The sequence below is a fragment of the Bufo bufo genome, chromosome 3, assembly GCF_905171765.1.
Source record: "Bufo bufo chromosome 3, aBufBuf1.1, whole genome shotgun sequence".
Classification (NCBI taxonomy): Eukaryota; Metazoa; Chordata; class Amphibia; order Anura; family Bufonidae; genus Bufo; species Bufo bufo.
This window is the reverse complement of record NC_053391.1, coordinates 311,343,998-311,632,355: the sequence shown is the minus strand read 5'-3', so window position 1 is coordinate 311,632,355 and position 288,358 is coordinate 311,343,998. Positions and strand designations below refer to the sequence as shown.

The following is a 288,358-nucleotide window of genomic DNA, read 5'->3' as shown; positions in this document are numbered from 1 at the left end:
GATGTGCCATCCTGGATAAGCTGCACTACCTGAGCCACTTGTGTGGGTTGTAGACTCCGTCTCATGCTACCACGAGAGTGAAAGCACCGCCAGCATTCAAAAGTGACCAAAACATCAGCCAGGAAGCATAGGAACTGAGAAGTGGTCTGTAGTCACCACCTGCAGAACCACTCCTTTATTGGGGGTGTCTTGCTAATTGCCTATAATTTCCACCTGTTGTCTATCCCATTTGCACAACAGCATGTGAAATTGATTGTCACTCAGTGTTGCTTCTTAAGTGGACAGTTTGATTTCACAGAAGTGTGATTGACTTGGAGTTACATTGTGTTGTTTAAGTGTTCCCTTTATTTTTTTGAGCAGTGTATTATTTTCCCTTATAACATGGTTATAAGGGAAAATAATAGCATGGAGGGGTTAAATTTTTTTTTAACTCACCTTAGTCCACTTGTTCGCGGCCCGGCATCTCTTCCTGGCTTAATCTGATCTTTGTGCAGCAACAGGACCTGTGGTGACGTCATCCCGGTCATCACATGGTACGTCACATGATCTTTTACCATGGTGATTCACCATGGTAAAAGATCATGTGACGTACCATGTGATGACCGGAGTGACATCATCAAAGGTCCTTGACCTATAATTAATGCTCACCACAGGTCCTAATCAGTAAAGGGGACAGAAGGAGATGCCGGCTACGCGATCAAGTGGATTAAGGTGAGTTAAATGATATATTATTATTTTTTAACCCCTCCTGCGCTGTTTTACTATGCATTCTGTATTCAGAATGCTATTATTTTTCCTTATAACCATGTTATAAGGGAAAATAATAATGATCGGGTCTCCATCCCGATCGTCTCCTAGCAACCATGCGTGAAAATCGCACGGCATCTGCACTTGCTTGCGGATGCTTGCGATTTTCACGCAACCCCATTCATTTCTAAGGGGCTTGCGTTACGTGAAAAACGCACAAAGAGGAGCATGCTGCGATTTTCACGCAACGCACAAGTGATGCGTGAAAATCACCACTCATGTGAACAGCCCCATAGAAATGAATGGGTCAGGATTCCGTGCGAATGCAATGCGTTCACCTCCCGCTACGCATCCGCGCAGAAAACTCGCTCGTGTGAAAGGGGCCTAAGCCTTGTAACGTCCCCAAAAAATAAAATGGCATTCCCAAAATGATCTAAACATGAAGTAGACATATGGGGAATGCAAAGTAATAACTATTTTTGGAGGTATTACTATGTATTATAGAAGTAGAGAAATTGAAAATTGGAAATTTGAAAATTGTAAAAAAAAAATGGTAAATTTGGTATTTTTTTTATAAATAAAAATGAATTTTTTTGACTCCATTTTACCAGTGTCATGAAGTACAATATATGACGAAAAAACAATCTCAGAATGGCCTAGATAAGTAAAAGCGTTTTAAAGTTATTGACACATAAAGTGACACTGGTCAGATTTGCAAAAAATGCCCTGGTCCTTAAAGGGAACCTGTCACCAGGATTTTGTGTATAGAGCTGAGGACATGGGTTGCTAGATGGCCGCTAGCACATCCGCAATACCCAGTCCCCATAGCTCTGTGTGCTTTTATTGTGTAAAAAAACCGATTTGATACATATGCAAATTAACATAAAAGAGTCATATCTTACTTGTGTGACCAGAGAAGAGTCATATTTTCAAGCTCTGACTCATCTCAGGTTAATTTGCATATGTATCAAATCTGTTTTTTATACACAATAAAAGCACACAGAGTTATGGGGACTGGGTATTGCGGATGTGCTAGCGGCCATCTAGCAACCCATGTCCTCAGCTCTATACACAAAATCCCAGTGACAGGTTCCCTTTAAGGTGAAAATGAGCCCGGTCCATAAGGGATTAATTTTCCAAAGGAGTTGACAAAAATGAAAGGTGGAAGCTGATTGGTTGCTGTGGGCCAGTTTGATAAATGACCCCCTAAATGTATTATTAAAAAAAACAACTAGATTGCTCCTTACTAAACTATCTGTATGAGTTTTACCTTTATATTAGGCCTCAACCTTATTATTTGGCGCAATTTGGACCTTAAAGTATCTATAATCAGATGATTTATATGCTAATATTTAACCCGATTAATTAGAAAACAACAGTCACAGAAAACACATAGATTTGCGTTCACTATTTAGTGATCCTAGGTGATGGGAAGTGCCCTATATAACAAAGGATAAACTGAGACTAAACGGGTATAGTAGAAAAAATATACATATACTTTATTAAACAATACATTAAAAATCATTATTTAATTGGGTGATACATCACATCAGATAAAAAGGTGGACTACACCTGAGGGGACATAACATGATTACATACAAAGAAGGGGGCAAGGAGGTCAACACTCAGCTATACCTCAGCTAAGATTCACAAATAGCTAGAGAAAGTGCAAGTGCATATCTCAAAGCTTGTAACATATATATACATATATAGGACCTGTTTCACATACAGAAAAGTTCTCCACATATATCACAATTATTCACAATTTATGCTGATATATACACATGTATCTCCAGTGCAGTGGAGATACATGTGTATATATCAGCATAAATTGTGGCCACAACTTCGCAGACGGGGAAGGGTAAGGAGGGGGGCTCCCTACCTCTGTGACCCCATCCTGTCTTGGGGCTGCAAAGGCACAGCAGCCCCCCGATGGGAGAGGAAGGGAGCCCCCTTACCCTGACAGTTAACCTTTTCCATACAGCGGTCCGCACGGACCGCGGTATGGAAAGGATTAAACGGCTGACATCTGCACAGATGTCAGCTGTTTATACCAGAGTGTCAGCAATGTGCTGACACTCTGGTATAACCACTGGCCACCAATGATTATTCAAGAGGAGGCGGGGCATTTTAAAGTTTCTGATCCCCGCGGTCAGGGACTGCGGGGATCAGAAACTGCAGAAAGCGCAGCAAACCGCAGGTCGGAATTGACCTGCGGTTTGCGGCAATCGCCGATACGGGGGGTCACATGACCCCCCCTGGCGTTGTGACAGGATGCCGCCTGAATGATTTCAGCCGGCATCTTGTTCGGATTAACCCCCGCAGCTCCGCAATCTCGATTTAAACTTAGGACGTACCGGTACGCCCTGAGTCCTTAAGGATTCGGGAAATAGGGCGTACCGGTACGCCCTAAGTCCTTAAGGGGTATTGAAGTGCAAAAAAAATATATCCCAGGGGCTGCACATGCTGTGACAAAACATAAAAAAAAAGCTAATACTCACCTCATTTATCCCCAGCTACTGCAGTTCTTAAAGGGCTTCTGTCAGCCCACTAAACCTTTTTTTTTTTTTTTGCTTACTTATAATCCCCACACTGCGATTTATGCCTACATAATCAAATTAATCATTTTGGTCCTGTAGATTTTGTTTAAAACATGCTTTTAAAATATGCAAATTACCTTGCTACCAGCAAGTAGGGCGGCTACTTGCTGATAGCAGCCGCATCCTCCGATCCTAAAGACGCCCCCTCCGCATTGTGATTGACAGGGCCAGGGAACGTAATCGTTCTCTGCTTGCCCTGCCTGTTAGCATTCAAAATCTGGCGCCTGCGCCGCGGCAGTACCTGACTTCAATCGGCGCAGGCGCACTGAGAGGCGGCCGCTCCATCCTCAATGCGCCTGCGCCGGGTGTAGATGTGACGTCATCGGCGCAGGCGCATTGAGGATGGAGCGGCCGAGCGAACGGCCGCCTCTCAGTGCGCCTGCGCCGATTGAAGACAGGTACGACCGCGGCGCAGGTGCCAGATTTTGAATGCTAACAGGCAGGGCCAGCAGAGAACGATTACGTTCCCTGGCCCTGTCAATCACAATGCGGAGGGGGCGTCTTTAGGATCGGAGGATGCGGCTGCTACCAGCAAGTAGCCGCCCTACTTGCTGGTAGCAAGGTAATTTGCATATTTTAAAAGCATGTTTTAAACAAAATCTACAGGACCAAAATGATTAATTTGATTATGTAGGCATAAATCGCAGTGTGGGGATTATAAGTAAGCAAAAAAAAAAAAAAGGTTTAGTGGGGTGACAGAAGCCCTTTAAGGCGTCAGGTCCTCGATGAAATGGCTGTGAATGCTGCTTAGCCAGTCACTGGCTGCAGCAATTACCCATTCAGCTAGTGAATGGAACTTTCATAAAATGAGCTGTAAGTGTCCCTCTTCGACCATCCAAAAACGTGGGTGATATGCAGGGAGAGGACAAACCTGCCCCCTGCACGCCTTTACTGCTAAGTGCTGGGAGCTAAAGAAAAGAACTACACGTATCTGCCTAAACTGCTTTGTACCAGAAGTTTCACTGTTCTAGACCACTAGATAGCTGCCCCTTAACCTCTTCCCTGCCCAAGTGCACGAAACTAACAAGGCTCTGCCTTCTCTGCCTTAGATAATCTGAGATTTAACTATTATCCTGTCCACTAGCCTAGTCCCCCTAGATCTACCCATAATCCTTCACACACACCGACTAGAACATCACTTCCCGTGAGCACCAGAGAGCTGCCCATTAACCACTTCCTTGTCCTAGACCACCAAAGATGTGCCCCATTAACTCCCCTCTTCCACAACTTTTACAGACCTGCCTTTAAAAACTTATTTATTAACTATTTCCTTGCGGGGTGTGATTATCGACCCCTTAACCAACAAAAAACACAGATCTGTGCCCATTAACCATTTCAATAGACTAGTGTTTCTCAGTTAATATGCCTACAGTAAGAGAAACGTGTTTATTTCCAATCCAAGGTAGTATTTTTCCGTTACCTCGAACCAGGATGTTAATCCTATCTCCGCATGTATACAGCGGGTCAAGGTTGCCCCGCTGATCTGACACACTGCATAATTGGACCACAGGCTGCCACCCGCACCCTTACCTTCGTCCTGGGTTTGCCACTCTTAACCCTCCACTCTGTCTTCATGTGTAGAGCATTTTGCAATGACAATAGGGAGTTGACAGGAAGTGAAGAAAATGGCACCATGGTCAACATAAGGGCCCGTAGACTGATGGCGTAGAGGAGTTCTGACTGTGTCTATATGTGTGAATTAGGGATAAGCAAAATGATTTGTCTCATCAACAAGAGTTCTTCACCTGCGATGTGATTGACAGGGCCAGACATCTCAGTCGCTGCTTCGGAAGCAGAGTCTCTGTGCTTGTGTCACTATTTGAAAGGTCTAGTCCTGTTAATTTAGCGGCAGGGGGAGATTATTCTGCAACGGGGAGAGCACCTCACAGGTGAAGAACGCTTGTTGTTGAGATGAATCAGTTTGCTCATCCCTAGTGTGTATGTATTTATATGACACACACTCTTTGTCCTGTGAAGCTATGTGAGGGCTTGTTCTTTGGTTGGATACATAAAACCCTCTGTCCATTTTTTTAAATTCCATTTTTAGTCCTCATTTTATACCTCTACACTGAAGTGTATTCTTTTACAGTTATCCTTTTACATCCTGCCTGTGTGAGAGTGTAAAAGGAGTACAAAGATCGCAGGCCTGTGCTGATATCATCCAATGCAGATAGTTTTCAACTGTACAACACTGTCTGCGCCTGCTGATTATGGAGAGGCACAGGTGGACATTTATCATCTCCCTGCACCACTTTGAGTGGTGTAAAAAAAAGTTGCAAACTCAGTTTTTGCGGCTTTTTAAACTCCACCTGCAACAAATTTTATCGCAAATGGGATTTCTACACCACCCTTGCCACTTACTGGTGCTGCAGCAAGGACGGGACCAGTGGCCCGACACATTTATCTTTATTTGTGCCTGTTTCATGCATCATATATTTCATTACTGACTTAAAAGTGGTTGTCCCATCTCGCTGTTTCCATGACTGCATCAGACTAAGCACAGGCTCTAGGTGGCTTATGGAACGTCACTCCACTGTTTTTGTAACTCCCATTGTAGTCAATGGGAGCTATGCAAACACCATAGCAGAACAATTGGGAGATGCAGCATGGCTTGTTCTGCTACTCTGTTTGCATTGCTCCCATAGACGCTACTTCTGCTACTTGTGATATTTTTAGAGATGTGGTCAGTTTTGCTTAAGTCTGTGTTGTGGTACTTTATGCCACATTTATCACTTTTGTCTAGAAAAGCTAATCCAGTTTTTACTACTCAACCCTCCAGGGTCAGTAGAAAAGGTGGTGGCGTGTGCTTGTATGTGAGGAGTGATCTGAAGACAAGTGAGAAAGAGGCAATTGTGGGTGAGGATGGTGAGAATGTGGAAACCTCATGGGTGGAAGTTCAAAGGGATATACCATTTTTTTCGCCCCATAAGATGCACATGCTCATAAGACACACCTAGGTTTTAGAGGGGGACAATAAGAAAAAAATATTTTTTATGACACCTCAGGTCAATCCACGAATCAGACCCCCAATGTTAATAAGACCCCAATAAGACTTCAGATCAGACCCCCAATCAGACCTCAGCTCAGACCCCAATGTAAATGACCCCTAATCAGACCTCAGATAAGAGCCCCATGCCTCATATCAGCCCCAGTAGCCTCTCTTCAGCCCCCAGTAGCCTCATATATGCCCCCAGTAGCCTCATACATGCCCCAAGTAGCCTCATATACAGTTGCAAGAAAAAGTATGTGAACCCTTTGGAATGATATGGATTTCAGCACAAATTGGTCATAAAATGTGATCTGATCTTCATCTAGGTCACAACAATAGACAATCACAGTCTGCTTAAACTAATAACACACAAATAATTAAATGTAATGTATTTAGATACTGTGATACTGCGCTTTGGGACAAAATGCAATTAATATTAATGTACAGGTATCGCGGGTAGTTCTATCTGGCACATGGAGGTATATCAGTGTACAAGTATTTAGCTGGCTTAACCAGTGTACCTGCAATGAAGACTCCTGTTCGTGCGCTGATACTTCTGCGCGTGCTCCCGTATTTGCTGTAAAGGTGTTGCTTTTTCTGCAGTTGATTCTTCTTGATGCTGAAATTCAGGATCAGTCCAGGTGTGGATTAATTTAGCATGCTGCTTCGCGCCCCGGCAGGTGGCGCGCTGCTGCCGCAGGTGAAGGTGTGTACAACGGAGTGATTAGCGCTCTCTCGGAGCTGTGAGTGACGTCACTTGCAGCGGTCATCAATGACCACCAGTACCAGGTATCTCTTCTCCAACGCGTTTCGAACAGACGCTGTTCTTCTCCCTGAGGTGCTCTTGTGCAAACTGTAAACGTGCAGCAATGTTTTTTTGTGGAATCCTCCCATGAAATCTATTCTTGTATTCTTTACGTATCGTAGATTCGCTAACAGGGATGTTAGCATATTCCAGAGACTTTTGTAAGTCTTTAGCTGACACTCTAGGATTCTTCTTCACCTCATTGAGCAATCTGCGCTGTGCTCTTGCAGTCATATTTACAGGACGGGCACTCCTAGGGAGAGTAGCAGCAGTGCTGAACTTTCTCCATTTATAGATAATTTGTCTTACCATGGACTGATGAACAGCAAGGCTTTTGGAGATACTTTTATAACCCTTTCCAACTTTATGCAAGTCAACAGTTCTTAATCGTAGGTCTTCTGAGAGCTATTTTGTGCGAGGCATCATTCACATCAGGCAATGCTTCTTGTGAAAAGCAAACCCAGAACTGGTGTGTGTTTTTTTATAGGGCAGGGCAGCTGTAACCAACACCTCCAATCTCATCTCATTGATTGGACTCCAGTTGGCTAACACCTTACTCCAATTTTCTCTTGGAGATGTCATTAGTCTAGGGGTTCACATACTTTTTCCACCTGCGCTGTGAATGTTTACATGGTGTGTTCAATAAAAACATGGTAACATTTAATTCTTTGTGTGTTATTAGTTTAAGCAGACTGTGATTGTCTATTGTTGTGACTTAGATGAAGATCAGATCACATTTTATGACCAATTTGTGCAGAAATCCATATCATTCTAAAGGGTTCACATAGTTTTTCTTGCAACTATTCCCCAGTAGTCTATCTTCAGCCCCCAGTAGCCACATACACTCACCTAAAGAATTATTAGGAACACCATACTAATACGGTGTTGGACCCCCTTTTGCCTTCAGAACTACCTTAATTCTACGTGGCATTGATTCAACAAGGTGCTGATAGCATTCTTTAGAAATGTTGGCCCATATTCATAGGATAGCATCTTGCAGTTGATGGAGATTTGAGGGATGCACATCCAGGGCACGAAGCTCCCGTTCCACCACATCCCAAAGATGCTCTATTAGGTTGAGATCTGGTGACTGTGGGGGCCATTTTAGTACAGTGAACTCATTGTCATGTTCAAGAAACCAATTTGAAATTATTCAAGCTTTGTGACATGGTGCATTATCCTGCTGGAAGTAGCCATCAGAGGATGGATACATGTTCTCATTCTGTTTACGCCAAATTCGGACTCTACCATTTGAATGTCTCAACAGAAATCGAGACTCATCAGACCAGGCAACATTTTTCCAGTCTTCAACAGTCCAATTTTGGTGAGCTCGTGCAAATTGTAGCCTCTTTTTCCTATTTGTAGTGGAGATGAGTGGTACCCGCTGGGGTCTTCTGCTGTTGTAGCCCATCTGCCTCAAGGTTGTGCGTGTTGTGGCTTCACAAATGCTTTGCTGCATACCTCGGTTGTAACGAGTGGTTATTTCAGTCAACGTTGCTCTTCTATCAGCTTGAATCAGTCAGCCCATTCTCCTCTGACCTCTAGCATCCACAAGGCATTTTCGCCCACAGGACTGCAGCATACTGGATGTTTTTCCCTTTTCACACCATTCTTTGTAAACCCTAGAAATGGTTGTGTGTGAAAATCCCAGTAACTGAGCAGATTTTGAAATACTCAGACCGGCCTGTCTGGCACCAACAACCATGCCACGCTCAAAATTGCTTAAATCACCTTTCTTTCCCATTCTGACATTCAGTTTGGAGTTCAGGAGATTGTCTTGACCAGGACCACACCCCTAAATGCATTGAAGCAACTGCCATGTGATTGGTTGACTAGATAATTGCATTAACCACCTCAGCTCCCCTAGCTTAAACCCCCTTAATGACCAGACCACTTTTTACAATTCTGCACTACACTACTTTCACGGTTTATTGCTCGGTCATAAAACTTGCCACCCAAATGGATTTTACCTCCTTTTCTTCTCACTAATAGAGCTTTCATTTGGTGGTATTTCATTGCTGCTGACATTTTTACTTTTTTTGTTATTAATCGAAATTGACCAAAATGTTTGCAAAAAAATGACATTTTTCACTTTCAAATTTTTCAAATAAAACTACATTTCTATATAAATTTTTCTCTAAATTTATTGTTCTACATGTCTTTGATAAAAAAAATGCAATAAGTGTATATTTATTGGTTTGCGCAAAAGTTATAGCGTTTACAAACTATGGTACAAAAATGTGAATTTCCGCATTTTGAAGCAGCTCTGACTTTCTGTGCACCTGTCATGTTTCCTGAGGTTCTACAATGCCCAGACAGTAGAAACACCCCACAAATGACCCCATTTCGGAAAGTAGACACCCTAAGGTATTCGCTGATGGACATAGTGAGTTCATAGAAGTTTTTATTTTTTTGTCACAAGTTAGCTGAAAATGATGATTTTTTAATTTAATTTTTTTCTTACAAAGTCTCATATTCCACTAACTTGTGGCAAAAAATAAAAACTTCCATGAACTCACTATGCCCATCACGAAATACCTTGGGGTGTCTTCTTTCCAAAATGGGGTCACTTGTGGGGTATTTATACTGCCCTGGCATTTTAGGGGACCTAAAGCGTGAGAAGTAGTTTGGAATCCAAATGCGTAAAAAATGACCTGTGAAATCGTAAAGATACTCTTTGGAATTTGGGCCCCTTTGCGCACCTAGGCTGCAAAAAAGTGTCACACATGTGGTATCGCTGTACTCAGGAGAAGTAGGGCAATGTGTTTTGGGGTGTATTTTTACATATACCCATGCTGGGTGAGAGAAATATCTCTGTAAATTGACAACTTTGTATAAAAAAATTAAAAAAGTTGTCATTTACAGAGATATTTCTCACACATATGGGTATATGTAAAAATACACCCCTAATTTCCCTGGGTTGAGGGCAGCATTTCAGTGCTTAGCCTGGAAGCAGCTATTATCACATAATAATACTTAGGAGAGCTGTAAATCCACATTGAGTAATTACACAAAAAAATGTATTCCTTTAGATAACAAGTATAAATGGCAAAAAAAAACATGGCTTACAGCTACTGTAAAAAGGGCAATACAAGACAAAAAAAAGGGCATTTAAAAAAATGCAAATCTGAGGGGTCAGCTGTAACATTTGAAGATTACAAAGGTCTTAATAAAATCTGTAAAAAGGAGATAAAATTAGAAAAAATACAAAACAACAGCAGGTGGCAAAAGAGAGCAAAACAAATGCCAAAAAAAATCTTTAAATATACACTCACCTAAAGAATTATTGGGAACACCTGTTCTATTTCTCATTAATGCAATTATCTAGTCAACCAATCACATGACAGTTGCTTCAATGCATTTAGGGGTGTGGTCCTGGTCAAGACAATCTCCTGAACTCCAAACTGAATGTCAGAATGGGAAAGAAAGGTGATTTAAGCAATTTTGAGCGTGGCATGGTTGTTGGTGCCAGACGGGCCGGTCTGAGTATTTCAAAATCTGCTCAGTTACTGGGATTTTCACACACAACCATTTCTAGGGTTTACAAAGAATGGTGTGAAAAGGGAAAAACATCCAGTATGCGGCAGTCCTGTGGGCGAAAATGCCTTGTGGATGCTAGAGGTCAGAGGAGAATGGGCTGACTGATTCAAGCTGATAGAAGAGCAACGTTGACTGAAATAACCCCTCATTACAACCGAGGTATGCAGTAAAGCATTTGTGAAGCCACAAAACGCACAACCTTGAGGCGGATGGGCTACAACAGCAGAAGACCCCACCGGGTACCACCCATCTCCACTACAAATAGGAAAAAGAGGCTACAATTTGCACGAGCTCACCAAAATTGGACTGTTGAAGACTGGAAAAATGTTGCCTGGTCTGATGAGTCTCGATTTTTGTTGAGACATTCAAATGGTAGAGTCAGAATTTGGCGTAAACAGAATGAGAACATGTATCCCTCCTCTGATGGCTACTTCCAGCAGGATAATGCACCATGTCACAAAGCTCGAATCATTTCAAATTGGTTTCTTGAACATGACAATGAGTTCACTGTACTAAAATGGCCCCCACAGTCACCAGATCTCAACCCAATAGAGCATCTTTGGGATGTGGTGGAACGGGAGCTTCGTGCCCTGGATGTGCATCCCTCAAATCTCCATCAACTGCAAGATGCTATCCTATCAATATGGGTCAACATTTCTAAAGAATGCTATCAGCACCTTGTTGAATCAATTCCACGTAGAATTAAGGCAGTTCTGAAGGCAAAAGGGGGTCCAACACCCTATTAGTATGGTGTTCCTAATAATTCTTTAGGTGAGTGTATAAATGCTAAAAAACCAAGGTCTGAGCAGGTAGATACCTAAATAATGGTAAAGGAGGGGGGGTAGTCACTGAAGATAAGGAAAATGCAGAGTTACTACATGGCTTTTTAGCTCTGTATATACAAAAGAAGAGAGAGGAGCTGATATCTATGGTGCTGGGGTTGTTAGTACATCCAGTAATATAGTAATATACTCAATTGGCTAACTGTAGATATGGTCCAAGATAAGGTAAATAAGGTAAATGTGAACAAGGCTCTGGGTCCAGATGGATTACACCCAAGAGTGCTTAAAGAGCTCAGTTCTGTCATTGCTGTGCCCCTGTTTATAATTTTTAAAGATTCTCTAGATACTGGTACAGTGCCAAGTGATTGGCGCAAGGCAAATGTGGTGCCCATATTCAAAAAAGGATCTAGGTCCTTTACAGGTAATTATAGACTAGTTAGTTTAACTTCTGTTGTGGGAAAAATGTTTGAAGGACTCTTAAAGGACTATATACAGGAGTATGTGACTGTAAATAATATTATAAGTGATAACCAGCATGGGTTTACCAAGGACAGAAGTTGTCAGACTATACTTATACCACTGTGAAAGAAACCGTTCTGGTTTCGAAACGCCTCTGGTGAATCAAAGAGACTACAGCGATACCTGTGAAGCAAAGGAAAACAACTAAAACAGAATTCCAAACTTGCAGAGCGAGAAGCAATCACGAATATATCCCGTAACATCGGAAGCGACTTTGTATCCCTACTCCGCATGCGCTAACAAGCTAGTTGCCGGCACTAGCACAGAGCAAGTTTACAAGTGCGGACAGCTTGGAAAACTCACAGACACAGACAAGAAGGTTACGTATGTATTAACCACCAATAACCAACTAAGATATCATCTGGTGGATAAACAACAAAAGTACGGGACATATCTGTGTGGTGTGTATAATATTTACAAGATGAGCTGAATTGAAATATTAAGGGATAACATAGTGATTGCATGATCTCCATCGGACTAAGCAGAAGATTCTATTTTCGTCATATTGGAGTATTTTTTCCAATACAAAAGTCCTTTGGAGTTTAAAGGGTCACTGACAGGCCGTTAGAACATATAAAGTGACATATATTCTTCTATTGGTCTTAATATGCTTAATTAAACTATACCATTATCACCCCTTGCTGCCTTTCCTTTACTTATAAAAAGTGTTTTTATCAATATGCAAATTACCCTACTTTGTGCCCAAGGCGCTGTCCCTCATTCAGTTGTGTGCCCAGCCGCGCCCCAACTGCCGTCTCCTAGTGCCACCCAGCTCATTAGTATTCACTGCACTGGTCGGCTTTTTTTTCTCGCGACGTGGTGAAATCCCGCGCATGCCCAGTACTATCTTCCTGGCATCAGCCTCATCTTGTCGCTCCGTGCCTGCGCCGGATAAGGTCCCCAGCACCCTCCAGCTCCAGTAGAAGATAGTACTGGGCATGCGCGGGATTTCACTGCATCGGGAGAAAAAAAAGCTGCCCAGTGCAGTGAATACTAATGAGCTGGGCGGCACTAGGAGACGGCAGTTGGGGCGCGACTGGGCACACAACTGAATGAGGGACAGCCCCTTGGGCACAAAGTAAGGCAATTTGCATATTGATAAAAACACTTTTTATAAGTAAAGGAAAGGCAGCGAGGGGTGATAATGGTATAGTTTAATTAAGCATATTAAGACCAATAGAAGAATTTATGTCACTTTATATGCTCTAACAGCCTGTCAGTGTCCCTTTAATGCACAGACTGCACACAGGCAATCACCTTAGTATTAATAGTGCCATTATACAGTGCGTGAGCTCCACACTAGGCACAATAGGAGGGACTGTGACTATATGAGTACATGTCTTTTTTACAGAAGTGATTATATGCATGATATGTTATAACTAAGTATATGTATATGTGATTTTTCCCAATTAGAATTGGTACTTTGTATTCAACTAGTTATTGATTATTGTGGTATGAAATTTTAGGTGGATTTATATTAAAGGACGCTAAAACAAAATAACAAAAGCTTTATTATAATGTTTAGATAAAATATAGGGGTGTCTACCCACACTGCAATAAGCAGCTGAATGAAACGTCACTAATTTGTGGGACCAACCATCCTCATAACCACACTGGTAAAGGTGGAAATGTACCTGAGCAGAATGATCGGTGTGTCCCACAAACTAAAACCCACCAACACTGGGGGGCATATCACCACAAGGTCCTGGGTGTAAACCTGGGTGAAGTACTGTACAAATGGATACCTGGTACCATGTGTAGCACCAGATATCACCTTAATTAACAGTGGATGTCAGCGCGCATAACATCCACTGCACTGAAACAATACAGGTGCAGGACTGAGACAGAAAGAAAGCCGCTGAATTTGACTGGTGTGTCAAAAGCACCGATTCATCTGACACAGTCCTATGTGGTCTATGCTCAACGCTTTTGCATGCACAAAAGTGCACTTCATCAGGAGCAACATGCACCGTGACTAGAGCCCACAGCCTCTGATGTAGATGTTCACTTGAGGCTGCAACAAGAGGGGAGAGGTAGGGTGACCTTCCTATGACCGAATTCCTCTATTGTGAGACACGGCGTAATCACTGGAACCTACAGCCCTGCCTAAGCCGTCCACCTCTAGGTTGAGGGGCAGCGTGCTGGTGTGCAACAAATCGGCGCTGTAATGGCCGCGAAGCGGCTCGCAAAACGCCGAAATTAAAAGGGTGAAACTCCGCCCCGCCGGACACACCCCTCGCGAGACAGCCAATCAACATGTCTCGTAAATTGTTGCTACGCCGATAGGTGATGGATGGTCTGGTTGGGATCATATTACCAACGTCTGGATCAGATTTAGGTATATCCCAATGATCAAGGAGGACTTGACGTACAGCCTCATGGGCACTGTCGTAGGTGCCAATAATTCTGACAGTGTTGTCACCGACCTCTCTGTTTTTAGGGGACAGCAGAAGATCCCTATTCACGCTGAGTGAATGTTGATACGCCTGTCTCAGGCATCGCTGTGGATAGCCACGACGCCGAAATCTCTGTTGAAGATCTTTCGCAGCCACCTTAAAGTCACCTAGTTGAGAACAATTCCTCCTCACCCTTAAATATTGTCCCTTCGGGATCCCCCTCTGGAACAGATAGGGCTGGTCCTGTGAGGGGGGGGGGGGGGGGTGATAGTGTATTGTTCCAGGAGTTTGTTGCAGCCCTGAATATCAATCAATTAGGGCTATTCTTCACGTCCGAGATCAATGGACTGGATGCATCTGGTCATATCATTACCAATGTGTTCAGGAAACCCACGGCCACCAACAACTTGCTAAAATGGGAGAGTGGGCACCCTTTGGCCCTGAAAAGAGGGATCCCGAAGGGACAATATTTAAGGGTGAGGAGGAATTGTTCTCAACTAGGTGACTTTAAGGTGGCTGCGAAAGATCTCCAACAGAGATTCCGGCGTCGTGGCTATCCACAGTGATGCCTGAGACAGGCGTATCAACATTCACTCAGCGCGAATAGGGATCTTCTGCTGTCCCCTAAAAACAGGTTGGTGCCACAAATTAGTGACGTTTCATTCAGCTGCTTATTGCAGTGTGGGTAGAGACCCCTATATTTTATCTAAACATTATAATAAAGCTTTTGTTATTTTGTTTTAGCGTCCTTTCCTTACATATATTTATTTAAAAGTGTTCATAAGGACGCATACCCATAACACTATATTCATTTTGTTAGTTTGGATTTATATTAAAGTGAAGTTTTTATAAAAAGCTGGCTATTGGTTTAACAAGTTATCAGACTAACCTGATTTGTTTTTATGAGGAGGTGAATAGTAGCCTGGACAGAGGGGCGGCTGTGGATGTAGTGTTTCTGGATTTTGCAAAGGCTTTTCATACTGTCCCTCATAGATGTTTAATAGGTAAAGTAAGGTCTATAGGCTTGGAAAGTATAGTTTGTAATTGGATTGAAAACTGGCTGAAGGACCGTGTCCAGAGAGTGTCACGATCATGTTGTTGTTTGACCGTCACGCGGTTGCCGTGCAGACTGGTTGCTGGTGGCAACGTGTTGTTGTTGGTTTGCACATGCATTTCCCTTTTAAGGTGTGTCTCCCTGCGGTTTGGTGAGCTAGGGGTTAATCATCTAGCTAGTGGGGATTTAGGTGTGTCCTGGGTGTGGCCACTAGCTTGACTTTATCTGTGGCTTCCTGTCTGGGGGCAGTTGTACTCCAGCCTTGTTTAGTGATGGAGCTCTGCTCCTTTCCTGGGTGATACTACCTAGTCCTTGAGGGCCACCTTGTTGGACATAAATTGCCTTCCTTTTGTATGCTCCTTATACCCTACCTCACTTGTTGTATGTTAGGTGTGGGTTTATGTTCAGGGTGTGTCTGGGCTGTTGTTGGTGTTTGTCCCTGCATGTATGTAAGATGTTTTCCCTGTGTGTTGTGTCCTCCGGAAGGGGGTTGGTTTCCCGGAGGTGTGAACCACTAGCCTGTATGCAGCGCTGCCTGGGGCTGCCATGCACCTTGCGGCATGGGGGTCCTGGCGGAGTCTGGTGTGCTGGATACCTGTGTGAGTTTCTGGTACGGCGTCCTGTTTGGTGTTAGGGCTCCTGTATGTGTGCACGGGTTCCAGTCGTGGAGACTTCGGCAGGTTAGTGTGTTGTCTTGTGTTCTTACCTGGCGATCCTCTTGCTGTGTATGGTATCTCCTTTTCCCTGCTATTGGGTCTTTAGAGACTCTTGTTATTCCGTGTCTCGAATGAAAAGGACGTCTCCCCCTGCTCCTATCTGAGGGATTTTCAGGGCGACTCAGGGTCCCAGGTTTCCAGGGTATGAGCCGTCCTACCATCGGGGTCCGCTCATACGGTGAGGAGTTAAGGAGAGGATTAGGGACGCTATAGGAGGTGACCTGCTATCTTTTCCTGGCTTCTTGGCCTAGCTGCTATCTTTTATCCTTTTACATTGTACGGTGGGGGGTTTCCCCCACTCTCCACCGTGACAGAGAGTTGTGGTCAATGATTCCTATTCAGAATGGTCCCAGGTTATAAGTGGTGTACCCCAAGGTTCAGTGCTGGGTCCTCTATTATTTAATTTATTTATTAATGATATCGAGGACGTGATTAATAGAATCATTCCTATTTTTGCAGATGACACTAAGCTATGTAGTACTGTACAGTCTATAGAAGATGTACATAAACTACAAGCTGACTTGAACACTCTGAGTGATTGGGCATCAACTTGGCAAATGAGGTTCAATGTGGATAAATGTAAAGTTATGCATTTTGGTAGTAATAATCTCTGTGCTTCATATGTCCTAAGTGATGTAACACTGGGAAAGTCACTTATAGAGAAGAATTTGGGTGTCCTTGTAGATGGAAGATTAAATAACCGCATACAATGTCAATCAGCTGCTTCTAAGGCCACCAGGATATTGTCATGCATTAAACAAGACATGGACTCGCGGGGCAGGGAAGTAATATTACCACTTTACCAAGCGTTGGTGCAGCCTCATCTGGAATATGCAGTTCAGTTCTGGGCACCAGTCCATAGAAAGGACGCTCTGCAGCTGGAAAAAGTACAGAGGAGAGCGACTAAACTGATAAAGGGCATGAAGGGCCCTTTATTTAGTCTTGAAAAGAGACGTCTAAGGGGGGACATGATTAACCTATACAAATATATAAATGAGCCATGCAAAAAATAAGGTAAAAAACGCCCTCAAAAGACAGGGGGGCACAGCCTCCGAGGTAGGGTAAAAAAGAGTTTCCTAATATACTTTATTAAAAAAATCCGAATGGTAATGTTTTTATAATGAGCCCCTCCCCTTCAGCCCCGCTTGTCCATTGCTTTATTCTAACTGCACATGCGCTGCTTTTCTTAATAAGATCCGTTTGGCTCAGTTTCGTCAGACGGACACCAAAACGCTGCAAGCAGTGTTTTGGTGTCCACCTCCAAAGCGGAATGGAGGAGAAACTGAGCCAAACTGATGCATTGTGGTATTAAAATCATTGGTGGGCAGTGCGCCCTCCCCCCGCCCTTCCCAGTATTAAAATCATTGAGGGGCAGTGCGCCCCCCCAGTATTAAAATCATTGGTGGGCAGTGCGCCCTCCCCCCCATCATTGGTGGCAGAACTAACTGACCATGACAGGCAGGACTTCAGTAGCGTCCTGGCTGCCATGGTAACCGATCAGAGCCCCAGCATTACACTGCTGGGACTCCGATCGGAACTGCCGCTGCCACCAATGATGGGGGGAGGGGGAGGGCGCACTGCCCACCAATGATTTTAATACTGGAGAGAGGGGGGGCGCACTGCCCACCAATGATTTTAATACTGGGGAGGGGGAGGGCGAACTGCCTACCAATGATTTTAATAGCGGGGGAGGGGGGTGCAGTACCCACCAATGATTTTAATACCGGGGAGGGGGGAAGGGTGCACTGCCCACCAATGATTTTAATACCGGGGAGGGGGGGAGGGCGCACTGCCCACCAAGGATTTTAATACCGGGGAGGGCGCACTGGGGGCTGATGGAGAGGGTACTGGGGGCTGATGGAGATGCACTGACTGGGGGCTGATGGAGAGGCACTGACTAGGGGGCCTGGGGGCTGATGGAGAGGCACTGGGGGGCCGCTGGTGAGAGGCACTGGGAGCTGATGGAGAGGCACTGGGGGCTGGTGAGAGGCACTGGGGGCTGGTGAGAGGCACTGGAAGCCGGTGAGAGGCACTGGGGGCTGGTGAGAGGCACTGGGGGCTGGTGAGAGGCACTGGAAGCCGGTGAAAGGCACTGAGGGCTGATGGAGAGGCACTGGGGGCTGGTAAGAGGCACTGGGGGCTGATATATGGCTACTGGGGGCTGCTATAAGGCTACTGTGGGTTGCTATGAGGCATGGGGCTCTTATCTGAGGTCTGATTGGGGGTCATTCATATTGAGGTCTGAGCTAAGGTGTGTTTTGAGGTCTTATTGGGGTCTTATTAACATTGGGGATCTTATTGGGGCTTTTAGCTGAGGTCTGATTAACATTGGGGGTCTGATTGGTGGTCCGGAGCAGCTTGGAGAAAAAAGGCCTCACAGTCTCCCACACTCCTTCTGCCCGGCCAAGCCTGCCAGCACCCCTGAGGCTAAGCCTGCCAGCACCCCTGAGGCTAAGCCTGCCAGCACCCTTGAGGCCAAGCCAGCCAGCACCCCTGAGGCCAAGCCAGCCAGCACCCCTGAGGCCAAGCCTGCCAGCACCCCTGAGTCCTCAGAACTGTAAGTAAATTATATACAAGGGGAGCTTATAATATGAAAGAGACGAAATATGTCTGAACAGACATATAGCGCTATATATATATATATATATATATATATATATATATGTACTGCTCAAAAAAATAAAGGGAACACAAAAATAACACATCCTAGATCTGAATTAATTAAATATTCTTCTGAAATACTTTGTTCTTTACATAGTTGAATGTGCTGACAACAAAATCACACAAAAATAAAAAAATGGAAATCAAATTTTTTAACCCATGGAGGTCTGGATTTGGAGTCACACAAAATTAAAGTGGAAAAACACACTACAGGCTGATCCAACTTTGATGTAATGTCCTTAAAACAAGTCAAAATGAGGCTCAGTAGTGTGTGTGGCCTCCACGTGCCTGTATGACCTCCCTACAACGCCTGTGCATGCTCCTGATGAGGTGGCGGACGGTCTCCTGAGGGATCTCCTCCCAGACCTGAACTAAAGCATCTGCCAACTCCTGGACAGTCTGTGGTGCAACGTGACGTTGGTGGATAGAGCGAGACATGATGTCCCAGATGTGCTCAATTGGATTCAGGTCTGGGGAACGGGCGGGCCAGTCCATAGCATCAATGCCTTCGTCTTGCAGGAACTGCTGACACACTCCAGCCACATGAGGTCTAGCATTGTCTTGCATTAGGAGGAACCCAGGGCCAACCGCACCAGCATATGGTCTCACAAGGGGTCTGAGGATCTCATCTCGGTACCTAATGGCAGTCAGGCTACCTCTGGCGAGCACATGGAGGGCTGTGCGGCCCTCCAAAGAAATGCCACCCCACACCATTACTGACCCAATGCCAAACCGGTCATGCTGGAGGATGTTGCAGGCAGCAGAACGTTCTCCATGGCGTCTCCAGACTCTGTCACGTCTGTCACATGTGCTCAGTGTTAACCTGCTTTCATCTGTGAAGAGCACAGGGCGCCAGTGGCGAATTTGCCAATCATGGTGTTCTCTGGCAAATGTCAAACGTCCTGCACGGTGTTGGGCTGTAAGCACAACCCCCACCTGTGGACGTCGGGCCCTCATATCACCCTCATGGAGTCTGTTTCTGACAGTTTGAGCAGACACATGCACATTTGTGGCCTGCTGGAGGTCATTTTGCAGGGCTCTGTCAGTGCTCCTCCTGTTCCTCCTTGCACAAAGGCGAAGGTAGCGGTCCTGCTGCTGGGTTGTTGCCCTCCTACGGCCTCCTCCATGTCTCCTGATGTACTGGCCTGTCTCCTGGTAGCGCCTCCATGCTCTGGACACTACGCTGACAGACACAGCAAACCTTCTTGCCACAGCACGCATTGATGTGCCATCCTGGATAAGCTGCACTACCTGAGCCACTTGTGTGGGTTGTAGACTCCGTCTCATGCTACCACGAGAGTGAAAGCACCGCCAGCATTCAAAAGTGACCAAAACATCAGCCAGGAAGCATAGGAACTGAGAAGTGGTCTGTAGTCACCACCTGCAGAACCACTCCTTTATTGGGGGTGTCTTGCTAATTGCCTATAATTTCCACCTGTTGTCTATCCCATTTGCACAACAGCATGTGAAATTGATTGTCACTCAGTGTTGCTTCTTAAGTGGACAGTTTGATTTCACAGAAGTGTGATTGACTTGGAGTTACATTGTGTTGTTTAAGTGTTCCCTTTATTTTTTTGAGCAGTGTATTATTTTCCCTTATAACATGGTTATAAGGGAAAATAATAGCATGGAGGGGTTAAAATTTTTTTTAACTCACCTTAGTCCACTTGTTCGCGGCCCGGCATCTCTTCCTGGCTTAATCTGATCTTTGTGCAGCAACAGGACCTGTGGTGACGTCATCCCGGTCATCACATGGTACGTCACATGATCTTTTACCATGGTGATTCACCATGGTAAAAGATCATGTGACGTACCATGTGATGACCGGAGTGACATCATCAAAGGTCCTTGACCTATAATTAATGCTCACCACAGGTCCTAATCAGTAAAGGGGACAGAAGGAGATGCCGGCTACGCGATCAAGTGGATTAAGGTGAGTTAAATGATATATTATTATTTTTTAACCCCTCCTGCGCTGTTTTACTATGCATTCTGTATTCAGAATGCTATTATTTTTCCTTATAACCATGTTATAAGGGAAAATAATAATGATCGGGTCTCCATCCCGATCGTCTCCTAGCAACCATGCGTGAAAATCGCACGGCATCTGCACTTGCTTGCGGATGCTTGCGATTTTCACGCAACCCCATTCATTTCTAAGGGGCTTGCGTTACGTGAAAAACGCACAAAGAGGAGCATGCTGCGATTTTCACGCAACGCACAAGTGATGCGTGAAAATCACCACTCATGTGAACAGCCCCATAGAAATGAATGGGTCAGGATTCCGTGCGAATGCAATGCGTTCACCTCCCGCTACGCATCCGCGCAGAAAACTCGCTCGTGTGAAAGGGGCCTAAGCCTTGTAACGTCCCCAAAAAATAAAATGGCATTCCCAAAATGATCTAAACATGAAGTAGACATATGGGGAATGCAAAGTAATAACTATTTTTGGAGGTATTACTATGTATTATAGAAGTAGAGAAATTGAAAATTGGAAATTTGAAAATTGTAAAAAAAAAATGGTAAATTTGGTATTTTTTTTATAAATAAAAATGAATTTTTTTGACTCCATTTTACCAGTGTCATGAAGTACAATATATGACGAAAAAACAATCTCAGAATGGCCTAGATAAGTAAAAGCGTTTTAAAGTTATTGACACATAAAGTGACACTGGTCAGATTTGCAAAAAATGCCCTGGTCCTTAAAGGGAACCTGTCACCAGGATTTTGTGTATAGAGCTGAGGACATGGGTTGCTAGATGGCCGCTAGCACATCCGCAATACCCAGTCCCCATAGCTCTGTGTGCTTTTATTGTGTAAAAAAACCGATTTGATACATATGCAAATTAACATAAAAGAGTCATATCTTACTTGTGTGACCAGAGAAGAGTCATATTTTCAAGCTCTGACTCATCTCAGGTTAATTTGCATATGTATCAAATCTGTTTTTTATACACAATAAAAGCACACAGAGTTATGGGGACTGGGTATTGCGGATGTGCTAGCGGCCATCTAGCAACCCATGTCCTCAGCTCTATACACAAAATCCCAGTGACAGGTTCCCTTTAAGGTGAAAATGAGCCCGGTCCATAAGGGATTAATTTTCCAAAGGAGTTGACAAAAATGAAAGGTGGAAGCTGATTGGTTGCTGTGGGCCAGTTTGATAAATGACCCCCTAAATGTATTATTAAAAAAAACAACTAGATTGCTCCTTACTAAACTATCTGTATGAGTTTTACCTTTATATTAGGCCTCAACCTTATTATTTGGCGCAATTTGGACCTTAAAGTATCTATAATCAGATGATGTATATGCTAATATTTAACCCGATTAATTAGAAAACAACAGTCACAGAAAACACATAGATTTGCGTTCACTATTTAGTGATCCTAGGTGATGGGAAGTGCCCTATATAACAAAGGATAAACTGAGACTAAACGGGTATAGTAGAAAAAATATACATATACTTTATTAAACAATACATAAAAAATCATTATTTAATTGGGTGATACATCACATCAGATAAAAAGGTGGACTACACCTGAGGGGACATAACATGATTACATACAAAGAAGGGGGCAAGGAGGTCAACACTCAGCTATACCTCAGCTAAGATTCACAAATAGCTAGAGAAAGTGCAAGTGCATATCTCAAAGCTTGTAACATATATATACATATATAGGACCTGTTTCACATACAGAAAAGTTCTCCACATATATCACAATTATTCACAATTTATGCTGATATATACACATGTATCTCCAGTGCAGTGGAGATACATGTGTATATATCAGCATAAATTGTGGCCACAACTTCGCAGACGGGGAAGGGTAAGGAGGGGGGCTCCCTACCTCTGTGACCCCATCCTGTCTTGGGGCTGCAAAGGCACAGCAGCCCCCCGATGGGAGAGGAAGGGAGCCCCCTTACCCTGACAGTTAACCTTTTCCATACAGCGGTCCGCACGGACCGCGGTATGGAAAGGATTAAACGGCTGACATCTGCACAGATGTCAGCTGTTTATACCAGAGTGTCAGCAATGTGCTGACACTCTGGTATAACCACTGGCCACCAATGATTATTCAAGAGGAGGCGGGGCATTTTAAAGTTTCTGATCCCCGCGGTCAGGGACTGCGGGGATCAGAAACTGCAGAAAGCGCAGCAAACCGCAGGTCGGAATTGACCTGCGGTTTGCGGCAATCGCCGATACGGGGGTCACATGACCCCCCCTGGCGTTGTGACAGGATGCCGCCTGAATGATTTCAGCCGGCATCTTGTTCGGATTAACCCCCGCAGCTCCGCAATCTCGATTTAAACTTAGGACGTACCGGTACGCCCTGAGTCCTTAAGGATTCGGGAAATAGGGCGTACCGGTACGCCCTAAGTCCTTAAGGGGTATTGAAGTGCAAAAAAAATATATCCCAGGGGCTGCACATGCTGTGACAAAACATAAAAAAAAAGCTAATACTCACCTCATTTATCCCCAGCTACTGCAGTTCTTAACCACCTCCGGACCGCCTAACGCAGATTCGCGTTCCGGAGGTGGCAGCGCTGCGCACAGTCACGCATATACGCGTCATCTCGCGAGACGCGAGATTTCGCTCCAAGCCGGCCCGCGCATGCGCATCGCGGGTCGGCAAAAGTTAAAGAACAAGTTCGTCACCAGCCTGCCAGCAACGATCATTGGCTGGCAGGCTGGCGATTTTTAAAAAATCCAATCACAAGCCATATAACAGATCATATTAGTAAATATGATCTGTTATATGGCTTCTATGCTCCTGTGCTGGTCCTTTTCGTCGGTTGGATCCAGCACAGGAGCAGACTGAACTGTGAGTAGCACCAACACTACACCTTAGCCCCAGATCACCCCCCTGCACCCCAATTAACCCTTTGATCACCCCTTTGATCGCCCCTGTCAATCACCAGTGAAAGGAAAAAAAGTGATCAGTGTAAACTGTCACTTTTTTTTTTTCACTAGTATTGGCTGTTAGGTTTTAGGGATAGTTTAGGCCCCTTGGTTAGGTAGTTAGCGTCAGTTAGCGCCCACCCCACCGCACCGCAGTCACTTTTATTCGCTGTTTAGCGTATCGCTAATCAGCATTTGTACTTTTATAGTATCTGTAAGTGATCAAAACTGATCACGGTCAGATCTATAATAGTATTAGTGTCACTTTAGTTCGCCCTCCACCCAAAACGCAGTGTTTGCCCGATCAGGCCTGATCGGTCGCCCACACGTGCGTTCACCCACGCCCGCCCCACCGCAGTGACAAAAAATATATATTTTTTGATCACTGCACATTCATTTTACACGCACTGCGGCGATAAAAAAATCAGTTTTGATATTTTTTATCAACCGCAGCGGCCTCCGGTACTTCGCTAGCCTCCCCTTTGTAAGACAGGTTTGCTTTTTTTCTTGGGTAGTCTCAGGGAATACCCCTAAATTTAGTAGTCCAAAATGTCAAACAGGGGGTATTCTTCTGAAGAGGCCTACAGGATTCTGACCCAGTCGGATGAGGAGTGGGAACCCTCATCTGATGAATCTAGCGGGTCAGAATATGAACCTGTGGAAAGCAGTGGCTCTCTGACCCAAAGTTCGGACGAGGAGGTGGAGGTCCCTGGCAGCACCAGGCGTACCCGGCCCCATGTCGCTAGACCACAGGTTATGCAGGATCCGCTTCAAGAGCAGCAGAGTGGGGCTGTCGCTGCCGGATCACGTGGTGAGGCATACACCAGCAGCGCAGCCCTCCCTGGACCTAGTACCAGCACTGCCGTACAACATGGTGACGTGGCGAGCACCAGAAGGGCAGTTGAAGCTGGTACGGTGGCACGTGCACTAGTTACCCCGTCGCAGCCACCGCAAAGACAGGCCCGTAGAGCCCCTAGAATCCCTGAGGTGCTGGCAAACCCTGATTGGCAGTCACCAACTTCAGCCGCACCTGTAGTTCCCCCTTTCACCGCCCAGTCTGGAGTTCGGGTTGAGACGGCTCAAATCGGTTCGGCCCTGGGATTTTTTGAGCTGTTCTTGACTGCGGAGCTCTTGGACTTAGTCGTGGCAGAGACCAACCAGTATGCCACACAATTTATATCCGCCAACCCGGGAAGCTTTTATGCCCAGCCTTTCCGGTGGAAACCAGTCCAAGTTTCCGAAATTAAAATTTTTTTGGGCCTTCTCCTCAACATGGGCCTGACAAAAAAGCATGAATTGCGGTCATATTGGTCAACGCACCCGATTCATCACATGCCCATGTTCTCTGCTGCTATGTCCAGGGCACGATTTGAGGCCATCCTCCGTTTCCTGCATTTTAGCGACAACACCACCTCCCGTCCCAGAGGCCACCCAGCTTTTGACCGGCTCCACAAAATTCGGCCCCTCATAGACCATTTCAACCAGAAATTTGCAGATTTGTATACCCCCGAGCAAAACATCTGCGTAGACGAGTCCCTAATACATTTTACCGGGCGCCTTGGCTTCAAACAGTACATCCCAAGCAAGCGTGCCCGGTATGGGGTCAAATTGTATAAGCTCTGTGAAAGGGCCACAGGCTATACCCACAAATTTCGTGTCTATGAGGGAAAAGATCAGACCCTGGAGCCGGTCGGTTGCCCTGACTACCTGGGGAGCAGTGGGAAGACAGTCTGGGACTTGGTGTCACCCTTATTCGGCAAGGGGTACCATCTTTATGTGGACAATTTTTACACAAGTGTGGCCCTCTTTAGGCATTTGTTTCTAGAACGGATTTGCGCCTGTGGCACCGCGCGAACTAGTCGCGTGGGCTTCCCCCAACGGCTTGTAACCACCCGTCTTGCAAGGGGGGAGAGGGCTGCCTTGTGTAACGAAGAACTGCTCGCGGTGAAATGGAGAGACAAGCGTGACGTTTACATGCTCTCCTCCATTCACGCAGACACGACAATCCAAATTGAGCGAGCAACCCGTGTCATTGAAAAGCCCCTCTGTGTCCACGACTATAATGCGCTCATGGGAGGGGTGGACTTCAATGACCAGATGTTGTCTCCGTATTTAGTTTCCCGCAGAACCAGACGCTGGTATAAGAAGGTGTCTGTATATTTAATTCAATTGGCGCTGTACAATAGTTTTGTTCTCTACAGTAAGGCTGGGAGAACACGATCTTTCCTCAAATTCCAGGAAGAGATCATCGAGAACCTCCTTTACCCAGGAGGTTCCGTGGCCCCATCCCCCAGTGTAGTTAGCCGTCTACACGAGCGACATTTCCCCAGTGTCGTTCCTGGTACCTCAACCCAACCGTCACCCCGAAAAAGATGTCGTGTCTGTAGCAGGAGTGGAATAAGGCGTGACACCCGCTATTTCTGTCCTGACTGTGCTGACCACCCTGCCCTATGCTATGGAGAGTGTTTCCGGAAGTACCACACACAGGTACACCTAGCATAGGGATTGCATCTCACAGGACAGGCACACAGGGCTATTAGGGCCCTTTTACTCTCAGCTGCTGCAAACCTCTCCTTTCACCTGGGATAAAGTGCATAACGTACTTCGCCACATCTTTGGGCGATTTGCGCTTTGCACATTGTCCCATGGGGAAGGAGAGGTTTGTTCTATAAAGGTAAAAAAAACTAAACAAAAAAAAAATTACCGGTAAGTAAAAAAGTTTAAAAAGTTTAAAAAAGTTAATATGTTCTGTTCTAAAGTTAATAAAGTTATTGCTTTGCGGCCTGGTTTTTTCTTTTTTGTTTTGTTTTTTTTACCTTCCAGGTGGACCAACCGATCGACTAGCTGCAGCACTGATGTGCATTCTGACAGAAGCATTGTGCTGCTGTCAGATTACACGCAAGTCGGTGTATGCGGCGCTGCAAGACGAGATTTCTCCTCTGCAGTAAAAGATATGTTTGCCGAGGCATATGAGCTGAGGAGGTGGCGGTGTTCATATACTTTGGCAAACACTTTGTATATATAAAAAAAAAAATCCCGGCAATGATTTATTCATCCACATCGATTGATGTGAATGGAGAAATCTGGTTTGCCAGGGCATACGAGCTGAAGTGGGTATGGATGTTGGGCGGAGCTCCTATGTCCTGGCAGACGCCTTTCCCCTCCTTTTTCTTTTTTTGGCAGAGATTTTTTCATCCACATTGATCGATGCGAATGAAGAAATCTGTGCCGTTCATTTTTTTCTTTCAGCCCAGAGGCTGAACGGAAAAAAAAAATCTCATTACCCGTATGCTCAATATAAGGAGAATAGCAGAAACTCCTAATGCTGGGCATACATGTAATGATTGCGGAGACCCTCAAATGCCAGGGCAGTACAAACACCCCACAAATAACACCATTTTGGAAAGAAGACACCCCAAGGTATTCGCTGAGGGGCATATTGAGTCCATGAAAGATTGAAATTTTTGTCCCAAGTTAGCGGAAAGGGAGACTTTGTGAGAACAAAATCCAAAAAATCAATTTCCGCTAACTTGTGCCAAAATTTTTTTTTTTCAATGAACTCGCCATGCCCCTCATTGAATACCTTGGGGTGTCTTCTTTCCAAAATGGGGTCACATGTGGGGTATTTATACTGCCCTGGCATTTTAGGGGCCCCAAAGCGTGAGAAGAAGTCTGGTATCCAAATGTCTAAAAATGCCCTCCTAAAAGGAATTTGGGCCCCTTTGCCCACCTAGGCTGCAAAAAAGTGTCACACATGTGGTATCTCCGTATTCAGCAGAAGTTGGGGAATATGTTTTGGGGTGTCATTTTACATATACCCATGCTGGGTGAGATAAATATCTTGGTCAAATGCCAACTTTGTATAAAAAAAATGGGAAAAGTTGTCTTTTGCCAAGATATTTCTCTCACCCAGCATGGGTATATGTAAAATGACACCCCAAAACACATTCCTTACCTTCTCCTGAGTACGGAGATACCAGATGTGTGACACTTTTTTGCAGCCTAGCTGGGCAAAGGGGCCCACATTCCAAAGAGCACCTTTCAGATTTCACAGGTCATTTACCTACTTACCAGACATTAGGGCCCCTGGAAAATGCCAGGGCAGTATAACTGCCCCACAAGTGACCCCATTTTGGAAAGAAGACACCCCAAGGTATTCCGTGAGGGGCATGGCAAGTTCCTAGAATTTTTTATTTTTTGTCACAAGTTAGTGGAAAATGATGATTTTTTTTTTTTTTTTTTTTTCATACAAAGTCTCCTATTCCACTAACTTGTGACAAAAAAAAAAAATTTCCATGAACTCACTATGCCCATCAGCGAATACCTTGGGGTCTCTTCTTTCCAAAATGGGGTCACTTGTGGGGTAGTTATACTGCCCTGGCATTCTAGGGGCCCAAATGTGTGGTAAGGAGTTTGAAATCAAATTCAGTAAAAAATGACCTGTGAAATCCGAAAGGTGCTCTTTGGAATATGGGCCCCTTTGCCCACCTAGGCTGCAAAAAAGTGTCACACATCTGGTATCTCCGTACTCAGGAGAAGGTGGGGAATGTGTTTTGGGGTGTCATTTTATATATACCCATGCTGGGTGAGAGAAATATCTTGGCAAAAGACAACTTTTCCCATTTTTTTATATAAAGTTGTCATTTGACCAAGATATTTATCTCACCCAGCATGGGTATATGTAAAAAGACACCCCAAAACACATTCCTCAACTTCTCCTGAGTACAGCAATACCACATGTGTGACACTTTTTTGCAGCCTAGGTGGGCAAAGGGGCCCATATTCCAAAGAGCACCTTTCGGATTTCACTCGTCATTTTTTACAGAATTTGATTTCAAACTCCTTACCACACATTTGGGCCCCTAGAATGCCAGGGCAGTATAACTACCCCACAAGTGACCCCATTTTGGAAAGAAGAGACCCCAAGGTATTCGCTGATGGGCATAGTGAGTTCATGGAAGTTTTTATTTTTTGTCACAAGTTAGTGGAATATGAGACTTTGTATGAAAAAAAAAAAAAATCATCATTTTCCACTAACTTGTGACAAAAAATAAAAAATTCTAGGAACTCGCCATGCCCCTCACGGAATAGCTTGGGGTGTCTTCTTTCCAAAATGGGGTCACTTGTGGGGTAGTTATACTGCCCTGGCATTCTAGGGGCCCAAATGTGTGGTAAGGAGTTTGAAATCAAATTCTGTAAAAAATGACGAGTGAAATCCGAAAGGTGCTCTTTGGAATATGGGCCCCTTTGCCCACCTAGGCTGCAAAAAAGTGTCACACATCTGGTATCTCCGTACTCAGGAGAAGGTGGGGAATGTGTTTTGGGGTGTCATTTTACATATACCCATGCTGGGTGAGAGAAATATCTTGGCAAAAGACAACTTTTCCCATTTTTTTATACAAAGTTGTCATTTGACCAAGATATTTATCTCACCCAGCATGGGTATATGTAAAAAGACACCCCAAAACACATTCCTCAACTTCTCCTGAGTACGGGGATACCAGATGTGTGACACTTTTTTGCAGCCTAGGTGGGCAAAGGGGCCCACATTCCAAAGAGCACCTTTTGGATTTCATAGGTCATTTTTTACTGAATTTGATTTCAAACTCCTTACCACACATTTGGGCCCCTAGAATGCCAGGGCAGTATAACTACCCCACAAGTGACCCCATTTTGGAAAGAAGAGACCCCAAGGTATTCGCTGATGGGCATAGTGAGTTCATGGAAGTTTTTATTTTTTGTCACAAGTTAATGGAATATGAGACTTTGTATGAAAAAAAAAAAAAAAAAAAAAAATCATCATTTTCCACTAACTTGTGACAAAAAATAAAAAATTCTAGGAACTCGCCATGCCCCTCACGGAATAGCTTGGGGTGTCTTCTTTCCAAAATGGGGTCACTTGTGGGGTAGTTATACTGCCCTGGCATTCTAGGGGCCCAAATGTGTGGTAAGGAGTTTGAAATCAAATTCTGTAAAAAATGATGAGTGAAATCCGAAAGATGCTCTTTGGAATATGGGCCCCTTTGCCCACCTAGGCTGCAAAAAAGTGTCACACATCTGGTATCTCCGTACTCAGGAGAAGGTAAGGAATGTGTTTTGGGGTGTCATTTTATATATACCCATGCTGGGTGAGAGAAATATCTTGGCAAAAGACAACTTTTCCCATTTTTTTTATACAAAGTTGTCATTTGACCAAGATATTTATCTCACCCAGCATGGGTATATGTAAAAAGACACCCCAAAACACATTCCTCAACTTCTCCTGAGTACGGGGATACCAGATGTGTGACACTTTTTTGCAGCCTAGGTGGGCAAAGGGGCCCATATTCCAAAGAGCACCTTTCGGATTTCACAGGTCATTTTTTACTGAATTTGATTTCAAACTCTTTACCACACATTTGGGCCCCTAGAATGCCAGGGCAGTATAACTACCCCACAAGTGACCCCATTTTGGAAAGAAGAGACCCCAAGGTATTCGCTGATGGGCATAGTGAGTTCATAGAACTTTTTATTTTTTGTCACAAGTTAGTGGAATATGAGACTTTGTAAGAAAAAAAAAAAAAAAAAATCATCATTTTCCGCTAACTTGTGACAAAAAATAAAAAGTTCTATGAACTCACTATGCCCATCAGCGAATACCTTAGGGTGTGTACTTTCAGAAATGGGGTCATTTGTGGGGTGTTTGTACTGTCTGGGCATTGTAGAACCTCAGGAAACATGACAGGTGCTCAGAAAGTCAGAGCTGCTTCAAAAAGCGGAAATTCACATTTTTGTACCATAGTTTGTAAACGCTATAACTTTTACCCAAACCATTTTTTTTTTACCCAAACATTTTTTTTTTATCAAAGACATGTAGAACTATAAATTTAGAGCAAAATTTCTATATGGATGTCGTTTTTTTTGCAAAATTTTACAACTGAAAGTGAAAAATGTCATTTTTTTGCAAAAAAATCGTTAAATTTCGATTAATAACAAAAAAAGTAAAAATGTCAGCAGCAATGAAATACCACCAAATGAAAGCTCTATTAGTGAGAAGAAAAGGAGGTAAAATTCATTTGGGTGGTAAGTTGCATGACCGAGCAATAAACGGTGAAAGTAGTGTAGGTCAGAAGTGTAAAAAGTAGCCTGGTCTTTCAGGGTGTTTAAGCACTGGGGGCTGAGGTGGTTAAAGGGCTTCTGTCAGCCCACTAAACCTTTTTTTTTTTTTTGCTTACTTATAATCCCCACACTGCGATTTATGCCTACATAATCAAATTAATCATTTTGGTCCTGTAGATTTTGTTTAAAACATGCTTTTAAAATATGCAAATTACCTTGCTACCAGCAAGTAGGGCGGCTACTTGCTGATAGCAGCCGCATCCTCCGATCCTAAAGACGCCCCCTCCGCATTGTGATTGACAGGGCCAGGGAACGTAATCGTTCTCTGCTTGCCCTGCCTGTTAGCATTCAAAATCTGGCGCCTGCGCCGCGGCAGTACCTGACTTCAATCGGCGCAGGCGCACTGAGAGGCGGCCGCTCCATCCTCAATGCGCCTGCGCCGGGTGTAGATGTGACGTCATCGGCGCAGGCGCATTGAGGATGGAGCGGCCGAGCGAACGGCCGCCTCTCAGTGCGCCTGCGCCGATTGAAGACAGGTACGACCGCGGCGCAGGCGCCAGATTTTGAATGCTAACAGGCAGGGCCAGCAGAGAACGATTACGTTCCCTGGCCCTGTCAATCACAATGCGGAGGGGGCGTCTTTAGGATCGGAGGATGCGGCTGCTACCAGCAAGTAGCCGCCCTACTTGCTGGTAGCAAGGTAATTTGCATATTTTAAAAGCATGTTTTAAACAAAATCTACAGGACCAAAATGATTAATTTGATTATGTAGGCATAAATCGCAGTGTGGGGATTATAAGTAAGCAAAAAAAAAAAAAAGGTTTAGTGGGGTGACAGAAGCCCTTTAAGGCGTCAGGTCCTCGATGAAATGGCTGTGAATGCTGCTTAGCCAGTCACTGGCTGCAGCAATTACCCATTCAGCTAGTGAATGGAACTTTCATAAAATGAGCTGTAAGTGTCCCTCTTCGACCATCCAAAAACGTGGGTGATATGCAGGGAGAGGACAAACCTGCCCCCTGCACGCCTTTACTGCTAAGTGCTGGGAGCTAAAGAAAAGAACTACACGTATCTGCCTAAACTGCTTTGTACCAGAAGTTTCACTGTTCTAGACCACTAGATAGCTGCCCCTTAACCTCTTCCCTGCCCAAGTGCACGAAACTAACAAGGCTCTGCCTTCTCTGCCTTAGATAATCTGAGATTTAACTATTATCCTGTCCACTAGCCTAGTCCCCCTAGATCTACCCATAATCCTTCACACACACCGACTAGAACATCACTTCCCGTGAGCACCAGAGAGCTGCCCATTAACCACTTCCTTGTCCTAGACCACCAAAGATGTGCCCCATTAACTCCCCTCTTCCACAACTTTTACAGACCTGCCTTTAAAAAATTATTTATTAACTATTTCCTTGCGGGGTGTGATTATCGACCCCTTAACCAACAAAAAACACAGATCTGTGCCCATTAACCATTTCAATAGACTAGTGTTTCTCAGTTAATATGCCTACAGTAAGAGAAACGTGTTTATTTCCAATCCAAGGTAGTATTTTTCCGTTACCTCGAACCAGGATGTTAATCCTATCTCCGCATGTATACAGCGGGTCAAGGTTGCCCCGCTGATCTGACACACTGCATAATTGGACCACAGGCTGCCACCCGCACCCTTACCTTCGTCCTGGGTTTGCCACTCTTAACCCTCCACTCTGTCTTCATGTGTAGAGCATTTTGCAATGACAATAGGGAGTTGACAGGAAGTGAAGAAAATGGCACCATGGTCAACATAAGGGCCCGTAGACTGATGGCGTAGAGGAGTTCTGACTGTGTCTATATGTGTGAATTAGGGATAAGCAAAATGATTTGTCTCATCAACAAGAGTTCTTCACCTGCGATGTGATTGACAGGGCCAGACATCTCAGTCGCTGCTTCGGAAGCAGAGTCTCTGTGCTTGTGTCACTATTTGAAAGGTCTAGTCCTGTTAATTTAGCGGCAGGGGGAGATTATTCTGCAACGGGGAGAGCACCTCACAGGTGAAGAACGCTTGTTGTTGAGATGAATCAGTTTGCTCATCCCTAGTGTGTATGTATTTATATGACACACACTCTTTGTCCTGTGAAGCTATGTGAGGGCTTGTTCTTTGGTTGGATACATAAAACCCTCTGTCCATTTTTTTAAATTCCATTTTTAGTCCTCATTTTATACCTCTACACTGAAGTGTATTCTTTTACAGTTATCCTTTTACATCCTGCCTATTCTGAATCGGCTGCAAAGGCTATGAATGTGGTTTTCAGTAACACATGGAGCTCATTGCCCTGAAGAGATTATTCATCCCAAATCACCTTTCCAGATAGCTTACTCAGTCACAACTCACATGAAAGAAGATCTGGCGATGTTTATTCGTCGTATGATCCGTAGAATGCAAGTTACAACAGGTAAAAGAACGATTCTTCCATGCAGGTATAGAGAATAGACACAGGTCAGATGAATTACAGCAATAAAATGGCTGATACAGCAAAGAGGGGGAGGAGACTGAGCAGCATGCAAACTAAGGAATGCCACAAGAGACAAACTAGATAGGCATTAAAGAGACAGTACATAATAAAAATAATATCATGTAACATGACACTCCCCGCCTGAAATCTTTAGATTTCAAAGTCTATCACATATATAAAGATAAGTCCAACTTGAACCTGTAGGGGAAGAAACGTTAAAGGTAAAACTGGTATATAAACCATAGATACGAGATACCCGCAAACACAAGAAGGTATGCAGTAAATGAACAATGAAACATGACGTCCAAAAAACAGATGGCTTGAGTCCTGCGGTCTATCGTTTGTAATCGTGGGACTTCAACAGTAGCACAGTCAATAATGATAGTGATATTCTCCCCGCCATAACAGGTATAGCCGGTACTCCTGCCTAAGTCACTCACTTGGGAGAAGAAGCACCAATTCCGTGATTGGTCGTGAGAAAGTCCGAGCAGAACCTCCTTTAAAAACAATGGGCAATGTGTATCAAATAAGCAACGGTCCTAACAGCTGATGACCAGGTTGAGAAATGTTCAAAACGATGCGACTTTAGTTTTTGTTCTGAACTCGCAGAGGTACACAGTGTGGTGTACATAGACCTGATTTCTTTATCATCGTCAGGATGTACCAGTTCATAGGTAGTGTCCGTGGGAATTGAGTAGGAGTTTTCAGAAAGAAATCTTGGAGGCGACAGCCACAAGCAGTCGAGGAGAGCTACTGGAGATATAGCTCTTGTCCCACAATCGGCAGGATTAAGGTCAGTGGGAATATGGTGCCATTGCTTTGGCAAGGAGAACCTTCTGATACGTTCTACTCTATTGCTGACGTACACGTAAAACTGTTTAGTTTGGTTGTAAATGTAACCAAGCACTATCTTGCTGTCTGTGTAAAATGTGAAGGAATCAATGTTAATGTCCATCTCACTCTTTATGACTTCAGCTATTTCCACTGCTAGCACAGCTGCACAAAGTTCAAGTCTGGGTATGGTATGTGCGGGTTTTGGTGTTAGCTTTGTCTTGCCTAGAACAAAGTTGCAGTGTATGACTCCATTAACTCCTGCGGTCTTCAAATAGGCCACTGCAGCTATAGCTTCAACTGATGCAGAGAAAATATGGATTTCCCTCTGGACAGCGGCTGAGATGGAGACTGGGGCATAGCAACGTGGAATTTGAAGCTGTTCTAATGTCTTCAGAGAACCTCTCCATTTCTCCCATCTTTGTTGTTTCTCAATAGGTAACGGAGTGTCCCAATCTATGTTATCAGTAGTAAGCTGTCTTAATAACATCTTACCTTGGATGGTGACTGGGGCTATAAATCCCAGTGGGTCGTAGATGCTGTTCACTACGGACAAGACTCCTCTCTTGGTGAAGGGTTTGTCACAGGTTGACACCTGGAAGGTGAATGTGTCTATTTTGATGTTCCACAGCAGACCTAGACTTCTCTGCATAGGGGGTGTGTCTGACCCAAGGTCAAGGTCTTTCACACTGGCAGCATAGTCCTCAGGGTGAAATGCATTCATTAGCTCTTGGCTGTTAGATATAATTTTGTGAAGTCTCAAGTTTGCTACAGCTAGCATCTCTTTTGTTCTGGTAAGAAGATTAATTGCTTCTTTAGCAGTAGGAAAGGATTTGAGCCCGTCATCTACGTAAAAGTTCCTTTCAACAAATTGACGAGCATCGGATCCATACTCAGCTTCTCCAAGCTGAGCTGTCTTTTTTAGTCCATAGATTGCTACAGCTGGGGAAGGGCTGTTCCCAAAGACATGTACCCTCATTCGGTAATCAATTACCTCTTTGTTGATGTCGTTGTCCTTGTGCCATAGAAACCTGAGGTAATTCCTGTTATCTTCCTTGACGATGAAGCAGTGGAACATTTGTTGAATGTCAGCCATCACCGCTACAGGTTCTTGACGAAAGCGAATTAGGACTCCAATGAGGTTGTTGTTCAAGTTGGGCCCTGTGAGGAGCATGTCGTTAAGTGAGAAGCCTTCATGTTGGGCACTGGAGTCAAAGACAACTCTGATTTGGTCTGGCTTTCGTGGGTGATACACACCGAAGGAAGGGAGGTACCAGCATTCTTCTCCTTCTTTCAATGGGGGTGCGGGTTCGGCATGACCTCTGTCAAAGATATTCTGTATGAAGTCCACAAAATGTCTTTCCATCTCTGGCTTCCTGCTTAAGGTACGCTTTAAGGAGGAGAATCTTTTGACTGCTTGATGTAGATTGTTTGGTAGCTTCTCTCTCGGGAGGCGAAAGGGTAGGGGTGCTACCCAGCTATTGGAATCTTCCTGAAAGAACTCATTGTCCATTACTTTAAGGAATTCTTTGTCTTCTGCCGAAGGAGCCAACTTGTCGTCTTCACTGCTTACATTGAAAACTGTAGAACCAAAGCTGTCATCGTAGGTGCGGGAAAGGTTTGTGTTGCGATGTTGCAACTTGCAGCTAGTTACCTTCTCCTTCACCCAGTAGTGATGTGGGCATGGCTCAAAGTGAGTATTACGACCATTTGGCAATACATTTGTCTTGAATGAAGAAATGTTAGTAGGCCTTTTCATTTTGCCTATACAGACGTTGCCTATGATGACCCAGCCTAAGTCCAGGTACTGGGCGAATGGGGCCTCTGGAGGTCCGCTGACCTGCCTGTGTACCTTGTGGATCCTTAGAATATCTCTTCCCAGCAGAAGAAGGATTTTAGCATCTTTGTCAAGTGGTGGGATTTCACTGGCTATTGACCTTAGATGAGGGTGGTAGAAGGCAACTTCTGGTGTAGGTATTTCTTCTTTGTTGGCTGGTATCTGGTTACACTCTACAAGTGTAGGTAAGGGTAATTGTAGGTTATTTTCTAGGGAGGACACAATAAATCCATGAGCCCTTCTTCCAAAAACCTCTGTAGTTCCACTACAAGTGCCTAAGGTGTAAGGGTGAACCTCTCCTTTTGTGCAAAATAGATCGAACAGTTCGGATCGTGCAAGCGATCGATTGCTTTGATCGTCTAAGATAGCATACACCCTTAAAGTCTTTTCTGGCTGATCCTTGTGATGAATATTCACTAGGCATATTTTAGCGCAAGATTTGTCACAGTGGTCTTCCCCACAGACTTCAGTGCACGAAGAAAATACCATGGTGGAATTAGGTACGTGATCTGTACTCTTCCCGCTGTGGTTCTGCCCAGGAGGAAGGTCTGCATGTTGTGAAGGATTGGACTCAAGGGGATGGAGTGCTTGCACATGGTCCTCGGAACCGCACTCTATGCACTTGATAGGAGTTTTACATTCCTTGGCAAAGTGATCGGTGGAAGCACAGCATCTATAACATACCCCAAAAGTCTTTAGGAGTTCCTTTCGTTCTTGTAGGGGCTTCTTTCTGAAACCGATACATTTTTTGAGGGGATGAGGCTTCTTGTGGATGGGACATAATCGGTTTGGGTTTTCGATCTTGCCGCTCTTGTTTGGGGCGGGAGTGGGAATAATGTCTGTCTTCCTAACGGACACGGGACCTCTGCGGTTCCTGTAGCTAGTATGTAGGTTGTCACCTTTAGGTGAGGGAGTATTGAACTCGCTTAATGCAAAACTAGGATCGTTCTTGGTGTCAGCAATGTTCCTGACGAAATTGCAGAAGTAGGAGAACGGGGGAAAGGAAACCTTGTTTTCCCGTTTGTATGATGACCCAACTTGGATCCACTTTTCTTGTAGGCCATGCGGAAGCTTGCAAACGATAGGGTTAACTCCTCGAGCAGTGTCCAGGTAACTGAGGCCAGGTAGCTTAGGGTCAGTTTTGGCAAGCTGGACTTCGAGAAGAAGGTCGCTGAGTCTCTGGAACTCTATATTGTCCTTACCAGATATCCTTGGGAAATTTTCCAATCGTTTGAGCAATGCATTCTCTATGGCTTCAGGACTACCGTAAGTCTGTTCTAGACGCTCCCATGCTGCGGTGAGACCTGCAGTTGGATTGTCGATGTAAACTGACCTGAGGCTCTTGACACGTTCTGTTGACTGTGGGCCAAGCAACCCGATCAGCAGATCCAGCTCACGATCGGCAGTAAAACCGATACCGCCTAATGTAGTTTTGAAAGCGGCTTTCCAGCTTCTATAATTTTCAGGATGGTCGTCGAAGTTTACTAGGCCTGACTTGGCGAGCTCATGTCGAAGTAAGTACTTTACTACCTCTGTTGTATCGGTTGCCTCTGACTTTACATAGGAGGTTGCTGGTTGATTGTTGTGGATTGCATTGTTTATGGTATCGTTGCAAAGAGACGTGGGAAGATATGGTGCAGCAAGGGCATTCAGCTGAATTGTTGGGTGAAGGTCTGGAACAGTACTGTTAGCAGGAGGCTGGCGACTTGCTTGCGGATTAGTGTGCCGTTTTGTGACATATGCGGGATCAGCATGACAGTCGGGAGCTGCACTGGGGTGGGTTTGCATGTAGGAAGTGGCTGGAACGGCTCTTACCTGATGATGTGGTGAAGTCCTTGCGTTGCCGTGAAACGTGGAGGTAATTGAGTGTTCACTGCTGTGGTTTAGAACATAGTTCTTAGTGCATTCAAAAGGATCTTCTACATCTGCCTTGACGCTGACCCTTTCGCTAGCATTTTCATCTGCACCGATAGCTTGTTCCAAAACCTTTAGTTTTGCTGCAGCTGCCTCGTAGTTGCTCTGTTCCTTTAAAGCTTCAATTGCTGCCCTTTGACGTGCCGTTTGAGCTTCTATTGCTGCCTTTTGATGCGCTGCCTCGGCTTCCATTACTGCCTTTCGATGCGCTGCCTCGGCTTCCATTACTGCAACCTCGGCCTCCATGTCTGCTCTCTTTTTTGCATATGCGGCCCGTATCTTGATAGCCTCTGCTTCGGCGCGGGCATTCATTAGCTGTTCACTAAGCGTTGAGTGCCTTGAACTTCGGGATCTAGAGGAACCTTTAGAACGTCTGGTGGATACAGATTTGTGGGATACAGTGTCCCGTGGCAGCATTAATTTTGCTTCTGCCTTTGCTTTAGTTCGCTGGATAAAGCTTTCTCTTTCCTCATTAAGAAGCTGGGCATTGTTAAGTTGCTCTAAGGACTCCTCAGTGTTGATGCTTTGCAGAATAGTTTTATATTTGTTGCTTGTAGTCTGGTACAGTTCGTATGAAGCAGAGAGATGCTTTATGGCGCCCTCTAGTTGCAGTACCTCATGGCTGGGACATGAAATCACATCAATGTGGGTGAGGATTTTATCCCAAATCTGCTTCAAACTGGTTGCTAGTTCAGTTCTCATGGATTCATAGTTCTCTTTAACCTTCCAAGTGGGTTTCACAGAGCGTTTGGTCAATGCAGTGAACTCTGGGTCCTCATCCTGACTTTCTCTGTGTGAAGCATGCTGTGGTGTTTCATCACACACTGAGCCCTTTCCACTCATGATGGCCTGCAGTACACAGGCTTGACTGTAGCAGTGAAGAGTGTCTGTGTACTGTGAGGAGCTGTAACAAGCTGAGCTGGGGTTGTATGCAGAATTCTCATGCAATACACACAGTTACACTTCACTATGATCTGTCCTGTGACGCAGTTATCTCTGTGCAGGCTGCTGGATACGTTCTTTTACTATTCTGAATCGGCTGCAAAGGCTATGAATGTGGTTTTCAGTAACACATGGAGCTCATTGCCCTGAAGAGATTATTCATCCCAAATCACCTTTCCAGATAGCTTACTCAGTCACAACTCACATGAAAGAAGATCTGGCGATGTTTATTCGTCGTATGATCCGTAGAATGCAAGTTACAACAGGTAAAAGAACGATTCTTCCATGCAGGTATAGAGAATAGACACAGGTCAGATGAATTACAGCAATAAAATGGCTGATACAGCAAAGAGGGGGAGGAGACTGAGCAGCATGCAAACTAAGGAATGCCACAAGAGACAAACTAGATAGGCATTAAAGAGACAGTACATAATAAAAATAATATCATGTAACATGACACTGCCTGTGTGAGAGTGTAAAAGGAGTACAAAGATCGCAGGCCTGTGCTGATATCATCCAATGCAGATAGTTTTCAACTGTACAACACTGTCTGCGCCTGCTGATTATGGAGAGGCACAGGTGGACATTTATCATCTCCCTGCACCACTTTGAGTGGTGTAAAAAAAAGTTGCAAACTCAGTTTTTGCGGCTTTTTAAACTCCACCTGCAACAAATTTTATCGCAAATGGGATTTCTACACCACCCTTGCCACTTACTGGTGCTGCAGCAAGGACGGGACCAGTGGCCCGACACATTTATCTTTATTTGTGCCTGTTTCATGCATCATATATTTCATTACTGACTTAAAAGTGGTTGTCCCATCTCGCTGTTTCCATGACTGCATCAGACTAAGCACAGGCTCTAGGTGGCTTATGGAACGTCACTCCACTGTTTTTGTAACTCCCATTGTAGTCAATGGGAGCTATGCAAACACCATAGCAGAACAATTGGGAGATGCAGCATGGCTTGTTCTGCTACTCTGTTTGCATTGCTCCCATAGACGCTACTTCTGCTACTTGTGATATTTTTAGAGATGTGGTCAGTTTTGCTTAAGTCTGTGTTGTGGTACTTTATGCCACATTTATCACTTTTGTCTAGAAAAGCTAATCCAGTTTTTACTACTCAACCCTCCAGGGTCAGTAGAAAAGGTGGTGGCGTGTGCTTGTATGTGAGGAGTGATCTGAAGACAAGTGAGAAAGAGGCAATTGTGGGTGAGGATGGTGAGAATGTGGAAACCTCATGGGTGGAAGTTCAAAGGGATATACCATTTTTTTCGCCCCATAAGATGCACATGCTCATAAGACACACCTAGGTTTTAGAGGGGGACAATAAGAAAAAAATATTTTTTATGACACCTCAGGTCAATCCACGAATCAGACCCCCAATGTTAATAAGACCCCAATAAGACTTCAGATCAGACCCCCAATCAGACCTCAGCTCAGACCCCAATGTAAATGACCCCTAATCAGACCTCAGATAAGAGCCCCATGCCTCATATCAGCCCCAGTAGCCTCTCTTCAGCCCCCAGTAGCCTCATATATGCCCCCAGTAGCCTCATACATGCCCCAAGTAGCCTCATATACAGTTGCAAGAAAAAGTATGTGAACCCTTTGGAATGATATGGATTTCAGCACAAATTGGTCATAAAATGTGATCTGATCTTCATCTAGGTCACAACAATAGACAATCACAGTCTGCTTAAACTAATAACACACAAATAATTAAATGTAATGTATTTAGATACTGTGATACTGCGCTTTGGGACAAAATGCAATTAATATTAATGTACAGGTATCGCGGGTAGTTCTATCTGGCACATGGAGGTATATCAGTGTACAAGTATTTAGCTGGCTTAACCAGTGTACCTGCAATGAAGACTCCTGTTCGTGCGCTGATACTTCTGCGCGTGCTCCCGTATTTGCTGTAAAGGTGTTGCTTTTTCTGCAGTTGATTCTTCTTGATGCTGAAATTCAGGATCAGTCCAGGTGTGGATTAATTTAGCATGCTGCTTCGCGCCCCGGCAGGTGGCGCGCTGCTGCCGCAGGTGAAGGTGTGTACAACGGAGTGATTAGCGCTCTCTCGGAGCTGTGAGTGACGTCACTTGCAGCGGTCATCAATGACCACCAGTACCAGGTATCTCTTCTCCAACGCGTTTCGAACAGACGCTGTTCTTCTCCCTGAGGTGCTCTTGTGCAAACTGTAAACGTGCAGCAATGTTTTTTTGTGGAATCCTCCCATGAAATCTATTCTCGTATTCTTTACGTATCGTAGATTCGCTAACAGGGATGTTAGCATATTCCAGAGACTTTTGTAAGTCTTTAGCTGACACTCTAGGATTCTTCACCTCATTGAGCAATCTGCGCTGTGCTCTTGCAGTCATATTTACAGGACGGGCACTCCTAGGAAGAGTAGCAGCAGTGCTGAACTTTCTCCATTTATAGATAATTTGTCTTACCATGGACTGATGAACAGCAAGGCTTTTGGAGATACTTTTATAACCCTTTCCAACTTTATGCAAGTCAACAGTTCTTAATCGTAGGTCTTCTGAGAGCTATTTTGTGCGAGGCATCATTCACATCAGGCAATGCTTCTTGTGAAAAGCAAACCCAGAACTGGTGTGTGTTTTTTTATAGGGCAGGGCAGCTGTAACCAACACCTCCAATCTCATCTCATTGATTGGACTCCAGTTGGCTAACACCTTACTCCAATTTTCTCTTGGAGATGTCATTAGTCTAGGGGTTCACATACTTTTTCCACCTGCGCTGTGAATGTTTACATGGTGTGTTCAATAAAAACATGGTAACATTTAATTCTTTGTGTGTTATTAGTTTAAGCAGACTGTGATTGTCTATTGTTGTGACTTAGATGAAGATCAGATCACATTTTATGACCAATTTGTGCAGAAATCCATATCATTCTAAAGGGTTCACATAGTTTTTCTTGCAACTATTCCCCAGTAGTCTATCTTCAGCCCCCAGTAGCCACATACACTCACCTAAAGAATTATTAGGAACACCATACTAATACGGTGTTGGACCCCCTTTTGCCTTCAGAACTACCTTAATTCTACGTGGCATTGATTCAACAAGGTGCTGATAGCATTCTTTAGAAATGTTGGCCCATATTCATAGGATAGCATCTTGCAGTTGATGGAGATTTGAGGGATGCACATCCAGGGCACGAAGCTCCCGTTCCACCACATCCCAAAGATGCTCTATTAGGTTGAGATCTAGTGACTGTGGGGGCCATTTTAGTACAGTGAACTCATTGTCATGTTCAAGAAACCAATTTGAAATTATTCAAGCTTTGTGACATGGTGCATTATCCTGCTGGAAGTAGCCATCAGAGGATGGATACATGTTCTCATTCTGTTTACGCCAAATTCGGACTCTACCATTTGAATGTCTCAACAGAAATCGAGACTCATCAGACCAGGCAACATTTTTCCAGTCTTCAACAGTCCAATTTTGGTGAGCTCGTGCAAATTGTAGCCTCTTTTTCCTATTTGTAGTGGAGATGAGTGGTACCCGCTGGGGTCTTCTGCTGTTGTAGCCCATCTGCCTCAAGGTTGTGCGTGTTGTGGCTTCACAAATGCTTGCCTGTGTTGTGCGACCAACATATTGTAGGCCACATTTGCACTCGATCAAGTATATTACGTAGCAGGTTTGGCATGTCATATGATGCTTAATCTCGAAGTTGGACCCATTTTTGCATGAGATAAAATTCGTATGATTATGTGTAATGACTTTACAGCACAGACAGCGTCTGGTTCCACATCTGAAACTCCCAATAGGTTTGTGTGTATTTTTCTTCTGGGCCCTAGTGTGTTGTTTTGGCTTGCTGGGGGCTAAGATGTTCCTAATCGTTGAGGCCCTTCTGTAGATTATCCTGGGTCGTGATGGTAGATATTTTTCCAGGTGGGGGTCTTGTTGTAAAATTTACAACTGCCCCCAGACAGGAAGTGTTTTTTGCACTTTCCAAGCAGTTTTTCAGTCAACGTTGCTCTTCTATCAGCTTGAATCAGTCAGCCCATTCTCCTCTGACCTCTAGCATCCACAAGGCATTTTCGCCCACAGGACTGCCGCATACTGGATGTTTTTCCCTTTTCACACCATTCTTTGTAAACCCTAGAAATGGTTGTGTGTGAAAATCCCAGTAACTGAGCAGATTTTGAAATACTCAGACCGGCCCGTCTGGCACCAACAACCATGCCACGCTCAAAATTGCTTAAATCACCTTTCTTTCCCATTCTGACATTCAGTTTGGAGTTCAGGAGATTGTCTTTACCAGGACCACACCCCTAAATGCATTGAAGCAACTGCCATGTGATTGGTTGACTAGATAATTGCATTAACCACCTCAGCTCCCCTAGCTTAAACCCCCTTAATGACCAGACCACTTTTTACAATTCTGCACTACACTACTTTCACGGTTTATTGCTCGGTCATAAAACTTGCCACCCAAATGGATTTTACCTCCTTTTCTTCTCACTAATAGAGCTTTCATTTGGTGGTATTTCATTGCTGCTGACATTTTTACTTTTTTTGTTATTAATCGAAATTGACCAAAATGTTTGCAAAAAAATGACATTTTTCACTTTCAAATTTTTCAAATAAAACTACATTTCTATATAAATTTTTCTCTAAATTTATTGTTCTACATGTCTTTGATAAAAAAAATGCAATAAGTGTATATTTATTGGTTTGCGCAAAAGTTATAGCGTTTACAAACTATGGTACAAAAATGTGAATTTCCGCATTTTGAAGCAGCTCTGACTTTCTGTGCACCTGTCATGTTTCCTGAGGTTCTACAATGCCCAGACAGTAGAAACACCCCACAAATGACCCCATTTCGGAAAGTAGACACCCTAAGGTATTCGCTGATGGGCATAGTGAGTTCATAGAAGTTTTTATTTTTTGTCACAAGTTAGCTGAAAATGATGATTTTTTTATTTAATTTTTTTCTTACAAAGTCTCATATTCCACTAACTTGTGGCAAAAAATAAAAACTTCCATGAACTCACTATGCCCATCACGAAATACCTTGGGGTGTCTTCTTTCCAAAATGGGGTCACTTGTGGGGTATTTATACTGCCCTGGCATTTTAGGGGACCTAAAGCGTGAGAAGTAGTTTGGAATCCAAATGCGTAAAAAATGACCTGTGAAATCGTAAAGATACTCTTTGGAATTTGGGCCCCTTTGCGCACCTAGGCTGCAAAAAAGTGTCACACATGTGGTATCGCTGTACTCAGGAGAAGTAGGGCAATGTGTTTTGGGGTGTATTTTTACATATACCCATGCTGGGTGAGAGAAATATCTCTGTAAATTGACAACTTTGTATAAAAAAATTAAAAAAGTTGTCATTTACAGAGATATTTCTCACACATATGGGTATATGTAAAAATACACCCCCAATTTCCCTGGGTTGAGGGCAGCATTTCAGTGCTTAGCCTGGAAGCAGCTATTATCACATAATAATACTTAGGAGAGCTGTAAATCCACATTGAGTAATTACACAAAAAAATGTATTCCTTTAGATAACAAGTATAAATGGCAAAAAAAAAACATGGCTTACAGCTACTGTAAAAAGGGCAATACAAGACAAAAAAAAGGGCATTTAAAAAAATGCAAATCTGAGGGGTCAGCTGTAACATTTGAAGATTACAAAGGTCTTAATAAAATCTGTAAAAAGGAGATAAAATTAGAAAAAATACAAAACAACAGCAGGTGGCAAAAGAGAGCAAAACAAATGCCAAAAAAAATCTTTAAATATACACTCACCTAAAGAATTATTGGGAACACCTGTTCTATTTCTCATTAATGCAATTATCTAGTCAACCAATCACATGACAGTTGCTTCAATGCATTTAGGGGTGTGGTCCTGGTCAAGACAATCTCCTGAACTCCAAACTGAATGTCAGAATGGGAAAGAAAGGTGATTTAAGCAATTTTGAGCGTGGCATGGTTGTTGGTGCCAGACGGGCCGGTCTGAGTATTTCAAAATCTGCTCAGTTACTGGGATTTTCACACACAACCATTTCTAGGGTTTACAAAGAATGGTGTGAAAAGGGAAAAACATCCAGTATGCGGCAGTCCTGTGGGCGAAAATGCCTTGTGGATGCTAGAGGTCAGAGGAGAATGGGCTGACTGATTCAAGCTGATAGAAGAGCAACGTTGACTGAAATAACCACTCATTACAACCGAGGTATGCAGCAAAGCATTTGTGAAGCCACAAAACGCACAACCTTGAGGCGGATGGGCTACAACAGCAGAAGACACCACCGGGTACCACCCATCTCCACTACAAATAGGAAAAAGAGGCTACAATTTGCACGAGCTCACCAAAATTGGACTGTTGAAGACTGGAAAAATGTTGCCTGGTCTGATGAGTCTCGATTTTTGTTGAGACATTCAAATGGTAGAGTCAGAATTTGGCGTAAACAGAATGAGAACATGTATCCATCCTCTGATGGCTACTTCCAGCAGGATAATGCACCATGTCACAAAGCTCGAATCATTTCAAATTGGTTTCTTGAACATGACAATGAGTTCACTGTTGAGGCCCTTCTGTAGATTATCCTGGGTCGTGATGGTAGATATTTTTCCAGGTGGGGGTCTTGTTGTAAAATAGGCCAATGTTTGGCTAATATTGCGCGGATGGCTTTGTTGGATGTGTTTATATTGGGTGATGAGATTTAGGCACATTTCTGCTTGTGACCCTTTGTTTTTTGCACTTTCCAAGCAGTTTTTTTGTGTGCTCAAGGTGCTAACATAGGCGTTTATTATGAGTCCCTTGGGGTATCCCTTATCTATGATCCTTTTTTGTATAATTTTTGCCTGTTGTCGAAAATCCTCATTGTATGTACAATTTCGCTTAATACGCTTGTACTGACTGTAGGGGATGTTCTGCAGCCATTTTTTATGGTGAAAGCTTGGGTAGTGTATATAGCTTGTGTCAACTGATTTATAGTATGCTTTTGTTATAAGGTGGTTGTCCTTGTTAGTGATAGAGATATCCAATAATTCTATCTCAATTTTATTATAGTTTGGGGTAAAAGAAATTCCCCAGTCCGTGTTATTTAGTTCATTACAGAATTCTAGCGCTCATTGTTTGTCTCTGATAGTGAAGATATCATCTATATATCTTTTGTAATAGATGATCTGTTCTTTTGGGGTCTGTGTGATGATAATGTGTTTATTTTAAAATTCCCCCATAAACAGAGAGGTGCCACTTTCATCCCCATCGTGGTCCCCCTGCATTGGTGATAGATGGTGTTTTTGTATATAAAGAAATTATTCTCGAGGATGAAGCGTAGGCTTTCCAGGAGAAATTTCACCTGTGCTGGTTTTAATCTAATGTCATTCCTCAGTGTAGTACCTACGCATTCTATCCCTAGATCATGTTGTATGTTCGAGTATAAAGCTGTTACATCCATGGTGAGTAGGGCATATTTCTCCTTCCATTTGATGACATTTAGATCACAAATTAATTGGCTTGAGTCATGGAGGTAACTTGGTAAATCGCAGACATATGGTTGTAGGAAAAGATCTTAGTGTGACAGGTTGCTCGTTGCGGATTTTGTGTTTGATACAATAGGCCTCCCTGGTGGATTTGGGAGATGATATAAATAGGGGGTACAGGAAGATTTTGGTAGCAAGAAGCTTTTCTCTTTTTTTGTTAAACAGTTTTTCGTATGCACTTTTTATGAGGTTGGTAAGTCTTTTATTTATATCAGGAAACGGGTTTTCGGAAATATTTTGGTAGTACATTGTGTCATTTAGAATGTTGTGGGCCTCTTATTCATAGTACTCATAATTATGTAAGACTACTCCACCACCTTTATCTGCTGGACGGATTATGAGATCTTTATTGTTTTTGAGGTTTTTTTAGGGCATTGCTTTCGTTCTTAGTTACATTCTTTCTCTGGCCAGAGGTTCTTGGTTTGGATTTCGATGTGATCTTTTTATATCTGTAGATACTCTTCTCTTTTTTCTCTTAGAAATTTCATATGGCTATTTGTTCTGTGGGTGACCTATAGTGATTTTTTTGTGGGTGCAATACACCATCTTTGTACCCCTGACACAAAAATATAATAGATAATCTGTCTGTTAGTTCGGTGGCTGACATATACCCATTTTTGGTGTGAGATACACATGCACTTTATATGTGACAGGGAAATTAATATAGTTAATCTGTTAGTTCAGTGGGTGACATATACCCATTTTTTGTGTGAGGTACACCTGCACTGCATCTGTGACAGGGAAATTAACCCTTTTCACCTTTGGCTTAATTTTGCAAATCTGACATGTGTCACTTTATGTGCTAATAACTTTGGAATGCTTTTATTTATCCAAGCCATTTTGTTTTCTCGTGACATCTCGTACTTGATGTTAGGGGTAAATTTGGGATGATAACATTGACCTTTATATTATAAAAAATCCCAAATTTACAGAAAATTTGAAAAAAATGCAATTTTCTAAATTTGAATTTCTACGCATTAAAGGTAGATAGTGATACCTCATTAGAGAGTTTTTACTTACATTTTCCCTATATGTTTACTTTATGTTGGTATCATTTTAAAAATTACATTTTATTTTTTTCAGAATGTTAGAAGGCTTAGAATTTAAGAAGACATTTTTCAAATTTTCTATAAAATTTTCAAAACCGACTTTTTCAAGAACCGGTTCAATTCTGAAGTCACTTTGAGGTCCTTACATAATAGAAACCACACATAAACGACCCCAGTTTAGAAACTGCACCCCTCAAATTACACAAAACTGGTTTCACTCACTATGTTAACCCTTTAGGTGTTCCACAAGAATTAGAGGAAAATGGAGGTAAAATTTTCAATTTTCAGTTTTTGTGCAGATTTTTTATTTTAATCCAATTTTTCCTATAACACAGCAAGAGATAACAGCAAAACAAACCTCAATATTTATTAACCTGAGTCTGCAGTTTACAAAAACTGTTTACAAAAGCACCCCATTTATGTTCGTAAACAGCTATATGGGCACACGGCAGGGTTTAGAAGGAAAGGTGCAACATATGGTTTTTGGAGGGCAGATTTTGCTTTTGGGTGTCGTGTCATATTTAAAGGCACACTATGGCACCCCCACAGAAGAACCCCCCCCCCCAAAAGTGACTTAATTTTGATAACTACACCCCTTTAAAGAATTTATTGAGGGGTTAACTGACCACTTTTACCTCAGATGTGTTTCATAAAGCTTGGCTGTGAAAATGAAAAATTATATTTTTTACAAGAAAAAGTGGCTTAAGCTTAACAAGGGATAACTAGAGAAAAAGCACCCCATAATTTGTTATCCATTTTCTCCTGAATACGGCAACACCCCATAGGTGGTTGTAAACTGCTGTATGAGCAGACGGCAGAATTCAAAAGGAAAGGCGTGTCATCTGCATTTTCTATCATGGAATTTGATGAAATAGATTTTAAGGGCCATAGTTTTTTTTTGTTTTTTTGTTGATTGAGCTGTGTGGGGGCTCATTTTTTATTTCTTTTCTATTTTATGTTATTTTAAGTCATTTCCCTATCCACATTTGTTTGCAGGGCAATTGTCCTGCTCTTACCCCCATTTTGCTTCATTTTACAGCCCTCTAGCCCTTACTATGACTATTTTACAGTAATTTTAGTGCACCAAAGTTCGGGTCCCGAAACCGAACTTTGACTCAAAGTTCGGCCGAACCCGGCGAACCCAAACATCCACGGGTCTGCTCATCCCTACTAGATATGCATTTAAGCGACTTGATCGCCTGTGAAAATCTCCATATCCCAAGGTGGATATCGTGGATGAGTACTATAAGTGCAGCAACCTGTTCAAAAAAGGTGCAGAAGGGTTTTGTCTGCCATTGTGAGTACCCTCTGGTTGCATTGTGTTGTCTGAATTATATCCCATGTATGCATACTTATGTCAAAGTCAGTTAGCTGCAAAACCTGCAACATCTGTAAAAGTGCATTCTGTGTATTAACTGCTCTTCCATGGCAAGATAAGTACTGTCCTGATCTCTTTCATCTGAATTCTTCAGTAAAAGAACTGTTCTGCTACACTACCTTGTCTCAACATTGCTTCCTGCACTACTATTTCACGTGCTGGTTTCACGACAACTAGGATCCTGCCTTGCACCTCAAAACCTTCACCATCGAGGACATCTCAACCGTCATCAGGCAGTAGGACTCCAGAACCAGAGTGTGCCCTGAAAAGAAGAACAGTAGCACCCTTCCCATTACTGCATGCCGACTCAGGCTGCTTCAGAACCGTGACTTCCACGACTATTACTACACCAATCCAGCCAGCCACAGTCACGCATACCCCTGCGGCCTGGTCACTGCACTTGGTGTTATAAGTGTTGTATAAGTGCAAGGCATGACGTGTAGGTGCAGTGGCCAACAAATGGTGCTGCAGTCAAGTAAACAGGCCAATTGTAGGAAGTAAACAAGTCTCTCTTTATACAAGCCCAGAATGGTAGCTGCAATACATCCAACAATATCAAGGTATAGTTCCAGGCAAGTCACAGTGCAATCTGTTCCCAATAGCTGTATAAAGGCAAAAGTCAATAATGATGATAATAGGAGTAGTAATCCCTGCATTCCTCGTAAACACTTGGAAATCTTTCCACGAAAAAAAAATGTGGTAAGTATTCTAGACTACAAACCATCCGCACACATAGCAAGAAGGTTTGGTAGGCACCAGAAACTACAAGCCATACACATGCAAAAAGTCTCACCATCAGCTCTGTTATTACCGGATTGAGGAATGGCCAGGCAAACCGTTATATAAGTGTAAAAGGTGCCTTTAACTGTTAATGCTTCCACAAGCAGCTAAGTTTCCATATCAGCCACCAACAGAGAATGCATTTGTAACACACATGGCCTTGTGCCTTTAACTGTTAATGCTTCCACAAGCAGCTAAGTTTCCATATCAGCCACCAACAGAGAATGCATTTGTAACACACATGGCCTTGTGACCCTAGGCAGTCTTTGGATATCTGTTCCTCCTTCCCTTAGACATTGTTCTCTCAACAGGAATGATGTTTCTCCTGGAGCTGAAGTGGCAGAGCTAAAACTGACGTGGTTGATGCAACTAGAAAGCTCATCCTTCAGAAGGGAAAACTAGTTCCCTCTGCTGAGTCAGGGCATAATTAAGTAAACAGTGCCACCTACAGACAGCTTTTGGGAATACATACAAAGCAAAATACAAAGTATTAACCATTTTAGTAATTTACCAAATTAACACTTTGCAGGACCCAGTTCTGGGTCCTGCACATCATGCACACATTTCCTGCTGGATGTCTCCCCTCCAACTCCAAATGGGCAATGTGGTCAGCGACAATGGCAGGAATATTATGTTGCACTGCAATTGAGAGATATAACACGTGCTTCCTGCATGTGATTAATTTGGTGGAGCAGCATTTTTTTAAATGTATTGTGGCTTGCAGAAGGTGCTGGCCATGTCCAGGTGAGTTTCTGCGCATTTCAGCCATTCTTATGAGACTGAGAACACCCTCCTGAACTTGCAGCAACTGAACAGTCTGCCTTTGCACCCATTAATCTGAGCCGTCCCAACTCGCTGGAATTCCATCTTGCATATGCTGGGCCATCTGTACAAACAGCGTAAAGTGGTCAATGATAACTTCATGCCCCAGACCACAGCAGAACGGAGCATACATAATTTTGAGATCAGACTATGGCAGCTGATCATGGACACTTATCATGTACTCAAGCCCTGTGAACAGGCCTCCAAATTTGTCAGTAGGGGTAACAGTATCATCAACGATGTCATCCCGTGATATTTATACTGGAGAAACACTCACACTGATGCAACAAGGGATGGTAGAACAAGAAAAATGTCCACATCTTGCTCACCAACCTGACATGGAGGATTAGTATGAGGTTCTATAACTGGAGAAGGAGGAAGAGTTGGTGGTGTAGGGGAGATGGAGTTTTCCTATGCACAGCTAGAGATCAAATCTGACACTGGTTATGGCAGACATGCTGCTTATGCTGCCAGTGATGTCGACAATGACACTGGTCATGACCAACCATTATAATGCGGGACGGACCCTTAATGAACTGGTTCCTTGGGCACACTGGCAGGCATGGCAATGTTTGGCTACTTACGTGTTGATAAACATATTGTTAGCATCAAGCAAAGTGATGACTACTGGATAGCGATGCTTTTAGACCCTCTCTATCAAATCAAAAGTAGGGGAATGTTTTCCTGATACTGAAAGGGGGGCAAAATTGTCTGACCAGGAAGCCCCTCTATGCATTCTGCTGAGTCACCAACCTCTAGCTGTCTCTGCCAGGGCTACAACAACAAGCAGCAGAAGCTGCAGCAGCAGCCAATACAGTTTGCTCAATATGATGAAACAGTTTTTTCAAATGCTGTGCCAACCTGACCTACATCAGCAGACAGATACACACCACATAAACAACCTGGTTTACTCGTACCTGGACTGTGCCTTTACTACTGGGAGGCAGATTGGAATAGTGGCCAGACCTGGCCCAGTTAGCTACCGGTGTGCTGTGTTGTCCAACCACCAGTGTATTGTCAGAGAGGGTTTTCAGCATTGCAGGTGGCATCGTCATACCGAAGTGGCCAAATTTGTCCTTAGCAGATGTAGAAAACATTACATTAACATTAATCAGCATAGATCAGTGAAGATTTTTACCCACCTCCGGCCTATGCCAATGCTGCCATGGCTACTACTGCCATTACTAGTACCCCTACACAGCCACATATCTCCTGCCTTGTCCTTCAGGTTCCATACTGTGCTACTACTGCTGCTACTGCCAATACTGCTATACCCTACACAGCTGCATGTCTCATGTCCATCATGTTCCAAACTGTACTCCTGCTTTCACGGCTAGTACTGTACTACCCCTACACAACTGCATATCTGCAGCCTTGTCTGACAGGTTCCATACTGTACGGCTGATGTGCCTAAAAAAAGCATAATTTTTCAGATCGCTAGTTCAAAATAGGCTTTTTCAGACACTACCATGTGTGTATAAACATCAGTAGGCATCTGCCCCCAATAAGTAATATTTTTTGGAACGTTTTTAAGTTTAAAAAACCATAACAAATCTGACAGTGCAGTGTTTTGTTAAACAGGCATTATCTCCGGCCACCATGCTTTTACCCATAGCCATATATGTCTCTGTCACTTTTAAAATTTTAAATGCTGTCTTGGCGTTAAAACGTTTGAAAGTAGTTGCTTAAATTCCTAGGAAACCCCAGAGTGCCATACACAAGTTTTCAGGGCAATCTAAGCACCTTTGACTTCAGTCAAATTTATTCATAACGGATTCAAATCTTCCAACTAGATTTATTAGAATTGAACCCAAAACAAATTTTAAAAAATCTGCTGATCTCTAATTATATTTTTTAATGGATTCTACTATAAAATTGCCATAACTACGCTGATTAATGTCCCCCGGTGAACTCCATATCTCATAGTAAACGATAAAGCTCTGACTGCTCAGTTCAAATCCCATTGTAAATGATGATTTCTAGATTAGTCTGTGGTTAGCAGCTAATAGCTAGTCCCAAAAAATCTCAAAGGAAATGTATTTCACCATTAGTGCATCAAATTAGTTTAGAATTAAATATCAAGACCAATCTAGGTGAAAGGGCCATTAGCCACATGGCTGTACTTTGTAGCTTGCAGCAATAAATATATTTCTGTAACTTTTCTTTATAAAAATGTTCTGTCTACATAGCTCATTAAAGGTACTGCTACAACAACCACGATGATACATGCAGCTAACGATGTAAGAGCATTTTATTTCATTACAGAGCAAAGTCACTAATTTATGAGGAGGGGTAGGCACCAACTATATATAATATGAAAATGTTAGTTGCCCACTGGATGCTCACCTGTGCCTGCTCCAGCAGTCTATGCCCACCTGCATCATTTCCTGGTGGGCATAGCCTCTAGAGTACTGATTTAGTTCACTGACTTCTGCCGGTATCACTGTGTAATCATGTCCTAGATCTCGGCCTGTTTAGCATTCTCACCCGATTTTTGGACTGTTAACTGCCTGCCCTGACCTTGGCTTGTCCACTAACCCTAATTCCTCCTGTCCTCTTGGTGACATGCACTGATGTCTCTTGACCCAATTGAAAAAAGGTAGCAGCCTGGTGGTTCCCCTGCTGCGACGTCCAGATCTCTGTATAGACATTATAGGCTGAAGACCAGGGGGACACTTAGATAATAAACAAAAAATCATAGAAAAAACTAAGATAAAAACATCCTGCACTGTATGATAAATAAATATGTGAATGTCCCTGACAACATTCACGAAAAAAAATCACAGAAAAAATAATAATAATGCACTAACAAAATAGATGCAAGCATTATATATGGACCAAGCCCTCACTGTGATTTAATACAATCTGAGACTCTTAGCCAATATATTTTGATCAAAACACATCAGTGCCCACCTACCCAGCACTAAGGTGGTCTCAGGTCAGGCGGGTCCTACGCTAAACCTACCTAAGCCGTCTTCTGGTCACCACTATGTGCATTAAGCAACCAATGAGAGGAGGAGTAAGCACACCTCTATGTACACTTAATACCCTTAAAAGTAGCCCTAAGCTGGAATAATTCACTGACACAGCAGGTTTATAGGCACGTCTATCTCCGGCAGCTCCATGGAGAATGAATGAAACAACATCCTGCATGCATGATCTTCTGTTTTATCAGGTGTGACATAGCAAGGGGTTTTGTTTGGGAAGGCAGGTATTTTCCTCCCAACATGGGCGGCTGGGCTAATTTCCAGCCAGGTGAGATCAAATACCGGACCGGAGTTTAAGTGCCGCTCCGGGTTTTGGCAGCACCTGGCTGTCCTTTAAATAGGCAACTGGGCTCAAAATCAAGGTATCTGTTTTGGGATCTGAGGCATGGTGCCATGCTAGAGGGCTGAGAGCCGCATGCGGGGAAACAGGTAAAGCCTGTTGTGGACCGCTGAAAAAACCTGCTAACAAGGTGACTGTTTTGTGCTTTGGACTTTCCTTTGTGTGAACGAACACTAAGACTGAAAAATGTTGCTTTGCTTTTTCCTCCTGTGTGAATAAACACTGAAGTTTTGTTTTACAAACTGTTTCTTTTGCCTCTGTTCTGCGTCCGCTTACCCTGCCTACCAGAGCGAATCCCCACACAGGGCAAGAGAATGGGACATCCATTCTCAGGATCGGTGGGGGTTCCAGCAGCCAGGCCACCACTAGAGATGTCGCGAACATAAAATTTTCCGTTCGTGAACGGCGAACGCGAATTTCCGCAAATGTTCGCGAACGGGCGAACCGGGTGAACCACTATAGACTTCAATAGGCAGGCAAATTTTAAAACCCACAGGGACTCTTTCTGGCCACAATAGTGATGGAAAAGTTGTTTCAAGGGGACTAACACCTGGACTGTGGCATGCCGGAGGGGGATCCATGGCAAAACTCCCATGGAAAATTACGTAGTTGACGCAGAGTCGGGTTTTGATCCATAAAGGGCATAAATCACCTAACATTCCTAAATTGTTTGGAATAACATGCTTTAAAACATCCAGTGTGTGTATATGATCAGGTATGATGTTGTATCGATCAGGTAGTGTAAGGGTTACGCCCGCTTCACAGTGACAGACCAAACTCTGACAGACTAAACTCCCCGTTTAACGCACCGCAAACAGTCCATTTGCACAACTGCAAACTCCCCATTTGCACAAGGTTGGATACCAAGCTAGCCATGTCCCGTTCCTTGTCCTCACTTATGTCATTGAAGATCTCTTCCTCCACCCAGCCACGTACAACACCAAGGGTCCCCGAAAGGTGACAACAAGCCCCCTGGGACGCCTGCTGTGGTTGGTCTTCCTCCTCCTCAAAGCCACATTCCTCCTCTGACTCCTCTTCCTCAGACTCCTCTTTCAGCGTTGCAGCAGGTCCAGCAAGCGATGCTGATAAGGCTGTTTCTGGTGGTGATGGTGACCACAACTCTTCCTCTTCACGCTCATCTACGGCCTGATCCAGCACTCTTCGCAGGGCACACTCCAGGAAAAAAACAAATGGGATGATGTCGCTGATGGTGCCTTCGGTGCGACTGACTAGGTGTGTCACCTCCTCAAAAGGAATCATGAGCCTACAGGCATTGCGCATGAGCGTCCAGTAACGTGGCAAAAAAATACCCAGCTCCGCAGAGGCTGTCCTAGCACCCCGGTCATACAAATACTAGTTGGCGGCTTTTTCTTGTTGGAGCAGGCGGTCGAACATTAGGAGTGTTGAATTCCAACGTGTCGGGCTGTCGCAAATCAAGCGCCTCACTGGCATGTTGTTTCGCCGCTGAATATCGGAAAAGTGCGCCATGGCCGTGTAGGAACGCCTGAAATGGCCACACACCTTCCTGGCCTGCTTGAGGACGTCCTGTAAGCCTGGGTACTTGTGCACAAAGCGTTGTGCGATCAGATTCAACACATGTGCCATGCACGGCACATGTGTCAACTTGCCCAAATTCAATGCCGCCAACAAATTGCTTCCGTTGTCACACACCACTTTGCCGATCTCCAGTTGGTGCGGAGTCAGCCACTGATCCACCTGTGCGTTCAGGGCGGACAGGAGTGCTGGTCCGGTGTGACTCTCTGCTTTCAGGCAAGTCAACCCCAAGACGGCGTGACACTGTCGTATCCGGGATGTGGAATAGCCCCTGGGGAGGTGCAGTTGATGTGGAGCAAGACGCAGCAGCAGAAGAGGAATCAGCCGAGGAGGTTAGCGAAGAGGATGGAGTAGGAGGAGTAGAGGAGGTGGCAGCAGGCCTGCCTGCAAGTCGTGGCGGTGTCACCAACTCCTCTGCAGAGCCACGCATTCCATGCTTGGCAGCCGTCAGCAGGTTTACCCAATGCGCAGTGTACGTGATATACCTGCCCTGACCGTGCTTTGCAGACCAGGTATCAGTGGTCAGATGGACCCTTGCCCCAACACTGTGTGCCAGACATGCCATGACTTTCTTTTCCACAATAGAGTACAGGTTGGGGATTGCCTTTTGTGAAAAAAAAATTTGGCCGGGTACCTTCCACTGCGGTGTTCCAATAGCTACACATTTTTTGAAGGCCTCAGACTCCACCAGCTTGTATGGTAAATACTGGCGGACTAAGAGCTCCGACAAGCCAGCTGTCAGACGCCGGGCAAGGGGGTGACTCTGTGACATTGGCTTCTTACGCTCAAACATTTCCTTGACAGACACCTGACTGTGGGCAGATGAGCAGGAACTGCTGAAGGTGAAAGGGGGCAAGGAGGACAGCAGTGGTTGATGTGGCTGAAGATGCTGGACCAGGAGGAGGATGGTGGCTTTGAGTTTGTGTGCTGCTTGTACTCATCATGTGTTGATCCCATAGGCGTTTGTGATGTGAGATCATGTGCCTTCGCAAAGCAGTTGTACCTAGGTGGGTGTTGGACTTCCCACGACTCAGTTTCTTTTGGCACAGGTTGCAAATGGCATCACTGTTATCAGAGGCAGACACACAAAAAAAATGCCACACTGCTGAGCTTTGCAATGACGGCATTCTGGTGGTGGCAACAGCATACGTTGATTGGCGTGCTGTCTGGCTGACCCCGGGTGCCGATACATGCTATCTGACTGTGCCACTAGCTCCTTGCGACGACCTCCCCCTGCTTCCAACTCGTCTCCTCCTCCTCTCTGTCTCCCCATCTGAACCATCCCCCTGTTCTTCTTCTCTTCGAGCGGGCACCCACGTGACATCCACGGACACATCGTCATCATCAACCGCTTTACTTGTATCTGACAACTCAGCAAAGGAAGCAGCAGCAGGTACAACATCATCATCATCACACCGTACGTCCATGTGTGTAATGCTGCCTGTGTCACGGATGGTGTTGCAGAAAGCTGGAACTTATAAATAAACATCCACTGGCTTGATCCCAAACTAAGGAGCATATGAGTGAGCCCTATAAAACCCCTAGAGCTCTCCCTGACTGCTATGCCCATGCAAAGATCTTTATGGTAGATGATTGCATGCCCTTGTACCTTATACAATGTGACACCTGAAAACCCTATAATAGTGAGGGGACACGACCACCAGCTCTCTGCACTTAATACGGACGGAGTCAGGGTCACCTACAATCAAGCCAGCAAGAAACACAAATAAAGGAAACAGACTTATCTGAGGAATCAGGAGAAGCAGCCTCCAGCAGTGAACACAATCCAGGAAGAAGTATAAACCGCAAAGTGAGGCAGTATGGGAGGGAATATAAAGGGAGTCAATCAGTGCAAATAGGTGACAGCTGAGGAGAAGGAAAGGAGATGAGAAAGTGAAACCAAAACAAAGAACATCATACAACAGGTAGAGAAGAACGTCTGCCAGATCTTCTCACAGAGCTGGCTGTGACAGCCTGACTGAGACATATCCCTGTTATCTACATCCTCTGGCAATAATGGTTGCGCATCACTCATTTCTTCAAACTGATGTGTAAATAACACCTCTGACAGATCAAGTGAAGCAGCTGTGGTGCTAGTGTTGGTGGTGGCGGCAGGCGGGCGAGTGGTAACTTGAGAGGTGCCCGAAGCTGAGCTAGAGGAGGATGGTGTGTCAAGGTTCTGAGCGGAAGCTGTAGAAGATTGGGTGTCCTGTGTTAGCCAGTCAACTATGTCCTCAGAACTTTTCGAGTTCAGGGTACGTGGCCTCTGAACACTGGGCATTATTCTAGGGCCAAAGGAAATCACAGCACCACGACCATGACAGCCCCTGCAGGGTGGCCTGCCTCTGCCTGTCATTTTTTTTTCGATTAGTGGTACTATGCGTGCAAGCTACTGTGACACCAGATATGAGTGGTGGGCACTGGCAGTAGTGGGCACAGTATACGCTGTGGGCCTGAAACACACACTGGCAGGCAACTGCAATTATATTACAGTGAAAAAATTGTTTTATTGTTTTAAATGCAAGCTACTGTGACACCAGATATGAGTGGTGGCACTGGGCACTGGCAGTAGTGGGCACAGTACATGCTGTGGGCTTGAAACACACGCTTGCAGGCAACTGCAATTATATTACAGTGAAAAAATTGTTTTATTGTTTTAAATGCAAGCTACTGTGACACCAGATATGAGTGGTGGCACTGGGCACTGGCAGTAGTGGGCACAGTACACGATGTGGGCCTGAAACACACGCTTGCAGGCAACTGCAATTATATTACAGTGAAAAAATAGTTTTACTGTTTTAAATGCAAGCTACTGTGACACCAGATATGAGTGGTGGCACTGGGCACTGGCAGTAGTGGGCACAGTACACGATGTGGGCCTGAAACACACGCTTGCAGGCAACTGCAATTCTATTACAGTGAAAAAATTGTTTTACTGTTTTAAATGCAAGCTACTGTGACACCAGATATAAGTAGTGGGCACAGTACACGCTGTGGGCCTGACACACGCTGGCAGGCAACTGCAATTATATTACAGGGAATTTTTTTTTTACTGTTTTAAATGCAAGCTACTGTGATACCAGATATGAGTGGTGGCACTGGGCACTGGCAGTAGTGGGCACAGTACACGCTGTGGGCCTGACACACACGCTGGCAGGCAACTGCAATTATATTACAGAGAAAAAAAAAAAAGCAGACTGATGTACTAGCCCTAAAAAGGGCTTTTTGGGGTGCTGTCAGGATGCTGTCCTTACAGCAGATGAGTCTTTGAGGACTGGAGTGGACACAGAACACTGGCCTAGATAACGATTTCCCTATTAAATCAGCAGCAGCAGCACTCTCCCTGCTCTCACTAACACTGCCGCTTCCGAATGAATCTAAGATGGATGCTGTCCTTGCTTTTTGATAGGAGGTGGGAGGGTCTGGGAGGGAGGGTATGCTGCTGATTGGCTGGAATGTGTCTGCTGACTGTGAGGTACAGGGTCAAAGTTTGCTCAATGATGACGTATAGGGGGGCGGACCGAGCATCGCATATGTTCGCCCGCCGCGGCGAACGCGAACAAGCGATGTTCGCCGGCGAATAGTTCGGGACATCTCTAGCCACCACCAATCAGTTTATCTCCAATCCTGTGAATAGTTATAGCTTTAAAGCCCCTTTAAAGCACTGACATGGAGAAACCTATCACAAAAAGCAGGCATGTGAGACAGGTATAAACTGTACGATAAATAAAATATATGATACAGGGTTGTGGAAATAAAATAAAAAAACTACTTGTCGAAGGACTAAAGCGGGGGCTCGATCTACTTGTCCCTCATGACGATCTACTTGTCCTGATACAAAAAATAATTTTAAATCAAAACCATATTTCAATGCACCACCACACTTCCTTATGCAGGGAGGTGGCTGGCTTGCGTTCCAGTCTTTGTGGTGTGAAATGACTCTAAGTTTAGTCCTCGTTCACACCAGATGATTCTGTCCAGAATTCACATTGCGGCCGGCTCACTATGTTGTGGGGCAGGAGGGGGCGTGGCGATCCATTGAAGTGAATGGCACTGCAGCCACAGCCGCAGGCGATCGGATGCACGAGATCGCAAGGCACAATTATGCCTGAGGTCCGGTCAAAATGCTCTTTGGTTCAATTGCTGAGTCGGCTGACAAGCAAGTGAACCGAAGCTCAGGTGGTGCTCAATGCGCATGCACAGTTGATCGAATCTTCGATTCACTTGCTGAGTCGGCTTTCGAATAACTCGGGCTGACAAGCAAGTGAACCGAAGCTCAGAAGCCGGATAGGTAATATGTGTTACATCAGTGGTGACCTGACTGACAACTAGAACAGGAAGGGGGAGCTGGGGGCACTGATTTGGGCATTTTACCGAGTAGGGGGCACTTCTGGAGGCGTTCTATTATATGGAGGGGTGCTTAGGGGCATTATACTGAGTGGAGGGCACTTCTGGAGGCGTTCTATTGTATGGAGGGCACTTAAAGGGCTTTATACTCCTGCAGCCTGGTCATTAGACTCAGTGTATTGTTCTAGTGACACACGATTCTTTTAACTCAAAGAATCTAATGAGTCTATAACTAAGTAGGATCATTCGATTCTTAGACTCAGTGTACAACTCCCTGTACTGTGTGTGACTCAGTGCTTGTGCCTCAGCTCTGATTGGTTGCAGGGCAGGGAGGGGCGGGGCAGAAGCCTGCTTCCACTTTAGTATCAGATTACACTCCTCCCTGCTGCCAGCGTCTCTCTGCTCTGCGGCTTCACACGGATCAGCTCAGTCAGATGAATCGACTCCTCCGGTTCAGTGAAAGGAATCGATTCAAAAGAACGATTTGTTCATGAACCGGACATCACTACTTGCCCGCAGCAGGGCTAAGCTACTGAACAAACTACCTGCCAGGCGCCCGGAACTGCATGTCCCGGGCGTCGGGTGATACGATTTCCACACTCCTGTGATACACTGAGACTCTGCAATGAATTAGGAGACAGAAATTCTATGTCACTGGTCTATAAATTGCTGCCCTAAGGGTACTTTCACACTTGCGGCAGAGGATTCCGGCAGGCAGTTCCGTCGCCGGAACTGCCTGCCGAATCCGGCAATCCGGACGCAAACTGATAGCATTTGTCAGACGGATCCGGATCCGTCTGACAAATGCATTGCAATGCTGGATCCGTCTCGAAAAGTCAAACAAAACATAAGCGGGACTGAACTGATGCATCCTGATACATCCTAAACAGAATGCTCTCCATTCAGAATGCATTAGGATAAAATTGACGGAACTCAATACCGGAAAACAAAAACGCTAGTGTGAAAGTACCCTTAGATGGGAATATTAGCAGAGCAAGTGCCGCATGAGAAGATTCCAACACCTCTGTCAAAATAAGAAATGTAGGTAGTATTAAGACAATCATATCTGATAGAAAGAATGAATCAAGGTGGTAGACAACCCATAAATGGCACATCAACCGAAATATGTACACACCACTCATACACAGGATCCCTATATTATCTTTAATAAAAAAAATAGCCTGTTATTGCACCGTCCTGACACAGTGATTTAAAAATTTATTTTTTCCATTCACAAATTGTCCTTTCTAATGGTGCAATTGAATATTGCATAGAAAGTAGTGCAAAGCTGGAAAACATCAAATGGGGTGAAATTGGAAAAAAAATATACGCAATTCTGCATTTCCTATGCAGTAAAACTGACATGTTAACGTCATTCTGTGGGTCACTATGGTTACAGCAATGCCACATTTATACAGTTTCTCTTGTGTTTTTATATTTACCCAATAACTGTTTTATATTTACATCTACGGAGCTGTCTGGAAGCTCATTTTAGTGGGGCAATGGTATTGACTGTAGTTAGAGACAGACAAGGACAGTGAGTCCTAAGGCTAGAACCCAGCCCGAATTCCCTACCTACTTGCAGTACAATCCCTAGAAAGCTAGACCGCAACTGGTTGACGGTCTCTACATTATTTAAGTGCAGAGACGGACAGAACCAGACAGGCTACACAGTACCAAACGAGAGACAGAGAGTGGTCAGAATACAAGCCGAGCAATCCAATAAAGCACAGGAACAAGAACTAGAAACACAGCTAGTGAGTCCAAGACTATCAATTGCAATGGTGGTTGGCCAGGAAGAGATTTAAAGGGAACCTGTCACCTGGATTTTGGGTATAGAGCTGAGGACATGGGCTGCTAGATGGCCACTAGCACATCCGCAATACCCAGTCCCCATAGCTCTGTGTGCTTTTATTGTGTAAAAAAACCGATTTGATACATATGCAAATTAACCTGAGATGAGTCAGAGCTTGAAAATATGACTCTTCTCTGGTCGCACAAGTAAGATATGACTCTTTTATGTTAATTTGCATAAAAGGCAGAAAGTACAAAAATGCACAATACTTGATAATTGAATTCGTCTGCAAATGAAATTTAAAGTGTAATTTATATGTTTAAGGTAACACAATGAACATTTAGAAACGCTCAGTGAGGGTAGCATAGTAGAGGTGACAGGTTCCCTTTAAATAGAGCACAGAGTCCCAGGATCAGAAATTATTAAGCCAATGACTTGTGCTCCATTAGTGTGAAACACTACTACAGAGTAATCGAGAAGCTGAGCTAATATGCGCCCTACTAATCTACCCCAGCACACGCTCACTGCAGGGAGCATTACATCCTGTTACTAAGGATGCAGTCACATCACCAGGGGGCGTGGCTCAGCAGAGCAGCACATCTCTCCTGGGGTGGCCCGTCTCTCCTGGGGTGGCCGCGCCAATTTTGTTGTGTGTATGACTTTTTGATTAGTTTTTATTCCTTTTTTTTTTCTCTGTGGCAAAGAAAGCTGAAGGGCATCATGATTTTACTTGGATACAGGAACAGGAAGTGCTGCATACAGGATGTAAACACAGGATGTTCACATGGTAAGAATGGGTCACGGGAGTCCAAGTTCCCCAAAAAAAAGTATAGGGAAGATGTATTTGAGGTAAGCAACTACATGAGGATATCTGGTAAAAGCCATAGTAATCATGGAAAACCCCTTTAAATGTATATGCAGTGAGCTTCTCCTAGTGGTGCCAGACAGAAGGTTTGAATTCACTAGTTTTCCCTTGATCAGAGAGAGGGTGGAGTCAGGGTACTAGGAAAGTCCCTCAGAGTTGGGCCTCTGGAATATAAACATTCAGTTTTCTGTGGAGGGATTTGGGGATAAGAACCCATTAACCAATTCATTAAAAATTAAATAAATAAAATTTTGATATAAAATATACAGGTCCACGTTGATTTTATGCAGTATAAGTAAATACAATAATGATTACTATGTGATTATTACCACACAGGTAGGGAGCGCTTACTAGGGTGTGTGTGATCAGAACAAGGCTGGTAGTATTACTACAACGGTTGACTACATTATCTTTTTTCTTTTTGCTTGGCATTGTGTGGTCATGTGAATTCCTTAACATAGACTTATCAATAATTGTTACTGAGCAACAACAAGAGATTACATTCTTGTTTAATTTGGATTGTGGGTGTTACTGGAAGTACAAGTATTCAATCATTATAGTAAGTCTCCAGGACATTCCCTATCACACGCCCTTTTGGTATGAGTCATATTTATCTACCTGGCACCACGTCTTATTATGAGTTCACTATGAGAGCAAAGAAGCTATTGCAATCTGATGTACACAATTGCTACGTTTGATATTAATGTTTTCAAACTAGCTATGTTCTACAATCTGAGTTGTCATAAATTGATTTTAACAGACAGCTTATACTAAATGTTTTGGGGGAAAATTCACAATTGATTTTGCATCAAAGAATAAGGGCCACTTGTAAATCAACCTTTATCTATCATAAATGAGCTATTTTTAGGGAAAGACTGACTCAAACCCTGAAACAAGGCCTGAAGATGTGGTATGTAGGTGGAAAGAGTTGTTCCGTTCAAACTCCATTTTTAGTCTTATTTAAAGCTGCAATCACTTATGTATTTCTGCAAAGCATAGTTTTCCAGCAGCAAATGAGTAATATTTAGATTTAAGGGAGGAAGGTTCACACGTTCAAAGAAGGCTGTAAGTGGTCCCATTAGGCAAACATAGTCAGATACTATGCACAGTACAGCCATTTCCAACTGCTCAAAAGCCACAGAGATTACATGTCACTTAAGGCCCTATTACACGGAGCGAATATCGTACAGATTCTCTTGCATGCGAGCGAAAATGGACGAGAATCGTGTTATGTAATAAGTATGAACAATTGAAAGATGAGCGATAAATCACTTGTTTTTCGTCCATTGTTATCTTTCCGCACGCTAAAAAATTATCATCCCTTGTTAATAGATCTTTACCTATAATAAGAAGTCGTCTAGTCACTAACCATCTAATACATTGCTTTGAAAGTGGCAATAGGTGTGTCTTTGAAATGTACATGCTCTTTTCCATTGTAACACCTACCATTCCACCTGAAGACCAAGCATCTGTCCATCTGGCTGGAGTAACGCCAAATGTCTGAATGATTATCGATGCATATAATAAAGAAACCTTTTTGTCGCTAACGAGTTGCTACATCTTCGATCATTTATCGTGATTAATATGACATCTGCTAGTGTAATAGTACCTTTATAGTGGAAGCCTTGCATGTCACTTAAACATTGGAGGCTGAAAACAAACACTGTAACCAAACATGATAAATTCTCTTATACATGGGTGGAGTGGCTGGAAAAAAAGCTGGCCTTACTGGGTATATTTAGATTGTAATGTGACCTTTTGGGCCAGATACTCTTAGATGGCTATAGGAATTAATTGAGAAGAAATAGTTTGCAAATTTCCCCTTATTAATAATAGGGAAATTTAATGCATTGATGGATGTAAAAAAAAGATAAATTTAACCCAGCAGGGGAAAGAAATGGAAAAGCTGGAGTCACCAATTTGTGTAAATAATGTCAGGTAGTTGGTTGGATAGATGTTTGAGGACTAAAACACCAAGAAAAAAGAAGGATTATCATGCCACTCTAAATGTTATGGAATGGATCCATTTTTAGGGTACATTTAGCATTGGGGAACCATGCAATGATGTCCTTTGTTGTGAATTCCCACTATGGATCAAGGGGTCTACTGTATAAGATCATGTCCCATTAATGATAGAGTTGGATGGGGACAGAGAATAGGAATTAATAGATAGAATATCAACTCATATTGGGTTAAAGAAATCGGAAAGCAATGAAAGTTGGGTACGGGATGCATTTAAAGCGTTCCCTAGAGGACAACAGATTAAGGATATCTCTATGAAAGCAAAATTTCAAATGGATAAAAAATCGGTAATGGAGGAAATTGCGAAATGGAAAAGAGTATGTTAAGAACCCCACAGAGGAAAAAATGTAATGAGTTGAAGCTCAGGAGGACTTTGAGAAGCATTGTTTTAAGAAAATTTAAAGTGCATCAGCAGTATGTAAGAGTAAGTTTATGGAATAATCTGGAAGACTACTATCTCAAGTACTAAATGGCTGAAAAGAGAGAAAAAAATTCTAGAATACTACAGGAGATTTTTGAGAAGATTTATATATCTAAATTTACGGGAGTAAGAGAAGATGTAGAAGAATAAAATAGTCATAAGCAGATTAGGAAAAAAAAAAGCTCTGGTACCAGGCGGCATATCTGCTGAAATGTTTCAAGAATATCAAGAAATACTTGCACAGGAAATGTTAGATATTATTGTAAGAGCATTGTGAAAAAAGGTTCCTTGCCAGAATTGATGTATAGTGAAAACATTATTAAATGTAGATGTGAACATTTTAGCAAAAGTTCTAGCAAGAGTGATTAATGAATATTGTGAGTGTGAATCCACTGTGACAACTAACCAGTTTGACATCGGGCTAACACTAATGACGTATATATCCCCTGGTATTCACACTTTAACCCTGTACAGGGATCTGGCCTTCGGTGTATGGACCACTAACTCCTGGGTTAGTCCCAATGTAGTTGGCAGCTAACCCATGGGGATCTGCGAACTCAGAAAATAAACTAAAACTGCAGGTAAAACACAGAAGCAGTCTAAACAGTCACTAAGGCTTAGATGCAGGTTACTAGATCCGAACTACACATTGGTACATGAATGAAAACACAGTACAAACCGGCAGGCTGAATGGTAATGAAGACACAGGCAGACTGGGAACTTGACAGGAACATGAACAAGGCAGACAGGCAGGGTTAACCTCAACATGAACAGAACTGAAACTGGAAGTGCAGGATCACACAGGCAGAGCAGGTACAGGGCTGGAGCACAGACAGAAACAAATACAGGATAAATGCAAGCAAAATGCAATAGACTTTAAAACACACTGGTCACAGGAACATTAAAGCTCAGGCAATCTCTGCGTGGAGAGGGAAACTTAAATACCCAGGGACCCATAGCCATTGGCTAGTGAAGAATTTGTAAGCACACCCACTGGCGCTTTAAGAGACTGAAGGTGAAGGTGTGCATGCCCTAAGGGGACAGAGACTGGAGTATTAGGGAGAAGAATGAAGGCTACAGCATGGTTAGTAGTATGGCATCTGTGCCCCAAGGGGAGGGCAGCTATCCTAACGGTACCCTCCTTATGTAGAGAAGCCTCATTGTTCTCCACGGGTTCACAAGACCCTTCTTTATTCATATCAACAATGTTCTTGACTTTGTAGGTATTCTTAGAACTGACGGACGCCCACAGTCCGCACTTTGGCAGGATCAATAATATGTTGTGGTTTCTTTTCTTAGGCCAGGGTCGGTAACCTTTTTCAGACGAAGTGGCAATAAAAAAAAAATCAAAAATCAAAGCTGAAGTGCTCAGCATGTTGGGAAATACAGAAAAGTATTTCTTTGCACAGACGATCAAGCTGTAGTTCATACGTGGAAACTTTTAGGTCCATCTGGCAGTCACATGCAGGCTCACTATCCTCCAACACGCCCCCAAAGTTGTCAGAAGCTTGCTCCCCATCCCCCCAGCAATCACAAGCAGTCTCACTATTTTCCAACATCTCACAGTTGTCAGAAGCTTGCCCCACATTGTCTCCCCATTTTCCTCAGCAGATATGTGCAGGCTCACCATTCTACCATTCCCCAAAGTTGTCAGAGGATTGTCGCCTCATTTTCCTCAGCTGTTACATGCAGGATCACCATTCTCCCACCCCCCAAAGTTGTCAGAAGCTTGCACCACATTGACCCCTCTTTATCCCCAGCAGTCACATACAGGCTCAACATCTTGCACACACCCTAAATACAGACAGTGCCTTGAAAAGGTATTCATACCCCTTGAATTTTTCCACATTTTTTTGCTGGTACGTTCTTACTGTTAGCTTAGCATTGCAGGATGTACACTGTTATTCATGCTCATGTTGCACTGTAATGTGTTATTGAATATGTCACATGCTTATTCACTGTAGTAAATACATCTACTTTCTGTCACTCAGTTTCACCCTACCCTTGCAATAAAGATTCAAGATGAATTTACTCCTGTGTGAATGAATTGCTAGTAAGGAGTTTAGCTGCCAGTCAGCTTAAGCCTCATTCACATACTATATAAGGAGGATAGAACAAGGGTGAAAACTTATACCTTGAGCCTAGTATTTTTGTGGAAAGTCAGACCTCATCTCAAGGGGTAAATTGAGGTGCGATAAGAGGATTTCTTCATGTGAGCAGAGGCCTGAAGCAGAGAGGTTTTTGGTTTCTTGCCACATCTTGCTATAGTTATTAATAGTGGACTCAGCTAATGGAACTGCTGAGAAAATAATCACAGTAAGAGGAACCTTTAATTGATTGTCATATACTATAAAGAAAGGGCTCTTTCCAGACATTTCACTAGAATGGTTGTAAGAAAGTATGAAGTGAGCAGAAGTGAGCCATCTTTGAAAAATTATGGGCCACCACCCTAATAAACTGCATAGAGGAAGAAGGTCAGTGATAAAATTCACGATGATGTTTCCAACAGGACATCAGGCACTGGTACCAGGTGTATTGAATAACAGTGGCCATTGAGCTTGGTGAGAATTGAGATGTTGGGCTGTCAGTAGGTAAGTAAAATTCTGGTGGTCAGTATAAAATAATGACAGGATGACAAGCCCCCTTTAACGGATGACACCACACGTCAAGGGCTAACTTTATTGCAATTAACTTCCTTTCTCTAATGAAATAATTATGTTCTGCTTTGGAAAAGGTCTTTGAGAAGAAGTCACAGGAGTACATTTTGCCAGAGGTACTCTCCTGGGTAAGAACAGCTTCAGCTGCCACAAAGGATGCATCCACTTCCAGAAAGATCTGCTTGTATACATCCTGACAACTAAGGATTTACACAGGGGAGAAGGCTTTGTTGAAGGAATGAATAGCTGATTCGTCCTCATGAGACCACACCTTGGCTTTCACTCCCTTCCAGGTAAGGGCAGAAAAAGGAGCTGACACCGTGGAGAAGTGAGGAATAAATTGTCTAGAGGAATCTCTGTTTAGCACGCAGACCAGTAGGGTGAGACCAATCCAGCACAGCGGACAATTTCTACATGTCCATTCATATACTACGATCAGAGATAATGTAGCCCAGTAAGGAAGGGAAGTCTTTTCAAACATTAATTTTTAAAACTTAGAATAAAGCTTGTTTCTCCCAAGCATTTAACAACCATGTGAACATGTCTGCGATAAGCAGAATGGTCGAGAAAGTAGGTCAGGATGTCATCCAGACACCACATAGGAATAGATGAGATCGGGAAATATATCAATAAATTGTTAAAAGACTGCTGGATTGTTACTGAGGCCAATGGGCATGTCGAGATATTCATAGTGACCGTCATAGATATTAAAGGTGGTCTTTCACTCGTCACTCGAAGGTCCAACTTCATGATAATTTTGGCTTCACAGAGCCTATCAAGGAGCTCAAGAATTAACCGTAGAGGATATGTGTTTTTCACTGTAATTTTATTTAAATCTGCAGTAATCAAGACATGAAGGATCTGTATGTTTTCTTGAAGAAGAAACCGGCAACTGCTGATGAAGAAGACTATCGAATGAAGCCCCTATCAAGTTTTTCTTTAATAAAACCAAATATAGACACAAATTAACAGAAAGACAACAAAAATCTTACACCCATACAGGATGCTCCCAGACCTTTACCTGGAAGAATCAGAGTAAGCTAAAGGAGCTAGATATATACTAATAAAGTGCATACTATTCAAACAAATTGTAGAACGGCACAAGGGACAATCATAGATGGAAAATATGTGTCACCGAGGTTCCTGGCCTCGGTGAAGTAGGAGCCAGTAGTGCATATGTCCGCAGCAGTTGATAATGGACACTTTGGTAGTTAACATAGCTGTGAAAAGCTAATCCGGGACGGCTCTTACTGGGAGTAGCCATAGTGTGGGGCGAGTGACTACTCCCCGCGGTCCAGGCCCGGTTTTGACTGTCTTACAAAAGTCAGCAGCAGGGTCAGGTGGTGTGTGTGATTTCCTGGCTGATGGTGCAGCTCAGGATAGCTGGCTGTTTTTTTTTTTAGCTGAGTGAAAGCCTCTGCTGAGAGACGGAGGAAAAAGCAAGATCCCCCTCCACTCCGTGGGGATTACGGTACTGTATTGTCTTTTCTTTAAGTGTCGGCTGGAGTAAGCCGATCACTGCCGCCTGTTGACTTGTTGTGTGCCAACAATAAAAGACATTTATTATTTTCATTTTCCAAATTAACCCAAAAAGTCTGCTGTGTATTTACTGTATCTGAAGGCTACCATTTGGGAAATCCCTACAATTGGTGGAGGTAGCGGGCACACCCAGGATTGGTTGAAGCTGCAACAAGTTAAAATGTCAAAAGCAGTTTTTTTTTTTACTCTGGTTGGACTCTTAAAGGGCCAGTAGCCTAAATTACTGAATGGACTTTTTTTGTTGAAAGGAAATTTTCCAATTCATGTCCTGGGTTAAAGCAGCAGCGGAGCTTTAACAAGAGTCGGTGAAAATTGAGAATCTTATCAAGCAGAGGGTGCAGAGCAATCTGCAGCAGCAACAGGCATTGGAGCAGCAGCAAAGGGCTCATGCAGAGGCTTTGCAGGTTCAACGGCGGGGTAATGCCCATCAACAGGAGACGAACCATCTACTGTCGGAGCAAATTGCAACCCTAAGAGAGGGGGTGGCAGCACAACCAGTGGCGTATGTGGCTGAACAGAATTTGGTCAGAAGAAAAAACGTGCAATTTGCCTTACAAAAAATGACCGCAGAGGATGACGTAGAAGCCTTCCTCACCGTCTTTGAGCGGGTCGCTGAGCGTGAGAGACTACCTGCTCAGGCGAACCCCAGAAGGCGTATTATGAATTATCGTTGTAGGATGCATGGGAATACTCCCAACTAAAGGCAGAAATATTGGCACATCTGGGGTAACCATCACCGTCCGTGCTCAGAGTGTGCACCAGTGAGGGTTTCAGAGAGGCAAGCCTCCCAGGTCCGAAATTTTTGATCTACTGCACCTCGTCCAAAAATGGCTACAGCCGGATGTCTGTTCCCCAGCTAAAATGGTGGAGAGGGTCGTAATGGACCAATTCATGCATGCTCTCTCTAAGCCGGTACAGTGCTGGGTTGCACAAGGAGATCCGCAGACTGCAGATGACTTAATAGGCTTGGTACAGAGGTACTACGCCGTAGAGCTGACCCTAGCGGCCTCAGGATCCTTGAACTCCCCCTACCGGAAGGCGCGGGTTGACTCTAAAGTTCAGAGAAAGGGACTAAAAACCCCTCCTGGGGTGGATGTTGTGAGGCCAAGAGTATCAGAACCAACGCCATGACTGTCCCTAAGAGAGGTCATCTGCTGGAGGTGCCATGGCCTAGGACATATGGCAGCCCAATGTCCCATCAGCCCAGAACAAATGGACTGTTCCGTGGGGAGACGAACCTCAATGTTTGCGTGTAGTGCGATTCCTAATGTTGAGGAAGGACTTCCTTTTTGTGCAATTAATGTGAATGGCAACCCCACAATGGGACTTCTGGACTGGGGGAGCCTAGTCACGCTCCTAACGGCCTGTATTCCTGTCACGACTGTGACTGATCCAGACAGGTCTGGGAGGAGAAGGTCGCAGCGACTTGCTACTCGCGATAGCTTGTGAGTTTGCTCCGTGGTTCAGGGTATGTCATCTGGGTTTTGCCTTGTGAACCTTTTTGTCCTGACTGGGAATTTGTAGGCATCCTTCTCGGGTGAGTCCTGTCTGCCACTCCCAGCTACTATATTAGTTTCACTTTCACTTGCAGTCATTGCCAGATATAGTCCTTACTTCCAGTTCTATTCTGACCTTTGAAGGAGATCGTTTGATGGTGTTGCTGTGGAGCTCTTGTCCGGCGTGGACTGTCGTGATTGGGATCGCCTTCTCTGCTCGTGACTGGATAAGTCTATCTCTGATATAGTTTGTTTGTTGCTGTCTTCCCCTGCTGTTCTCCTAGACATGAGTGATGGTGACTAGTGCTCCCATCGGCCTTTCCCCACTCTAGGCTTGTTAGGGTGTCTGAGGGTTTAGGCATCCAGCTCGCCGCGCGGGTTCACACCCCGTCTAGGGTATCAGGGCAGACAGGTGCCAGCTTAGGGTTAGTCAGGGGTGGCCATACTATTCCCATCCGTAGATAAGGGTCCCCCTTCCCCTCCGTCTGGTGTGACACGACTGCTGCTGGGGTAGCGGTCGTGACAGTATATCTGGCCATTTAAAAATTAAAAAATAAAAAAGTGACATATTTTATTTTTCTTTTCTTTTGCTTGCTGTTTTGCTTTGTATTTTTCTGTTCCACTATGGATCCGGTTACGGTTTTGGCGAAACAATTACAGGGATTATCCCTTGAAGTGGCAGGATTAAAAGCAACAGTGCTGCAGCAGCCATCCTTGGGTTCCACCGTTGCTACAGGAAACCAAGGTACTCCTGAGCCTAAAGTGGCTTTACCTGATAGGTTCTCAGGAGGGAGAGACCAATTTGTAACCTTCAGAGAAGCTTGCAAATTGTTCTTCAGGTTACGCCCTAGATCCTCCGGCGGTGAGGAACAACGGGTGGGTATTGTAATTTCTCTCCTGCAAGGAGATCCGCAGGCTTGGGCTTTCTCCCTACCATCAGACTCTCTGGCCTTACGATCAGTGGAGGAGTTTTTTGAAGCCCTGGGTCTCGTATATGATGACCCGGACAGGGTCTCACTGGCTGAGTCTAAGCTACGTAGACTTCGGCAAGAGAACCGGTCTGCTGAACTATATTGTTCCGAATTCCGTAGGTGGGCTACTGATACGATATGGAACGACACGGCCCTTAGGAGTCAGTTCTGCCAGGGGTTGTCTGAAAAATTAAAAGACGCGCTGGCGGTATACGAGGTCCCTGGGTCTCTGGAGGCTGCTATGTCTCTGTCCATAAGAATCGACAGACGACTCAGGGAGAGACTATTACATTTTACAGAGGCCTCTATAGGGCAGGGATCGGTTTGTTATGATCCAGTCGAACCAATGCAAATAGGGGGCACCACTAGACGGGTGAATCCTCCTAAGTTCCGCTGTAGGTCAGAGGTTTGTTTTCGTTGTGGGGGGAGGGGTCATTTTGTAAAGGTTTGTCCCTCAGAACCCAAGAGACCACAAACGAAGGAGCCGCCGGAAAACTAGAGTCCCCAGATTGTGCGGAGGATAACAGTCTGGGCGTATTCATTTCCTCCATACGCATGTCTCAGTTTTTGTTGTCCGCTACCGTTGAGGCGGGCAATAAGACTGAGATCTGTTCCGTCTTTTTGGACAGTGGGGCGGGGGTCAACTTGGTGGATTCACGGTTTGCTCAGGCTCTGGGTTTTACTCCATAACCGATACACAGAACTATTCCTGTTTTTGCCATCGACTCCTCCCCTCTTACTCAGAAAGAGTTAACTCAGATCATTCATAATATCCATCTGCAGGTAGGGGACCTCCATAAAGAGCATATCTCGTGTTATGTCCTGGACGGTCTTCCGGCTCCTATGGTATTGGGGTTTCCCTGGCTGGTGACTCACAATCCAGTGGTGGATTGGCAGGCCGGGGAGATTGTGGAGTGGAGTGAACATTGTAAGGACAACTGCTTGAGTAGTAGGTGCTCTACACTCTCTGTAACATCTTTACCTGCCTTTCTGTCAGATTTTATGGATGTGTTCTCTGAGAAGGGTTGTCAGGGGTTACCACCTCATCGTCCATATGATTGCCCGATTAATCTACTGCCTGGGGCCAAACTACCTAAAACCCGGTTATACAATCTTTCCGGCCCGGAGAGGAAGGCTATGAAAGATTATATTTCGGAGAGTTTGGCTAAGGGACACATCAGACCCTCTTCTTCACCTGTGGCTGCAGGGTTCTTTTTCGTTAAAAAGAAAGATGGGGGCCTACGTCCTTGCCTGGATTTCCGGGAATTAAACCGGATAACTATCCGAGATCCCTATCCTCTTCCTCTCATTCCCTAACTCTTTAATCAGGTTGCTGGTGCTAAATGGTTCTCCAAAATGGATCTCAGAGGAGCCTATAACCTGGTTCGCATCAAAGAGGGGGATGAGTGGAAGACGGCTTTTAATACTCCGGAAGGGCATTATGAAAATCTGGTCATGCCATTTGGTCTTACTAATGCGCCTGCGGTATTCCAACATTTTGTCAATGATATTTTTAGTCACCTTATCGGGAGATTTGTTGTGATATATCTTGATGACATCCTGGTCTATTCCCCGGATCTGGATACACATAAGATCCATGTGAGACAAGTGCTGCAGATATTAAGGGCCAACAAATTGTTTGCTAAGTTAGAAAAATGTGTGTTCGCCGTAAAAGAACTGCCATTTCTGGGGTATGTGTTGTCAGATTCAGGTTTCCGCATGGATCCAGAGAAAGTCCGGGCGATTATAGACTGGGATCTGCCTGAGCACCTGAAGGCATAGCAACGCTTCCTGGGGTTTGCCAATTTTTATAGAAAGTTTATAAAAAACTATTCCTTGGTGGTCAAACCACTGACGGACATGACCCGAAAGGGATCCGATTTTTCCAAATGGTCACATGCAGCCAAAACTGCCTTTGCATCTCTGAAGGAGAGATTCACCTCGGCCCCTATTCTCGTACAGCCAGATGTCTCGCTTCCTTTTATTGTAGAGGTTGACGCATCAGAGGTGGGGGTGGGAGCGGTACTATCTCAGGGCCCGTCCCCTGGTGAATGGCGTCCGTGTGCTTTCTTTTCGAAGAAATTGTCTACTGCAGAAAGGAACTATGATATTGGCAACAGGGAACTTTTGGCTATTAAGTTGGCTTTTGAGGAGTGGCGTCATTTTTTGGAGGGGGCGGTTTATCCCGTCACGGTGATTACTGATCACAAAAACTTATTATATCTGGAGTCTGCTAAACGTCTCACCCCTAGACAGGCTCGGTGGTCGTTATTTTTTACTAGGTTTAATTTTGTAATAACCTATCGCCCGGGGGCAAAAAATACTAAGGCGGATGCATTGTCTCGAAGTTTTCCTGGAGGGGGTGATGTTGAGGTACCAGAGCCCATTTTGCAAAAGGGGGTGGTGGTCTCTGCATTACACTCAGGTTGGGAGGGGAGGGTGTTGGAAGCTCAGGGGGACGCCCCGGCCTCCTGCCCCTCGGGTAAACTGTTTGTGCCAGAAGATTTACGACTGGAGATACTAAAAGAACACCATAACTCCACACTGGCAGGACACCCAGGTAGTAGGGCAACCTCTGAGTTAGTGTCTCGTCGGTTCTGGTGGCCTAAATGGCGCCAGGAGGTGTTGAATTTTTTCTCTGCATGTGCTACCTGTGCTCGTTCTAAGGTAGATCATACTCGTCCGGCAGGGCGTCTTTTACCTCTGGCCATCCCCAACAGGCCTTGGACGCACCTGTCAATGGATTTCTTTACGGATCTACCAGTATCAGTGGGGAAGACTGTTATTCTTGTAGTTGTTGACAGATTCAGTAAAATGGTGCACTTTATTGCTCTTGCCGCATTGCCTAATGCTAACACACTGGCTCAGGTTTTTATTGACCACATCGTGAAGCTTCACGGGGTCCCTTCCGATAATGTTTCGGATCGTGGTACCCAATTCGTTTCTAAATTTTGGAAAGCTTTTTGTTCTCGTTTAGGGGTTCATCTGTCGTTTTCTTCATCTTTCCATCCACAGTCCAACGGTCAAACTGAACGTACCAATCAAAACCTAGAGACATATTTGAGATGCTTTGTTTCCGAAAATCAGGAGGAATGGTCATCTTATTTACCGTTAGCCGAGTTTGCCATTAATAATCGTCGTCAAGAATCCACCGATAAGTCACCATTTTTTGGTGCGTATGGTTTCCATCCTCAGTTTTGTACGTTTAGTGAGGGGGGGCCGTCTGGGATTCCCGAGGAGGAACGATTTGCGTCTTCACTTTCTTCAGTGTGGCAGAGTGTGCAAGAAAGTTTGAAGAGAATTGATGGTAGATACAAACGTGCGGCTGATAGGAAGCGCTCTGAAGGTCCGGACCTTGGGGTGAATGACTTGGTGTGGTTGTCTACCAGAAATATCAAGTTGAAGGTTCCCTCGTGGAAATTAGGTCCGAGATTTATTGGTCCTTATAGGGTAATTAAGATCATTAACCCGGTGGCTTTTCGTCTGGAGCTACCTCAGACTCTAAGGATCCATAATGTCTTCCACAGATCTCTGCTTAAGAGATATGTAGAACCTCCTGAACCATTGCCACTACCGCCTCCACCGGTGGTTGTTGATGGCAGTCTTGAGTTTCAGGTAGAAAAGATTGTTGATTCACGATATGTTCGCCGCTCTCTTCAGTACCTGGTGCACTGGAAAGGTTATGGTTCCGAAGAGAGAATGTGGGTTCCAGCATCAGAGATAAAAGCGGACAGACTCATTCGGGCTTTTCATAGCTCCCATCCGGAGAGGCCTGGTCTTGAGGGTCCAGGGGCCCCTCTTAGAAAGGGGGGTACTGTCACGACTGTGACTGATCTAGACAGGTCTGGGAGGAGAAGGTCGCAGCGACTTGCTACTCGCGATAGCTTGTGAGTTTGCTCCGTGGTTCAGGGTATGTCATCTGGGTTTTGCCTTGTGAACCTTTTTGTCCTGACTGGGAATTTGTAGGCATCCTTCTCAGGTGAGTCCTGTCTGCCACTCCCAGCTACTATATTAGTTTCACTTTCACTTGCAGTCATTGCCAGATATAGTCCTTACTTCCAGTTCTATTCTGACCTTTGAAGGAGATCGTTTGATGGTGTTGCTGTGGAGCTCTTGTCCGGCGTGGACTGTCGTGATTGGGATCGCCTTCTCTGCTCGTGACTGGATAAGTCTATCTCTGATATAGTTTGTTTGTTGCTGTCTTCCCCTGCTGTTCTCCTAGACATGAGTGATGGTGACTAGTGCTCCCATCGGCCTTTCCCCACTCTAGGCTTGTTAGGGTGTCTGAGGGTTTAGGCATCCAGCTCGCCGCACGGGTTCACACCCCGTCTAGGGTATCAGGGCAGACAGGTGCCAGCTTAGGGTTAGTCAGGGGTGGCCATACTATTCCCATCCGTAGATAAGGGTCCCCCTTCCCCTCCGTCTGGTGCGACACGACTGCTGCTGGGGTAGCGGTCGTGACAATTCCTCATAAGTTGGTTCCTGAGAAGACCTTGGGAGTCACCTGCATTCATGGTGATACCAAGGTCTACCCAATAGCCCAGGTCACCTTAAAAACAGAAGAGGGTATGGTGTACCACCAGGCAGGGGTTGTGCAGGGGTTGATGCAAGAGATGATTATTGGCCGATACTGTCCTGTGTTCTGGGACCTGTGGGCCAAGGCAGTACCGTAACAACACCTTGGGGCCGCAGACAACCCTGTGCTCCTTGACCTGAGATGGTCCCTGACTTTCCGTTCTCGGCCATGGTAGGCGAGAATGAGGAGGAATGTGCCCTTGAGGAGACGGCCCCTGACTTAGAGGTGTCTCAGGGAAACTTTGGGACTGCTCAGTTCCAAGATGAGACATTAAAAGGGGCCTTAAACAATGTGGGGGTAGTCAATGGGGTACCTCAAGAGCCAGTGGCAGACGAAAGGTACCCTCACTTTGCAATGAATTAAAACTTGTTGTACCGGGTGACTAAAATCCGGGAAGAATAAGTGGAACAGCTTGTGGTTCCTAAACTATACCGACGCATGGTAATTGACCTGGCACATAGCCATGTATTAGGGGGACACTTAGGGGCTAATAAAACTCTTGAAAGGGTTTTGCAGACGTTTTATTGTTACAGAGAAATTAAGGATTACTGCCAATCCTGCCCTACGTGCCAAGTAACATCTCCATTAGCAAACTTCCGCAGCCCTCTAATACCATTACCAATTATCGAGATACCATTCGAGAAAATTGCAATGGATTTAGTCGGGCCTTTGGTAAAGTCCACTGGGGGCACCAATATATATTAGTGGTAATGGATTATGCTACCCGATACCCTGAGGCGGTGCCCTTGAGGAAAGCTACCTCTAAAATTATAGCCAGAGAACTGTTCCAGATTTTTTTCCAGAACAGGGCTGCCCAAGGAGATCCTAACTGACCATGGAACCCCGTTCATGTCCAGGGTCATGCAGGATCTCTGTAAGGTATTACAAATTACCCAGTTGCGTACCTCAGTGTACCACCCACAGACAGATGGTCCGGTGGAACGCTTCAATAAAACTTTGAAGGCCATGTTGAAAAAAGTGGTCGAGAAAGATGGCTGAGATTGGGATTACCTGTTTTCTTATCTACTGTTCTCAATCAGAGAGGTACCCCAAGTGTCAACAGGTTTCTCGCCTTTTGAATCGTTGTATGGAAGGCATCCATGAGGCCTGTTAGATATCGCTAAGGAGACCTGGGAGAGTGAGGTCGCGCCTTACAAAAGTGTCATTGAACATGTCACTACATTGCAGGAGCGAATAGCTCCAATAACACCTATTGTGAAAGAGCATATGCTCCAGGCACAGGAGGCGCAAGCAAACATATACAACAGAATGGCCCGTCTTAGACAGTTCAGTCCAGGGGACCGGGTTCTAGTCTTAGTCCCCACAGTAGAGAGCAAGTTCCTGGCCAAGTGGCAAGGGCACTATGAGATAACTGAGAGGGTGGGCGAAGTTAACAACCGGGTACATCAGCCAGGTAGGAGAAAGCCCTATCACATCTACCACATCAACTTGCTAAAACCATGGAAGGATAGGGACCCTCCTGAGAGCCCATGTCTGTTGACCCAACCAGACGCCACCATCAACAATGTAAAAATTGACGAAACCCTGTCCCCTTCCCAAAAATATGAATGCCAGCTCCTGTTACAGCAGAATAGGGACTTGTTTACAGAAACCCCTGGGTTAATCAAGGTTGTGGAACATGAGATTCTAACGGAGCCTCAGGCGCGAGTAAATTTAAAAGCGTACAGGATACCCGAGGCCCGAAGGGAGATAGTTTCCAAAGAGGTCCAGAGAATGTTTAAACTGGGGGTAATTGAGGGATCGAAAAGTGGGTGGTCTAGTCCCATAGTGCTTGTCCCAAAGCCCAATGGAGAATGGCATTTTTGTAATGACTACCGCAAATTAAACAAGGTGTCCAAAGTAGATGCTTATCCTATGCCCCGGGTGGATGAGATCATTGAGCGACTAGGGCCAGCTCGCTACATAACGACCCTGGATCTTACAAAGGGATACTGGCAAATTCTGTTGTCGAGAGAAGCTAGGGAAAAAACTGTGTTTTCTACACCGGAAGGGTCCTTCCAGTACGTTAGGATGCCGTTTGGGTTGCAAGGGGACCCAGCCACCTTCCAGAGAGCTATGGACCAAATCTTACGCCCACACCGGGAATATACGGCCACTTACTTGGATGATATAGTGATCTTCAGTCAAGATTGGGAGAGTCACTTCAGTAAAGTTCAAAGCATCCTAGATGCGCTACAAAAGGCCAAATTCACTATAAATCCAAGTAAGTGTGCCATGGGGTTGGAAGAGGCTAGATACTTGGGATATATCGTAGGAAGAGGAATAATAAAACCCCAAGTAACTAAAGTGGAAGCTATCCAAGAATGGCCCCGCCCACTTACCAAGTAACAGGTCAAAGCCTTTCTCGGTATTGTGGGATACTACAGGAGATTTGTTCCTAAGTTTGCAGAAATGGCAGTACCCCTGACCGACCTTACAAAAGGGGGGAAGTCTGCTGTGATCAAGTGGTCCCAGGAGGCGGAAGAAGCCTTCCAAAAACTTAAGTCTGCCCTCTGTAGACAGCCCATCTTGGTAGCCCCTGACTTTTCCCGGGAATTTAATGTTCAGACAGATGCATCAGAAGTAGGCCATGGGGCAGTAATGTCTCAAGTCATAAATGAGGAAGAACATCCCGTGTGTTACCTCAGCAGAAAACTGTCCCCGGCAGAGCGGAATTACTCTATAATTGAAAGGGAATGCTTGGCCATTAAGTGGGCCCTTGATCATCTCTGATACTACCTCCTGGGATGGAGATTTACACTGGTCTCGGATCATGCTCCTCTGCAATGGTTAAGAGAGAAAAAGGGTAAGAATGCCCGTGTCACCCGTTGGTTTCTAGGTTTTAAGTTTTCGGTAGACCATAGGCCTGGCAGGCTACAAGGAAATGCGGATGCCCTGTCTAGAGTATACTGCCTGTTTGCTGGAGTTGCACAGACCCCCGGCTTTGGGCAGAGGGCAGAGAAGGGGGGTTATGTAGAAAGGCACAAGGGACAATTATAGATGGAAAATATGTGTCACCGAGGTTCCTGGCCTCGGTGAAGTAGGAGCCAGTAGTGCATATGTCCGCAGCAGTTGATGATGGACACTTTGGTAGTTAGCATAGCTGTGAAAAGCTAATCCGGGACGGCTCTTACTGGGAGTAGCCATAGTGCTGGGCAAGTGACTACTCCCCACGGTCCAGGCCCGGTTTTGACTGGCTTACAAAAGTCAGCCAGCAGGGTCAGGTGGTGTGTGTGATTACCTGGCTGATGGTGGAGCTCTGTATAGCTGGCTGTTTTTCTTTAGCTGACTGAAAGCCGGAGGGTCTCTGCCGAGAGACGGACGACAAAGCAAGATCCCCCTCTACTGAATTATTTTTTCTTTACCCGTATTCTTCGCCCTATAAGACGCACCGGCCCATAAGACACACCTAGGTTTTTGAGGAGGAAAATAAGAAAAAAAATATTTTTAACCAAAAGGTGTGCTTTTGGTGGGTTTGAACTAATGGCGGTCTGTGCATGACACTATTATGGGGATCTGTGGATGATGCACTGTTATGGGGTGGGGGATCTGTAGATGGCACTGTTATGGGGGGAGCTGTGGATGGCATTATGATGCGAAAAAAAACGGAACAAAACGGCCGCGGATGCACACAACGGTCGTGTGCATGAGGCCTAATTTGCATATGTATCAAATCATTTTTTTGACACAATAAAAGCACACAGAGCTATGGGGACTGGATATTGCGGATGTACTAGCGGCGATCTAGCAACCCATGTCCTCAGCTCTATACACAAAATCCCGGTGACAGGTTCCTTTTAGGCTACTTTCACACTAGCGTTCTGCTGTCCGCTCGTGAGCTCCGTTTGAAGGGGCTCACGAGCGGAGCAGAACGCTTCCGTCCAGCCCTGATGCAGTCTGAATGGATGCGGATCCGCTCAGACTGCATCAGTCTGGCGGCGTTCAGCCTCCGCTCCGCTCGCCTCCGCACGGCCAGGCGGACAGCTGAACGCTGCTTGCACCGTTCGGGTGTCCGCCTGGCCGTGCGGAGGCGTGCGGATCCGTCCAGACTTACAATGTAAGTCAATGGGAACGGATCCGCTTGAAGATGACACCATATGGCTCAATCTTCAAGCGGATCCGTCCCCCATTGACTTTACATTGAAAGTCTGAACGGATCCGCTCAGGCTACTTTCGCACTTAGAAATTTTTCTAAGTTATTAATGCAGACGGATCCGTACTGAACGGAGCCTCCGTCTGCATTAATATGATCGGATCCGTTCAGAACGGATCCGATCAAGCGCAAGTGTGAAAGTAGCCTTAAGTGGAAAAATCCTCTATGCATTTTGCTACAAATTCTCAGCAAATTCCACAACAAATCCATGACAAAACAACACGAGTAAAGCTACTTTCACACCTGCGTTAGGTGCGGATCCGTCTGGTATCTGCACAGACGGATCCGCACCTATAATGCAAACGCTTGTATTCGTTCAGAACGGATCCGTTTGCATTATTCTTTTTTTTTTAAGTCTAAGTCAAAACGGATCCGTCCTGACTTACATTGAAAGTCAATGGGGGACGGATCCGTTTTCAATTGCACCATATTGTGTCAGTGAAAACCGATCCGTCCCCATTGACTTACATTGTAAGTCAGGACGGATCCGTTTGGCTCCGCATCGCCAGGCGGACACCAAAATGCTGCAAGCAGCGTTTTGGTGTCCGCATCCAGAGCGGAATGGAGGCGGAACGGAGCCAAACTGATGCATTCTGAACGGATCCTTATCCATTCAGAATGCATTGCGGCTGAACTGATCCATTTTGAACCGTTTGTGAGATCCCTGAAACGGATCTCACAAACGGAATTCAAAACGCCAGTGTGAAAGTAGCCTTACATTCAGCTTTGTCACGCATTATGCTGCAGATTTGATTTTACACTATGTATTCCAAAGGATGAAATCCAATGCTAAAATCCACAACACAAATGAATATGTTGGGCATGTCAGGCCACAGGTCAATTTCCGTACAGATTTGTTGGTAAAATCTTAGTGAGGAGAGAGAGCGAGATATGCATGCGCTTCTTTCTCCTCATTCTAGCAGTCACTAGTTACATAAATTTCATGTACACTTTTCTTTTTCATTCTATTTAGAGACTGGCCTGCCATATGGATTTTGAAATCTGCAGCATGTCAATTGTAGTGTACGGGGACTGTAATACCCGTCACTACCAAAGTGTCACTTGGTGTGCTGTCGTCCCTCCTTAGTTATGGAGAAGTTGGTATATGTCAGTTTTATAAAATGTCATGTAATGTAATGTTATGTATTTCCCTGTTACTGTGAAACTTGCATGTACAGGCCTGCAGGGGTGTCATTCCAGCTTCTAGTCGCTAGAGGGAGCTAGAGAGCCCTAGTTTATATAAGGCCCAGACGGGGAAGTAAAAGTCAGTCTAGAGCACAGCTCAGAAGTTTCTAGAGCCTGAGAAAGCTGAGAGGGACAGAGGCAAAGATCAGAAAAGCAAGAGGTACTAAGAATAACAGAGGAGGTACTTTTATAGAGCTATAGCCAAGGATATAAAGCCAGAACTAGGTTATTGGGCCTTGGTGAAGAATTGCTATATTCCAGGAACAGACAGAAATAGAGTGCAAGCTCCTGTACTGCAAGTCCTGTGTTCAACACTCTGTAATCACCTTGCTAAAACTGTAATTGCCTGCATCAACCGTATTGCAAGATCGACTGTATGCAAAGGAACTGTGATTCCATTAATGTCCCTGTATTGATGATGACTACTAAAGTTGGAGTTTGGTTTTAATACCCCGTGTTCCTCAATTTATTCCTGCTATCCGCAAACGGCGTGCCACCGTTTACTTGGCACTGGCGTCACGAACTATTTCTACCTATACCTGCCCTTGCAGAGAGTCAGCCGTACCAGGTTAGTGTCTATTGCACTACATCACCCAGAAACACCTATTGCACACAACTTGAGTACGCTGCACCTCTCTTTTGGCGTCACGAACAGGATACGCACGCTTTCCAGTGCAAGAAGCGTGAACTTTGTGCCTTATACAGTTGCCCTGTGACCAAAGTGACAAATTGTCTGTTTATTGAAAGTGGACTTTGTGGACTGAAAATCGTACCCAAAGTGTACCCAAAACTTCTAAAAAGCGCTGTGCAGTGTTGCGCTACCAAGAGGAAGAAAATCGCCACATTGGAGTGTGGTTTTGTAGACTTTTTACAATCCTGCTTGCTGTCAGTGAATAGACAGCGTTTCTTGCTAAAGATGGCCGCTGGGCTTGCTGAATTTACTGCTGCGTCACCTTCATCCCGAAAAGGCGGGAAAAATTGGCGCCTTTCTGAGGAAAAAGCGGGAAGAAGGTCAAGGTCAGGCGCCACGGCTTATCTGGATATTTGCATGTCTGCCAGCATGGACACCGCCTTCCATATACTGGAATACCTGGGGGGCGGCCTCCCAGTGCAGTGGGAGGAGCTGGCTACTCTAATTGACGCAACCCTGTCGCTCTCCTCAGAAGGATCGAGCATGTTGGATAGTGAGCAGAGTGTTACTGCAGCGTCCGCACCTGAAATTGCAAAGATGACTGATATCGGTGTAGAGCCAGAAGAGGCTCCACCGGCCTACTCTCCGGGACCGGAGCAACCCGCCTGCCGCCCAAGGGAGAAAGAACCCGAGCCCTACTATGGCTCGTGGAGGGACTTTTTCCAACCATCTTTCAAATGGTCCTCCCTGATGGCGGAGATCCGAGAGGCCGCTATAAAGCGGAATACAAAGACCAAAATCATCTATGAGGAACTAACTAAGACAATACATGAGAAGCATACGCACACCCAACCCCGCCTGGAAAGGAGAAAGGGAGTGGTGCTGTCATTTGACAAATCCCGTGGCTACGGGTTTATCCAGGACTATCTAACTGGCAGAGACCTCTATGTGAATCGAAGGTCTGTCAAAAGAGACTACCTCCCTTCGTACCAGCACAGCCTCCGCGAGGGAGAGGAAGTGGAGTACACCCCTGCCGAGAGCCTGCGAGGCCCTTATGCGACTGCTGTGACCCGTCCCAGGCGAGCACCTGAGGACTGGGAGGCAGAAGAAAGAGAAGACTACTCTGGCTGCGAGCGGGAACCTGAACGCTCTCCAGAGCCGGCCCATCACGCCTTCCAGGAGCGGAGCTCCTTCATTGGGCCTAATGTCTTCTGGCAGCCAACCGTGTTGGAGAAATGGGTGAGCCCCTATCCTTCCCCCGAGCTGCCTCGTCGGGAGAGGACCATATCAGAGCTGGAACAGTTAAAAGGACTTAGTGCTACCTTTAAGAACATCCGGATGGGTCGGAGACCAGACGCATCGCCTGAACCTGCAGAGGCCGAGTCCGCGCCATCGGTGACTGTACCTGCGCCGGCGGCGCCAGCAGAGGACAGCGACTCCGACACAGAGAGCATCGGTGAGCAGATCGTCCGGCTGGAGGAGAAGTTGCGGGAGTTACGCAAGATACACACCGCCAGGATCCGGACGCCGCCAGGGAAGGATGAGGTAAGGGTGCCTGTCACCACCCGTAGACCACCTTCTGTTGCCACCGCTCCGTCAGTGCCCCAGACCGGACCCGCGATTGCCGTAAACTGCTGCACCCAGAGCACCGGACCGCTTGCTGCGGCGGTGCCAAGCATGTTACACCCTGCAGTGATCATGTCAGGACCGGCAAGGTCCACCAGAGGGTTCACCCCTAGGCCTATGGGGCCAATACCTATTAGGGGCCCCTTTACTCTACAGCTGCCCCCTGACACTGTTATGTGGGCACACCCTCCTGTAGAAGAATACTACAGACGATACCTGCCAGCGGAGCCAAGTGGTTATGATATGCCCCTGTAATCAGCCTGCTAGGCCTTTGATTTATTTCACTGCAGAAGTTTGATGTTAACCCTTCCAGGACAGGAGTCCTACGTTTCTGGTCCTTTGTTGCGGCTGCCAGTTTGTCCACGGCTCAGTGGTAGGTGTTGACCACTGAAATCACAAAGTCAGCAAGGCCACGTTTGTTTCCAGGACCTCCTGCCTGCTTTTGCTACCCCACGCCAAGTTGTGCCTGTTCCTTTAGTTGCACCTTTTACCCTTCACCCCCTTTTCAGGTTGATCAGGGGTATTACAGCACTTGTCTTTGCTGTCCTTTTATTGTGCAACTTCATACTAAGGAACCGTGCCCGGAGACAGACTCAAAAGTACCTGAGCCTCTGAGATTCTTACTCTTTTAAAAGTATTGTGCCCAGGGATGGACTCCACTGCATGAGAGCCTCTGTGATTTAATAAGAAATAACCTGGGTACGGACTCATGTTTGTTCTTTGAGCCTCCAAGAACTTTTATACTGTTTTATCTATTTTGCTGTTCTATTTTGGACTTATTCATTGTCATGGACTATCCTGGTTATAATGTTACGCTGTGCCAGGTCAGCGCCCCCGTTCCATTCATTATCCTGAGAGAAGAGAACGACGCCCCTTGTCACTACCCTGCACCTTTGCCAATTGGACCTGATGTAAATGTAAATGTAGATGAACTACATGTATGTATGCCTGCATGTCTCTTTTTCTATTTCAGGTAGAGATTCCAGTTGGGCGACCCATGATGGAGTACGAGGTCGTACTCAGCTTAAAGCAGTGGGGTATGTAGTGTGCGGGGACTGTAATACCCGTCACTACCAAAGTGTCACTTGGTGTGCTGTCGTCCCTCCTTAGTTATGGAGAAGTTGGTATATGTCAGTTTTATAAAATGTCATGTAATGTAATGTTATGTATTTCCCTGTTACTGTGAAACTTGCATGTACAGGCCTGCAGGGGTGTCATTCCAGCTTCTAGTCGCTAGAGGGAGCTAGAGAGCCCTAGTTTATATAAGGCCCAGACAGGGAAGTAAAAGTCAGTCTAGAGCACAGCTCAGAAGTTTCTAGAGCCTGAGAAAGCTGAGAGGGACAGAGGCAAAGATCAGAAAAGCAAGAGGTACTAAGAATAACAGAGGAGGTACTTTTATAGAGCTATAGCCAAGGATATAAAGCCAGAACTAGGTTATTGGGCCTTGGTGAAGAATTGCTATATTCCAGGAACAGACAGAAATAGAGTGCAAGCTCCTGTACTGCAAGTCCTGTGTTCAACACTCTGTAATCACCTTGCTAAAACTGTAATTGCCTGCATCAACCGTATTGCAAGATCGACTGTATGCAAAGGAACTGTGATTCCATTAATGTCCCTGTATTGATGATGACTACTAAAGTTGGAGTTTGGTTTTAATACCCCGTGTTCCTCAATTTATTCCTGCTATCCGCAAACGGCGTGCCACCGTTTACTTGGCACTGGCGTCACGAACTATTTCTACCTATACCTGCCCTTGCAGAGAGTCAGCCGTACCAGGTTAGTGTCTATTGCACTACATCACCCAGAAACACCTATTGCACACAACTTGAGTACGCTGCACAATTCTTTGTGTGGTTCTTTTGTGCGGATTTCAATGTGTAAGGCCGCATGCACACGGCAACATCCGTGCAGCGGGCCAGACCCATTCAACTTGAATGGGTCAGTGGTCTGTCTGCACTGCCAAAAATATGACATGTTATATTTATTTGCAGTGCAAAACAACGGAAATAAACACCACAGAAGCACTCCGTAGTGCTTCCGGTGTTCGGTTCCATGACTCCGTTCCGCATCTCCGGAATTGCGGACCCATTCAAGTGAATGGGTCCGCATCAGTGATGCGTGGTGCACACGGCCGGCGACGTGAATTGTTGATCCGCCGTTTGCGGGCCGCAATACGGCCACGGCCACCCAACGGCTGTGTGCATGAGGCCTAAGGGTGAGATCTGCAGCAAAACTGTATCAAATCAACACCAAAAACTGCAAGTAACACATGTGGTTTTTGGCGTGGATTTGTTGTAGAAACGCACAGAAATCCAAATGGAAACGGCGGATGGCGGAGTCAGTAACCAAGCTAGTTAGTGTAAATAAATAACTCTCTCTTTACTAAAGTTTAGAATAGGAGTAGTATTACATCCAACAGTAACAAGGCACAGTTCCAAGTAGATCACAGTGTAATACCTCTCAAAATCAAGGAATGGACAACAGCAATGACAGGGGTTATAGTACCCCTTCTCTCTGTCTTCCTAAAGTCTCTTAACAAAACCATAGGTTGGTAATGAGGTTCTTGGTAAACATTTCTGCAAATGCCTGGACTGAGGTGAGCAGATTTTATACACGAATAGCCAAACCAGCACAAAATGTGCAAGGGTGCTCTGGCAATATTCCCTTTCACAGCAGTAAGGTGTCTCTCTGCCATAAATGTGCACAATGCCTTACTGATTGACTCCCATGCACGGCCTTGTAGATGCTAGGCTTTCTAAAACATATTTTACTCTGGAACTCTTTGGTGGTAAAGCTAATTCCTTGGCTGTGTCTCTACGAGATTAAAGTTCTCTGAGCTCGCACCTAGCTCTGAGGAGCTCGTACATGTAGGTCCTACTGTAGCACAGCTAAGAACAGACTCTTCTCTGACTAACCAGAGGACAGACCCTTGTCCATCTACTGGCAACCTAAGGGGATGAGCCAAAGTTGTTAACTGTAAACTGTCCATACACTGGTATTAGGCATACAAATACACAAAATCAGAACTTTTTACTTAAGAAATACAACATTATGTCAGGTAATCCTGTTCTGGGGTACTGCACATGTAGTGTAAAGGAAGGTACATTTCAATAGACTTTTACACCAGTCATACAGTCGTGGCCAAAAGTTTTGAGAATTACATAAATATTGGAAATTGGAAAAAAGTTACTGCTTAAGTTTTTATAATAGCAATTTGCATATACTCCAGAATGTTATGAAGAGTGATCAGATGAATTGCATAGTCCTTCTTTGCCATGAAAATTAACTTTATCCCCAAAAAAACTTTCCACTGCATTTCATTGCTGTCATTAAAGAACCTGCTGAGATCATTTCAGTAATCGTCTTGTTAACTCAGGTGAGAATGTTGACGAGCACAAGGCTGGAGATCATTATGTCAGGCTGATTGGGCAGACTTGACATGTTAAAAGGAGGGTGATGCTTGAAATCATTGTTCTTCCATTGTTAACCATGGTGACCTGCAAAGAAACGCGTGCAGCCATCATTGCATTGCATAAAAATGGCTTCACAGGCAAGGATATTGTGGCTACTAAGATTGTACCTCAATCAACAATTCATAGGATCATCAAGAACTTCAAGGAAAGAGGTTCAATTCTTGTTAAGAAGGCTTCAGGGCGTCCAAGAAAGTCCAGCAAGCGCCAGGATCGTCTCCTAAAGAGGATTCAGCTGCGGGATCAGAGTACCACCAGTGCAGAGCTTGCTCAGGAATGGCAGCAGGCAGGTGTGAGCGCATCTGCACGCACAGTGAGGCGAAGACTTTTGGAAGAGGGCCTGGTGTCAAGAAGGGCAGCAAAGAAGCCACTTCTCTCCAAAAAAACCCATCAGGGACAGATTGATCTTCTGCAGAAAGTATGGTGAATGGACTGCTGAGGACTGGGGCAAAGTCATATTTTCCTATGAAGCCTCTTTCCGATTCTTTGGGGCATCTGGAAAAAGGCTTGTCCGAAGAAGAAAAGGTGAGCGCTACCATCAGTCCTGTGTCATGCCAACAGTAAAGCATCCTGAGACCATTCATGTGTGGGGTTGCTTCTCATCCAAGGGAGTGGGCTCACTCACAATTTTGCCCAAAAACACAGCCATGAATAAAGAATGGTACCAAAACACCCTCCAACAGCAACTTCTTCCAACAATCCAACAACAGTTTGGTGAAGAACAATGCATTGTCCAGCACGATGGAGCACCGTGCCATAAGGCAAAAGTGCTAACTAAGTGGCTCGGGGACCAAAACGTTGACATTTTGGGTCCATGGCCTGGAAACTCCCCAGATCTTAATCCCATTGAGAACTTGTGGTCAATCCTCAAGAGGCGGGTGGACAAACAAAAACCCACTACTTCTGACAAACTCCAAGAAGTGATTATGAAATAATAGGTTGCTATCAGTCAGGAATTGGCCCAGAAGTTGATTGAGAGCATGCCCAGTCGAATTGCAGAGGTCCTGAAAAAGAAGGGCCAACACTGCAAATACTGACTCTTTGCATAAATGTCATGTAATTGTCGATAAAAGCAGTTTAGCAGCAAACTTTGTGAAAACTAATATTTTTGTAATTCTCAAAACTTTTGGCCACGACTGTACTTGTATTGCTAAGCATGCTGCCAGCATTATATTATAGTGCAGAATCTGTTGAGCAGATTGATATATAGTAATGTTGGAATAGATTCAGTATAACTTTTATTTTATTCATTTACTTTCCTTGTCATCATTTAGTCAGAGGGTGGTCCTACTTAGTGACTGACATCTCTGTATATACGCTTATATATGGAAGGCTGTCAATGGGACAGATCCATTTAGCAGCCCATAGACTTCTATTATGACAGAATGAATAATGAAATGCCTCTAAAGGCATTCCATTATGCATTCCATCATAGAATTGCGTTATGGTCCGTGGTAACGGAATCATTTGCTCATCTCTAATCCCAAGTCATGCAGAGGATTTCTGAACCTGTGCACAATCCATTTTGAACTTTTACCAATTTCTTTCTGAATGTGCTAAAGTGGCATTTCTTATTTTCCATCTGGAAGGAGATGCCTTGGCATGGGCAAATACTATCTGGGAGATAGACGGTCCAATCATTAACAATATTGCTCTTTTTCTTGACCCTTTTTGCAAAGTGTTTGAAGAACCCAGTCGTGTCATCTGCTTCCTCAGCTCTACTACGCATCTGTCAAGGTGCATGCTCTGTTGGACAATATGCCATTGAATTCCGTACCTTATCCTCTGTCCTGGAATGAAGATGCTCTAATTGCTACCTTCTGGGAAGGCCTTACTGGCAAAATCAAGGATGAGCTTGCAGGAACAGAGATTCCATCTGCCTTGGATGTCTTAGTAACTCTGGCTACTAGAATTGACATCTGTCAGTCTGAAAGATGCCATGAATCCCTCAGAGAGAAGTCTTCTGCTAGAGCACCCAAGTCCTGGGTGGCTCCACCTCCTGTGTCTGCTGATTCTGTACCCATGCAGGTGAACTATCTCAGGCTGTAGGTTGAGGAAAGATGGCACCGTCTCTCTGCTAGTCTTTGTCTATTCGGCGGAGGTTCCAGTCATTGTGTCCACAACTGTCCTAGGAAGTCGGCAAACTCCAGTGCCTAGGGTCATTAGGAGAGGTGATGCTAAGCGAAGATAATTCCTCTCTGAAAACCTCTGTTCTACTGTTATTTGGTGATGCTAGGTCAGTGATGGCTAACCTCCGGCACTCCAGCTGTGGTAAAACTATGACTCCTATGCTCCATTCTTTTCTGTGGAGTTCTGAGAACAGCCAAGCAAGTGTGTATCTTGGGAGAAGTAGTTTTACCACATCTGGAGTGCTGGAGGTTAGCCATCACGGTGCTAGGTTCTCTGTTACGGCCTCCATTGACTCTGGTTCAGTAGGAAACTTCCTGCATCAGGCCGTGGTGGATCGTTATTGTATTCCAGTTTCGACTACTCAAGAATCCCCTGGCAGTGACGTCGGTCAACGTCAAAGCCCTATCTGAATTTGTGTTATATGTCACAGAGCCTCTGGATCTTTAAGTTGGAGTTCTACATTCTGAGAAAATTTCCCTGTATGTTCTTCCGGAACTGACTCACCCTGTACTGTTGGGGCTGCCCTGGCACCGAGTCCATGAACCCGTTCTGGATTGGAAATCAGGAGAGATAATCCGCTAGGGGGATTAGATTTTTCTGCAGCCTATCATCCTCAATCTAATGAACAAGTGGAGTGAGTCAATCAAATCCTCACTGGATTCTTGCGGCACTTCAGTGATGCTCATCAAGATGACTGGGTCGACCTTCTGCCCTGGGCTGAATTTTCACACAATAATCATGTCTGTGATGCTACGGGTAAATATCCATCCTAATATTCCCCTTCCAGTGTCCGCTTCCTCTAGGGGTACCAGCCACAAATGGCTCAATTGAAGAATTATGCTGTTGGTTAGATGAAGAGAAACACAGATAAGAGAGGCAGGATCCCTCCTCAATTCTCACCTGGAGACAAGATATGGCTCTCCTCTAAGAATATTCGTCTCAGACTTCCATCTCATAAGTTGTCTCCTCGCTTCCTGGGTCCTTTTCCTGTCATTGACAAGATTAACCGTGTGTGCTACAAACTCAAACTGCCAGCATCTCTTCTCATTCCTAACTCTTTCCATGTTTCATTACTAAAGCCTGCTGTATTTAACAGATTATTTAAAGGTGCCTCTGAGAAACCTCCTCCAGTCACCGCGGATAATGGATATGAGATCAAGGAAATTGTGGACAAAATAATTGTCAGAGGTAAAACATTGTATTTAGTTGACTGGAAAGGTTACGGTCCTGAAGAGAGATCCTGAGAACCTGAAGACAACATTGATGCTCCTCTTCTTTTCAAAAAAACTTGCCCTCAGGTCCAATGAGAGGAGGGGGAGGCATAAGGGAGGAGGTACTGTTAGGCCTGGGCCTTCTGCCATACCTACCGCTGTCTCTCTTGCATCTCGTGCCTCGCTGCTATCTCCACCAGATGTGGCAGGCGCGTGCCTGCTAGACACATCCTCTGGCCGCGCTGCCTCCGTGCTCCACCCCATGCTGGTGTCCCATTGGGACACCAGCTTCCTACCTCCCAGCATGGCCCCTGGGTGGGGTTACAAGGTTAAATAGAAGTTTCCAGGAAGTTGCCTTCATGTTTAGTTACTAAAGCAAAGGTGTTCTGATCTGATCTTCTGTGTTTGATCCAGCCTGTTTGACCATTCTGTTTGCCAGCCGCCTGCATTGACTTCTGGAACTGTCTGACCCTGAGCCTGTCTGATTCTCTGTACCACAGCTATTATCTGATACCGGCTTCTGACCTCTGGCTTGTCTCTGACCACACTTTAGCTTCTGACAATCAATCATCTTCATCAGCTGCTACCTTTACTCCAGTCTTCTCTGCAATACCACTTCTCAACACTTACTGCAAATTGAGCTATTGTAGCGTTACCTGTTGTATGACTCAGTGAGTCAGCTGTAAATCATATTAGCTAATTCTGTAGGTAGTGGTTCACATACCTCCCAACTTTGTAAACGAATAAACAGGGACACATTGCCACGGCAAATTGTTTCCACACTAGGCCACGCCTCTAACACCACCCAAAACATAACTATACACCTAATCCCACCCAGTCCCCTTAATGCTCCCACATAGTAAATATTACCCCTTCATGCCACCGCACAGTATTTATGCCCATATTGTGTCTTCACAGAATTATCTCCAGCTGTGCCCCCAGTAATATACCCACATTGTGCCCCCAGTAATATGCCCACATTGTGCCCCCAGTAATATGCCCAGCTGTGCCCCCCAGTAATATGCCCAGCTGTGCCACCCAGAAATATGCCCTGCTGTGCACCCAGTAATATGCCCACATTGTGCCCCCCAGTAATATGCCCACATTGTGCCCCCCAGTAATATGCCCACATTGTGCCCCCCAGTAATATACCCACATTGTGCCCCCCAGTAATATGCCCACATTGTGCCCCTCGCAGAAAGTAAAAAAAATAAACACCACATATTTACCTTCTTCCAAGCAGCAGCAGGACATCGGCTGCTCTAGTCTGTGAAAAAGGCAGAGCCAAGGCTGACTATCGGTCGGCCCCGCCCCCACACAGACTAGAGAAGAAGTGGAGAGTCGGCAGCGAGGAGGGATGATGAAGTAGGAAGCCGATGCCGGCTCTTTCCTTCATCATAATATAGGCTACCGGGACAGCCACTGCAATCCGGGACTGTCCCGCTGGATCCGGGAACGTTGGGAGGTATGGGTTCAGTTTCTCTCTTGCTGCGTTCTGTCCTGTCTCCTGTGAGAGTGTTGAATAACATCCTAGGGGGTAGTGGCTGCCTTCTTTTAGTTGACACACAGAAGCCACACTCTTTGGTTTGACTGGTGGGCCCTACCCACTGCTCTTAACAACAATGCTGTGGCAAACATTACAATATTATATACCCCCCCAGCAATCACAACACAAAACCCCCTTCCCCCTCTGGTTCTGGAGTACTATATAACCTTTACACAAATAGACAAATGTAGAGACAAACTTCAAATTGTCCCCTGTAAATAAATCAGGGCCTTTGTCACGTTCTTAACTCAAGTCTTTGTGGAGCTTCGGATAAGTGCGTCCAGATCAACCTTTCTTCTTTTGTTTGAATAATGGGCTTGTCTGTAAAGATTGTATAACAAACATTTTAATGAAATTGCACAAAGGTAAAATAGTGACTGCTAACAGTTTATTTACATGCTGCAATTTGATTGCACCGCTGATTACAAAGTTCAGTCATTATTTGCCACTAGGGCAGGGATCAGCAACCTCTGGCACTCCAGCTGTGGTAAAAGTACGACACGCAGCATGCACAATTGCTTGCTTGTTCTCAGATCTCCCACAGAAGTGAATGGAGCATGCTGGAAGTTGTAGTTTCACAACAGCTGGAGTGCCGGAGGTTGCTGATCCCTGCACTAGGCTCTACTTATGGGATGAACATGGTTGACCTTATCAATCTAAATTTTAGGCTTCATGTATATGATAGCGCACTGACCCATTAATTTCTATGGGGCCATGCACACATCCATGTTTTTTGTGGAGGATCTGTGTGACTGTTCTGAAAATTATAAACCATGTCCTATTCCTGTCTGTATTACAAACAAGAATAGTCCTTTCTATTGATGAGGTTGAGGAAAATGCAGAGCGCACACGGAGGGTATCTGTATTCTGCAAATCCACTACATGGCCATGTGCATGAGTGTTTAATACTGCAGCACACTGGGGCTGCAGGGGGAGGTGTGGAGGCTGCTGGAGCTGAAGAGGAGAATAGGAATAGTGGTGGTGGTAGTCCTCACAGTGGCTAATCCCTCTTCCCAGCAGTCCCAGGCGCTCTGTGTCCGCAGTGGGTGGAGGGGCGCAATCCTTCTTACGCTTGGGGCACACCCTAGCATTTGGGGGCTCCTCCATGGTAGTGGCTGGGGTGCCCTTCATGTTAGGTGGATGGATAGCCAGGTGCAAGGCAGGAGAAGAAGAGAAGGGGCTGGCAGGTGTTGGAGGCAAATGACCAGGCCCGTTTGGTTACAATAAAGAACGTCTCTCTTTACCGCATAGATGATGGTTGTTGTAGCAAAAATAAAACTGGCAGTGACAGTTTTGAGGTATATCACAGATCAGGCTTTTCCCAAAGTAGGTATATAGAAGGTGGCAAACATGGTAGTAGTCCTCCCTGAGTCTATATGCAGTCTTCCCATATAACCACAGGCATGCAAATGATCAATATACTTTCTGCAGTCTCCAATTACAAGATGCAGTCCTAGACTGGATAGCTAGACAGGATACAAGATACCACAGAAAACCACAAACAAGTGTCTAGGCCAGAAGCTGGGGATAAAAGGTCACCTCCTTACAAATCCCTACCAGCTCTCCCTAGACTACTGTGCCCACGTTCAGACCCTGAAGGTGGGAATAAACGTGCCCCCGTGCCTAAGACTGAAGATACCCTAAAATCCCTAAGATGGTGACAGGGGAAAAGAGACAGCCTGCTTCCTCAGGACCTGGAGGAGGCAGGCGTCTCCCTAACAGCCTAGAAAGAACATCCAAGAGAAAACCAAAATCAACTTATCTTGTCACAGAGCAGAAATGGCAAATCCTTCCATCCTTCCTTCTTTCCACAGAGCAAGACTGAAGCTATAACCCGCACGGAACACTGGGAAGAGGCGCGATTTAAACTCCTACAAACGACCCCACCCAGAGCACCTGAAGGGAGGTGGATACAGCTCAACTCCAAAACAAAAACAAAAAACTACACATGTGCTGCTAACCTGGCAGACCTCCGCACATAATCTGAGCAGGGCATGACAGTCCTTCTCAGAAGCGTGGCAGATACCAGAAGCAAAATGAAAAGATACAGCGGCTCACCCCTTCACCGTATGGATAAGGTGCTCACCCTCCGGTCCTACCCTCAGGACCTACAAAGGAAATTGGGGTGTAAGCAGATATGAGGGGGCACACAATGGTGGATAATAATGTAATACTTTAATACTTTAAAAACACACCCCTAAAAATGATATAAAACATACATACAAGCGCACATCAATCGTATAAATAACGTTGTGTGCACAATCCTGCACAATAAGCATAGAGTGGACACGTGCTAGATAGCTTGCATGGTCTCTGAGACTATGAATCAATATGGCGGCAATGTCCCAATCTAATATATCGTGGGAAATATATATTGGATTGGATATATCCCACGATATATTGGATTGGGACATTGCCGCCATATTGATTCATAGTCTCAGAGACCTTGCAAGCTATCTAGCACGTGTCCACTCTATGCTTATTGTGCAGGATTGTACACACAACGTTATTTATACGATTGATGTGCGCTTGTATGTATGTTTTATATCATTTTTAGGGGTGTGTTTTTAAAGTATTAAAGTATTACATTATTATCCACCATTGTGTTTCCCTTCTGAGTGTGCCCCCTCATATCTGCTTACACCCCAGACACCAGAAGCAATTAACCCTTTCCACATGCAGTAAAGTCTATTGCCATAAATGTGCATTTATCTTACTGTCTCAGTCAAGCATGGCCTTTAACCCTATCCAGACTTCTGCCATACATATATGGTCTTTAAAAATATTTCAAACAACAGACACCCGGGGCTAATGTCTGAGATTGGGAATAATGCTGATCGCAAACATTTAACCCCTCAGATGCTGTGGTCAATTTCCCCGCACTCAAATCAGGGAAGCTGTTTGTTAGCGGTGATAGATTCAAGACTAATATATTCCTATCAAGGACTGCAGGTATCAATGCTCCAAAGGAATATGCAGAATCTCCCATTGGCTGCATTCTTAAGTAAATGCAGCCTACAGGAGTAGCGATCTAATGATTGCATGTTAAAATCCTGTAGAGGAACTTAAAATAAGTTTAAAAAAATGGGAAAAAGGTTTTAAAAAATATAAAAAATATAACAATTCAAGTTACCCCCTTTCTCTACATTAAAAATAAAAGCAAACACACAAAAAAATGATCGTTTGTACCGCGGCGTCCCAAAAAAGCCCTAACTATTAAAACATAAATGTATTTATCCTGTACAGTAAACGCTGTAATGGAAAAAAAATATTTGAAATGTCCGATTTGCTGTTTTTTTTTCAACTCTTCACCTCCCAAATAAATGTAATAATAAGTCACCAGAAAGTCATACACACTATAATGGTATACTGTATTTGTCACCCTATAAGACGCACCGACCCATAAGACACCTAGGTTTTAGAGGAGGACAATAAGAAAAAGAAAATTTTCATTAGACCTCAGGTCAGACCACCAATCAGACCTCCAATGTTAACCGCCTCCGGACCGCCTAACGCAGGATCGCGTTCCGGAGGCGGCAGCCCTGCGCACAGTCACGCATATATGCGTCATCTCGCGAGACGCGAGATTTCCTGTGAACGCGCGCACACAGGCGCGCGCGTTCACAGGATCGGAAGGTAAGCGAGTGGATCTCCAGCCTGCCAGCGGCGATCGTTCGCTGGCAGGCTGGAGATGCGATTTTTTTAACCCCTAACAGGTATATTAGACGCTGTTTTAATAACAGCGTCTAATATACCTGCTACCTGGTCCTCTGGTGGTCCCTTTTGTTTGGATCGACCACCAGAGGACACAGGTAGCTCAGTAATAAGTAGCACCAAGCACCACACTACACTACACCCCCCCTGTCACTTATTAACCCCTTATTAACCCCTGATCACCCCATATAGACTCCCTGATCACCCCCCTGTCATTGATCACCCCCCTGTAAGGCTCCATTCAGACGTCCGTATGATTTTTACGGATCCACTGATATATGGATCGAATCCGCAAAACACATACAGGCATCTGAATGGAGACTTACAGGGGGGTGATCAATGACGGGGGTGATCACCCCATATAGACTCCCTGATCACCCCCTGTCATTGATCACCCCCCTGTCATTGATCACCCCCCTGTAAGGCTGCATTCAGATGTCCGTATGTTTTTTATGGATCCACGGATACATGGATCGGATCCGCAAAACACATACAGGCGTCTGAATGGAGCCTTACAGGGGGGTGATCACCCCATATAGACTCCCTGATCACCCCCCTGTCATTGATCACCCCCTTGTAAGGCTCCATTCAGACGTCCGTATGATTTTTACGGATCCACTGATACATGGATCGGATCCGCAAAACACATACGGACGTCTGAATGGAGCCTTACAGGGGGGTGATCAATGACGGGGGTGATCACCCCATATAGACTCCCTGATCACCCCCCTGTCATTGATCACCCCCCTGTCATTGATCACCCCCCTGTAAGGCTGCATTCAGATGTCCGTATGTTTTTTACGGATCCACGGATACATGGATCGGATCCGCAAAACACATACAGGCGTCTGAATGGAGCCTTACAGGGGGGTGATCACCCCATATAGACTCCCTGATCACCCCCCTGTCATTGATCACCCCCTTGTAAGGCTCCATTCAGACGTCCGTATGATTTTTACGGATCCACTGATACATGGATCGGATCCGCAAAACACATACGGACGTCTGAATGGAGCCTTACAGGGGGGTGATCAATGACGGGGGTGATCACCTCATATAGACTCCCTGATCACCCCCCTGTCATTGATCACCCCCCTGTAAGGCTGCATTCAGATGTCCGTATGATTTTTACGGATCCACTGATACATGGATCGGATCTGCAAAACACATACGGACATCTGAATGGAGCCTTATAGGGGGTGATCAATGACAGGGGGGTGATCACCCCATATAGACTCCCTGATCACCCCTTGTCATTGATCACCCCCCTGTCATTGATCACCCCCCTGTAAGGCTGCATTCAGATGTCCGTATGATTTTTACGGATCCACTGATGCATGGATCGGATCTGCAAAACACATACAGACATCTGAATGGAGCCTTATAGGGGGGTGATCAATGACAGGGGGGTGATCACCCCATATAGACTCCCTGATCACCCCCCTGTCATTGATCACCCCCCTGTCATTGATCACCCCCTGGTAAGGCTCCATTTAGACGTCCGTATGATTTTTACGGATCCACTGATACATGAATCGGATCCGCAAAAACACATACGGACGTCTGAATGGAGCCTTACAGGGGGGTGATCAATGACAGGGGGGTGATCACCCCATATAGACTCCCTGATCACCCCCCTGTCATTGATCACCCCCCTGTAAGGCTCCATTCAGACATTTTTTTGGCCCAAGTTAGCGGAAATTTTTTTTTTTTTTCTTACAAAGTCTCATATTCCACTAACTTGTGTCAAAAAATAAAATCTCTCATGAACTCACCATACCCCTCACGGAATCCAAATGCGTAAAAATTTTTAAACATTTATATTCCAGACTTCTTCTCACGCTTTAGGGCCCCTAGAATGCCAGGGCAGTATAAATACCCCACATGTGACCCCATTTCGGAAAGAAGACACCCCAAGGTATTCCGTGAGGGGCATATTGAGTCCATGAAAGATTGAAATTTTTGTCCCAAGATATCGGAAAGGGAGACTTTGTGAGAAAAAAAAAATATCAATTTCCGCTAACTTGTGCCAAAAAAATAAAAAATTCTATGAACTCTCCATGCCCCTCATTGAATACCTTGGGGTGTCTTCTTTCCAAAATGGGGTCACATGTGGGGTATTTATACTGCCCTGGCATTCTAGGGGCCCTAAAGCGTGAGAAGAAGTCTGGGATCCAAATGTCTAAAAATGCCCTCATAAAAGGAATGTGGGCCCCTTTGCGCATCTAGGCTGCAAAAAAGTGTCACACATCTGGTATCGCCGTACTCAGGAGAAGTTGGGCAATGTGTTTTGCGGTGTCATTTTACATATACCCATGCTGGGTGAGATAAATATCTTGGTCAAATGCCAACTTTGTATAAAAAATGGGAAAAGTTGTCTTTTGCCGAGATATTTCTCTCACCCAGCATGAGTATATGTAAAAAGACACCCCAAAACACATTGCCCAACTTCTCCTGAATACGACGATACCACATGTGTGACACTTTTTTGCAGCCTAGGTGGGCAAAGGGGCCCACATTCCAAAGAGCACCTTTCGGATTTCACAGGTCATTTACCTACTTACCACACATTAGGGCCCCTAGAATGCCAGGGCAGTATAACTACCCCACAAGTGACCCCATTTTGGAAAGAAGACACCCCAAGGTATTCCGTGAGAGAAGTATCTTGGCAAAAGACAACTTTTCCCATTTTTTTATAGAAAGTTGGCATTTGACCGAGATATTTATCTCACCCAGCATGGGTATATGTAAAATGACACCCCAAAACACATTGCCCAACTTCTCCTGAGTACGGGGATACCAGATGTGTGACATTTTTTTGCAGCCTAGGTGGGCAAAGGGGCCCACATTCCAAAGAGCACCTTTCGGATTTCACCGGCCATTTTTTACAGATTTTGATTTCAAACTACTTGCCACACATTAGGGCCCCTAGAATGCCAGGGCAGTATAACTACCCCACAAGTGACCCCATTTTGGAAAGAAGACACCCCAAGGTATTCGCTGATGGGCACAGTGAGTTCATAGAAGTTTTTATTTTTTGTCACAAGTTAGTGGAATATGAGACTTTGTAAGAAAAAAAAAATCATCATTTTCCGCTAACTTGTGACAAAAAATAAAAAGTTCTATGAACTCACTATGCCCATCAGCGAATACCTTAGGGTGTCTACTTTCTGAAATGGGGTCATTTGTGGGGTGTTTGTACTGTCTGGCCATTGTAGAACCTCAGGAAACATGACAGGTGCTCAGAAAGTCAGAGCTGCTTCAAAAAGCAGAAATTCACATTTTTGTACCATAGTTTGTAAACGCTCTAACTTTTACCCAAACCATTTTTTTTTTTTTACCCAAACATTTTTTTTTATCAAAGACATGTAGAACAATAAATTTAGAGAAAAATTTATATATGGATGTCGTTTTTTTTGCAAAATTTTACAACTGAAAGTGAAAAATTTCATTTTTTTGCAAAAAAATCGTTAATTTTCGATTAATAACAAAAAAATTAAAAATGTCAGCAGCAATGAAATACCACCAAATGAAAGCTCTATTAGTGAGAAGAAAAGGAGGTAAAATTCATTTGGGTGGTAAGTTGCATGACCGAGCAATAAACGGTTAAAGTAGTGTAGGTCAGAAGTGTAAAAAGTGGCCTGGTCATTAAGGGTGTTTAAGCTAGGGGGGCTGAGGTGGTTAATAAGACCCCAATTAGATCTCAGCTCAGACCCCAATGTGAATGACCCCCAATCAGACCTCAGATCAGCCCCCATACCTCTTATCATCAGCCCCATTGTAGCTGGCCAGCTAAGACCTGTCCTAGGTTGCTAGTATAGCTTATATGTATATACAGCAAAACCTGCTAATAACCTTAACAGTTCCTATGTTTATGTGTTAAAGACAAAAGTAGAGTTATTTACTGTGACATCATGTTTTGGATGTCATATAACTGTAAAATTTTGTGTTCACAGAAGCAGAAAAAGATAATATGCCTTTAAGATTCATTTTGTAATAAAAGGTAAGCTCAGTGACACAGCAGAAACAACAGAAAGTATAGTGTTAATCTGTTGTTGCTGGGCAGAAGTCTAGACCAATCACAGCCAGCTTCTCACACAGCAAGAGTTTTCACCAATCAGAGCCAGCCTCAGAGACAGCCTGTCTGGGAATTCCCATAGCAGGAACTGCTGGAATCATTATTCACCAGATACAGGAGCTGAAGAGACATTCACTCCACTGAGAGTCCAGTTTTATGGGAACAAGAGGCCAAAATAGGTATTTTAAACTGTTCTATAATGTTCATATTGTTAGCATTGTGTTTAGAACTGTATACTGAACTAGATAAATATGTGTTTACTTACAGTTCCACCAATTGCAACCATACAATTGCAAATACAAAATGCAAGCATTCAGATTCCATATTGCAATCCAAATTGCACACAACCATACCAGATCATACTCAACCAATCTGCAAATAGTCACTGCTAACTGCATACTGCATGTGAACTATAAGTTAGACCTCAGATATACCTCTCAGAGAGATCATAAAGTGCTTAAATAACTTAAAGTGAGAGTACAGATACTCAAGAGAGAAATATATCCACCATTTTATGTTGAATGACAAGGTTGAACAGTGGAACTACAATATTAATCATTCCACCATTTTGTGATATCTTTTCAACACGTGTTATGTACATAGACTATCTGCTGCGGAGGCGGCAGTGTTATATGAAGAAAAGTTGAAATTAATAAAAAAGTTATTTTAAGCATTTGGTGCGCTCTTTAAACCTACTGTTTCCATAGAACGGCGCTAGGGGAATTACAGAGTAATAGACAGTCTGGTTAGACTAAAAGTCAAAGATACCACAATTCTTCTAATGCCACAGCGCAAAAGGCACTTGACAGTGCTGTGCCTGTCACAGTGGAACTATTGCCCTCAGAGGGCGAAGCGATAGCGCTCCTTAACTTGCACAGTAAAGAGCGCATTAGAGAAGCGGAGCGCCAGCATATACCGCCGCGCAGCAACTGTTCCCTGAGTAAGCAAGCAAAGACATCTCAGCGGAGTTACCATAAAGGTCATAGAACGTGTGCATTAGTCAAACTGCAGCCGACTCTTAAAGTGGCAGAATGGCAAAGGCAAAATAGTCAGAGAAAGAGCTCCAACCCTCCTGCGATCCTAGTAAGAGAAAGAGACGCATGGTGGGAGGCCAAAGTCCAGAGCCAGAGTGCCTGCACCGCTATCCACAGAGAGACCACGTACTGCAGTCAGCTAGTTTCCCGCCACTAGGCCCAAAGCCTGCAGAAGCGTATCCAAGCCAGCGCATCGCAAGTCAGCACAAAGCATCGCAAGTCTGCACAGAGCATCGCAAGTCATCACAGAGCATCGCAAGTCAGCGCAAGCATCGCATCATATCAAGAAAAGACACGTCTCCCTTAAGATTGACATTTGTTCCTGCTCTTCAGAATAAGATCAGAGCTTTCCTTTTATTACTTATCATTGCATATAGGCTTTGGCATAAAGAGACATTTTTTGTGTTCAGAAATAAGAGACGTTAAATAAAAATAAAGGACAGTTTGTAGTACACGGACTCTAAAGCATTTAAAGTGAAAGTTATTTATTGCCTGCATTTATCGCTGTTGCATTTAAAATGAGTGATTTATTTCTGCATTTTTCAGTATTGCATTTAAAGTGAAAGGACTCTTAATATTCCTATTGATTGTCAGTATTGCATTTAAAGTAAAATGTCGGAACCTAGTATTACCATGCCACTGTTAGAGGATGCAAAGATAGATAGAGTAGAAGTTGAAGAGCAAGGGAACCTATCTGAGGTAGAAGAGTCTGATATAGCATTAGTCTTGCCTCAAACAAATATAGCCCTAAGCAGATGAACTAAGACGTTCATCACGTGCCAGAACACCGACCCCAAAGATGCTGGAAAATTTGGAGCAAGAAGCAGCATTGAAAGGAAAAATGTTGACCAGGATGTATGATAAATAGAAATAATACATTAAAGACCTTCGTAAAAAGCTAAAGCAAGAAAGTATAAAAGGGAACTTGAGTGATATGGTAGAGATGGTAGAAGAATCTGAATCAGAACCTATGGCAGCATATGTCAACCTGCGGTCATTTACGACACCTTCCCAGGATATTGTAAGGAACATGGACAAATGTACTGCGGTCACTAAAGATTTGGTAAAGCTCATGAGAGAACTATCATCTGCAGAAAACTATGATGAGGTTAAAGCAAGAAGTAGAATGAATTAGCTTTTTATGAGAGACTATGCTAGGTCCTTAGGTGGTACCACAATCTCAATTGTGATTTCCTTCGCTAGCAGAAGTGCCACTTGTATATCAGAGTCCTCAAATACTTCAGCCAAAAGAAAGGAATTAGCTGAACAACTTGCTGTCAAGAGAGCAGAAATTGAAATGGAAGCTGCCATGGAGGCGCAGCACCAACTGATGGCTGAAAAGGAAGCTGAAAAGAATGCACAACGCCATCAGATGGAAGCTGAAATTGAGGCACAGCGCCAACAGATGAAAAGTCTGGAAAGGCAGAAAGAAGATAAGATCATAGAAGCCAGACTCAGAGTACACGAGGAGGACATTTGTCAGAGTAGTCATAGGTTCAAATCTGTACTAAGTGAAGAAACAGACTCCTATTTTCCTTCATACGCCCAGGAGAATGGAAGGAAATCTCCAGCATGTAGTGAAGAAAAAAGTTATTATCCTTCCATCCCTGCTCATAAAAACAAAGAGAGGCCTAGTCCAGTGTTAGGGAAAAGGTGTGTGAATTTACCCTCTATCTCTACTGGAAAAGATGAAGAAAAGGACTCACCTAATTCAGAAGTAAGTGAGAAAATAAAACCTGATGATTCTATTCCTAGATGCCATGGCAATGCTCAGGAGAGTGTTACAACCATTGTCCCAGCAAGACCACAGAGAACAGTCCTAGCTAGACTTCCCGTTCTGGAACCCACCGTATTTCCAGGAGATGTACTGAAGTTCATAGAGTGGAAGGCAAGTTTTGAAATGATCATTGAGCATCATTGCTTCAGTCCAGTTGACAAGTTATTCTACCTTCAGAGATATGTTGGTGGAGAAGCCAAGGAAGTTCTTGAAGATAACTTCTATAAAAAAGACGATGAAGCCTACAAACAAGCTTGGGAAAAATGGAATGCAATATATGGTCATCCTTTCTTAGTACAAAGAGCCTTTAGAGAGAAACTAAATAACTGGCCTAAAATAGGTCCTAAAGAACACTTCAGACTTCAAAAGTATGATGACTTCCTGCAAGCATGCAGCAATGCCATCCCACATGTTCAAGGACTGGAAGTACTGAACGACTATCTAGAAAACCACAGAATGCTAACTTAGCTACCTGAAGAAGTGGCTTCTAGATGGAATCGCTATGTGACTAAACAGTTAGATCTAGGTAAGAACTTCCCAAGTTTTAAAAAGTTCTCTGAATTTGTCAATGAGTAAGCACGGATAGCATGTAATCCAGTAACATCGTCTTACGTCTTAAAATACTTAGAAGAAAGGCCTGCATAATAGATAAGACATGCAAGAGCAACTAGCTTTGCAACCAACACAGCAGCTAAAGGTCCAGATACCTACGAGACCAAGTTCAAAGTCACTACTGGGATCAGTAGAGAGACAGAACCAACAAATCTTAAGACTACCTTCAAGTGTATGTTCTGTGGAGAGAACCACTCCATACATAAGTGCCAACAATTGAAGGCGAAGTCCCCAGAAGAAAATAAAAAATTTGTGCTTGATTTACTGTGTTTCGGATGCCTAAAAAAAGGCCATGTTACTAAGGAGTGTAAGAAAAAGGCCACATGCAGCATTTGCAAAGGACGCCATCCTACACCACTACATGAAGAACGTCCACAGAAAGATAAATCCTCAATACCTAAAGATACTGAGGAAGGAAAGAAAGTATTGGTATTCTCTTGCAGAGTGAGGGAAGGAGAAAGCAATGGCACATGAATGGTTGTACCAGTTTGCATTTCAAATCCTAAAAGAAGGAACAAGAAGGTATAAGCCTTTGCGCTACTGGATGCCCAGAGTGATGTCACCTTCATTGATCAAGAAATCTGCAAGAAATTACAAGTGGCTACAGAACCAGTAACGCTCAAACTCACCAGAATGATGGGGAGAGACACATTAGTGAACAGTCAAAGGGTCAAAGGACTGAGAGTTAGAGGACTTCATTCAAACTTCACATTAGATCTACCTCCAGCTTATACAAAAGACGATATACCTCTAGATCGAGTTGCATACCTACCTGTAAAACAGCCAATGAATGGGAACACCTATCTGTCATATCTCATGAAATGTCCCCGCTGAAGGAGTTTGGTGTTGGACTGTTGATAGGTTACGATTGTCCCGAAGCCTTGGTACCATGAAAGGTAATCACAGGAGGAAAGGGTGAATCCTAAGCTGTTCAAACTGATCTAAGATGGGGTGTTGTTGGAGGAAAACAGCAGATCGCAAACTCAAGACAGGTGACAGGATTGTGTCATCGAATACCTGTCCAAGAGTTACCAACTGTAAGTCCAGCGAAAGTAATCAAGATCCTTGAATCCAACTTTGCAGATAAAAATTCTAAAGAAAAGAGTGTATCTCAAAAAGACATAAAGTTCGTACACACTCTAGAAGATAATATTCAGCAAAATCAACAAGGTCATGTTGAAATGCCCTTACCTTTTAGAGAACGACCTCGTCTGCCAAATAACAGAAATCTTGCCCTAGCAAGATTGAAATGTTTGAAGAAAAAGATGGGAAGAGATCCCAAATTCAAGCAGGAATAATTAAAATTCATGGAAGGCATCCTTGAAGAAGGACATGCAGAGAAAGTTAATAACCAACCTAAAGAAGGAGAAGTGTGGTACATCCCACATTTACCATTTAAAGAAACCAGATAAGATTAGAGTAGTTTTTGATTGCTCAGCAAAGTACAATGGTGTTGCATTGAATGATCATCTACTAAAAGGACCAGATCTTACAAACACTCTGCCTGGAGTACTCTGTAGATTCAGAAAGTATCCCGTAGCGGTCATGTGTGATGTTGAAAAGATGTTCCACCAGTTTCATGTGAAAAATGAAGATAGAGACTTCCTGAGGTTTCTATGGTGGGAGGATGGAGATACAGATACAGAGCCAGCAGAATACAGAATGAAAGTACACTTGTTTGGAACAGCATCATCTCCAGGTTGTGCCAATTATGGTATAAAGTACCTGGCTAATCAGAATGAAAAGGATTGCCCATCAGCAGCAAATTTTCTGAAGAAAAACTTTTATGTAGATGATGGTCTCATAAGTCTAGAGTCCACAGAATCTGCAATCAAACTAGTGAAAGAAAGCCAAGAGTTATGCGCAAGAGGAAACCTGCGCCTTCACAAATTCATCTCAAACAACAGAGAGGTACTGGAATCCTTCAGTGACTCTGAACGTGCAGCAACAATGAAGAATATAGATCTCAATTACGATCATCTTCCAGTTCAGAACGTACTTGGATTGGGATGGAATGTAGAGAACGACAAGTTCTTCTTTGAAGTATCTATTGAAGAGAAAGTTGCAACTAGACGAGCCATTCTTTCCACAGTATTTACTTTATGCTGTTGAAGATAAAACAGGGCGCACCATAGGGTAATACCGTTTGTAGACAGGTAAGGCTACTTTCACACTTGCGTTTGGGGTTCCGCTTGTGAGATCCGTTTGAAGGCTCTCACAAGCGGCCCCGAACGGACCCGTTCATCCCCAATGCATTCTGAATGGATAAGGATCCACTCAGAATGCATCAGTTTGGCTCCGTTCCGCCTCCATTCCGCTCAGCAGGCGGACACCAAAACGCTGCTTTCAGCGTTTTGGTTTCCGCCTGGCCGTGCGGAGCCAAACGGATCCGTCCTGACTTACAATGCAAGTCAATGGGGACGGATCCGTTTGTCGTTGACACAATATGGTGCAATTGCAAACTGATCCGTCCCCCATTGACTTTCAATGTAAAGTCAGGACGGATCCGTCTGACTAACAATTAGACTTAGATTTTTTTCTTACATAGAATGCAGACGGATCCGTTCTGAACGGATACCATCATTTGCATTATAGGTGCGGATCCGTCTGTGCAGATACCAGACGGATCCGCACCTAACGCAAGTGTGAAAGTAGCCTTAAATGAATGGTTCCAGTGCAAGGCTTACCTTTGATGGTTGTGCTACCTGTAGGCACAACTCTAGTGAAAGCTTGTCAAGACGTGTACTGGAGTCACGATTTGATGGTGGATCTGCAGCCGCGAAGGGATGACTTCTTGTCGGAGATACCTGAGGTCTCCAAGAAGTGGTAGGATACAGAAGTAAGTAGATAAGATATCCCAGGGCACAAGAATCCAGTCCAGATGGTGATAGTGAAAAGATACTTTTATTGCAGAAGTACAAAGCGTTTCGGGAAATAGTTCCCCTTCATCAGGTCCATAACACTGCAGTGTTATGTACCTGATGAAGGGGAACTATTCTCCGAAACGCCCTGGGATATCTTATCTACTTACTTCTGTATTCTTTCCACAGTTGCTTCTATATTTGATCCATTGGGATTCTTGGCCCCAGTAATCCTCAGAGCAAAAGAATTACTGCAAGAATTATGCAGACAGAAGTTGGGATGAGATGAGCCCATACCTGAAAATTTGAGGCCAAGGTGGGAGAGTTGGATAAGAGACTTGCAAAACTTGAGAGAAGTTTGGATACCCAGATGTTTTGTACCTCATGATTTCAGAAAGTACAAGAAATTAGAACTTCATCTTTTTTTAGATGCCAGTAGTTATGGTTATGGTCAGTGCTCCTACATCAGAGAGAGTAATAGGAGAAGAAAAGATACACTGTGCCCTGGTTATGGGGAAGGCCAGAGTTGCACCTACCAGTATTCAGACAATACCAAGACTTGAACTCACAGCAGCTGTTGTTTCAGCATCAGTAAGAAAGTTTCTGAGAGAAGAATTGTAATTGAAAATAGATGAAGAATATTTTTGGACAGACTCACAAGTTGTCCTAGGATACATAAACAACGAAGCTCGAAGATTCCATATCTTTGTCGCCAACAAAGTTGAGAAAATTCGGGAAATAACAAATCCGGAACATTGGCATCACATTGACACAAAGCATAACCCAGCAGATCATGCTTCAAGTGGCCTGAATGTAACAGAATAGAAAAATTCTAATTGGTTCACAGGCCCAGAGTTCCTTTGGGAAAAGGAAATCACGCCCAGTATAGGTTACAAAGAATTGTCTATGGGTGATCCAGAAGTAAAAGTTGTACAAACATTGATCACTGCTGCCAAGTCTCAAGATGACATACTTGAAAGACTAGCCAGATGTTCAAAATGGAATACAGTCATAAATGTAGTAGCTATAATTCAACGTTTGGAAAAGGGAATCAATCATAAAGAAGGAATTGTTGAATGTAGAAGAAAGAATGAAAGCTGAAGAAACAGTCATAAGACTCATTCAACAGAGATTATACAATGAAGAGTTGAAGAGACTTAGTCAAGAACCTAAAAGGCTTCTAAACAACCACCCATTGTACAAGCTTAATCTTGTTCTGCAGGATGGTATACTGAAGGTGGGAGGGAGACTGGAAAATGCATCGTTACCTAGCAGAGCGAAGCATCCAGCAATTCTACCCAAAAATTCTACCTTCACAAGATTGATTATTGATCACTACCACAACAAATCCTTGCATCAAAGAAGAAGCTTTACCCAAAGCTGTTTGAGAGAAGGTGGTTACTGGATAGTGAAGGGAAGCAAAGTTATAGCAAAGTATAAAAGTAAATGTGTAGTCTGCAGAAAGGCACCTAGACCTACAGAAGAACAAAGAATGGCAGATTTACCAGCAGATCGTGTAAACCCATCACCACTATATCTTTATAGCGGAATGGATTGCTTTGGCCCATTCAACACCAAGCAAAACCGCAAGGAGTACAAGAGATATGGACTAATATTTACATGTCTGAGCTCCAGAACAAATCACTTAGAAATGTTAGAAGATATGTCAACTGACGCATTCATCGCCGCCTTGAGATGTTTCATAGCCATTAGAGGTACAGTCAGAGAGCTTAGATCTAATCAAGGATCTAATTTTTTACGAGCAAAGAATGAATTGAAGAAAGCTCTAAAAGAGATCGATAAAGAAAAAGTAACTGAGTATTTGTTAGAGAAACAGTGTGATTTTCATATGAATGCTCCACATACAAGCCATACAGGAGGAGTTTGGGAAAGACAAATCAGAACTGTGAGAAATGTGTTAAGTTCAGTGTTGAAAAAGAACACCGGAAGAATAGATGATGCTCACTTAGGACCCTTTTCTATGAAGTAATGTCTATTGTTAACAGTCGTCCACTTACAGTTGATAACCTCAATAATCCAACAAGTTTGGACCCTTTAACTCCCAACCATCTACTTCACCTTAAGTCTGATTACATACAGCCACCGCCTGGCAAGTTCACCAAAGAGGATTTATATGCTAAAAGGAGATGGCGAAGAGTTCAATATCTATCAGAACAGTTTTGGAATAGATGGAGGAAAGAGTACTTATCCAATCTTATGCTAAGAAGTAAATGACAAACACCCAGAAGAAATGTCCAAATTGGTGACATAGTGTTAGCAAAAGAAGAAGATTTACCTAGAAGTCAATGGAAATTGGTCAAAGTTCTAGAAGTTCAAAAGGATGAAGACAAACTAGTAAGAAGAGTGTTGTTACAAATAGAAGACTCAAAACTTGACAAAAAAGGAAAACGTCTCACTACTCCACTCAAGTTGGAACGTCCTATACAGAAGTTAGTTGTTCTACTTGAGAGTTATAAAAGACACTTGGAAGTTGAGAACCTGATGGAAAATTCCTCAAATTCATGTTCAAGTCCTACCACTAAGAACATAGAATTATAGGTAATTTTGGTGGGAGTGTATCTGACCAGCTAAGACCTGTCCTAGGTTGCTAGTATAGCTTATATGTGTATACAGCTAAACCTGCTAATAACCTTAATACAGTTCCTGTAATGACCGGCGTCACGCAAAGGGAGGGAAATGGGAAGGCCCTGTCCAAGGGAGAGGGAAAGGTGGTGACCCCTGACTCACCTTGCAACTGGCACCTGACTGCCCTGACATCCCTAGACGGGTTCCTCACCCGTACGCCGATCACGTGCCTAAACCCTGGCTTTCCCTAAGATGAGCCCTATGTAGTGAACGGGGCGGTGGGATCACTAGTCCGCACCACTGACACTAAGAGGAAAACACCAAGGAGAGGACAGACAATACAGACAAACATATAATCCCAGGTGGGCGACAACAGCAGACCACGAAGGCCCAACAGGGATCCGGAGGGTAACGCTCTGGAACAACAACCAGGGATCACAGCTACTCAGCTCCAGTGGGTCAGTATAGAAGTACAGGCAGGAAGCTCTATATCTGGCAACCAGAGAAGTGTGAGAGGGGAATATAAGGAGGTTGGGGGTGCTGGACAAGAAACAGCTGAGGAGAAGGAGCTACGGATCCCTGAGTGAGCCAAAAAGGGTTGCAAGGCAAACCCAGAAAGCTACCATAAAGAAACAGCACAATCTTTCTACATAGAGCGCGCAGCCACCCGCTGCGACTTCCTGACCCCGGGTATAACGGAGTCAGGTGTGGCTCTTGACACCCTCGTGACAGTACCCCCCTCTCTACGAGGGGCCTCCGGACACTCAGGACTAGGTCTCTCAGGATGAGAGGCATGAAAAGCCCGAACTAACCTGTCGGCGTTTACCTCAGACGCTGGAACCCACATTCTTTCCTCGGGACCGTAACCCCTCCAATGCACCAGATATTGAAGAGAGCGGCGGACCTGACGAGAATCAACAATTTTGGATATTTGAAACTCTAGATTACCATCCACAACAACAGGAGGGGGTGGCAGCGGTGACGGTTCTAGAGGTGGAATATATTTCTTGAGTAACGACTTATGGAAGACGTTATGGATTTTAAAAGTCTGAGGTAGCTCCAGGCGAAAAGCCACGGGGTTAATGATGGCTACTATTTTGTAAGGGCCAATGAACCTAGGACCCAGTTTCCAAGAGGGAACCTTTGATTTAATATTCCTAGTAGACAACCACACATAGTCATTCACTCCTAGGTCCGGACCTGGCGACCGTCTCTTATCAGCCATGCATTTATATTTACCTCCCATATTTTTCAAGTTAGCTTGCACCTTCTGCCATACCGATGAAAGAGATGATGAAAACCGTTCCTCTTCGGGAACCCCAGAAGACCCCCCTCTTTGAAAGTACAGAATTGGGGATGAAAACCATATGCACCAAGAAATGGTGACTTACCAGTAGATTCCTGACGGTGATTATTTATGGCAAACTCGGCTAACGGTAAATATGATGACCACACCTCTTGGTTTTCAGACACAAAACATCTTAGATATGTCTCAAGGTTTTGGTTGGTACGCTCAGTCTGTCCATTCGACTGAGGATGGAAAGCTGAGGAAAAGGACAAGTGTACCCCCAAACGGGAACAAAAAGCTTTCCAAAACTTAGAAATAAACTGGGTTCCCCGATCCGAAACAACATCGGAAGGGACCCCGTGAAGCTTCACAATTTCACTGATGAATACCTGAGCAAGAGTCTTAGCATTAGGTAGTGCGGGTAACGCAATGAAGTGTACCATTTTGCTAAACCTGTCCACTACTACCAAGATAACTGTTTTACCCGCAGACAATGGTAAGTCAGTGATAAAATCCATTGACAGATGTGTCCATGGCCTATTGGGAATGACAAGTGGCAATAAAGACCCTGCAGGACGTGTATGAGAGACTTTCGCGCGCTCACAAGTAGAACAAGAAGACACAAAATCCATTACATCCTGACGCAACCTTGGCCACCAAAAACGACGAGACAATAGCTCCAAAGTTGCTTTACTACCGGGGTGCCCAGCAAGTGCCGAATTATTATGTTCCTTTAATAATTCGAGACGCAGGTTCAACGGTACAAACAATTTCTCTGAGGGGCAAGAGACCGGGGCGTCCCCCTGGGCCTCTAACACCTTCCCCTCCAGAACAGAGTGTACCGCAGAGACAACCACTCCTCTTTGTAGAATGGGTACCGGATCACTCACATTACCCCCTCCAGGGAAACAACGAGATAATGCATCTGCCTTGGTATTTTTTGCCCCAGGACGATAGGTAATAACAAAGTTAAACCTGGTAAAAAATAGCGACCACCTAGCTTGTCTAGGGGTGAGACGCTTAGCTGATTCGAGGTAAAGAAGGTTTTTGTGGTCCGTAATCACAGTGACGGGGTGGATTGCCCCCTCTAAAAAGTGACGCCATTCTTCAAACGCTAGTTTAATAGCTAATAGTTCCCTATTGCCAATATCATAGTTCTTTTCTGCTGCAGATAGTTTTTTAGAAAAGAAAGCACAAGGACGCCATTTGCCAGGAGACGGACCCTGAGACAGCACAGCCCCCACTCCCACCTCTGACGCATCGACTTCAACAATAAAAGGCTGGGAGACATCAGGTTGGATTAGTACAGGTGCCGAGGTAAACCTCTCTTTTAGAGAGGAAAAAGCAATTTTAGCGGCGTCAGACCATTTAGAAAAATCAGTCCCCTTCCTAGTCATGTCAGTAAGGGGTTTTACAATCACCAAATAATTTTTAATGAATTTTCTATAGAAATTTGCGAAGCCCAAGAACCGTTGCAGTGCTTTGAGGTTCTCAGGAAGATCCCAATCTAAAATTGCCTGGACCTTCCTAGGATCCAAACGGAAACCTGAAGCAGATAATAAATAACCTAGGAAATGTATTTCCTGAACGGCGAAAACACACTTTTCAATTTTAGCATATAATTTATTCGTCCGTAGGACCTGCAGTACCTGTCTGACATGCACCTCATGTGTTTTCAGATCAGACGAATAAATTAAAATATCATCTAGGTATATCACCACAAACCTGCCGATAAGATGACTAAAAATGTCATTAACGAAATGTTGGAAGACAGCAGGAGCATTGGTCAGACCGAAAGGCATGACTAGATTTTCATAATGCCCCTCAGGGGTGTTAAAAGCTGTCTTCCACTCATCCCCTTCCTTAATACGAATCAGATTGTAGGCCCCCCTAAGATCAAGTTTGGAGAACCACCTAGCACCCGCAATCTGATTAAACAGGTCAGGAATGAGAGGAAGAAAGTATGGGTCTCGGATGGTTATCCGGTTTAATTTGCAAAAATCTAGGCAAGGACGCAGGCCCCCATCTTTCTTTTTAACGAAGAAAAACCCTGCAGCCACGGGTGAAGAAGAGGGTCTGATGTGTTCCTTAGCCAAGCTCTCGGAGATATAATCTTTCATGGCTTTTCTCTCCGGACCCGAAAGATTATATAACCTGGTCTTGGTTAATTTTGCACCGGGAATCAGGTTAACCGGGCAATCATAAGGACGGTGAGGTGGTAACTTCTGACAACCCTTTTCAGAAAAAACGTCCTCAAAGTCCGAAACAAATGTAGGTAGGGTAGCTATGGAGGCGACTAAGCAATTGCTATTTAATTTTCTCTGCAATGCTCACTCCACTCCAATATCTCCCTGGCCTGCCAATCCACCACTGGATTGTGCGCTACCAACCAGGGAAGACCCAACACCACAGGAGTGGGAAGCCCCTCCAGAACATAACATGAAAGCAACTCGTTATGGTGGTCCCCTACCCGAAGGTGTAAGTTATGGACAATGTGAGGGAGGTTTCTCTGAGACAGAGGAGCAGAATCAATAGCGAATATGGGAATAGGTCTCTGTAGCGTACAGAGAGACAAACCCATAGTGTGGGCAAAATGGGCATCTATCAAATTTACTCCTGCTCCACTGTCTAGAAAAAAAGAAATAGTCTCCATCTTAACGCCAAAAACAACAACCGCTGGCAACACAAATTGCGATGTTCGTATGGAGGAAACGTATACCCCCCGGCTGACATCCTCCACACAGCCTGGGGTTAGTAGTTTTCCGACGGTCTTTTGTTTTTGAGGAAGGAAGGACAGACTTTAATAAAATGACCCCTCTCCCCACAGAAAAAACAAACCCCACGCCTACGGCGAGCCTCAGGAGGATGGACCTGACGAGTAGTTCATCCTAGCTGCATAGGCTCGTCTAAGTCCGTACAGACTAACTGCTGCTTGGGAGGGGTTACCAATTGCTCCGTTTTTTTCAATCTGTCCCTAAGACGTCTATCTATTCTGATAGCCAGGGACATAACCGCATCAAGGGAAAAGGGAGTCTCGTACAGCGCAAGCGCATCCTTAATCCTTTCGGATAACCCAGAGCAGAAATGACTCCTGAGAGCCGGGTCGTTCCACTGGGTAGCCCACCTACGGAACTCTGAGCAATACTCCTCTACTGGCCGCTCTCCCTGTAGGAGTCTCCGTAATTTTGATTCAGCCAGTGCGACTCGGTCAGGGTCGTCATATATGAGACCCAAGGCCCCAAAAAATTAATCCACTGACCGGAGAGCCTGGGATTCAGCGGGTAAAGAGAACGCCCAGGATTGCGGGTCCCCCTGCAGCAGGGAAATAACAACCCCCACCCGCTGTTCTTCATTACCAGAGGAGTAAGGGCGCAACTTAAAATATAATTTACAGGCCTCACGGAACGTCACAAATTTGTCCCTTCCCCCAGAAAATCTATCAGGAAGAGCAACCTTGGGTTCGGCAACAACCTGGTTACCTGTAGCAACCGCTGGGCTTGCGGTCTGTTGTAATTGCTGCTGTTGCTGGAGGACCGACGCCTTCAATCCTGCCACCTCCAAAGACTGGCACCTGACTGCCCTGACGTCCCTAGACGGGTCCTCACCCGTACGCCGATCACGTGCCTAAACCCTGGCTTTCCCTAAGATGAGCCCTATGTAGTGAACGGGGCAGTGGGATCACTAGTCCGCACCACTGACACTAAGAGGAAAACACCAAGGAGAGGACAGACAATACAGACAAACATATAATCCCAGGTGGGCGACAACAGCAGGCCACGAAGGCCCAACAGGGATCCGGAGGTTAACGCTCTGGAACAACAACCAGGGATCACAGCTACTCAGCTCCAGTGGGTCAGTATAGAAGTCCAGGCAGGAAGCTCTATATCTGGCAACCAGAGAAGTGTGAGAGGGGAATATAAGGAGGTTGGGAGTGCTGGACAAGAAACAGCTGAGGAGAAGGAGCTACGGATCCCTGAGTGAGCCAAAAAGGGTTGCAAGGCAAACCCAGAAAGCTACCATAAAGAAACAGCACAATCTTTCTACATAGAGCGCGCAGCCACCCGCTGCGACTTCCTGACCCCGGGTATAACGGAGTCAGGCGTGGCTCTTGACACCCTCGTGACAGTTCCTATGTTTATGTGTTAAAGACAAAAGCAGACTTATTTACTGTGACATCATGTTTTGGATGTCATATAACTGTTATACACTGAGCAAAAATATAAATGCAACACTTTTGCTTTTGCTTCTATTTTGCATGAGCTGAACTCAACGATCTGAAACATTTTCTACATACACAAAAGACCCATTACTCTCAAATATTGTTCACAAATATGTCTAAATCTGTGTTAGTGAGCACTTCTCCTTTACCGAGATAATCCATCCCACCTCACAGGTATGGCATATCAAGGTGCTGATTAGACAGCATGATTATTGCACAGGTGTGCCTTACACTGACCACAATAAAAGGCCACTCTGAAATGTGCACAATTTTGCCTTACTGGGGGGAGGGGTCAAAAAAACAGTCAGTATCTGGTGTGGCCACAATTTGCCTCATGCAGTGCAACACATCTTCGTAGCATAGAGTTGATCAGGTTGTTGATTGTGGCCTGTGGAATATTGGTCCACTCCTGTTCAATAGCTGTGCGAAGTTGTAGAATATTGGCAGGAACTGGAACACGCTGTAGTATACGCCGATCCAGAGCATCCCAAACATGCTCAATGGGTGACATGTCCGGTGAGTATGATGGCCATGCAAGAACTGGGATGTTTTCAGCTTCCAGGAATTGTGTATAGATCCTTGCAATATGGGGCCGTGCGTTATCATGCTGCAACATGAGGTGATGGTTGTGGATGAATGGCACAACAATGGGCCTCAGGATCTCGTCACGGTATCTCTGTGCATTCAAAATGCCATCAATAAAATACACCTGTGTTTGTTGTCCATAACATACGCCTGCCCATACCATAACCCTACCGCCACCATAGGCCACTCGATCCACAACAATGACGTCAGCAAACCGCTCACCCACACGATGCCACACACACTGTCTGCTATCTGTCCTGAACAGTGAAAACCGGTACTCATCCGTTAACAGAATGCCTCTGTTGGGGTAGTGAGTTCCAGAGTATGGGGGATGCACGGAAGAAATCTTGGAGTCGATTGTGGGAAGAGGCGATAAGAAGAGAGGAGAGAAGGAGGTCTTGTGAGGATCGGAGAGTGCGTGTGGGGATGTATCGGGAAAGTCGGGAAAGTAGCTCAGAGATGTATGGAGGGGACAGGTTATGGAAGGCCTTGTATGTATTTGTTAGTACTTTGAAGTTAATTTGTTGGGCAATGGGGAGCCAGTGAAGGGATTGGCAGAGGGGAGAGGCAGAGAATTATAGGGTGAGAGGTGGATTAGTCAGGCAGCAGAGTTGAGGATAGATTGGAGGGGTGCGAGAGTGCTAGATGGAAAGCCACAGAGGAGAATTTTGCAGTAGTCTAGGCTGGAGATCATGAGGGCATGTACAAGCATTTTCGCAGATTCAAAGTTAAGGAAAGCACGGATGCGGGAGATGTTTTTGAGTTGGAGGCGGCAGGTGGTGAAAAGGGCTTGGATGTGCGGTCGGAAGGAAAGGGCAGAATCCAAGGTCACTCCAAGGCAGCGGACTTTGTTGACCGGGGAGAGTGTGCAGCCATTGATCGTGATAGATAGGTCTGTTGGGGGGTTTGAACAAGATGGGGGAAAGATTATGAATTCTGTCTTATTCATGTTAAGTTTTAGAAAGCGAGAGGCGAAGAAGGATGATATAGAAGATAGACATTGTGGGATTCTTGATAGTAAGGTGGTGATGTCTGGACCAGAGAGGTAGATTTATGTGTCGTCAGCGTAGGAGTGATACTAAAAGCCAAGGGACTCTATGAGCTGTCCCAGGCCAAAAGTGTAGATTGAGAAGAGCAGGAGTCCTAGGACAGAGCCTTGCGGGACACCAACAAAGAGGGAATGAGACGAGGAGGTGGTGCGAGAGTGGGAGACGCTAAACGTCCAGTCTGTGAGGTATGATGTGATCCAGGAGAGGGCCAGGTCAGTGATGTCAAGAGATGAGAGAGTTTGCAACCGAAGGGAGTGGTCAACAGTGTCGAAGGCAGAGGACAGGTCAAGGAGAAGGAGGACAGAGTATTGTTTCTTGGTTTTGGCTGTCAGTAAGTCATTGGTGACTTTGGTAAGGGCAGTCTCAGTCTAGTGGTGGGGTCGGAAGATTGTAGGCGGTCGAAGAGGGAGCAGGAGGAGAGGTGAGAGGACAGTTCTGAATGGACATGTTGTTCAAGTAGCTTTGAGGCACACCGAAGAAGTGATATGGGGCGATAACTGGACAAAGAAGATGGGTCAAGTGAAGGCTTTTTGAGGATGGGTGTAATGGTAGCATGTTTAAAAGCAGAGGGGAAGACACCAGAGGTTAGTGATAGGTTGAAGAGATGAGTTAGGGCTGGGATAAACACTGTGGTGAGGTTAGGTATGAGGTGGGATGGGATTGGGTCAAGTGCACAGGTGGTCAGATGAGATTTGGAGAGTAGAGTGGAAAGTTTTTCTTCTGTAATGGTGGAGAAGCGGGTTTTGGGAGAAGAGAACCGAGCAGTTGTGTAGAGGGTCTGTGGGGACTGTGTAGTGAAGCTTTCTCTGATGTTGACTATCTTTTGTTTGAAATATTTAGCAAAGTCCTCAGCTCAGAAAAGAGGAGAGGGTGGGGGACGGAGAAGGGAGTTAAAAGTGCTAAAAAGTTGTTTAGGGCTGTGGGACAGGGAAGATATGAGAGATGAGAAGTAGGCCTGTTTTGCATCAGCGAGTGAGGATTTGAATATGAGGAGGGATTGCTTGTATGCGGTGAAATGATCTTTAGAATGGGATTTCTTCCATCGCCGCTCAGCAGCCCTGGAAGCTTGTCTGAGTTTTTTGGTCAGGTTGGTGTGCCAGGGTTGTCTGTTAATTTTTTGGGTTTTGTTGTGTGTGAGGGGGGGGGCAACAGTGTCCAGAGCTGTACTTATTATGGTGTTATATAGGGTGGTAGCAGCATCTGGGTCTTGGAGGGAACAAATGGTAGAGAGTGGGAGAAAAGAGTCAGAAAGCAAGTGAAAGTCGAGATGTTTAAGGTTCCTGCGGGGGTGTGCTAGTGTGTGGACCGGGGGAGCATTAGAAGAGACCAATGAAGAGAAGGTGAGTATGTTGTGGTCAGATAGGGGGAGAGGCGAATTAGAAAGGTTAGATAGGGAGCAGAGGCGAGTAAAGATCAGATCCAGAGTGTGACCATCTCTGTGGGTGGGAGCTGAAGACCACTGTGATAGGCCGAAGGAGGAAGAGAGTGACAGGAGTTTAGAGGCGCCCGAGTGGCAGTTGTCAATACGGATGTTGAAGTCACCCATGATGATAGTGGGGATGTCGGCAGAAAGAAAGTGTAGTAGCCAGGTGTTAAAGTGATCAAGAAAGATGGTGGCTGGGCCTGAGGGGCGGTAAATGACGGCTACTTGAAGGTTGGAGGGAGAGTAGATGCGAACAAAGTGTACTTCAAATGAGGTGAGCGTAATGGAGGGTGGCAGTGGAGTTGGGCTGTAGGAGCAGGTGTCTGATAGGAGAAGATCAACTCCTCCACCATGTTTGCAGCCGGGGCGGGGGGTGTGAGTGAATTGAAATCCACTATAAGAGAGTGCAGCAGGGGAGGAGGTGTCAGAGGGTGTCAGCCATGTTTCTGTGAGACCCAGAAAGGAAAGGTTTTGAGAGATGAAAAGTTCATGAATGTATGACAGTTTGTTACAGACAGAGCGTGCGTTCCATAATGCTCCTGCAAGAGGAACCAAAGGAGCAGGGGTCACAGGAATGGTTATTAGGTTTAAGGGGTTGCAGAAATTTGTAGAAGGAGATTTGTAGTGGGACATGGAGGTGATAGTGTGAATTTGCTGAGGGGGGCCTAGATTTGAAGAGATATCACCAGCAATAAGGAGAAGCAGAGAAAGTGTTAATAGGTTAGAATAGGGGAGGGCATGAGGTATCTATGTGTGTTTGGGAAGGAAGTGTTTTATGTTGGCAAACAGGTTTGTGCAAGCGGTCAGATGAGAAGGTAAGATGTAGGAAGAGATGAATAGTTCCTTGCTGGGTGAATGGATGTGTGGGTATTTCAGGAGGTTGTGGAAAAGTGGGAAGAGTAAGATGAAAAATCATATATTATCTTGTTGTTGGTGTAGTCCAATATATATATAATCAGCAGACATACATATAGTCAGGTCCATAAATATTGGGACACCGACACAATTCTAAAATTTTTGGCTTTATACACCACCACAATGGATTTGAAATGAAACAAACAAGATGTGCTTTAACTTCAGACTGTCAGCTTTAATTTGAGGGCATTTACATCCAAATCAGATGAACGATGTAGAAATTACAACAATTTGCATATTTGCCTCCCACTAGTTAAGGCACCAAAAGTAATGGGACAATTGGCTTCTCAGCTATTCCATAGCTAGGTGTGGGTTAAATTTCATTCCTGTGGGCTTTGGATGTGTTGTGGATCGTCTGCTCCAGCTCAGCTCAAGATAAGTCTTCTCTGTTTCTTCCCTTGGTGTCTTTTATCTAGGCCTCTAGGGAGACGCTTGCTTCCTCCTGTTTGAAGAAGCAGGTCACCTCTTCCCCTTTCCCTACTGCTCCGGGTTTTCCCAGGGTATATAGACTTAGGCACGAGGGCATGTGCATATCCACCATAAGGGTATGCACATGTGCACAACAGTATAGGGAATGCCTTAGGGATCGCTAGGAGGTGACCCCTTTCTCCCTAGCTTTTGGGCCTAGTCAATTGTTCTGTTTGTTTTCCCTGTGTTTGGTTATTTCCCTGCTTACCTGCCTTCCGTGACATTATAACCCGCCATAAAACTCTTATATCCCTGCTGTTTGCGAAATGGAGGCTATGGATGCTTTGGCTGATCGCATGCAGGGATTATCGCTGGAGGTTGCTGATCTCCGCAGTCTGGCACTGTTGGAGGAAAACAGGTCTGCTTAGAGCCTAAAGTCGCTCTCCTTGATAGGTTCTCAGGGGGTGGTGATGACTTTATACGTTTCAGGGAGTCCTGCAGGTTGTATTTTCATCTGCGGCCGATTTCATCTGGTGACGAGAATCAAAGAGTGGGGATCATTATATCTCTGCTCAAAGGGGACGCGCAGTCCTGGGCTTTTTCTCTGCCGACCGGTTCACCATCCCTCCGGTCGGTGGATTAATTTTTTAGAGCCTTGGGCTTGATTTATTATGACCCAGACCGCGTCTCTATGGCTGAATCTAAGCTGCGCAGTTTGTTATAGGGAGAACGTACTGCGGAGTCGTATTGTGCAGAATTTAGAAGATGGGCAACTGACTCGGGGTGGAATGATCCTGCACTCCGGAGTCAGTTTTGTCAGGAGCTATCTGAGAGGTTGAAAGATGCCCTTGCTTTTCATGAGTATCCCAATTCATTGGAGACGGCCATGTCTTTGGCAGTGCAGCTTGATAGACGTCTTAGAGAAAGGTATAAGATTCCTCTCGAGCGGGGGGGTGGGGGGGGAGGGTCCGTCTGTAAGTGGATCCGTCCCACCTAGTCCCTGGTGTAATATGACTTTTGAATCTAGGGAGGAGCCTATGCAGTTGGGCCAGGTTTCCTTTCTCTCAAGTGATAGAGATTTTAGGAAGCTGAATAAGCTATGTTACTACTGTGGTAAAGAAGGTCATTTTGTTTATGCGTGTCCTTTTGTTAAACCTCAAAACGGTAATGAAAAACTACCTCACATAAAGAGAAAGAAAAAACCTCCCTGACTCTTGGTAGTGTGAATGGGGAGTCTGAGCAAGCTAATATGCATTCTGCCTGCAATACCCGTTTCCTCCTTCCTGCCATGGTGGCGCTAGACTTAGGAAATTTAGATTTTGAGGTATTTGTTGACAGTGGTGCGGGAGTAAACCTTATTGACTTTCATTCATTTTTTTCCAAAATTTAGGTTTTAGAACTAGCGCATTAGAAAAGGTAATACCAGTGTTTTCTATTGATTCCTCCCCTCTCTTACAAAAGATTCTTACTCATATTGTTCATGACATTCAGTTAAGGATGGGTGATTCACATGTTGAGTCCATTTCTTTTTTTGTTATGAGGGGCTTGCCTGCTCCGATGGTTCTAGTTTTACCATGGTTGATAAAGCATTACCCTACTATTGACTGGCGAACAAGACAAATCAGTAGCTGGAATGAATTTTGTACTGACAACTGTCTCTGTGCTTCTATCTCAGGGGTGTCAACTACGGTCCTACCTCAGTTTCTCTCTGATTTTGCAGACGTATTCTCGGAGGGTGGAGCTCAGGAGCTGCCCCCACTCCCCATCGAGAATATGATTGTCCGGTCAATCTCATCCCTGGAGCTAAACTGCCAAAATCTCGGCTATACAACCTTTCCCAACCCGAAAGAGAGGCTATGTGGAAGTATATTGCCGAGAGTTTGGCAAAGGGACATATTAGGTCATTCAAGTCCCCTGTGGCCGCCGGCTTCTTTTTCGTAAAAAAAGAAAGACGGATCACTTAGACCATGTTTTGATTTCCGGGAATTGAATCTTATTACGGTCCGTGATCCGTATCCCCTTCCTTTGATTTCTGATCTATTTGATCAAATTGTTGGAGCCAAGGTGTTCTCCAAGTTGGATTTAAGAGGAGCCTATAAGTTGATCAGAATAAAGGAAGGAGATGAGTGGAAAACGGCCTTCAATACACCCGAAGGTCATTTCGAGAATCTTGTCATGCCCTTCGGTTTAACTAATGTGCCAGCGGTCTTTCAGCGATTTGTCAATGATATTTTCTATCATGGAGTGGGAAGGTTTGTTGTTATTTATCTTGATGACATACTAATTTACTCACCCGATTTGGAGACCCATCAGGATCACGTGAGACAGGTGTTGTCGATCCTTCGGGAGAATAAATTGTATGCAAAATTGGAAAAATGTGTATTTGCTGTCCAGGAGCTACCGTTTTTGGGATACCTGCTTTCTGACTCTGGTTTTCGTATGGAGCCCGAAAAGGTCCGGGTCGGTACTGGAATGGGACTGGCCTGAGAATCAGAAAGTTCTGATGCAGTTTTTGGGTTTTACCAATTACTACCGAAAATTCATCTTTAATTATTCCACCATTGTAAAACCTTTGACAGATATGACTAAAAAAGGCGCCGACCTCTCTGTCTGGTCGGATGAGGCATTACAGGCCTTTTCTGCTATTAAGAAATGTTTTGCGTCTGCTCCCATTCTGATGCACCCTGATGTGTCTCAACCGTTCGTCGTGGAGGTTGATGCATCAGAAGTGGGGGTCGGAGCAGTTCTGTTGCAGGGTCTATCCCCTAGCAAATGGCATCCGTGTGCTTTTTTCTCCAAAAAACTCTCCGCTGCTGAAAGAAATTATGATGTTGGAGATAGAAAATTACTGCCCATTAAATTGGCCTTTGAAGAATGGCGTCACTGGTTGGAAGGGGCTACTCATCCTATTACGGTATATATTGACCACAAGAATTTGGCTTACCTGCAGTCTGCTAAGCGCCTGAATCCTAGACAGGCTAGGTGGTCACTGTTTTTTACTAGGTTCAATTTTGTGGTCACCTTTCGCCCTGGGGTTAAAAACGTAAAGGCAGATGCATTGTCGCAAAGTTTTCCTGGGGGGAGTGATTCGGAGGATCCCGCTCCGATTTTGGCTGATGGGGTGGTGGTTTCTGCTCTGTACCCCGAGTTGGAGATGGAGGTGTTGGGGGCCCAGGAGGAGGCTCCTGATTCCTGTCCTCCAGGCAAGTTGTTTGTTTCTGCTGAACTGGAACTAAATCCACCATAGATCTTATTTCCCGGAGATTCTGCTGGCCAGGGTTGCGCAAGGGTGTGGAGGATTATGTGGTAGCTTGTGAGACCTGTGCACGGGCGAAGGTGGCTCACACTCTGCCTTCAGGATCCCTTCTTCCTTTGTCCATCCCGTCTCGTCCTTGGACGCATTTGTCCATGGACTTTATTACCGATTTACCGAGTTCAGCTGAAAAACAAGATATGTATGTCTGCTGATTATATATGATATTGGACTACACCAACAACAAGATAATATATGATCTAACTGACTAGAGTGAGATTTATCTATACAACTCATACAAGCTTTTATAAGGACTGATTCATATATCTATCTGATGCGGACAGACTTGATATCATGCGGTTCCCTAATATGAGTGTTAGTCCATCACTCCACCACGTTGTTTAATTTATTCATCATTACTATATATCAGAGGGGGAGTAATTGGAACTTATCATTCGCTATACTACACTATTTGCTACCCTAAAACACCATAAGAGAATTATCCGTTATTTATTTGGGTATATTATATATTATCTTATTTTTCAGGGTTTTTAAGTCATTGTATTATATTGTTTTAGTATTTAATAAATACATTTGCATCCATACGTTTCCGAATGTGAGAGTGCCTGTCGATTTCCGTATAAACTATTTATTACAGACAGGGTGAGTCAATCTGGACAGCGCACCCTATCCCAGGGAAGCAACCTTACTTTTCCTAAACATTTATTTACAAAGTCCCCCCCCCCCCCCCCAGTATTAAAACACAAGAAAAACTATATAGAGTAAATGTGGTATTGCCGTAATCGTACTGACCTGGAACATTAAGGTAGTAGGTCAGTTTATTTTGCATAGAAAATGCCATAGAAACGTGGTGGAATTGTTTTTCTCCCAATTCCAAACCATTTTTTCCAGCTTCCCACTATATCATATGCATTATTAAATGGTGCCATTATAGAAAGTACAAACGATTGCCACATTGCGATCTTCAGCACTGCCTCCCATTGAAAAGAATAGAAGGCAAAACAATAAGGCCCCTGGCAGAATTTCAGCGTGGGTGTTGCACAAAAATTCCGCTGGGGAAAAACACCATGTGAACAGGCCCTAAGACCTTTGGGATTAATGAATCATCAGAGTAGACAGAGTTTGAAATACTGAACTTGAATATTAACCCTTTAACAGAGATTCACAGTATTTAGCCTGTTAGTAGTGATACACTGGGTCACTGCAATACAATACTATTCTCAGGATAGGTCATCAGCTGTTTGAAGAGACTGTGGCACTACAACTACAGTAAGAGCTGCGGCCTCTTTTTAGGTCTGTGACGTCACGTTTATCGGTCACACTGCCTAGCACAGTTCAGTCCTGTTCAAGTGCTTGATGCTAATGTCTGTAAAGTGCTGCGGAATATAGCACCGCTATATAAGTGCATAAAATAAAATAATAAAAGTGAATGGGGCTGAGCTTCAATACCAAGCACAACCACCAGGGGAGCACCCAGGAATTTTGTCTAGGGGGGGTCCGAAAGGCAAAAAAATGTGGCACGTGTAGTGCGCAGTGCCAATTTTTTTGCCTGCCCATTTTTCAAAGTCCCCTTTATATTTAAAAATGCAGGGGGGGTGGCTGTAGTGTGTTGCGCTGATTCTTTTACTTGCCGATTCTAAAAGCCCTACAGGAATAGAACAATGCGGCACGCGCATTATTTTTAACCCCGCCCATTATTAAAAGCCCCTCTTACATATAATAGGCCACTCCCAACAAACACTGTACAGCTGAAATTCTATTGTTGAGGCCTGTCTCTACACATCATACGGAGAAGGGAGGTCTGTCCTGGCTGCACTGCCTGCTTATACAACAAGCTACAGCCAGGAAGCTCCTCCGCTCTCCTCCCTCCCCTGATCCTGCTCAAGGCCTGTGGTTCCCCCCTACCATCTGCCACCCGCCCATGGCCTGCTGCCCCCTTTGGCCGTCCTCACCCAGCTCTGAATCCTCCTTATGCAAATGGCAGGGGGAGGAGCCGGAGCATCTCCTCTCCTACATAGTGCCCCATACCTCTTACATCCAGTGATGTCACCTTTGTTGTAGACGTTCTCTTTCTTTATCGTCTCCATTCAGACCAGACCGCCATGATGATTTTTCAGCCATCTCCCATCTCTGCAAAGATTAACAAACAGACATTAGTTTCCCACATTTCCTTCATCTTCACATCTTCTGAACACCCTTTCCTGCCACCCCCAATACTATACTGCAGAAACAGTCCCCCTGGAAATACTACTACCACACAGGTAATGCCCCCTTAAACAATTATTTGCACACAGTGCTCTAAAAAATAACTGCCCAGACACTAATAGTATAAAGATAATGTCCCCCAAAAATTACTGTGCTAAGCTGATACTGCGGCAGGGTGCCCCCCAAAGTAACAGTGCTTCCCAAAATCCCACCAATAGAAATAATTCTCTGCCAGAGCACACTTAGTAGTAATAATGCCCCTATAGTGCCCATACTAGTAATCATGTTCCTCATAGCTCCCCCAGTAGTAGTAACGCTCCGCATAATACCTCCCAGTACTAATAATTCTCCCTACAATATGACAGTACATGAAATACCCCCGCTTAGTGCCCGCTGTTGAGCTAATGTCCCCATAATGTATGCCAATATAAAATACCCCTATATAGTGCCCCAGTAAATGCCCTCATAGTGCTCCTCTCCCCCTTCCCCATAGTGTCCCCCATAATATGCCAGTAAAAAATGCCCCTTCTAAGTGCCACTATATGCCCCAATAGTGCTCCACTCCCCCATAGTGCCCCCAAATAATGCCCCATAGTGCCGCTCTCCCCTATAGTGCCTCCCATAATGTGCCAGTAAAAAATGCCCCCTTAGTGCCACCAGATGCCATAATGCCCCCCATAATGTGCCAATAAGAATAAAGGCCCCTTTAGAGCCCCCACTTCCCCATAGTGCCCCCAAATAATGCCCCTGTAGTGCCACCAGATGCCCCATAGTGCCATTCTCCCCTATAGTGCCCCCCATAATGTGTCAATAAAAAATCCCCTTTAGACCCACCAGATGCCCCCATAGTGCTCCTCTCCCCCATGATGATCCCCCCATAAATGTGCCAGTAAAAAATGCCCCTTCGAAGTGCCACCATATGCCCCAACAGTGCTCCACTCCCCCATAGTGCCGCTCTCCCCTATAGTGCCTCCCATAATGTGCCAGTAAAAAATGCCCCCTTAGTGCCACCAGATGCCATAATGCCCCCCATAATGTGCCAATAAGAAAAAAAGGCCCCTTTAGAACCCCCACTTCCCCATAGTGCCCCCAAATAATGCCCCTATAGTGCCACCAGATGCCCCATAGTGCCGTTCTCCCCTATAGTGCCCCCCATAATGTGTAAAAAAAAAAGCCCCTTTAGAGCCCCCAGATGCCCCCATAGTGCTCCTCTCCCCCTTGGTGCCCCCCCCCATAATGTGCCAGTAAGAAGTGCCACCCCCAAAAAAATTGGGTTGTAAGAATTGTCAGATGCCCCCATAGTGCCAGCTCCCCCCCTCCAAAAAAAAAAAAAAAAGAAAACACTGATACCTCCATCAGCAGCGATGTGAAGCAGGCCTCTTCCGGCCTGTGTCCTTGCTGTGTGCTGCCCGGCTCAGGCGGCGGGATGATGATGTCATTGCGCCGCCTGAGCCGGCCTCTGATAGGCTGCAGGCATTAGTGCCTGCGGCCTATCAGAAGAACAGGGGAGGGACACACCTCTCCCTCCCCTGCCGCTGCACAGGCATCTGTATCGCTGTCCTGAGGACAGCGATACAGATGAATATGGAGATGAGCGCTTCCACAATGGAAGCGCTCATCTCCTACTGCCCCCCCACCGCTGCCGCAATTACATCCAGGGCCGCGCCGCCTGTGGTGATCGGCGGTGCGGCCCTGAAGGATAAAAAAAAAATATTGTCTGGTTGTTCTGGGGGGGGGGGGGGGGGGGGGGTGTCCAGACCCGCTGGACTTCCCCTGTAGGTGCGCCACTGACAACCACTATCCAATGGACGGTGCTGTGCTTGATAAGACGCTCTGCTCACTGCAGCACCAAAGCCACCCCAAATAGCGGATTGGCAAGAATGCTAGGTGTCAGACCTCCACTGATCACACACTGATAATCTATCCACAGGATATTGGATATACACTCAGACAACCGCTTTAATCTGTAAAACCCCCACTCACCTGTCCCTGGGCCTGCAGCTGCACCGTTCCCGGACACCTCTGCTCCCATAAGACTAGGTCGCATGTAAAAAAATTCACACATATATTACTTTGGTCTGTTTTCTAGAACACACACGCCCATGCCATCCATGTACACCTAGGTCACGCTCTGGAAAGTGGGATCGGTCAAAATAGGCCCCCTTCCTTGTATGTGAAAAACAGATGCTACAAGGATGTAAAAAAACACACGGACTAAGGCCTCATGCACACGACCATATTTTTCAGTCCGTGTTCGATCTTTGTTTTTTGCAGATCGAATGTGGAAACATTCACTTCTATGGGATCGCAAAAAGTGCGAACAGCACACGGATGTCATCCATGCGCTGTCTGCATCTGGGCAGTCGTGCCGCAAATTAACCACCTCAGCCCCTATAGCTTAAACACCCTTAATGACCAGGCCACTTTTTACACTTCTGACCTACAGTACTTTCACCGTTTATTGCTCGGTCATGCAACTTATCACCCAAATGAATTTTACCTTTTCTTCTCACTAATAGAGCTTTCATTTGGTGGTATTTCATTGCTGCTGACATTTTTACTTTTTTTGTTATGAATCGAAATTTAACGATTTTTTTGCAAAAAAATGACATTTTTCACTTTCAGTTGTAAAATTTTGCAAAAAAAACGATATCCATATATAAATTTTTCTCTAAATTTATTGTTCTACATGTCTTTGATAAAAAAAAAATGTTTGGGTAAAAAAAAAATGGTTTGGGTAAAAGTTATAGCGTTTACAAACTATGGTACAAAAATGTGAATTTCCGCTTTTTGAAGCAGCTCTGACTTTCTGAGCACCTGTCATGTTTCCTGAGGTTCTACAATGGCCAGACAGTACAAACACCCCACAAATGACCCCATTTCGGAAAGTAGACACCCTAAGGTATTCGCTGATGGGCATAGTGAGTTCATAGAACTTTTTATTTTTTGTCACAAGTTAGCGGAAAATGATGATTTTTTTTTTCTTCTTTCTTTTTTAGGGGCCCAAATGCGTGCAAAGTAGTTTGAAATCAAAATCTGTAAAAAATGGCCGGTGAAATCCGAAAGGTGCTCTTTGGAATGTGGGCCCCTTTGCCCACCTAGGCTGCAAAAAAGTGTCACACATGTGGTATTGCCGTACTCAGGAGAAGTTGGGCAATGTGTTTTGGGGTGTCATTTTACATATACCCATGCTGGGTGAGAGAAATATCTTGGCAAAAGACAACTTTTCCCATTTTTTTATACAAAGTTGGCATTTGACCAAGATATTTATCTCACCCAGCATGGGTATATGTAAAATGACACCCCAAAACACATTGCCCAACTTCTCCTGAGTACGGCGATACCACATGTGTGACACTTTTTTGCAGCATAGGTGGGCAAAGGGGCCCACATTCCAAAGATCACCTTTAGGATTTCACCGGCCATTTTTTACAGATTCTGATTTCAAACTACTTACCATACATTAGGGCCCCTAGAATGCCAGGGCAGTATAACTACCCCACAAGTGACCCCATTTTGGAAAGAAGACACCCCAAGGTATTCCGTGAGGGGCATGGCGAGTTCCTAGAATTTTTTATTTTTTGTCACAAGTTAGCGGAAAATGATGATTTTTTTTTTTCTTTCTTACAAAGTCTCATATTCCACTGACAAAAAATAAAAACTTCCATGAACTCACTATGCCCATCACGAAATACCTGGGGGTGTCTTCTTTCCAAAATGGGGTCACTTGTGGGGAAGTTATACTGCCCTGGCATTTTAGGGGCCCGAATGCGTGAGAAGTAGTTTGAAATCAAAATCTGTAAAAAATGGCCGGTGAAATCCGAAAGGTGCTCTTTGGAATGTGGGCCCCTTTGCCCACCTAGGCTGCAAAAAAGTGTCACACATCTGGTATTGCCGTACTCAGGAGAAGTTGGGCAATGTGTTTTGGGGTGTCATTTTACATATACCCATGCTGGGTGAGATAAATATCTCGGTCAAATGCCAACTTTGTATAAAAAAATGGGAAAAGTTGTCTTTTGCCAAGATATTTCTCTCACCCAGCATGGGTATATGTAAAAAGACACCCCAAAACACATTGCCCAACTTCTCCTGAGTACGGTGATACCAGATGTGTCACACTTTTTTGCAGCCTAGGTGGGCAAAGGGGCCCACATTCCAAAGAGCACCTTTCGGATTTCACCGGCCATTTTTTACAGATTTTGATTTCAAACCACTTCTCACGCATTCGGGCCCCTAAAATGCCAGGGCAGTATAACTACCCCACAAGTGACCCCATTTTGGAAAGAAGACACCCCCGGATATTTCGTGATGGGCATAGTGAGTTCATGAAAGTTTTTATTTTTTGTCACAAGTTAGTGGAATATGAGACTTTGTAAGAAAAAAAAATCATCATTTTCCACTAACTTGTGACAAAAAATAAAAAGTTCTAGGAACTCGCCATGCCCCTCACGGAATACCTTGAGGTGTCTTCTTTCCAAAATGGGGTCACTTGTGGGGTAGTTATACTGCCCTGGCATTCTAGGGGCCCTAATGTGTGGTAAGTAGGTAAATGACCTGTCAAAACTGAAAGGTGCTCTTTGGAATGTGGGCCCCTTTGCCCACCTAGGCTGCAAAAAAGTGTCACACATGTGGTATCGCCGTACTCAGGAGAAGTTGGGCAATGTGTTTTAGCGTGTCTTTTTACATATACTCATGCTGGGTGAGAGAAATATCTCGGCAAAAGACAACTTTTCCCATTTTTTATACAAAGTTGGCATTTGACCAAGATATTTATCTCACCCAGCATGGGTAGATGTAAAATGACACCCCCAAAACACATTGCCCAACTTCTCCTGAGTACGGCGATACCAGATGTGTTACACTTTTTTGCAGCCTAGATGCGCAAAGGGGCCCACATTCCTTTTATGAGGGCATTTTTAGACATTTGGATCCCAGACTTCTTCTCACGCTTTAGGGCCCCTAAAATGCCAGGGCAGTATAAATACCCCACATGTGACCCCATTTTGGAAAGAAGACACCCCAAGGTATTCAATGAGGGGCATGGCGAGTTCATAGAAATTTTTTCTTTTTGGCACAAGTTAGCGGAAATTGATTTTTTTTTTTCTCACAAAGTCTCCCTTTCCGCTAACTTGGGACAAAAATTTCAATCTTTCATGGACTCAATATGCCCCTCACGGAATACCTTGGGGTGTCTTCTTTCTGAAATGGGGTCACATGTGGGGTATTTATACTGCCCTGGCATTCTAGGGGCCCTAAAGCGTGAGAAGAAATCTGCGCGCGTTCACAGGAAATCTCGCGTCTCGCGAGATGACGCAGGGATGCGTCCAGGAGGAATGAATCAACCACCTTCCGGACGCATCCGTGCGTTAGGTGGTCGGGAGGTGGTTAAAGTACATGTCCTACTCTTGTCCATTATGCAGACAAGATAGGTATATTGACAATGACCTGTGAAAAGTCGGATGCACAAGGCCGGTGTCCAGAAAACAGATACTGCAGTGTGAATCTAGCCTTAAAATGGATTAAACACGGATGGAAAAGGTACCATAGGGTCTCACAGTGGGTGCTATATCTATTCTAGACTGGGGAATTTGCATCTATTCATCAGGGGTGCACCTAGCCTTTCTGCTGCCTTAGGCGAAAACTGAAATGGCGCCCCTCCCTCCCCAATGCCAATTTCTTAACCTAACTCATTCCCTTCAGCCCATGGCCCTTTGGCTGCCCCTACCTGGTGCTGCCTGAGGCGAAAACTAAAATGGCGCCACTCCCTCCCCAATGCCAATTTCTTAACCTAACTCATTCCCTTCAGCCCATGGCCCTTTGGCTGCCCCTACCTGGTGCTGCCTGAGGCGAAAACTGAAATGGTGCCCCTACCCAATGCCAATTTCTTAACCTAACTCATTCCCTTCAGCCCATGGCCCTTTGGCTGCCCCTACCTGGTGCTGCCTGAGGCGAAAACTGAAATGGTGCCCCTCCCCAATGCCAATTTCTTAACCTAACTCATTCCCTTAAGCCCATGGCCTTTGGCTGCCCGTACCTGGTGCCGCCTGAGGCGATTGCCTCCACTGGCCTCATTGGTGGTGCACTCCTGCTATTCATCAGGTATAAAGAAGGATGAAAGAAAATTCCCCTTTACTAGAGAAGCACTTTACTACATGTAATCGGCCTCCAGTCCAGCAGAGGTCGCTCAACATATCGGCTCCACCCTAATCCTTCGTCTACTCTTCCAGGGTTTTTGCTCAGTAGGAAACAGAGCAAGGACTGGCAGTTGGAGGAGAGCTCAGAGAGTGAAGGGTGCGGGCAGAACACCCGCCTTGTCGTGAGCTGGGCACTTCTCTGCGGTGCACATATGCTCCTTCCTGTATGGTGAAGTGTAGGTCATGTGCCTACTGCCCTCTCCTTGTAGAGTCCTGCTATGAAGCATGCCCCGCGTGTACAGTGCCCAGGATGCGCACGTCTAAGGGCGGTCTAGCGGGGTGTCCGTGCTGTGTATGAGGCTGCGGTGCCCTTGTAGACATGAGGATTCTACCAGCGCTCCCCCGGTGCCGGTGGGCAGTGTATGTGCTCTTCATCCTTGTCCTGGTGCCCGATCTACCCAGTCATGCCAGCACTGCGGAGCGGGAGCCGCAGGGATTCACTGACTACCTGCATGAGCCTAATGGGGTCACCACCAAAACTCCAGTCGGTGCTGGGAACACCTCTAGCCATGGCCGCCGCAAATTGTTCCCTGTGCTGGATTTTGACTACGACTACATCAGAGAACCGTTTGAGATCGCTTTGTGGATCCTGCTGGCCTGTCTGATGAAGCTGGGTAAGTGGCAGCCCGTGCCCGGTGCCGTGTTGCGGACAATTACTTAGGCTGTGTTCACATTAGGTTTTTGTCAAACATTTACTTTGAATGCTTGCCTCAGGTGGGTGCCCGTCACAAAATGTATTTATTTTTTAATGTGTGTTTCTTTTAGGCTACTTAAACACTTACGTCTTTACTGGACCAGGCAGGGTTTAACAAAACCGCTTCCGTTACTGATAATACAACCGTCTGCGTTCGTAATGAACGGATCCGGTTGTATTATCTGTAACATAACCAAGACGGATCCGTCATGAACTTCAGTGAAAGTCAATGGGGGACGGATCAGTTTTCGATTGTGTCAGAGAAAACGGATCCATCCTTATTGACTTGCACTGTGGGTCTTGCTCCGCATCCCCGGACGGTAAGCAAACTGCAGCATGCTGCTCTCCGGTATGACAATGTAACAGATTGCATTTTGGAGCATTCCCTTCTGTTCGATTTGTCCCCATTGACAATGAATGGGGACAAAACGGAAGCATTTTTTTCCAATATTGAGCCCCTTTGACGGATCTCAAAACGGGAAAATAGAAACACTACTTTAAACCTGGGACAAACATGTGATGTGAACAGCCGCTAACGCTGGTTGTCACTTATAAGACGTGGTTTTGTGGTCATAAGTATGTGTCGCTGTCATTTTGACTCTAGCCAAGTAACTTTCAGGACTACTGACCATACGTTGATTGTTTTTTTGGCACCATATTTTTGCTGTACTATAGGCGTATTTTATTGCTAATCACTAATTGGGCTACTTTCACACTTGTGTTGTGGCTTTTCGGTTTTGAGATCTGGCAGAGGATCTTAAAACCGGAATTAAGCGGATCCGTGCCATTTCATGCATCTAGATGCTTCAGTTTCGGACGCATCTGGTTGTATTTAATCATAATTGAACAAACTGGATCCGGCATGAAAATCATTGTAAGTCAACAGGCGCCTAATCCATTTTTAGCGGATCCGGCACCATTGACTTATCTTTCATGCCGGATCTAGTTAAGGCTACTTTCACACTAGCGTTCTGCTGTCCGCTCGTGAGCTCCGTTTGAAGGGGCTCACGAGCGGAGCAGAACGCTTCCGTCCAGCCCTGATGCAGTCTGAATGGATGCGGATCCGCTCAGACTGCATCAGTCTGGCGGCATTCAGCCTCCGCTCCGCTCGCCTCCGCACGGCCAGGCGGACAGCTGAACGCTGCTTGCAGCGTTCGGGTGTCCGCCTGGCCGTGCGGAGGCGAACGGATCCGTCCACACTTACAATGTAAGTCAATGGGGACGGATCCGCTTGAAGATGACACAATATGGCTCAATCTTCAAGCGGATCCGTTCCCCATTGACTTTCAATGTAAAGTCTGAACGGATCCGCTCAGACAACTTTCACACTTAGAAAATTTTCTAAGTTTTAATGCAGACGGATCCGTTCTGAACGGATGCGAACGTCTGCATTATCGGAGCGGATCCGTCTGATGAAACATCAGACGGATCCGCTCCGAACGCTAGTGTGAAAGTAGCCTTATTCTGTTTGGCAAACCGGACATAAAACCGCAGCTTGCAGCGGCCCGTATGCTTAACCATTGAATTCAATAGGTCCCCAAAAACAATGGTAGGTACTCTGTGTGCATTCCGTTTCTGTTCCGCAAAAAATTTGTGCATGTCCTATTATTGTCTGCAAATCATGGTCCGAGGCCCCATTCAAGTCAATGGGTCCGCAAAAAATACGGAACGCACACGGAACACATCCGTATTTCGCTGCTCCGTTTTCCTGCTATGCCCTCTGGTATGTTTGGTCACTTGGTTATACTAGGCGGAGACTTAGGGAACTTGGTTATAGTAGGAAGAGACTGCCCTTGTTCTCCTGGGCGTCTCCTACTGCGATTGGCCAGCGCTACAGCCTGGGAGAAGGAGACGCCCAGGAGAACAAGGGCAATCTCCTCCTACTATAACCAAGTGACCGAACATACCGAAGGGTATAGCGGCAGAACGGAGCGGCGCCCAGGGATAATAGTAAGTGCAGTGAGATCCCTGGGTGCCTCTGTTCAGATCATAACACAATGTTTTGCCAGATGAAAGGTCCTCTTTTAATTCTGGTTTTGCGATCCTCTGCTGGATCTCAATACTGGAATTGAAAACGCAGATGTGAAAGTAGCCTTAGATGAAGGCATTATATAAGTCATGGGTCATGCAGCAGAACTTGTGATCTGAGGTCAGGGGCGCCGTGCGGATTCATAGTTTTTCTGAAGGAATGCACATATTCTTCACGTACATATGCAAGCTTGACCAAGTAGCGAATGGAGATCAGCATGCACTGGCCAAGACTGCCGTGACCAAGCATCAGGGCTGCAATAGCCAAGCTAGTAAGATGGAGCTACAGCAGTGTTCCTCAACCCCAGGGCCCACCTGCCCGTCATGTTTTCAGGATTTCCTTAGTATTCAGCAGGTGATATAATCAGGGCTGTGGAGTCGAGGAGTCGGAGTCGGCCAGAAATGAACCGATTCCAACTCCTCCTAGATTTAAATTGGAATAAAAAAAAAAAAAATGTAAATGTCCCAATTCACAAAAAGTTATAATTAATTACCGTATTTTTTGCCCTATAAGACGCACCTGCCCATAAGACGCACCTAGGTTTTTGAGGAGGAAAATAAGAAAAAATATATTTTGAACCAAAAGGTGTGCTTTTGGTGGGTTTTGAACTAATGGTGGTCTGTGGGTGGCACTGTTATGGGGGCATCTGTGGGTGGCACTGTTATGGGGGCATCTGTGGGTGGCACCTGTAGATGACACATATATAGCATCTTATCTTGTGTCATCCACAGATCCCTCCCCCCCATAACGGTGTCCCTGTGTAGTGAATGGGGGCCAGCATCTGTTTCTGTAATGGCAGCGGGGCTCGGTGCCTGCTTCATTCATAAAGTGGGTGGAGCAGGCGCGTGACGTAGTGAGCTACGCTACGAGCGCCCACCCGGCCTCCTGACTGCCAAGAAGTTAGTAGTAAGTAATACAGCGCTAGATTTAAGATGATTGGAATACTTTAACAATACCCACAAGTTAGATATGATTACAGTATACTACAGTGAGCGGGGCCCGGTGTAGTAGAATACAGTGACTGCACCGGGCCCCGCTGCCATTACAGAAACAGATGCCGGCCCCCAGCCCCTCCTCCCTCTCAGCCTATTCACCGGTCGGTCGCAGCATTCGCCCCCCCCCCCCCCTCCCCATAAGACGCATTGCTATTTTTCCCCCACTTTTGCGAAAAATACGGTATTTCTCTACTGTAAGAATAAAGGCCAATGCATGCAGTGCGTCACGTTACTGCAAAACGAACACATTAACCACCTCCCGTCTGCCCGTTGACTATAAACGTCCGGGAGGTGGTTCTCTATTTCTGAACGGACGTTCCAGAACGTCCGTTCAGAAAGTGCACCTGCACGCTAATCGTGCAGCTGCTTATCGGGTTGCCCGCTGTCAGTGACAGCAGGGCAACCCAGAGAGAAGGCAGGAACAGTTCCCAGGTGTCCCTGCCTTCTGGATCGCCGGGACTGGAGAGTGCAGGAGCTGTGTGAGGTCTTTCACAGACCTCGATCAGCCCTGCTCTGAGGCTGTACAGCGCAGAATTATGCTGTACAGCCTCTCTGGGGGGGTGTAGTTCTCCAGTAACTGGGGCTACTATGTCAGCCCCAGTTACAGGAGAAATCAACAGTGAAAAAGTGAAGTAAATGTCCCCCAGAGGTCTTGTATGACCTTATGGGGGACGTAAAGTGTAAAATAAAAAAATAAAAAATAAAGGGTTGAAAAAATAAAATAGAAAAAAGGTTTCACATGTAAAAAAAAAATTTCCCCAAGTAAGAAATAAATAAAAAAATTTAAAAATAGAAAAAATAAAATAGACATATTTGGTATTGCCGCTTCTGTAAAAACCAGCTCTATAAAAATATCACGTGACCTAACCCTTCGGGTGAACACCGTGAAAAAAAAAAAAAAAAGTGTTAAAACAAGCAATTTGTCACCTTACATCATAAAAGGTGCAACACCAAGTGATCAAAAACGCGTATGTCCCACAAAATGGTACCAATAAAACCGTCACCTCATCCCTCAAAAAATTAGCCCCTACATAAGAAAATCTCTCAAAAAATAAAAAAAACTATAGCTCTCAGAACATGGACACATTAAAACATAATTTTTTTGTTTCAAAAATGCTATTATTGTGCAAAACTTTAATAAATAAGAAAAAGTATACATATTAGGTATCGCCACGTCCGTAACAATCTGCTCTATAAAAATGTCACTTGACTGAACCCCTCAAGTGAACGCTGTAAAAATAAATAAATAGAAACTGTGCTAAAACAACCAATATTTTGGTCACCTTGCCCCATAAAGTGTTATAATGAACAAAAAATCATATGTACCCAAAAATAGTAGCAATTAAACTGGCACCTTATCCCCTAGTTTCCAAAATGGGATCACTTCTTGGGAGTTTCTACTGTAAGGGGGCATCAGGGGGCTTCAAATGGAACATGGCATCTAAAAACCATGTGAAGTTCCTTTTCTTCTGTGCCCTGCCGTGTGCCCATACAGCAGTTTATGACCACATGTGGGGTGTTTCTGTAAACCGCAGAATCTGGGTAATAAATATTGAGTTTTGTTTGGCTGTTAACAATCAATGTGTTAAAGAAAAAAATTGATTTAACCACCTCAGCCCCCAGTGCTTAAACACCCTGAAAGACCAGGCCACTTTTTACACTTCTGACCTACACTACTTTCACCGTTTATTGCTCGGTCATGCAACTTACCACCCAAATGAATTTTACCTCCTTTTCTTCTCACTAATAGAGCTTTCATTTGGTGGTATTTCATTGCTGCTGACATTTTTACTTTTTTTGTTATTAATCGAAATTTAACGATTTTTTTGCAAAAAAATGCCATTTTTCACTTTCAGTTGTAAAATTTTGCAAAAAAAAACGACATCCATATAGAAATTTTGCTCTAAATTTATAGTTCTACATGTCTTTGATAAAAAAAAAATGTTTGGGTAAAAAAAAAATGGTTTGGGTAAAAGTTATAGCGTTTACAAACTATGGTACAAAAATGTGAATTTCCGCTTTTTGAAGCAGCTCTGACTTTCTGAGCACCTGTCATGTTTCCTGAGGTTCTACAATGCCCAGACAGTACAAACACCCCACAAATGACCCCATTTCTGAAAGTACACACCCTAAGGTATTCGCTGATGGGCATAGTGAGTTCATAGAACTTTTTATTTTTTGTCACAAGTTAGCGGAAAATGATGATTTTTTTTCCTTACAAAGTCTCATATTCCACTAACTTGTGACAAAAAATAAAAACTTCTATGAACTGAATTCCAAAAATGGGGTCACTTGTGGGGTAGTTATACTGCCCTGGCATTCTAGGGGCCCAAATGTGTGGTAAGGAGTTTGAAATCAAATTCTGTAAAAAATGACCTGTGAAATCCGAAAGGTGCTCTTTGGAATATGGGCCCCTTTGCCCACCTAGGCTGCAAAAAAGTGTCACACATCTGGTATCTCCGTACTCAGGAGAAGGTGGGGAATGTGTTTTGGGGTGTCATTTTATATATACCCATGCTGGGTGAGAGAAATATCTTGGCAAAAGACAACTTTTCCCATTTTTTTATACAAAGTTGTCATTTGACCAAGATATTTATCTCACCCAGCATGGGTATATGTAAAAAGACACCCCAAAACACATTCCTCAACTTCTCCTGAGTACGGGGATACCAGATGTGTGACACTTTTTTGCAGCCTAGGTGGGCAAAGGGGCCCATATTCCAAAGAGCACCTTTCGGATTTCACTCCTCATTTTTTCCTGAATTTGATTTCAAACTCCTTACCACACATTTGGGCCCCTAGAATACCAGGGCAGTATAACTACCCCACAAGTGACCCCATTTTGGAAAGAAGACACCCCAAGGTATTCCGTGAGGGGCATGGCGAGTTCCTAGAATTTTTTATTTTTTGTCACAAGTTAGTGGAAAATGATGATTTTTTTTTTTTTTTTTTTTTTTTTTTTCATACAAAGTCTCATATTCCACAAACTTGTGACAAAAAATAAAAACTTCCATGAACTCACTATGCCCATCAGCGAATACCTTGGGGTCTCTTCTTTCCAAAATGGGGTCACTTGTGGGGTAGTTATACTGCCCTGGCATTCTAGGGGCCCAAATGTGTGGTAAGTAGGTAAATGACCTGTGAAATCCGAAAGGTGCTCTTTGGAATGTGGGCCCCTTTGCCCACCTAGGCTGCAAAAAAGTGTCACACATCTGGTATCTCTGTATTCAGGAGAAGTTGAGGAATGTGTTTTGGGGTGTCTTTTTACATATACCCATGCTGGGTGAGATAAATATCTTGGTCAAATGCCAACTTTGTATAAAAAAATGGGAAAAGTTGTCTTTTGCCAAGATATTTCTCTCACCCAGCATGGGTATATGTAAAATGACACCCCAGAACACATTCCCCAACTTCTCCCGATTACGGAGATACCAGATGTGTGACACTTTTTTGCAGCCGAGGTGGGCAAAGGGGCCCATATTCAAAAGAGCACCTTTCGGATTTCACAGGTCATTTTTTACAGAATTTGATTTCAAACTCCTTACCACACATTTGGGCCCCTAGAATGCCAGGGCAGTATAACTACCCCACAAGTGACCCCATTTTGGAAAGAAGAGACCCCAAGGTATTCGCTGATGGGCAAAGTGAGTTCATGGAAGTTTTTATTTTTTGTCACAAGTTAGTGGAATATGAGACTTTGTATGAAAAAAAAAAAAAAAAAAAAAAATCATCATTTTCCACTAACTTGTGACAAAAAATAAAAAATTCTAGGAACTCGCCATGCCCCTCACGGAATACCTTGGGGTGTCTTCTTTCCAAAATGGGGTCACTTGTGGGGTAGTTATACTGCCCTGGCATTTTCCAGGGGCCCTAATGTGTGGTAAGTAGGTAAATGACCTGTGAAATCCTAAAGGTGCTCTTTGGAATATGGGCCCCTTTGCCCACCTAGGCTGCAAAAAAGTGTCACACATGTGGTATCGCCGTATTCAGGAGAAGTTGGGGAATGTGTTTTGGGGTGTCATTTTACATATACCCATGCTGGGTGAGAGAAATATCTTGGCAAAAGACAACTTTTCCCATTTTTTTATACAAAGTTGGCATTTGACCAAGATATTTCTCTCACCCAGCATGGGTATATGTAAAATGACACCCCAAAACACATTCCCCAACTTCTCCTGAGTACGGCGATACCAGATGTGTGACACTTTTTTGCAGCCTAGATGCGCAAAGGTGCCCAAATTCCTTTTAGGAGGGCATTTTTAGACATTTGGATACCAGACTTCTTCTCACGCTTTGGGGCCCCTAGAATGCCAGGGCAGTATAAATACCCCACATGTGACCCCATTTTGGAAAGAAGACACCCCAAGGTATTCAATGAGGGGCATGGCGAGTTCATAGAAATTTTTTTTTTTTGGCACAAGTTAGCGGAAATTGATATTTTTAATTTTTTTCTCACAAAGTCTCCCGTTCCGCTAACTTGGGACAAAAATTTCAATCTTTTATGGACTCAATATGCCCCTCACGGAATACCTGGGGGTGTCTTCTTTCCGAAATGGGGTCACATGTGGGGTATTTATACTGCCCTGGCATTCTAGGGGCCCTAAAGCGTGAGAAGAAGTCTGGAATATAAATGTCTAAAAAATTTTACGCATTTGGATTCCGTGAGGGGTATGGTGAGTTCATGTGAGATTTTATTTTTTGACACAAGTTAGTGGAATATGAGACTTTGTAAGAAAAAAAAAAAAAAATTCTGCTAACTTGGGCCAAAAAAATAAATGAATGGAGCCTTACAGAGGGGTGCTAAATGACAGGGGGGTGATAAATGACAGGGGGGTGATCAATGACAGGGGGGTGATCAATGACAGGGGGGTGATCACCACAGTCATTGATCACGCCCCTGTAAGGCTTCATTCAGACGTCCGGATGCGTTTTGCGGATCCGATCCATCTATCAGTGCATCCGTAAAAATCATGCGGACATCTGAATGGAGCTTTACAGGGGGGTAATCAATGACAGGGGGGTGATCAATGACAGGGGGGTGATCAGGGAGTCTATATGGGGTGATCACCACAGTCATTGATCATGCCCCTGTAAGGCTTCATTCAGACGTCCGGATGCGTTTTGCGGATCGGATCCATCTATCAGTGCATCCGTAAAAATCATGCGGACATCTGAATGGAGCTTTACAGGGGGGTAATCAATGACAGGGGGGTGATCACCACAGTCATTGATCATGCCCCTGTAAGGCTTCATTCAGACGACCGGATGCGTTTTGCGGATCCGATCCATGTATCAGTGCATCCGTAAAAATCATGCGGACATCTGAATGGAGCTTTACAGGGGGGTGATCAGGGAGTCTATATGGGGTGATCACCACAGTCATTGATCATGCCCCTGTAAGGCTTCATTCAGACGTCCGGATGCGTTTTGCGGATCCGATCCATCTATCAGTGCATCCGTAAAAATCATGCGGACATCTGAATGGAGCTTTACAGGGGGGTAATCAATGACAGGGGGGTAATCAATGACAGGGGGGTGATCAGGGAGTCTATATGGGGTGATCACCACAGTCATTGATCATGCCCCTGTAAGGCTTCATTCAGACGTCCGGATGCGTTTTGCGGATCCGATCCATCTATCAGTGCATCCGTAAAAATCATGCGGACATCTGAATGGAGCTTTACAGGGGGGTAATCAATGACAGGGGGGTGATCACCACAGTCATTGATCATGCCCCTGTAAGGCTTCATTCAGACGACCGGATGCGTTTTGCGGATCCGATCCATCTATCAGTGGATCCGTAAAAATCATGCGGACGTCTGAATGGAGCTTTACAGGGGGTTGATCAATGACAGGGGGGTAATCAATGACAGGGGGGTGATCAGGGAGTCTATATGGGGTGATCAGGGGTGATTAGGGGTGATTAGGGGTGATCAGGGGCTAATAAGGGGTTAATAAGTAATGGGGGGGGGGTGTAGTGTAGTGTAGTGGTGCTTGGTGCTACTTTACTGAGCTACCTGTGTCCTCTGGTGGTCGATCCAAACAAAGGGGACCACCAGAGGACCAGGTAGCAGGTATATTAGACGCTGTTATCAAAACAGCGTCTAATATACCTGTTAGGGGTTAAAAAAAACACATCTCCAGCCTGCCAGCGAACGATCGCCGCTGGCAGGCTGGAGATCAACTCTCTTACCTTCCGTTCCTGTGAGCGCGCGCGCCTGTGTGCGCGCGTTTACAGGAAATCTCGCGTCTCGCGAGATGACGCGTATATGCGTGACTGTGCGCAGCGCTGCCACCTCCGGAACGCGATCCTGCGTTAGGCGGTCCGGAGGTGGTTAAAATGGAAAATCTGCCAAAAAAGTGAAATTTAAAAATTTGATCTCCATTTTCCTTTAATTCTTGTGGAACGCCTAAAGGGTTAACAAAGTTTGTAAAATCGGTTTTGAATACCTTGAGGGGTGTAGTTTCTACAATGGGGTCATTTATGGGGGTATCCACTATGTAGGCCCCACAAAGTGACTTCAGACCTGAACTGGTCCTTAAAAAGTGGGTTTTGGCAATTTTCTTAAAAATTTGAAGAATTGCTTCTAAACTTCTAAGCCTTCTAACGTCCTAAAAAAATAAAATGACATTTCCAAAATGATGCCAACATAAAGTAGACATATGGGGAATGTTAAGTAATAAATATTTTATGAGGTATCACTTTCTGTTTTAAAAGCAGAGAAATTGAAATTTTGAAAATTGCGAATTTTTCAAAATTTTTGGTAAATTTCAGATTTTTTTCATAAAGGTGAAATATTTTGAGTCAAATTTATGACTGTCATGAAGTACAATGTGTCACGAGAAAACAATCTCTGAATGACTTGGATAAGTAAAGGCGTTCCAAAGTTATTACCACATAAAGTGAGATGTCAGTTTTGCAAAATTAGGCCTGGTCAGGAAGGGGGCAAATGGCCCAGATGGGAAGTGGTTAAGTGACCATGAAGAAGCATGCTTTTCATATGCTTCATTATATGGCACGCAACTAGGGCTGCAGTAAACGATTATTTTAGTAATCGAGTATTCTATCGATTATTTTTTACGATTAATCGAGTAATCTAATAAGAAAAAAATAATACTGTTTTCCTTTATAAAAACTCAGACGCCCTGCCATTAGCGCCCAACACCCTTTGTTCCCCACTGTGCGATCAGCCCAAGTGCATCAGTTCCCCCCAGTGCCATCAGCTCTGCCCCCTTGTGCCATCAGCTCTGCCCCCTTGTGCCAGCAGCTCTGCCCCCTTGTGCCAGCAGCTCTGCCCCCTTGTGCCAGCAGCTCTGCCCCCTTGTGCCTGCAGCTCTGCCCCCTTGTGCCAGCAGCTCTGCCCCCTTGTGCCAGCAGCTCTGCCCCCTTGTGCCAGCAGCTCTGCCCCCTTGTGCCAGCAGCTCTGCCCCCTTGTGCCATCAGCTCTGCCCCCTTGTGCCATCAGCTCTGCCCCCTTGTGCCAGCAGCTCTGCCCCCCTTGTGCCATCAGCAGCTCTGCCCCCCTTGTGCCATCAGCAGCTCTGCCCCCCTTGTGCCATCAGCAGCTCTGCCCCCCTTGTGCCATCAGCAGCTCTGCCCCCCTTGTGCCATCAGCAGCTCTGCCCCCCTTGTGCCATCAGCAGCTCTGCCCCCCTTGTGCCATCAGCAGCTCTGCCCCCCTTGTGCCATCAGCAGCTCTGCCCCCCTTGTGCCATCAGCAGCTCTGCCCCCCTTGTGCCATCAGCAGCTCTGCCCCCCTTGTGCCATCAGCAGCTCTGCCCCCCTTGTGCCATCAGCAGCTCTGCCCCCCTTGTGCCATCAGCAGCTCTGCCCCCCTTGTGCCATCAGCAGCTCTGCCCCCCTTGTGCCATCAGCAGCTCTGCCCCCCTTGTGCCATCAGCAGCTCTGCCCCCCTTGTGCCATCAGCAGCTCTGCCCCCCTTGTGCCATCAGCAGCTCTGCCCCCCTTGTGCCATCAGCAGCTCTGCCCCCCTTGTGCCATCAGCAGCTCTGCCCCCCTTGTGCCATCAGCAGCTCTGCCCCCCTTGTGCCATCAGCAGCTCTGCCCCCCTTGTGCCATCAGCAGCTCTGCCCCCCTTGTGCCATCAGCAGCTCTGCCCCCCTTGTGCCATCAGCAGCTCTGCCCCCCTTGTGCCATCAGCAGCTCTGCCCCCCTTGTGCCATCAGCAGCTCTGCCCCCCTTGTGCCATCAGCAGCTCTGCCCCCCTTGTGCCATCAGCAGCTCTGCCCCCCTTGTGCCATCAGCAGCTCTGCCCCCCTTGTGCCATCAGCAGCTCTGCCCCCCTTGTGCCATCAGCAGCTCTGCCCCCCTTGTGCCATCAGCAGCTCTGCCCCCCTTGTGCCATCAGCAGCTCTGCCCCCCTTGTGCCATCAGCAGCTCTGCCCCCCTTGTGCCATCAGCAGCTCTGCCCCCCTTGTGCCATCAGCAGCTCTGCCCCCCTTGTGCCATCAGCAGCTCTGCCCCCCTTGTGCCATCAGCAGCTCTGCCCCCCTTGTGCCATCAGCAGCTCTGCCCCCCTTGTGCCATCAGCAGCTCTGCCCCCCTTGTGCCATCAGCAGCTCTGCCCCCCTTGTGCCATCAGCAGCTCTGCCCCCCTTGTGCCATCAGCAGCTCTGCCCCCCTTGTGCCATCAGCAGCTCTGCCCCCCTTGTGCCATCAGCAGCTCTGCCCCCCTTGTGCCATCAGCAGCTCTGCCCCCCTTGTGCCATCAGCAGCTCTGCCCCCCTTGTGCCATCAGCAGCTCTGCCCCCCTTGTGCCATCAGCAGCTCTGCCCCCCTTGTGCCATCAGCAGCTCTGCCCCCCTTGTGCCATCAGCAGCTCTGCCCCCCTTGTGCCATCAGCAGCTCTGCCCCCCTTGTGCCATCAGCAGCTCTGCCCCCCTTGTGCCATCAGCAGCTCTGCCCCCCTTGTGCCATCAGCAGCTCTGCCCCCCTTGTGCCATCAGCAGCTCTGCCCCCCTTGTGCCATCAGCAGCTCTGCCCCCCTTGTGCCATCAGCAGCTCTGCCCCCCTTGTGCCATCAGCAGCTCTGCCCCCCTTGTGCCATCAGCAGCTCTGCCCCCCTTGTGCCATCAGCAGCTCTGCCCCCCTTGTGCCATCAGCAGCTCTGCCCCCCTTGTGCCATCAGCAGCTCTGCCCCCCTTGTGCCATCAGCAGCTCTGCCCCCCTTGTGCCATCAGCAGCTCTGCCCCCCTTGTGCCATCAGCAGCTCTGCCCCCCTTGTGCCATCAGCAGCTCTGCCCCCCTTGTGCCATCAGCAGCTCTGCCCCCCTTGTGCCATCAGCAGCTCTGCCCCCCTTGTGCCATCAGCAGCTCTGCCCCCCTTGTGCCATCAGCAGCTCTGCCCCCCTTGTGCCATCAGCAGCTCTGCCCCCCTTGTGCCATCAGCAGCTCTGCCCCCCTTGTGCCATCAGCAGCTCTGCCCCCCTTGTGCCATCAGCAGCTCTGCCCCCCTTGTGCCATCAGCAGCTCTGCCCCCCTTGTGCCATCAGCAGCTCTGCCCCCCTTGTGCCATCAGCAGCTCTGCCCCCCTTGTGCCATCAGCAGCTCTGCCCCCCTTGTGCCATCAGCAGCTCTGCCCCCCTTGTGCCATCAGCAGCTCTGCCCCCCTTGTGCCATCAGCAGCTCTGCCCCCCTTGTGCCATCAGCAGCTCTGCCCCCCTTGTGCCATCAGCAGCTCTGCCCCCCTTGTGCCATCAGCAGCTCTGCCCCCCTTGTGCCATCAGCAGCTCTGCCCCCCTTGTGCCATCAGCAGCTCTGCCCCCCTTGTGCCATCAGCAGCTCTGCCCCCCTTGTGCCATCAGCAGCTCTGCCCCCCTTGTGCCATCAGCAGCTCTGCCCCCCTTGTGCCATCAGCAGCTCTGCCCCCCTTGTGCCATCAGCAGCTCTGCCCCCCTTGTGCCATCAGCAGCTCTGCCCCCCTTGTGCCATCAGCAGCTCTGCCCCCCTTGTGCCATCAGCAGCTCTGCCCCCCTTGTGCCATCAGCAGCTCTGCCCCCCTTGTGCCATCAGCAGCTCTGCCCCCCTTGTGCCATCAGCAGCTCTGCCCCCCTTGTGCCATCAGCAGCTCTGCCCCCCTTGTGCCATCAGCAGCTCTGCCCCCCTTGTGCCATCAGCAGCTCTGCCCCCCTTGTGCCATCAGCAGCTCTGCCCCCCTTGTGCCATCAGCAGCTCTGCCCCCCTTGTGCCATCAGCAGCTCTGCCCCCCTTGTGCCATCAGCAGCTCTGCCCCCCTTGTGCCATCAGCAGCTCTGCCCCCCTTGTGCCATCAGCAGCTCTGCCCCCCTTGTGCCATCAGCAGCTCTGCCCCCCTTGTGCCATCAGCAGCTCTGCCCCCCTTGTGCCATCAGCAGCTCTGCCCCCCTTGTGCCATCAGCAGCTCTGCCCCCCTTGTGCCATCAGCAGCTCTGCCCCCCTTGTGCCATCAGCAGCTCTGCCCCCCTTGTGCCATCAGCAGCTCTGCCCCCCTTGTGCCATCAGCAGCTCTGCCCCCCTTGTGCCATCAGCAGCTCTGCCCCCCTTGTGCCATCAGCAGCTCTGCCCCCCTTGTGCCATCAGCAGCTCTGCCCCCCTTGTGCCATCAGCAGCTCTGCCCCCCTTGTGCCATCAGCAGCTCTGCCCCCCTTGTGCCATCAGCAGCTCTGCCCCCCTTGTGCCATCAGCAGCTCTGCCCCCCTTGTGCCATCAGCAGCTCTGCCCCCCTTGTGCCATCAGCAGCTCTGCCCCCCTTGTGCCATCAGCAGCTCTGCCCCCCTTGTGCCATCAGCAGCTCTGCCCCCCTTGTGCCATCAGCAGCTCTGCCCCCCTTGTGCCATCAGCAGCTCTGCCCCCCTTGTGCCATCAGCAGCTCTGCCCCCCTTGTGCCATCAGCAGCTCTGCCCCCCTTGTGCCATCAGCAGCTCTGCCCCCCTTGTGCCATCAGCAGCTCTGCCCCCCTTGTGCCATCAGCAGCTCTGCCCCCCTTGTGCCATCAGCAGCTCTGCCCCCCTTGTGCCATCAGCAGCTCTGCCCCCCTTGTGCCATCAGCAGCTCTGCCCCCCTTGTGCCATCAGCAGCTCTGCCCCCCTTGTGCCATCAGCAGCTCTGCCCCCCTTGTGCCATCAGCAGCTCTGCCCCCCTTGTGCCATCAGCAGCTCTGCCCCCCTTGTGCCATCAGCAGCTCTGCCCCCCTTGTGCCATCAGCAGCTCTGCCCCCCTTGTGCCATCAGCAGCTCTGCCCCCCTTGTGCCATCAGCAGCTCTGCCCCCCTTGTGCCATCAGCAGCTCTGCCCCCCTTGTGCCATCAGCAGCTCTGCCCCCCTTGTGCCATCAGCAGCTCTGCCCCCCTTGTGCCATCAGCAGCTCTGCCCCCCTTGTGCCATCAGCAGCTCTGCCCCCCTTGTGCCATCAGCAGCTCTGCCCCCCTTGTGCCATCAGCAGCTCTGCCCCCCTTGTGCCATCAGCAGCTCTGCCCCCCTTGTGCCATCAGCAGCTCTGCCCCCCTTGTGCCATCAGCAGCTCTGCCCCCCTTGTGCCATCAGCAGCTCTGCCCCCCTTGTGCCATCAGCAGCTCTGCCCCCCTTGTGCCATCAGCAGCTCTGCCCCCCTCGTGCCATCAGCAGCTCTGCCCCCCTCGTGCCATCAGCAGCTCTGCCCCCCTCGTGCCATCAGCAGCTCTGCCCCCCCTTGTGCCATCAGCTCTGTTGCCATGCTCCTCCTGACACCCGTAGTGCACAGCGTCACTGGTTTCTATGACGCTGTGCACTCCAGGCGCCTGGCCTTAGTTGCGCCCCCACCCCCTCGTTTTCATCCACTTACCTTTCGAGCAGGGGCGCTGCCGACACTCCATCGTTCTGCGCTGCTCTGCTCCTGACGTCACACAGTGCGTCGGGTCACGGCGTGCGTACGCCAGGAGGTCAGCAGCGCGGGACCATGGACGTACTGTGGAGTGTCCGGAGGCCGCCTGCTGGAAAGGTAAGTATTCCAAGCGCCGCAGGAGACCACGGAGCGGGAGTAATAGCAAGCGCTTCACTCCCGCTCCATGGTCACATGACACAAACGAATCTTCGATGCAAAAAATTTGCATCGAGGATTTTTTTGTCGAATTACTCGGTTTAATCGAGTAATCGTTTCAGCCCTACACGCAACGCACAGTTAAGGAGCGGCAATACCTATACTTTCCATTGTGTTGTGTTCCGCTGTTACAGGGAACGCAACGCCCATGGTTAACCTAGCCTCTCACTGATAACTGATTAAGTAAACCTGTATTTTGCAGGACTAGACACTTGTATAAGTGAAGGGAATGGATAGTCAATAGCTCAAGACTGAAGCTGTAAACCATTTGAAAAACTGCTGTCATTCAGCTAAGGCTATAAAAACTTGTAAACTCAGATTGCTAGCTTAAACTTTAAACATGACTATGGGATTCTACTAGGGAAATCATGTTTTACAATAAATGCCCCTTCCTGGATCCTCCCACTGCCCTATCTTCAGCAGAAGATCAGCACACAAAGGAGAAGGCAGCAGCTTCCTAGCCAGTAGTTCTGTGGTAATGACATGTATGTTGCCTTTCTTTCCTTCAAGGAATGTATAAAATACATTCGCATATAAAATACATTCGCATATTAAATACAGAGGAGTCGGAAGTACCAAAAACTGAGGAGTCTGAGTCGGACCATTTTCTCTACCGACTCCACAGCCCTGGATATAATTATTGTCAATGTATCAGGACTTACCACAGGTATTCATTCTGTGGGATATTCTCAAATCATGACCGGTAGGTGCGCCCTGAGGATCGGAGTTGGGGAATGTTGCGCTACTGAGGCATCAGGACTCCTCCAACCAAGCTGTCATGAGAGGATATCAAGGGGTAAGCTCTTATAATGGGGCTTCAAGACTGCCCTGGCCAAGTTGGTTTGAGGGGCATAGGTACTGCTCCACCCTAGTGGTAACCACAGTGAATCTGCAGTGCTCTGGCTAGGTGTCTTGCACTCCCCATCCTAATGTGATGCCGACCCTAGCACTCCAAGATAAGCCTCCCCCACATGACGCTCACCAGAAGTAGGGAGCCTCTCATTACCTCAGATACGCTCTGGTGGAGCTCCTCAGGTGTACAGAGGGAGCAGCCTCCACTGTATGATCCCAGTTGTCCCAAAGGGAAGTCCCTGGCCGCTGTGCTCTGCATAGAATGATAGGCCCCGTTAGACTATGCATCGGGCTTGCACCTCACATGTTGCGGTCTAGTTTAAACCACTCCTCCTGTAACATTTCCTTGTTGTGATGGTGTTGGAGTGAGTGGAGGAGCATTACACATCTAAACCGGAGGGGGGACTCGGAGTAGAGCAGAGCTGGATGTAACTGAAACAAGATAACTGACACGGCCAAGATTAATCAGGCTGCTTTTCCCCCCCCCGTTTAACCCCTTAGGGACCGGGCTCATTTTCACCATAAGGACTAGGCCATTTTTTGCAAATCTGACCAGTGTCACTTTATGTAGTGTTAACTTTAAAACGCTTTGACTTAGGCCGAATGCACATCATAGGAATGTATTACTGTAGTGCAGCGGCGGCATGAAGCGCACGGCGTCATAGCAACCAATGACGCCGTGCGCTTCTGCTCTCAGCAAGGAATCCAGGCCGGGATACCACGGACCGTTATCCAGGCCATTCTGAGATAGGTTTTTTTCCGCCACATATTGTACTTAATGACACTGGTAAAATGGAGTAAAAAAAAAAAACATTTTTATTTATAAAAAAAATACCAAATTTACCATAAATGTTGAAAAATTAGCAAATTTTTAAGTTTCAATTTCTCTACTTCTATAATACCTATTCATACCGATATAAGACCAACGTTGATACCCATAATAAAACTACAATGAGTCAATACAACACATGTTGCGGGGGTCAACTATTATAAAGTACAAAAAAGTACCAGCTCCTTTAACAAAACCACGACCTACAAGAATCGAAGCCAAAGGTACAAATGCAAGAAAGTGTATAAACTTTATTAAATAACATGATTACATACATATAAGACGTTACGTTAAAAAGAAGTAGCAGCAGGAAAAAGCCACCATCCCGGTGGTACACTACATGAAAAATAGTGATACTGTATATATGCCAATCACAAATCTATATAGTATGTGGTAAATTCTCCTATATAAATATGTTCGATGTCCCTGAATAGGACAAGGAAGTCACTACCAGGGAAGTGACCACAGTCAGAACTACAGAGGTAGCTGGACCATATGGATACTGTGTAACCATGGAGCCTAGCGGAGTGCTGACCAAAAAATAATAATGAACATATATAAGGGAGACTTGCCAAACAAAGTAGTGTATCTGAACCGTTTCGGCGTGCCTTCGTCAGGGGGTAGCGCCATCACCGTGGATCAAAGATTATAAAGGCCTCTCCTCCAATCAGATTGCATTAAATCACAGATTATTTTAATCACCTGGATGTTTGGCGGCAAGGACCTGATGAACATAGTCCGGCATGCGATCCTCCCCCCAACTGGCGTCACCTCGCACCGCCCATGACACGTGACGACTCACGTCATGCGGCTGGCCAACATCAAGAAGCCAGGTGGGAGGTGTCACATGTCGTCTTGTGCATCATCTGCACACATCACAGGGGAAGAGAATCAAATCAGATAAGTGCCACGTCGTGTTTGCACAGGGATATCTCTCGTATACGCTGTCTCCCATCACTACATAATTATACACGATTAAACTATGTACATTGATCACAGAACACAGTAACCGATATCATAAAATATATCAGAATCCATTTTGTATATACATCAATCACAAAATACCTCCTATACATGATAGCAACAGTGTAAAAAATTATACAATATGTATATAGCAACAACATATAAAGCAATATAATGCACAGTTGAATACATATACATGCTCATTCAGTCCAATAATTAATATTCACATATACACTGCTCAAAAAAATAAAGGGAACACAAAAATAACACATCCTAGATCTGAGTTAATTAAATATTCTTCTGAAATACTTTGTTCTTTACATAGTTGAATGTGCTGACAACAAAATCACACAAAAAAAAAAAATGGAAATCAAATTTTTCAACCCACGGAGGTCTGGATTTGGAGTCACACTCAAAATTAAAGTGGAAAAACACACTATAGGCTGATCTAACTTTGATGTAATGTCCTTTAAAACAAGTCAAAATGAGGCTCAGTAGTGTGTGTGGCCTCCACTTTGCTGTATGACCTCCCTACAACGCCTGTGCATGCTCCTGATGAGGTGGCGGACGGTCTCCTGAGGGATCTCCTCCCAGACCTGGACTAAAGCATCTGCCAACTCCTGGACAGTCTGTGGTGCAACATGACGTTGGTGGATAGAGCGAGACATGATGTCCCAGATGTGCTCAATTGGATTCAGGTCTGGGGAATGGGCGGGCCAGTCCATATCATCAATGCTTTTGTCTTGCAGGAACTGCTGACACACTTCAGCCACATGAGGTCTAGCATTGTCCTTGCATTAGGAGGAACCCAGGGCCAACCGCACCAGCATATGGTCTCACAAGGGGTCTGAGGATCTCATCTCGGTACCTAATGGCAGTCAGGCTACCTCTGGCGAGCACATGGAGGGCTGTGCGGCCCTCCAAAGAAATGCCACCCCACACCATTACTGACCCAATGCCAAACCGGTCATGCTGGAGGATGTTGCAGGCAGCAGAACATTCTCCACGCGTCTCCTGACTCAGTCACGTCTGTCACATGTGCTCAGTGTGAACCTGCTTTCATCTGTGAAGAGCACAGGGCGCCAGTGGCGAATTTGCCAATCTTGGTGTTCTCTGGCAAATGCCAAACGTCCTGCACGGTGTTGGGCTGTAAGCACAACCCACACCAGTGGATGTCGGGCCCTCATATCACCCTCATGGAGTCTGTTTCTAACCGTTTGAGCAGACACATGCACATTTGTGGCCTGCTGGAGGTCATTTTGCAGGGCTCTGGCAGTGCTCCTCCTGTTCCTCCTTGCACAAAGGCGGAGGTAGCGGTCCTGCTGCTGGGTTGTTGCCCTCCTACGGCCTCCTCCACGTCTCCTGATGTACTGGCCAGTCTCCTGGTAGCGCCTCCATGCTCTGGACACTACGCTGACGGACACAGCAAACCTTCTTGCAACAGCTCGCATTGATGTGCCATCCTGGATAAGCTGCACTACCTGAGCCACTTGTGTGGGTTGTAGACTCCGTCTCATGCTACCACTAGAGTGAAAGCACCGCCAGCATTCAAAAGTGACCAAAACATCAGCCAGGAAGCATAGGAACTGAGAAGTGGTCTGTGGTCACCACCTGAAGAACCACTCCTTTATTGGGGGTGCCTTGCTAATTGCCTATAATTTCCACCTGTTGTCTATCCCATTTGCACAACAGCATGTGAAATTGATTGTCACTCAGTGTTGCTTCCTAAGTAGACAGTGAGTTCACAGAAGTGTGATTGACTTGGAGTTACATTGTGTTGTTTAAGTGTTCCCTTTATTTTTTTGAGCAGTGTAAAATATATATATATATATATATATATATATATATATTTTACACTGCTCAAAAAAATAAAGGGAACACTTAAACAACACAATGTAACTCCAAGTCAATCACACTTCTGTGAACTCACTGTCTACTTAGGAAGCAACACTGAGTGACAATCAATTTCACATGCTGTTGTGCAAATGGGATAGACAACAGGTGGAAATTATAGGCAATTAGCAAGGCACCCCCAATAAAGGAGTGGTTCTTCAGGTGGTGACCACAGACCACTTCTCAGTTCCTATGCTTCCTGGCTGATGTTTTGGTCACTTTTGAATGCTGGCGGTGCTTTCACTCTAGTGGTAGCATGAGACGGAGTCTACAACCCACACAAGTGGCTCAGGTAGTGCAGCTTATCCAGGATGGCACATCAATGCGAGCTGTTGCAAGAAGGTTTGCTGTGTCCGTCAGCGTAGTGTCCAGAGCATGGAGGCGCTACCAGGAGACTGGCCAGTACATCAGGAGACGTGGAGGAGGCCGTAGGAGGGCAACAACCCAGCAGCAGGACTGCTACCTCCGCCTTTGTGCAAGGAGGAACAGGAGGAGCACTGCCAGAGCCCTGCAAAATGACCTCCAGCAGGCCACAAATGTGCATGTGTCTGCTCAAACGGTTAGAAACAGACTCCATGAGGGTGATATGAGGGCCCGACATCCACTGGTGTGGGTTGTGCTTACAGCCCAACACCGTGCAGGACGTTTGGCATTTGCCAGAGAACACCAAGATTGGCAAATTCGCCACTGGCGCCCTGTGCTCTTCACAGATGAAAGCAGGTTCACACTGAGCACATGTGACAGACGTGACTGAGTCAGGAGACGCGTGGAGAATGTTCTGCTGCCTGCAACATCCTCCAGCATGACCGGTTTGGCATTGGGTCAGTAATGGTGTGGGGTGGCATTTCTTTGGAGGGCCGCACAGCCCTCCATGTGCTCGCCAGAGGTAGCCTGACTGCCATTAGGTACCGAGATGAGATCCTCAGACCCCTTGTGAGACCATATGCTGGTGCGGTTGGCCCTGGGTTCCTCCTAATGCAAGGACAATGCTAGACCTCATGTGGCTGAAGTGTGTCAGCAGTTCCTGCAAGACAAAGGCATTGATGATATGGACTGGCCCGCCCATTCCCCAGACCTGAATCCAATTGAGCACATCTGGGACATCATGTCTCGCTCTATCCACCAACGTCATGTTGCACCACAGACTGTCCAGGAGTTGGCAGATGCTTTAGTCCAGGTCTGGGAGGAGATCCCTCAGGAGACCGTCCGCCACCTCATCAGGAGCATGCACAGGCGTTGTAGGGAGGTCATACAGCAAAGTGGAGGCCACACACACTACTGAGCCTCATTTTGACTTGTTTTAAGGACATTACATCAAAGTTGGATCAGCCTGTAGTGTGTTTTTCCACTTTAATTTTGAGTGTGACTCCAAATCCAGACCTCCATGGGTTGAAAAATTGGATTTCCATTTTAACTTTTTATGTGATTTTGTTGTCAGCACATTCAACTATGTTAAGAACAAAGTATTTCAGAAGAATATTTAATTAATTCAGATCTAGGATGTTTTATTTTTTTGTTCCCTTTATTTTTTGGAGCAGTGTGTGTGTGTGTGTGTGTGTGTGTGTGTGTATATGTATATATATATATATATATATATATATATATATATATATATATATATATATATTTTTTTTTATACGCACACGCAGAAGGACCCGGCTTTGCATGGGTAGATTTAATCTATTTAATTTAATGTTTGTGTGTCGTTAAAAAATATCTTCATTATCCCCCATAACAGTGACATCTATAGTACCTCTCCCCTTAATACCGACACCCCCCACAGTGCCCCTTCACCTTAAAATTGGACCTCCACAGCAGCCCATCCCCTTAACTTTGACCTTCACAGCAGCCTGTCCCTTTAACAGTGAGTTTTAAATCACCCCACTCCCTTGACAGTGACCTCCTCAGGGGCCCGCCCCCTTAATAGTGACCTCCACAGCACCCTCCCCCTTTAACCGCCTCCGGACCGCCTAACGCAGGATCGCGTTCCGGAGGCGGCAGCCCTGCGCACAGTCACGCATATATGCGTCATCTCGCGAGACGCGAGATTTCGCTTAAAGCCGGCCCGCGCATGCGCATCGCGGGCCGGCAAAAGTTAGAGGACAAGTTTTTCAAAAAATCAAATCAAAAGCCATCTAACACATTATATTTGTAAATATAATGTGTTAAATGGCTTGTCTGCTCCTCTGCTGGTCCTTTTTGTCGGTTGGTTCCAGCAGAGGAGCAGACATCACAGTGAGTAGCACCAAACACTTTACCTTAGCCCCAGATCACCCCCATCACCCGAATTAACCCCTTGATCGCCCCTGTCAATCACCTAGTGAAAGGAAAAAAGTGATCAGTGTAAACTGTCACTTTTTTTTTTCCCACTAGTATTGGCTGTTAGGTTTTAGGATAGTTTAGGCCCCTTGGTTAGGTAGTTAGCGTCAGTTAGCGCCCACCCCACCGCACCGCAGTCACTTATTCGCTGATTAGCGTATCGCTAATCAGCATTTGTACTTTTATAGTATCTGTAAGTGATCAAAACTGATTACAGTCAGATCTATAATTGTATTAGTGTCACCTTAGCTCGCCCTCCACCCAAAACGCAGTGTTTGCCCGATCAGGCCTGATCGGTCGCCCACACGTGCGTTCACCCACACCCGCCCCGCCGCAGTGACAAAAAATATATATTTTTTTGATCACTGCACAATCTCACTTTCCAAGTGCTGTGGCAATAAAAAAAAAAAATCAGTTTTGATATTTTTTATCAACCGCAGCGGCCTCCGGTACTTCGCTAGCCTCCCCTTTGTAAGACAGGCTTGCTTTTTTTCTTGGGTAGTCTCAGGGAATACCCCTAAATTTAGTAGTCCAAATGGCAAACAGGGGGTATTCTTCTGAAGAGGCCTACAGGATTCTGACCCAGTCAGATGAGGAATGGGAACCCTTATCTGACGAATCTAGCGGGTCAGAATATGAACCTGTAGAAAGCAGTGGCAGTCTGACCCAAAGTTCGGACGAGGAGGTTGAGGTCCCTGATAGAACCAGGCGTACCCGGCCCCGTGTCGCTAGACCACAGGTTGCGCAGGATCCGCTTCAAGAGCAGCAGAGTTGGGCTGGCGCTGTCGGATCACGTGGTGAGGCATACACCAGCAGCGCAGCCCTCCCCGGACCTATTACCAGCACTGCCGTACAACATGGTGAAGTGGCGAGCACCAGAAGGGCAGTTGAAGCTGGTACGGTGGCACGTGCAGTAGTTACCCCGTCGCAGCCACCGCACAGACAGGCCCGTAGACCCCCTAGAGTCCCTGAGGTGCTGGCAAATCCTGATTGGCAGTCACCAACTTCAGCCGCACCATTAGTTCCCCCTTTCACCGCCCAGTCTGGAGTTCGGGTTGAGACAGCTCAGATCGGTTCGGCCCTGGGATTTTTTGAGCTGTTCTTGACTGCGGAGCTCTTGGACTTAGTCGTGGCAGAAACAAATCGGTATGCCACTCAATTTATATCTGCCAACCCGGGAAGCTTTTATGCCCAGCCTTTCCGGTGGAAACCAGTCCAAGTTTCCGAAATTCAAATTTTTCTGGGCCTTCTCCTCAACATGGGTCTAACCAAAAAGCATGAATTGCGGTCATATTGGTCCACGAACCACACATTTGGGCCCCTAGAATGCCAGGGCCGTATAACTACCCCACAAGTGACCCCATTTTGGAAAGAAGACACCCCAAGGTATTCGCTGATGGGCATAGTGAGTTCATGGAAGTTTTTATTTTTTGTCACAAGTTAGTGGAATATGAGACTTTGTAAGAAAAAAAAATAAAAAATCATCATTTTCCACTAACTTGTGACAAAAAATAAAAAGTTCTATGAACTCACTATGCCCATCAGCGAATACCTTAGGGCAGTGCTTCTCAAATAGTGGGGCGCGCCCCCCAGGGGGGGCGCCAGGCTCCGTAAAGGGGGGCTCGTTCAGGGCCGGCCTTTGGGGCGTGCGAATTTCTTCTGTATAATGCCGGCAGGCAGGCCGGGCGGCCGGCGCGTCCCTCAGTGATGTCACGTGCCTGCGCCGTCTGCTTTATGAATGAAGCAGGCGGCGCAGACAAGTGACGTCACTGAGAAACGCGCCGGCCGCCCGCCCCGCCTGCCGGCATTATACAGAAGAAATTCGGATATACGGTACTATTAGGAGTGAGGGGGGCATGTTTAATAACTTTAAACGGCGGCGGCGGGCACACGGAATCTGTGGATGGCACAGTTAAGGGGTGGGGGTCTGTGGATGGCACTGTTATGGGCTGGGGGGGCACTGTGGATGGCACTGTTATGGGCTGGGGGGGCACTGTGGATGGCACTGTTATGGGGTGGGGGGTCTGTGGATGGCACATATATAACAGTGCCAGCCACAGATCCCCCTGTAACAGTGCCAGCCACAGATCCCCCTGTAACAGTGCCAGCCACAGATCCCCCCCCCCATAAGTGTCCGTCATCCACAGATCCCCCTATAAGTGTCCGTCATCCACAGATCCCCCCCATAAGTTTCCGTCATCCACAGATCCCCCCCCATAAGTTTCCGTCATCCACAGATCCCCCCCCATAAGTTTCCGTCATCCACAGATCCCCCCCATAAGTGTCCGTCATCCACGATCCCCCCCATAAGTGTCCGTCATCCACGATCCCCCCCATAAGTGTCCGTCATCCACGATCCCCCCCATAAGTGTCCGTCATCCACGATCCCCCCCATAAGTGTCCGTCATCCACAGATCCCCCCCATAAGTGTCCGTCATCCACAGATCCCCCCATAAGTGTCCGTCATCCACAGATCCCCCCATAAGTGTCCGTCATCCACAGATCCCCCCCATAAGTGTCCGTCATCCACAGATCCCCCCCCATAAGTGTCCGTCATCCACAGATCCCCCCCATAAGTGTCCGTCATCCACAGATCCCCCCCATAAGTGTCCGTCATCCACAGATCCCCCCCCATAAGTGTCCGTCATCCACAGATCCCCCCCATAAGTGTCCGTCATCCACAGATCCCCCCCATAAGTGTCCGTCATCCACAGATCCCCCCCATAAGTGTCCGTCATCCACAGATCCCCTCCCATAAGTGTGTGTCCGATCCACATTTCTTTCTTTTTTTATTCTCTTATAAGTTAATAAGGATACAGTGTTATGCAGAGGTGTACTTATAACAATTTTATAGACAAATGATAACATTTTGCGCCCCCCGCGCGACTGTAAATAGTTTCTTCTTCCTAGGGGGGGCATGACAGAAAATAATTGAGAAGCACTGCCTTAGGGTGTTGTCTACTTTCCGAAATGGGGTCATTTGTGGGGTGTTTGTACTGTCTGGCCATTGTAGAACCTCAGGAAACATGACAGGTGCTCAGAAAGTCAGAGCTGCTTCAAAAAGCGGAAATTCACATTTTTGTACCATAGTTTGTAAATGCTATAACTTTTACCCAAACCATTTTATTTATTTTTATCAAAGACATGTAGAAAAATAAATTTAGAGAAAAATTTATATATGGATGTCGTTTTTTTTTGCAAAATTTTTTGAGTGATCGCGGAACATACAGTACATGCATACGTCCTTCTTTGGATAGATATAATATATATATTATATAGGATAGATTTTTATATATATATATATATATATATATATATATATATATAATCTCATTTCTAATAGATAATATATATACACTCACCTAAAGAATTATTAGGAACACCATACTAATACGTCGTTGGACCCCCTTTTGCCTTCAGAACTGCCTTAATTCTACGTGGCATCGATTCCACAAGGTGCTGATAGCATTCTTTAGAAATGCTGGCCCATATTGATAGGATAGCATCTTGCAGTTGATGGAGATTTGAGGGATGCACATCCAGGGCACGAAGCTCCCGTTCCACCACATCCCAAAGATACTCTATTGGGTTGAGATCTGGTGACTGTGGGGGCCATTTTAGTACAGTGAACTCATTGTCATGTTCAAGAAACCAATTTGAAATGATTTGAGCTTTGTGACATGGTGCATTATCCTGCTGGAAGTAGCCATAAGAGGATGGATACATGTTCTCATTCTGTTTACGCCAAATTCGGACTCTACCATTTGAATGTCTCAACAGAAATCGAGACTCATCAGACCAGGCAACATTTTTCCAGTCTTCAACAGTCCAATTTTGGTGAGCTCGTGCAAATTGTAGCCTCTTTTTCCTATTTGTAGTGGAGGTGAGTGGTACCCGGTGGGGTCTTCTGCTGTTGTAGCCCTTCCGCCTCAAGGTTGTGCGTGTTGTGGTTTCACAAATGCTTTGCTGCATACCTCGGTTGTAACGAGTGGTTATTTCAGTCAACGTTGCTCTTCTATCAGCTTGAATCAGTCGGCCCATTCTCCTCCGACCTCTAGCATCCACAAGGCATTTTTGCCCACAGGACTGCCGCATACTGGATGTTTTTCCCTTTTCACACCATTCTTTGTAAACCCTAGAAATGGTTGTGCGTGAAAATCCCAGTAACTGAGCAGATTGTGAAATACTCAGACCGGCCCGTCTGGCACCAACAACCATGCCACGCTCAAAATTGCTTAAATCAGCTTTCTTTCCCATTCTGACATTCAGTTTGGAGTTCAGGAGATTGTCTTGACCAGGACCACACCCCTAAATGCATTGAAGCAACTGCCATGTGATTGGTTGACTAGATAATTGCATTAATGAGAAATAGAACAGGTGTTCCTAATAATTCTTTAGGTGAGTGTGTGTGTATGTGTATATATATATATATATATATATATTATACACTAGCAGAAGGACCCGGCTTTGCACAGGTGTATGTCATCTATTTCATTTAATGTTTGTGTGTGTGTGTGTCGACTAAGGTTGTCACGATAACAAAATTTAGATTCGATATAGATACCATAAAAAAGTATTGCGATTCTCGATACCATTCAATACCACGCAAAAAAGCCGTGTGCATTCCATATTTTATGGAACGTCTGGCCCATAATAGAACAGTCCTTTCCTATTTTTTGGGGGGACAAGGTGACTAAAAATGGCGAATCGCACGGTTTTGATATTTTTTTTTTTCTCTTATGGTGTTCACCGCAGAGGAAATATTTTTTAATAGTTCACACTTTTTCGGGCGTGGTGATATGTAATATGTCTTTTTTTTTTTTTTTGGTTTATAAATTTTATATGTAAAATTGGGAAAGATGGCGACTTTTAAACTTTATATTTTTTTAGTTTTTTTTTTCATATTTATTTATTTACTATTAGCCATCTTAGGGGCTATAACCCTTGTCCTATTCACCCTAATAGAGATCTATTAGTGTGAATAGGATCTTACTGTCCCTGTGCTTTGTGCACACAGCAGCAGGAAGCTTACCATGGCTTCAGGGGAGGAGGGAGGGCGCACTGCGCCAACAATGATACTAATACTGGGGGAGGTGGGCGCACTGCGCCACCAATGGTTTATAATTTATAATACTGGGGAAGGGGGCGCTCTGCACCACCAATGAATATAATTAACATATTAATTCACGTGTAGGCAGCAGGTGCCGGCGGCTGTATCACAGACCCGGCCTCAACAACTGGGCATGCGATCCGCTGAACTGCGGCAATTAACCCCTCAGGTGCTGCGGATCGCATGCCCTGTTATTGAGGCCGGGTCTGTGATACTGCCGCCGACACTCGCTGCCTATATTTGAATGAATGTGTTTTACATTCATTGTTGGCGCAGTGGCCACAGCCCTTCCCCCTCCTCCTCCCTGCTATCTCGCCATTGGTGGCAGCGGCAGCCGCGTCACAGTGGGGAGGGAGAGACTCCCTCCTCCACTGTGCTAGTGTAGAGAACATGGTGCGCGCTGAGAGCGGCGCGTGCCATGTTCTCTAACAGATACTGGGCTGCGCAGCCTAGTATTGTTAAATAGTAAGACCCGGTATCGTATCAATCCGGGTCTGAAGGTATGGATACCCGGTTCAACCATAGTGTCGACAGTATCCCCCAAAACAATGCCCCACCCCCTTAAAATGTGACCTCCACAGCGGCCTACCCCCTTAAAATGTGACCTCCAGCGGTGCCCTGCCCCTTTAACGGTGACCTCCAGCGTTGCCCTGCCCCCTTAATGGTGACCTCCAGCGGTGAAGAAAAATGGCTGGGTTGTTATGGAAACCTTTTTTTAATGAAAAATATTCAGTAAAATTTATATATTGTTGACTGCAGTGCTCACTGCTCATTTCTGCTTGTCATGTGGGTGTTCTATTCACTGACAACTATTTCTGTAAGGACTTTGATATGGGGAAGGCTGTCAACCACTGATAGGGCTGCCAGCTGGTCTCCTAAGCATGGAAAGACTTTGGATTTTGATGACGGGTTATACTGACTCTTTTTTCCCCCCAAAATTGCCCAGCCCCTCCTGCTTTGTAAAATGCTGCATGCAGATTACATGTGCAGTGTTTCCTCTGAAATACCACTATCTGTCAGAATAAAATGCAGTATATTATACTGAGGGATGGAACCAAAGAAGAAGGCCTCACTATAAAGCCATAAGGTAGGGCAAACGGAGAACCAATCATATAAACCTAAAAGTGTTGTCACAAAAACCATAGAATGCCCAGTATATTTTAAAATATAAATACTTTATTACATCATAAATTGATCAAAATTCATAAATATGAGACATAATTACACAGAATAAATTTGGAAAGAATCAGCAAACAAACTGGATGCCGTGGTCCCCCCGCCGGTGTCTCAATAACCCGCCAAACAGATGGAACACATGTAAAGAGTATGTGCCGTATGCAGTGGGGTAATTTACAAGTAGATATTATTTGGTACAAAACTACTACAAGTAACTGTGGTCCTCACTCCACTGCATACCCCAGAGGAGAGTCAATACAGGTGCGGGGCCCTATATATTATAACGATAATGACAGAAAAAATATTGACACAGTAATTCTCTAAATTATTCAAGTGAATACGTCCCCCTACACCAAGCTATCACTATGGAAGCTATAAAAAAGAAACTCTCCCACCGGTACCTGCTGGAAAAACAAACATACCCAAAGACATGATGGAGGGCAGAGACAGCAGACACAGGGCAGGCTGGAACTCCGACGCGCGTTTCACCTCAGCTTCGTCAGGAGGTTGATAGAAATGTGGTCATGGCTCCCTCTATATACCCCCCATGTAGCTTCCATGTGGACTAATTATATGATGCAGCTGATACCTGTTTATCGAGCGCTTGTGCCCGATGTTGCGCGCCGAGTACATCATGGAGGCGCCGCATTCATCAGGAGGAGGGGTGGAGCGCAAGCCATGCGTTCCAGCCCGCCTCCCAAGGAAGCACAGCGCGCCACCACGTGACCCGGCGCACAGCGCATCCCGGCCAAGCGCTGTATCAGACAATGCCGCTCTGATAATATCAGAGCCTAGTTATACATATCGGAAAACGGTACACATTATAATGGCCCAAACGAAATATACATGGAGTGTATCTACTATAAATTGCCAAGAATTTATCCTAATATCTGAAATTCTGCAATGTATATCACCAAGGATTATTGTACATAATTCTGCAAATACAGTAGATACATTTCATCCAATCCTAGTGTACAAGCCTCAATTTAATAATACATGATTTTATAAGGAGAGAGATCAAGAGAACAATGATTTAAGAAAAAATGGAAATCATAACCAACATGAATAAGGCACCACAGCTATCACAATCTATAGCAAGGGGTGGTCGATGCGCCAAAGTGCAACTGGGCACCACAGCCGTGGTCAATCCAGCGCAGTCGGGCGCATCGCCACCCATATGCCATGCTGGATACACAGACAATCACCATCCTTAGATCCCATCATGGTGGTGTAATATCTCTGTCTTAACTGGCCAAAAAGGCCATAAAGGTCCGACGGATTATATTGTGACAATTTCCAATACTATAGCAGCTCATTAAGAACTAAAATGTAAAGTGACCCCTCACACCATAATAGGTGCAAAGGGGTGTAATATCACCCCCGTGTCCCAAAAAAAATAGGAGCTAGTCCAAAGATGGATAACCTCATCAAACCACAACTCTCACAATTCCTAATAAAGGGTGATCAATGTGCCCAAGTGTGACTGGGCCACGTGACTCAAGTGAGCCCAGCACAATTAGGCACACCGCCACCTATCTAGTGTGCTAAGTTCATAACCAATTGATCGTGATAAGGGATGATCAATGTGCCGAAGTGTAACTGGGCACCATAAAAATAGCAAGTCCAGCTCAGTTGGGTAAATCGCCATCCATCTAAAGTGCTAAATACTTAACTAATAATTCCTACAGCAGGGTGATCTATGTGCCTAAGTGCAGCCGGGCACCATAACTCTAGTTAACCCAGCACAATCAGGCACATCGCCACCCAATGTGCTAAATATAGAAAAAAATGATATCATATACCCATCTCCACCAAACTGGCCTAATGCCAATAGTTAAACTGACCTAAAAAGTCGTGACGATCGGGCCAATACATTATGAAGAATACACTGTAGAAATATCACAGCGCCAGCATATACAGTGACCACATATACAATGGAAAATATACACAGATATATAAGGCATGGATCTCATGTATCAATATATTCTGATGCATAGAGTAGTCCCTCTTCAGGCTTCCATTTTCTTTTTATCTTCATCACCATATCCTCGGCATGTACCAAAATTGTTCCTCTGCTCACAGTCCTCCACTCCTCATAGCATGACCACATGAAGACTAAATAGAATAAAAAACTGTTAAAATCACTGAAAAATTCAGTAACAACGCTAACCTAAATAAAGGATTTGAAACTCAAAGCCTCATTTAATCCATGAGGAGTCACGGTGTTGAGCAGAACCATCCACTTGGTTTCTTTTTGAAGGAGGCAGCGTTTAATGTTGCCCCCTCGAATTCCCAAACGTACCTGATCTATCCCTTTAAACAGAATGCCTCTTGGATTGCAGTTATGCACCTCCCTAAAGTGTTTTGCCACTGGTTTTAGTTTCCTGAGCTTGTCACACTCAGTGATCTCGGCAGCCGCCTTGATATCACGGATGTGTTCCAGAACTCTTGTCCTGAGAGCCCTTGTGGTCATACCGATGTAAATCAGGCCACAAGGGCACACAGCACGGTAAACCACCGCCTCTGATCTACAAGAGATGTGATGTACAATTTTATACTCCTTTTCCCTCTTGGTATTGGTAAATTTATCTGATCTGATCATATATTTACATGCGGTACAATCCCCACAGGGGAAGAAACCCCACTGTGGGCCCCTATCTCCAAAAATCCCCCCCTTTGTAGGGGCTACATAGTGACTCCTGGTCACTATGTCTCTCATATTTTTTGCTCTCTTCCAAGTGACTAACGGTCTCTCAGAGATTACCTTTTTCAGGTCCCTGTCAGTACGAAGAACCTGCCAATGTCTATGGAGACTATCCTGTACTTGTCTCCATTGGGCATTAAAGTTAGTAATAAATCTAGGAAAGCCATAATATTTTTCTTTCTTGCATGGAGATTGTTTTAGCAGACTATCTCTAGAGGAATTTTTGGCCCTAACGTAGCCCTTTCTAATAACTTTGTTACTATAGCCCCTCTCCCGGAATCTCCTCGATGGATCAGCTGCCTCCCGCTCAAAACTCGCTTCACTGGAACATATCCTCTTGGCCCTGCAGAATTGTCCAATGGGTACAGCCCGGGAGACCTGTGGATGATGCGAAGAGGAGGAGAACAATAAGGAATTTGTCGCCGTGGGCTTCCTATGTATATCGAAGCCCAACAGGCCATTATTCTCCACAGTGATCGCAAGATCCAAAAAGTCAACACGTTCGCCACTATAAAGCCACGTCAGTTTTATGTTCTGATCGTTGGAGTTAAGTTCATGTAAAAACTTCTCCAAGTGCGACGTCGAGCCCTGCCAGATGAACAGCACATCATCTATATATCTCGACCACGAGTCTACGGCGTCATGACCTTCCAAATTTAGAACAATCTCCCTTTCCCACAGCCCCAGGAAAAGATTGGCGTACGAGGGCGCACAAGTCGCCCCCTTCGCCGTTCCCTGGAGCTGTAGGAAATAGCGATCTTTGAAGGTGAACGCATTATGTTTCAATGCGAATTCCAACAGCGTCATGATTAATTCAATCAAGTCGCTGTCTAAGTTTGTGGTATTAAGAAAAAATCGTGACGCTCGCAGCCCATGGTCGTGACAGATTGAGGTGTACAGGGACTCGACGTCGCATGTGACCAGAACCATATCATTGTCCAAATGCACATCACTAAGTCTAAGGGGGACATCAGTGGTATCGCGTACAAAAGAGGGCAGGGTCTCTACACATTTTTGCAAGTAGAAATCCACAAAGCGACAGACCGTCTCACACAAACTCCCAATCCCAGAAACTATAGGTCTGCCAGGAGGTGTCTTGGGATCCTTATGTACTTTTGGCAGTAGATAAAATGTGGGGAGCACCGGAAATTCGGTAGTAAGACCTTCCCACATTTTCATACTAATGATGCCCTTCTCATATGCGTACCTAAGGATACCATCCAACTCACTCTTATATTGTGTCATAGGGTTGAGCTCCAATTTCTGGTAGCAGGATGCGTCCCCCAATTGCCGGAACGCTTCTTTCTCATACATCCGCACCGGCCAGACCACAACATTGCCCCCCTTGTCCGCGGGTTTTATGATAATATTTTTCATATTCTTGAGTTCTTTTAAAGCTAACCGTAAGCTGAGGCGAAAAGCGCGTCGGGGTTCCAGCCTGCCCTGTGTCTGCTGTCTCTGCCCTCCATCATGTCTTTGGGTATGTTTGTTTTTACTGTGTCAATATTTTTTCTGTCATTATCGTTATAATATATAGGGCCCCGCACCTGTATTGACTCTCCTCTGGGGTATGCAGTGGAGTGAGGACCACAGTTACTTGTAGTAGTTTTGTACCAAATAATATCTACTTGTAAATTACCCCACTGCATACGGCACATACTCTTTACATGTGTTCCATCTGTTTGGCGGGTTATTGAGACACCGGCGGGGGGACCACGGCATCCAGTTTGTTTGCTGATTCTTTCCAAATTTATTCTGTGTAATTATGTCTCATATTTATGAATTTTGATCAATTTATGATATAATAAAGTATTTTTATTTTTAAATATACTGGGCATTCTATGGTTGTTTTTGTGACAACACTTTTAGGTTTATATTATACTGAGGGAGCCTGCTGTTAGGGCGGAATGAACTATCTGCTGACAGGAGGAGTCAGGATTTTTCAGTTTATAAACCGCTTTTTATTTTGATCTACAGCTAAGGCTACTTTCACACTAGCGGCACGGACCTCCGGCAGACTGTTCCGTCGGGTGAACAGCCTGTCGGATCCATCCTACAGCTAGTGAACGTGTGCCCCCAGACTGCCTCTCCGTCCCCATTGACTATAATGGGGGCGGGGCGGAGTTCCGGCAGAGGCACGGCGAGAGGCTGCCTGAATAAATGTCGGACATGTCGTAGATTTATTCCGGCAGCCTCTCTCCGTGCGCTGCCGTGCCTCGGCCAGAACTCCGCCCCTGCCCCCATTATAGTCTATGGGGACAGAGCAGCAGTCCGCGGGTACACGTTCACTAACGGCAGGACGGAGCCGATAGGCTGTTCATCCGTCGGAACAGCCTGCCGGAGGTCCGTGCCGCTAGTGTGAAAGTAGCCTAAGGGCTCATTCAGAAGCAAAATTGCAGATCCGATTTTGCATTCAGTTTTTTTGCTGATGCATAGACTTCAATAGGGACATGTCCTGATTTTCACTGACAAATATAGGACATGTTTCATTTTTTTGCTGAGCTGTGCAATGGAATAAAAGGGCCCCATAGAAATGAATGGGACAGCATCTAATCCGCAAAAAAAAACGGATCCGCATTTTTGCGGACAGCCTACAGCCGTCTGAATAAGCCCTAAGGGTACTTTTACACTAGCGTTATTCTTTTCCGGCACTGAGTTCCGTCCTAGGGGCTCAATACCGGAAAAGAACTGATCCGTTTTATCCCCATGCATTCTGAATGGAGAGCAATCAGTTCAGTATGCATCAGCATGTCTTCAGTTCAGTCTTTTTGCCCTTTCAGGACGGAGATAATTCCGGAACACTTGCCGGAATGCCGGATCCAGCATTTTTTCCCATTGAAATGTATTAATGACGGATCCGGCCGTGAGTGTTCCGGCAAAACTGATCCGTTTTTGCGGTCTGTGCATGCTCAGTCCGTGAAAAAAATGACACCGGAGAGACTGATCCAGCATTTCAATGCATTTGTCATATGGATTAGGACCCTGATCTGTCTGACAAATGCCATTAGTTTGCATACATTTTGACGGATCCTCTGCCGCAAGTGTGAAAGTACCCTAAGGAGAGCTTTTTAAATAGATTCAGATTATTAGGAAATTACCATTTAAAGGGACTGTTCATATATTTTTATTAATGAGATCTAAGGTTGGCATTTATGTAGAGAAATTTTATAAAAGCCACTGCAGCCTCTGTCCATAGCAGGACCACCCTACTATAAAATGACCACACGATCAGCCAGAGAACAAACTTCAAAGCACGGCTCTTGAGAACTTTTAATTTTAATGAGAACTATGTAATGCTTCATTTTCCCTGCAGCACCACTAAAAGGGTTGTCACTTCAGCAAATGGCATTTATTATGTAATCATGTAGAGGAAGTGAATACAAGACATTTACTAATGTATTGTGATTGTCCATATTGCCTCCTTTGCTGTCTAGCTTCATTTTTCTATCACATTATACACTGCTGGTTTCCATGGTGCTCGTGCACACAATAGGTGACGGGACTGTGGGAGTGCACGTCGGCTGGCCCTTTTTTCATTTATTTTTTTGGTAGTATGCAAGCACGGCCACCACTGATGGATTGCATCGTAACCATGGAAATGAGCAGTGTCTAATGTGATGGTGGACAATCAGAATACATTAATAAGTGCCTTGTATTCACTTCCTGTACATAATAAATGCCATTTGCTGAAGTGACACAACCCTTTTAGTGGTGCAGTGGGGAAAATGAAGCATTACATAGTTCTCATTAAAAGTTCTCAAGAGCCGTGCTTTGAAGTTTGTTCTCTGGCTGATAGTGTGGTCATTTTATAGTAGGGTGGTCCTGCTATGGACAGAGGCTGCAGTGGAGACCCCGCAGTTGCCAGTGTTTAGCTAAGTGGTCACATTTCTGTGTCGACAGGGTGTGCACTATAGGGAAGACTTCTGAAGACTAAATCTGAAAAACTCTTTGTTGCCTATAGTAACTAATCATGGTAGAGCTTTCCTTTTTTACATAGAGCGTTTTGAAAAATGCTAGCTGTTCTGTGACTGGTTGCTACGGGCAACAAATACTGTTTCATAAGACTTATATGATCTCACGTTCATCTGTGATGGGAGTAGTGCTTAATGCACAGCTCTGCTAAGGCTACTTTCACACTTGCGGCAGGACGTATCTGACAGGCTGTTCACCCTGTCGGATCCGTCCTTCCGTTATTTCGCCGGACCGCCGCTCCGTCCCGATTGACTATAATGGGGACGGGACGGAGCTCCTGCGCAGTACGGCAGTTCGCGGTAAGAGGCCGCCGGACTAAAAAGTCGGACATGCAGGACTTTTAGTCCGGCAGCCTTTCGCCGTGCTGCGCCGGAGCTCCGCCCCGTCCCCATTATAGTCAATGGGGACGGAGCGGCGGCACGGCGAAATAGCGGAAGGACGGATCCGACAGGGTGAAAAGCCTGTCGGATCCGTCCTGCCGAAAGTGTGAAAGTAGCCTAAGGATGCAACCACGCGGCCTGGTCGTGTTGCAGTTGCGACCACGCTGCGGTCGAGTACTGCGCATCCTATGAGCCGCAGCGGGCTCTAATTAAACTAATTAGGACCACACAGTTTAGTTGGTCTTTATTTGCAGTTCAGTATTGAAGGTGCCACGTGGACATTAATAATACACACTACCAAACAGTGCAGTAGTAAATTAGTAAGAGCCTGCTGCCGCGTCTACAGATGCGTGGTAGTCGACTGCAGCGCGGCCACGTTACCACACTGTGTGGTCATACCCTAATGGTGCTGTTTCCAATGTCTGAAAAATGACGCCTCTTTTTAATGTTTTGCATCTTAGTAATTTTTCTAACTCCCAAAATTAAATTAATGAAAATGAGACACTAATACTTTTCTTTTTGCCAAGTCACATATCTTCTATGCAAACAAGTTGCACAAATGCACTTGCTGTTATATAACACTTGTTGCCCTTGTAGCCCTAGCCTTAAAGGGGTTTTCCAGGTGTTTAAAATAGATGACCTATCCTCAGAATAGTTCATTATCAGATATGTGGGGGTCCAACACCTGGGATCCCCGCAAATCATCTGTTTAAAGGGACCACTGCCTCCTCCCTGCTTATCAAGCACAGCACCGTCCATTGCATGGTGGCTGTGCTTGGCATTGTAGCTCATCCCCATTCACTTGCACAGGACTATGCTGCCCCTAAGCCATGTGACTGATGAACATGATGTCACTGGCCTTAGTCTCGTCAAGCAGCTCAGCGGTAGTCAGGCCTCGACTAGTGTTGAGCGAACTTGTGTTTTAAAGTTCGGGTTATCTAAGAATTCTGTTATGGTTTCCTTTACCCCATAACTTATGGTCTGTGGTAGCGGAATCCATAACAGAATTCGTAGATAACCCGAACTTTAAAACACAAGTTCGCTCATCTACGAATTCTGTTATGGATTCCGCTACCACGGACCATAAGTTATGTGGTAGCAGAATCCATAACATAATTCTTAGATAACCCGAACCTTGTACGCCAAACTTGAAAACACAAGTTCGCTCATCCCTAACCACGACCAATCGCATATTGATGACCCATCTTGAGGATTTGTTAACAATATTAAAAGGTTTTTCTGACATTTTACTACTGAAGACCTATTTTCTGGATAGGTCATCAGTATCTGATTGGGGATCTGATACCCGGGAACCCTGCCGATCAACTGTTTTGAGAAGGAATCGGTGCTCGTGTGAGCGCTGCTGCCTCCTCGCAGCTTACCAAGCACAGCGCCGTTCATTATATAGCAGCTGTACTTGGGGTCACCCTCCGTCCCATTCACATAAACATGTCGTCACTGGCTGAAGGAAAGTTGAGAAGGCTGCAGCCCTCACAGGAGCGCTGGTGCCTTCACAAACAGCTGATTGGTGGGGTTCGGACCCCCACCAATCAGATATTGATGACCTATCCAGAGTATTGGTTATCCATATTAAATGCCCGGTAAGCCCATTTAATTGCTTGCTTCTAGACCTTCAGCAACATTGGGAGAACTTTTGAGCAGGTCATAAGGGAAGGACTGTTGGTCAATGTGCTGTGTGACCCAATGCAATCTTATCTTCCTCTCAAAGCCATCACTTGTGAAGAAATTGTCTGAGCAACAAACAGATGGCAGCAGTTTTTTTATTTTTTATTTACTTACGGTATTTTACTTTGCTGTTGATCTGGATGGAATATGGTTATTGCAATAGTTTAATGTTTAAATTTTTCCATTCATAGCTGTGGGAAATTTGATTCCCAACAGAGATCATTTAGTCCTAGGAGGTTAGTGCTGGGGATTTGTTTATTAAGAATACAGGTCAGGAAAGGATGCAGAAGGAATAGCTTCCAGCTCTGTGCAGCGATGCAGGCCTCAAAATGCTCTCAAATGCTACTAAAACTAATTTTGCTGATCAAAGTTGCCTCTACACAATCGGAGTCCAATGGAGCATGCCACAGTGTTTTTGTTTCATTTATACATGCACGCAGAGGTACAGTAGAGATCAGGAAGCCATACAACACTGTATGTGCCACCCCGTAAGATTAGAACTGGGCACAATGTGGGTATTATCATAACATGTATGCATCTGCTGACCAGCTGAAAGATTCAGGTTTACACTTTTGGCAGACAACAATCATCTAAAATGTATGAACTGCTAATGGCTGATATGCTTGAAATCCATTATTTTGCTTAACTTTCATCTTATTTGTATGGTCAGCTTTAGATATACCCCTTTGTGCTGGTGGCTTAGCTGTTGCCCAGCATTTTGCATTGATTTTTGGTGCAAGTCTGTGAAAGCTCATGTACTTTTTTGATATTGTAGGTTATGTATTTATTTTATTTTTTAGATTATATAATTATGTATTTCTTGCTGACTAAAACCTTTAAAATGGTAATAGTTACAGCATAATACTCCTCAGAAAAGCTGTTACTCATTCCTTGTGTGACCCGATTATAATGAATAAAGCTGGTCAGAGGTCTTACTCAGGGATGTTGTGGATCCAGTTATATCAGTAGTAATTACATTTGTACTTCCTAATGATGGTTTCTCACAGAATAAACCCTGTATAATGTCAGCCTTTGTGCAGAAATGAGCAATTTATAATTAATAGTTTGGAAATTGTGAGTGACAAGCAGATGTTTCTGCTTTTAGAAATGACAGTGCATCATGAAAGCTGTCTAGATCAGAGAGAGGCTTTTAAGGTGCTACAAGGGTTTTTATTTCAGACAGAGTGGCTATAGCAAAATATATTATATACATTCTTGATTAGTTTGCAGCAATTGGTAGATAGTATATCCAGATATGGACTTTGACCATGAGCTGTTTATTTTGCAAAAGTATTTTCCCCTCACCCATGACTACACCTATGCGACCAGGACCTCCCATCCAGGACAGGAAACCTGAGAAGATAAAATGGTTCGCATCCCCACCACACCTCAGTTCAGGTTTCCAGTCCTCCAGATAGGAGGTACCTGAGGAGCTCTGGCTCCTTCTACGTTTTGGTTCTCACCTTCAGGGGCTGGGGAGGTCCGGGTCTACCCTACCATAAAGGGACCTATCCCTGACAGCATCAGTCTCCTTGGGGAGCCGCTGCCTGAGACTGATTTTCCTCCTGCATTCCCCCCCTTGCCTCCCAGGGAGCCGCTGTGGCAGTGTTCAGGCGACTCCCGGTCCGTTGCTGCGGGATGCCCGGCGGCCCGCTTTCTGGGGCGTACAGCGCATGTGCACAAGGACGGCCTCTTCCGTCCTTGCGCGCATTAGGCACTCTAAGGGGGGACCTATTGGTTTAAAGGAGCCAAGGCGTGGAATATAAATTGGCGGCAGGAGAAGACAGCCAGCCTTGGATGCCCACACTGCTGTTCAGGATCTGGGTTCCCCCCAGCATTACGGAACCAGGTGATAGAGGACGCGCCAACCCCCTGGAACCCTCGAGGCCCACAAGCCCGGTATTGGTCCTGAGGAGTGGGGAAACTTGACACTGCTTTGGTGAGATTTATCCTCTCCTAATTAATGGGTGGGGATTTGCTTTTATTGTTATAGGCATCAAAAACACCTAAGAAATCGTCCGGGAAAACTTAGCATAGGGAGTGTGGAGCATGTAGAGTAGCCTTAGCTGCCTCCTACGTTAAGCCGCTATGTCAAGCATGTATAGATAAGTTGTGAGACTCTTCCATAACCAACTTATCTAGAAATATGAGAGCTTTAATACGGTCAGAGGTTAAAGCGTCCATTACATCAATTGGTCGGAGTCGCCAAAGATCTCCAGACAGGTGGTCTTATTATAAGGACTCTGATTTAGTTTTTTTAGATGAAGAAGAGGATATAGAATCTGAGGATTCTTTCTCTTCAGATGAGAACTCGGTGGGGAGGGCTTTTTTTTCTACCGGAAGATAACGAGCCTTTTTACTGAAAGCTGTCAAAGCCACCATGCAATTAGAAGATGTAAAACAACCTAAATCTATTGCTGACCAGGTTTTCGAGGGTCTTTGCCCTAGAAAGCATAGAGTTTTCCCGTTCATAAAAATATGGAAGCCCTAATAAAAAGAGAATGGAAAAATCCTGATAGAAAATTTTTAATTCTGTAAAGAGGAAATACCCATTTGTGGAATCGGTAGCAGGAATATGGGACAAAGCTCCCACCGTAGATGCCCCGGTGGCAAAAATAGCTAAAAGATCGGCTCTACCCTTTGATGACTTAGGATGTTTAGCAGATCCTTTGGATAAGAAGGCTTGAGAGTCTGCCTCATCTTGTCTTAGGCCGGCCGTGGCCGCCTCTTGGGTCTCCAGGTCCTTAAGACTATGGCTAGATCAACTGGAGACTCATATTAGAGACAAAAAACCTAGAGAGGAACTGTTAGCTTCCCTCCCTACTTTTTCTAAGGCCGCAAACTTCCTGGCGGACGCTTCTACTGATGCAATCCGGTTTTCCGCTAGAGCAGCTGCTATGTCTAATTCAGCTAGACTGGCTATTTGGCTTAAATCATGGATTCCAAATCTAGGCTTTTGCTCTATTCCATGTGAAGGGTCTAGGTTGTTTGGTTCTTCCCTTGATGACCTCTTAGAGAAAGCGTCAGATAGGAAGAAAGGTTTTCCAGTTCCTCAAAAAATGCCTTTTTTTCATGAGACCCAAGCCTGTTTTAAAAGACAGGGTGACAGGAGAGATAAGGATTTCCTAAAAGATTATTATTTTTTTGTTCAAGCCCCAGGATAATAGGCCCAAGGATAAACAATAATGCCAGGTCTCAGGTGGGGGGGAAGACTGTCACTTTTTTTTTTTTCCCAGCCTGGAAGGCAATATCTCAAAACAGATGGGTCCTGCGGGTGATGGAAAATGGATTCCGGCTGGAATTCTTTTCTCACCCACACTTTCAACTATTTCGTTCAGACAGCCTGTCCCAAAAACCCGGACAGGAGAAAGGCCTTGGAGCTAGAAGTTCTTTCCCTCTTAGACACAAGGGGGTGGTTTGCGCTTTCCCCAAGACAGAGTGGGGCAAGGGGTTCTACTCCGCGCTTTTTTTATTTTTTGTAAAAAACAAACAAATGGGACATACAAAGTGATATTAAATCTAAAGAAGCTAAACAAATCCCTGATTTACAAAAAATTTCGGATGGTAAAAAAAAAATCGACTGTAGGTCTCCTCCTCCAGGATTTCTGGATGGCAAGCTTGGATTTGGAGTACACACATTATCATGTCCCAATCCATGCAGCCTCCCAAAAGTATTTGAGAACAGCTGTCTGGGTTCGGGGAGAATTGCTACATCTCCAGTACAAAGCACTACCCTTTGGGGTTTCACAGGCCCCCAGACTTTTCACCAAAGTAATAGCAGAAATGGCGGCCTTTCTCAGACTGTCCGGAATTACACTAGTACCTTATCTGGATGCTTTTTTTTATAATCTCTCGATCAAAAGAAGAACTGGAAAAAAATATAAGATTCCTTTGCTCCCTTTTAGGAAATCTAGGATGGAAAATAAATTGGGAGAAATCATGTCTGGTTCCTTTGCAAATTTGTACCTTTCTATGAATTCAGCTGGATTCCTGTATGCAGAAAAATGTTCTTTCAAGGAAGGAATCGATCAAGGAGCATGTATGGTCAGTGTTCTGTTCCTACCAGTGTACTTTCAGGGAAGCAATGGCGGTACTTGGGCAGATGACAGCAGCAATCCTGGCAGTACCTTATGCGCATATTCACTTGAGAGCGGCAAGCAAACATCCTAAGATCATGGGACAGCTTCCCTCATTCCTTGGATCACAGTTTCCATCTTTCCTCAAAGGCAAGACTCTCCCTGCTGGGGTGGACTATTCAAGAGAACCTGTCCGCAGGGATGCCCTGGACATTCCTAAATTCGATCATAATTACTACAGACGCCAGCCCTTGGGCTTGGGGAGCCCACTCCCAGGACAGGTGCTGGCAGGGGAAATGGGACTTGAACGTGCGGAAAACATCATCCAAAGAATTAAAGGCAGTAGAGATGGCTCTGAGGTTTGCAATACCAAAGGTAGAACACAGGAAGATTGTATTCTATTCCGACTATTCTACAACAGTGGCCTACATAAACCGTCAGGGAGGAACAAGAGTGCCCTACCTTCTACTCCTATGTCAGAACATTTTTCCCTTTACCCACGACAGCACCAAGAGAGAGAGGATCCTCCCCCAGAGACAGGAAACCTGCAGAGAGCAAAAGGGCGGACACTCTCCTCCCAATTCAGTGTGGTTTTCTGTCTCTGGGGAAGCCTGCAGTTTTCCTTTTCAGGCCCTTCCCTCTGGTGGTGCTCCGTTCATACCTGCGGTCCCGGGGTAAGTAAGGCCGCATCAGCGGGTGCGCATGGGGACTTCAGAGGCACAGCGTAACCCCGGAGGGTGCGATAGTGTGTTGGAGCGAGAGGTGCCTGGCGGCATCACTTGATGCGCTAGAGGCACGGACGCCGGGAAAACGGTCACGTGATTGGCGCGTCGCAGAGTGACGTCATTCAGATGCGCCCTGAGAAGAGCGCACTTTTTCAAATTGCCTGGCGTTCCTAGCGATTCTGGTGGCCAGCGAAGGGAAGCATGAAGGAGGACAAGCTTGCTGAGGAATCGGTCCCTCCAGTCTCAGTACCTCTGAGGGGGGAGTGCATGGGTTTCTTTTTTATGCTTCCCTATACTGATGCATTTATGTTAATCAATTTCCAGACAAAACCTAAAGTGTTTTTCTAAAAGGAAAAACAAAGAATGTGCCATATGTAAATTCGTATTTTCAGATTGGGAAAAGATGTGCCAATCTTGTATAGATAGAACAGTAGCAGAAGAATCTCCTTCCTTTTTATAAACGCTTCCAGACCCTGGTTAGATCTGGTTAGTCAGCGCTACACTATCATCTAGGAAGGGAATGGGGGAAAAAGACCCAAAAACAAAACACCGGGAGTCTGTACAGGAGTATACCGTATTTTTCGCCCCATAAGACTCACTTTTTCTCCCCCCAAAATGGGGGAAAAATGCTCCTGTGTCTTATGGGGCAAATGCTGGCAGTTTTACATCGCAAGCTGCGATGTACGAGCGAGCGGGGGAGGGACTGGGAGGAGGAGCTGGGGGCCGGCAATAGCGGTGGGGCTGTGCAGTCTGTGTACTATAGCCCCGCCGCTCCGGTATACTAATATAAAATGTCTTATTCAATTAATAGTTATTAAACATGCCCCCCCACTCCAATAGTACTGTACATCCTAACCGCTTCAGTAGAATGCAGGCAGGCCGGCCGGGCAGGCGGCAGCGTAACTCCCTGATGTCACGTGCCTGCGCCGCCTACTTTATGAATGAAGCAGGCGGCGCAGGCAAGTGACGTCAGTGAGTGACGCGCCTGCCTGCCTGCGTTGTACTGAAGCGGTTAGGATGTTACAGTACTATTAGGAGTTGGGGGGCATGTTTAATAACTATTAATTGAATAAGACATTTTATATTAGTATACTGGAGTGGCGGGGAATCTGTTGATGACATTTTTATGGGGGACATCTGTGGATGGCACTGTTATGGGCTGGGGGGGTCTGTGGATGGCACTGTTATAACAGTGCCATCCACAGATCCCCCCTTCTGTAACAGTTTCCCAAATTTCTGTTTTTCAGGGAGTAGATTTAATCGGTCCTTTCGTACCTTCAGAGGAAATCGAGACTCTGACAAAAACCCAGAGATGACCGATTTAGGAACCAGAGGAGGGGAAAAAAATAACTTTTTCACAAATCCTTTGGGGATAAAAATAAACAAAACCAACAATGACGCCAGATTTTCAGTGGGGGGGCAGACTAAAAAACTTTTTCTGAGAATGGTCTCAAAATTCATCAAGTTCTTGGATTCTAGATTCAATCCGCAGCTGTTTTAAATTAGAATTCCGTCTGGTCCCTCCAACAAGATTCCTTATTACAAAAACTCAAAACGTCAAGGCTAGGCAGATCTGCCATGGAACAAGAAATAAAAAATCGGTTTTAATCCCAGTAGGGGAACAAGAGAAAGGAACAGGATTTTATTCCCCGCTATTCCTAGTAAAAAAAAAAAAACTGACGGTTTTCGAAGGACTATTATAAACCTAATCCGTTCCTCCATTTCAAGAAATTCAAAATGGAAACTATCAAATCAGCCATCAGCCATCAACCTTCTATCGCCTCACTGCTTCATGGCAGTACTCGATCTCAAAGATGCGTATTACCACGTCCCAATTTTCGCAGACCATCAGAGGTTCCTAAGAGTTGCTGTCATTGTAGAAGGTCAGTTAGAACATTTTCAATTTCAGGCTCTCCCTTTCGGCCTATCTATGGCTCCAAGAGTATTCCCGAAAATCATCGCAGAAATGGCAGCCCATATAAGGGAAAGGGATATTATTTTTATCCCTTACCTGGACAATTTTTTAATTGTTGGAACTACAGAAAATGCTTACAAAACGGCAGTGACAGGAGTAATAAATGTCCTAAATGGGGGCTCATGCGCGCGGCTTACAGGGAGGACATGACTCTGTGAGCTCCGCTCCGACCGCTGAGATTTTCCCTTATATAGTGCAGTTTTGTTGGCTCCACAAGCCCTGAACACCCATGCAGGGGTCACAGAAGTCGACCCGCGGCAAGAGGGGACCTAAAATACCGGGTACGCCGGCTGCATCGCAGATTTTCCCAGAAATCTTCAGGAACACGAGGCATTCCATCATGGCGGACAGGACAGTGTCCCCGACAAGCCCGGCTTCCTCTGTTGAAAGCGGACCGCGCATTAAACCTACAGGCCCACAAACAGGTCAGGCTGATCTTTATGCTAATATAGCAGCCCTCTTCCGCACTGAACTTTCCCAGGCGGTCGCAGAATTCTCCCGCCAGATAAACGACTTTGGGAATAGAGTCTCGGACCTGGAGTCCAAGGCGGATGAGATATCCGACGCCATAGGTGCCGACAGGGAAGACATTGATTCCCATACTGTGTAACTGCACGCACTCGAATTAAAGCTTGAGGACCTAGAAAATCGGCCCAGGAGAGGGAATTTGCGGATCAGGGGTCTGCCAGAGTCCTTCCAGGACCTCTCTGCCACCATGGGCTCCCTATTCACCGCTTTATTGCCTCACACCCAACCTAATCAGCTGCGGATGGACAGGATTCACAGGGCCCTGGGAAAACCACGCATCCCGGACACACCTAGGGACGTGGTCCTAAAATTCCACCACCATGAAGTGAGAGACATGGTCCTCAATGCAGCACGAAATATCTCAGCCCTGCCTGATCTCCCACCCTCCGTGCACCTGTATGCAGACTTAGCGCCTACAACGCTACGGAAACGCAGGGAAATGAGGCCTGTGACCCAAGCATTGCAACAAGCACAGGTGCGCTACAGATGGGGATTCCCTTTCGCCCTGTCTTTTCAATTGAACTCCCGCTCCTATACGGTTCATACTCCAGAAGAAGGGATTGAAATGCTACATCAAGCCGGAATAGGGGTGGACCGCACTGAGAGACCGACAGCACCGCCAGGGCCCCAGCACCCAGCCAGAGTCTGGATGAAAGTGCCCACCACCGCTTCAGCAGCGAATACGTCACTGGTGCACTGAATATCCTGATGTGATTCATCATTTTATTTTAAACGGAAATCGGGCCACTAATCCCCCATGACGTGGTATCTCACGCAGCCATTTTTTTGCTGTGTCTTCCATGCTGCCCAGATTTGATTTTTGTTTCTTTTATGAGGGACGCTCAGGTTATCCAGCAGGGAAACAGCGACTCGGACTTACATGTTGCCTTCCATTATTGGGTCCTTTTTTGTGGCTCCGGGGTTAGATATTATTCCCCTGACACCCACATCCGACCCACTTGTTCTTGCTGGCCATTTTGGGCGCAGCCATTGCTGTTGTCTTACAGCATTTACTGTAGATTTATTCGTATTAATTAATTAATTATTTCAGTTTAAGTGTTTTTATGGAGATCGTCACTTTTACCTTAAATAGTACAATGTGGTCTATACAGTCAGGTATGCTAAGCGAAACTCTCTATCTTTGGGATTATGTGTAAGCTGTTGACGCACAATGTAAGGGGCCTTAATTCCCCGAGGAAACGCAGGATGGCGTTCACCTCCTACCTCAAGCATAAACCTGATATAATATGTCTACAGGAGACTCATTTTACGTCAACCTCCCATCCCAAATTTTTCCATTCCCAGTACACCAGGTTCTTTTCCTCCACGTTTAGAACCAAAAGCAGAGGAGTGGTCACTCTGTTGCGGAATTCCTTTCCATTCCAGATAGCTAGTCATACCTCTGACCCTGAAGGGCGATATGTCATCCTACAAGGCGAATTTGGGGCAAGGACTATGTGTATTGTGAATGTCTATGCTCCAATTGATGATCCGATCACTTTCTTCACCCACATGCACCACCTACTTGAAACCCTAAGATATGATGAGTTGTGGGCAGGCGATTTTAATTTTGTAATGAATCCCATACTAGATCGCTCCTCGCCTCCTCACACCCCATGCTCTGCTGCCCAAGGAACCCAGGTCAAAAGAGTTCTAGAATCCCTCCTTCTTGCTGATTCTTGGAGGGAGCACAATGGTACACAGAGAGGCTACACATATTACTCCCCCGCCCATCATTTGTATACCCGTATCGACCTTATTCTGGTGTCCACATCTCTCCTCCTGCTTCTGTCATACTGTAGACACCTAGTGGCTTCCTGGTCTGATCACGACATGGTCTTAGCAGACGTTACCTCGTCTATTCCTACCAGTCGCCTTTTCACATGGAGACTTAATGAATCTCTACTGACCCGGCCGGCCATTCGTGATCGGCTCCAGGAAGGTTTAAGACAATTTTTCTTGGAAAATACTGACCCAGACATAGACCCTGTTGTAGTCTGGCTTTCTCATAAAGCCTTTATGAGGGGGCATCTCATTAGGGAAGCTTCACTTCTAAAAAAAAATTTGCTTCATTATTAACCCCCCATATCACAAAATTTTGTAACCATATTCTGCAATGTAACGCCCCGCATCCTGACTTACTAGCCGCCAACATTAGTCATCCCCAAGCCCAAAAAAAGACCACCTATCGCCGTCTAATTTTAGACCGATATCACTACTGAATCTGGACACAAAATTTTTCACATCTATCCTAGCCCGACGACTTAATAATCTTCTTCCCAGTCTAATACATAAGGATCAGGTAGGATTCATCCCTGACAGGGAAGCACCCGATAATATTCGAAAAATCCTTAATCTGATACATGTCGCTAATAAACACGTTACTCCATTAGCTATTTTGGCCCTCGACATAGAAAAAGCTTTTGACTCCGTCACATGGGAATATCTACATAAGGTCCTTCATAATATGGGTATCGGAGGTCCATTTTTGCAGGCGGTCAGGTCCCTTTACTCCACCCCGGTAGCCTAACTCAAGCTCCCATCCATGCACCCTGCCCCCATCCAGATACTTAGGGGCACACGTCAGGGCTGCCCCCTTTCCCCGACTCTGTTTGCTTTGGCGATGGAACCCCTCGCCATCCATATCAGGAATGACCAAAATATCACGGGGCTCAAGGTGGGAAGTACTGAAAACAAGCTCAGCCTGTTTGCGGATGACCTCCTCTTGTCCCTTACAAACCCCCTTGTCTAACTCCCAAACCTTCTACAACTCCTGAAATCCTTCTCGGAGGCCTCCGGGCTTCAAATCAATCATAAGAAATCTGAACTTTTGTTGTGCAATGCCTCCTCATCACTAAAGTAACTTCTTTTACAAAACTTTCCCTTTCCGCAGCTGCCCACACATCTCGTATTTAGGCACTGTAATTTCTTCCCAACCACACATGATGTATAAACTAAACTATATCCCATTATATCGTACAATTAGGGAAGACCTCAGAATCTAGAGTATTTTGCTGGTCTCTTGGATTGGTAGGATACACATAAGAAGAATGGTAGTTCTGCCCAAGCTTTTATACCTCTTTCGTACCATTCCAATACGGGTCCCCAATAGAGATCTCCAAAGCTTTCAAAAAGATGTAATGAGATTTATTTAGGGCAACAAGCGTGCCCCTATTTCCCGAGCTACTATGTGTCTACATAAATCACAGGGTGGCCTCTCGGTCCCCGACTTTGTGAAATATTACAAAGCGGCAGGACTAGCTCAATTGTTCCTGACACATTTTAAGCCGGATACACACCCCCTATGGGTCTCCTTAGAGCAGTCTCTTCTCCCCCCTTGGTCATGGAGAGCCCTGCTCTGGACTACCCTCCCCATGCCGACGGCAATCTGCTCCAACTCACCGCAGTCTCATCATTCTCTATTGATGTGGAGATCAGTTACATTCAAGGCGGGGCTACAATCTAAACGCACACCGCTTCTCCACTTGCTGGGTAATCCAGCTTTCCCACCAGGGCTTAGGACAGATACTTTTCATTGGTGGATTAATAATAGATGTACAACTCTATATAGGTTCCTAATTAGGGGAAAATTGATTTCATTGATTTCAAAGACAAATATGACCTCCCGGACAGCGAGTTCTTTAATGCTAACCAGGTGTTCTCATTTCTTCACTTCCTGAGGATTGATAACTTGAATGTATATTTTACCCCATTTGAACGTTCTATTACTTTCTCCCTGTACAAGCGGGGACTATTGTTTAGATTTTACGGGATGCTTAACACTTCACCAGAGGGAGTTAAGCTTTCTTACATGGTAGAGTGGGAGAGGGATATGCAGGAGGAATGCTCACTTTCCAGGTGGCATCTTCGTTCCCAGACCTTAACCAAAAATTCTTGGCAGAAACCTCCATAAAAGTCCTTCACAGGACTCATCTTGTACCTTATAGACTGCATCGTATCTACCCCGAGGTTTCGCCACTATGCTTTAGGGATTGTGATGTGGATGGTACAGTCTATCACATTTGGTGGACATGCCCCCATGTTCGGCTATTTTGGACCAAAATATGTTGATTGCTTTCCTCAGTGCTTGGCTGTACTTACCTGCTCACTGCCTCCCTATGTCTCCTGGTAGACAAGCCCTCCTGGTTGACATTCTCTAAATTCAAATTATCGCAGCACATACTACTGGCTGCCAGAATCCATATTGCTTACAAATGGAGATCTGACATTTTGAGTTTCCAGGCGGTAATAGACAGAATTAATAGGATTCTTCTATATGAGAGACTTTCAGCCATTCGTATGGACACATTCAAAACATTTGAAAAGTTCTGGGATCCCTGGGTGTCCTCCTCCCATTCTGTCAATATCCAACGCAGTATGTTATAACTCTAAAAGAGCCTTGTATGAACGACTTCAGGCACTTGAAGCCTATAGATCACATGAACATGTATTGTACTATCATGTAACATTACCCTTTAAGTGACCGTTACTGGATCTCCTATGGTTACTGTTATTGTAATTCATTGATTCTGTTCATTTTATGGACAATTTGTATGCTATACGTACTCTTTGATGCATTTATGATGCCTTTTTCTTCATAAATAAATCCTTTGAAACATAAATGTCCTAAATACCTTAGGATGGATAATAAATCAGGAAAAATCAAAACCACTTCCAACAGAGAGACAACCCTTTCTGGGACTAATTCTAGATTCGTCCCTCCAGAGATGTTTTTTACCAGAAGAAAAAGTGAGACTCATCCAAGAAAGAATCAGGGACTTGATAAGAGACCCTGTAATTTCAATACGGAAAGGGATGTCTATCCTGGGGTCTCTTACATTGTGCATTCCAGCAGTACGATGGGCACAGCTCCATTCAAGGGGACTACAATGGGAAATCTTGTCCCAATGGAAAGAGAGCATCTCTCTAGAAATAAAAATAGATATCAAGCCAGACCCTCCAAAACTTAACATGGTGGTTGGACGAAAGAAATCTAATCCAGGGCGTTCCATGGAAATTAGGAAAGTTGATTTGTCTGACCACGGACGCAAGCCCATGGGGATAGGGTGCCTATATCCAGGAAGTCTCCTTTCAGGGCCTTTGGGGAGGTGTTCAAGAAAAAGGGTCCTCCAACCTGAAAGCTGACGGCTGTGCGTCTAGCAATGAACTCTGTTCTGCCCAGGATAAAGGGAAGAAATTTAAGAATCCTAACAGACAACAAGACAGTAGTTTCATACTTGAACAAACAGGGAGGCACGAAGCGCAGTACCTTAATGTAAGAGGCCTACAAAATTCTAAATCTAGCAGAGCTTGTATGCGCTTCAATCTCTGCAGTCCACATCAGGGGCATCGAAAACAAACAGGCAGACTTTCTAAGTCGTCATATCCTATCTCAGGCCGAGTGGTCTCTCGACCAATCCTTTTTCAAAAAAATAACGGATCTCTGGGGACATCTGGAAATAGATCTATTCGCGACTCACCAAAACAAAATGGTCGAATTATTATTTTTTTTACCTAGACCAAACCGGATCCCCCTAAGGCAGTGATAGGCAAACTGCGGCTCTCCAGCTGTTGCAGAACTACAACTCCCAGCATGCAAAGACTGCCTACAGCTTTCAGCCTACAGCAGGGCATGGTGGGAGTTGTAGTTTTGCAACAGCTGGAGAGCGGCAGTTTGTCTATCACTGCCCTAAGGGATAGAATCCCTGATTCAGAAGTGGGACTTTCACCTGGCCTACGCCTTCCCTCCCTTCCCGTTAATTCCCTGTGTATTGCGGAAGATTCGGGAAGAAAGGACAAGAGTGATCCTCATTGCCCCCTTTTGGCCGAGAAGATCTTGGTTCACGTGGCTCCAGGTCCTGTCTGTCTTGGACCCATGGGTGCTTCCAGAGATCCGGGGCCTGTTGAGCAAGGGACCAGTATTACATCCTCACATAAAGAACCTCCATTTAACTGCGTGGAACTTGAAGTATATACTAAGAAAAAAGGGGTTTTCTGAGGCCTTAATTTCGACCCTTATAAAAAGTAAGAATTAAGTCACTCGCCATTTATACTTGGCCTTTGCGCAAATTGATATTAACAATATTCCACCTTCTGCTCCCATAAACTTAGTGCTAGAGTTCCTCCAAAAAGGGTTAGACTTAGGCCTAGCAGGTTGTACTCCAAAGGTGCACGTTTCAGCCCTGTCAGCTCTATTCAATCAGAAGATTGCATCATGTCCATGGGTATCTAGGTTTTTTAGGGCAGTTGACAGATCTTCCTTGGTGTCATCAGTCAGGCCTCCTCCTTGGGATTTGGCTATAGTCTTAAAAGCCTTATCTTGCCCTCCATTTGAACCTATAGATTCCTTTTCTATGAAATATCTCACCCTAAAACTATGTATCCTGGTCGCTTTAACATCTGCCCGTAGGATAAATGAAATTCAGGCTATCTCCATTAACCCACCGTATACCACGACTTTTGAGGACAAGGTGGTGATTCGTCCTGACCCGGCCTTCCTACCAAAGGTTGCTTCCAAATTTCACAGATCACAAGCGATTACTCTTCCTACCATCTTCAAAAAAACTGGTTCTGAGGAAGAGAAGTCCCTTCACTGTTTAGATGTCAGAAGGGCATTACTTAAATATATTTCCCTTACAAAAGAATGGCGCAAATCTTCTTTGCTCTTTATTCTATTCCAAGGAGTGAATAAGGGAGGCGGAGCTTCAAGAAGCTCTATCGCCAGATGGATTGTTTCGGCTATCTCTTTATCCTACCTGTCTTCGGGGTTAACTCCACCTATGGGTCTTTAGAGCACATTCTACCAGGGCCGTGGCTACCTCTTGGGCAGAAAGATCCTCTGTCCCCATCGAGGATATTTGCAAAGCTGCCACCTGGTCCTCTCCAACATTTTATAGGGACTACCGTTTGGACTTAAATTCTCCTTCAGTATCTTCCTTTGGTGAAAGGGTTCTTCTTTCTACTCGCCCACCCTGATTGTTCCTCTGTTAAGTCTCTCTTGGTGCTGTCATGGGTGAAGGGAAAAATGATGATTACTTACCGGTAATTTGATTTTCCAGAGCCCATGACAGCACCCTTATATTCCCTCCATTGGCGGATTTGATGTCTCTATATTCACTTGGGTGTAGCAGCAAAAAAAAAAAAAAATTCTTAAGGATTATATATATATAAATAAAAGTAAACTCTAACATATATGTCAGCCTTCCTCTGATACTTGGATATCACACTGAATTGGGAGGAGAGTGTCCGCCCTTTTGTTCTCTGCAGGTTTCCTGTCTCTGGGGGCGGATCCTCTCTCTCGTGGTGCTGTCATGGGCTCTGGAAAATCAAATTACCGGTAAGTAATCATTTTTCAGATAGAGGAAAAAAAGCTTTTTCTGTCAGCAGTACATCTGAAAGGGAAGGAGAATGGCATAGAGTACTTCCTAAGTTGAGTTTCTCTAAAACGGGGAGAATGGTGCCTAAACAAGGACATTTTTTCGCGAATAGTCCTGAGATATGGTCTTCCTAGGGTGGACCTTTTCGCCTCAAGAGCCAGCAGAAAGGTGGAGAGTTTCTACTTCCTTAACCACTTGGATGACCCGTTAGCAATAGGCGGGCTAGCACAGAATTGGAGTCAGGAACTAGGATATGCCTTCCCTCCCTTTTGCCTTATTCCCCAGGTATTAAAGAAAACGGAGAGGGAGGGGGCCTTGGTTATTCTGATAGCCCCAATGTGGCCAAAGAGGTCTTGGAACTCCAGTCTGCTAAGAATGGCAGTGGAACCACCGTGGACTCTTCCATTGGAGGAAGATCTGCTTTTTCAGAACCCGATTATTCATCCCAACCCAAAGATTCTCCATCTCTCTGTATGGATTTTGAGAGGGAAGTTTGGTCAGGGAGAGCATTATCCTCTAAGGTAGTCTCCACTATGCTTAAGAGTAGGAAGGCGGTTACGGCAAGAAAATATAATAAAGTTTGGAACATCTTTTCTGCCTTCTTAGGTCTTAGCCCAGACCCTTTTATGCCTCTGGAAATTCCAAAGTTTTTGGAGTTTCTGCAATCGGGGCTAGACAAGAATCTTAAATAATCTACGTTAAAAGTCCAGGTGGCTGCTTTAAGTTATTTCTATGATACCAAATTAGCAGACCATCAATGGATCAAACAATTTTTGTCGGCAGCTTCTAGGATGCGCCCTTCTATACGGCCTTTGTTCCCACCCTGGGACTTAAATACTGTTATTTCGGCTCTATCGCATCTTTTTTAAGATTGCCTTCCTCTTAGCAATAACATCTGCTAGACAGATTTTGGAAATCCAGGCTTTCTCTGCCTTTCCTCCCTACACTAACATTCTAGAAGATAAGCCCGGAAGAAAAGTTCCATTGCCTTAAAGTCAGGAGGTGTTTGCTTTTCTACCTAGAATCCACGTTGGCATGGAGGATTGACGAGAATCTACTTATTCAATTTGTGGGTAAAGCTAGAGGGCACCAAGTCTCTACTAGTGTTATTGCCAGATGGGTTAAGAACATTATTTCCTTGGCTTATTCCTCCCTTAGCCCCAAAACGTGTAGAAGGAGTCAGGCTCATTCCACTAGAGCTATGGCGGCCTCTTGGGCGGAGAAGGCAGATGCTTCTCTGGCTCAGATTTGTAGGGCGGCTTGCATGGAGCTCCCCCATACTTTTTTAATTTTTTTTTATAGATAATACAGACTGCATCTGGACTCGAGCTGATAGTCGTGTTTCCCCCCCCCCCCCCCCCCCCCCACACCCCCTAATTTCTTCAGCTTATATTTTATTCTCTCATGGGTGAAGGGAAAACAATTATTGCTCTTACCGGTAATTGTTTTTCTTGAACCCATGACTGCGCCCCAAAAAAACCACGGTAACAGTTTAGTTGCCTTTGGGGTAGGTTTGGAAGGGTATAATTTACCGAATTGGTTCCCTTCTTTAGATGTTTTTCTACTTTCTTTTTTCTTGGTGGTTGGCACGCCTCCGGAGATCTGTTTATTAGAATTACTGAGGTGTGGTGGGGGTGTGAACCATTTTATCTTCTGAGGTTTCATGTCCTGGATGGGAGGTCCTGGTCGCATGGGTGCCGTCATGGGTTTCAAGAAAAACTATTACTGGTAAGAGCAATTATTATCATCTGAAGGGTGATGTATTCACATGCGGCAGATGTGTGTTCTTAAATTTACATATCATACATTTGAATGGGGTTGTTGGTTCAGCATGTGCATAGATTTCTAAAAGCTCCATCCAAAAGAATGTAATAGTCGTTGAAATTTCTGCCTCATGTGATACTCCATTTTGTTTGCTCCTGCAGTAGTTTGTAAGGCTGATGAAAAAGAAAAAATGTCCTGCAAGGCTGATCCAGACAGGGCAGACCCCCATAAGGTAGAAGTCTATTTTCCTCATATTATGGAAAAATTCTGTGAGAATAAATCCCTGAATCGGTGACCCATCTCACAACCTCCCCTGGCAGTGTTCCATAGTCTCACTACTCTTGGAATCCAGTGTTGGTGTATAAACCTTCTTTCCTGTGGACGTAGAGGATGTCCACTCATCGTGACACCATTCAGACCTCACACTGTATGTCTCTGTTCTTGCTGTGAAGCTCCACCACGCTCCAATCTATTAGCCATATAAAACACAGGATCGCTATAAACCATTCAGTAGCAGTGAGTTTCCAGATTCATGCTCACAGTCCTTGTTGGTATCAATACCTTTATTACTTCATCTTCATTGTTGCACAGAGTTTTGAAACACAGGGGTGACTTCATTATAGATGTTTTACACTGATCTGATATCCCAATGTGCACACCTCATCATAAATTATGCGCATCTCCGTCGGTCAATTTGCCTATACCTGCCCCTAGCTGACAATTACCCTGTACTTTATGCCAGAAGATTTTTACTCTTCCAGAAAGAAATTTAGTGCAACCACTTTCTGGACTCCACCCTTTTACTTATGCCTACAGGGCAGAGAAGCTAACGTAGCATACCTTTTATAAAACACGAGTAGAAATGCATCAGGTAGTTAATTCATGTTTGTGACTTTAAAACAAACTAGAAAATGATCATACAACTTCTGTGTGTTTTTCTGACCACTTTCTCTCAGCTCACCAAGCACAACACCATACATAGTACAGCGTCTGTGTTTGGTATGGCGCTCAGCCCCATTCACTTCTATGGGGCTGAGCTGCTCCTAGGCCATGTGACAGGGAAAGTAACGCAAAGGCCGCAACGCTCACAGGAGCCTTTTCAAGCATACAGGGGATAGCTCATCAGTAAAACCAAAAAATATATATCTCAGAAAGCCCCTTTAAAGTTACTGATGTGAATGACTACCCGATGTAGGAATTTTAGTAGAGATTTAAAGGGGCTTATTTTATTTTACTAATGTATATAGTGTTGTAGGGTTGTTGCTGGTATGAAATTTCGATACTCAATCGATACCTTTGTCCCGTATCGATACATACCAGGATTTCCATTTTTTCGCACTCTGGGCTGCGCTGCTGCGCAGTCTAGTATCACAGAACATGAGCGCACTGCTGTCAGCGCGCTCATGTTTCCCTCAGCAGCACAGGGGAGAAGGAAGCAGTCTCTCCCTCCCCCCCTGTGCTGCTGCTGCCGCTGCCACCAATGAACGGAGAGAGGGGCGGAGGAGGGGAGGGCGCACTGCGCCACCAATGATAGAACTTTTCCTACACAGAGCGGCGCCCAGAGATGTCCCAGCACTTACCATTATCCTGGGCGCCGCTCCATTCGCTCGCTGTGCCCCATTACTGTCTCCTCTCCTGCTCCATATGCTAATTACTATCGGAGCAATGGGAAGGAGACATCAGCTTCTCTACTGGGCGTTCCTTCTCCCTGCGCTGCGATTGGACAGCGCTACAGCAAGGGAGAAGGAACGCCCACTAGAGAAGCTGATGTCTCCTCCCCATTGCTCCGATAGTAATTAGCATGTGGAGCAGGAGAGGAGACAGTAATGGGGCACTGCGGGCAAACGAAGCGACGCCCAGGAATAATGGTAAGTGCTGGGGACATCTCTCGGCGGCCGCTCTGTGTAGCCTAATATTTAAGTCTGGAGTCCCATATAAAGTAGTCAGTCTTTAACACATAATACAGGAGGCAGGTGTCGGCAGCAGAATCGCATAGCTGGCACCCTGCCTCTGACAGGTAGCTGCGATCAGCGGCAGTTAACCCTTCAGGTGTGGCACCTGAGGGGTGAACTGCCACTGATCTGCCAGTACCTGCCTCCTGTATTAAGGGGTAAGTATCATTGGTGGCGCAGGTGCATGAATTGCAGACATCATAAAAATGGGGTGTGTATACTTAACATGGACAACCAATCCACACAACCCCAAGGGGCATACAAGCCACCTTACCTCCAATCACAATGCCTCTGAGTCTGGCTCTTATGACGATCTGCGCGGGCCGCCGATGCGCCTGAACTTAGTAACCAGTGATAATGGACCCACTAAGCTATGCGAGAACTCTGAGTTTATCTCCTTAGTTTGCCATCTAGTGCGCATACCATGCGCTGTTTGCAGATGCGCCGGGACTTAGCCCGGTTACAGTCTTTGAGTCCGTACTGGTACCTCCTGCGCAGCCAGTGGATGCGCTGGGACTTAGTCTCAGATCAAGAGGATGAAAAACTTAAACATCAGGCTTACAGCAAAACCTATGTAGCCACATAGCAATGCCCATTCCGACGCAGGAAAATAGGCAAGTATATGGGGGAAGTGGTTGGAAATTGCCAAAACGATAGCCATATAAGGCCCACAATGGTAATACAAGGGCAGAAGGAAAAGACTACTACCCTCTATATAATAAACACCAATAGAGGTATGCTGTATATCCAGATGTTCCAAAGAGCATGATACTGATGGCATTAAATTGTACCCGCCTCCTGTATTAAGAGGTTAATTATCATGTTGGCGCAGTGCGCCTTCCCCCACCCCATTAAAATCATTGGTGGCAGTGGCCACAGTGTCCCCTCCGCTCCTCTTCATTGGTGGCAGTGGCAGCTTCTGATCGGAGCCCCAGCAGTGTAATCCTGGGGCTCCGATCGGTTACCATGGCAGACAGGACACTACTGAAGCCCTGGCTGCTATGGTAACATCCCTGATGCTGTGTGCACTATGCACCTGGCAGCAGGGACAGTGTGAAGTCCTATTCACCCTAATAGAGCTCTATCAGGGTGAATAGGACAAGGGATAAAAAAATACCAGGTTCTGGCCCCTAAGGAGGGTAAAAAAAAGGTAAAAAAAACCCCACCAAAATATTAAGTATGAATCACCCCCTTTCCCAATTTCACATATAAAATGTATAAACAATAAATAAACATATTGCCTTGTCAGAAAAGTCCAAACTATTAAAATATAAAAAAAAATCTATGCAGTGAATGCCGGAACAGAAAAAATAAATAAAAACTGCGCGATTCGCCATTTTTTAACCCCTTAAGGACTCGGCCCTATTTCACCTTACGGACTTGGCCATTTTTTTGCAAATCTGACCAGTGTCACTTTAAGTGCTGATAACTTTAAAACGCTTTGACTTATCCAGGCCATTCTGAGATAGTTTTTTCATCACATATTGTACTTCATGACACTAGTAAAATGAAGTAAAAAAAAAAAAATTATTTATAAAAAAATACCAAATTTACCCAAATTTTTTTTAAAAATACCAAATTTCCAAGTTTCAATTTCTCTACTTCTATAATACATAGTAATACCTCCAAAAATAGTTATTACATTACATTCCCCATGTCTACTTCATGTTTGGATCATTTTGGAAATGATAGTTTATTTTTTGGGGATGTTACAAGGCTTAGAAGTTTAGAAGCAAATCTTGAAATTTTCCAGAAATTTTCAAAAACCCAATTTTTAGGGACCAGTTCAGGTCTGAAGTCACTTTGCGAGGCTTACATAATAGAAACCACCCAAAAATGACCCCATTCTATAAACTCTACCCCCCTCAAGGTATTCAAAACTGATTTTACAAACTTTGTTAACCCTTTAGGTGTTCCACAAGAATTAATGGAAAATAGAGATACAATTTCAAAATTTCACTTTTTTGACAGATTTTCAATTTTTTTATAATTTTTTTTTCCAGTTACGAAGCAAGGGTTAACAGCCAAACCAAACTCAATATTTATGGCCCTGATTCTGTAGTTTACAGAAACACCCCATATGTGGTCGTAAACTACTGTACGGGCACACGGCAGGGCGCAGAAGGAAAGGAATGCCATATGGTTTTTGGAAGGCAGATTTTGCTGGACTGGTTTTTTTGACACCATGTCCCATTTGAAGCCCCCCTGATGCACCCCTAGAGTAGAAACTCCAAAAAAGTGGCCCCATTTTAGAAACTACGGGATAGGGTGGCAGTATTGTTGGTACTAGTTTAGGTACATAAGATTTTTGGTTGCTCTATATTACACTTTTTGTGAGGCAAGATAACAAGAAATAGCAGTTTTGGCACCGTTTTTATTTTTTGTTATTTACAACATTCACCTGACAGGTTAGATCATGTGATATTTTTATAGACCAGGTTGTCACGGATGCGGCGATACCTAATATGTATACTTTTTAATTTTTTTATTTATGTAAGTTTTACACAATGATTTCATTTTTGAAGCAAAAAAAAACATGTTTTAGTGTTTCCATAGTCTGAGAGCCATAGTTTTTTCAGTTTTTGGGCGATTATCTTAGGTAGGGTCTCATTTTTTGCGGGATGACATGATGGTTTGATTGGCACTTTGGGGTGCATATGACTTTTTGATTACTTGCTATTACACTTTTTGTGATGTAAGGTGACAAAAAATGGTTTATTTAGCACAGTTTTTATTTTTTACGGTGTTCATCTGAGGGGTTAGGTCATGTGATATGTTTATAGAGCCGGTCGATACGGACGCGGCGATACCTAATATGTATACTTCTTTTTTTTTCTTTCTATTTTTTACCCAAAAATTTTTTTTTTTACTTTATTTGGGGAAAATGATGTTTGTTTATTTTTACTTGAAACTTTACATTTTTTGGGGGGAAACTTAATTTCTTCAACTTTTTTTTTTTTTTTCACTATATTTTTTGTCCTACTTTGGGACTTGAACTTTTGGGGGTCTAATCCTTTATAATGCATTCCAATACTTCTGTATTGGAATGCATTGGCTGTATGAGTAATACTGTGTGTATTACTCATACAGCTTCCGGCCTGTGAGATCCAGGGGGCTGGATCTCACAGGCTCGTCACCGGAAGGCAGCGCGATGCCTTCCTTAGACATCGCGCTGCCTTCCATGCCATCGGGTCCCCCCCACAGCCGCATGGGGACCCGATGACACCACCGCCGCACCAGGTGTACAGAGCCTAAGCACGGAGTACAAGGTGTATTGAGACAGACCAGGTCAAAACCAGACAGACACTACAAGGACTTAATAAGAATCCAAAAGCAGAACCAAGAACAGGCCAGAGTAACATCAGGACCAAAGACAAGCAGAGTCCAATACCAAACACAGTCAGCACTAGGAGATAATGTCCATGGCAAAATCGGGGGCGATCAATTCAAAAGATATTACTATAAATGCTAGTGAGGCTCCGAAAACGAATCACAGGCAACTGTGGCCTGTTTAAATAACTCGCTGTAAGGAAGCAAAGGATGCTGGCCCACAAGCCTGATTGGCCCAATGTCCCTGCTATCCAATGGGTCAAGGAGCCCTGATGTCATGATGTATGGGACGCCGGCACAGAACCTGATTGGCCCGGCGTCCCTGCAGATTGATAGGCAGAGCTGGTTGGCACAGTGATGACTCCGCCCTAGAGGCTAGGCTCGCTGTGGCAGCGCAAACAGGTATTTTATGTACATTCATGCAAAGTTTTAAATAACATGTTAGGCCTCTTTCACACTTGCGTTGTCCGGATCCGTTGTGTACTCCATTTGCCGGAGGTGCCCGCCGGATCCGTAACACCGCAAGTGAACTGAAAGCATTTGAAGACTGATCCGTCTTCAAAATGCGTTCGGTGTTACTATGGCAGCCAGGACGCTATTAAAGTCCTGGCTGCCATAGTAGTAGTGGGGAGCGGGGAGCACTATACTTACCATCCGTGCGGCTCCCGGGGCGCTCCAGAATGACGTCAGAGAGCCCCATGCGCATGGATGACGTGATCCATGCGATCACGTCATCCATGCGCGTGGTGCGCCCTGACATCACTCTGAAGCGCCCCGGGAGCCGCACGGACGGCAAGTATACTGCTCCCCACTACACTTTACCATGGCAAACAGGACTTTAGCGACCTGGCAGCCATGGTAACCATTCAGAAAAAGCTAAACGTCGGATCCGGTAATGCGCCGAAACAACGTTTAGCTTAAGGCCGGATCCGGATTAATGCCCTTCAATGGGCATTAATTCCGGATCCGGCCTTGCGGCAAGTGTTCAGGATTTTTGACCGGAGCAAAAAGCGCAGCATGCTGCGGTATTTTCTCCGGCCAAAAAACGTTCCGGTCCGGAACTAAAGACATCCTGATGCATCCTGAACGGATTTCTCTCCATTCAGAATGCATGGGGATAATCCTGATCAGGATTCTTCCGGCATAGAGCCCCGACGACGGAACTCTATGCCGGAACAGAACAACGCAAGTGTGAAAGAGCCCTTAGCTTTTTTACAAGGGTTGCAGTAAATGTGTCCGTATCGTGTGTTTTAATGTGAGTGTTTATCATTCTTACAAAATAAAACCTTGTCTTATACGAACAGTGGTTTTATTTTATATCCTTTATCTCATGAAGAGTATTCCCTTAAAACACCTCCCATGTGCCCTAAGATGCCATGATGTGAATGGCATTCCCAGGTGACATGTTTTTGGAGGCTATTTGTGGCTGTGACTTTTCTGCTTAGGCTACTTTCACACTGGCGTTTTGGATTCAGTTTGTGAGATCCGTTCAGGGCTCTCACAAGCGGCCCAAAACGGATCAGTTTTGCCCTAATGCATTCTGAATGGAAAAGGATCCGCTCAGGATGCATCAGTTTGGCTCCATTCCGCTTTGGAGGCAGACACCAAAACGCTGTTTGCAGCGTTTTGGTGTCCGCCTGACGATGCGGAGGCAAAAGGATCCATCCTGACACACAATGTAAGTCAATGGGGACGGATCCGTTTGCCTCCGCATCGTCAGGCGGACACCAAAACGCTGCAAACAGCGTTTTGGTGTTTGCCTCCAAAGCGGAATGTTTTCACTGACACAATCAGGGGCGGACTGACCGGTCGAGCACTTCGGACATGGTCTGGGGGCCCGCCGCGGAATAACATTATGTGTTAAGTTATGCCGGGCTCCAGATTTTTGGTCGCCAATGCGACTTAGAATTTACAAATGGCAACAAGACTTCTTAGTCTTGTCGCCATTTGCGACTAGAGCCGCGCCGCAGCTCTGTATACAGCGGCGGGGCACAGGAGCTGAACTATCATGTTCACTTCCTATCAGCAGCGCAGTGGAAGAGTCTCTCCCTTCCCCTGTGCTGCTGCCGCCGCGGCGGCCAATAAGAAGAGGGACAGGGGGAGGGGCTGTGGCCACTGCGCCACCAATGAAGATAACTCAGCTGTTAATACAAATGCAGGAGGCGGGTGCCGGAATCAAATAGCCGGTACCCGACCTCTATGACAGGGAGCGGCACCTGAGGGGTTAACTGCCGCTGATAGCAGCTCCCTGTCAGAGGTCGGGTGTCGGCTATTTGATTCCGGCACCCGCCTCCTGTATTTGTATTAACAGCTCAGTTATCTTCATTGAGTGCTGCGCCCCCCCAGTATAATAAACATTGAGTGTGGCGCCCCCCCCCAGTATAATAAACATTGGTGGCCAGTGGGCAGTGCCAATGAGGGTTAAAATAAATAAATAAAAATTAACTCACCTCCTCCAATTGATCGCGTAGCTACCGGTCTCCTGTTCTTTCTTCAGGACCTGTGGTGACGTCACTGAGCTCCATCACATGGTCCATTACCATGGTGATGGATCATGTGATGAGCACAGTGATGTCACCACAGGTCCTTTGACAGGTCCTGAAGAAAGAACAGGAGACCGACTGCTACGCAATCAATTGGAGGAGGTGAGTTAATTTTTATTTATTTTTTTAACCCTCATTGGCACTGCCCACCAATGTTTATATATTTATTATACTAGGGAGGGGGGCCGACTGCGCCACCAATGTTTATTATACTGGAGTGTTGGGGGGGGGGGGGCGCACTGCGCCACCAATGTTTATATGTTTATTATACTAGGGAGGGGGGGTGCACTGCGCCACCAATGTTTATTATACTGGGGTGTTGGGGGGGGCACAATGCGCCACCAATGTTTATATGTTTATTATACTAGGGAGGGGGGGTGCACTGCGCCACCAATGTTTATTATACTGGGGTGTTGGGGGGGCACACTGCGCCACCAATGTTTATTATATTGGGGGGGGGCGCACTGCGCCACCAATGTTTATTATACTAGGGAGGGGGGGCGCACTGCGCCACCAATGTTTATTATGTTGGGGGGGACGCACTGCGCCACCAATGTTTATTATACTGGGGTGTTGGGGGGGGGGGGGGGCACACTGCGCCACCAATGTTTATATGTTTATTATACTAGGGAGGGGGGGCGCACTGCGCCACCAATGTTTATTATACTGGGGTGTTGGGGGGGGCGCACTGCGCCACCAATGTTTATTATACTAGGGAGGGGGGGCGCACTGCGCCACCAATGTTTATTATATTGACCTTCTACTACGCATTCTGCATTACAGAATGCTATTATTTTCCCTTATAACCATGTTGTTATAAGGGAAAGTAATACAGTGAATAGACTTTCATCCTAGCAACCATGCGTGAAAATCGCACGGTTCAACCGGAAGGATGGATCCGGTATTTTGAATGCCGGATACGGCACTAATACATTCCTATGGGGAAAAATGCTGAATCCGGCATTCAGGCAAATCTTCAGTTTTTTTCGCCAGAGATAAAACCGTAGAATGCTGCGGTTTTATCTTTTGCCTGATCAGTCAAAAAGACTGACCTGAAGACATCTTTTCCGGTATAGAGCCCCTGTGACGGAACTCTATGCCGGAAATGAAAAACGCTAGTGTGAAAGTACCCTAAAATATTAAGTTTAAATCCCCCCTTTCCCAATTTTACATATAAAATATATAAACAATAAATAAACATATTACATCCGAAAAGTCCAAACTATTAAATTATTAAAAAATATCTTCTATGCGGTGAGCATTTGCCATTTTTAGTCACCTTGTCACCCCAAAAAATAGGATAGGACTGTTCTATTATGGGCCGAACGTTTCATAAAGTACGAAATGCACGCGGCTTTTTTTGGTGTGTTTTTTTTTTTTTGCACGGTATTGAGTATCGCAATACTTTTTTATGGTGACAAAAGCGAATCAAAACTTTGGTATCGAAACAACCCTACGCCAATCTGATCGGTGTAGCGTTGTCACGATACTAAAATTTTGATTCAGTTTTGATTTGGCGACTAAAAATGTAATTTGGCTCTTAAATTTTTCAGTTCAGGAGCCTATGGCTACTAGGTATTTTTTTTAGTCTGGAGCACTGCTGCCCAGTACCCCGATTCCGAATGTTATGCTGGCCTGGTAATGGCAGCGGGCCCCGCTGCCGTCACTGTATTCTATTACACCGGGCCCCCGCTCACTGTAATACTAATATTCATATGTGAACAACTTGAAATCCTCTGCGATCCTCTCCCTCTGAGCTCTCTGTACTCACAAACTCAGTAGCAGGCCGGGCGGCAGCGCAACTCACTGACGTCACGCGCCTGCTCCTCCCACTTTATGAATTAAGTAGGAGGAGCAGGCGCGTGACGTCAGTGAGTTGCGCTGCCGCCCGGCCTGCTACTGAGTTTGTGAGTACAGAGAGCTCAGAGGGAGAGGATCGCAGAGGATTTCAAGTTGTTCACATGTATAGCAGGCTGGATTTCCAGCCTGCATTTGTGGGAGGGGCATAGGGTATTTAGCCGACTCACGCCCTCCCTCTGGTGTCGGCATCGCACAGTGCATCTCGTGTTACGGCGACGTCATACGAGTGCGACTTCCGGTTCCGGCTAAACTGACGAGGCAGACGCTGCGGCGGTACGTTCCTCCCGTGCGGCGCTCCTTCTGGGTAAGTTACTCCGGGCTTCGCCGCCGCACTCCATCTCCGGCCGCCCACCTCCGCTTCCCCCACCGACGCGTCTCCTCTGCTGCGCTCCTCTGACTGCGCCATCTAAACTCCGTGCGGCCGCGGCCGTCGCGCCCGGTCTGGTGGGAGCGCGCATCCCTGGCGTGGCCGGCGGGGGAGCGGTGCAGCAGGAGACGGGACACTTGGTGCGGTCCGCTCAGGCAGCGCTGGGGCAAGATTCAGCTGGGGCGCTCCGGAGCTGGCTGCTTCAGGTTCCCCGCGTCCAGTCTCCTCCACAACAAGCCATTGCTCCAACCGTCGCATCGCGGGGGGTCCCGCGCGTCTCCCCTTCCCCCAGGGCTGATTCCTCCTCCTTGTCCAGGCCTTGGGGGGGCGGCAGACGGGGATGCGGGGACGCCACTCCACGACTTCCCCGATGCGTTCCACGGTGGAACGCATCGGCATCCCGCCCATCTCCCGGAGCTCCACCACTTCCCCGGTGCGTTCCACGGTGGAACGCATCGGCATTCCGCACGTCGCTTCAGTCATAAGGAAGCCCCCCATATTCCCAACCTCCCTGCGCTCCACCGTGGGGCACCCAGGGGGAACCCCTAATCCTGGGCTCCAATATGGAAGGCATACCACGCCCACTCCTGGTACCCTGACCACTTTTTTCCCCACATGTGTTTTTCAATAAGGTGTTGCATGAAAAGCCCAGAAATACGCTTGGGCGGACATGTTGCGGGGATGCCATGTCCGGGCGGCTCGGTCTTGCGGTGCGGCCGGGCGTTCCGGGAGCAGCTGCATGGGCCGGTTGCTAGGCACGCAGCGATTTCGCCCCTGAAAAAAAAAAAAAAAAAAAAAAAAAGGGTTGGGCAGATATGTTCCGTTTTCTCTCACCTGTTTTCTATTGTACCTGGTCGCCATGGTTTTCCTCCTAGGATGTCCAGGTGGTCTTCTCTTCCTGTCTTGTTCTAATATGGTTCTCTCCGTATCCTGTAGCCTGATACAGTCAGGTTCCTTTTCGGGGTCTCGCCCGACACGTCCAGGCTCACTGCCTGTCCAATCAATTGATACTCTCAGGTCCGGTTGCCTCATACGTCCGGGGTTTTTTCTTTCATCATGTACTCCCTCCTGATCCGTTCTAGTGTTTTTTCTGATATGTCCAGGATTGGCTCCACGTCTTCCTGCCTGATACGTTCTGGAGGTTCTCTGTGTCTTCGGCCTGATACGTTCAGGTTTCTTTTTTGCGTGTCTATTTGCCTGATACGTCCAGGTTCCGTTTTCATGTCCGTCTACCTGATACGTTCAGGTTTCCATCTTCGGCACTGTCTGCCTGATACGTTCAAGCTTCTTTTTTCGTGTCTGTTTGCCTGGTACGTCCAGGTTTCCGTTTTCATGTCCGTCTACCTGATACGTTCAGGTCTCTTTTGTTGTGTCTGTTTTGCCTGGTACGTCCAGGTTTCCGTTTTCATGTCCGTCTACCTGATACGTTCAGGTTTCCATCTTCGTCACTGTCTGCCTGATACGTTCAGGTTTTCCGTTTTTTCATGGTCTGTCTGCCTGATACGTTCTGTTTTCTGCTTCTGGTTTCTGCTGTTCGTTCAGGCCCTCGTATGTCCTCTTGCTGGTCAAGCCTTCATCATGTCCTCACTCCTGTTACGTTTTGGTTGATGTCCCGTCGGTCGGTCCTGTTGGTGTCTTTTTATCTTTTTCAGGGTCGTTTCTTGGGCTCACCTTCTCACTCCACGGTCTTTCTTTCCCTCTTACTGTCCTGTCGCATCCTTCTTCTTCTTCCCCAGGTGTACTATCACGGTCAGTTCAGGTTTCTTTATCTGTCACGCTTGGGGCCCGTTGCTCCGCCATTTGCCAGCACGCAGGGTCATGACTCCTCACTGCTTGCCACACTGGTCAACTCCATGCTGGCAGCAGTTGGGGCTCGTTTCCAGTCGCGTCTCGGCTCTCGGTTTGTTCAGGGCCCGGCGTGTTCGTTCACTTGTTCACGTCAGGTCCTTTTCCTCACCACCTGACACGCTCAGGCCGCTCGGTTTTTCGTGTTTTCTTTCAGGTTGTCCTCCCATCGCCTGATTTCGTTCAGGATTTCTTGCGTTTTCGGCCTGCCACCTCCAGGGTTCGTTTTTTCCTGTTTCATCATCACGTAAGTTTCGTCTTGTCAGCAGATGTTGGGGTACATCTCCCCGCAGGTTCCAGTAAAAATTTTGTATTTTTCCTCACTTACCAATCCCAGATTCGCAGGGTGGGAAGTTCACTCTCTCCGCGGGCTTCCGAGTTTTTGTTCGATTCCAGGTTTCCTAACTTTTTTCCATCCTAAACTTTCTAAGGCTCCAGGTAAGAAAAAAAAAAAAAAAAAAAAAAATTAGTTTTGGGGTTGCACGAGGGGTTGTCAATTCACGTCAGATCCTTCCACAGGGTCCGGTCTTCTTCGGGCAACATGTCGCATGTCTCGGATATTGAGGACTCACTGTCCATCCCTGAGTCAGCGGTCTCGGAAGCAGCCAGCCGCGCATCTTACAGGCATTGGACCATCCCCAGGATGCTCGCGGGGAATGAAGAAAAAAGGGATCCGCCATTCGGCATCGGCACGGAAGGCAGAGCTGTATCATCTGCTCTTCCCTGAATCCCCCAGGGATTCTGAACACCGGAGCCTCGAAGATCTGGTCTCCATGTCGACATCCAGCTCTCCATGTCGACCATCCAGCTCTCCATGTCGACCATCCAGCTCTCCATGTCGACCATCCAGTCTCCATGTCGACCAATCCAGCTCTCCATGTCGACCATCCAGCTCTCCATGTCGACCATCCAGCTCTCCATGTCGACCATTCCAGCTCTCCATGTCGACATCCAGCTCTCCATGTCGACCATCCAGCTCTCCATGTCGACCATCCAGCTCTCCATGTCGACCATCCAGCTCTCCATGTCGACCATCCAGCTCTCCATGTCGACCATCCAGCTCTCCATGTCGACCATCCAGCTCTCCATGTCGACCATCAGCTTCCATGTCGACCATCCAGCTCTCCATGTCGACCATCCAGCTCTCCATGTCGACCATCCAGCTCTCCATGTAGACCATCCAGCTCTCCATGTCGACCATCCAGCTCTCCATGTCGGACCATCAAGCTCTCCATGTCGGACCATCCAGCCTCTCCATGTCGCCATCCAGCTCTCCATGTCGACCATCCAGCTCTCCATGTCGACCATCCAGCTCTCCATGTCGACCATCCAGCTCTCCATGTCGACCATCCAGCTCTCCATGTCGGACCAATCCAGCTCTCCATGTCGACCATCCAGCTCTCCATGTCGACCACTCCAGCTCTCCATGTCGTCCATCCAGCTCTCCATGTCGACCATCCAGCTCTCCATGTCGACCATCCAGCTCTCCATGTCGACCATCAGCTCTCCATGTCTGACCATCCTGCTCTCCATGTCGACCATCCAGCTCTCCATGTCGACCATCCAGCTCTCCATGTCGACCATCCAGCTCTCCATGTCGACCATCCAGCTCTCCATGTCGACCATCCAGCTCTCCATGTCGACCATCCAGCTCTCCATGTCGACCATCAACAACATGGCATCTTCGATGTCACACATCGACTCCAGGCTCCAGGCCGTCGAGAGCAAGATGGCTACGCCTCCTCCTCCGCCAGAGGCCGAAGCCGGTGCCTTCTACTTCCCAGGCCAACGTCCCAGGTACAGGTCTGGCCTCTCCCGACATCGCCCCAGCGTTCTTCGTTCAGAAAACATCAGGCGGGATATCCTGGAGGGAAGGATATCTATTTGGCGCCATCTAATCTCCACCCATGATACGGTCGAATAACCGGACAATCGCTGCGGTGATGTGTCGGTGGGTGCTGAGGTCTAGAGACGTCCGCCTCAACAAGAAGCTATCCATCCCCGAGTTCATGCTGACCTTCAGCCTGTACGGGACCTAGTGTGTCCATTCATCCCCACCGCAGGGTAGAATTGGACACATACATGACAAGGTCACCGAGCTGGGTAACAAGATATGGCGGTACCGCCTTCTACGAATACCACCGGTCTTTCTCTGCCAAAGCGGCAGCGGCTTTCCTCCAGCACCAGCATGTCACCTCACTGGGCGGTGTTGGACATGGAGGATTTTTTTGCAGGCACTTCGCCAGGCAAAAATCCCCAGCCTGGTGCCGGTTGCCAATCAAGTCCTCCATGCTTCTGATTGGTGCCCCCCATGTCACCAACCATCTCCTGCCAGGCAACGTCCAGCTCAGGGGCGCAGAAACCCAACCCCACCACGGACTAACTCGGCCGTCCCATCACCTTCTTAGGGAAGAATCAGCTAGGCAACAACTTCAACTTGGGTTCTTGCAGTTATGATAAATGCAAGGCTTTGCACTCTGCACCATCTGTTTCAGGGCCCATCCTCAGTCCTCCTGTTCCCAACGCACGGCCTAAACGCTCATGACTAGGCGGGGTCAACGTTGACCTGTTACTCTCCCTTCTCCAACTACATCATGACCCCAGTTTTGTCCAGTTTCTCTAACAGGGGTTCTCGGAGGGTTTCCATACCGGGCTAGTCACCCTTCCGCAGGTCACTCATGAGTGCCCCAACCTCCTCTCCTCTCTGGCGGATCCCGGGGCGGTGGACGCTCTGCTGGAGGCGGAGTTACAGAAGGGCTTATATGATCGGTCCTTTTGCAGAATCCCCTTTCCCTCTGTACCGGGTCAGCCCCATAGGTCTGGTGTCCAAAAAATCGTCCAATAAAAAAAGATTAATTTATGACTTGTCTGCTCCTCATGCATCCAGCACCCCCAGCCTGAATTCCCTGGTCCCGTCGGACGAGTTCTCTATGCAGTACTCGTCCCTGGACGAGGCCGTGGAGCTCATTTTACAGGTCGGGGCAGGAGCTTGGTTGTCAAAAGCGGACATTGCTGATGCCTTCAAGTTGCTGCCCATCCTGCCTCATCTGTGGAAGTTCTACGGCCTCAAATGGAGGGCAAAATATTACTTTGCCACCCGCTTGACGTTCGGGTCAAAGAGCAGTCCCTGGCTCTTTGACCAGTTCGCACAAGCACTGCATTGGCTCTTGGTCAATCATGCCCACTGTCCGAGGGTCATCCATTATCTGGATGACTTCTTGCTCATCGAGCAGGCCGAACATGCCCCGGACAGGTTGGACAGCCTCCTCAGCCTGTTCAGCCGCCTCAATGTTCCGGTGGCTTCAGCTAAGGTCGAGGGCCCCTCCAGGGTAATCACCTTTCTGGGCATCACCCTGGACACTATCAGAATGGAGGCCAGCCTCCCCCTGGACAAATTAAACAGGTTAAAGGACTCCGTGGCCAGGCTCGTGGGCACCCGCACGGTGTCAAAGTTGGAACTCCAGTCTTTATTGGGGTCTTTCAACTTTGCCGCCAGGATCATGCCCCAGGGCAGGTCTTTCACCGCCGGCCTACTCAGACTCCTCCCAGCAGCCTCAGATCAGCATGCCCTCATCCACCTCGGCCGTGACGCGCTGGCGGACCTGGCCATGTGGTCCTTGTTTTTGTCCAGCTGGAATGGCATCTCCCTCTTCGTTCCTCAGTGGAATGAGGCCTCTCCCTTGGTATTCTCCGATGCTGCTGCTTCCCTCGGTTTCGGGGCCATCTGCGGGGATCAATGGTTTGCAGGTCCTTGGCCCACGCAGGTCTCCTCAGACCAGGAGGCCGCCAGGTCTTCCCCCCTGCTCGAGGTCTACCCCATCGTCGCAGCCGCTCTCGTCTGGGGTCAGTCATGGAGTAACAGGCCAGTGTGCTTCATGACTGACAACCAGGCGGTTGTTGACATCCTCGCCAGGGGTAGGTCCAGCTCCCCCAAGGTCATGCGTCTGGTTCGCAGGCTCACCTGGCTGTCCCTGCAAAACAACTTCCGCATTATTTGCAGGCACATAGAGGGCAGGAAAAATACCGCAGCTGATGCTCTGTCCCGTTTAAACTTTAATTTGTTTTTCCAGGTCATGCCAGGAGCTCGGAGAGTCGGGATCAACCCTCCGGGGTTCGAAGCCCTGATCATGGACTAGAGGAGTACGTTTCCGCAGCCCACGGTCTCATCCGCGAGTCTCTCTCGGCTAATTCTGCCCGGAACTATTTAACAGGGTGGAACACCTTCAGGCGGTTTGCCCACCTTCACCCCAGGGGGGACAGGGACAGAGTCTCCTTCGTCCTGGCTTTCCTGGCATACTGCCACAAGGAGCTCCATCTGTCCCACAATACCATCAGACTTTATTTAGCGGGCATCCAGCACCACCACATGATCAGTCACCCTAGTCATTCCTCCTTCTTTTCCTCCCAGGCAGTCAAAGCGGTTTTGAGAGGCATTCAGAAGCTCTCTTCCCTCCAGACAACCAGTCACAGGGGAATTATTCCAAAAAATTTCTGCCGCCCTAGATGGTAATCCCTTTGGCCCTTTCAGAAGTTCGATCCTCAAAGCCGCTCTCTACCTCAGCTTCTATGGGTTTCTCAGGCCGGAGGAATTCTGCTGTACCTCAGCCCGGAATCCAGGGCCGGTTATCAGCCAGCTCCTCCATAGTTTAGACCACTTCACCTTCTCTCTTCCTTCCTCCAAAACCTCCCAAGTCGGTCCACCGGTACAGATCGAATACTTTGTCATTCAATCCTTGGTGCCCAGTGTCCGTGTTCAATCAGCTGCTCTCCACTCTCCATGACAGAACTCCCGATAGCCCCCTACTGCCTTTTCCCGTGCTGTCATTGACGTCCGCGCAGTTCATCAGGCACATTCGTTCCATAGCTTCGGGTCTGGGGTTCCACGCTGCTTCCATTTCCGGACACTCCTTCAGGATCGGGGCCGCATCGGCAGCCTCCAAACATGGCGTCCCCGCTCACGTCATACGGAAGATGGGACGATGGCAATCTTCCTGTTTTTCCCGTTACATCCCTCATCCACGGGCCGAGATTGCCAAAGCTTTTTCCAGTCTGGTTTTGTAAATCTACAAATAATAAACTGCCTAAAATTCATGTTTTGCCCCCTTTTTTGGCTACCCGCGTCACGTGGCTAAAGGCACACCACTAGCCAAGGTTAGGTCCTACCGTGTCCAGTGCACACCCTCTTCCCGACACTTCCCCCGGAGCCTTGACCACAAGTATAGCAGGCTGGATTTCCAGCCTGCATTTGTGGGAGGGGCATAGGGTATTTAGCCGGCTCACGCCCTCCCTCTGGTGTCGGCATCGCACAGTGCCCCACCCGACCCTCCCTCTTTTCCAGCTTCACTCAGCTCAGACTCCCTGGGTTAGCCCCCTTTTTTGGCTACCCGCGTCACGTGGCTAAAGGCACACCACTAGCCAAGGTTAGGTCCTACCGTGTCCAGTGCACACCCTCTTCCCGACACTTCCCCCGGAGCCTTGACCACAAATGAATATTAGTATTACAGTGAGCGGGGCCCGGTGTAATAGAATACAGTGACTGCACCGGGCCCCGCTGCCATTACAACACCAGATGCCGGCCCCCAGACCCTGTATTGGGGATCATTCACTCACAGGGACACTGTTATGGGGGGGATCTGTGGATGACACATATATAGCATAAGGTGCTATATATGTGTCCCCCACAACAGTGCCATCCACAGAGCCCCCACAACAGTGCCATCCACAGAGCCCCCACAACAGTGCCATCCACAGATCCCCCACAACAGTGCCATCCACAGATCCCCCCCACAACAGTGCCATCCACAGATCCCCCATAACACCTTTTGGTTCAAAATATTTTTTAATTTGGCTATTCCCCACCCCTCTTGTAATTGTTCCGCTACTTGTGGGCTGCGCGGGCATGAGTTCAGTCACTTCGGTGGGCAATCCCGTCCTGCAGCGCGTGATCCCGCAAGACCTGCCGCTGTAGGTCACGGGTCTCGCGGGATCACGCGCCGCAGGATGGGATTGCGCACCGAAGTGACTGAACTCATGCCCATGTAGCCCGCAAGTAGTGGATCAGTGGAACAAGTACAAGGTGGGGGGATGATCTGTGGGGTTGCCCAGACGGCTAGGCCCTTCACAGTAGTTATTAACCCCTTTCAGCAGTCCCCCATTCACTGAAGGGGGGACTGCTGAAAGGGATTAATAACTACTGTGAAGGGCCTCCCCCCTTTCACAGTAGTTATGCCCAGATATGTGCCCCCTTCACAGTAGTTATGCCCACACTGCTTCTAACAGAGGCTCACTAATGGACGCTGAGATAGGATCACCCCATACAAAAGCATTGAATCAATGCTTTCCTATGGGGAAAAATCTGACCCTGGAGGTCATCATGCAGAGTGTGAGGACGTCCAGCGTCCGATACCAGACCAAAGGTCTGTTTTACTCCAGGAAGCCCTCAGGTGGCTGCCGGCCACTAGAGGCCGACTTATTGCTGGAACGTGAACAATGCAGTTTCTCTAGAACATTGCAGATCGATTTGCAAAAGGGACACTGTACCCAGACCACATCAATGAGCTGAAGTGGTCTGGGTGCCTTTTGTGTCGCTTTAACTTTGAAATCTTATTAAAGATTGTGTAGGGTGTGGCTGGAGGCGGGACAAGGGTGGGGCTTGCAGCAGAACATGGGTGGGGCCTGTAAGGGGGCCCTTGATTTATTTTGCCCGGGAGCCCTGAGGGTTCTCAGTCCGCCCCTGGACACAATGCAAAACTGATCCGCCCCTTCATTGACTTTCAATGGTGTTCAAGACTGATCCATTTGGCCAATGTTAAAGATAATACAAACGGATCAGTTTTGAACGGATGCAGACTGTTGTGTTATTGGTGCGGATCCGTATGTGCAGATCCATGACTGATCCGCACTAAACGCGAGTGTGAAAGTAGCCTTAGGAAAAACAGACCCAAAAATTGAGAAAATGAGGAAAATGTGGCATTTTCCATTATAAATTTCTGTGCACCACTTTCACTTTTCAGATTTTAAATTGTGAGCCAGCGGAGAAATTGAATGCCAATCTGTGTAGAGCGCCATGAAACTTGATGTCACTATGTAAATGAAATACAGCATCCGCAGTACATATGCAAAGTAACTGCAAATTGTGAGAAGGCCATTTTTCTTTGTGCAATTGAAAATTAAAAATATCTGATAAAAGTTTAAAGGTGACCAAATCCAGCAGACAAGTCAACCAGATCAGTGAATTCAGCATTACTGGCCAATTATATGACTCGGGGAATCTCTCAGCAGCAGATCTCTGGCAGATATTGAACATGAGAGGGGAAGGGCAGTGACTTTTTATAATTTCCCCCCAAAAACATAATGGTGAAGTCAGGAGGAATAGTTTTCGTCAGCATCTATATAGGGTACAGGCAGTAGAGCTAACCAAAACTCACCAGTGCCTAGCTTCATAGCCAGAAAGTGGGGCGTTAAGAAAACCATGGTAAATGGGGGAGTATTTGATTCAGCGTGAGTGCCTTGAAAGTTCCCTTTTTCTTGCATATTACATACAAACCACACTTTTTGTTGATGTAACATACGGCAAGTATGACAATGGCGTTTCTATAAACCACAGATCAGATGACCTCCATTTGATTTGGGTAATGTGATTTATGATATTGCCACAATCATCAGCTACAGGGCTTCTTTTTAGGGCTCATGCACACAAATGTATTATCTTTCCGCTTCATTTCCCTTTTGCAAACCGTATGCAGAACCATTCCATTTCCGTTCCGCAAAAAAAGTAGTGCATGTCCTATTGTCCGCAAATCACGGTCCGAGGGCCCCATTCAAGTCAAGGGGTCTGCAGAAAAATACGGAACACATTCGTATTTTGCGGATCCATACTGTAGAAATGCTATGCCCAGCCCATATTGCTCATGTGTTGGTGATTAATAAGTTACTGTTTCCGATCCGCAAAAAACTAATCGCATACGGATATGCTTTGTGGAATAGCTGAACGGAAGAGGACTTAAATCAGAGGGGAAAAAAACTCCGATACGGAACAACGGATCCGTGAAAAACGGACCCCAAAACAACGGTTGTGTGCATGAGCCCTTAGGAAGAGTTTGGAAAATAGCCTTTCAGCTATGTTTTTTCAATGTTGAACCAAAGTTAATGCTTGAGGCCATTATTAGGCTACGTTCAAGAGCACCAAAGAGCTGCACTACTACATCTAAAAAAAACTTTAAAAAGCAAGCTTTTCCTAAAACTGCTTTCTTAAATTTCCTAATAGTCAACTCTATTCTCAGTTGGAGTCCTGTCTGTATGATTGACGGCCACAGTCCTTTCAAAGGACTTAGGTTACCTCACTCTTGTGATCCCAGTGTGGGTGTTTAGCCCCCTCCCTATGACTAAACATTTGCAGATTGCAATGGTAAAGGTCAATAGTTGAGAGTACTGGGCTTTAGCTGCCACTCCTTGTGTTTGTGGAATTACAGGTAAAACTCTAAAAATTTGAATATCGTGCAAAGTTCATTTATTTCAGTATTGCAGCTTAAAAGGTGAAACTAACATATGAGAGACTCATTACATGCAAAGTGAGATATTTCAAGCCTTTATCTGTTATAATTTGGATGATTATGGCTTATAGCTTCTGAAGCCCCAAAGTCACGATTTTGAGGTACCCTTTGCTCAGGGGGTATGGATTAATTAGCTGACTAGAGTGTGATACTTTGAGCCTAGAATATTAAACCTTTTTACAAAATTCTAATTTTAAGCTGCATTAATACAATTACTTTTAATTTGCATTACTGAAATAAATGAACTTTTTGCACGATATTCTAAGTTTTCTAGTTTCACCTGTTTTTTAAGGCGATGTCTGAGATGATCTTTTCAGTCATGTTCCTGCTCGTAAGACGAGCATTTACTATTGTATTTCACTTCTAGACCTACTATGTCCCTCTCAGCTAGGAAACTGTCTTTGTATTAATGTGGTTACAACTAGACTATATTTGCCTCTATAATTTTCTCTTAATAAAGGACTGCCGCTCTGTTTTTCTGCAGGATTCCATGTGATCCCTACTCTGTCCAATGTTGTCCCGGAGAGCTGTCTGCTGATCGTCGTTGGCCTACTAGTAGGCGGCCTTATGAAGGCCGTTGGTGAAAGGCCTCTAGTCATGAAGTCAAATATTTTCTTTCTTTACCTTTTGCCACCTATTATCCTGGATGCTGGATATTTCCTTCCACTGCGCTCCTTCTCAGAAAATATGGGAACAATTCTAATGTTTGCCGTGTTGGGGACACTGTGGAATGCTTTCTTTATAGGCTCTTTGTTGTATGGTGTGTGCCAGATTAGCGGGGCAGAGCTAGCGAAAGTAGGACTCTTGGACAACTTGCTGTTCGGTAGTATCATTTCGGCTGTCGACCCGGTTGCTGTCTTGGCTGTTTTTGAAGAGATCCATATCAATGAGTTGCTCCACATCTTGGTGTTCGGAGAGTCCTTACTTAATGATGCCGTCACAGTGGTAAGTCGTGCGCATGTGTTGCATAACTTCTAGAGGAAGAATTCATATTTGTACCATTGGTTTTAAATGTTAAAGGGATTCTCCTGGCTTTTAATATTGATAGCATGTCGGGATAGGCCATCAATATCAGATCGGTGGGGGTCTGACACATGGACCTGCCGATCGGCTGTATGAAGGGAAGGGGCGCGCAGTGTGCACATGCCTTCTCCCTTCTCTTTTCCTGCTGGCTGCTGCTATGTCTATGGTAAGGAGGGAGAGAGTCGGGAGACGGCACGTGCACACTGCGCGTGCCTTCCCTTCATACATCTGACACCCCCGCCAATCTGATATTGATAACCTATGCTGAGGATACATGGTGGAAAATCAAGGTGATGGATCATCAGGACCCACACAAGAAAATGAACTGAATGACAGACCTAAAGTGGCAAATGCGCATTCATCAGATAAAAGCATTGCTGGTGCAAATACCTAAGTGAGCAGATCTTCTGGGGACGAGCAATTGTCCCCATACAGCAGAGGTTTATTACTGCAGCTTTCACCTCTTCTGACAACCAGCGAATTATCAGGAACAAACGGTTAATTCCTGATAAATGCCTACTGCTTCAGCCTGCATAAAGAGGACATTAGTCACATTAGTATCATTTAGGCTAGAGCAACATAGTGAGCATTCTATTCTGGGGGAATTAAGCTGGTTTACAGTACCTCCTATTGTTATAGCCATGTTGTGTCTTGCATGCTTAGGCCTCATGCACACGACCGTATTCATATTTTGGTCTGCAAACCACAGATCTGCAAAATACAGATACCTTCCATGTCCATTCTGCATTTCTCTCACTCCTGTCAATAGAAATGAATATTTTCATCCTCAAAATGGGCCAGAACAGATGATGATCTATAATTTGCAGAACAGCCTCACTGATCCGCAAAAAATGCGAATGTGTGCATGGCCCCATGAGCTTTTACTGCTAGATGTGAAAAGGATTTGGCTGTAACAATATGTGATGGTAATATGTGATAATGTTGTATTTATTGTCACTTTATAGGGTTAGCCTAGAAAAGCTCTTCTGCATCCGTGTCGCAAAAGATAAGACATGTCCGATGCTTCGCCGCAACATACGGACCACTGACCCATTGAAGTCAATGGGTCTGCACCATGGTGCGGCGTGCACACAGCTGGTACCCGTGTTTTGCAGACTGCACAACACTTGCAGTCGTGTAAATGCACCATTTTACAGAGAATAACGCCTCTCCCCTGTACTGAGAGCTGTTCACAGGGGCGGTCTTAAGTTAGAAAAAGCAGAGAGATAAACCTATCATTTACAAGTTATACAGAGTCTTTTCCCACCCAAATATATATCAACCTGCTAAGCTTCTCCTGCTCTGTAACGTAGTGTTTGCAGATTGCAGTGAGTCTTGTGGTGACAGGTCCTCTTGAACTCTAGCGCTACCATGTTTTAGAGAATACATACTTGTAATGCTGGCATGCAGTCGCTGTTATGTTCTGAGCTAGGATATCTGGTGGGTAGCAAACATCCCGAGTAACTATGATTGGCAGGTTCTCCATCGGCTACAAGTCGATTACTCATCTCACATTCCCCACCACAATGGTGGGGAGCGGTGGCATCTTCCACTGCAAAATACTAGTGGTAATAATGTGTAAATACGCCAGCCTGCCTATAATGAGTGACACTGGGGATGTCTACAGGAGGACTGGCTGGCAAGTTCAGCACTGTATTCCCTAAAGGATATTCTGGTTTCATGATATTAATGACCTTTCATCAGGATAGGCCATCAATATTAGTTTGGTGGGGTGTTGACTCTGCACTCCCGGTCAGCTGTGTGAAGAGGCTGTGGCGCTAGTTGGAGAGCTGCGTTCTCTTCTGTGTTAACCTGCACACAGTCTACATTGTTGTTGTGGTGGTGCAGGCTAATTATTGTCCTCTCCTATTCAATTGAAAGGGACAAAAAGTTGAAATTACACTGCACCACCAGTACCATGTAGATGGTGTGCAGGTAAACCCTAAAGAGAACGCAACTCTCGCACTAGCGCCACAACCACTTTAAACAACCGATAGTCGGGGATGCAGTGAGTCGGACCTCCGCCAATCTGAAATTGATGACCTATCCATTGCTAGTGCAATTTATTATGTATTTTTTTTGCAGTAAGTATCTTGTGTTTTGGTACTTTTTTGAGAAAGTAACCACAGTACTCACATTCTCATGCAGTAATTCAGCTTTTTCTTTATTGGTATTTCCAGCTATCGCATATGGAGGCCAACACTAGTGTTTCAGTCCGTCCAGGACAAACAAAGCAATGTGTGGCAGGGGGAATGCAGGACTGCTGTTTTCTTGTAGTCTCCAGACTTCTGCCTCTAGTTCATGGATATGTCTCTTTTAGGTTTTGTATCATCTGTTTGAAGAGTTTTCTAACTTGGATCAGGTGACATTCCGTGATATTGCCCTGGGGTTCCTGAGTTTCTTCATCGTTTCCCTTGGAGGGGTGTTTGTAGGACTTGTATACGGCATAATCGCAGCCTTCACTTCCCGCTTCACATCGCACATCAGAGTTATTGAGCCATTGTTTGTTTTCCTCTATAGTTATATGGCATACATGTCTGCAGAACTCTTCCATCTTTCTGGAATTATGGCGTAAGTTTTATATTTTCTGTCTCACTACTACTACTGCCTATTATACTGTTTCCGTTGCAGAGCTTTGTCTAGAATTTAACAGACACGCTGTGTATTTTTTTTTATTGCAGTCTCATTGCCTCAGGTGTAGTAATGCGACCTTATGTTGAGGCAAATATTTCCCACAAGTCTCATACCACAATCAAATATTTCCTGAAGATGTGGAGCAGTGTCAGCGAGACCTTAATCTTCATCTTCCTGGGGGTCTCTACTGTGGCTGGACCCCATTCTTGGAATTGGACCTATGTCATCAGTACCCTTATATTCTGTCTGACAGCACGTGTACTAGGTACTGACCATTTTATTACTTATTTTATTACTTTTACTACTGTTCTTGATGCGTGTTTGCATGGAGTATACAGATTGGGGGACTGCTATTTTTGAGTTGCACACATCTTTCCTGTATTCTGTGTATAGATTTTAATAAAGGAATTCTCTGGTAATTAAGATTTTTTTGATTTTTTTTTACTGAAAATACTTAATAGGGGGTTTGTCCAGCAACTGGAATTTATCATGGAGAGAAACTTAATCCTTAGGATACTGGAGGTTTTTTAGTTTGTGTTTTTCTTTTTCTTCCTTGAGCCATAACTTTTTTTTTATTTTATTTTTTTCATATTTTTACCGGTATGCGCAGGCCGGAAGGACGGATGCGGCATTCCGGTATTTTGAATTCAGTTTTTTTCGCCATGCTACGGTTTTATCTTTTGCCTGATCAGTCAAAATGACTGAACTGAAGACATCCTGATGCATCCTAAACGGATTACTCTCCATTCAGAATGCATGGGGATATGCCTGATCAGTTCTTTTCCGTTATAGAGCCCCTGTGACGGAACTCTATGCCGGAAAAGAAAAACGCTAGTGTGAAAGTACACTTAGCAGAGCAGGGGGAGAGGCAGAGATTGTTTTTATTGCATGTAAACAAAGGGCCAGAAAAGAACCAGGGAAATGAGGAAATATATACGGTATTTTTTTTTTTCCTAAAACTTAGCTTCGTTATATATTGCTGCCCATCAGATTTTCAGTGCTATTTTTTTTTTCATAACTCTGACAACCACTGTAGGTATTTTTATTTTAAGGAAAGGGGGGTGATTTGAACTTTTATTTTTTTTGCAAAAACTTTTTTTTTTTTTTTACCTTTTTTAAGTCCCCTTGGGTGACAATAATACCAATACAATGCTGCCACCTAGTGGCCTGTATTGGTATAGTCATCTAATAGGCACCGAATCCTGCTTGAGGCTTCAGCCTATTAGATCAATGTAACATGTTCCCCGATCTCAGCCGGGGAACGCTGTTACCGTAGCGGTAGTGACCGACTTCCGTTTCCGGACTGCGCAGATGCTGTGGTCACATTTGAGCATGGCATCTTAAAGGGAAAATGTATGCGATCAGCCTTAAGGCTGATCGCATACATGTGCCGAGGGTCTCCGCTATTTAAAATAGCAGATACCCGGCGGCTATGGCGCCCGCTGCACGTGCAAGCAGGCACCATGTTTAGGGACATGTACGGCGGAAGTCCTAAAAGGGTTAAGTACATGCAAAGCCTATTTTGTTATAATAGTAATGCATTATATTGGAGATATTCCAATAGACATGTCCAGACCTGTTTGGACGCACTTAGGCTGATGTCAGCAGTAAGTATATAAGGCAAGATAGACAGATTTTGATAAAGTGATCTGTTATAGTGCTATCAGTTTTGAAACTTGGGCTACTTTCACACTTGCGGCAGAGTGATCCGGCAAGCAGTTCAGTCGCCGGAACTTGCTGCCGGGTCCGGCAAAATGTATGCCAACTGATGGCATTTGTAAGACTGATCAGGATCCTGATCAGTCTTAAAAATGCCTGATCAGTCAGAAAAATGCATTGAAATGCCGGATCTGTCTTTCCGGTGTCATCCGGTAAAACGGATCCGGCATTTTATTTTTTTCACGTTTTTTTGGCCGGAGTTAAAACCGTAGCATGCTGCGTTTTTATCCTTTGCCTGATCAGTCAAAATGACTGAACGGAAGACATCCTGATGCATCCTGAACTGATGCATGGGGATATACCTGATCAGTTATTTTCTGGCATTGAGCCCTTTTGACGGAATTCTGTGCCGGAAAAGAAAAACGCTAGTGTGAAAGTACCCTTAAGATGGATAAACGCAAATGTGTTAATGATGCAGACAATTTCTTGGTTCCATGAAGTTTACAAAGCAGTTTTACTTTTGTGTGCAAATGTTATACTACTAAAGCAAGGGTGTGTCAGTTCACAATTACTTGGCAGTGTCGACTCTTATGGCTCTAACAAACCTATATCTAAGGCTACTTTCACATTTGCAGCAGGACGGATCAGACAGGCTGTTGACCATGTCTGATCCGTCCTTCCGCTATTTCGCCCTGACGCTGCTCTGTCCCCATTGACTATAATGGGGACGGGGGCGGAGCACCGGCACAGCACGGCGAAACCACCGGACTAAAAAGTCCTGCATGTCCGACTTTTTAGTCCGGCGGCTTTCGCCGTACACCACCGTGCTGCGCCGGAGCTCCGCCCCGTCCCCATTATAGTCAAATGGGGACGGAGCGGCGGCACGGCGAAATAGCGGAAGGACTGATCCGACATGGTGAACAGCCTGTCGGATCCGTCCTGCTGCAAGTGTGAAAGTACCCTTATACTTTTGTGTTTGGTAGGAATAAAACTTACGACCATATTCTTATACACACAAGCGTATTTTTGCCCACATCCTATCCGCTTTTTTGTGGGTCACACACAGACCCATTTCTGTGGGGCCGCAAAAAATGCGGACAACGCACAGATATCATCCCTGTACTGCTCAGATCTGTACGGCCGTTACGCAAATTATAGAACATGTCCTATTCTTGTCTGTTTTGAGGACAAAAATAGCCATTTCTATAATGGGGACTGAAGAAACTGCGGTATGCACATGGCTGGTATCTGTATTTTGCGGATCTGCGGTTTGCAAGACCACGAAATGCATAGTCGTGTACATGAGCAGTGTCCACACCATCTGTAGTGGGGCAAGCTGTAATTTATTTATCTTAGACATTTTACTGCTTAGACGCCATGGTCAGTAGTAAAGGCAGCATCTAAGTAGCTGGAGAGAGTGCAGGAGCTCCTCCCACCTAATCAGTGCTCTATAATGCTCTTGCCAAAGGAGCAGCCTATTAGATTTACTACTGATAGGCATTAACCCCCTAAGAACCTTTGCCGTACATGTACGGCGCTGGTGGACGTGACTTAAGAACCAGCGCGGGCTGATCGGGCGGGTGCAAGAGCTATACCCGTCCGATCAGCAGCATGGACTCGGCAGTCACTGACACCCGGGCCCCTGCTGCATACGCAGGCATCTGTGAAAACGCCAATGCTGGCGTATTAACCCTTTGTATACCGCGGTCAAAGCTGACTGCGGCATGGGGAGGGTACGATTTGCCCTCCGCATCTCCATCGGGTCCCCGCGCTGCAGTGATGGGAACCCAATGGCAGAGAAGGCAGCCCGATCCCTTCCATAGGCAATCAAGGCTTGTCTTCTACGAAAGCCTGTGAGATCCAGCCCTTAGGCTGGGTCTCACAGGCTGTCTGTATACAAGCTGACACTCAATGCATTACAATACAGGATGTATTGTAATGCACTGCAGAGGGAATCAGACCCCAGAAGTTGAAGTCCCAGAGTGGGACAAAAATAAAAAGTTTAAAAAAAAAAGTTTTTCATAATAAAAAAAATTAATGTTTCAAGTTAAAAAAAAAAAAAAAAAGCCCCTTTCCCAAAATAAGAGGTAAAATTTTAAAAAATAAATAAATAGAACAGACATACTGGGTATTGCAGCGTCCGTTTTGACCGGCTCTATAAAAAAAAAATTGCACGAGCCACCCCCTCACCTTAAGGCCTCCTGCACACGACCGTATGGCTTTTTCAGTGTTTTGCAGTCTGTTTTTCACGGATCCGTTGTTCCGTTTTTTGTTTCCGTTGTGTTTCAGTTTCTGTTCCGTTTTTCCATATGGCATATACAGTATACAGTAATTACATAGATAAAATTGGGCTGGGCATAACATTTTCAATAGATGGTTCTGCAAAAAACGGAACGGAAATGGAAGACATACGGATGCATTACCGTATGTGTTCTGTTTTTTTTGCGGACCCATTGACTTGAATGGAGCCACGGAACGTGATTTGCGTGCAATAATAGGACATGTTCTATCTTTGAACGGAAATATGGAAACGGAATGCATACGGAGTACATTCCGTTTTTTTGGCGGAACCATTGAAATGAATGGTTCCATATACGGAACGCAAAAAACGGCCAGTAAACAGTGGAAAAAAACGGTCGTGTGCAGGAGGCCTAACACTGTTGAAAAAATAAAAAACTGTGCTAAAACAACCATTTTTTTTTTGTCATCTTACATCACAAAAAGTGCAACACCAAGCGATCAAAAAAGGCGTATGCCCTGAAAATAGTACCAATAAAACAGTCACCTCATCCCGCAAAAAATTAACAGTCACCTCATCCCTACATAAAACAATCGGGTAAAAAATAAAATAAAATATGACTCAGAATATGGAGACACTAAATCATAATTTTTTTTTGTTTGTTTTTAAAAATGCTTTTATTGTGTAAAACTTAAATAAATTTAAAAAAGTAGACATATTGGGTATCGGCGCGTCTAACAACCTGCTGTGTAAAAATATCACATCACCGTAAAAATAAAAAAAGTCAAAAAAGCAAAAGTAGTCATATTTGGTATTGTCACGTCCATAACAACCTGCTCTATAAAAATAGCACATGATCTAACCTGTCAGAAGAACATAGTAAAAAACTAAAAATAAAAACTGTGCCAAAACGGCTATTTTTTTGTTGCCCTGCCTCACAAAAAATTTAATATAGAGCAACCAAAAATCATATGTCCCCTAAAATAGTACAAACAAAATTGCCACCTTATCCCGTGGTTTCCACTTTTTTGGAGTTTTTTAAAGGTCACTATTTTTTGGAGTTTCCTGGGTGCATCAGGGGGTCTTCAAATGTAACATGGCAACTTTAAATTATCCCAGTGAAATCTGCCCTACAAAAACCAGTTGGCGCTCCTTTCCTTCTGTTCCTTTGTCGAACACCTAAAGGGTTAACAAAGTTTGTAAAATCAGTTTTGAATACCTTGAGGGGTGTAGTTTCTAAAATGGGGTCATTTTTGGGTGGTTTCTATTATGTAAGCACCACAAAGTGACTAAACATAACTAAACTGGTCCTTAAAGAAGTGGGTTTTGGAAATTTTCGGAAAATTTCAACATTTGCTTCTAAACTTCGAAGCCTAACATCCCCAAAAAATAAAATGGCATTCACAAAATGATCCAAACATAAAATAGACATATGGGGAATGGAAAGTAATAACTATTATATGAGGTATCCCTATCTGTTTTAAGAACAGAGAAATTGAAATTTGAAAAGTTGCAAATTATTTATTTTTATTTGGGATTTAAAGAAAAAAAAAATATATTGACAGAAATTTACCACTATAATGAAGTACAATGTGTCACGAGAAAACATCCAGGCCATTCTGAGACTAAGTAAAAGTGTTCCAAAGTTTTTACCACATAAAGTGACACGTCAGATTTCCAAAAAACAGCCGGGTCCTGAAGGTGTTAAAAGGGTCTGCTAATTCTTACAGGTTTTTCCTACAAAGGCTGCCAGTCACGGAGCTGCTGTAGACCTGCTCATGGTAACCAGTATTCCAGCAGTCACTCGATTTACTCATGTGACCACTTTTCTGTCTGTCCTCCATTGCATCCTCAGCGCAGGCACTGGAGCTGTTCAGCAACCATCCTGTGCATAAGAAGATACAGGTAGGTACTTTCACACTTGCGTTGTGAAGATCCGGCAGGCAGTTCCGTCGCCGGAACTGCATGTCGGATCTCGAAATCCGTGTGCAAACGGATAGCATTTGTAGACTGATCTGGATCCGTCTAACAAATGCATTGAAACACCGGATCTGTCTCTGGTCGGATCTGGTATTTATATTGTTTTGCATTTTTAAACCCGAAAACCGAATCCGTTTTGCCGGAACACTTGGTGCCGGATTCGGCATTAATGCATTTCAGAGGAAAATAATGCCGGATCTGGCATTCCGGCAAGTGTTCCAGAATTTTGGATGGAAAAATTACAGCATTTCTCTGGCCAAATACCGTAAGAGTGAGTGAACTGAAGACATCCTGATGCATACTGATGCATTAGGATAAAACTGATCAGCTATTTTCCGGTATTGAGCCCCTAGGACGGAACTCAATACCGGAAAAGAATAACGCTAGTGTGAAAGTACCCTTAGAGCAGGGCTTGACAAATTTCCTTGGAATCTAGGAGCCAGTTAAAAAAGTTATGAGCCAGGCGGTGCCGCATCATAAAATCTATATTGCGATATAATTTTAAGCATGTGCGATATATATCGCGATATATTGTTTTCTATATTTGGGGGGGGGGGGGGGGCAGTTCCGATCGGTTACCATGGCAGCCAGGACGCTACTGAAGTCCTGGCTGCGATGGTATGTTAGTGAGCAGCATTATACTCACTTGCGCCGTGATCGCCAGGAGCTCATTCTTCTCATAGGTCTGTGCGGCGCATTGCTAATGCTATAAGCATTAGCAATGAGCCGCACAGACAGAAGGAGTGCCCGGCGGCCACGGCGCACATGAGTATAATGCTGCTCACTAACATACCATGGCAGCCAGGACTTCAGTAGCGTGACTTCTGGCTGCCATGGTAACCGATCGGAGCCCCTGCATTACACTGCTGGGACTCCGATCAGAACTGCCACCAATGCAGACAAACATTCCCGGCACCCGACCTCTGACAGGACGCTGTGATCCGCACGATTAACCCCTCAACTGAGGGGTTAATCGCGCTGATCACAGCGTGCAGTCATAGCGGCCGGGATATGGCCGGCACATTGGTATTCAGGAATTCACAGTCCCTCCTCTCCTCCTCCTACTCTGTTCTCATTGGTGGTCAGCAGCAGCGCGCACAGTGGGGAGGGAGGGACTCCTCTCCTTCTCCACTGTTCCGGCTCAGGAAACCATGGTGCGCGCCGAGAGCGCATCTTTGAAAACGGACTGACAAATACCCAAGCGCCAGGACCAAATTCCTGGTCGCCATGGCGACCTGGCGCCTGGGATTTGTCGAGCCCTGCCTTAAAGGCATCTGTCAGCAGATTTGTACCTATAATACTGACCCTGTTACATGTGCACTTGGCAGCTGAAGGCATTTGTTGGTCCCATATTCATATGTGCTAGCATTGCTAAAAAAAAAAAACGTTTAATATATGCAAATTAGTTTCTAGGAGCAACAGGGGCATTGCTGTTACACTTAGAGGCTCAGCTCTCCCCCCGTGGAGTTTTACAGTAGCAGCAAATTCGATGACTTTATGGTGGATTTATCCTTGGTGTCCTAACTGAATAGGGTGAATAGGCTTGCCACGTTCTTACTGTATTTCATTGCCTGGTTATAATCTATAGGACTCTTAACAGCTTGTATGTACAGTACAGACCAAAAGTTTGGACACATCTTCTCATTCAAAGAGTTTTCTTTATTTTCATGACTATGAAGGCATCAAAACTATGAATTAACACATGTGGAATTATATACATAACAAACAAGTGTGAAACAACTGAAAATATGTCATATTCTAGGTTCTTCAAAGTAGCCACCTTTTGCTTTGATTACTGCTTTGCACACTCTTGGCATTCTCTTGATGAGCTTCAAAAGGTAGACCCTGAATGGTTTTCACTTCACAGGTGTGCCCTGTCAGGTTTAATAAGTGGGATTTCTTGCCTTATAAATGGGGCTGGGATCATTAGTTGCGTTGAGGAGAAGTCAGGTGGATACACAGATTACTGCTTTGCACATTCTTGCCATTCTCTTGATGAGCTTGAAGAGGTAGTCACCTGAAATGGTTCTTCCAACAGTCTTGAAGGAGTTCCCCAGAGATGCTTAGCACTTGTTGGCCCTTTTGCCTTCACTCTGCGGTCCAGCTCACCTCAAACCATCTCGATTGGGTTCAGGTCCAGTGACTGTGGAGGCCAGGTCATCTGGCGCAGCACCCAATCACTCTCCTTCATGGTCAAATAGTCCTTACTTTCAAAGTTTTTCCAAATTCTAACAGTCTATTCAGTATGACTATCAGCTGTGTATCCACCTGACTTCTCAACGCAACTGATGATCCCAGCCCCATTTATAAGGCAAGAAATCCCACTTATTAAACCTGACAGGGCCACACCTGTGAAGTGAAACCATTTCAGGGGTCTACCTTTTGAAGCTCATCAAGAGAATGCCAAGAGTGTGCAAAGCAGTAATCAAAGCAAAAGGTGGCTACTTTGAAGAACCTAGAATATGACATATTTTCAGTTGTTTCACACTTGTTTGTTATGTATATAATTCCACATGTTAATTCATAGTTTTGATGCCTTCAGTGTGAATCTACAATTTTCATAGTCATGAAAATAAAGAAAACTCTTTGAGAAGGTGTCCAAACTTTTGTTCTGTACTGTATATATACAGTTTGCATGTATATACTTTATATTTACACTTTCATTTTGCTTGTCTTCCTACAGGTGTCATAAGTTTGACTTGGTTTATTAACAAGTTCCGCATAGTCAAACTGACAAGTAAAGATCAGTTCATTATTGCCTACGGTGGTCTGCGTGGTGCCATTGCCTTCTCCCTGGGATATTTATTACATAGCAACAACAGGGAAATGTTCCTGACTGCTATAATAACAGTCATATTCTTTACAGTGTTCGTACAGGTAAGTAACCATACCCATTTTTTAAGCTGTGTATAGGAAGAAAAAGAAACAGTTGTAAGCAAGACCATTTTAGATGGAAACCTTGATGTTTTTGGTTTCCTGGAGTATGTTAAAGGGGTTGACACTCTGCAAACCTGATGGTCAGGAACATACATTAGGTAAGTGAGGTCTAGCAAAAGAAAAATGCTATTTCCACACATAGCTACTACTGCTCTTGGCCCATTGTTTACATGCAGTTGCAGAACTGTGGGGGCGTGTAACAACATTCTGTGATTATTTTCTCACGAATATTTGGGGGTACCAGCTAGGGATCGACCAATATTGATTTTTTAGGGCCGATACCGATAATTTGTGAACTTTCAGGCCGATAGCCAATAATTTATACCGATATTCTGGGAATTTTCATTTTTCCTACACAAATCTGCTGAAAATTAATATGTTTATTGTTAACGTGTTTTTTTTTGTGTTTTGTTTTTTTTTTACTAACTTTTATCCCCCTTAGGGACTAGAACCCTTGTCCTATTCACCCTGATAGATCTCTATCAGGGTGAATAGAATCTCACACTGTCCCTGCTGCTCTGTGCTTTGTGCACACAGCAGCATGGAGCTGAACATGGCAGCCAGGGCTTCAGTAGATCCTGGCTGCCATGGTAACCGATCGGAGCCCCCAGGATTACACTGCTGGGGCCTCCGATCGGAGGAGGAGAGGGAGAGGGGACCCTGTGGCCACTGCCACCAATGATTTAATACTGGGACGGGGGGCTTGGGTGGGGGGGCGCACTGCGCCACCAACGTTTTTAATACTGGGATGGGGGTGGGGGGCGCACTGCGCCACCAGTAATTAATACTGGGGGGCTTGGGGGGGTGCACTGCGCCACCAATGAAGATAAGTCTTTCATTAATTCATATACAGGAGGCGGGAGCTGGCTGCAGAATCATATAGCCGTCTCCCGACCTCTGAGCGGTAGCTGCGATCCGCGGCACCTGAGGGGTTTACTACCGCAGATCGCAGCTACTGCTCATAGAGGTCGGGAGCCGGCTATGTGATTCTGCAGCCAGCTCCCGCCTCCTGTATATGAATTAATGAAAGACTTATCTTCATTGGTGGAGCGGTGGCCACAGCCCCTCCCCTTCTTTTTGTCCTCTCTCCTCTAATATGGCGGCAGCAACAGCACAGGGGGAGGGAGACACTGCTTCCTTCTCCCCTGTGCTGCTGAGGGAACACGGAGAGCGCTGAGAGCAGCGCGTTCTGTGTTCCCAATACGTTATCGGTATATCGGCAAAATAGATGCCGATACCGATAACTGTCAAAATCCTCAATATCGGCCGATAATCTCGGTAAACCGATAATCGGTCGAATCCCTAGTACCAGCTAAGACTGCCTTTCCTCTCCCCCTCACCTGTCTTGGTTCTCTTTGCTGACAGATCTATCTTCTGATTACTCTCCTGGCCATTTACATTTTGCTGCTGCTTCCATTTATACAGGCAGAGATTTCACTTGTTTCAGTCCAGTAAACCATCCCCCCACCATCCGTTAGCTTTCATTGTGACTGGAATTCCTCTTTGGGTTATAAAAGGTAATGCTAAGCCATTCTACATTTCTGCCTCCAGTAATGTGCAGGTGGTCGTGGCTTTGCATTGACAAGTCCTGCACACTTTTTGGACTTCACTACTGATGTCCCCTGCTCATAACTATGGCCCATACACACTGGCAGCTGGCAAGCTAGCCTCTGAGGATGCTTTCTGAATGAACTAAACATGCCTTACAGCCCTTAGCTAAGGATGCACAGAGCATGACAACACCGCTAAGCCTGCAGACATTAGTAGTGATGACACCTGCACAGGGCACGTGTCTTGTCCCTCCAGCAAGCACAGCCCACAGGTCAGACTTCAGTGTTGTTCTGTGTACAGGGCAGGACTTCTTCCTCCTGCAGCCATAGGTTTGTGTGCAGAACATCTTCATAGAAAGCAAAGAAGCTGATGTCACAGGTCATGTGACACTTGGTGAAATATGAGAAAGGGGCCACTGTAAAATAATTGAATCAATTGAAAATCTATTACTTTTGTTTCGATAGAAACATGCAGCCCCCTCCAGCAAAAGCCAGTTTGGGACCAATGCCGAAGCCTGTTTTTTTTTTTGTTTTTTTTAAATCTGACGTGTCACTATCTGGTAATAATTCTGGAACGCTTTTACTGATCCAAGCGATTCTAAGACTGTTTTCTCGTGACACATCATATTTCATGTTAGTGGTGAATTTGAGTTGATATGGTTACCTTTATTTATAAAAAATGTACACAAAATTTGGAAAAATTAGCAAGTTTCTGATTTTTAATACAAATTGTGATTTCTCGTCAAAATAGTTAACATTCCCTATATGTCTATTTTTGCTATTGGCACCATTGTATAAGATGTTAGATGGCTTAGAATTTTGGAATCATTTTTAAAATTTTCAATGAATATTTTAAAAACAATGTTTATACGGACCAATTCAGTTCGGAAGTGCATTTAAGGGGCTTTGCATAATAGAAACCACCCCAAAAATGACCATTTTACAAACTTCCCCTTTACACTCAATTTATTCAAACCTAATTTTACAAACTTGGTTAGCCCTTTAGGTGTTCCACAGGAATTAACGCAAAATAATAATCCATTTTTCCTGTAACACAGCAAGGGTAAACAACAAAACAAACCTCAATATTTATTACCCGGATTCTGCAGTTTACAGAAACATCCTATATGTGGTAGTAAATATTCTCATGGGCACACGGCAGGCCTCAGAAGGAAAGCAGCGCAATATTTTTTTTGGAGGGCAGATTTTACAGGAATGGTTTTCGGGTACCATGTCACATTCAAAGAGACCCTGAGGTACCCCTAGAAAGAAGACCCCAAAAAAAAGTGACCCCATTTTGGAACTAAACCCCTCAAGGAATTGATCAAGGGGTGAACTGAATGCTTTGACCCAACAAAAGCAGTTCATAGAATTTTAGCAACACTTGGCTGTAAAAATAAAAATGTTAATCTCATTTCTAATAAAATGTTGCTTTAACCCCAAATTTTTCATTTTCCCAAGGCATAAAAGGGGAAAATGCACCCCAAAATGTGTTACGCATTTTTTTCTGAATACGGCAACACCCCATATGTGGTCATAAACTGCTGTTTTCGGGGCACTGGAGCGTTTATAAAGGAAGTAGCGGCATAAGTATTTTCTAATATGGAATTAGCTGAAATTGTTTTTAGGGACCACAACATTTTTATTTTTTCTCCAATGTCGCTGTATGAGGGCTTGTTTTTTGCGGGACGAGTTGTAGTTTTTATTGGTATCATTTTGGGGTACATATATCTTTTTGGTCACATTTGATAAAAAAAATTGGTAGGTGAGGTGGGCAAAAACTGCAAGTATATACAGTACAGACCAAAAGTTTGGAGACACCTTCTCATTCAAAGAGTTTTCTTTATTTTCATGACTATGAAAATTGTAGATTCACACTGAAGGCATCAAAACTATGAATTAACACATGTGGAATTATAAACCTAACAAACAAGTGTTAAACAACTGAAAATATGTCATATTCTAGGTTCTTCAAAGTTGCCACCCTTTGCTTTGATTACTGCTTTGCACACTCTTGGCATTCTCTTGATGAGCTTCAAGATGTAGTCCCCTGAAATGGTTTTCACTTCACAGGTGTGCCCTGTCAGGTTTAATAAGTGGGATTTCTTGCCTTATAAATGGGGTTGGGACCATCAGTTGCGTTGAGGAGAAGTCAGGTGGATACACAGCTGATAGTCCTACTGAATAGACTGTTAGCTGCTTTTTTCTTGCCATAATACAAATTCTAAGTAAAGAAAAACGAGTGGCCATCATTACTTTAAGAAATGAAGGTCAGTCAGTCAGCCGAAAAATTGGGAAAACTTTGAAAGTAAGGGCTATTTGACCATGAAGGAGAGTGATGGGGTGCTGCGCCAGATGACCTGGCCTCCACAGTCACCGGACCTGAACCCAATCGAGATGGTTTGGGGTGAGCTGGACCGCAGAGTGAAGGCAAAAGGGCCAATAAGTGCTAAGCATCTCTGGGAACTCCTTCAAGACTGTTGGAAGACCATTTCAAGGGAATACCTCTTGAAGCTCATCAAGAGAATGCCAAGAGTGTGCAAAGCAGTAATCAAAGCAAAAGGTGGCTACTTTGACGAACCTAGAATATGGCATATTTTCAGTTGTTTAACACTTGTTTGTTATGTATATAATTCCACATGTGTTAATTCATAGTTTTGATGCCTTCATAGTCATGAAAATAAAGGAATCTCTTTGAATGAGAAGGTCTGTCCAAACTTTTGGTCTGTACTGTATATATATTTTTTTTTATGGGGTTCCTCATGTGGTATACTGTATTTTTCGCCCGATAAAACACGACCGTATGAATGGGTCCGCATCCAATTTTGCAGAACAGGTGCGGACCCATTAATTTCAATTCCGTTCATTTTATAGTTCTGTTGCACGGCCCCCTTAAAAAAGATAGAGAATGTCCTTTTTTTTTGTCCGGACAAGAATAGACATTTTCTATCATGGTGGCAGCCTTGTGCGGTACCCAAAATTCGGAACGCATACAAACCGGTATCCGTGTTTTGCGGACCACAAAACACTGTCGCGTGAGTGTACCCTAAGATGTACCTAGGTTTTAGGGAAGGAAAATAAGAAGAAAAAGTTTTTCACACTTCCAATGTTAATCAGACCTCAGATCAGACCCTCAGTGTTAAGAAGACCCCGAAATAGATATCAGATCTGACCCCTTTCCCCCAACAAACAACTTACCTTTCCTGCTTCGGACCCCGCTCTGGGGATTCAGCTCCTGCTCTTTCAGTCACGTGCTGTGACCCGATGCCACACAAAGTGAAATCACACGTCCTCCCGTACCAATGACCACTTCCATAATTCAAGCGCTCATTAGTATTTGCCCAATGGGGTTGTGGAAAAGAGCATCTTTATAGGTAAAAAAAAAAAAATACGGTGTATGATTATTTTATTCTGTGGGTTGATACCAAATTATTATTTTTTTTTTTTTTACTCAGGCGCTGTGATTAGAGATGAGCGAATTTCATGTTATGAAATTCGTTCACGCTTTTGTTTTGTGGTAAAAGTAGAATTGAGTTATGGTTTCAGTTAGCACTGACCATAACGCAATTCCATGACTTAATGCCTTTAGAGGCATTCCGTTATTCATTCTGTCATAATAGAAGTGGGACGAATCCGTTTTGCAGCCCATAGACTTCCATTATGACGGAATGAATAACAGAATGCCTCTAAGGCTGGGTTCACACGACACAAGTGACAACTGTGATTTCGTAGTAAAGAGATCACAGAGAGGCACGGAGCATTATCAGTCATGTTAATGCTCTTTCATGGAGCGGATGCCACGCACGGCATCCGCTCGTGTGAACCCAGCCTAAAGGCGTTCCGTCATAGAATTGCGTTATGGTCCGTGGTAACGGAATCCATAACGCAATTCTGCTTTTACCACCAAAGCGTGAATGAATTTTAAAATCTGAAATTCGCTCATCTCTAGTTGTGATACATTAAAGTGTCAAAGCCCTGGTTAACAGTTTAAGCGTAATTGTACGCATGATTGAGTCCAAATGCTGGAAGGGGCTAATGTCCACAATCCAGTCAAAGTACTTTATGGTGTGTTGATGACCCATTTTAGAAAAAGTCCTGGTTGTTTTACTTTTTTTTGTTTATTCTTTTTCAAAACACTTAATTTGCTGCTTGTGTTTTTTTTTTTTTTTATTTAAATTTAATACAGGGAATGACAATTCGGCCACTAGTGGAACTTTTAGCTGTGAAAAAGAAGCAAGAGACCAAGCGTTCAATAAATGAAGAGATCCATACTCAGGTGAATGAAGTATCCTAGTGGTACAGAGTTGATTTTATTAATGAGAAGGCTAATTTCTGTGCATTTTGTCCGGTGCCTCTTAGATTGTAATTCATTCTTGGATCTTGTAGGAAAACACATGCTTTTCATGTACCTTTAAAGGGGGTTTTCTGACATTACTATGGTTTACTTGCTTACCTCATATACATCTTCCCTGTGCTTTTTCTTCTTAATTTGAACTCTTCTGACCCGTTCTCACCATGTAAACAAATCACTTTGGATTATTACATCCTGTATGTAGCACTTCCTGTTGCTGTATCCAACCAAACCCATAAAGACTTCTCCTTTCTCTGTCACAGCTCCAGCATCTCCCCTAACACCCAGCTAGTTTATAGCTCCTCCCACCAGCTAGTTATATAGACACTCGCCTATCACTACCCCTAACACCCAGCTAGTTTATAGCTCCTCCCACCTATCTAGTTACATGGACACTCGCCTATCACTACCCCTAACACCCAGCTAGTTTATAGCTCCTCCCACCAGCTAGTTATATAGACACTCCCCTATCACTGCCCCTAACACCCAGCTAGTTTATAGCTCCTCTCACCATCTAGTTACATGGACACTTCCCTATCACTGCCCCTAACAAGCTACTTTATAGCTCCTCCCACCCATCTAGTTATATAGACACTCCCCTATCATTGCCCTTGTTACTGCTTAGGACTAATAAAGGTAAATGAAATACATTATAAAATGTACAGCCACTTTCATAAATGATTATTTTAAAGCATGTTGACGCAAAGTGGAAAATCTTTAACTCCCTTTCACAAATGGGAATCTAATTATGTCCGAAGTGTGGTGATCTAGCCACAATAGGACGCAATTTATACCATCATTCTATAGCAGCAAGTGTTGACTGTAATATTCAGCCAATATCCCACTGCAATGGCTAAAATTAGTAGTAACGCCAATAATAAAAGAATTGCTGCTTCTAGTTTGAGACCAAAAAAAGAGATATTTAATAAAGTTTACAGAAATATTTTACTAGAACAAATACCGTATTTTTCGCTTTATAAGACGCACCTAGGTTTTTGCGGAGGAAAAATAAGAAAATTTGAACCAAAAGGTGTGCTTTTGGTGGGTTTTGAACTAATGGGGATCTGTGGATGACTAACTGTTAGGGGGATCTGTGGATGACGAACTGTTAGGGGGATCTGTGGATGACTAACTGTTAGGGGGATCTGTGGATGACGAACTGTTAGGGGGATCTGTGGATGACTAACTGTTAGGGGGATCTGTGGATGACGAACTGTTAGGGGGATCTGTGGATGACGAACTGTTAGGGGGATCTGTGGATGACGAACTGTTAGGGGGATCTGTGGATGACGAACTGTTAGGGGGATCTGTGGATGACGAACTGTTAGGGGGATCTGTGGATGACACTGTAAGGGTCCATTCACACGTCCGTATGTGTTTTGCGGATCCACAAAACACGGACACAGGCAATGTACGTTCCTTGTTTTGCAGACCGCACATCGCCGGCACTCAAATAGAAAATGGGCATTTTCTATAGGACATGTTCTATTTTTTTTGCGGAATGGAAGTGCAGATCCGGAAGTGTGGATGCGGACAACACATTCCGGCCCCATTGAAAATGAATGGGTACGCACCTGGTCCGCAAAATTGTGGAACGGATGCGGAGGTGTGAATGGACCCTTATGGGGGGGGGATATGTGGATGACACATACCATATATAGCATCTTATGCTGGTCCCCTCTGTGTCATAGAAACATAGAATGTGTCGGCAGATAAGAACCATTTGGCCCATCTAGTCTGCCCAATATACTGAATACTATGGATAGCCCCCGGCCCTATCTTATATGAAGGATGGCCTTATGCCTATCCCATGCATACTTAAACTCCTTCACTGTATTTGCAGCTGCCACTTCTGCAGGAAGGCTATTCCATGCATCCACTACTCTCTCAGTAAAGTAATACTTCCTTACTTTTAAACCTATTTATACATATCTCATGAATCTCATGTCCCTGTGTAAATAGTGACCTCCCCCATTACACCGGGCCCCGCTCACAGCAGCCTTCATATGTAAAGATTAGTCATGTAATCGTCAACAAGTGGCTCTGCTTTGTTAAAGTACTGTAATGGTCTGTAGTAGTACTCACTATAAAGCTAGCAGGCAGGCCGGCAGGATCATAGCACTGTCAGTCACTCTCCTGCTCCGCCAGGTTTATTTTTGAAGTGGGAGGAGCATGACTGAGTGACGTTACGCTGCCGGCCTGCCTGCTAGCTTTATAGTGAGTACTACTACAGACCATTACAGTACTTTAACAAAGCAGAGCCACTTGTTGAGGGTTAGGCTACTTTCACACTTGCGTTTGGTGCGGATCCGTCTTGTATCTGCACAGACAGATCCGCACCAATAATGCAAACGCTGGTATCCGTTCATAACAGATCCGTTTGCATTATTCATTTCAAAAAAAGTCTTAAGTCAAAATGGATCAGTCTTCACTTACATTGAAAGTCAATGGGGGATGGATCCGTTTTCAATTGCACCATATTGTGTCAGTTAAAAAACGGATCGATACCCATTGACTTAGGCTACTTTCACACTGGCGTTTTGAATTCAGTTTGTGAGATCTGTTCCAGGGATGCATTCGGAATGGATAAGATACCAGACGGATCCACACCTAACGCAGGTGTGAAAGTAGCCTTACATTGTAAGTCAAGATCGATCCGTTTGGCTCTGCATAGTCAGACGGTCACCAAAACCCTGCAAGCTGTGTTTTAGTGACCGTCTAAAAAACGCAACAGAGACCAAACGCAGCCACATTGATGCATTCTGAACGGATCCTTATCCATTCAGAATGCATTGGGGCTAAACTGATCCGTTTTGGGACGCTTGTAAGAGCCCTGAAACGTATCTCACAAGTGGACCCAGAAACGGCAGTGTGAAAGTAGCCTTACTTGAGTAATCTTTACATATGAAGACCCGGTGTAATGGAGTGCAGTGACTGCATCGGGCCCTGCCGTGAGTGAAACAGCAGCTGCCGGCCTCCAGCTCCTCCTCCCACCTCGCGCGATAGAGCTCTGATACATCGCAGGCCACGCTGTGCAGCATTGCGGACAGCGATGTATCAGTGTCTGCAATGTAAAACGTGCGACCTTCTCTTTATAAGGGTATTTTCACACTTGCGGCAGGGACGGATCCGACAGGCTGTTCACCATGTCGGATCCGTCCTGCGGCTGTTTCGCCGTGCCCCCGGGCCGCCGCTCCGTCCCCATTGACTATAATGGGGATGGGGGCGGAGCTCCGGCGCAGCACGGCGGTGCACGGCTTAAGGCCGCCGGACTAAAATTACTGCATGTCAGGTTTTTTAGTCCGGCGGCTTTCTCCGTGCACCGCCGTGCTGCGCCGGAGCTCCGCCCCCATCCCCATTATAGTCAATGGGGACGGAGCGGGGGCACGGCGAACAGCCACAGGACGGATCCGACATGCTAAACAGCATGTCGGATCCGTCCTGCCGCAAGTGTGAAACTAGCCTAAGACGCACTGCCATTCCCCCCGTCTTATAAAGCGAAAAATATGGTACATGTGGTACAGCCGCAACTGTAATGAACCAGTTAAAAGGTAACCTATTGCACATGGTGTGGAAGAAAAGGAAAACAATGGTGGAATTGCCATTTTTTTCTTTTCCCCCATTACCCTGTAACAAAAAAATTATATGTACCCCAAATTGGTGCAAAAAAGACTCCAACTTGTCCCTCCATATGGCTACATTGGCAGAAGAATAAAAAGAAACTAGGTCTTGGAATGGTGCAACACAAAATTATTTTTTTTTTAGAAAAAATACTAAAACATAAAAGATTTATTGTGATATGTAGAGATTTTCCCATCAGGACATATCCACATAGGACATCCCATTTACCAATACATTTATAGAACCCCAAATAAAAGCTGCAATTTGTCCGGAAAAAGCCATCTTGCAGCTTTGTTATAGCTCTTTGAATGTGTCCATGTTGCATCTCTAAGGAACACCGTAGCAGTACCAGTCATTCATCCCCATACAGAGGAGATGATTGCTGCATGTAATTGCAGCTCTACTGTTGCTCAGCGATTGGGAACAAACTGTATCTGACCATTGTCCCGTGCACATCTGTTGTGGCCTACATTCTCTTCATTCTTGGGACCGGTGGGGATCCCTTGACAGAGCTGGACATCTTGACTGGCACCTGCACTGCTGCTCCGAGTAGCGGTGCAAATGCAGAGGCTCTGCTACTGAAGCAGCGGTTGTGCATGCACTGCTACTCTTCCAAGTAGTATATGCATGACCACTCGATGCTTCAGAAGTGGAAGCAGAGCCTCTGCACTTCTGCCTCTACTCAGAGCAACAGCGCAGGATTGTTGGGGCTGGCCAAGATGTCCAGCACTGTCAATCAAGCAGCAGTGTAGAACTTTGGCTGAGATGAATCGATTCGCTTATCTGTAATCTAGACAGAATTTTGTGTTAATGACAGGGGAAGCATCAGCCTGGGTACTGCAGCTCGAACCAATATAACAGACTATTTAAATTCTGCTGGATACAAACCCCACAACTTCATCCAAAATTACATAGGGAGTGACTTGGTAGTACAGGACAAATATTCCATTAGCCTTTATTAACATGTGTTGATGGTCTCTATTAGGGATCGACCGATATTGATTTTATAGGGCCGATACCGATAATTTGTGAACTTTCAGGCCGATAGCCGATAATTTATACCGATATTCTGGGAATTTTCATTTTTGAGAGAAAAAAAAATTCCTACACAAATCTGCTGAAAATTATTATGTTTATTGTTAATGTGTATTTTTTTTTTATTAATCTTTTTCATTTATACTTAATATTTTTGTGTTTTTTTTTTTTACTAACTTTTAGCCCCCTTAGGGACTAGAACCCTTGTCCTATTCACCCTGATAGATCTCTATCAGGGTGAATAGGAGCTCACACTGTCCCTGCTGCTCTGTGCATAGTGCACACAGCAGCATGGAGCTTACCATGGCAGCCAGGGCTTCAATAGCGTCCTGGCTGCCATGGTAACCGATCGGAGCCCCAGGATTACACAGCTGGGGCTCTGATCGGAGGAGCAGGGGAGAGGGGATCCTGTGGCCACTGCCACCAATGAGTAATACTGGGTGGGGGGCGCACTGCGCCACCAATGTTTTTACTATTGGCCGGGATGGGGGTGGGGGGCGCACTGCGCCACCAATGATTAATACTGGGGGGCTTGGGGGGGGGGGGGGCGCACTGCGCCACCAATGAAGATAAGTCTCTCAATCATATACAGGAGGCGGGAGCTGGCTGCAGAATCACATAGCCGGCTCACGACCTCTATGAGCGGTAGCTGCGATCCGCGGCACCTGAGGAGTTAACTACCGCGTACCGCAGCTACCACTGATAGAGGTCGGGAGCCGACTATGTGATTCTGCAGCCAGCTCCCGCCTCCTGTATATGAATGAATGAAAGGCTTATCTTCATTGGTGGCGCAGCGGCCACAGCCCCTCCCCTTCTCTTATGTTCTCTCCTCTCATTGGCGGCAGCAGCAGCACAGGGGGAGGAGACACTGCTTCCTTCTCCCCTGTGCTGCGGAGGGAACACAGAGAGCGCTGAGAGCAGCGCGTTCTGTGTTCCCAATATGTTATCGGTATATCGGCAAAATAGATGCCGATACCAATAACGTTCAAAATCCTCAATATCGGCCGATAATATCGGTAAAACCGATAATCGGTCGATCCCTAGTCTCTATTATTATATTGGTGCATGGTCGTATTGAACCATATAACTTTTGAAACTAGTAATTATTTGCCGTGGAGCCATCTGTACACCATGACATTCAATTGTCTTTTATTAACCACCTCCGGACCGCCTAACGCAGGATCGCGTTCCGGAGGTGGCAGCCCTGCGCACAGTCACGCATATATGCGTCATCTCGCGAGACGGAACGGAAGGTAAGAGAGTGGATCTCCAGCCTGCCAGCGGCGATCGTTCGCTGGCAGGCTGGAGATGTGTTTTTTTTAACCCCTAACAGGTATATTAGACGCTGTTTTGATAACAGCGTCTAATATACCTGCTACCTGGTCCTCTGGTGGTCCCCTTTGTTTGGATCGACCACCAGAGGACACAGGTAGCTCAGTAAAGTCCCACCAAGCACCACTACACCCCCCCCCCCCCCCGTCACTTATTAACCCCTTATTAGCCCCTGATCACCCCATATAGACTCCCTGATCACCCCCCTGTCATTGATTACCCCCCTGTCATTGATCAACCCCCTGTAAAGCTCCATAAGACGTCCGCATGATTTTTACGGATCCACTGATAGATGGATCGGATCCGCAAAACGCATCCGGACGTCTGAATGAAGCCTTACAGGGGCATGATCAATGACTGTGGTTATCACCCCATATAGACTCCCTGATCACCCCCCTGTCATTGTTCACCCCCCTGTAAAGCTCCATTCAGATGTCCGCATGATTTTTACGGATGCACTGATAGATGGATCGGATCCGCAAAACGCATCCGGACGTCTGAATGAAGCCTTACAGGGGCATGATCAATGACTGTGGTTATCACCCCATATAGACTCCCTGATCACCCCCCTGTCATTGATTACACCCCTGTCATTGATCAACCCCCTGTAAAGCTCCATTCAGATGTCCGCATGATTTTTACGGATCCACTGATAGATGGATCGGATCCGCAAAACGCATCCGGACGTCTGAATGAAGCCTTACAGGGGCATGATCAATGACTGTGGTTATCACCCCATATAGACTCCCTGATCACCCCCCTGTCATTGATTACCCCCCTGTAAAGCTCCATTCAGATGTCCGCATGATTTTTACGGATGCACTGATAGATGGATCGGATCCGCAAAACGCATCCGGACGTCTGAATGAAGCCTTACAGGGGCGTGATCAATGACTGTGGTTATCACCCCATATAGACTCCCTGATCACCCCCCTGTCATTGATTACACCCCTGTCATTGATCAACCCCCTGTAAAGCTCCATTCAGATGTCCGCATGATTTTTACGGATCCACTGATAGATGGATCGGATCTGCAAAACACATACAGGCGTCTCCCTGGAGCCTTCCAGGGGGGGTGATCAATGACTGTGGTGATCACCCCATATAGACTCCCTGATCACCCCCCCTGTCATTGATCACCCCCCCCCTGTCATTGATCACCCCCCCCCTGTCATTGATCACCCCCCTGTAAGGCTCCATTCAGACATTTTTTTTGGCCCAAGTTAGCGGAATTATTTTTTTTTTTCTTACAAAGTCTCATATTCCACTAACTTGTGTCAAAAAATAAAATCTCACATGAACTCACCATACCCTTCACGGAATCCAAATGCGTAAATTTTTTTAGACATTTATATTCCTGACTTCTTCTCACGCTTTAGGGCCCCTAGAATGCCAGGGCAGTATAAATACCCCACATGTGACCCCATTTCGGAAAGAAGACACCCCCAGGTATTCCGTGAGGGGCATATTGAGTCCATGAAAGATTGAAATTTTTGTCATTTTACATATACCCATGCTGGGTGAGAGAAATATCTTGGCAAAAGACAACTTTTCCCATTTTTTTTATACAAAGTTGGCATTTGACCGAGATATTTATCTCACCCAGCATGGGTATATGTAAAAAGACACCCCAAAACACATTCCTCAACTTCTCCTGAATACAGAGATACCAGATGTGTGACACTTTTTTTGCAGCCTAGGTGGGCAAAGGGGCCCATATTCCAAAGAGCACCTTTCGGATTTCACAGGTCATTTTTTACAGAATTTGATTTCAAACTCCTTACCACACATTTGGGCCCCTAGAATGCCAGGGCAGTATAACTACCCCACAAGTGACCCCATTTTGGAAAGAAGAGACCCCAAGGTATTCGCTGATGGGCATAGTTAGTTCATGGAAGTTTTTATTTTTTGTCACAAGTTAGTGGAATATGAGACTTTGTATGAAAAAAAAAAAAAAAAAAAAAATCATCATTTTCCGCTAACTTGTGACAAAAAATAAAAAGTTCTATGAACTCACTATGCCCATCAGCGAATACCTTAGGGTGTGTACTTTCCGAAATGGGGTCATTTGTGGGGTGTTTGTACTGTCTGGCCATTGTAGAACCTCAGGAAACATGACAGGTGCTCAGAAAGTCAGAGCTGCTTCAAAAAGCGGAAATTCACATTTTTGTACCATAGTTTGTAAACGCTATAACTTTTACCCAAAGCATTTTTTTTTTTACCCAAACATTTTTTTTTTTATCAAAGACATGTAGAACAATAAATTTAGAGCAAAATTTATATATGTAGTTTTTTTTGCAAAATTTTACAACTGAAAGTGAAAAATGTCATTTTTTTGCAAAAAAATCGTTAAATTTCAATTAATAACAAAAAAAGTAAAAATGTCAGCAGCAATGAAATACCACCAAATGAAAGCTCTATTAGTGAGAAGAAAAGGAGGTAAAATTCATTTGGGTGGTAAGTTGCATGACCGAGCAATAAACGGTGAAAGTAGTGTAGGTCAGAAGTGTAAAAAGTGGCCTGGTCTTTCAGGGTGTTTAAGCACTGGGGGCTGAGGTGGTTAAACATGCTTGAGTGTGAACACATGTATGGTATTGAGAAAAAAATCTTGATACTAGATTAGTATTTTTTTTTTTTAGTTTCTTGATCATCTTCTGACTGGAATTGAAGACATTTGTGGTCACTATGGCCATCATCACTGGAAGGACAAGTAAGTCACATTGTCGCTGTTCACTGTTAAAGGAAATCTTTACCGAGGTTTATGCTGCCATGTCCAATGGCGGTATAAAATGGTGATACGGGCCCTGATTCCAGCGCCTTTTTCTAGCTATATTTTTCATAAAATCCCAGTTTATCTCATGCACCAGAGCTGTTTGGAGTCCTCACAGTGCTGTACCTGCACTGTGGTTTTTAGTATTCATGAGCTGCCTATTCCCCTAGGTCAGTGGTCGGCAAACCGCGGCTCGCGAGCCACAAGCGGCTCTTTAGCCCCTTGAATGCGGCTCTTACAGGTGACCTGTGTGGCGGCGCTGCTAAGTTTTCTAATTACACTACTATCGCTACGCTATGCGCAGCTACGCATGGAGTCCTGGGCGGCGCGCGGTCTGGACTCATATGGAAAGGAGGGGGCCCCCCGCCGGTGGCCGCTCTGAGCCCTGCTCTGCCTGCCTCTTTAAGAGACTCGACAAGCAGTGGCTGTGAGTGAGCGTGCCGCGTCTGTCTGACGTTGCCACAGCTCCGCCCCCAGAGCACAGAGGAAGAACCAGCCACAGCCGCCCACAGACTCTGCCAGGGAAGGCCCGCCACCCACACACAGAAGACTCTTCTGAGACTGTGACAGGAGGCAGCCAAGTTCCAACAGTTACTGGTAGGTAGGTTGGTGAATTATAACAACTTAGTTACTGGATCCCATTCCCACCATCTCACCCGTCCCAGTAGTGCCAGCCAGTATACTGTAACTAGCCCCCCTGGTTCTGTTTGAACTGGAGAAATGTGCATGGGGGGGGCGAATGACTCAGTCATGAGAGAGATGTGTCAGAACCAGGGCGGCCCCATGGCACATTTCCCCAGCAGTGCCAGCACATGCACAGACATCTCTCTCATGACTGAGTCATTCGAACCCCCTTCCCCCAATAAACATTTCTCCAGTCCAAACAGAACCAGGGCGGCTCCATGGCACATTTGTCCAGCAGTGCCAGCACATGCACAGGCATCTCAGATTCATGAGAGAGATGTCTGTGCATGTGCTGGCACTTCTGGAGAAATGGGGCCGCGGCCGCCCTGGTTCTGTTTGGACTGGACTGGAGAAATGTGCATTGGGGGGGGGGGGGGGGGGGGGAAATACTGTCAGCAGCAATATAAGAACCCAAGAGCAATATGCGAGGACGTGTCTTGGGTTCTTCCTTCATGATCCATGAAAAACAAGGGGGTGTGGGTAGGGGATGAGTATGACAGATCTTACATTTAGTAAATACCAAGTATTCGATAATGGGGAATGTTCCTTCTTGATGTAGACAATGTCCTAAGAGGGTACATGAAGGTGTCAGTATTTAAAGTTTCTAAACGTAGCCTAAGCTTCCCAAGTATTCTGGAATTGAGCTACTATTTTGAGCCAATTCCTCCAACCAATAAACCCGGTCAACTTTGGATATCCATTCCGCCACAGTTGGAGGACACGTGGAGTGCCAGGTTTTAGAGATACTGCTGATAAACCTGGTGCCTGGCCAGCGTCAGTCCATTAGAAGAAAACATCCTACATTTCTTACAGTTGTCTATTTTATGTGAATAATCAGTATGTAAGTGCAGTATTTAAAGGTGTATTGACCTAACAAAATCTATCTTTTGCTGCAGATTGAACCGCTTCAATAAAACTTATGTGAAGAAGTGCCTTATTGCAGGGGAGAGATCTACAGAGCCACAGCTCATTGCCTTTTATCATAAAATGGAGATGAAGCAGGCAATAGAATTAGTGGAGAGTGGTGGCATTGGAAGGATCCCGTCTGCTGTATCTACCGTATCCATACAGTAAGTGATGTCAGGCGGTCATAATTCAATTAAGAATTAATTATGGTCATAATGCAATTAAGAATTATTAACCTCCTGCCGTCTCGCTAACGCCGAAAGGAGTCATTGCTGCTGCGCTGCCAGTTCACACTAACGCCGATTGGCGTCATCTCGCATGAGCCGAGATTTCCTGTGAGCGCGCGTTCACAGGATCGCGTAGTGCACAAGTTCATCTACAGCCTGCCGGCCGCGATCATTGGCTGGCAGGCTGTGGATTTTTGAAACTACCAATCAAAGAGGCATGTCAGACGCTATTTTGAAAATAGTCTGATATAACTGCTACCTGCTCCTCTGGTGGTCCCTTTTTCTTGGATCGACCACCAGAGGACACAGACAGCTCTGTAAGTAGCACCAAATCACACTACACATTAGACATTACCCTGTCATTTATTAACCCCTTTATTTAGCACCTGATCACCCATATTAGACTCCCTGATCACCCCCTTGTCCACCCCCCTGTCATTGATCACCCCCCTGTAAGGGTCCCTCATCCCTGCCAGGTAGTTAGCTACTTGCTAGGTAGTTTAGCGCCCAGCCACCGCAGTCACTGATTAGTCGCTGATTAGCGTCATCGCTGTCGCTAATCAGCTATAGTACTATATAGTATCTGTAAGTGATCAAGACTGATCGCATTCAGATCTATATCAGTACATTAGGGTCACTTAGGCTCTACAAAACGCAGTGTTCTCCCGATCAGGCCTGATCTTGTGCGCACACTTGCGTTCAGTCCGCCCCACCGCAGTGACAGAATTTTTTTTTTCTGATCACTGCAAAAACACTGTAAAATCGCTGCGCCGCTATAAAGATCACTTTTGAGCTTTTTGGATCTTTATTAGCGATCGCAGGTTTACTTCGCAAGCACTCCTTTTTACTAGGTAGGTTTGCTCTTTTTCCCCGGGTAGTCTCAGGGGAATACCCCCTAAATTTAGTGAACCCAAAATGTCAAACAAGGGGTATTCCGCTGAAGAGGCCTACAGGATTCTGGCCGTGATGGATGAAAGCGATGGGGATGCCTCATCCGCTGAATCCAGTGGTTCAGAATATGAACCTGTAGACAGCAGTGGCACTCTAACCGCTAGCGAAGATGACGAGGTAGAGGTCCCTGCTACGGTCAGGCGTACCCGATCCCATATCAGAGTTCTGCATACCCCGCATGATGATCCTCATTTGCAGCAGAGTGGTGCTAGCGCTGATCTTGTTTATGGTGCGGCATACACCAGCAGTGCAGCACATCCTGGACCTTCTACCAGCACTGCCGTATTCCCTGGTGAAGTGGCGAGCACCAGAAGGGCAGTTCCAGCTGGTACGGTGGCACGTGCAATAACTCCCCCATCGCAGCCACCGCGTTCACAGGCCCGTAGAACCCTTAGTCTCCCAGAGGTGCTGGCAAATCCTAATTGGCAATCCCCTGCTTCCGCCGCACCCGTATTGCCCCCTTTCACCGCCCAGTCTGGAGTTCGCGTGGAGACGGCTCATTTAGGATTGGCCCTTCAGTTTTTTGAGCTGTTCTTCACTGCGGATCTCTATGACCTAGTTGTGGCAGAAACCAACCGCTACGCCACACAGTTTATTACCGCCAATCCGGAAAGCTTCTATGCCCAGCCTTTCCGGTGGAAACCAGTCACAGTTTCCGAGTTAAAATTTTTTTTGGGCCTTATCCTCAGCATGGGTCTAACTAAAAAATATGTATTGCGGTCATATTGGTCTAAAGACCCAATACATTACATGCCCATGTTCTCTGCTGCAATGTCTAGGGCACGTTTTGAGGTCATCATGTGCTTTATGCATTTCGCTGACAATAACACCTGTCATCCAAGAGGCCACCCTGCTTATGACCGGCTCCACAAAATTCGGCCCCTCATAGACCATTTGTCATCCAGATTTGCAGATGCGTATACCCCTAATCAAAACATCTGCATAGACGAGTCCCTTGGCATAAAACAGTACATCCCCAGCAAGCGCGCCCGGTATGGGGTCAAACTGTAAAAGCTCTGTGAAAGGGCCACAGGCTATACATATCGTTTTAGGGTCTATGAGGGAAAACACTCAAAACTGGAGCCGGTCGGATGTCCTGACTACCTGGGGAGCAGTGGCAAGATTGTCTGGGACTTGGTGTCACCCTTACTCCACAAGGGGTACCACTTATACGTGGACAATTTTTACTCAAGCGTGGCCCTCTTTCGGCACTTACATCTAGTCGGAATTCAATGCTGTGGCACCGCGCGACCTAGTCGCCGGGGCTTCCCCCAACGGCTCGTTAGTACCCGACTTGCACGGGGGGAGAGGGCTGCCTTGTGTGACCAAGAACTGCTCGCGGTGAAATGGAGGGACAAGAGGGACGTTTACCTTCTGTCCACCATTCTCGCAGACACGACTGTACAAATTGAAAGGGCAACTGGAGTCATTGTGAAACCCCTCTCTGTCCACGACTATAACCTTCACATGGGAGGGGTGGACTTCAATGACCAGATGTTGGCTCCCTATTTAGTTTCCCGACGCACCAGACGCTGGTATAAGAAGGTGTCTGTTTTTTTTATTCAATTGGCTGCATATAATAGTTTTGTTCTCTACAGTAAGGCTGGGAGAACAGGATCCTTCCTAAAATTCCAGGAAGAGATCATTTCGGAAATCCTGTATCCAGGAGGGTCCGTGCCCCAAGGCCCTGATGTAGTGAGCCGGCTACATGGCAGAAACTTCCCGTCTGTCTATCCTGGTACCCCAACTCAACGTTCCCCAAGAAAAAGATGTAGTGTCTGTAGCAGGGGTGGAATAAGGCGTGACACCACCTTTATTTTGTCCTGACTGTCCTGACCAGCCTGCCCTATGCATAGGGGAGTGTTTCTGCAAGTTCCACACTAGGTACACTATTAGCATAGGGATTGCGTCACACAGGACAGGCACACAGGGGTCTTAGGGCCCTTTCACACAGAGCTGCCGCAAACCTCTCCTTTCACCTGGGACAAAGTGCATCTCTTTTGCAATTTGCGCTTTGCACATTGTCCCATGGGGAAGGAGAGGCTTGTCCTATAAAGGTAAAAAAACAAAAGCAAAAAAAAATCACCGGTGAGCAAAAAAGTTATTGTTCTGTTTCAAAAGTTTATAAAAGTTAATGTTCTCTAAAGTTAATGTTAATAAATTTATTGCGTTGCAGCCTTTTTCTTTTTTTTTTTTTTTTTTACCTTCTAGGTGGACCAAGCGATCAAGCAGCTGCAGCACTGATGTGCATTCTGACAGAAGCATTGCGCTGCTGTCAGATTACACAAAAGTCGGTGTATGCGGCGCTGCAAGACGGGATTTCTCCTCTGCAGTAAAAGATACGTTTGCCGAGGCATATGAGCTGAGGAGGCGGCGGTGTTCATATGCTTTGGCAAACACTGTATATATAAAAAAATAAAAATAAAAAAATCCCGGCAATGATTTATTCATCCACATCGATTGATGTGAATGGAGAAATCTGGTTTGCATACGAGCTAAGTGGGTATGGATGTTGGGCGGAGCTCCTATGTCCTGGCAGATGCCTTTCCCCTCTTTTTTTTTTTTTGGCAGAGATTTTTTTCATCCACATTGATCGCTGTGAATGAAGAAATCTGTGCCGTTCATTTTTTCTTTCAGCCCAGAGGCTGAACGAAAAAAAAAAAATCTCATTACCTGTATGCTCAATATAAGGAGAATAGCAGAAACTCCTAATGCTGGCCATACATGTAATGACTGCGGAGACCCTCAAATGCCAGGGCAGTACAAACACCCCACAAATGACCCCATTTTGGAAAGACACCCCAAGGTATTCGCTGAGGGGCATATTGAGTCCATGAAAGATTGAAATTTTTGTCCCAAGTTAGCGGAAAGGGAGACTTTGTGAGAAAAAACAAATAAAATCAATTTCCGCTAACTTGTGGCAAAAAAAAATATTTCTATGAACTCGCCATGCCCCTCATTGAATACCTTGGGGTGTCTTCTTTCCAAAATGGGGTCACATGTGGGGTATTTATACTGCCCTGGCATTTTAGGGGCCCTAAAGCGTGCAAAGAAGTCTGGGATCCAAATGTCTAAAAATGCCCTCCTAAAAGGAATGTGGGCCCCTTTGCGCATCTAGGCTGCAAAAAAGTGTCACACATGTGGTATCGCCGTACTCGGGAGAAGTTGGGGAATGTGTTTTGGGGTGTCATTTTACATATACCCATGCTGGGTGAGATAAATATCTTGGTCAAATGCCAACTTTGTATAAAAAAAAAAAGGGAAAAGTTGTCTTTTGCCAAGATATTTCTCTCACCCAGCATGGGTATATGTAAAAAGACACCCCAAAACACATTGCCCTACTTCTTCTGAGTAAGGCGATACCAGATGTGTGACACTTTTTTTGCAGCCTAGGTGGGCAAATGGGCCCACATTCCAAAGAGCACCTTTCGGATTTCACAGGCCATTTTTTACAGATTTTGATTTCAAACTAATTTGCACGCATTTGGGCCCCTAAAATGCCAGGGCAGTATAACTACCCCACAAGTGACCCCATTTTGGAAAGAAGACACCCCAAGGTATTTCATGATGGGCATAGTGAGTTCATGGAAGTTTTTATTTTTTGTCACAAGTTAGCAGAAAATGATGAATTATTTTTTTTTTCCTTACAAACTTGTGACAAAAAATAAAAAATTCTATGAACTCACTATGCCCATCAGCGAATACCTTAGGGTGTCTACTTTCCGAAATGGGGTCATTTGTGGGGTTTTTCTACTGTCTGGGCATTGTAGAACCTCAGGAAACATGACAGGTGCTCAGAAAGTCAGAGCTGCTTCAAAAAACGGAAATTCACATTTTTGTACCATAGTTTGTAAACGCTATAACTTTTACCCAAACCATTTTTTTTCCCCCAAACTTTTTTTTTTTTATCAAAGACATGTAGAACAATAAATTTAGAGAAAAATTTATATATATGTCGTTTTTTAAAAAAAAAAATACAACTGAAAGTGAAAAATTTAATTTTTTGCAAAAATTTTGTTAAATTTCGATTAATAACAAAAAAAGTAAAAATGTCAGCAGCAATGAAATACCACCAAATGAAAGCTCTATTAGTGAGAAGAAAAGGAGGTAAAATTCATTTGGGTGGTAAGTTGCATGACCGAGTGCTGATTTGTAAAAAAAAGGGCCTGGTCACTAGGGGGGTATAAACCTGTGGTCCTTAAGTGGTTAATTATGGTAATAAAATCATGAAAAAAATTAAATTGGTCAAATTCTTGAAATCATGACCTGGTGAGTTGTAGACAACCTAATCGATACAATTCACATCTGAGTCCGACTATTTCCTCAGATAGGAAGTTCTTTTGACGTGAGATGACGTTAATGCTAAAGGTGTAGTTTTCCATTATACAATAATACACATGTATTATAAAAATATGCAGATTATATTGGTTACAATGTTATAAACATAGGTAAATAAACACTGATACGTGCAAATGAATATATTCAGCGTTGATATAAAGCATTACAAGCTTAATACATGTGAGTAAGTAACTTGTCACATTATAACAAAGCTATTATTAGGTTAGGAAACCTCATGATATCAGGATGGGCATGTCTAATCCTAGACATCAATATGGAATGCTAAATACATTCTGCCCCCTTCTAACCAACTACACATCACATGACTTCAAGAATGGGCAAATCCATTCAAGGATATAACTTAGAAGAGATAACTGTATCCTTCCGCCCCATCCTGGACTATTTTCACACATATGACCTTGGTAAGACTATTAAAGGGAACCTGTCACCGGGCTTTTGGGTATAGAGCTGAGGACATGGGCTGCTAGATCGCCGCTAGCACATCCGCAATACCCAGTCCCCATAGCTCTCTGTGCTTTTATTGTGTAAAAAAAACGATTTTACAGATATGTAAAGTAATCTTAGAGGAGTCCTGTCTCCTCCATGCTTGAGAGATGAGTCCAGCGTTCTCTGACTCTGAGCCCAGCCACGCCCACTGTAAAGGAGCCCAGAATCGCCCCGCATCCTCCGAATCTCCTTCTTGCTCCCTGACGTCACAAAGCTAGAGCGCTGTAATCTCGCGATGCGCGAGCTATCGCATGTGCAGTTCGTTCCCTGAGGCTGATGCCAGTACAGGAAAGGAACACTATGCCGACACTGCACATGCACTAGCTCGTGCATCGCGAGATTACAGCGCTCTAGCTTTGTGGTGTCGAGCAAGGAGGAGATTTGGAGGATGCGGGGCGATGCTGGGCTTCTTCACAGTGGCCGTAGCTGGGCTCCAGTGTATGTGTGTGTATCTATATATAAAATAGTTTTTTTCCCCGGCGCCTCCACAACAGCATTCTCAGGAGGGTGTCCCAGCCTCCAGGACAGGAAACAACGAGGAAGCACAGGATTTAAGGAGCCTCCTCCCCTTACCAGTCGTTGTTTCCTGTCCTCGGACGTGCGTGGAAGCCACGCCTGGGATTGTCCAGGAATTTAGATACCGCACCAGCCTGGTCTTTCCCTGTGGTTCAGGAGGGCTGGTGCAGGGATTGGGGGCTCCAGGGACGCATTGCCTCCCTTCCTCGATCCTGCGGAGTAAGCCCTAATCTCAGGCATCCCCGGGCTTGCGAGTCCGCCGGAACTCGCAAGCCCTAATCTCAGGCATCCCCGGGCTTGCGAGTCCGCCGGAACTCGCGCGGGATCAGGCGTTGTGACGTCACCGGACGAGATCTCCTTGGGCAAGAGATTCTCGCGGGAAGACGGCTCCTGCGCGCGGCGGGAAATTTAAAAGGAAGCTCACATCCATCACCGCCGCCGATCTGCAGAGATGCCTTCCAGCGACAGAGAATCGTCAAAGCGCTCCGGTGATCCCGCTGTTTCGGCCCTAAGCCTGGTAAGCCTCCTCCCAGGGGGAGTTATCCCTATGCTTTTATATGTTTCCACATAGAGATATAGGGTTAAGGGGTCCTGACCTCTCCTCCCCCTTCACGCTGGGTGTCTGTAATGTTACTATACTGACCCCTCACCACCCTTACTCTGGGTCCCTCCTTTGTCCTATACAAAGTTTGTTTTATTCCCTTAGGACAGTGAGTCCAGAAAACTTAAACCCAAAGGGGATTCGGGGCGCAAAAAGTGTGGTGGTTGCCATAAAGGCTTGGTGTCGGATCCAAAAAAGACCCTTTGCCCCAGATGTATTGAAAGTGTCATCTCAGAAGAATCCCCTTCCTTTGTGGAGTCCATGCGAACCCTTATTAGAGAAGAAATTAAGGCTGCGGCTGATTCCAGACAATTGGTGCCCTCCCCTGGGCCTTCCCGTTCCCTAAATCTGGAAATATCAGACCAAGTGGATCTAGATGAAGGGGAGTTACTGGATGATCAGGTCTCCTTATCCTCTGAGGAGGCTGCAGGGAGGCCTCTGTGCTTTACCGAAGAGACACAATCCCTACTGAAAGATATCAAATCTACCCTAAATTTGGAGGATGTGAAAGAGACTCAGTCCCTTCACGATCAGATTTTTCAGGGGTTGGGGGAAAAAAAGAAGAGATCCTTCCCGATCCACAATAATATTAAAGCCCTTATTTCTAGGGAATGGAGGGATCCTGATAATAGGTGGACTGTATCAGCCGCCTTCAAGCGCAAATACCCCTTTTCAGAGTCTGACTCTGATTTGTGGGACAAAACTCCCAAAATAGATGCCCCGGTGGCCCGTATTTCAAAGAAATCCTCGCTGCCCTTTGAGGATATGGGTCTCCTGAAAGATCCGATGGACAAAAAATGTGAAAATCTATTAAGGAAATCCTGGGAGACAAATACTGCAATGTTGCGCCCCAGCATAGCGTCCACTTGTACGGCCAGAACCCTCTGTGTGGCTAGATCAGCTAGAGAGCAATCTGTCAGGGGGTACGTCCAGAGAGGAAATCTTAAACTCCCTTCCCACCTTAAAGAGAGCATCTAATTTTCTAGCGGATGCCTCGGCCGACTTGGTTAAACTCTCTGCAAGAAGCAGTGCTTTAGCCAATGCGACCCGTAGGGCGGTATGGCTCCGTTTGTGGACGGGGGACGCAGGATCTAATAACCGCCTATGCTCCATCCCATGTGAGGGAGATAGGTTATTTGGCTCCGCTCTTGACGATATTCTGGAGAAGGCCTCCAACAGAAAAAAAGGGTTCCCATCTGATAATCGGTACTATCAACAGAGGCGTTCCTTTCAAAATCAAAAAAGGTCTAGAGCGGATCAAAGTAAAAGGGATGGATCAAAAAGATGGCAACCTTCTAGAGGTAGAGGAAGGGGATACCTTTTTAAGCCAGAGGCCTCTAACCCGCCCTACCCAGTGACATGCTGATCCAGGTAGGGGGCAGACTAAAACAATTCTCCTCCGCCTGGCAAAAAATGTATGCCTCCCCTTGGGTCACTCGTACCATAAGAGAAGGCCTAAAGCTAGAATTTGTTTCCCCACCCCCAAAACATTTTTTTGTCAACCAAATACAGCAGCCCGACAAACAGGCGTCCTTAGGGTCAGAGATAACTAAGTTACTCCTCAAAGGAGTCCTCATCCCTGTACCAGAAGAACAACACGGCGAAGGATTCTATTCCCCTATATTTTTGATTAAAAAAACAAACGGCTCCTTTCGCCTAATAATAAATTTAAAGTCCTTAAACAAATCCATCATTTACAAGAGATTTAAAATGGAGACCATAAAATCTACCACACTGCCCAGAGTTTTTTCAAAAATGTCAGAAGTCATAAAATTTCTTCACCTTCAGGGGGTACAGATCGTTCCATACCTGGACGACTTTCTGGTGTTTGCGGAGTCGCGCCAACTTCTACAATCACGCCTCAAGCAAATCCGGGACTGTCTTACAGATCTAGGGTGGATAATAAATCCCAAAAAATCAAACCTTATCCCCAATCAGGAAAAGGTATTTTTAGGGGTGCTGTTGGACTCAAGGCATCTAATGTCTTTCCTTCCTCAGGACAAACAATCTCACTTAATCCAAACAGTGTCTCTTTTTTCCAGCAGGGATCGGTCCTCGATAAGAGACATCATGGCTGTACTGGGGCTGCTAACGGCCGCAATCCCGTTAGTAAGGTGGGCCCAAAGTCACACAAGAGCCCTTCAGGCCTTTCTCCTATCCTCATGGGACGGAAAGAACTCTCTAGACAGGAAAATTCACGTTCCCAGACAGGTAAAACAGTCACTAACTTGGTGGAGAATAAAGGGAAACCTGAGCGTAGGGGTTCACTGGCGCCCAAAAGATGTTATGGTCATTACAACAGACGCCAGCAACTCAGGGTGGGCAGGCCATTCCTCAGGATCAGTAGTTCAGGGATCCTGGGAAAAAAACATGCAGGACGCCTCCTCAAATTTAAAAGAACTGTCAGCTGTCCACAGAGTTCTCCTTTCCCTTTTCAAAACTGCCTCCCCAAAGCACGTAAAAATATTGACGGACAACACTACAGTTGTGGCGTACGTAAACAAACAAGGGGGAACCAGAAGTCACTCACTGGCGGAAGTATCAAAAAGCATTTTCTGTTGGGCAGAAAGAAACCTTCTGTCCCTTTTGGCGGTACATATCAAGGGGGAAAAGAACGTGGTGGCCGATTATCTCAGTCGACATCTCATAAGAGAAACCGAATGGTCCCTAAATCACCACGTTTTCAGCCAGATCTGCCAGATGTGGGGGACCCCAGTGTTAGATCTGTTTGCCGCAAAAAGCAACAGGCAGGTCACAAAATTCTGTTCCCTCTCGCAAAAAGATCATCCGGTATGGCTAGACGCCCTCTCCCGGCCGTGGCCAAAACAGCTCCTTTATGCCTTTCCTCCATTCAGTCTCATTCCAAGAGTCCTAGTAAAAACTCAGGAAGAGAGGCTCCATGTAATTATGGTGGCCCACTTCTGGCCAAGAAGGGCTTGGTTTCCACTCCTGCTCAAACTATCAGCCGGAGTTTATTGGACACTGCCGTCAAACCCAGACCTACTCCACCAGGGACCAATAAATCATCCCAGTGTAAAGCAACTCAGTTTGACGGCCTGGAATCTGAACGCCTCCTGCTAAAACGGAAGGGCCTGTCAGATGCGGTTATTTCCACGATGCTAAAAAGCAGGAAACCCATAACTTCCCGGATCTACTTGAGAACCTGGAATGCCTTCTTGTCCTTTTTGGGAAGTGTGGATTTTCCTGATGTTCCTCAGGTCCTCCAGTTCCTGCAAGCTGGGTTGGAAAAAGGCCTCCGCCCGTCAACTCTAAAAGTACAGATCTCGGCGCTCAGCGCCTTCTTGGACGTAAAACTGACAGATTCCCCTCTGATCAAACTTTTTTTGAAGGGGGCAGTAAGAACTTCCTTCTTCCCCCGTCCGGTGGTTCCTCCCTGGGACTTGGGCCTAGTTCTGTCTGTTCTCACTACTCCTCCGTTTGAGCCAATTAATAATATCCCTCTAAGGCTCCTCACCATGAAGACGTTTTTTTTAGTAGCCATAACCTCTGCCAGAAGAGTGGGGGAAATTCAAGCATTTTCTTGCAAGCCTCCCTATCTTACAATTCTGGATGATCGTATAATCCTCAGGCATTGTCCTGCCTTTCTCCCAAAGGTGGTATCCAGATTTCATCAGGAACAGGAAGTCTCCCTACCTTCGTTTTTTCAGTCTCCATCTACTGACTCGGAGGGAACTCTCCATAATCTGGACGTCAGGAGATCAGTCCTTTCTTACCTACAGGCCACTAAGCCGCTAAGAAAATCGGACCGCCTCTTTCTGCAATTTCAGGGCCCTAATAAGGGGCAAGCGGCTAGCAAATCAACCATAGCTAGATGGATTAGGAACGTAATATCCTCTGCCTACGTTACCAAGAACTGTCAGCCACCAGAGGTATTGAGGGCTCATTCTACAAGGGCAGTGGCCTCATCCTGGGCAGAGACGAAAGCAGTCCCTCTGGAACAAATCTGCAAGGCCGCCACATGGGCCAACCCTATGACTTTTTTCAGGCACTATAAGCTAGATGTAGCAAGGGATCAGGACTTGTCCTTTGGTCGTAAAGTTCTATCTGCTATAGCCCCCCCCCCTGATATTTGATTACTCTGTTAGTCCTCCTGAGAATGCCGTTGTGGAGGCGCCGGGGAAAAGGGTAAATTACTCTTACCGGTAATTGGATTTTCCAATAGCCTCCACAACAGCACTGGTTTCCCTCCCAAAATTTTGTGTGTAGACGAATGATGTAATTTGTTTACTATAATATATAATTTTTTCTGCATCACTTCTGTGTCTACTCTTATTGACTGGTAAGGTAAGGGGAGGAGGCTCCTTAAATCCTGTGCTTCCTCGTTGTTTCCTGTCCTGGAGGCGGGGACACCCTCCTGAGAATGCCGTTGTGGAGGCTATTGGAAAATCCAATTACCGGTAAGAGTAATTTACCCTTTTTTGACACAATAAAACCACAGAGAGCTATGGGGAATGGATATTGCGGATGTGCTAGCGACAATCTAGCAGCTCATGTCCTCAGCTCTTTACCCAAAATCCAGGTGACAGGTTCCCTTTAAGACAAACAGGGATCTATGATCAAAGCTATTATTATATCTTAAATAGGAAGAACTTGGAACAAGTCTTTCCTGTGGGAATCTATCACTTAGCTTGGCGAAGAATATTACTATCTATATATATTGTGGGGGGTTAGCTCTTCTCCGGGGGTCATTCACACAAGTATCGTCGCCAGACACCAAGTTTTAGGTCCAAACATCGCTTTATTTGGCACCTCAGCAAACCAAACATAAATGATACAAAATAAACACCTGCCCGGCTGGGCTCTAACTAAACATATAATAACCTGACTCGCCTAAAGGACCGTTCACACACGGTCATAACATGCGGCTTTCTCAGCCCAATAGTCCAGCAGCCTCCAGGCTGTAGCAAATGCAAGTCCCTTTAGGGGATTGTGGTCCAGCAGTCCTCCCGACTCTGACCTTGTGGCCCTTGTACCACAGGCGTCACTGCGTCCCCCAAATTCCATGCTGTCACTTAGCCTCGTGGTCCCTCAGCCTAGCCCAGCTGAGACCACACAGACAGAGCCTCCAGGCCTCTGTCCACAGGTAACACACTCCCCTCTTTCTGACACTCTGGGAGGTGCCTTATGCCAGCCTGATTACCTCCAGCTTGTCTCACCTGTGGTGGAACAGGGGTGTGGACCGCACTATCCACCCCTTCCTTGCCTCTAACCTGCGTTAGACCTGTCACTGTCTCACAATATATATAAGCAATCATTTAATGCTTTGATAGATTGAGTCTTGATTCCTCTGCAGGTAGAATGAAGCCTCACAATATCCTAAGACTACATTTCAATATGAAGATAATCAATTAATTTATTTATTTGCCAATCTAGATGGTATAATTTCACCCACATTATCCAATTAGTCTTAATAAAATGAAATATCATTCTTTGTGTCTCTTACCAAGTCCTAGTAGGAATCTCACTTCTGCTCCTAGGAAAGCTGGGTGGTCCATCATCGCATATCTCACCATGGCTTTTATCTTGATAGACCCCTCTAGAGAACTCAATTTGTCCTTGTGTGTCTAAGCCTGTCTTCTAACCTCTGTAGGTGTCTAGCTCTTTGGTTTTATGCTTGGTTCCTCTGGGCCAATAATTATTACGACCGTGCACATTTGTTAGAGTGCGCTGGGTTAGTGAAATGCATGAGACTGGTCTGTATGCATGTATGTTGCCAAATTTGAGACTTATCAGAATAAGGATTTATTCAAATTCCCTTTAAAACAAACCAATATCTATTTGGAAAGCTTGCATGTAAGATTCACACATCATTCTTTGCAGGAATATTCAACCAAAGCCTAAGCTATCAGATAGAGTCATTCCAACACTATCTAAAGTTAAAGAGGAGGAGATACGCAAGATTCTCCGCAACAACTTACAAAAAACACGTCAAAGGGTGAGATGATTTCAGAGTCCCTATGCACCTTTATTATCTTTTATGTTATCAATAATTGATTTGTCTCTAGCCATGTTTTTATGTGTGACCCCTGCTTATATTGCTTATATTTTTTTGTTCATCCAAATCTAGCTACGCTCTTACAACAGGCACACATTGGTTGCTGATCCATATGAGGAAGCCTGGAACCAGATGTTACTCAGACGGCAAAAAATTAATCAGATAGATCATCAGGTAAGTGTGCAATGAATCATACATTTAAAAAAAGACCTTGCGGTTTACTCTTTCAATTCTGTAGCATCCATTTCCTGTGGGAACCTGATGATACTTTTGTTATTTTCTGACATGGTAAAGTGACGTCTGTGACAATGCTTTATATAGTGTATTGCATGGTCTTATTTCTCGCTCGTATCATTGGGGGACACAGAACCGTGGGTATAGCTGCTTGCTACCACAAGGAGGTGACACTAGGCTAAAAAGTGTTAGCTCCTCCTCTGCCAGCTATACCCCCTCCAGCCTGGAGAGAGCATAACAGTTTTTATCTTAGTGTCGTAGGAGGCAGGACCTCCGTGCTTGCAGGGCGGCTTCCTTTTTTTTTTTTTTTTTTTTTTTTTTTATCTCTTTCCCTTTTAGGTAGGGGAAACCGGCACCTAGCCCCTCTGTCTACCCTGGGAGCTAGACCGGTGTCTTATTCCCTCACTACTCAACCTCCCCAAGAAGCAAAAGTGGACCAGGGGGAAGCCCAGCTCTCCTGCTTCCCGCCAGCCAAAGGGTCACCTTGATCTGGCGAAACCCCCCTGCCATTCCAGTCTTCTGCCACTTTGGGTGCCAGCTGCTGAAGATGTGACCCTGCTGGTAGTCAGAGAAGAGGATGAAGATGGGGTGAGTAGTCGGGATGAGGTGAGTACCCCCCCTCCCCTCTCGGCCACTTCGTGTGTGTAAGGGGACTTTTAACATGGTCATGTTATAGGTTCAAGTCCCCAGAGAGATCTCTCTTTATTTCTGGGATAGGGACACTGGGCACATTGGTCATATTACCTCCGGCCGATTTACCTGGGTATTTTTGTCCCGGCTTCCCCTTGGGCTTCCTGTTTTTTTTCGGGATCTGGACCGCAAATATTTATTCCCGGCCCGCGGGTTGGGATCACTCTGGCCGCCCCAGCTTCTTGGGAAGGGTAGGCCGCATTCGGGCCTCCCACTGTGACGAAAGGGTGCAGGGCTAAGTTTCCCACCGCAGCTCGGAGGATTCAGATGACCGCGGCCACACCAGTGGACTCGGACTTCAGCCGGCAGCACGCGTCCCTTGCATACTGGTAGGGCGGTTCCTCCCCCCTCCAGCTTTTTGAGTACATCAGTGGGCAGCCATGTCCGAACCCACTGGTGACCCCCGCATTCCAACAGCCGCCACTTATTATGCATTTGTGAAATGCAACATTAAGTTTCCTCGCGGCCAGCCGGACTCTGTCTGCTCCGCATGCTGTGAGCCAACACAGGTTCTGACCGCCCTGACCAGGTGGAACCGGACTGGGCTTGTGCCTTATCTCGGGCAGTGGAGGACCTCTCTAAGATATCCCAATCCACCCTTACTCTCATGGGTCGATTGGTTGATCTCAACCTGTGCAGTCAGCGCCATCCTCTAGAGAGCGCCTTAGGGTGAGACCTTTGCACAAGTGGCTCAGAGCAGGACGTCATTTCTCCTCTGACGCTTCAGCATCTCCTCTCCCCCCATGGGTCATGCTTGGACACAACCTCCCTCCCAGGGTGTCTCTGACTATGGATCCGGAACAATCTTCCAAGATTGCTTCCATGGTGGACAGCTTAGTTTCTGCTGTCCGTCACACTTTCCATGTGCAGGAAGACTCCCCCTCAATGAGTCACCAGGGAGTGTCTTTTCTCCGAGCCAGGCAAACTCCTAATGCCTTCCCCTTACATGACGACTTTTCGTTTGTCATTGCCAAGGTGTGGGACCATCCAGATCGTCGCTTTAACACGCTAAAGCTACTTGATCTGCTGTATCCCTTTCCGGCGGACTGGGTGACTAAGTGGTCCTCCCCTCCAAAGGTGGACCCTCTGGTAGCACGCCTCGCCAAAAACACCACCATTCCGGTAGCCGATGGTTCAGCCCTGCAGGACCCAGTGGATCGGTGGCTTTTGGGCGAAGTCCATTTTTGCGGCAAGTGGCTCAGCGCATCGGCCCATTTTCACCTCAGCTTGGGTGGCTAAAGCGGTCTCGGATTGGGCACTCCGGTTAAACCAGGACTTGGCGGCGGACATTATGCTCACCGAGCTCCAGTCCTTGGCTCTGCAAATTTCACAGGCAGGGAAGTATGTCTGTGAGGCATCCTTGGATGCGGGTGCACTTGTTGCCCACTCATCGGCTCTCGCGGTAACCTTGAGGTGCGAAGTCTGGCTTAAGGTTTGGGCAGCGGACTCTTCGTCAAAGCGTTCCCTTACCAGCCTTCTGTTTGCCGGCTCCCGTTTGTTCGGGACCCGGCTTGATGAAATCATCTCCGAGGCTACGGGCGGTAAAAGTACCCACCTCCCGCAAGGAAAGACCAGACACTTGTTTCGCGCTAAGCAGACAAGTGCCCGTGTCTAGTCCTTTCGTCGCTTCTCCGGCACGCGTCCAGCAGCTGCAGCAGCCCCTTCCAGATCCTCTACGCAGGACCAGCGGAGGAAGCCATTCTTCAGACCTCAACCAGCCTGGCGCCCCAAGGCACAGCCTGGCCGTTCCAGGTCTGACGAGCAGTCCTCTGCATAAAGATGCGCCCCCACCCTCGTGGTTGGGGGGGTCGCCTACTCCTTTTTCGGGAAGTGTGGCAGGCCCACATCTCAGATGTGTGGGCATTCGAAATCGTAAACTCGGGTTACAAGATCGAGTTTGCGTCCCTTCCTCCGCAACATTTCTTTCCCTCCCACCCACCCGGGGATCCAGATTGAGCTGTTGCTTTCTTCCAGGCAATTCAATCTCTCCTTGCACAGGGTTTTATTCAAATCTGTTTGTAGTCCCCAAGAAGACGGATCAGTTCGCCCGGTTCCTCCGGGTTCAGCACTTCAGAATGGAGTCCCTTCGCTCCGTGATTGCTTCACTGGACCAAGGCGAATTTCTCTCATCCATAGACTTTCAGTACGCGTACTTACATGTCCCCATTGCCCCAGCGCATTAACGTTTCCTCCGCTTCGCAGTGGGGCTCCATCACTATCAGTTCGTCGCCCTTCCCTTTGACCTGGCGACGGCACCGTGAGTCTTTACAAAAATATTTGCACCTCTCCTGGCACTTCTTCGTACCAGGGGCATCAACCTGATTCCCTATCTGGACGACATTCTGGTCAAAGCGGCGACCTTCGATCAGAACGAGGACAGCCTGCGTATCACTTTGGATACCCTAGCATGGTTCGGGTGGTTGGTGAATTTCCAGAAGTCTTCTCTGCGTCCTACCAGACGGATCACTTTTCTGGCGTTGGTGCTCCTCCCTCTGGACAAGCAGCTGGCTCTTCGTCGGTCAATCCGCCTTCTCCTCCGGCGCAAGTACCCTTCAGTTCGGTTTTGCATGAAGGTATGGGTGCAATGGTCGCTACTTTCGAGGGGTTTCCGTTTGCACAATTTCACACTCGTTCACTTCAACGGACAATCTTGTCATTGTGGGACAAGTCGCCGGATTCCCTGGACTGTCACATCGTCCTGCCCCTAGGGGTGCGTTCAGGACTTAGGTGGTGGCTTTTGGGGAAATCATTTCTTCCAATCTCATAGACGGTCATCACCACCGACGCCAGTCTCCAAGGTTGGAGCAGAGTCTTCCCGCCTCAGATGGTCCAAGGTGTATCAACATACTGGAACTCCGGGCCATTCATCTGTCTTTTCTACGTTGGGCCCCTCTCCTGAAGCGCTGGCCCATACGAGTGCAGTCAGACAACGCCACGGCAGTGGCTTATATCAACCATCAAGGAGGAGAACTGGACGGCAGATTTCCTTAGTTGGACGACTGTGAACCCGGGGAAGTGGTCTCTGCATCCGGAGGTGTTCGAAGCGATATGTCTCCGGTGGGGCTGACCAGAGGTGGACCTGATGGCATCCAGACTCAACCACAAGCTCCCCATCTTCTTCTCTCGAACAAAAGATCCTAGGGCATGGTGACACCATGGGGCGGGTGTTCCCTGGTGTACGTGTTTCCACCTCTCCTGCCCCGAGTCTTACATAAAATCAAGATGGAGGCCATCCAAACAATCCTCATCGCTCTGGATTGACCTCGTCGCGCATGGTACACAGACATAGTTTGTCTCCTAGGAGACACACCGTGGCTCCTTCCGCTCAGACCAGATCTTCTCTCTCAGGGTACTGTCTTCCACCAGAGTTTAGAGTCTCTACGTTTGACGACATGGCTGTTGAAACCGCCATTTTGAAGCAGCGAGGTTTCTCGGACAGGGTCATCTGCACCATGATTAAAGCCAGGAAACAGGTGTCGTCCAGGATTTATTACAGAACTTGGAAGTCCTTTTTGCGTTTCTGTGAAGAACGTAGCCTCCCCCGCTACGCTTCTCTCTTTCGGTCATTCTTTCATTTTTGCAGTCGGGTCTGGATTTTGGCATTGCCCTTAGTTCCTTGAAGGGACAGGTGTCGGCGCTGTAAATTTTTTTCCAGTGTCCTCGGGCACTTCAGGCTTCGGTTAAGACCTTCCTGCGAGGGTTGGCCCATACCGTTTCTCCTTATCGTCCTCCCTTGCCTTCTTGGGACTTGAACCTGGTTCTGTGTTCTCTCCAATCGGCTCCATTTGAGCATTTAGACACAGTTCCCCTCCGTATTCTCTCCTGGAAGGTCGCATTCTTGGTGGCTATCACTTCCATCAAGCGCGTTTCAGAATTGGCAGCGCTTTTCTGTAAGGAACCCTTCCTTATTCCGCACCAAGATAAGGCAGTACTCCGACCTATACCTTCTTTTCAGCCGAAGGTCTCGGCCTTCCATGTCAACGAAGACATCGTTTTTCCGTTATTCTGCCCCTCTTATTCGCATTCTAGAGACGTGGTTAGAGCTCTCAGGATTTACTTCGTCTCGAGAACTTTCCGCCGTACGGACTCCGTTCATTATTCCGGAAGGTCCTCGCAAGGGTTTTGCGACTTCCAAGGTGACGTTTGCCAGGTGGATCTGGTTGGCAATTACTGAGACATACCGCTCCCGGGGCAAGGTGCCGCCCCTTGGTATTACGGCTCACTCGACCAGGGCACATCTTGGGCTCGTTTCCATCAAGCTTCAGCTTCACAGCTGTGCAAGGCAGCGACATCCTTGCACACGTTCACCAAGTTTTATCAGGTGCATACTTTTGCATCGGCGGACACTGTGCTGGGCCACAAGGTCTTGCAGGCAGCGGTGTCTTGAGCTTCCGCGAGGCTGTTTCCATGTGGATGTGTTCTTCCGCCCCTTGGGCTGCTTTGGAACATCCCCACTGTTCTGTGTCCCTCAATGATACGAGCGAGAAAACAAAATTTTTGTGAACTCACCTGTAAAATCTTTCTTGCTTAATTCATTGGGGGACACAGCTCCCACCCATTCGGTTTTTATTATAACCGCAGGTGCTGGCGGTTTGTTTGTTTGCCAGTGGGGTCCTCAGTTTGGTTCGGCTCTTCTGGCATTACTTGTGTTTGCTATATATATATATATATATATATATATAATATTTTTTTTTTATTTTTTTTTTCCTCCTCCTACTGCTTGAGCACAAACTAATATGCTCTCTCCAGGCTGGCAGCGGAGGAGCTAACACTTTTTAGCCTAGTGTCGCCTCCTGGTGGCAGCAAGCAGCTATACCCACGGTTTTGTGTCCCCCAATGAACTAAAGCGAGAGAGATTTTACAGGTGAGTTCACAAAAATCTTGTTTTTTGCCTTTTTTGAACATTAGGTCCAATTCTTTTAACCTGGAAAATCTGTTTTACCAAAGATATAGTATGGGAGTCTAAATTATGGGATTATTCTGCATTGATCCAGTCTAGTGATAAACTTCAGTACAGGGATTGCACATACCTGTGTATACATACGCCATAAATGTTTCTCATTATGGGCACAATACTTTTAATGTATGTGAACTATGAAATGTTGTAGTTTTAGGTGAAACTGGTACCGGATGAAGTCATTTGTTTATTGCATTTTTTCCAGGCTGCTAATTATTTAACCGTTCCTGTGCACAAGTTGGATTCGCCTACTCTTTCCAGGGCACGTGTTGGTTCAGGTGAGAATGTGATTAACAAGAAAAGTATATCTGTGGTATATAGAAAATAGCAATTGGCCTTGGTCTAACAATGTCTAGATGGCATAGCAGACAATGTTTTATGCCACTATGTACTATTTTACAGCTTATTCAGGCAGGGCCTTATGTAGAGTTCTTGCTGCATTTATTACACCAGGTCTACTTATAAGTTTATGTGTTGGCAGCTTTAAGGTTGTTTATCCTAGTAGTATCCACAAACCAGAATTGAACAGTTCTTAATCCAGAAAGAAACCAGTTGCTCACCATATACTGGTATATGGATGTTTTGGGTGTTCGAACATCAGACCAAAAAGGAATAAACTCTATATAGAATTCGATTGGCACACTCACGATTTCTGGCACCATTTGCTCAAAAAATATTTATTTTGGAATATAACTTATTTATTCAAAATTCTAATTAATTGTATAAATATTGTCACAAATGAATGTGTAGTATAAAATAAATGTTTAAAAAAAAAAAAGTGGCATATATAAATTGCTCTATCTGGCAATCCTCCCATAAAAAAAGGCATGTGTACACACCGCAGGGAAGTCATATACTGAAATAAGAGAGCAATCCAAAATAGTGACTAATTAAAGATGGTGGTTAATCCAGTATAATCATTTCTATTTATTTTACCAGACAGAAAAAAAATCACATTTTTTTTTCTTAGTTTTTCTTTGTTCTGAGTTGTGATATGTTGGTGTGTATAAACAGTAATCCTAAGTGATAAGTAATGGACTAATTAACAACTTTTCTGCTATGTGCTAAAGTGGCAACGTATTACTTGCACTGTATTTTCAGTAGTATGGGCTTCAGGTGTCGGTGTACTTGTTTCTACCTTTAAAAGTTTAACTTGTTCTTATACCCAGATCCTATCGCTTACGAGCCAAAGTCAAATGCTGGAAATCTTCCAGTAATTACCATTGACCCTGCTTCCCCTGAGTCAGTGGATCTTATTGATGAAACGCAAGAAGACGACGACGAAGGTGGGATCACCATGGTAGCCCAGGAGCCCCCTTCACCTGGGGCCGATGATGTGTTTCATCCTAGTGAAAGTTCTAACACCCAGCGCTTACAAAGATGTTTAAGTGATCCTGGGCCTCAGCCTGAAGAAAACCAACCTTTCCTGCCCAAAGCAGAGTGATCTGTAGAGTATGTAACTGGGCTGAGGGGGTCGCAATAGTCATTCTACACTCCACATCCCTCCCCTCCGAATCTGTTGGTATACATTCATTCTTAAATTACAGACTTTATCACCTATTTATGGGTTTTTTTTCAGTCACTTGTGCTCTCATTAGCCTTCATTGCCATATTTTTATATATTATTTTTTATTTTATATTTCTAACCAAAGAAATTTGAATTGCTGTATATTTGGTGTCCTTTTATGGTTTATTTTATTGCTTTTTTATATACATGGTGATAGGTCTTGCGCTCTTGTTATACTTAATAATCTTGTGTTAAAAACAGATCCAAGCCTGTTTTACTTCAAGAACAGAGGCATAGTAAAATATCAGGATCCCTCTGTGAACCTCAGTCATGTCTATAAAGATATCAGATACCTTTTCAGATACCTAGATTTTAAAGCTTGCTTTCCAGCCTCTAATTCTGTTCATATGAATGTATGATGAAATTATCAATGCGCACACACTAATGTAACCCCTAGACCCCCACACACCAGCAGTAAATATGTAAACCATCAAGGTACTCCAGCTTCATGGCCAGTGTTTAAAATGCTTCCCTACCCCTTTCTTAGGGTATAAATCACATTACTAGAGCGGCACATTTTATTAACCTTTGGGTGTATTGGAAACATGTGCTTGGCATTTTGTCATTGTCAGTAGATGTGTATTATAAGCTATTTAGATGGACCAGATACCAGACATTTCAGCATGGGTCATGTATTTGGCAACTGGGACATTCCTCCCATTTAGGCCTCTTTCACACGACCGTTTTTTTTTTCCCCGTTTACGGGCCGTTTTTTGTGTTCCGTATACGGAACCATTGATTTCAATGGTTCCGCAAAAAAAACGGATTGTATTCCGTATGCATTCCGTTTCCGTTTTTCCGTTCCGTTAAAAGATAGAACATTTCCTATTATTGCCCGCAAATCACGTTCCGTGGCTCCATTCAAGTCAATGGGTCCGCAAAAAAAGGAACACATACGGAAATGCATCCGTATGTCTTCCGTATCCGTTCCGTTTTTTGCGGAACCATCTATTGAAAATGTTATGCCCAGCCCAATTTTTTCTATGAAATTACTGTATATGCCATACGGAAAAACGGAAACACAACGGAAACAAAAAACGGAACAACGGATCCGTTTAAAACGGACCGCTAAACACTGAAAAAGCCATACTGTCGTGTGAAAGAGGCCTTAGTTTGCAGTCACATTTAGGGAACAAACACCTCTTAAGCCACACTGCTTCAACAGTTGAAGACAAATGATTGTGCAATAATAGTGCTATGTTTGTGAACACTAGTGTGACGGAGATACATGCATGTATCATGTGCCTTTGCTCTGCACATAGAATAAGAGGAGTATTAAAAAGTGTGTACATACATGGTTGTGCAGAGATGCCTTTGCATGCACAGTTCTCCCACACATAGTGGTTCTTCTGCAGCCTACTGTATAAAGGTAAAGTTTTCTGGTGTCTGTGTATGGACTTTGGAAGACTTCTTTTTTTTTTTTTTTTTAATTTAGGAAATGGAAAATAAATGTATGATTTTTATGTTGTCTCTCTTTATTTCATGTTCTCTCTGCCACAAACCATGGTCTTTTGACCATGCTGTACGTTCTCCATTCATTTAGTATTGCAATTCCTGGAAATTATGGAGGAAATTTATGAAGCCCTGTACTCTAAAGTTCGATCTTCAAAAAATGGCAAAATAGGGTTTTTGCTCCTTTTTGAGGCCACGTGTGCAAAAGATTAGCGACTTTTTGCTTTTTTACATCACTCGCTGAAAAGTTGGTGAGAAAATGGACATGATTAGCCAAATTTGAGACGGTTAAAACTGCTACACAAGTGTTAGGTTTAAAGATGAGCCAATTTAACAAAAACATGATGATTTGATAAATTTGGAGCAAATTACACCACAACTACAGATATTGGGGCTAATTCACAGGACCGTGCTCAGTTTGGGATACACTGTCTGTGTGTCGGCTGTAATTCATGGACTGACTGTCGCTCCCCAGACCTGAACTGACTGAATTATAGGGAAATAATGGGCGTTGTAGCTCTTTACTTCTACTCACTCCCAGTAATATCTTCTAATAACCGATAACGCCTTGGTTGTGCTGGGAGTCATAGTCCTCTTCTCCTATTCTAAACTCCCTATAATGTCATTGGATATCCCATAAAAGCTTGGACATGCTGGCACTTGTACCTCTCTCCTTACACTGTTTTCTAAGGATGGGTTCATGTCAGCACTTTTTGTCTTGTAGTATTATTCTTATTATTCTTATTCTTCTAAGGCCTCATGCACATGACCTTATGTTCTTTCCGTATCCAATCCACATTGAGTATTGGATGCAGACCCATTCAATTTAACACGGCCGTAAAAGATGCGGACAGCACACCATGTGCTGTCCATTCCACAGCACCACAAAAAAAATCTAGAACATGACCTATTCTTATCCTTATTGCAGACTCAGCCGAGATTTGTCCTTTTTTATTTTATGCACTTATATAGCGCTGCTATATTCCACAGTGCTTTACAGATGTTAGCATCCAACTGCCCCCAATGGGGCTCACAATCTAAGTCTTCACGCAAACACAGGGAGAACATACAAACTCTATGCAGATGGTGTCCTTGGTCAGATTCGAACCTCAGTGCTAGCCACTGTGTCTTCCAGATGTGATTTGTGAACCGCAATACGATACAGTTGTGTGTGTAATTGTATGTGTACGAATGCTAGAAGTCTGACTAATAAAACTGGTGAACTGGAACGAGTAATGTCTGAAGAGTACTATGGCATAGTGGGAATAACTGAGACATGGCTGATCGCTTTGATTGGGCGGTTAATGTAACGAAGCAGAGAGGGGAAGGGGTTTTCCTTTATGTAAAGTCACGTCTAAAGCTCACACTCCGGGAAGATACAAATGAGGGACATGAACATGTGGAGTCACTGTGGGTAGAAATACATGGAGGCAAAAACAATAATAAAATACTGATCGTTTATTATAAACCACCTAATATACCAGAGTCCACAGAAAATATACTTCTAAACTAGGGCTGCACGATATGGGATTTTTGTGCGATTGCAATTAGGGCCCTAAAAATTGCGATAATGATATGCGATGCGATATTTTAAGGGAATTGTGCTAGAGGTCTATTTGCACTGTTATGGAGGGCATCTGTGGATGGCACTGTTATGGATGGGGATCTGTGGATGGCACTGTGCTGGGGGCATCTGTGGATGACACATATATAGCATCTTATGCTATGTGCCATCCACAGATCCCCCCCCATAAGTGTCCCTGCAGTGTGAAGGGGCTGGGGGCCGGCGTCTGTATTAGGAATGACAGTGGTGACCGGTGCAGTCCCTGTATTCTAATGCACCGGCCCCGCTCACTGTTGTATAATATTATCTAACATGTAGGCATTGTTAAAATATAATAATCCTGTATAATCCAGCTGTATTACTTACAGCTAAATTCCATAGAAGAGAGGCAGGCTGGGTGGTGCGTCATTCACTACATCATGCACCGGCGCCGCCCACTTTATGAATAAAGCAGGCGGCACGGGCACGTGACTTAGTGAGTGACGTGCCACACGCCCTGCCTCCTCCCTCCTACGGAATTTAGCTGTAAGTAATACAGCTGGATTCTACAGGATTATTATATTTTAACAATACCTACATGTTGTATAATTAACATGTAGGCATTGTTAAAATATAATAATCCTGTATAATCCAGCTGTATTACTTACAGCTAAATTCCGTAGGAGGGAGGAGGCAGGGCGGGTGGTGCGTCACGCGCCCGTGCCACCTGCTTTATTCGTAAAGTGGGCGGCGCTGGTGCATGACGTAGTGAATGACGCGCCACCCGGCCTGCCTCTCTTCTATGGAACTTAGCTGTAAGTAATACAGCTGGATTATTATATTTTAACAATGCCTACATGTTAGATAATATTATACAACAGTGAGCGGGGCTGGTGCATTAGAATACAGGGACTGCACCGGACCCCGCTGTCATTCCTAATACAGACGCCGCCCCCAGCCCCTCCTCCCTCTGTGTATAGGTAATCGCAGCATTTTTGGGTCTGCCATATTGCAATTGTCGATTATTGCGATACGATTTGCTTTGGCGATTATATATTGTGCAGGCCTATTCTAAACTAAATAGACGAGGCAGCAAATCATAATGAGGTGGTTATTATGGGGGACTTCAACTTCCCAGATATAGACCGGGAAACTGAAAGCTGTAGATCTTGTAAAGGAAACTGGTTCTTGGCAATGACCTTTCCCAACTAGTTCAGGATCTAACTAGAGGAATACAATACTGGACTTAGTATCAACCATTAGACCTGACAGAACAACAGATGTGCAGGTTGGGGGGGGACGGGACTCCTGGGAAATAGTGACCATAAAATAACCTTCCAATTGTCATTCAAAAGAGTGTTGTTTTAAAAGCATCCTAAACTCTGATACGTACATACCTTACAGGAATAAAATGTTAAGGAACAAGAAAAAAAAAAAAAGGGGGAAAATTTAAAAATGAAAAGAAAGCGTTTAAATCACTAAAACAAGAAAGTACCGGCAAAAAATAGAATATGTAAAAGACAAATAAAAGCAGCCAAGCTGGAAACAGAGTGATGCATTGACAAAAAGTAAAACTAACCCTAAAATGTTCTTCCGTTACTGTATTTTTTGCCCTATAAGACTCACCTCCCCTTACCCCCCAAAAGTGGAGGGGAATGGCAGTGCGTCTTATGGGGTGAATGCTGCCATTTAACACTGATACATCGCCGGCTGCGATGTATCAGCGCGGAGGGATGAGGGGCTGGCAACTGATATTGGAATGGCAACAGGGCCTGGTGCAGTCACTGTATTCTATTACACTGGGCCCCGCTCACTGTAGTATTCATATCTAACCTGTAGGCAAGGGTGCTTTGTTAAACTATAGCAATTTTTTTGCAGCGGTAAAGAAATCAACTGTAGTACTTACGGTATTTGAAATTCCCATAGCAGGCAGACCGGGTGGCAGTGTAACGTCACTCACCACGTCATGCGCCTGCTTCATTCATAAACGTAGTGAGTGACGTTATGCTGCCGCCTAGCCTGCCTGCTTTTGGAATTTCAAGTACCATGATTACTGCTGCAAAAATTTGCTATAGTTTAACAAAGCACCTATGCCTACAGGTTAGATATGAATACTACAGTGAGCAGGGCCTGGTGTAATAGAATACAGTGACTGCATCGGGCCCCACTGCCATTCCAATAAATATATATAATCTCCAAAAGCATGTCTTTTGGTTAAAAATAATTATTTTCCTCCGCAAAAACCTAGGTATGTCTTATAGGGCGAAAAATACGGTATATAAATGGTAAAAAGTTTAAACCTGAAAGGCCGGTAAATTTAACATCTGTTGTGGGTAAACTGTTTGAAGGTTTTCTAAGGCCCCTTTTCACACGGGCGTTGCGGATTGGGGCCGGATGCGTTCAGTGAAACTCGCACCACTTTGCAAGTAAGTTCAGTCAGTTTTGTCTGCGATTACATTCAGTTGTTCAGTTTTTTCCGCGCGGGTGCAATGCGTTTTGATGCGTTTTTCACGCGCGTGATAAAAAACTGAAGGTTTACAAACAACATCTCTTAGCAACCATCAGTGAAAAATGCATCGCACCCGCACTTGCTTGCGGATGCAATGCGTTGTTCACTGAAGCCCCCATTCACTTCTATGGGGGCAGGGCTGCGTGAAAAACGCAGAATATAGAGCATGCTGCGTTTTTCACACAATGCAGAACTGATGCGTGAAAAAAAACGCTCATGTACACAGAATCATTGAAATGAATAGGTCAGGATTCAGTGCGGGTGCAATGCGTTCACGTCACGCATTGCACCCGTGCGGGAATCTCGCCCGTATGAAAGGGGCCTTAGGCCTTGTTCACACTTCAGTGTTTGGTCAGTAATTTGTGAGCCAAAACCAGAAGTGGAGCCTCCACAGCCATGAGGTAGAAGTGAAAGAGCTGCTTCTGTTCTGTGTTTAGAGCAGCACCTGGTTTTGGCTCACAAATCACTGATGGAAATCACTGACCAAACACTGAAGTGTGAACGAGGCCTAAGAGATGCTATTTTGGAGTGCATCAATGAAAATAAGTGTATAATACGATCAGCCTGGCTTCATGAGCGATCGGTCATGTCAAACTAATTTAATCAGTTTCTACGAGGAGGTAAGTTGTAGATTTGACTGGGACGAGTCAATAGCTGTTGTGTCTTGACTTCTCCAAAGCATTTGATACTGTGCCAAATAAAAGGTTAGTATATAAAATGAGAATGCTTGGACTGGGAGAAAATATCTGTATGTGGGTAAGTAACTGGCTCAGTGATAATAACCACCCTCCGTTTTCTAACAGTACACACTCAAATTGGGTCACTGTCACTAGTGGGGTACCACAGGGGTCAGTATTGGGCCCTGTGACGAATACCACACCTCATGCCTGCTTGACATCCTGATACGCGGTATGGTCATGGGTTACCAAAAACGTGACGTTACGCCCTCCAGAGGAGCAGGTAAGGTCAGCTTGGTACAGTTTACACAGACACCACCTGTCCACGTGGGTACAGAGAACCAACAAGCTGAGGGAGCCTTTTCACTGCTGCAGTGAAAACAGCGCTGTCTCAGCCTAGGTATCTGCCATCAGCTTCTCGTTTGATATAAGCCCGGTCCGCTAACGGGATTATATAGGGTGAGAAACCAACCTGCGGTAGCTTATAACTAGGCCAAAACATGGACGTGGGGATTAGTGATCGAGGTACAAGAATAAATTATATATTTTATTGCCGTAAGGGCACACGAGATACAACACAATATATACAGTGGTGTGAGGTTACAGATACAGGTTACATGGGTACAACAGGGTTAAGCAGAGCGAAAGTCAATTACCGGGTAAGAAAGTTTATTTCGGTTGTGGTGTGTTCTTCACTGTAGTCACATGAAGGGCAGTGATCTCAGCTAGTTCTTGGGTCCCCCTAAACGCATTACACGATGTGACCCTTCTTCAGAGAAAGATGCGCCCGCTTGCTGGCCCAAGCCTTTTAACCAGTAGCCGGCCCCTCTCCTCCTGGCCTTTGGGAGGGGTCCACCCCCCCTCCTGCTGGACTGGCTGCAAATGACCCACAAAACCCTTTAGGGTTCATAGCTCCTGTCCAGAAGGTCACAGGGAGATGGCTCTGGGACCAACGGCTCCGCCTAAGTTCCGGCTACAACTAGAGTCCAAACAGTTGGTTTCTGTGGGGAGATAGGTATAATCTCCCTTCCCTGGCATCCCACTATCAAACCAAGAACATGGGCACGTTCCTCGTGGCCACCGGGACACAAATATGTATCCGGTTTGCATCTGCGATGGCTGGGCGATTTATAATTCCTTATGAAATGTAGGTGCCACCATTTCTGGCAGGTAGCATTGATCCTGGCAAGGGCTGATACCTCTTGCTGGGGGGTTTTCCTGCAGGATCCGGGCTGTCTGGAGATGTGAAATGTAAAAAAAAAGGTGGCCTGCTAGGAGTTCTCTACTAACTGGCATCGGCTTTGAAGCAGGGCCCCCCTGTGGAGCTTGATTTCCTCTGCCATTTTCCAGCAAATGGTGGGTGTGAGGACATGACAGTAAATATTAATCCATATTCCTCACACCTCCCACTTTAGAGGGGGCAGCACATTCCTGTGTTCCCCCGTGTGTCCATCCACACCCTCTCCTTGCCCGGATAGCCCATCGCGTTCCCGTGGTCACGGCCTTTGTGGCAAATGGTCAAGTGATACTGCTGGAGAGCTAGGCTCCAGCGTAGCAGCCTCCCATTTGTCCCGGATACGGTGTTTAACCAGCTGAGGGGGTTGTGGTCGGTCTCCACAGTGAAGCGGCGCCCGTATAAATACGGCTGCAACCGATGCAGTGTCCAGACAATGGCTAGGCACTCGTTCTCCATTGTGGAGTACGCCACCTCCATCGGCAGGAGCTTCCGACTCAGGTACAGAACAGGGTGTTCATGGCCCGTAGTGTCGACCTGGCTGAGTACGGCACCGAGGCCAAAATCACTGGCGTTTGTCTGTACTATAAACGGCTGCGTGAAGTCGGCTGCTTGTCGGACTGGGAAGCTCGAGAGGGCGGCTTTCAGCGCCCGGAAGGCCATCTCGCAGTCTTTTTTCCAATCGACTGCGGAGGGCAGCTTCTTCTTGGTGAGGTCCGTCAAGGGCTTCGCCAGGCTACTATAGTGGGGGACAAACCTATAGTACCCGGCGGTGCCCAGGAAGGACATCACCTGTTTCTTGGTCCTGGGGTGGGCCAGGTTGCGATTAGCATCCACTTTCCTGGGCTCTGGCTTCAGGGTACCCCCACCTACCCGATGCCCCAGGTAGTGGACTTCGCTCATGCCCAGCTGGCACTTTTCCAGCTTGATAGTCAAGCCTGCCTGGTGGATCCGCCCCAGCACTTGCATCAGGTGCTGCAGGTGATCCTCCCATGTGGAGCTGAAGATGGCAATGTCATCCAGGTATGCGGCTGCATACTCTTCAAGTCCCGTAACAGCGTGTTGACCATCCACTGAAAAGTGGCAGGGGCATTCTTCATGCCGAACTAGTGTCCACGTGATGGGCGGCCAACTCCGTCCTTCCAGGCTTGTTGCTGAACTACTCGCGGAAGGGTGGCCCATAGCTGTTACCGTTGGTCCTTCAAGAGCTGTTGGCCCACCTCCACATCCTCGATGGACCCACCCGCTTTCACCTGGGCGAGCATGTCCAGGAGGGTTTCCTCCTCCCCCTCTTCAGGGAGGGTGCATGCCTCCCTCTCATGATGTGCCTTCATGTTCACGTGCTTCTTCTTGGTGAGAGGCCTTCCGCCTTCCTCGGGCGTGGTCCAGGGTGACCAGGTATGTCACGGCATTGATTGAGGCGCTGATGCACGAGGTATGGGCCTTCCCAGGCTGCCTGAAGCTTGTCCTGAGGTACAGGGACCAGTACCCATACCTTTTGACCTACCTGGTCGGTCCTCTTGCAAGCGTTCTGGTCATACCATCGCTTCTGGTCGGCCTGAGCCCTCTCCATACTATCGTGCACCAGCTGCAACAAGGCCTGCATCTTGTCCCGGAAGCGCATGACATACTGGATGACCGACACTCCAGGGGTGGCTACATCTCCCTCCCAGGCTTCTTTCACCAGAGTTAGGGGCCCCAGCACACGTCGCCTGTACAGGAGCTTGAAGGGGGAGAACCCTGTGGAGGCCTGTGGGACCTCTCGGTAGGCAAACAGTAGTTGTGGGAGGTACCGCTCCCAGTCACGCCCGTGGGAGTCGACCAACATCTTAAGCATCTGCTTTAAGGTGCCATTAAACCGTTCGCACAGGCCATTGGTCTGTGGGTGGTACGGGTTGGTCAACAGATGTTGCACTTGTGTTTGCCTACAGAGGGACTCCATCAATTGCGACATGAACTGGGTCCCCCGGTCAGTGAGCATTTCCTGGGGAAAGCCCACTCTGGAGGAAATCTCCAGCAAGGCGGTGGCCACCTTGTCGGCCCGAATGGATGACAAGGCTACCGCCTCCGGGTGGCATAGTCTACTATCGTCAGAATAAGGCTGGGTTCACACGAGCGGATGCCGTGCGTGACATCCGCTCCGTGAATGACAGCCAAGACCTGATGCAGACTGCAGAGGCACGGAGCACTGACATGATTGATAATGCTCCTTGCCTCTCTGTGACCTCTTTACTACGAAATCACAGTGACAACTTTCTCACTGTGATTTCGTAGTAAAGAGGTCACAGAGAGGCACGGAGCATTATCAATCATGTCAATGCTCCGTGCCTCTGCAGTCTGCATCGGGTCTTGGCTGTCATTCACGGAGCGGATGTCACGCATGGCATCCGCTCGTGTGAACCCAGCCTAAAGCGTTTCCTGGAGCTGCTGGGAATGGACAGCGGTCCAATAAGATCCACAGCCACCCTCCTGAAAGGCTCTTCAATTATGGGCAGCGTTACCAGTGGGGCTTTGGGGCGCCGCCCTGCCTTCCCCACCCGCTGGCAGGTGTCTCATGAATGGCAGTAGGCACCCACATCGGCCCCCATCTTTGGCCAGTAGAAATTCTGGGCTAATCTGGCCTTTGTCTTAGCGACCCCTAGGTGTCCAGCCATTGGAATCTCATGCGTAACCCGCAACAACTCCGTCCTGAACTAATAGGGTACCACTAGCTGTCAGTCCCTAGGCCACGCCTCCGATGAGCCCTGCTGGACCGTGACCCAGTAAAGCCGTCCTTGGTCCTAGACCATCCGCTCAAGTTCTGAGTCCGAGGGGGGCTGTTCCGCTTGCTCATTAAGAGTGTTCAGGCTGGCGTCAGCCACTAACGCTGCCTGAAACTCCTGACTGGATGTGGCCAAAATAGACAAGACTGCTACATCCCCTGTCAGGTCCCCGGGACCTGTCTCCTGGCCTCCATATGACTTGGCAGCCACTTGGTCGGAAGCCATCAGACCCCTGAGGGGCCCCAGCACTCCCACTGCGCATGACAGTTATGGCTGCTGGTAGTGCCTGCTTCCCCATCGGCTTCCGACCAAGTCGCCAGTCCAGACTAACTAACCTGGCCCTCTGACATCCCAGTGGCGGAGGAACCCTGCACTGAGGCTTCACCTGGCAGCCCTACTTCTCCTGGGACAGCCCTGACCTCATTTGCATCCTCCTCCCCGCAGCTGTCTGCCCCCTGCTTGTCCCCTCAGTAGCCACACCTGAGGACAACAGGTCCCAGCATGCTTGCTGGCCACACCCTGGAGCCTCACCACAGCTGGCGTCAATAACCCCCTCCCCCTTGAGGGGAAAGGCACACATTACATCCCCCCCCCCCCCCAACATCCCCATCAACAGGCATGTTATGAACAATAACAATATCAACAGGGGTGGACATGACATTCCATTCTGGGGGATCGGTCCTTGGGGTGTCGGCGGCCACGTACTTAGACACAAGCCGCCCAGGTCCGTCCCCAGCAAAACACTGGCAGGGATATTTGGCGACTGGCAGTGCCGGTTCTACTCCTCCGATCCCGGAGACAGTAAGGGATCCCCCGGGCAATAAATCATGGGGTGCCACCAGTTGAGGCCGTACCAGAGTCATCTCAGCGCCGGTGTCTCTAAGTCCCATGGCCACGGCCTTGCCCACGGTGACCGGTTGAAAATTTTCAAGGGACCTCCTACCACTTCCACCCACACACAACACCGTGGACGGTTTCCGGGTTGATGACTGGGACGGATCCCTCGGGCGCTGGGGACACATGGCTTTGAAGTGTCCTGGCTGCTTACACAGGTGGCACAGTCGTGGTTCCCCCACTGACATGGAAAGTGTAGCAGGGGTTGGTGCCCACTTGGGCCTAGGGGCAGGGGTAGCAGGTGCAGCGCGTGTCTTACCCCCTCTCCAGCCGTCAGGTTTCTGAGCCTCTGAAGTCCTGTTCGTGTATTGATCGGCCAGGGCTGCTGTTGCGGAGGCCCCCTTTGGCTTCTGGTCGCGGAGGTACTGCTGTAGGTCCTCCGGGCAATTCCACAAGAACTGCTATGTGGCGATGAGCTCCTTCAGCTGCTGGACGGTGGTGAGCTCCAATCGTGAGGTCCATTGATTGACCGCTCTCAGCAAGGCCCGCATGTGATTGGCCCAGCTCTGGGTAGAACCCCGCTGCAAATTCCTGAGCTGTTTCCGGTACGACTCAGGGGCTAAGTTATAGTGCCTGACCAGAGCCTGTTTGATGTTCTCATAGCACAGGATGGTCTCGCTGGGCAGGTACCCGAAGATTTCAAGGGCTTTTCCCCTTAGCCGTGGCGTGAGGAATCTGACCCACTGGTCCTCTGGCAGCTAGTACTGATGGCAGGCAGTCTCAAATGCCAACAAAAAGGTGTCCAGGTCCCCATCTTTGTCCAGTAGGGGAAAGTCCTCCGCCCACAGTTTGGGAATCCGGACCTCTGGAAACTCACATCGGGCTGGGGAGGGCTGCTGGAATTGGAGCTTCAGCTGGAGCATTTGTAGCTGGTGCTCACGCTCGGCCTGTGCTTGCTTGCGACGTTCAGCAGCCTCTGCTTTCTCCCGACGTTCTCGCTCTGCAGCTTCTGCTTGCTCGCGACACGCTGCAGCCCCCAGGAGGAGCTCAGAGGCTGCCTGGTCTCCGGCCTGGAGACGGTCCAGGGCAGCCTGTAGGAGACCTGCCGAGCCAGCTTGTCTGGGGGGATGGGCAGGTGTAGTGAGGCCCACCGCAGACTTCACCTCCGGCAACTGGCTCCTTGGGGGGCTTTGGCTGTGCTCCCCCTTGCCTTCCACCTCCTCTGGGCCCATTATCTGGACTGCTTCCTCCCCACCATTCAAAGCATTGGCCATCTCCTTAGCTTTGCTCTGTGTGTAACTGGCCATCATTGCCACGGATGATCACTGACACAGACTGCCCCCCGATGCACACACCACTCAGACTGTCGAGTATTGAGCTGATCTTAAGACTCCAGCAGCAAAAGCTACTGCTGGTCGTCTTTAGTGTCTGGGAGTATGGGTCTCACACACACACACACTACAGTCGTGGCCAAAAGTTTTGAGAATGACACAAATATTAGTTTTCACAAAGTTTGCTGCTAAACTGCTTTTAGATCTTTGTTTCAGTTGTTTCTGTGATGTAGTGAAATATAATTACACGCACTTCATACGTTTCAAAGGCTTTTATCGACAATTACATGACATTTATGCAAAGAGTCAGTATTTACAGTGTTGGCCCTTCTTTTTCAGGACCTCTGCAATTCGACTGGGCATGCTCTCAATCAACTTCTGGGCCAATTCCTGACTGATAGCAACCCATTCTTTCATAATCACTTCTTGGAGTTTGTCAGAATTAGTGGGTTTTTGTTTGTCCACCCGCCTCTTGAGGATTGACCACAAGTTCTCAATGGGATTAAGATCTGGGGAGTTTCCAGGCCATGGACCCAAAATGTCAACGTTTTGGTCCCCGAGCCACTTAGTTATCACTTTTGCCTTATGGCACGGTGCTCCATCGTGCTGGAAAATGCATTGTTCTTCACCAAACTGCTGTTGGATTGTTGGAAGAAGTTGCTGTTGGAGGGTGTTTTGGTACCATTCTTTATTCATGGCTGTGTTTTTGGGCAAAATTGTGAGTGAGCCCACTCCCTTGGATGAGAAGCAACCCCACACATGAATGGTCTCAGGATGCTTTACTGTTGGCATGACACAGGACTGATGGTAGCGCTCACCTTTTCTTCTCCAGACAAGCCTTTTTCCGGATGCCCCAAAGAATCGGAAAGAGGCTTCATCGGAGAATATGACTTTGCCCCAGTCCTCAGCAGTCCATTCACCATACTTTCTGCAGAAGATCAATCTGTCCCTGATGTTTTTTTTTTGAGAGAAGTGGCTTCTTTGCTGCCCTTCTTGACACCAGGCCATCTTCCAAAAGTCTTCGCCTCACTGTGCGTGCAGATGAGCTTACACCTGCCTGCTTCTATTCCTGAGCAAGCTCTGCACTGGTGGCACTCCGATCCCGCAGCTGAATCCTCTTTAGGAGACGATCCTGGCGCTTGCTGGACTTTCTTGGACGCCCTGAAGCCTTCTTAACAAGAATTGAACCTCTTTCCTTGAAGTTCTTGATGATCCTATAAATTGTTGATTGAAGTGCAATCTTAGTAGCTACAATATCCTTGCCTGTGAAGCCATTTTTATGCAACGCAATGATGGCTGCAGGCGTTTCTTTGCAGGTCACCATGGTTAACAATGGAAGAACAATGCTTTCAAGCATCACCCTCCTTTTAACATGTCAAGTCTGCTATTTTAACCCAATCAGCCTGACATAATGATCTCCAGCCTTGTGCTCATCAACATTCTCACCTGAGTTAACAAGACGATTACTGAAATGATCTCAGCAGGTCCTTTAATGACAGCAATGAAATGCAGTGGAAAGGTTTTTTTGAGATTAAGTTAATTTTCATGGCAAAGAAGGACTATGCAATTCATCTGATCACTCTTCATAACATTCTGGAGTATATGCAAATTGCTATTATAAAAACTTAAGCAGCAACTTTTCCAATTTCCAATATTTATGTAATTCTCAAAACTTTTGGCCACGACTGTAGTATATCAATCCCACTTTGCTGCCACCAATATGTGACGAATACCACACCTCGTGCCCGCTTGACAACGCCTACATCGAGCTTGCAAGATGCGGTATGGTCAAAACATGACGTTACGCCCTCCAGAGGAGCAGGTAAGGTCAGCTTGGTACAGTTTACATAGTCACCTCCTGTCCACGCGGGCACAGAGAGGCAACAAGCTGAGAGAGCCTTTTCACTGCCGCAGTGAAAACAGCACTGTCTCAGCCCGGGTATCTGCCACCAGCTTCTCGTTTGATATAAGCCCGATCCGCTAACGGTGAGAAACCAACCCGCGGTAGCTTAGAACTAGGCCAAAACACGGACGTGGGGATTCGGGATCGAGATACAAGATAGCACAAGATTAACCACTTAAGGACCACAGGTTTATACCCCCCTAAAGACCAGGCCCTTTTTTACAAATCGGCACTCCACAACTTTAGCGGTTTATTGCTCGGTCATGCAACTTACCACCCAAATGAATTTTACCTCCTTTTCTTCTCACTAATAGAGCTTTCATTTGGTGGTATTTCATTGCTGCTGACATTTTTACTTTTTTTGTTATTAATCGAAATTTAACGATTTTTTAGCAAAAAAATGACATTTTTCACTTTCAGTTGCAAAATTCTGCAAAAAAAACGACATCCATATATAAATTTTTCTCTAAATTTATTGTTCTACATGTCTTTGATAAAAAAAAAATGTTTGGGTAAAAAAAAAAATGGTTTGGGTAAAAGTTATAGCGTTTACAAACTATGGTACAAAAATGTGAATTTCCGCTTTTTGAAGCAGCTCTGACTTTCTGAGCACCTGTCATGTTTCCTGAGGTTCTACAATGCCCAGACAGTACAAACACCCCACAAATGACCCCATTTCGGAAAGTAGACACCCTAAGGTATTCGCTGATGGGCATAGTGAGTTCATAGAACTTTTTATTTTTTGTCACAAGTTAGCGGAAAATTATGATTTTTTTTTTTTCTTACAAAGTCTCATATTCCACTAACTTGTGACAAAAAATAAAAACTTCCATGAACTCACTATGCCCATCAGCGAATACCTTGGGGTGTCTTCTTTCCAAAATGGGGTCACTTGTGGGGTAGTTATACTGCCCTGGCATTCTAGGGGCCCAAATGTGTGGTAAGGAGTTTGAAATCAAATTCTGTAAAAAATGACCAGTGAAATCCGAAAGGTGCTCTTTGGAATATGGGCCCATTTGCCCACCTAGGCTGCAAAAAAGTGTCACACATCTGGTATCTCCGTATTCAGGAGAAGTTGGGGAATGTGTTTTGGGGTGTCATTTTACATATACCCATGCTGGGTGAGATAAATATCTTGGTCAAATGCCAACTTTGTATAAAAAAAATGGGAAAAGTTGTCTTTTGACAAGATATTTCTCTCACCCAGCATGGGTATATGTAAAATGACACCCCAAAACACATTCCCCAACTTCTCCTGAATACGGAGATACCAGATGTGTGACACTTTTTTGCAGCCTAGGTGGGCAAAGGGGCCCATATTCCAAAGAGCACCTTTCGGATTTCACTGGTCATTTTTTACAGAATTTGATTTCAAACTCCTTACCACACATTTGGGACCCTAGAATGCCAGGGCAGTATAACTACCCCACAAGTGACCCCATTTTGGAAAGAAGACACCCCAAGGTATTCCGTGAGGGGCATGGCGAGTTCCTAGAATTTTTTATTTTTTGTCACAAGTTAGTGGAAAATGATGATTTTTTTTTTTTTTTCTTACAAAGTCTCATATTCCACTAACTTGTGACAAAAAATAAAAACTTCCATGAACTCACTATGCCCATCAGCGAATACCTTGGGGTGTCTTCTTTCCAAAATGGGGTCACTTCAGTGTGTATGTGTTTTGCGGATCCGATCCATCTATCAGTGGATCCGTAAAAATCATGCGGCCGTCTGAATGGAGCTTTACAGGGGGGTGATCAATGACAGGGGGGGGGTGATCAGGGAGTCTATATGGGGTGATCACCACAGTCATTGATCACGCCCCTGTAAGGCTCCATTCAGACGTCCGTATGCGTTTTGCGGATCCGATCCATCTATCAGTAGATCCGTAAAAATCATGCGGACATCTGAATGGAGCTTTACAGGGGGGTGATCAATGACAGGGGGGTAATCAATGACAGGGGGGTGATCTGGGAGTCTATATGGGGTGATCACCACAGTCATTGATCACGCCCTTGTAAGGCTCCATTCAGACGTCCGTATGCGTTTTGCGGATCCGATCCATCTATCAGTGGATCCGTAAAAATCATGCGGACATCTGAATGGAGCTTTACAGGGGGGTAATCAATGACAGGGGGGTGATCAGGGAGTCTATATGGGGTGATCACCACAGTCATTGATCACGCCCCTGTAAGACTCCATTCAGACGTCCATATGCGTTTTGCGGATCCGATCCATCTATCAGTGGATCCGTAAAAATCATGCGGACGTCTGAATGGAGCTTTACAGGGGGGTGATCAATGACAGGGGGGTAATCAATGACAGGGGGGTGATCAGGGAGTCTATATGGGGTGATCACCACAGTCATTGATCACGCCCCTGTAAGGCTCCATTCAGACGTCCATATGCGTTTTGCGGATCCGATCCATCTATCAGTGGATCCGTAAAAATCATGCCGACGTCTGAATGGAGCTTTACAGGGGGGTGATCAATGACAGGGGGGTAATCAATGACAGGGGGGTGATCAGGGAGTCTATATGGGGTGATCACCACAGTCATTGATCACGCCCCTGTAAGGCTCCATTCAGACGTCCGTATGCGTTTTGCGGATCCGATCCATCTATCAGTGGATCCGTAAAAATCATGCGGACGTCTGAATGGAGCTTTACAGGGGGGTAATCAATGACAGGGGGGTGATCAGGGAGTCTATATGGAGTGATCACCACAGTCATTGATCACACCCCTGTAAGGCTCCATTCAGACGTCCGTATGCGTTTTGCGGATCCGATCCATCTATCAGTGGATCTTTAAAAATCATGCGGACATCTGAATGGAGCTTTACAGGGGGGTAATCAATGACAGGGGGGTGATCAGGGAGTCTATATGGGGTGATCACCACAGTCATTGATCACGCCCCTGTAAGGCTCCATTCAGACGTCCGTATGCGTTTTGCGGATCCGATCCATCTATCAGTGGATCCGTAAAAATCATGCGGACGTCTGAATAGAGCTTTACAGGGGGGTAATCAATGACAGGGGGGTAATCAATGACAGGGGGGTGATCAGGGAGTCTATATGGGGTGATCAGGGGTGATCAAGGGTGAATAAGGGGTTAATAAGTGACAGGGAGGGGGGGGGTGTAGTGTAGTGGTGCTTGGTGCAACATATTACTGAGCTACCTGTGTCCTCTGGTGGTCGATCCAAACAAAGGGGACCACCAGAGGACCAGGTAGCAGGTATATTAGACGCTGTTATCAAAACAGCGTCTGATATACCTTTCAGGGGTTAAAAAAACACATCTCCAGCCTGCCAGCGAACGATCGCCGCTGGCAGGCTGGAGATCTACTCTCTTACCTTCCGTTCCTGTGAGCGCGCGCGCCTGTGTGCGCGCGTTCACAGGAAATCTCGGCTCACGCGAGATGACGCCAATCGGCGTTAGCGTAGCCTGGGGGAGCCGCCGCGATGACGCCTTTCGGCGTTACAGTTGCGGCAAGTGGTTAAATTATATATTTAATCGCCGTACGGGCACACTTGATATACTCACCTTAATCCACTTGTTCGCGCAGCCCGGCTTCTCTTCTTTCTTCTTCTTTGAGGAAAAGGACCTGTGGTGACGTCACTGTGCTCATCACATGGTCCGTCACATGATCCATCAATATGGTCATGGATCATGTGATGAGCGCAGTGATGTCATCAAAGGTCCTTTACCCAGGTCCTGAAGAAAGAAGATAAGCCAGGCTGCGCGAACAAGTGGATTAAGGTGAGTTAAATTTTTTTTAATTTTTTTTTTAACCCCTCCAGCCCTATTTTACTAAGCATTCTGTACTAAAAATGCTATTATTTTCCCTTATAACCATGTAAGGCCTCTTTCACACTTGCGTTGTTGGGATCCGGCATGCACTTCCGTTGCCGGAGGTGCCTGCCGGATCCGTAACAACGCAAGTGTACTGAAAGCATTTGAAGACGGAACCGTCTTCCAAATGCTTTCAGTGTTACTATGGCACCCAGGACGCTATTAAAGTCCTGGTTGCCATAGTAGGAGCGGGGAGCGGTATACTTACAGTCCGTGCGGCTCCCCGGGCGCTCCAGAATGACGTCAGAGCGCCCCATGCGCATGGATGACGTGATCCATGTGATCACGTGATCCATGCGCTTGGGGCGCCCTGACGTCACTCTGGAGCGCCCGGGGAGCCGCACGGACGGTAAGTATGCTGCTCCCCTGCTCCCCGCTACACTTACCATGGCTGTCAGGACTTTAGCGTCCCGGCAGCCATGGTAACTATTCAGAAAAAGCTAAACGTCGGGTCCGGCAATGCGCCGAAACGACGTTTAGCTTAAGGCCGGATCCGGATCAATGCCTTTCAATGGGCATTGATCCCGGATCCGGCCTTGCGGCAAGTCTTCAGGATTTTTGGCCGGAGCAAAAAGCGCAGCATGCTGCGGTATTTTCTCCGGCCAAAAAACGTTCCGTACCGGAACTGAAGACATCCTGATGCATCCTGAACGGATTACTCTCCATTCAGAATGCATTAGGATAATCCTGATCAGTATTCTTCCGGCATAGAGTCCCGACGACGGAACTCTATGCCGGAAAAGAACAACGCAAGTGTGAAAGAGCCCTTATAAGGGGAAATAATAAAATCTACACAACACCTAACCCAAACCAAACATGTTGGGTACCAAACATGCCGATTTTTTTCACGCGCATGCAAAACGTATTAAAATGTTTTGCACTCGTGAGGAAAAATCGTGCATTTTCCCAGGACGCACCCGCATCTTATCCGGCCCAAATCCATAACGCCCGTGTGAAAGAGGCCCAAGTCTAAATGTTGCTTTAAGTCTGGCATTTAGTATGGCCAGTACCGTGGATCAATCCCAGGTTTTAGGATAAGATCAAATACACGTGGCTCAACGCGTTTCTGTGCTCTTATTCTTAGAACTTCGTCAGGAGCCATACACAGGAGACAGTGGCGTAACTAGAGTGTTATGGGCCCCAGTGCAAACTTTGGATCGGGGCCCCCCCCCCCCCCCTTTTTACAAAGAAGCGGCAGATTTTCTTACGAAGGGCTCTTTCCCTTGTGGTTAGTCCGCTGCGTGAATGAGGGCCAAGCTCCATTCCGGACAGCAGAGACACGGAGCAGTAACATGATTGATAATGCTCCGTGCCTCTCTGTGACCTTTTTACTACAAAATCACAGTGAGATAAAGTGGTCACTGTGAGTTTGTAGCAAAACGATCATAGAGAGGCACAGAGCATTATCAATTATGTTACTGCTACGTGTCTCTGCTGTCCGGAGCGGGGCTTGGCACTCTTTCACACAGCGGATTAGCCACACGGGATCCGCTTGTGTTAAAGAGCCCTAAGCCCAATGCATGGCTACACTAACCCAGTCCTAATAAAATCTGGTCCTACCTCATCCAGGGTGTCGCTGGCTTCGGCGTGATATCCACTGGATCCAGAACAAGGTCCCTGTGGTGATAGAGAAAAAAATGAATAATCACATAAGCAGTGGCGTAACTAGAGTGTTATGGGCCCCAGTGCAAACTTTGTATCGGGGCCCCCCTACCCCCCGATTTTTATAAAGAAGCGGCAGATTTTCTTACTAATGGCTTTCCCGTGTGGCTAGTCCGCTGCGTGAATGAGGGCCAAGCCCCATTCCGGACAGCAGAGACACGGAGCAGTAACACGATTGATAATGCTCCGTGCCTCTCTGTGACCTTTTTACTAAAAAATCACAGGGAGATAAAGTGGTCACCGTGATTTTGTAGCAAAACGATCATAGAGAGGCATGGAGCATTATCAATCATGTTACTGCTCGGTGTCTCTGCTGTCCGGAGCGGGGCTTGGCTCTCTTTCACACAGCAGATTAGCCACACGGGATCCGCTCGTGTGAAAGAGCCCAATGCATGGCTACACTCACCCAGTCCTAATAAAATCTGGTCCTACCTCATCCAGGGTGTCGCTGGCGTCGGTGTGATGTCCGCTGGATCCAGAACAAGGTCCCTGTGGTGATAGAAAAAAAAAGAATAATCACATAAGGAAGGGATGGTGACTACCCCTGTGAAACTACCAGCTGGGGGCGCTCTGCTGGCCTGGTAGACTGAGCTATGCCAATGTATAGCAGGGTAATTTAGGACATTTCCCCTAAGTGCTACCACACAGTACTAATGTCCACATTGTGGCCCCTCACAGTAGTAATGCCCATCTTGTGGCCTTTCACAGTAATTAAGCCCACCTTGTGGTCCCTTCACAAAAGTTATGTCCTTCTTGTGGCCCCTCACAGCAGTTATGCCCACCTTTGTTCCTGTCACAGTAGTTATGCCCAGATATGTGCCCCTCACAGTAGTTATGCCAAATATGTGCCCCCTAACAGTAGTTATGCCAAATATATGCCCCCTCACGGTATTTATGCCAGATATGTGCCCCTCACAGTGGATATGCCCAGATATGTGCCCCTCACAGTGGATATGCCCAGATATGTGCCCGCTCACAGTGGTTATGCCCAGATATGTGCCCACTCACAGTAGTTAAGCCCAGATATGTGCCCCTCACAGTGGATATGGCCAGATATGTTCCCCCTCACAGTAGTTATGCCAGACTATGTGCCCCTCACAGTAGTTATGACCAGATATGTGCCCCCTACAGTGGTTATGCCATATTATGTGCCCCTCACATTAAATATGCCCACATATGTGCCCCTCACAGTGGTTATGCCAGATTATGTGCCCCCCTCACAGTAGTTATGCCTTCATATGTGCCATCTCATAGTTATGCCTTTATATGTGCCCCCCTCACAGTAGTTATGCCAGATATGTGCCCCCCTACAGTGGTTATGCCAGATTATGTGCCCCTCACATTAGATATGCCCACATATGTGCCCCTCACAGTGGTTATGCCAGATTATGTGCCCCCCCTCACAGTAGTTATGGCAGATTAGGTGCCCCCTCAGTAGAGATGCCCACTTTTGTGCCCCCTCACTCTAGTTGTGCCCATCAACCCCCCCCCCCCCCCCTTCCCCTTTGCCCCCAGTCTGCAGTGTTAGGAAAATAAATAAAAAAACACATACTTACCCTCTTCCCTGATGTTGCGCTGCCACACTGACATCGCACTGCTGGCTGTACTAAAGGCAGTTTCCCGGGCCTTCAGAGCTCCTCCCACAGCCAGCAGCCCGATGTGCGGCCAGCAGAGGGAGCGCTAGAGCTCCTGCTTCACTGATGATCTGGAGACAGCCCGGCAGTGACAAGAACTGCCGGGCCGAGTGTATGTGAGTGAGTGCGCGCGTCCTCCCTCTTCCTCCCACCCCCTCTGCGCAAACCTCCCCCACCTTGCCTCATATTAAACATGTAATGGAGCGCCCTGATGGGGCCCGGCATTGTCACTGTACTTCATGCCGGGCCCCTTCACAGCGCTTCATTACATGTTAGTACAGCGGGCCCCCTCCCCCCGCCGGGCCCGGTCGCAGTCGCACTCCCTGCGACCGCGATCGTTACGCCCCTGCACATAAGGAAGGGATGGTGACTGCCCCTATGAAATCACCAGCAGGGGGCGCTGTGCTGGCCTGGTAGACTGAGCTATGCCAATGTATAGCAGGGTAATTTAGGACATTTCCCCTAAGTGCTACCACACAGTACTAATGCCCACATTGTGGCCCCTCACAGTACTAATGCCCACCTTGTGGCCTTTCACAGTAATTAAGCCCACCTTTGTTCCTGTCACAGTAGTTATGCCCAGATATGTGCCCCCTAACAGTAGATATGCCAAATATGTGCCCCCTAACAGGAGTTATGCCAAATATGTGCCCCCTCACGGTATTTATGCCAGATATGTGCCCCCTTCACAGTAGTTATGCCCAGATATGTGCCCCCTTCACAGTGGATATGCCCAGATATGTGCCCCTCACAGTGGATATGCCCAGATATGTGCCCCTCACAGTGGATATAGCAAGATATGTGCCCCTCACAGTAGTTATGGCCAGATATGTTCCCCCTCACAGTAGTTATGACCAGATATGTGCCCACTCACAGTAGTTATGCCAGATTATTTGCCCCTCACAGTAATGACCAGATACGTGCCCCCCTACAGTGGTTATGCTAGATTATGTGCCCCTCACATTAGATATGCCCACATATGTACCCCTCACAGTGGTTATGCCAGATTATGTGCCCCCCCTCACAGTAGTTGATATATGTGCCCCCTCATAGTAATGCCTTTATATGTGCCCCCCTCACAGTAGTTATGACAGATTAGGTGCCCCCTCAGTAGAGATGCACACTTTTGTGCCCCCCCTTCCCCTTTGCCCCCAGTCTGCAAAAAAAAAAAAAAACATACTTACCCTCTTCCCTGATGTTTCACTGCCACACTCACATCGCGCTGCTGGCTGTACTGAAGGCAGTTTCCCGGGCCTTCAGAGCTCCTCCCACAGCCAGCAGCGCGATGTGCGGCAAGCAGAGGGAGCGCTAGAGCTCCTGCTTCACTGATGATCTGGAGACAGCCCGGCAGTGACAAGAACTGCCGGGCCGAGTGTATATGAGTGAGTGCGCGCGTCCCCCCTCTTCCTCCTCCCCCTCTCTGCGCAAACCTCCCCCACCTTGCCTCATAATATTAAACGTGTAATGGAGCGCCCTGATGGGGCTGGCATTGTCACTGTACTTCATGCCGGGCCCCGTCACAGCTCTTCATTACATGTTAGTACAGCGGGCCCCCTCCCCCCGCCGGGCCCGGTCGCAGTCGCACCCCCTGCGACCGCGATCGTTACGCCCCTGACAGGAGACCTTGTTTGCATAATATGCCTGCCTGAAAGTAACAATGATACTCTGGTGGAAGTATTGGGGCTAGGATGGCCACACGCGGCCGTGTAAACACCAAGCTTTAAAGGGGAATACACCCCACCCCCAGGGGCGTGGCTTGATGCGGCCAGCCAGTCGGATGTGAGAGACTTCCCTGTATTCATCCGACTGTCTGAACACTCATAACTTCAAAAGGTAAGCCTCTGGGGGAAGCACTGAATGCGCAAATTGCATCAAGGAGGAGGGGGGGGGGGGGGGGAATTACGGCAGGTATCCCAGGGAGAATAAAGTATTCCAGGAACGAATTTGTTTTTAGTCTATTCCCCAGAAGTAAGCCTACAGCTGTTCATACTGGGCTTCCTGGTTCATGAATTACAGGTTAAGGTGGCCTGCCTCACACATAGTATCACATGGTTCAGCAACTTACTAATTCATGACTTGAATTACTGCTTGTTTTTAGTGCATTCCCCAGAACTACGCCTTCAGCTGCTCATCCTGAGCTCCTGGTTCATGAATAGCAAGTAAAGTTAACCTACCGCCTCACACATTGTATCGCATGGTACAGCAAGTTACTAATTCATGATTTGAATTTCTGCTTGCTTTCAGTGTCTTTCCCAGAACTGAGCCTACAGCTGTTCATCCTGGCCCCCTGGTTCATGAATTACAGATGAAGGTGGCCTACTGCTTCACACATAATATCACATGGTTCAGCAACTTAGTAATTCATGACTTGAATTTTGCTTGTTTTTAGTGTATTCCCCAGAACTAAGCCTTCAGCTGCTCATCCTGAGCTCCAGGTTCATGAGTTCCAAGTGGGGGTGATCTAAAGCTTCACACATAATCTCAAATGGAGATTCTAATAGGCCATCGTTAAGTGGAGGGTCTTCAGCATAAAATTTCCTATGCTAAAACAGACTGCTCTTCAAATAAATGATGCAAAATAAATCGCATGATTGAGGCCAGCGGGCTTGATTGTATCTAGCCTGAATATCTACTGGGCCTCCTTTTGAAGTAACACCCGGTCAATTTGCCACCTCTCGGTGATCTCTTAACCAATTCGATGCCTTGAAATTTCACTGATGCCACTCTCCCCTCATGACATTACTCAACATGACGTGCAATGGCATGTCCTTCAGTTTCGTTATATCAGATATGTACTCCCCAATGCGTCGTCTCAACTCACGCTTAGTTTTACCCACCAACTTTACACCACAGATCAGGGCCGGATTAACACAGGGGCGGATGGAGCTGCAGCTCCAGGCCCCTGCGTGAAAATAGGCCCAGCAACCCACTAGGCGGCGGCAGCAGTGCACAGGGAGATGGGCGCTTCCATTGTGGCAGCGCTCATGTCCATAGTCATCTGTATCGCCGTCTGTTGTGGCGGGGCAGAGGAGGCTGCCGCCACTAGGCAGTGTGTACAGGCCGGAAGAGGCTTGCATCGCATTGCTGACATGGAGGTAAGTATAAGTGTTTTTTTATTTTTTTATTTGTACAATTTTACTGGCACATGATGGGGGGGGGGGGGGCTTTCTTGTTACTGGCACATGATGGGGGGGCTCTTGTTACTGGCACATGATGGGGGGGCTCTTGTTACTGGCACATGATGGGGGGGCTCTTGTTACTGGCACATGATGGGGGGCAGGGCCGGTACAAGGCAGGGGCCGAAGGAGCGGGTGCCCTGGGCGCTACCATTTGCGGACAGGAGGGGGGCGCAGGTGAAGTGCCAGCAGCAGTGGCGTCGCCAGGGGGGCCACGGCCCCCCCTACATCATGCTGTGCCCCCCCAACTAAAATGACCCCCCCCCCCCCCCACCCCAAGTGAGCAGCCGCCGCCGGGCACAGGGAGATGAGCGCTTCCATTGCGCTCATCTCCATTGTAAACTGTCTGTGCCAGCGGAGGTGCAGGGGAGGGAGAGGCGTGTCCCTTCCCTTTCCTCTGATAGGCTGCAGGCAGGCACCGAAGTGGAGGAGAGGCCCCGCCCCCTAATTACTCCTGTTTACCTTTCTAAAGCTAAAGGACCTTTGATGATGTCATCACAGGTCCTGTAAGGGAACTGCACAGTGTAAAGTGTAGTTCCCAGGTTAGAACAGTGCATCTGCCAGGACCTGTGATGACATCATCTTCAACATCACAGGTCCTGCAGAATCTAGCAAAGGAACTGCACCAAAAATGGTGTAGTTCCTAGGTTTCAAAGGTACATCTGCCAGGACCTGTGATGACATCATCACAGGTCCTTCAACCCCTAACAGCAAGTATTAAAAGTTCACAAGCAGCTCTGTATTGATCCATACAGACTGGAATGGAGAGGTAAGAGGAGGTCCTCCACTTTTCATCATTTACCCCCCCCCCCCCTCCATGCCCTGTTTTTACTCATTGCTCACTCATGTATACTACTTCAGACAGTTACCACTACCTCATGTACCTCACAGTGACTATAATGCATAACTGACCACATATTTCTATAAACACTGCATCTACAGTATTATACCTTCTATGTGTCACATCAATACACTGCTCTGTATATATATATATATATATATATATACACACACATACATGCACACACACTGCATATATTACACAGTATTATACATGCAATATGTACAGATATATAGTATATACCGCAGTGCACTGATATGTGAGGTATGAGGTATAATAGATGCTGTGTGTACAGATATCAGTACACTTCTGTATATACTATATATGTGAGGTACGAGGTATAATAGATGCAGTGTGTACAGATATATAGTATATACAGCAGTGTACTGATATGTGAGGTACGAGGTGTCAATACACTGCTGTATTTACTATATACCTGTACACACTGCATCTATTATACCTCGTACCTCACATATTACACTACTGTATATACTGTATACACTGCATATATTATACCCCGTACCTCACATATCAGTACACTGCTGTATATACTATATACCTGTACACACTGCATCTATTATACCCTGTACCTCACATATCAGAACACTAGGGAATATACTATATACCTGTACACACTGCATCTATTATACCGCGTACCTCACATAACTGTACACTGCTGTATATAATATACATCTGCATCTATTATACCTCTTTTGTGTGCCAGGGCTGTTTTGTAATCCCATTCCGGCCCTGATGGCATAAATTATAAAACGCAGCAGCAAGAATAGTTCATGGAACAAAGGGAGGGGCTATAAAAGGGGAATGGGGGCCCAATTTAGATTCCTGCTATGGGGCCCAGTGATTTTTATGTACGCCCCTGGCTGCAGGCACTAGGCCGGCAGCCTATCAGAGGCCGGCGCAATGACGTCATCGTGCCGCCTGAGCCTTACATTACAGCGTGGGACACAGGAAGAGGCTGCATCGCATCGCTGACACTTAGGTAAGTATAAGTGTTTTTTTTTTGTTTTTTTTTGTTTTGTTTTTACAATAGTGTTACTGGCACATTGGGGGGGCTTATTACAAAACTGGCACATGATGATGGGGGGGACTTTATACTGGCACATGATGATGGGGGGAACTTTATAGTGTCTGTGACTTTCAAAGTCCCACAGTCCTTTGTTCTATTGCTTTAAGTATATTCTTGTTTTGAAACAACATTGATTCTTTCTTAAAAACGGGGGGGGGGGGGGGCAGTTTGCCATCTTCGCCCTGGGCACCAAATGGCCTTGTCCCAGCCCTGATGGGGGGGGGACTCTTGTTGCTGGCACATGATGGGGGGACTCTTGTTACTGGCACATGATGGGGGGCTCTTGTTACTGGCACATGATTGAGGGGGTGTTCTTGTTACTGGCACATGATTGGGGTGTGCTCTTGTTACTGGCACATGATTGGAGGGGCTCTTGTTCCTGGCACATGATTGGGGGGGTGCTCTTGTTCCTGGCATATGATTGGGGGGTGCTCTTGTTCCTAGCACATGATTGGGGGGGTGCTCTTGTTCCTGGCATATGATTGGGGGGGGGGGGCTCTTGTTACTGGCACATGATGGGGGGCTTTTGTTACTGGCACATGATGGGGGTGCTCTTGTTACTGGCACATGATTGGGGGGTGCTCTTGTTAATGGCACATGATTGGGAGGGTGCTCTTGTTACTGGCACATGATTGGGGGGGTGCTCTTGTTACTGGCACATGGTTGGGGGGGCTCTTGTTCCTGGCACATGATTGGGGGCCTGGGTGGGTGCTCTTGATCCTGTCACATGATGGGGGTGGCTCTTGTTCCTGGCACATGATGGTGGGGGCTCTTGTTACTGGCACATGATGGGTGGCTTTTGTTACTGGCACATGATGGGGGGGGGCTCTTGTTAATGGCACATGATGGGGGGGGGGCTCTTGTTCCTGGCACATGATGGAGGGGCTCTTGTTACTGGCACATAATGGGGGCTCTTGTTACTGGCACATGATGGGGGGCTCTTGTTACTGGCACATGATTGGGGGGGTGATCTTGTTACTGGCACATGATTGGGGGTGCTCTTGTTACTGGCACATGATTGGAGGGGCTCTTTTTCCTGGCACATGATGGGGGGGTGCTCTTATTCCTAGCACATGATTGGGGGGTGCTCTTGTTCCTGGCATATGATTGGGGGGGGGGGGTTTGTTACTGGCACATGATGGGGGTGCTCTTGTTACTGGCACATGATTGGGGGGTGCTCTTGTTAATGGCACATGATTAGGGGGTGCTCTTGTTACTGGCACATGATGGGGGGCTCTTGTTACTGGCATATGATTGGGGGTGCTCTTGTTAATGGCACATGATTGGGGGGTGCTCTTGTTACTGGCACATGATTGGGGGGTGCTCTTGTTACTGGCACATGATTGGGGGTGCTCTTGTTACTGGCACATGGTTGGGGGGGCTCTTGTTCCTGGCACATGATTGGGGGCCTGGGGGGGTGCTCTTGATCCTGTCACATGATGGGGGGGCTCTTTTTCCTGGCACATGATGGTGGGGGCTCTTGTTACTGGCACATGATGGGTGGCTTTTGTTACTGGCACATGATGGGGGGCTCTTGTTACTGGCACATGATGGGGGGGCTCTTGTTCCTGGCACATGATGGAGGGGCTCTTGTTACTGGCACATGATGGGGGGGCTCTTGTTACTGGCACATGATGGGGGCTCTTGTTACTGGCACATGATGGGGGGCTCTTGTTACTGGCACATGATTGGGGGGTGCTCTTGTTAATGGCACATGATTGGGGGGTGCTCATGTTACTGGCACATGATTGGGGGGGTGCTCTTGTTACTGGCACATGGTTGGGGCCTCTTGTTCCTGGCACATGATTGGGGCCTGGGGGGGTGATCTTGATCCTGGCACATGATGGGGGGGGGCTTTTGTTCCTGGCACATGATGGTGGGGGCTCTTGTTACTGGCACATGATGGGTGGCTTTTGTTACTGGCACATGATGGGGGTGCTCTTGTTACTGGCAAATGATGGGGGTGCTCTTGTTACTGGCACATGATGGGGGGGCTCTTGTTACTGGCACATGATAGGGGGGCTCTTGTTCCTGGCACATGATGGAGGGGCTCTTGTTACTGGCACATGATGGAGGGGCTCTTGTTACTGGCACATGATGGGGGGGCTCTTGTTACTGGCACATGATGGGGGCTCTTGTTACTGGCACATGATGGGGGCTCTTGTTACTGGCACATGACTGGGGGGTGATCTTGTTACTGGCACATGATTGGAGGGTGCTCTTGTTACTGGCACATGATTGAGGGGCTCTTGTTCCTGGCACATGATTGAGGGGTGCTCTTGTTCCTGGCACATGATTGGGGGCCTGGGGGGTGCTCTTGTCCTTGGCACATGATTGGGGGCTATTGTTCCTGGCACATGATTGGGGGGGGGGGGCTCTTGTTACTGGCACATGATGGGGGTGCTCTTGTTACTGGCAAATGATGGGGGTGCTCTTGTTACTGGCACATGATGGGGGGGCTCTTGTTACTGGCACATGATGGGGGGGCTCTTGTTCCTGGCACATGATGGAGGGGCTCTTGTTACTGGCACATGATGGGGGGGGGGCTCTTGTTACTGGCACATGATGGGGGCTCTTGTTACTGGCACATGATGGGGGCTCTTGTTACTGGCACATGACTGGGGGGTGATCTTGTTACTGGCACATGATTGGAGGGTGCTCTTGTTACTGGCACATGATTGAGGGGCTCTTGTTCCTGGCACATGATTGGGGGGTGCTCTTGTCCTTGGCACATGATTGGGGGGCTATTGTTCCTGGCACATGATTGGGGGGGGCTCTTGTTACTGGCACATGATTGGGGGGGCTCTTGTTACTGGCACATGATGGGGGGGGCTCTTGTTATTGGCACATGATTGGGGGGGCCTCTTGTTACTGCCACATGATTGGGGGGCTCTTGTTCCTGGCACATGATTGGGAGGAGGGTGCTCTTGTTCCTGGCACATGATTGGGGGCCTGGGGGGTGCTCTTGTTCCTGGCACATGATGGTGGGGCTCTTTTTCCTGGCACATGATTGGGGGGGTGCTCTTGTTCTTGGCACATGATTGGGGTCCTGGGGTGGTGCTCTTGTTACTGGCACATGATTGGGGGGCTCTTGTTCCTGGCACATGATTGGGAGGGTGCTCTTGTTACTGGCACATGATTGGGAGGGTGCTCTTGTTACTGGCACATGATTGGGAGGGTGCTCTTGTTACTGGCACATGATTGGGAGGGTGCTCTTGTTACTGGCACATGATGGGGGGGCTGATCTTGTTACTGGCACATGATTGGGGCGGGTGCTCTTGTTACTGGCACATGATTGGGGGGTGCTCTTGTTACTGGCACATGATTGAGGGGCTCTTGTTCCTGGCACATAATTGGGGGGTGCTCTTGTTCCTGGCACATGTTTGGGGGCCTGGGGGGGGTGCTCTTGTTCATGGCACATGATTGGGGGGCTCTTATTCCTGGCACATGATTGGGGGGGCTCTTGTTACTGGCACATGATTGGGGGGTGCTCTTGTTACTGGCACATGATGGGGGGCTCTTGTTACTGGCACATGATTGGGGGGCCTCTTGTTACTGCCACATGATTGGGTGGCTCTTGTTACTGGCACATGATTGGGAGGGAGGTGCTCTTGTTCCTGGCACATGATTGGGGGCCTGGGGTGGTGCTCTTGTTCCTGGCACATGATGGAGGGGCTCTTTTTCCTGGCACATGATTGGGGGGTGCTCTTGTTCCTGGCACATGATTGGAGGGGGTGCTCTTGTTCCTGGCACATGATTGGGGGGTGCTCTTGTTCTTGGCACATGATTGGGAGGGTGCTCTTGTTACTGGCACATGATTGGGAGGGTGCTCTTGTTACTGGCACATGATGGGGGGGCTCTTGTTACTGGCACATGATGGGGGACTCTTGTTACTGGCACATGATGGGGGGCTGATCTTGTTACTGGCACATGATTGGGCTGTGCTCTTGTTATTGGCACATGGTTAAGGGGTGCTCTTGTTCCTGGCACATGATTGAGGGGCTCTTGTTCCTGGCACATAATTGGGGGGTGCTCTTGTTCCTGGCACATGATTGGGGGGGGGGTGCTCTTGTTCCTGGCACATGATTGGGGGGGTGCTCTTGTTCTTGGCACATGATTGGGAGGGTGCTCTTGTTACTGGCACATGATTGGGAGGGTGCTCTTGTTACTGGCACATGATGGGGGGGCTCTTGTTACTGGCACATGATATGGGGGCGCATTTTACTGGCACATTATTGTGGGTACTTTTTATTGGCACATTATTGGGGGGCACTATAGGGGCATCTACTGAAGCCACAAAGAAGGGGTATTTTATATGGGGGGCTCTGTACAGAGGTATTTTATATGGGAGGCTCTGTACAGTAGCATTTTATACTGGGACACATATGGTGGGTACTGTGGGGGAGAGGAGAACTATGGGGTCATCTACGGGGGGGCACTAAGACAGGATATTTTATACTTGCAAATTATGGGGGACACTGAGGGCATCTACTGGGGCACTATATATGGGGCATTTTATACTGGTACATTATGGGGAGCACTAGGAGGAAGGAGGGGAGAGGAGCACTATGGGGGCATTTACTGGGGGCACTATAACAGAGTAATGGGGTATTTTATACTGGCACATTATGGGGGCACTATGGGGACATTAGCTCAACTAGGGGCATTACAAGGGGGTATTTTTTGCACTGTCATATTATAAAGAGAATTATTTCTACTGGTGGGGCATTATGGTGGGCTTTATTACTCCTCCATGGTTTGACCTCCTAGTAGCAGCACCAGCCTCTCCCTGCTCTGCTATCCCTCTGCCATCCCTCTGCCCCTTCTCCAAATCTCCAGTCTCAGGTTCCTATAGACTCCACATTTGTGTACCGCAATCCCCATTCATGGCACATGCGCAGGATCTCAACACGTCGCTGTCAAGTGAGCCGTTGGTGTCAACCAAAGGAGCGGACGTATCTTCACATGGGAGAGGTGTTACGGTTTGGAGGGCACAGAGGACCCCCTACCACACCTCTTTTGACACTCTGGCCCCCAATAAGTGTTTTACTTAACATATTTTTTTTTTAATAGGTATCGATACATCAACATCTATTCAGCTATGCTGGTGATTTCATATACATAAAACATATGACAGATGCACTTTATTTGTGTTATAAAAAATTGCTCTGCGTTGCGTTTTCATTTTCTATAAAAAGGCCCATTAAAATCTTGGGGCCATGATGCTCTTAATCCGGCCCTGCCCACAGCTATCTACAATGGAGGCCACAGGCCTCTTCCAGCCTGTGTCCTGAGTGGCCAGCATCTACACTCAGGTGCGTGCAATAAAATCAATGCTATTGGCTCCCGTGTCCCACCGCAGGAGACTGCTGCAGTAGGATGTAGCACACCACACAAGCTAGGGGCTTGTGAGCCACAGTTTGGGGATCACTTCTGTAGACTGTAGTACAGATTGATGATCCCCAGGGTTGGCGCCAGCATCAAGCATACCCGGGCAAGTGCCGGTGCCCACTGCTCCTGGGGGGGCCCACTGTGTCCGCTCACGGCTGTAACCCTGTCCTGGTCTTCATCAAACTGCCTGTTCTGAATTCTAGCCCATGATGCTCTTAATCCGGCACTGCCCACAGCTATCTACGATGGAGGCCACAGGCCTCTTCGAGCCTGTGTCCTGAGTGGCCAGCATCTACACTCAGGTGCGTGCAATAAAATCAATGCTATTGGCTCCCTGGGGGGGCCCACTGTGTCCGCTCACGGCTGTAACCCTGTCCTGGTCTTCATCAAACTGCCTGTTCTGAATTCTAGGGCAGCTTACCCCAGAAATGCTGACAATTTTTGAAGAGTGCACTGCTGGGGTTGGCGGCCCCAGGACAGAACAGGGTAGATGGTGTTTCCTAGTAGGCTAAAGGACCTTCCTGACCTTCCCTTTGTGTTTTTGACCATCCCTGTGTGTCTGTTCCTGTGTGTGTCTGTCCCTGTGTGTGTGTGTCTTTATTTGTGTGTATGTCTGTCCCTGTTTGTGTCTGTCTCTCGCTGTGTGTATTTTACATCCCTGTGTGTGTGTGTCTGTCCCTTTGTGTATGTCTGTCCCTGTGTGTATGTCTGTCTCTGTGTGTGTATGTCTGTCCCTCTGTGTGTATTTGACCGTCCCTGTGTGTGTGTGTGTGTATGTCTGTCCCTGTGTGTGCGTCTGTCCCTGTGAGTGTGTTTCTGTCCCTGTGTGTATTTGACCATCTCTGTGTGTGTCTGTCCCTGTGTGAGTTTCCTTGTGTGTGTGTGTGTGTGTGTGTGTGTGTCACCCTCACCATGCCCACAGTGTTCGTATGTCTTGACGGAGCTGCATCAGGACGTATTGTGCTGGACAAGGAGAAGAAGGATGAGGTGGCAGCACCGCCAGAATGGAGTCCCGTGGGAGAGGCACAGGGAGGCATACTAAAGATGTAGGTAACACTACCACATAATCTACACACGTGTCATCTGTGGTTTTACATAGGACTGCAGGTGTCACTACCATATGATCTACACTAGTGTTATCTGTGCTGTTACATAGGACTGCAGGGGACATCTACTATATTATCTGTACTCAGAGATTTATCACTGTGTAAGGGGGCCAACTGAGACTTTATTGCCCAAGGGCCCACATGAACCTGGAGCCGACTCTGATCATCCCAGTTATCCACTGTACACATAAAGTGCAATAGAAAGCATCTTAGACAGCTTCCACTGTTATGACCCAAGGTCCAACGTCCCGTTGCGTTTTTCCACTACTCTGGTCATCAGGGCACATGTAAAGGGGCAATACATTGCTAAATGGAAACGGCCAAATCCATTGGAGCTACTTATGATAACCAGTTTCGTGGCATGGTACTTATGAAAGTGAGGAAGAGATGTGTCGCTTGGCGCTGTGGCTGGCATCTCTCGTGTGAATGTCGGGATGTGGTTTAAATAAAGAAAATGAAAGTATCTTTCTTTGTTCAGCGCACGTGGTTGTAATGGCACATGCACATTCAATCTACTTTTCTTGCCATGAAAACCAAACAGGTGTCAGGTATGGATATGATGAGCAGTAAAATAATCCTAAACAGTATTGTACAGGTGCCTGTGAATCACATGTGCACACAAATGTTTGCTAGTCACCATGGAGATCAGAAGGACATCATGAGTAAGAGATGGTGCCTACAAACCAGGGACTCTCAGTAGAGTCTTAATAGTATTAATTGGGTGTATTGGGATGGCTCACCCTCCAAATTACAAGGATTGGGTGCTCCCCCTAAAAAGATGACCCCAATCTTTTAAAAGAGAAACAGATAAATAGTATAAATGAGAGGGGCACACCTACATCTAGAAATCACATAGAACACTAGCCAATATATCACTAAAAATAGTTTATTAGATATGTCTTACATCAGATAAAAAGTACCTCAATTAATCACACTAAAATACTTTAAATAACATAAAATACATATATTATATTAAAATAAATACGATTATAACCAAGCTATGGGGTTAATATTATGTACAATGATGTTGGACAACAGTCACATGAATGGTTACTGATTCAAAATTCCTGAGTCGCAGCCGATGGTTAGCAAATATAGTCTCAATATTTGTCCGCGGTATATGTGCGGGTATTTAATATGAAAAGTTCCAATATAGTTGGTGATTAATAAATGGATATAATGTCCTTTCAATTTGCTGAATAGATTTCTTCACAGCTATAGCATTTCTACTACACTGTAATTTGTTTCAACATGTTACTCACTTTTTGAGGAGGTGGAGTGCCCAGATATTTGTGATTAGCGTGGCGTCCCACGTGTTTCCAGCACAGTTGGTCTTACCTCCAGTCGGCTTTTTAAGG

General features: G+C 46.0%; 1 protein-coding gene across 1 annotated transcript; it reads left to right on the top strand.

Moving 5' to 3' along the window:
- The first annotated feature begins 130,181 nt into the window (after window positions 1-130,181).
- SLC9A1 (solute carrier family 9 member A1) lies at window positions 130,182-253,911 on the top strand. The gene is made up of 12 exons (XM_040424263.1): window positions 130,182-130,730; window positions 205,169-205,629; window positions 208,028-208,278; window positions 208,389-208,606; window positions 216,903-217,096; window positions 222,893-222,982; window positions 231,685-231,755; window positions 233,396-233,569; window positions 246,387-246,501; window positions 246,634-246,735; window positions 252,648-252,720; window positions 253,612-253,911. Exons 1-12 carry the CDS (start codon window positions 130,436-130,438, stop codon window positions 253,884-253,886), a joined length of 2,319 nt encoding a protein of 772 aa, XP_040280197.1. The 5' UTR covers window positions 130,182-130,435; the 3' UTR covers window positions 253,887-253,911.
- The last annotated feature ends 34,447 nt before the right edge of the window (window positions 253,912-288,358 follow it).

Excerpts from the sequence above, each read along its gene's own strand:
- SLC9A1 (XM_040424263.1), top strand. The coding sequence starts at position 130,436 with ATGAGGATTCTACCAGCGCTCCCCCGGTGCCGGTGGGCAGTGTATGTG. Across the intron at positions 205,630-208,027 it reads TTAATGATGCCGTCACAGTG|GTTTTGTATCATCTGTTTGA; the intron begins GTAAGTCGTGCG and ends TGTCTCTTTTAG. Across the intron at positions 222,983-231,684 it reads ATGAAGAGATCCATACTCAG|TTTCTTGATCATCTTCTGAC; the intron begins GTGAATGAAGTA and ends TTTTTTTTTTAG.